The sequence below is a fragment of the Odocoileus virginianus genome, chromosome 27, assembly GCF_023699985.2.
Source record: "Odocoileus virginianus isolate 20LAN1187 ecotype Illinois chromosome 27, Ovbor_1.2, whole genome shotgun sequence".
NCBI lineage: Eukaryota > Metazoa > Chordata > Mammalia > Artiodactyla > Cervidae > Odocoileus > Odocoileus virginianus.
The window spans coordinates 38,590,756-38,879,113 of record NC_069700.1 but is presented as its reverse complement, the minus strand read 5'-3'; the positions used below and the strand labels follow the sequence as shown (position 1 = coordinate 38,879,113).

The following is a 288,358-nucleotide window of genomic DNA, read 5'->3' as shown; positions in this document are numbered from 1 at the left end:
AGGAGTGAGATTACTTGTCCCATTGGCTTTCCTTTATTTTCAACTGCACCCAAATAAATAGACTTTCTGTACACCCTCCTTTTCAGAGTCCCCAATGGTGAGATTGTATACATTGTTCAAAGTATGCACATGGACAGTTGATAACTGAAACAGACTAGATTTAATTACAAAAACTATCTCAGAAACCAATTCCACAACATGCCTATTAATATGTTAAAAGTATTTTTTTTTAACATTTAGAAAGGAGTTTTGAAGAATGTATAGAGTTAAAAAAATTAAGAATTTAGAAGACACTTTGGTATGAAGTTGTATGTATTAAAGTTCCTAATTCAGTAATTAAGTTGTGTGACTTTATAAATTAGTGAGCTTTATTAACTAGTGAGCTTACCTTTATAATATTTAGATGAAATCTGAAACCAATAATAAGTCACCCAAGGACACGTTAGGTATCAGAAAATTAATTAAACCTTCATTCAAAAGATTTGATTAAGTCATTTGAGAATATCATCTACTTTTTATTTGTTTGTTTATCAAAGTAAGAGATAGTGTAGTCTCTTTATACATAACACCTTTCCTTAGTCCTGATATGCAGTATGAGTGTTTGAATGTAGGCCTGATTCATTTGGAATCAGTTCTAAATGAAGTGAAAAAATCAGTAGCTTAGACTATTAAGACAATTAAAAATGTATTATCAAATGAATCAACATGCCCTGAAGTCTTATGTCTACATAGGAGAACAAACAAGTAAAGACAATACCTAAGCCTATTAGATTATATACAATATTGTGGGTACTGAGTGGATATAGCGAGTAGAATGAAAATCATTTAAAATCCCTTTGAAGACTGAGTCAGCCATATATTGTACATGTGCATGCTCAGCTGCTTAGTTGGGTCCAACTCTTTGCAACTCTTTGAACTGTAGCTGTCCATCTCCTTTGTCCATGGCATTTTTCAGGCAAGAATAGTGGAGTGGGTTGCCATTTCTTCCTACAGGGGGTCTTCCTGGCCCAGGAATAGAGCCCATGTCTCCTGTGTCTTCTGCATTGCAGGCAGATTCTTTACCCCTGAGCCAGCAGGGAAGTCCCCAGAAGTACATTAAAGAAAATGAAAAACAAAAATGAGTAATTAATATGTCTGTTGAAGCTGAGAGTTTAAGCTGGATGTTAATAGTGACTTCATCTTTGATTGCATAATGGAAATTTAACAGCTCAGTGCACATTCAGTAATAATGATGCAATTTGATAATATAATTCAAAGATAAAATACATGAAAAATGTTGACTGAAATAAAACTATGTACCCTATTTTATAAGGAAAATTAACTCCTGGGTAAATATGCCAAATTTATAATTTGGAGTATTTAATTGGACATTAATCAAGTATAACATAGCACATTAACTATAGTACACTTTAAATAAATACCCTGAAAGAGAACATTTAAGCAAATCATCTAAAGTTTATTTGGATGGTTCATGGGACTTGAAACTGAGAACTAAAATTTATTATATAGGATCTTTAAAGCTAATGCCTGCTTTGAATTGTGTTGGTAGAACCATGTAAGCTTTAGTCAGAGAACAGTCATTGAATTCCCAGTTTCCAGATGAAATAGAAAGAGGAAATGGAGTGAAATCTATATCTACATAAACAAATTATGCCTCTTATTAATAATGCTTCAGCTGTACAAGATAAACTAGTAGGATTTGTAATACTTCAGTCCTCTTATTCAGTAAAAATAAGGAAAGTGCATATCATAATCCAGGATTTTTCTTGGATAAATGAGAGATTATTTGTTTAAAGGGACCAATGTGTGGAAGATGAGGAGGAGAAATAGAATTTCCAAGCAAGGACGTCCGGAGAAAGTGAAGGAGTGGAGGGGGGAGGTATACTTCACCTTATCACATTCAACCTAGGAATACACAGGAAAAATGGAGAACACAGACCAAGGGATGGTGTTTTTCTAGCCCACCTTGCAGACATCCCACCTGCATTTCATCAGGACAAGGATGAGGTGAGGATGAGGTAGCATGTCTGTCTTTGGAAATTTCCCAGTGACCTTATTTTCTAGAAATTCTCAGGGAAGGTTTTAAAGAACTGAGCTCTTTTCTGAAATGTTCTGGTGATTTGGTCTCTGCTTACACAGGACTGTGCCCTGAATGTTTTCTAGTTATAGGTGATTGACAGGAGCATTCAGGCATCACTCAACTGCTGCAGAATCATCCAGGCCTATAGATATCCATCCTATGATGTCAGCACTTCCCAGAACATGTAATTTGATCTAAAGTGTAGACCAAATATCAAGTATAGACTCCATAGCCATTTTGAATTTTAACATAAAATTCCATGACTTTCAGAATCATATAAACCCTCTTTACACTTCACTATTCATTCCCTTCTTTTTCCACTTTGAAATCTGTCAGAAAAGTGCAGAGGGTTGAGTAAGTAAGCAGAGGAAACACATGGAGACACATGTCTTCAACAAATATCCACCAATAACCTGTGCGGCAGGCAATAGGATGATGCTGAAAAATTGTTTAAATTCTTCAGAAAACTTCTAAAAGCCATGCCTCAAAAATTTGTGATGGAGGGAGATATCCTGTGCAAAAAATCATGAAATCCACACCCAACCTGACTCATCCTGCTTGGGGGAAAACCAGCAACAATGTACATAAAACTCAAGCAAATTTTTCAGATGTCTAACAGAAACAGGTTTCTTCTCTATTTTCCAATATTCCAATATTTTAGTCTAATCAGTCCACATCTTAAGTAAATCTCTGTCAGCTTTTAAAAAAAAATTTTGACCCTTAAGCAAATTTATACTTTTTTATTTAAAAAGGATTTTTCTTTATTTGTTTTCCTAAGTGGCATTAGTGGTAAAGAACTCACCTGCCAATGCAGGAGACATAAGAGACACAGGTTCAATCCCTGGGTTGGGAAGATCCCCTGGAGGAGGGCATAGCAATTCACTCTAGTATCTTTGCCTGGAGAATCCTATGGACAGAGGAGCCTGGTGGGCTACAGTTCATGGGGTCACAGAATCAGATACAACTGAGCAACTGAGCATGCACTGGTGCTTTTATATCTTCATGTCTTCTCAAGGTCTTTTAATATACTGGTGCTAAAAACTATTCATTTGTTCATTCATTTGTTCTTCTACAGAATAGATGCCAAACGGGACTGTCTGCCCTTTGCTTTCTTCTGAGTCTTGCAGCTTCCTCTGCTTAAACTGAGCTAGAGAATCTGGGCCAGAGATCAATCAAAGCAGGCTTTCCAAACAGTGAAAAACTGTAGCATTTAAAACCCTTCTGCCAGTCTACTGGTAATTTTTTGAGTGGGCTGAAGAAGTGAACAGAGGGGGAAGAAAAGAAAGAGATGGCCAGAGATGAACCCAGCAGAGATGGAGAGAGCCCTGACTTCATTCAGATGCCAACTTCCAGCTGAATCTAAGACCCAGCTCTGGTGCCACTCTTGGAATTGTGACAGGTTCCCGCATCCTTTCTATAAATATAAATTCCCTTGCATTTAACCTTGTCTCAGTGGGAGCCTCTTACTTGTAAACAGTTCACTTCCATCCAGTCCAATTCAGTATTACTAAATGGGCAGGAGGAGAAGGTGGTGACAGAGGATGAGATGGTTGGATGGCATCATCAATTCAACTGACATGAGTGTGAGCAGGCTCCCGGAGATGGTGAAGGACAGGGAAGCCTGGCGTGCTTCAGTCCATGGGGCCACAAAGACTCAGGCAGGACTGAAAGACTGAACAACAGCAAAATGGATATTATTTGGCTGTTAGTAGTGACTGGGTTCTGTAGCAGGCACTAGGAAACAAAGATAAATCAGACATGACCACCGATCTCAACATGTCAAGTGCCCTTGATATATACAAACACTCACAAGCACCAGGGCATGCAAGGAAGCATAATCCTAGTTGTGGAGTTCTCATAATACCTTAAAAGGTCGATAGGGGTCTCTCCTGATTCACTGAACTGCTTTTCACTGTGACTTACAAGCACCCGAGTATTTACGGACTTCTTCACTTTCTTTTCATGATCTTGGGAATAGATTATACTAAGCAACTGTACATGGGTAAATGAGACAGATTTAACTTTATAGCACTAAAACAGTTTTTACAATCTCTTGCAATTCTAAAGATATTTTCTTAGTAATCAAGGAGTCAAAGTTTCCATTTCAAAGACAGTTATTAGAACCAGCGTCTTAGTCATTACTGGTGGGATTGCAGTAGACACAGGGGGTGCAAGAAGGCACAATTAAGATGAGAGACTCTCCCACACAAGGTTCTTATCAAGACTAGGGAACAAATAATCTGTGAGAAATAGAAAACAGAGATGAAAACGAAAATGTTGCCAGTATTGCTGTTGACAATATGCTCACTGGAAATAAGATGAATTCATTTTCTTGTTTTCCTCTTCATGTGGTTTTAAACTGGGGTTATGTGAAATTCTTAACTACTGAAGAGAGAGCCTAGCCTTTGATTTTCAAAAATATTTTGCTGATTCCTCTTAATCAGTTAGTTCCTGTTGTCTTTAGCTGTGTGTATGCTGTGGGCTCAAAGTCAGCTTGACTGCGTTGCCTTCTACAGATGACCAGCTGAGCAGGCGATGAAAGAGAAATAGGTAACATGACTGGTGGTGTGATGCTCTGGGCTAGGACTTGGGAAGCAGGTCTTCCTGTATATGCTGATATAGATATACCAATATCTGTATTGGTCTTCTTGGGCTCTCATTACAAAGAACCACAGGTCGGTTGACTTGCTCAACAGATAGCCTCACAGTTCCGGAGGCTGAAAGTTTGAGATCCAGATGTTGGCAGGGTTGGTTTCTTCTGAGACCTGTGTCCTTGGCATGTAGATAGCCATCATCTCCCTGTGTCCTCACACGGCCTTGCTCTGTGCACTCTGATACCCAAATCCCAACCCTCCTCTTCATACAAAGAGGCCAGTCATATTGGATTAGGGCCCACTCATGGTCTCAATTACTTCCAACTCCAATCACATTCTGAGGTCCTCAGGGGTTAGGACTTCCACGTATGAATTTGGTGGGGAGGGGTACACAATTCAGTCCAGGATGGGGTGTACTGCCATCTGTGGATTATAGCAGGGAGGTGATTAAAGAAAACAGGTTAATGAGTTAATGACGCATATGTGATGTACCCTGGGGCAGGAATCCCGTACGCCAGCCCCTACCTGTTGCCACATTAAAAAGAAAGTCAGTAACTGAACCTGTGGTTACCCAGGCCTGGACTCAGGCTTTAAGCCTGTTTGGGAATACTGGTTTTTCTAAGATTTGGCTCTGTTTTAACTCACAGGTAAAAATGTATTTCTTTCTTAATCCTTGCACATGTAAAAAAATATTGACAAGCCTAATTATTGTCATGGGTTAAAGTGTGTGTGTGTGTGTGGGTGTGTACAACTTTGAAACTATTTCTTGGATGTTCATTAATAAAAACTCTTCAGGCTTTAGCAAATACAGAATTTACTACTAAGATATCCCTAGGTAGCTTTTGTATTTCTCCTTAAGCATGGATCCTTGGAGAATTATATTCTCTGTTAAACACTAAAAACAGTCCACTCAGAAGAGGGACTGCTAACCATCAGCTATTAAGAAGTACTGCATCTAAAAAATGAAAAACAAAAAAGGGGGGCCATCTGGGATACAAGAGCATGTTTTTATGGGTCTCCACAGGATCCTTGCAAGAATGCGTGCAGTAAGAGTGGAGTCTAAAGTTTTGGAAACCAAAGAACAATTTAGAAAAAAAGAAGAATATTTTTCTGAAAAGAAGGCAGACAAAAATCCCACAATACTCCCTATGTGATAGATATTCTGAAGTTAAAAATCAGTGGTTTTTCATCACTTTGTGTATTTAATGTCTCTTTCACTAGAGAAATATTTAATTTTAAAGTGTTATTTTCATCTTTCCAGTGTTTTGTCACAAATCATTTGATGCAATGTGCCATGGACGGACATTAAAACAGCAAACAGTCACTGGGTGCATTTACACTGACTAAGCTGCTAGGCTGGGTAAAGTGACCCTGAGAAGTTAACTATGTAACTGTGTTAGTCGCTCAGTCGTGACGGACTCTTTGCAACCCCACAGACTGTAGCCCACCAGGCTCCTCTGTCCAGGGAATTCTCCAGGCAAGAATACTAGAGTGGGTTGCCATTCCCTTATCCAGGGGATCTTCCTGACTCAGGGACTGAACCTAGGTCTCCTGCATTGCAGGGAGATTCTTTACCGTCTGAGCCACCAAGGAGTGCTTTATAATCACCAAAATCTTTATTAGTTTTGCTACAAAACTATAGTACATCAACAAGCATTTGAAGAATTGAATATATTCTATTACCACTAGAAAGACAATATAAAGGCAACTATTAATGCAATACAGATTTTACAAATCTTCTATAAAAATGGAACATCTTCCATTTAATCAGTCATTAAATGTGAATCTGGAAAATAATAGGATGAGCTATCTTATATGTAAAGGTGGAAAATTGGTCAAATGTCATTTCTTTGAAATAGTGACTCTTCATCATTTGTAAAAAGATAGACTTGAACTTAAGGAAAATCAATGTACAATCTTAGAAGGTTAGACTGGCTGCTTAGAAAGATTACCTGTACCTATAGACTTTCTAAGAGTATTCCTGTCCTCTGCCGTGGCTCACTCGCAAGCAGAGAGGAGGGGAGGGCTGAGTATCCATCTGAGCACAGCTCCTGAAGGCTTCTGGATAATAACATGCACTTAGTATGTTACCTGCAGGAAAGTGAGAGCCCAGCCCCAGCTCCCTGTTGCATTCAACACTTTATCCTTAGACACTTAGAGTGTCTTAGAGTGTTTCTTAAGACACTCCTTACTGTAACCCCTGGCTGCTCTGAGTATGAAAAATGATGCTTGCACCGCCACTGCCGTTCTCAGCTGGTTCTTAATTTGTACGTGTGCATATGTATGTTTTGCTTGGCTTGTGTTATGAACAAGCATGAAATAAAAACAGTTTATACAAAGAGCTGTGGAAATCAATAATGGATAGTGATTCTATATGAATGGATGTCAGTAAAAGAGACATATGGGCACAGCAGTGAGGAGATGGGCTGTGAAGTCAGACTGCTTCTGTTCACCCCACCCCCAGCCCCCAACCCCACTGCCACCCCCCATGCCCACCGCCACCCCCTGACCCCCACCACCCCTTACACCCACCGCCACCCCCCACCCCCACTGCCAGTGTGTTATGAAGAGGTTATGTCATTTCTTCTAGTCTAGAGATTCTCCTCTGCAAAATCAGTGTCACAATAGTATGGTTGCCTTGTATGGTTGTAAGAATCAAATCGATTAACACACATAAGAAACTCAGAGTAGCATTTATCACACTGTGAACTTGATAAAAGTGATAGCACTGTTTGCCAAATACAATACCTCTAGTTAACTATCCTAACAGACATTTTTGGGTTCAAATACTGAATCTTTATGGTGCTCTGATCTCTCCTGCTGGTTTTGATGAGGGCTCCCTGAGGCTCTGACACATTTGCAAGAACCTCTGGGAATATCTCCAGATCTCAGCTGCTCCAGAGAACCAGGTTCTTCCCTCCTTTCTTCCTTTCATCTTCTTCTCATCCTTCATCACCAAATATTTATTGACCAAATGTTAGGCATGATGCTAGAGTTACATGAATCAAGCCAAACTGTGACTTCAAGGAAGTGAGACTTTGGGTTGAAAGAGGAGAGAATTTGTGGCACTGAAAACTAAACAGGCCATTTCAATGCAGCCTGGTATCACTGTACTAGAATTAAACACAGGATTCTAGGGGGCTGGCTAGAGGGGCATCTGACCCCAAGTGTGAAGTGGTCTAGATAGGAGAGGAGATGGACTTGGGGAAAAGCTACCTGGAAAGGTAAAATCTGATTCAGCCTGAGTACTGAGGCATCTTTCAGGAATTAGCCAGACTTAAATGGGAGAGAGGCTGAGGGTGGAGAGAAATGTGCATTAGTCTATTGAAAAGTTTAGAGGTGGCACATTTGGAGGAGGTAAGTAGACCCCTGAGTCTAGCGAGGTATGAAGGGAATCAACCAGTAAAGGCTTTTCAGTCCATGCTAAGGTGTTTGGAAGTTTTTCTAAAGCTTGGAAGAGCCACTAGAGATCTTAAGCAGGAAAATGGTAGGAACTGACATGAGTTTCAGCATCGTCCTACACAGTGGGGAATGGATTAGAAGGAGCCCAGATCAGGAGAAAGGAGGCTGGCTGTGAGCATATTCTAGCGAGGCATGGGGAGGCAGTGGTAGGGGGTTTGTGACGTGGGTAGCATTAAGAAATGCCATTCTCAGAACTCAGTGGCTGCCCAGGTTTGGAAAATGAAGAAAGAGGGGACACATCAGGCTGACCTTTATTGACAAGACTTGAACAGTGAGCAGTGGTGAAGCCCGTCAGTGAGATAGATGGCTACATGTGTGGGGCCACATATAGTCCTTTCTCAGCCTTTCAAGGTGAACTGCCTGCAGAATGCTCCGATGGAGACATTTACAGTGTCTGGGAATCATAATATATGGAATAGATAAACAGATTTAGGGGCCTGGGCATGAGGGTTTTAACTGACAACCTGGGATTATAAGCCAACCAGCAGGACACGTGTACCGAGCAAGATGTGAATAGACCCAGCCAGATCTAGCAGCATCAGCATTTACAGTGTGGCGGGCTCTGCACTTGACAGGTGGGAAGGAAGGAGTACTACGAGTCTGATGCAAAATATCTGGGAGAATATGGGACTGTCCTGGTCAGGTGAGCAGGAAAGGAGCGGGAAGCTTCAGAGGGGCAGAGACCTTGCATCTGAACATGCAGGAGCAAAGAACTAGGCTGTGGAGAGGAAGTTAACACCAGGGAGGCTATGTCAGGAACCAGGCAGGTCCACAGCATGCTGGGGAGGGCTGATGAGGGTGCACATAGTTTAAACAGAATCAAGGTCTGCACTAAACAAATACAGCTTATCCTTGAGCAACACAGAAGGTAGGAGCACCTGCCCCAGGAAAATCCAGAATCTACATGTAACTTTACAGTCAGACCTCCATATGCACCCCAGTTGCATCCTCAGACTCAACCAACCAAGGGTGGTATAGTTCTGTAGTATGCATTTAGTTAAAAACAAAACAAAATGGTGCATATTTGTGGACCCAGCACAGTTGAAACCCGTATTGTTCCAGAGCTATCTGTAGTTGATTGTGAAGAGGATGGTGGAAAAGTGGATTGTGGTGAAGTACCTAACAGTGTAGAGACGACTACACAGGAAGAGGAAAGACTAACAGGGGTGAGTGTTCCTCAGTCACCCCAAACGAGCAGAGGTCTAGTGTGAAGACGCTCCCAGGCTGAAGAGGGGGTGGATGAATTTTGTTTTGATTTTTTAATTTTAAACTTTCATTGTTTTTGCTTTGCACATTCATCACTATCTTCCATGCATTTAAAATTTTTTAAATTTAATTTTTATTTTATTGTGGTAGTTTCAGGTACAGCAAAGTGATTCAGTTGTACATATACATGTATCTGTTCTCCTTCAAATTCTTTTCCCATTTAGGTTGTGACAGACCATGGAGCAGAGTTTCCCATGCTGTACTGTAGGTTCTGGTTGGTTACCCATTTTAAATAAAGTTGTGTGAGGTGGATGCGTTTTGACAATAGCAGTGTGAGCCTTGGCATCTTGGCACTGAAGAGTTCTCTCCTGGCAGTAGAGGCTTGCTTTAATAAAATGTCCTTGTGCTTGGATTGAATTAGAGGACTTTCCTTTGTCTCACTGTCGAGAAGCTTGGCAGAGAGTGACTGTAACAGATCCATCCTGCCTCTGCCTGGCCCCCACTTGTTTAGGGATGGGAGTTGTTCATTTCTGTGGTGCAATTAAAAGGAGGAAGCAGAGCTTTTTTGAGTACCCACGATAATCCCAGCACTTTGAGGCTCTTGTGTCACCTCATTATATTAAACACAAGGAAACAGATTCATCAGGTGTAAAACGCTCAGACGCCCAGCTATGACATCACAGAGCAAGGATGGTGCCAGGAAGACGTCCTTTCTTGAATCTTGCGGTTTAGTCACTAAGTTGGGTCTGACACTTGCGACCCCGTAGACTGTAGCCTGCCAATCTCCTCTGTTCATGGAATTTCCCAAGCAAGAACACTGGGGTGGGTAGCCATTTCCATCTCCAGGGGATCTTCCCAACCCAGGAATCGAACCTGGGTCTCCTGCATTGCAGGCGAACTCCTGCACTGCACGTGGATTCTTTACCAACTGAGCTAGAAGGGAAGCCCAAATCTTCCAGAATCTCCTAAAGCCAAAGTTTACTAAATCTTCCTGATTCGCAATTGCATTCTGGGCAAGCACACAGTGTTCAAGCATCACTCATGTTTCCTGGATGTCTTGAGAATCACTGAAACCATCTCAGAATACATGTGCACAGAACTAGAAACTGTGTTACGAAAACTTGGCCTCTTGATGGTCAGAATTCTGGATCAAGCTGGGGGCCATCCTGACACTCCTGAGAATTATCACTACTAACAAAGAACCAAACAGCTCACAACTAGGCTGTTTTTCATTCAACTGTGAATTCTATGAACATTTCCTAAGTGCCATCCAGCTGTCATGCTATTAACAAAAATACTGGTGATACTTATGACAACTAGCATTTATGGAACGGTTACGGAGCTCTAGACACTGTTGAAAGTATGTTACATGTTTTAACTCATTGAATACTCTCAGCTTTTGAAGCAGGTCCCATGACAACCTGCATTATTTTAAAGGTGAGGATACTCATCTTTTTATATTTCATCGATACATAGTCCTTTATAATTTTCATTTTCTACTATAAGCATGTGCTAACTTAGTAACGAGAAAAAAACAAGCCAAAGGTAAAGTGATCATTCAGTAAATAATATTAGATCCAAATGTATGAGCTCAAGGCTTGTGAGCCTGCCCAGGAGGAAGGAGGTTCTGGAGGAGCTTTTCCACCAGGTGCATTTTATCACATAATTGGCACTTCACTAAGCTCATTAAACACCTTGCTGATTGGCCCAATAGCCCCTAACAGGAATACCAGATACTGGTTGTAAAAATAATGCTAGGACAAAATATTCACTTTTTTTTTTTTTTAAAGATCATTGGCATTCTTTATTGTAAATTGTGCTACTCATCCTACCTTCTCATATGAATAAGCCTGTTTTTCTAAGAAATAATAGTCTACTTTCAGGTTTCTTGGCTTTATGTACTTGAATTCAAAGCCATAATGATACTATAATGGATTTTACAGCTGTTAGTTAAATATCATGGGAAAAGGCCAGTGTGTTCAAAAGATAGGAAAACTGGAGAAGGAAAAATATTTACCTAAATATAAAATAAGAAGTGTTATGGGTGATGCAGAAAATTTTAGAGAAGTTATTCAAGTTTTAGGGATTTCTTCCAACCCTGAGGAGTCACGTATGAAGTAGAGTGCTTCTCGCTTAAACGTGTTGTTGTGTCTGATATTTTAGTCTGTTCTTTCTTTTATTACACTGGAGTTCCATATCACTGTTAATATTTTGAGCATTACTTTGTCATTAGTTGTAAAAGTAAGGTTTCTGTTTCCTCTTAAAATACGCAAAAATCTAAAAGGATGTCTTGTGTTCTTCGGCATGGTTTAATTAAGTTTAGAAGTCATAATATTTAGTAGAATATATTTCTGGTTTACCTTTACACATGACACATATTTTTATGGAAGTAACTTGGAGAATATATAATCCAGGAAATAATTCAAAGTCTATCTGGCATACTGAAAAACAGAAGGAAGTAGATGTTAATTAAGGTTATATCCTGATAGGAAAGAGAAAAGGACAGATAACCCAGTGAGTACAGATAGATAATATGGATATTCAGGGACTCCCAAATCTGCTTGCATTCTCTATCATTTATTAGCTGTTAATTATCTTAATAGTTTACTTTTGCTATATAACCTTCATAAATATTATTACATCAATGCAATATCTTCTATTAACCAAAATCTTTATCATTTTCAGAACAACTTTACATATATTACCTTATTTGATCCTTACAAAAACACTTTTGAGGACTGAGAAAGTACTGCTATTTGTCACAAGTTATGTAATTATCATTAATTAAAGTTCTAAACTTTATTTCTGAGCTCTGTCAAGGCGCTGGCGAGCGTATCATTTAGCTAATAATGTATTACAGTGACTGTATAAAGGAGGCTCAAGGTCCACTGGAAGTGGAAAATCCCACCGTCTTGGACCTAGTTCTCACTAGTGTTCTTCCTCTTCTATGGCTATGTTATTCTTTTTACTTATTTATTTATTTTTATTAGTTGGAGGCTAATTACTTTACAGTATTGTAGTGGGTTTTGTCATACATTGACATGAATCAGCATGGATTTACATGTATTCCCCATCCCGATCCCCCCTCCCACTTCCCTCTCTACCCGATCCCTCTGAGTCTTCATGAGACAAGTGGTCCGGCCTGGTGCACTGCCTATGTTATTCTTTTAAAAACTGGGGCCTGCTCCCTTCCCTCCTCTTTCAGAACCGTGAAGTCCCTTCTGCCAGGGAGAAGAGCCTTCAGTATCGTTACCTTGTTTTTTCTGCAGCCTCTCAAGTATTCTTCACTCAGGCTCATTTGCAGCCAAGAAGAACTATGATCAGGGAAATTATTATCTTACAGGCAAGGAGAACGAAGTCCCATCCCCTGCGGGGTGGGCGGGGGGTGCTAGAGAGAAAGAGAGGGCAGGGATTCAGACAGTGATAAAGAATTCAGGGCGCACGTGAAACATGTATATTATCTAGGGTGAAACAGATAACCAGCCCAGGTTGGGTACATGAGATAAGTGCTCGGGCCTGGTGCACTGGGAAGACCCAGAGGGATCAGGTGGAGAGGGAGGTGGGAGGGGGAAAAAAAATAAATAAATAAAAAATTAAAAATTAAAAAAAAAAAAAAAAGAATTCAGGGCCTATGCTTCCTCTCCCTGTGGGAGGAGGCAAGGTACAGAAAAATCTTGGGGAAGCAAGGTTGCTGTTCATGTCTGCACAGACCCTGGGAGATTATGAGCTTTCTACTTAGTATGGTTTGAGAATGATGAGGAAAGGCAAATCATTAGAACTGGTCGAGGTAAATGTTTGGGCTGAAATGTAGTCATCCCACAGCCTCGGAAATGGAGCACGGTGTCCCAGCCACCCACAAGCTCCCCACGCTCCCTGCCGAGCCACACAGAAGTGCTTCAAAGGGCCAGGTTATGTGGGGGCGTGCGATGGGGACTGACGGCCGCATGGAGACCAGATGAGGCAGGGGGACCGAGCGCATCTCAGCAGATGTGGGCAGAAAATCCTCAGTGACATGGTTCTTTGGGTTACGCGTGATTGCAGTGGGAGTTTGCCTAACCCCCTGAAACCATAAGTTCTCTTGGGAGGGAAACAGGAAGAATGATGGGGAAGACACTAATTAAAAACTCCGTGAGTCTGTATAATGAAAAAAACTCAGTTACTAATATCCCAAGAGTCTTCCAAGTTTCCTCAAAAGTATTTTAGAGTAGATTTTTTAATCTACTAAGTGGCAATGAAAACTTGAGACAAGTGACATCATCTTTGAATTGCAGAAGTGCAGCTTTTGTGTATCCAAATTACAGTGTACAGATTTTAACTCTGGCAAGATTAGTGTATTTGACACACCACAGACTAAAGGACTTGCCATAAGGCATATGAGCTGCCATGAGCCCCAGTGGATGAATCTGTAGCTTTGAAACTACAAAGCATCCTCAAGAGAGGAGACATAGGAAGTTTCCACAACTCTTCTTTATCTTCATGTCTTCAAAAATTTCCATTTTCACCATTGTGTGGTCAAATTATGACACAGATACCTCTCAGAGCACCCGCAGGATCTTTGTAAATCCTGAAGTTTCCTGAAAGTAGCAACGTCTATGCTGATTGCTTTGGTTCTCTAAATGTCTGCCACAACTCAGCCGTTCCAAGATGTTGAGGTGATCTCCTGTATATAAAAAGGCTGTCCAACAAGTATTAGTATATCAGCCATGGACTTGCTTCCCACAAAGCATGCGCTAACTTAGAAAAATTGCCTATTACATATTCAGTCCAGGACAGCCACTCCTGTGTTCCACGTCTGCCGCCACAGTGCAGTTCAGTCACTCAGTCGTGTCTGACTCTTTGTGACCCCTTGGGCACGCCAGGATTCCCTGTCCATCACCAACTTCTGGAGCTTGCTCAGACTCATGTCCACTAAGTCAGTAATGCCATCCAACCATCTCATCCTCTGTGGTCCCCTTCTCCTCCCACCTTCAATCTTTCCTGGCATCAGGGTCTTTTCTAATGAGTCAGTTCTTCACATCAGGTGGCCAAAGTATTGCAGCTTTAGCTTCAGCATCAGTCCTTCCAAGGGATATTCAAGACTGATTTCCTTTAGGATTGACTGGTTTGATCTCCTTGCAGTCCAAGGAACTCTCAAGAGTCTTCTCCAACACCACAGTTCAAAAGCATCAGTTCTTTGGTACTCAGCTTTCTTTATGGTCCAGCTCTCACAATACATGACTCCTGGAAAAATCATAGCTCTGACTAGACAGACTATTTTCAGCAAAGTACCATCTCTGCTTTTTAATATGCTGTGTAGGTTTGTCATAGCTTTTCTTCCAAGGAGCAAGCATCTTTAAATTTATGTCTGCACTATCATCTGCCAAGCAGTCTGTTGTTCCATGTATGGTTCTGTTGCTTTTTGATCTGCATACAGATTTCTCTGGAGCCAGGTAAGGTGGCCTGGTATTCTCATATCTTTAAGAATTTTCCTCAGTTTGTTGTGATCCACACAGTCAAAGGATTTAGCATAGTCCATGAAGCAGAAGTAGATGTTCTTCTGGAATTCTCTTGCTATTTCTATGACCTAATGGATGTTGGAAATTTTATCTCTGGTTCCTCTGCCTTTTCTAAATCCAGCTTATATATCTGGAAGTTCTAGGTTCATGTACTGTTGAAGCCTAGCTTGGAGAATTTTGAGCATTACTTTGCTAGGGTGTGAGATGAGTGCAATTGTGGGGTAGTTGGAACATTCTTTGGCATTGACTTTCTTTGGGATTGGAATGAAAACTGACCTTTTCCAGTCCTGTGGCCACTGCTGAGTTTTCCAAATTTGCTGGCATATTGAGTGCAGCACTTTCACAGCATCATATTTTAGGATTTGAAATAGCTCAACTGGAATTCCATCACATCCATTAGTTTTGCTCACAGGGATGCTTCCTAAGGCCCACTTGACTTTGAACTCTACAATGTCTGGCTCTAGCTGAGTGATCACACCATCATGGTTATCTGGGTCATGAAGATCTTTTTCTTATAGTTCTATGTGTTCTTGCCACCTCTTCTTAATATATTCTGCTTCTGTTAGGGCCATATCATTTCTGTCCTTAATTGTGCCCATCTTTGCATGAAATGTTCCACTGGTATCTCTACTTTTCTTGAAGAGATCTCTAGCCTTTCCCATTCTATTGTTTTCCTCTATTTGTTTGCATTCATCACTGAGGAAGGCTTTCTTATCTCTCCTTGCTATTCTTTGGAACTCTACATTCAGATGGATATATCTTTCATTTTCTTCTTGGCTTTTCACTTCTTTTCTCAGCTATTTGTAAGGCCTCGTCAGACAACCATTTTGCCTTTTTTTTTTTTTTTTTTTTTTATCTTGGGGATCATTTTGATCCTGTAAAATGTTATGAACCTCTGTCCATAGTTCTTCAGGTACTCTGCCCCCACACCTGCCTCCTTGCTTCTCCTTCTCTAAGGCTGTGGGCCAGTGGTCCTCTGGAAGGAGGTTGTAGGTCCCTTACAGCTTTATTTGCACTCACTTCTAACCCCCAGTAACATACTTCTGAAAGTTTGGTGTCGATGGTGGATCACACTTTGTTGGTTCAGTTACCGGGTATGTGACCTGGTTTGGGAGCAGCCAAACATCTTGTTTTGTATTATTGAGTAAATAACATCAGCTTCTCTGTCAAGTCTTAGTGGTCTATTTCTCATTGCGATCTGAGACCGAGTGGCTCTCTTCACATTGGTCACTTAGGGACTGTGCCTCCAGACAGCTGTGACTCCATCTCAGTTTTTGGTCCCAGCCATGAAGATAAAGTTGAGCGGGTTCAAGAGACATTTGGGGTTAGACTTAGAAGCAGCATCAATTCTGCATACATGAGCAGGGATCTCTCAAGAGACGATACAGCTTTTTCAAGAAAGTCCATATCTAGGTCACCTGATGGGAAGAGCCAACTTTTTTGCAAAGACTCTGATGCTGGGAAAGATTGAAACCAGGAGAAGAAGGTGACAAGAGAGGACTAGATGGTTGGATGGCATCACCGGCTCAATGGACATGAGTTTGAGCAAGTACCAGGAGATGGTGAAGGGCAGGGAAGCCTGGCATGCTGCAGTCCACTGGATCACAGAGTCAAACTTGACTGAGCGACTCGCAATAACAGCAAAAGAAAGACTAGGGAACAGATAGGAACACATGGGTATGGACGAGGCCGCCACTGTGTCCACTGGAAAGCAAAGCCCCGGTGGATCCCCCTCTGTCACACAGACCACACTGATGCTCTCCTCCAGGGCGGCAGTGTGGAATCCCAGGCAGTGACTGTATCATCCCAAAGTCCAGGCCCATGGGACTCTGTGATCTTTTCCATTTAGTCCTCATATGCTCCTCTTGATCCTGGTGTGCCTGTTAACTTGCTTGAGTCATGTCCAACTCTTTGTGACCCCATGGACTGTAGCCTGCAAGGCTCCCTCTGTCCATGGGATTCTCCAGCAAGAATACTGGAGTGGTTTGCTGTGCCCTTCTCTGCTGGGAGCCAACACACGAGACCCTACCCCTAACAAGGCCGTAAGGGAGAAAACCTGACGTGCAAGGCGGATCAGGTTTTCAGGGGGTTTCAAAAAGGCCAGCTCACGAGATCTCACCCATGACAAGGTCATGAGGAGAAAGCCTGACAGGCAAGGCAGATCAGGTTTTCAGGGATTTTGAAAAGCTGCCCCTGGCACTCACCTCAAAGATGATATCTGTGTTTCTGATGCCTGCCTCAATGGACTACTCCGTAATTTCTCTGACACAGGCAGGAAGGCCTTCCCCGATCTCTTCCCAAATAAGAATCAATTTAGAACGTTAATCAATAGGTTTCCCAGGTGGTGGTATTTTATGAGATTATCCAGGGTGATAGGAGTGTTTTAATTTAAACTCCTTTGCTGGCAGTTTGTTAGCCAAATGCATTTATGCCATTGGTACTAATATGCATGATTGCTTATAATATCCTAATCATAAAATAGCATAAAGAACCTGATTATATAAAAGCCCTAATAGACATAGAGCCTTTTTAAGGGGTAAAGGAGTCCTATTAGAAAACATAAGAAAAATTATTCTATAGGTGGTTCTTGGGTTGAGATTGGCTTGCTGTGTTTTGCTTGTTGTGTTTTGCTTGCTGTGTTTTTGCTCTTAACGTGCTAAGGTTGTGTTATAGAAACCATTGTTAATATAGTTAAAGATCTAGAGAAATAAAGACTTAGCCCTAGTGTGGTAACAATGAGATGGTTGTTAATTGTCAGCCAGGAGTGCCAGGCAGAAGCTGCCTCACCAAAGTCGCAGAGTCTGTGTGGGGTAAACTTCTTAGATAAACGCAACTGACAACTTCTGCAGAAGGATTAATTTTTGTGTTAACAAGGTTACACTTCTACTCTGTACTTTTGCCCTATGAGACTGCTACCTTTCAGTTAAGGTCACCAGAGAAACAGAAAATAGGTTTACATTTACCTGACCTGCATAAAATGTTAATAGGCCCCAAGGCCAGAAGATAATGTACAAGACCCTCATAAACAAAGAAGTATGCAGAAAACACCCTAGTTTTGTGAAGGACAAGCTGACGTAATGTTAAACTATCTTCCCCTTAGAAATGTACTAACTTAGGGAATAAAAGCTAGGGTAAAAAATAAAGCATTGCCAGACTCTGCCAGACTCTGCACCCCCCGTCTGATCACTCTCTCTTTCTCTCTCTCTCCCCCTTGCAGACTTGACCCTATCAAGGCTAGTCTCACGTGTCTTCTCTGTCTCTCGCCAATGACGTTCATCCTGAGGGAACCCCCTTGATCCTGCCGAGGCTGAACCCTGGCACTTCTCTAAGGGATCATCCTAACTCAGGGACTGAACCCAAGTCTCCTTACATCTCCTGCACTGGCAGTCGGGTTCTTTACCACTAGTGCCAAATGGGAAGCCCTTCTTGATCCTTATCTATACTCTAACATAACACATCACCCCTCCTCCTCACCGCTACACCTGAAGAACAGGATAAGTTCAGCAAACCTTTTATTGGGGAAAGGGTAGAAAGGATGAACCCTGGAAGTCATGGGTTCACAGCAGCCCTGGAATCCTATGCAGCCTGCTATCCAAAAGTCTACAAGCAATAAATGCTGGAGAGGGTGTGGAGAAAAGGGAACCCTCTTACACTGTTGGTGGGAATGCAAACTAGTACAGCCACTATGGAGAACAGTGTGGAGATTCCTTAAAAAACTGGAAATAGAATTGCCATATGACCCAGCAATCCCACTCCTGAGCATACACACCGAGGAAACCAGATCTGAAAGAGACACGTGCACCCCAATGTTCATTGCAGCACTGTTTATAATTGCGAAGACATGGAAGCAACCTAGATGCCCATCAGTGGATGAATGGATAAGGAGGCTATGGTACATATACAGAATGGAATATTACTCAGCCATTAAAAAGAATACGTTTGAATCAGTTCTAATGAGATGGATGAAAGTGGAGCCTGTTATACATAGTGAAGTAAACCAGAAAGATAAACACCAATACAGTATACAAATGCATATACATGGAATTTAAAAGATGGTGATGATAACCCTATATGCAAAACAGAAAAAGAGACACAAATGTACAGAACAGACTTTGGGACTCTGTGGGAAAAGGTGAGGGTGGGATGTTCTGAGAGAATAGCATTGAAACAAGTGTACTATCAAGGGTGAAGCAGACCACCAGCCAGGTTGGATGCATGAGACAAATGCTCAGGGCTGGTGCGCTGGGAAGACCCAGAGGGATCGGATGGGGAGGGAGGCGGGAGGGGGGATCAGGATGGGGAACACATGTAAATCCATGGCTGATTCATATCAATGTATTGCAAAAACCACTACAATATTGTAAAATGATTAGCCTCCAACTAATAAAAATAAATGAAAAAAAAAAAAAAGAAGACTCTTTTTGTAAAGCATGCTTATCCACATCCTCCTTGTCTGAAGCGACTGCTTTAAAGGTGGATGCATGTCTTTCACACCTGCCTCTTCCTAGTGAAAGTTTAGGGCATGGTAGGTACTTTTTCTTTTTGGAGTATAGTTGATTTACAATGTCGTGTTAGTTTCAGTAAAGTGAATCAGTACACGTATGTCCACTCTTTTTTTTAAGATCCTTTTCCCATAGAGGCCTCTGCAGAGTATTGAGGGTAGTTCTCTGAGCTTTACAGCAGGTTCTTATTCCTTAGCTAGTTTATATGTGGTAGTGCATATATGTCACTGACAATCTCCCGGTTTGTCCCCCTGCCCACTTATTCTCTGGTAACTGTAAGTTTGCTTTCTGCATCCCTGATTCTACTTCTGTTTTATAAATAGGCTAATCTGTACTCCATTTTTAAGGATTCCATAAATAAGCAATATCATAAGATATTTGTCTCTCTGTGTCTGACTTAACTTCACTCAGTACGACAATCTCAGGCCCATCCATGTTCCTGCAAACAGCATTATTTTGTTCTTTTTATGCCTGAGTGATATGTTTATTCATATGTTTATTTTGTGCCTGAGTGATTGTTTATGTGGACCACATCTTCTGTATCCATTCATATGTCAATGGACATTAAGGCTGCTTCCCTGTCCTGGCTACTGTAAATAGTGCTGCAATGCACACTGGGGTGCATGTATATTTTCAAATTATGGCTTTCTCCAGGTACATGCCCAGGGGTGGGATTGCTGGGTCATATGGTAGTTCTACTGTTAGCTTTTTTTTTTTTTAAGAAAGCTCCTTAGTGTTCTTCATAATAGTTGTGCCAATTTATATCCCCAGCAAGAGCATAGGCAGGTTCCTTTTTCTCCACAGCCTCTTCAAAGAGCTAATGAAGTTCAATATTAAAAAAGTGACCCTATAAAAATGAGTGGTAGATTTAAATAGACAGTTTGCCAAAGAAGACATAGAGAGAGCCAAAAAGCACATGTAACGGTACTCAACATAACTAATTATTAGAGAGATGCAAGCCAGAACTACAACTACCGGTCAGAATGGCCATCATCACAAAGTCTGTAAACAATAAATCCCACAGGAAATTTTAAGTCTCTGTCAATTACTTTTTTTCATCATCTGGACTCTTTTTTGTTTAGATAACACATCTCTCTCCAGATCCCTTTGGATTTCTGAGCTCCTTGTATCCACTCTTTTCTGTCTGCCCATCCCCACACTTAGAGTTCTTTTCTGTACCTACTTCCCAAGCTGATTTAAGTTTTCGCTTTCTTACCCGGCTTCCTGACCACTTAATGGGTGATCACTTGACGTGCTCTCAAATATTGTATCTGGGCAGGGAAGTCTTGCACTAGGTTTAAAGATTACTTGGTTAAGACTTGTTTCTCAAAACCATTTTTAGTCTTATCTTTTAATGTTTGAAGTTCAAGAAGCAGAGGGTTTTTCAACTCTTAATTTGGACCTTTTTCCAATTCCTAGTGAGGGAGAAAATTTGGAGGTATGAACCCTGAATTTGAATGGTGGTTTCACAGACTTAAGGAAAACACTGATGAAATTGTTGTGGGTTGACATGCAGGCATTGCCTCTGCCCTGAGAACACATGCCTGAAAAGTTTATAGAAGTTTTTAAAATGTGAAAGTGAAGGAGAAGCAGTGTCTTGAGAACATAGCAAGGGCAAGGGATACTTCATTAGGGGCCTGAGGTACCAGCCTCCTAAGTCACTTCCATTCACAAATCTTGAGGCTGGTTCTGCAGGTGAAACAAAGGCAGGACTCTGAACACCTTCTGCAATTGATTACGTACGTTAAGAAAGTGAAAGTCGCTCAGTTGTGTCCGACTCTTTGCAACCCCATGGACTATACAGTCCAAGGGATTCTCCAGGCCAGAATAATGGGGTTGGTACCTTTTCCTTCTTCAGGGGATCTTCCCAACCTAGGGATTGAACCCAGGTCTCCTGCATCGCAGGAGGGAAGCCCAAGAATACTGGAGTGGGTAGCCTGTCCCTTCTCTAGTGGATCTTCCTGACCCGGGAATTGAACTGGGGTCTCCTGCATTGCAGGCAGGTTCTTTACCAGTTTAAATTAAGAAAGTTTCTGACAAGAGTAGAGACACATTATGTCTGTGGTTTATTTTAAAAAGCTCACTTCCTTCCCTCCTCCCTGCATTCAAGCTCTTTGTACATTAGAGAGACTCATGTTCAAAAGTTACCAAATGTGAAATGAAACAGTCAACATGGAAAGGTAAATGGCAACATCAGCAAATTAGGTTGTCAAGGACCTAAGTTATGAACTATTTGAAGAGATAAAAGATAAAATAGAAATCGGGAAAGGAAAAATAATCAGCAAAAATAAAAACCCATGAGAGGAACATCTATAAAATGAAAATTTTGAAATTATAAATTCAGTGAATGGGTTAAACAGCATGTGAAGCATAGCTAAGGCAACCATGACTGAACTTCCAGTGGCACTAATATTTGCTGATGTTGGCACTGAATATTACCACCATTAAAATATTTCTTAAGATAGTATAATGCTGGCACCAAGACAGAAATATAGATCAGTGAAACAAAATAGAAAGCCCAGAGATAAATCCATGCACCTATGGACACCTTATCTTTGACAAAGGAGGCAAGAATATACAATGGAGAAAAGACAATCTCTTTAACAAGTGCTGCTGTGAAAACTGGTCAACCACTTGTAAAAGAATGAAATTAGAACACTTTCTAACACCATACACAAAAATAAACTCAAAATGAATTAAAGATCTAAATGTAAAACCAGAAACTATAAAACTCCTAGAGGAAAACATAGGCAAAATACTCTCTGACATAAATCACAGCAGGATCCTCTATGACCCACCTCCCAGAATATTGGAAATAAAAGCAAAAATAAACAAATGGGACCTAATTAAACTTAAAAATTTTGCACAGTGAAGGAAACTATAAGCAAGGTGAAAAGACAGCCTTCAGAATGGGAGAAGATAATAGCAAATGCAGCAACTGACAAAGAATTAATCTCAAAAATATACAAGCAGCTCATGCAGCTCAATTGCAGAAAAGTAAACGGCCCAATCAAAAAAATGGGCCAAAGAACTAAACAGACATTTCTCCAAAGACTACATACAGATGGCTAACAAACACATGAAAAGATGCTCAACATCACTCATTATCAGAGAAATGCAAATCAAAGCCACAATGAGGTACCATCTCATGCTGGTCAGAATGGCTGCTATCCAAAAGTCTACAAGCAATAAATGCTGGAGAGGGTGTGGAGAAAAGGGAACCCTCTTACACCGTTGGTAGGAATGCAAACTAGTACAGCCACTATGGAGAACAGTGTGGAGATTCCTTAAAAAACTGGGAAGAGAACTGCCATATGACCCAGCAACCCCACTGCTGGGCATACACACCGAGGAAACCAGAACTGGAAGAGACACGTGCACCCCAATGTTCATCGCAGCACTGTTTATAATAGCCAGGACATGGAAGCAACCTAGATGCCCATCAACAGGTGAATGGATAAGAAAGCTGTGGTACATATACACAATGGAATGTTACTCAGCCATTAAAAAGAATACATTTGAATCAGTTCTAATGAAGTGGATGAAACTGGAGCCTATTATACAGAGTGAAGTAAGTCAGAAAGAAAAACACCAATACAGTATATTAACGCATATATATGGAATTTAGAAAGATGGTAACAATGACCCTATATGTGAGACAACAAGAGACATAGAGGTAAAGAACAGACTTCTGGACTCTTGGAGAAGGCGAGGGTGGGACGATTAGAGAGAATAGCATTGAAACATGGGAATTACTGTGTATGAAGCAGACCACCAGTCTAGGTTTGATGCATGAGGCAGGATGCTCAGGGCTGGTGCACTGGGATGACCCTGGGGGATGGGATGGGGAGGGAGGTGGGAGGGGGGGTTGAGGATGGGGAACACATGTGCAGCCATGGCTGATTCATGTCAATGTATGGCAAAACCCACTACAATATTGTAAAGCAATTGGCCTCCAATAAAATATATAAATTAAAAACATTTACCATATTAAAAATATTTACCACATGTGTGTATGTATATATGTAAGTATGTATACTGTATGGGCTTCCCCGATGGCTCAGATGGTGAAGAACCTGCCTGCAATGCGGGAGACCCAGGTTTGATTCCTGGGTCAGGAAGACATTCTGGAGAAGGGAATGGCTACCTACTTCAGTGTTCTTGCCTGGAGAATCCCAAGACAGAGGAGCCTAGCAGACTACAGTCTACGGGGTTGCAAGAGTCAAACACAACAGACTGACTAACATGTAGACAAAGAATATTAATTATCATTTTAGGAAGGAAGAGTACATATGACCATTAAGGAAAGTTGAAAAATTACAATCTCACTTGTTTTTAAAGAAATATAAATTAAATGACAGCATATTTTATTACCTTAGCAAGGATTAAATGTTGATACCTAGGGTGGGCATTAATTGTAGGGAAATGCTCACTGCTCTTACGGTAAAAATTGTCATAACCTTTCCAGAGGACACTTGTTTCCAAGTGTTTAATGGGCAAAATCTTTGACTCAAAAATTTAGCTTAAATATTTTTCCTTTAGCAAGTAATTATGTAGAAAACTGTTCCTTGAAAGATTCTTTGTAATAGGAATAAATTATAACTATAATAAACCGTTGAAATATCCAAAAATGGTCTTGCTAAACCGATTTTGTTTTACATTGTGATAATAAATGGCTATGAATTATAATCACATGGATAATTATTAACATAAAAAGATATGGTATATTAAGTGGAAATTTATGTGATGCTTTGGGAAAATATATGTGATACATCTATGTATTTCTAAATGTGGGCATACATTTATATATGTGTGTGCATAGGAAAAATTTGAAAGCAGATACAGCAAAATTTAAAAAGTGAATATCTTCATGTGTTGAATTCAAGTGGTTTTGAATTATTTTTGCAGCATTTTTATTTTTAATAGTTTTATTAGATGAATAATATTGCTAACATGGTCATTTTTATAGAATAAAACAATTTGCTGATTTAAAAGAGAAATAATTTGTTAACTTTTATTATTAGATTCCTGATTAGTTGAAGAATTCTCCCCAGTTTTTTTTTCTTTTTTTTTCTTTTATGATTAGTATGCTCACAGGTTTTACACATTCACTATTTTAGTTTTTTCTTTTCTTGTACAATTTAGAAATCTTCCTATGTTTAAATTAATAAACTTGGTTTCTCATTGCAATTGTATTTACATTATATCATGTGATCACATTTTGATATATAGCATTAACAAGCTAAGTTAGTGCATCTCTCTGGCTTTATAATGCAGAAAGCCCTTTCATTTACTATTCTCAAATAGCCTACTGCCCCGCTGTAGTAGACCATGCCCCTTTCTCCCCTCATACTCGGCAGATAATCTGCCTCTTTATGGACTGAAACGCCTTTAAATTCCTTCCTGCCGCCCTCCTCCACCCTTCCCACCCAGGCACGGAGACCCTTGTCTGCAGCTACACATGTCCTTATCTCCATCACGCCTCCCTTCCATGGAAAGAATTCTTCTTCTATCTGGGCCACAGATCCCATCCTCTGTCACTTTCTTGGTGGTCTTAGGCTGTCAGCAATCTCCCCTTTTCTTCTCTGTGTTTTTCGGGTTGTTTCATTGTTGTATATGAAGTGAAAGTGAGGGTTAGTCACTCAGTCGTGTCCGACTCTTTCATGATCCCATGGACTGTAGCCCATCAGATTCCTCTGTCCGTGGAATTCACCAGGCAAGAACACTGGAGTGGGTTGCCATTCCCTTCTCCAGGGTATATTCCTGACTCAAGGATTGCAGGCATTTCTTTACCAACTGAGCCACCAGGATTGTTACCTAGAAGCAAGTTAAATTGCCATCTGCCTATAATAAAAACAAAACAAACAACCCCCAAACCCTTCATTGACCTTTTTGTTTTGAATTGTGATACAGAGGATCTATGATGATGTTGAGCCCTAAGCATTTCCTGAAAGCTCAAAATTGCACTGTAACAGCTTCTGAAGCTACAGAGGTAAGTCTCACAGCTTTGAAGAGTTTGCTGTTGTCCTTTATGTACTTAGAGCTCTGTATATGATTGATATAACTGTGCAACACTGGAGCTTCATGCAGGTTGGGGCACCTTCTGTGAATTCTGTTGGGGAATCTTTGAATAAAAGAGGAAATGACTAATTAATTAAATAAGTAAAGATCCCAGATCCCCTTCCATTCTTCGGGGGAAAAAAAAAACACTCTAGATGTCAGATGGCTCACAGACACCATTCCTTCTCTTTCTTTCACATTAAGAATTCTGAAAACAACTGTGTATGATTGTCACCTCCACTGCCATCGAGCTTTTGTTTAGATTGAACTAAAATGACAACAGACGGTTTCTATTCTCTTCTGCTCCTGACTTCAAGGAGACACACTCTCTCCTTTCTGAAGCACTCTTCTCACTTCTTCCCTCTGCTTCAGGGTTGCCTCCTCCATCTCTTGCTTCTTTCCTCCAGAGACCATCTGTGGATGTGTCTGTCTCCCCCTCTGCCCTGGTCAGCCTTCACTCTTTCCCTGTTTTGTCTTCATCTGTGAATTCTTCTCTCATATGCATTTTAAATGTACTGAAGAAAGAGTGAAGACTTATTTGATCAATAAATAAATCTTAAGGAAACTGAGGAAAGGGAAACCTAGGTGTCATTTCCAAGAGCTCATGTCCATTAAGAGCTGGAAAGATCCACCCTAGATTTCTGACCTCCAAATTCCTATCCAATTCTTCTGGAAACAGTGTAGGAACCATTCCTCCCCATCACGTCCTAGGATGTCATATCAGGAATATTTAAGTAGGAACTTTCATCTTCCTCAAGTAGCTCTCCTGGCTTTTTAAAAATGTGATGTTTTATCAACTGTAGGAATAAAATTCCCCCTGGATGACATAATGATGCAACTATAAAATGCTTTTATAAATTTATTTTTTAAATTGAAGTACATTTGATTTACAATGTTGAGTTAGTTCCTGATGTGGACCAAAGTGATTAGGTTCCGTATATATGTATATATGCATGTATGTATGTATGTATATGGGGCTTCCCAGTGGCTCAGCAATAAAAGAATCTCCCTGCCATCACGGGAGATGTGGGTTCAGTCTCTGGATTGAGAAGATCCCCTGGAGAAAGAAATGGTAGCCCACTCCAGTATTCTTGTCTGGAAAATCCCATGGACTGAGGGGCATGGTAGGCTGCAGTCCCTGGGATCACAGAGTCAGAAATTTCTTAGCAACTAAGCAACAACAGATGTATATACATATTTATTTTCTTTTCCATTATGGTTGACTACAGGATATTGAATATAGTTCCCTGTGCTATACACTACCCCTTTATGGATCATAAACTTTTGGGGGTGAAGGAATTGCATAACTCAATCAAACTATGAGCCATACCCTGCAGGGCCACCCAAGATAGATGGGTCATAGTGACGATTTCTGACAAAATGCAGTCCGCTGGAGAAGGAAATGGCAACCTACTCCAGTATTCTTGCCTGGAGAACCCCATGGGCAGTATGAAAAGGTAAAAAAAGATATGACACCAGAAGATGAGCCCCCCAGGCCAGAAGGCGTCCAATATGCTACTGGGAAGCATAGAAGGTAATTACTAATAGCTCCCATAAGAATGGCTGGGCCAAAATAGAAACAACACTCATCTGTGGATGTGTCTGATGGTGAAAGTAAAGTCCAATGCCATAAAGAACAATATTGCATAAGTACCTGGAATGTTAGATTCATGAGTCAAGGTAAATTGGGCATGTTCAAACAGGAGTTGGCAAGGCTGAACATCAACATTGTAGAAATTAGTCAACTAAAATGGACGGGAATGAGTGAATATAATTCAGATGGCCATTGTATCAACTACTGTGGGCAAGAGTCCCTTAGAAGAAATGGAGTAGCCCTCCTGGTCAACAAAAGAGTCCAAAATGTAGATTTGGTGCAATCTCAAAAATGACAGAGCAATCTCCATTCCTTTCCAAGGCAAACCATTCAATATCACAGTAATCTAACTATATGCCCCAACTACTGATGCCAAAGAAGCTGAAGTTGACCAGTCCTATGAATAACGCTGAGAGAGGGAGAGAGAGAGAGAGAGAGAGAGAGAGAGAGAGAGAGAGAGAGAGATGTACTTTTCATCACAGAGGATTACAGTGCAAAAGTAGGAAGTCAAGAGATACCTGCAATAACAGGCAAGTTTGTTCAGAGTACAAAATTAAGCAGGACAAATGCTAACAGAGTTTTTCAAGAGAGCATGCTGGTCATAGAAAACACACTTTTCTAACAACACAAGACGACTCTACACATCAACATCACTAGGTGGTCAATACTGAAATCAGATTGATTATGTTCTTTGCAGCCAAAGATGGAGAAGCTCTATACAGTGAGCCAAAACAAGACCGGGAGTTGACTATGGCTCAGATTATGAGTTCCTTAATGCAAAATTCAGGCTTAAATTGAAAAAAGTAGGGAAAACACTAGACCATTCACATATGACCTAAATCAAATTCCTTATGATTGAACAGTGGGAAGGACCAACAGATTCAATGGACTAGATCTGGTAGACAGAGTGCCTGAAGAACTATGGAAGGAAGTTTGTAACATTGTACAGGAGGCAGTGACCAAAACCATCCTAAGGAAAAGAAATGCAAGAAGGCAAACTGGTTATCTGAGGTGGCTTTACAAATAGCTGAGGAAAGAAGAGAAGTAAAAGGCAAGGAAGAAAAAGAAAGATATACCCAACTGAATACAGAGTCCCTGAGAATAACAAGGAGAGATAAGAAGCCCTTTTTAAATGAACAATATAAAGAAAGAGAGAAAAACAATAGATTGGAAAGTCTAGAGATCTCATCAAGAAAATTGGAGATATCAAGGGAATATTCCATGCTAGGATGGACATGATAAAGGACAGAAATGATAAGGAAGCAGAAGAGACTAAGAAGAGGTGACAAAAATACACAGAAGAACTATACAAGAAAGGTCTTAATGATCCAGATAACCACTGTAGTGTGGTCACTCACCTAGAGCTGGACACCCTGGAGTGTGAAGTCAAGTGGGCCTTAGGAAGCATTACCATGAAGAAAGCTAGTGGAGATGATGGAATTCCAACTGAGCTATTTCAAATCCTAAAAGATGATGCAGTTAAAGTGCTGCACTCAATATGTCAGCAAATTTGAAAAAACTGAGCAGTGGTCACAGGATTAGAAAAGATCAGTTTTCAATCCAATCCCAAAAAGGGAAATGCTGAAGAATGTTCAACAACAATACAATTGTGCTCATTTCACATGCTGGTAAGGTTATGCTCAAAATCCTTCAAGCTAGGCTTCAGCAGTACATGAACTGAGAACCTCCAGATTTCAAGCTGGGTTTCAAGGAGGCAGAGAAACCAAAGATCAAATTGCCAACACTCACTGGATAATAGAGAAAGCAAGGGAATTCCAGAAAAATATCTACTCTGCTTCATTGAGTACACTAAAGCCTTTGACTGTGTGAATTATAAGAAACTGTGGAAAACTGTTAAAGAGAGATGGAATACCATCTTATCTGTCTCCTGAGAAACCTGTACGAGGGTCAAGAAGCAACAGTTAGAACTGGACATGGAACAACTGACTGGTTCCAAATTGGGAAAGGAGTACAACAGTCTGTATATTGTCACCCTGCTTATTTAACTTATATGCAGAGCACATCATGAAATCTGAGCTGGATGAATCACAAGCTGGAATCAAGATTGCTGGGAGAAATACCAACAACCACAGATATGCAGATGATACCACTCTAATGGCAGAAAGTGAAGAGGAAATAAAGAGCCTCTTGATGAGGGTGAATGAGGAGAATTAAAAAGATGACTTAAAACTCAACAAGTCAAAACTCAACAAGTCTCATCACTTCATGGCAAATGGAAGGGGGAAAGTGAAAGCAATGACAGATTTTATTTTCTTGGGCTCCAAAATCTTTGTGGATGGTGATTGCAGCCAAGAAATTAAAAGACACTTATTCTTGGAAGGGAAGTTATGACCAGCCCAGACAATATGTCAAAAAGCAGAGACATCACTGCTGACAAAGTTCCGTATAGTCAAAGGGATGGTTTTTCCAGTAGCTATGTATAGATGTGAGAATTGGTCCATAAAGAAGGCAGAGCACTGAAGAATTGATGCTTTGAATTGTCATGCTGGAGAAGATTCTTAAGATTCCTTTGGACTGCACAGAGATCAAACCAATCAATCCTAAAGGAAATCAACCCTAAATATTCATTGGAAGGACTGATGCTGAAACTGAAGCTCCAATATTTTGGTCACCTGATGTAAAGGACTGACTCACTGGAAAAGACTCTGATGCCAGGAAATATTGAGGGCAGAAAGAGAAGAGGGCAACAGAAAATGAGATGGTTAGATAGTATAACCAGCTCAATGGACATGAATTTGAGCAAACTCTGAGACAGTGAAGGCTAAAGGAACATTCTTGCTACAGTCCATGGGGTCTCAAAGAGTTGGACATGACTTAGTGACTGAACAACAATAGTTATACAATAGACCTTGTTGTTTATCTATTTTATTTATATTGATAGTAGTGTGTATCCATTAATCCCAGTCTCTTAATTTTTCCCTCCTCCACTTCTTTTTCTCCTTTGAGAATCATAAATTTGTTCTCTGTGTCTATAAGTCTGTTTCTGTTTTCTAAACAAGTTCATGTGTATCATATTTTAGGTTCCACATGTAAGTGATATCATATGATATTTCTCTTTCCCTGTCTGCCTACTTCACTTAGCATGAGCACCTCTGCATCCATCCATGTTGTAAATGACATTATTTCACTATTTTTTATGACTAAATAATATTCTATTGTGATCCACACAATTAAAGACTTTAGCTTAGTCAATGAAGCAGAAGTAGATTTTTTTTTTTGCTACTCTCTTGCTTTTTCTATGATCCATGGATATTGGCAATTTGATCTCTGCTTCCTCTGTCTTTTCAAAGTCCAGCTTGTACATCTGGATGTTCTCTGTTCATATACTGCTGAAGCCTAGCTTGAAGGGTTTAGAGCATAATCTTGCTAGCCTGTGAAATGAGTGCAATTGTATGGTATTCTGAATATATGAAAACTGACCTTTTCTAGTCCTTTTCTAGACCTTTACTAGCCACTACTGAATTTTCCAAATTTGCTGGCATATTGAGTGCAGCACTTTCACAGCATCATTTTTAGGATTTGAAATAGCCTAACTGGAATTCCATCACCTGAACTAACTTTTGAAATAGCTTAACTGGAATTCCATCACTTGCAGTAACTTTGTAGTAATGCTTCCTAAGTCCCACTTGACTTCACACTCCAGGCTATCTGCCTCTAGGTAAGTAACCATACCACCACACAGTCATGGTTACCTGGGTCATTAAGCTCTTTCTGGTATAGTTTTTCTGTGTATTCTTGCCACCTCTTCTTAATCTCTCCTGCTTATGGTAAATTCTTGCTGTTTGTGTCCTTTGCTATCTCCAATTTTACTGAAGAGAACACTGGTCTGTCCCATTCTATTGTTTTCCTCTATTTCTTTTTATTGTTCACTTAAGAAGGCTATCTTTTCTCTCCTTGTTATTCTCTGGAACTCTACATTCAGTTGGGTATATCTTTTTCTTTCTCCATTGCTTTTACTTCTCTTCTTTTTTCAGCTATTTGTAAGTCCTCCTCAGACAACCAGTTTGCCTTCTTACATTTCCTTTCACTGGGGATGGTTTTTGTCACTGCCTCCTGGACAGTGTTATGAACCTCCTCCTATACTTTTTCAGGCACTTTGTCTACCAGATCTAATCCCTTGATTCTATTCATCACCTCCACTTTATAGTCATTATGGATTTAATTTAGGTCATACTTACATGTCCTAGTGGTTTTCCTTATTCTCTTCAATTTAAGCCTGAGTTTTACAATAAGGAGCTGATGATCTGAGCCATATTAAACTCCAGGTCTGATTTTTGCTGACTATATAGAGTTTCTCCATCTTCAGCTGCAAAGAATAGAATCAATCTGATTTCCATATTAACCATCTGGTGATATCCATATGTAGGGTCTTCTCTTGTGTTGTTGGAAGAGGATGTTTGCTATGACCAGTGCATTCTCTTGGTAAAACTGTTAGCCTTTGCCCTGCTTCATTCTGTACTCTAAGAACAAACTTTCCTGTTATTCCAGGTATCTCTTGACTTCCTACTCTTGCATTCCAATCCCCTATGATGGAAAGAACGTCTTTTTTTTTTATGGAAAGGAAAAGAAGCAACAGTTAGAACAGGATGTGAAACAAGGACTTGTTAAAAATTGGAAAAGGAGTATATAAAGGCTGTATATTGGCATACTGTTTTTTTAACTTCTATGCAGAGCACATCATGTGAAATGCCAGGTTGTATGAAGCACAAGCTGGAATTAAGATTGCCAAGAGAAATATCAAAAACTTCAGATATGCAGATGACACCACTCCATTGGTAGAAATTGAAGAAGAACTAGGAGCCCCCTGATGAAGATGAAAGAGGAGAGTGAAAAACATGGCTTAAAACTCAACACTCAAAAAACTAATGTCATGGCATCCGGTCCCATCCCTTCATGGCAAATAGATGGGGAAAATGGAAACAGTGACAGACTATCTTCTTGGACTCCAAAATCACTGTGGATGATGACTGTAGCCAGCAAATTGAAAGACACTTGCTTCTTGGAAGAAAAGCTAGGACAAAGCTTGTCCTTCAGTTGCTCAGTTGTGTCCGACTCTTTGAGACTGCGTGGACTACAACACACCAGGCTTCCCTGTCCTTCAGCATCTCCCAGAGCTTGCTCAAATGTGTGTCCATCAAGTTGGTGACACCATCCAACCACCATCCTCTGTCATCCCCTTCTCCTCCTGGCTTCAATCTTTCTCAGCATCAGGGTCTTTTCTACAAACTCAGCTCTTTGCAACAGGTGGCCAAAGTATTGGAGCTTCAGATTCAGCATCTGTCCTTCTAATAAATATTCAGGACTGATTTCCTTTAGGACTGACTCATTTGATCTGCTTGCAGTCCAATGGACTCGTAAGAGTCTTCCCCAACACCACAGTTCAAAAACATCAATTCTTCAGCTCTCAAACTTCTTTATGGTCCAACTCTCACATCCATAATGGCTATTGCTGGCAAAGTAATGTCTTTGCTATTTAATATGCTTTCTAGGGTTTTCATAACTTTTCTGCCAAGGAACAAGTGTCTTTTAATTTCATGGCTGCTGTCACCATCTGCAGTGATTTTGGAGCCCAAGAATATAAAGTCTGTCACTGTTTCCATTGTTTCCCCATCTATTTGCCATGAAGTGATGGGACCAGAAACTCTTTGTCTTTTGAAAGTTGAGTTTTAAGCCAACTTTTCATTCTCCTCTTTCACTTTCATCAAGAGGCTCTTTAGTTCCTCTTTGCTTTCTGTCATAAGCGTGGTGTCATCTGCATATCTGAGGTTGTTAATATTTTTCCTGGCAATCTTGATTCCAGCTTGTGCTTCATCCAGCCCAGTATTTCACACGATGTACTCTGGATGTAAGTTAAATAAGCAGGGTGACAATATACAATCTTTAAGTACTTTCCCAATTTGGAACCAGTCCTTGTCCCATGTCTGGTTCTAACTGTTGCTTCTTGGCCTGCATACAGGTTTCTCAGGAGGCAGTTAGGTGGTCTGGTATTCCCATCTCTTGAAGAATTTTCCACAGTTTGTTGTGATCCACACAGTCAAAGGATTTAGGGTAATCAATAAAGCAGATTTTTTTTTCTGGTATCCTCTTGCTTTTTCTATGATCCAGCAGGTTTTAGTAACTTGATCTCTGTTTCTGCTGCCTTTTCTTAATCCAGCTTGAACATCTGGAAGTTCTCAGTTCAGGTACTATTGATCCCTGTCTTGGATTTTTTGAGCATTAATTTGCTAGAATGTGAAATGAGTGCAATTACTGGATAGTTAGAACATTCTTTGGCATTGCCTTTCTTTGGGATTGGAATGAAAACAGACCTTTCCAGTCCTGTGGCCACTGCTGAGTTTTCCAAATTTGCTGGCATATTGAGTGCAGCACTTTAACAGCATCATCTTCACAATTTGAAATAGCTCAGCTGGAATTCCATCACCTCCACTAGCTTTGTTTGTCATGATTCTTCCTAAGGGCCACTTGAATTCGCACTCCAGAATGTCTGACTCTAGGTGAGTGGTCACACCATCTTGGTTACCTGGGTCATTAAGATTTTTTTTGTATAGTTCTTTTGTGTATTCTTGCCACCTCTTCTTAATATCTCCTGGGTCTGTTAGGTCCATATCATTTCTCTCCTTTATTTTGCCCATCTTTGCATGAAATGTTCCCTTGGTATCTAATTTTCTTGAGGAGATCCCTAGTCTTTCCCTTCTATTGTTTTCCTGTATTTCTTTGTATTGTTCACTTAGGGAGGCTTTCTTATCTCTCCTTGCTATTCTTTGGAACTCTATATTCAGATGGGTACATCTTTCTTTTTCTCCTTTGCCTTTCACTTCTCTCAGCTATTTGTATGGCCTCCTCAGACAACCATTTTGCATTTTTGCATTTCTTTTTCTTGGGAACAGCTTTGCTCACCACCTTTTATACAATGTTACTAACCCCCATCTGTAGTTCTACAGGCACTCTATCAGATCTAATCTCTTGAACCTAGACAGTGTATTATAAAGCAGAGACATCATTTTGCTGACCGAAGTCTGTATAGTCAATGCTATGTTTTTCCAGTAGTCATGCATGATTATGAGAGTTGGACCATAAAAAATGCTGAGTGCTGAAGAACTGATGCTTCCAAACTGTGGTGCTGGAGAAGACTCTTGAGAGTCCATTGGAGAGTAAGGAGATCAAACAGTCAATCCTAAAGGAAGTCGACCCTGAATATTTTTTGGAAGGACTGATTCTGAATTGAAGCTCTAATACTTTGGCCTCCCTGTGAGAAGAGCTTATTCATTGGAAAAGTCCCTGATGCTGGGAAAGATTGAGAGCAAGAGGCCACTGGTGACAGAGGATGAGATGGTTGGATGGCATCACTGACTCAGTGGACATGAGTTTGAGCAAAGTCTAGGAGATAGTGAAGAATGGGGAATCATGGCATGCTGCAGTTCATGGGGTCTCAAAAAGTCTGATAGGACTTAGTAGCAGGACAGCAACAGCAATGTTTTGTTGTATATATGTACCAACAACAAAATGTAGCATGTCTTCTTTATCTATTCATCTGTCAGTAGACATTTGGATTGCTTCCATGTCTTGGCTATTGCAATTTGTGCTGCTGTGAATATAGTGGTTCTTGTATTTTTTTGAATTAAGTTTTCAGATATTATACCCGAGGGTGTAATTGTAATATGGTAATTCTAGTTTTAGTTTTTAAGGAAACTCCATTCCATTCTCCAAAGTGACTGCATTAATTTACATTCCCATCAACTGTGTAGAAGCGTTCCTTGTTCTCTATACCCTGCAAAGATAAAATTCTTTTTTTTAAATGAGTTTAAACGCGTTTTATTTTTAGACAACCTACATGACACGTTTCTCAAAAACAATGCCTCCGCTCCAAATAAATCAACGTTCAAAACAAATGAAGAGCTCGAGATGACATCAGTCCCATCTGTCTAAGTCCTGGTGTTGTGTGGATGAAAAGCAGTGGCCAGCCAGTTATGACGACAGGTGATTGATCCAAAGTAACTGCCAACTTTGTTAACATTTTTCCATCTTTAAACCATCCTTAGAGAAAATCATATATGGGGTTACACCATCCTCATGATAGTCTAGCAGAGCAACCATGCCATCTGTATTCATGTCTTCACCAATAAAGAACTGATCGTTTTTGAAATTAGCAAGGATGTGCTTGATTTGTTCTGCAGCCCCTGTCATAAAAGGTTTTACCTTTCTGGTCTCTGTTCTTCAAGTGTGCCTTCGATTGACTTCATGTAATCTTTGATGTACTTCTTGGAGGCTTCTTTTGTGAAGCTGGTTTCCTGCAAGTGATGGTTCATGACGATATCGACACCAGTGATTACTGTGCTGTCGGTACCTTCTCCCTCGGGGCTTTCAGCGGAGGCATTTCCACCAACCAGCGAGTCATCGATGTTACCCTCTGTGCTACTGACCATCTTCCCCTCCGCCTCCAGACACAGCACATCCGCGACCTCCCGGATCTTGTAGATGTCGGAGAACATCTCGTCATGGCTAATGAGGTCCCGGTAGATGATCATGATGGCGACTGGAGGGAGGCGACAGCGGCGCTGGCTTAGCAGGAGCCCGGAGCTCAGAGCGAGCGCAGTGTGGCCAGAGCGGCGCTCGGGGGGAGGGGGGAGCGGGCGGAAAAGCTAAAATTCTTAATATAAGTGAGAGTAAGTTAATGCAATGAGCATCATAAGGAATAAATATTAAAAAATAAGCTTGCATAATCCAATATTATAGTTAAACATATATGTATACAGATGTGCTTGTATAAATATATTAATATACTATCCTATTTATGATATGGTATTTCTTCAGCACACACGTTCTATGATTAATGTACACGCATAGTTTTGAACAGAGGTAAGTTTGCAGAATGCTTTTAAGGTCTTCTGCAGAAGGAAGGGCAGATTGCCACAGCCTTGCAAATGTGCTTTGGTTGGTCCTTGGTGCTGCTGGCCCCAGTCTCTTGCAGACAGAGACCTGACTCAGCCTTCCGTGTTGTCGTGCTCTTTGATGCTGTCGTCTTGTTTGCTAAGGAAGCTCCATGAAGCCCTCAGCTAACTGAAGAGATGACTCAAGCTTTGCTCCTACTGTACATGCTTCTTGCACGGTGGGGTCAGGGCAGGCTGAGGGTAGGCTGAGTGGCAGATGACCTTAGGTCTTCCTGTATATGCAGCCGAATTGGGACACTCACATTCATCAGGGACACTCATGCTGATGATCACAGTGTGCAGGGCTGGCTGGGACCCATTAGGTCACAGTGTGTGCAAGGGAAGCCCAGCCCCTGGTCCCCACCTCTCATCCAGGCACTCAGCTTAGCCAGGCTTGTAGGGTGAGGAACTTTTGCTGTTGGCCCTGCAGAAGGCTTGGTAGGGGAAAGGCCTGCTCTGAACAAGAATGCCTGGGTCTTCTGGAGACCTCCTTGCACTGCCATCTTCTCATGTACCTGGGCCCATCTGAACTGTAATGCGGAAACTGCAACATGTGTGTGGTATATAAGTGTGTATGTGTGATTTTAATTCTTTGCAAATATAACCTGATCTACTTAAAAATTTAAAAATTTGATTATTTTAGTCCTCTAACTTTTAAACACATTTCCACGAAAGAAATATGTAAAAAGAGGATTGCCTAGACATGCAGTCTAGGAAAAAAAAATACTGGCAAAAATTATAGTAAAATTATAGTCATTTTTTGAGGGGACATTATGAATACTTATTATACTTTTACTCTTTCTATTTTTATGAATTTTAAAAATCATCATCAAGCATTATTTTTACAGTCAGAAAACATATCTTGAATACGAAACTTCAGTCTATTTGTTCTCAGATTAGTGGCCTCAGGTCTGCAATAATTAATAGTTAGTTGACTTGTAGTATCAGCGATTCTTACTAGAAGTATTTGATCTTTCAGCATTGCTAACATTGGTTTTGGGGATTTCTTTAGTAATTTTGCTGTTTTTCTGCAAGATTTTTTTAAAATAAAAATTTTATAGGCAAATACTTTGGGTATTGCTCAGTCAGTACACTTTACTTCATTAAATTCTCAAGCTCTTAACCAAAGGATGAAATCACGGTGAGATCATTAAAAAGGCAATTTGGCAATTGAGAAACCATTCCACACACTATTGAAGACAGACTTTTATCCCTGCCAAAGAAATCACCATGACTAAGAGTTCCATCACTGATATTATTATGATGCATTAAAGTCCCTATCTAATTATAATATATCAACATTTCAGCATGACTTATAAATTCTATCTTATCAGAGAATTTATTGCCTTCATTTGTCAGAATGGGAAAATAAAGAATGGAAGTCAAATGATTAACCCAAGGACACTCATCAACATTTTAAACATCTGGAAATGGGAATCTGGTCCCTGACATCAGTGTTCTTGTTCATTAGAGGGAATTTCCCATCAACTATGTCATTTTTGATTAAATAATCCTTATAGAATTAATTTATTTAAAATATGCTCTGTGAAAAATAATCATTATCTGGCTTTGTTTGTATGCTTTAGTTTGAATTTTGAAAATTACCCAAATCTTCTCCTTTTTGAGAGGTCATGAAAAGAAAAATTCAGGGTATTGATAGATACCACATAATACTAAGAAAAAAACTGAACATCTCTGGGATAAAAATTCCATTATAAGATTTTCTTTTCAGATTTTAATTCTATCAAATTACAGTTTCTCCAATTTGTAGCAAGTAAGACAGATAAAGTTCCATATAGTCAAAGCTATGGTTTTTCCAGCAATAAAGTATGGAAGTGAGAGTTGAACCATAAAGAAGAGTGAGCTCTGAAGAACTGATGCTTTTGAACTGTGGTGTTGGAGAAGACTCTTGACAGTCTCTTGGACTGCAAGATCAAACCTGTCAGTCCTAAAGGAAATCAATCCTGAATATTCTTTGGAAGGACTGATGCTGAAGCTAAAGCTCCAATGCTTTGAGCACCTGATGTAAAAGGCTGACTGATTAGAAAAGACCCTGATGCTGGGAAAGATTGAAGACAGGAGATGGGAATGACAGAGGATGAGATGGTTGGATGGCATCACCAACTTGATAGACATGAGTTTGAGCAAGCTCCGGGAGTTGGTGATGGACAGGGAAGCGTGGTGTGCTGCTGTCCATGTGGTCACAAAAATTCGGACACGACTGAGCAACTGAACTGAACTGAGACAGATAAAGAGAAGATTTCTCCTAGGCTTTTAATATTTGCTTCTGATTTGAGTTGTTGATGTTGCAAACTTTCTTTCTTACTATCTTTTGTTCCATTTTGTTTTAGTTGCCTTAAAACCATGAGAGAAGTAAAAAAAAATAGAATATCTTAATATTTTTCAATTTTTAGGTAAAGTTTGGAATATATGGAGGTCTCATTTTATATTTGGTTTGAGTTACTTTGTTCACTTTTAGTTTTAATAAAATGTGAAACAAAACAAAACTCTCTAGTGTATACGACTGTTTATTTTATTATGCTCTGTTTAGTTATTCAAGAAAAAAAAAGTTACAGAAGTGTAATCGTTGCCATCTGTTGTATTTGAAGTAAAATCTAGCCCCAAAGTCAAAAAAGTCATAGCAACAACTTATAAAAACAACTGCAATAATATCAACTCACTATGGTTACTAGTGAAACTTTATTTTTCTCCCAAATGAAGTAAGTTTCCTTAGAGGATTATTTTAACATTTGATTTATATCATTATTAAATTTTCCTCCAAAATCATCAAAGTCTCTAATAAGACTGTTATTTAACTCTGCCTGATAGGAGATTAACAGATTTTTCTGTCACTCTGACTCAAACCTCATCAGAACTCCCTCTTTAAAGAATATTATTTTAAAGAACTTCTTAAGATCTGACTTTAAGTAGAAACGTGTGTATATATACGTGTATACATTATCCCATAGTACTAATGGCTACAGTTACAGGCAAATACAAAAAGCATGCAAATTTGGTCGTGTGGAATATTCACTGTGACTTGGGAACATTTGTTCATAAAATGGTACTGCCTCAGGCCATGTTTTTGTCATGTTTTTCTTTAGAAATTGCAGCTGTAAAACATTAGGTGGTCTTCAAGGTAGACAGGTCTTATATGAGGTTGCTCTCTCTTGAGAGCATAAAGGCAAAATACGGGACCATTGGCTTCTTTGGAAATTAGCAGAGCTAGTGTTTAAAGACACTCATTGGAATTGCCAATGTATTTACTTGCTTTTTTATTTTCCAAAAGGGAACTCTAATTACTCTACCAAGGGAAAAAAATGTCTTACTGCTACATCCATACATCAACATTTTAAAAATAATTTTGACCCCTGTAAATGTTTTTCAAAAGAAGCCATAATCAGAAGTATTGTGGACAATCAAGAACATAGCTTATTTTACAGAAATTAACATAAAAGTTATTGTTGAAGTTATTTATCTTTTTCTCTGAAATAGCTAAATAAATGGAAAGAAATAATTTAAATGATTGATACTAAATTTTCATTTGTATTATGAAATTGACAATCACTATTTTTATTACCTGAGAGAAGCTTATGATTTTAAATTAGAAAATAAATTTGGAAGTTCTTCAGTTTGTTCAGGATAAAATATTATTAAATCCTGTTGTTACAGTTTCTAAATTGGTAATGTTTGTATTAATGTAATTTATGGTGTTGGCAGGGTTTGTGTATGTGTGTGAGTATTTGAAAGAAAAGAAAATGTGTAAAAGTAAATTCAACCAGTCCATCCTAAAGGAGATCAGTCCTGGGTGTTCATTGGAAGGATTGATTTTGAAGCTGAAACTCCAATATTTTGGCCACCTGATGTGAAGAGCTGACTCATTTGAAAAGACCCTGCTGCTGGGAAAGATTGAGGGCAGGAGGAGAAGGGGATGACAGAGGATGAGATGGTTGGATGGCATCATAGACTTGATGGACGTGGGTTTGGGTGAACTCAGGAGTTGGTGATGGACAAGGAGGCCTGGTGTGCTGCGGTTCATGGGGTCACAAAGAGTCAGACACGACTGAGTGAATGAACTGAACTGAATAGGTATTCACTCATTTACCACACATCTTGCTCACACTATGTATGAGGCACTGTGCTAGGTATTGTGTGGAACTTACAACTGAGTCTTAAGGCCTGTATAAGCTGGATTAGATGGGAAGTTACCATGCATTCATATCACTGCAGGATAACCATTACTTGTTTAATCTTAAGGCCAAGCCACAAAAGCCTGGAAGTAAATACAGGGTCATAGTTTGAATAAATATTGCTTCTTACACTATGCTCCCCAACATTAAAACTATGATAAAGCATCTGCTTGCAATGCGGGAGACCTGGGTTCGATCCCTGGGTCTGGAAGATCCCCTGGAGAAGGAAATGGCAATCGACTCCAGTATTCTTGCCTGGAGAATCCCATGGATGGAGGAGCCTGGTGGGCTACAGTTCACAGGGTCACAAAGAGTTGGACACGACTGAGTGACTTAACTTAAACACTGTCCAAGATTAGGATGTTTTGGGTACAGTAATCATCTGCCATTTTTATTTTCCTCCTGAAAAGATTTGGTTACATGGGCTCAAAAACAAACAAACAAACAAAAAACCACACAAAAAACCTGTTGACAAATCACTAGAGCTACTGAATGTCAACAACAAAAGCTTCATTTGTATGTGTGTACCCCTTGTTGCCTCACTTTTTCTTATTCTTTAAAAATACTTAATTTAATTTTTATTTTATATTGCAGTACAGTTGACTTACAGTGCGTTAGTCTCAGGTGTACAGCAGCATGTTTCATTTATACATATACCTATATCCCTTCTTTTTCAGATTCTTTTTCCATACAGGTTACTACAGAATAATGAGTAGAGTTCCTTGTGCTACACAGTAGGTCCTTGTTGACTATCTATTTTGCCTTTGTTGCCTATTTTCTTTTTTTTTTTAAATTGGGGTATAGTTAATTTACAATGTTGCATTAGTTTCTGTTGTACAATGAAATGAATCAACTATACGTATATCTCCTCCTTCCTATTCACTAACAACAAAAGATCACAGAGAGAAATTAAGGGAAAAAATCCCACTTACCATTGCAACAGAAAGAATAAAATACCTGGGATTAAATCTACCTAAGGAAGCAGAAGACCTGTACTCAGAAAACTATGACACAAATGAGAAAAATCAAAGATGACACAAACAGATGAAGAAATATATCATGTTCTTGGATTGGAAGAATCAATATGTGAAAATGACTATAATACTTAGAGCAATCTGCAGATTCGATGCAATCCCTATCAAATTACCAATAACATTTTTCACAGAATTAGAACAAAAATTTTATAGTTTGTATGGAAACACAAAAGACCCAGAATAGCCAAAACAATCTTCAGAAAAAAAATAACAGACCTGGAGGAATCAGACTCCCTGACTTCAGACTATACTGCAAAGCTATGTTAATCAAAGCAATATAGCACTGGCACAGAAACATACATCAATGGAATAGGAAAGAAAGCCCAGAGATAATCTCACACACCTATGGTCACCCAATCTATGACATAGGAGGTAAGAATATACAATTGTTGCCTCTTTTCATCCTCAAAGACACCAGACTCATTTTCTGCCTTGGGAAGACTTTTCTCCCCTCACCAGTTTCCAGTTCAGTCACTCAGTTGTCTGACTCTTTGCAACCCCATGAGCCACAGCATGCCAGGCCTCCCTGTCCATCACCAACTCCCAGAGTTCACCCAAACCCATGTCCATTGAGTCAGTGATGCCATCCAGCCATCTCATCCTCTGTTGTCCCCTTCTCCTCCTGCCCTCAATCTTGCCCAGCATTAGGGTCTTTTCAAATTAGTCAGCTCTTATCATCAGGTGGCCAAAGTATTGGAGTTTCACGTTCAGCATCAGTCCTTTCAATCAACACTTCCCTGTTGGCTCAGAGATTAAAGCATCTGCCTGTAATGTGGGAGACCCAGGTTTGATCTCTGGGTCGGGAAGATCCTCTGGAGAAGGAAATGGCAACCCACTCCAGTATTCTTGCCTGGAGAATCCCATGGACGGAGGAGGCTGGTAGGCTACAGTCCACGGGGTCACAAAGAGTCAGATATGACTGAGCAACTTCACTTTCTTTCTTTTCCAATGAACACCTGGGACTGATCTCCTTTATGATGGACTCGTTGGATCTCCTTGAAGTCCAAGGGACTCTCAAGAGTCTTCTCCAACACCACAGTTTAAAAGCATCAATTCTTCAGTGCTCAGTTTTCTTTGTAGTCCAACTCTCACATTCATACATGACTACTGGAAAAACCATAGCCTTGACTAGATGGACCTTTGTTGGCAAAGTAATGTCTCTGCTTTGTAATATGCTATCTAGATTGGTCATAACTTTCCTTCCAAGGAGTAAACATCTTTTAATTTCATGGCTACAGTCACCATCTGCAGTGATTTTGGAGCCGCCAAAATTAAAGTCAGCCACTTTTTACCATGAAGTGATGGGACCAGATGCCATGGTCTTAGTTTTATGAATGTTGAGCTTTAAGCCAACTTTTCCACTCTCCTCTTTCACTTTCATCAAGAGGCTCTTTAGTTCTTCACTTTCTGCCATAAGGGTGGTGTCGTCTGCATATCTGAGGTTATTGATATTTCTCCCGGCAATCTCGATTCCTGATTGTGCTTCATCCAGTCCAGCGTTTCTCATGATGTACCCTTCATATAAGTTAAATAAGCAGGGTGACAATATACAGCCTTGACCTAGTCCTTTTCCTATTTGGAACCAGTCTGTTGTTCCATGTCCAGTTCTAACTGTTGCTTCCTGACCTGCATCTCCCCTCACCACCGAAACTCTAAGTAGCAAAGACATTGATATGATCTAGAGAGTTTTCCTGGATCTGCAGGCATGCTGTCTAACCAGCCCGCTGAAAATTCTGTGCCAAAGAGCTACAGTGGCAGCTGCTTTGTGAGCTATAGCTTTTCCTGTACCAGGAGGACTTAGGGTCCTGAGGCTCTACAGCTCTGATGTGTAAATTAAAATATGAAAAATTCTCTCTCTCTATCTTCATGGTGTGCATACAAATAACACTCAAAATTTTAATGACACTGTCAGGAAACTTTACTTTCCAGTAGCTATCTCTCTCCCTGGGATCAGATATGAATCCTCAGGGGTAGGGAAGGAAGTCTGTATCAGAATTGCTGAGATCATTGAATAATGAGTGTGTTGTTATTGGCCCAATCTTGCATGTCTATCATTCCCTTAGATTAATGTACTTCCCACAGATTGTCTTTATGCAGATGCATTACTGTTCTGACGTTATCTGTCCTGAACTTGTCTAAATCCTAAAATGAGGACAATTTATATGCAAATGGGATTCCTGTAACATAGGAACAGACAGCAAGTTATGGAACGTCAGAGGAGGGAAAGGAAACCTTTGTCTAAAGATTTCACAAATGGATTTTGTAGTTGCCATTTAGAACTGAGGAGAGGATATGGTCAGATCTTCTGAGTTAAGAATTTCACACTCTAAATGGGAACCTACAAGAAATCCAGTTTATGTGGCAAATTTAAACATAAAGGACTTAACAGAGAGAATTATGGATTTACCCAATGCATGGAAGAGCTGGCAGGGTGGACCTTAAGCTGGTCCTTCAGGAAAAACTCAGAGCCTCACAGAATGGACTCACCAGAATCTTCTCCTGGTTCCTTTAAGATTGCTGTGGGTACTACAAAGTTCTTAAAGAACCTAAGGGAAACGGAATCCAGGGATTAGGCAGCTGCTGCCACAGAAGACTGCGTTCCCAGCAACTGGACAGGGAACAATGGCATGATTTTCAGGAACATCTCACACACTTATAACAGATTTCCAGTGCAGAAAATTGGGCTCTGACTCAATCTCCCTATTTGAAATGCTTTGCAAGTCCTTCTAATTGGTGGCATCTATTTTTCACCCTAGCTGAAGATAGACCCAGAAATACTTACACCGTAACAATTGGCATACAATATGTATCAGAGCTTCCCTCCTCTCCGCCCTTCAGAAAACTGATTTTAAGTATCTCTTGGCACACCACTGGCCTGTTGACTCTGTCCACTGTGTCTTCCATATTTTGCACAGGATATATAATACATAAATGAAGGTGTAAAATAAGATTAGAATTTTATGACAGTATAAGATTAGAACTTTCATGAGAGATTTGATGCTGACAGATGCAAAGCTACCCCTTACATGAATTTATGGTAAAGTTTCTTCAAAATGAAGCACAAGACTATATAACACCATTTTGACTGGTGAAGGAAATGGCAACCCACTCCAATATTCTTGCTGGAAAATCCTATGGACAGAGGAGCCTTGCAGGCTATGGTCCATGGGGTTGCAAAAGAGTTGTACATGACTTGGCAACTAAACAACAAAAACAAAAAGTGGAAAACTAAAGCAACTGCTGGTACTGTGAGACCACTTTTTATCAGCAAACCTATTTATATATTCTGGTTCAAGAAAACCACAGTTATTAGCAACCAATATTCTCCATCCTGATGCAGTTTTACAGTTTGAAACTATCTAGAAATAAAGATACTGTGTACATGTAATAGGATACAATGACTAATTTTCCACCTTTCCAAAATCATAGATATTATCATGTTCAGTTCAAATTAAAACTATCATTATAGCTAAAGCAGTTTATTTGCATAAATATAAACATTTTAGTTTACAACACAATGAAAAGTACTCTAAAATTAGTCTTTTTACACAAGCAGAATTACCTACAAAACAGAAACAGACTCATAAAGTAGATAACAGTTTTGTGGTTGCCAAGGGATTGAGGGGGAGGAAAGGATTGGGAGTTTGGGATAAGCTAATGCCAACTATTACATATAGGAAGGATAAAAAGCAATGTCCTACTGTATAACACAGAAAATTGTATTCAGTATCCTATGATAAACCATAATGGAAAACAAAAAATTAAAGTAGTCACTTAAAAAAGTTGTTTGTAGGCTGGGAGATAGGATTTCAAAAGGCCCTTGACATTTTTTTTTATACTTAGTTAATGATAATAGGATTCATTTTGATTCAAACTAAGGTCATCCTCTTAAAATTTAAAATTCTTTAAAATTTTTAGAACATTCCTAAGACGGCGAAGTGTCCGGCATGGCTGGGCCAGACATTATCGTTTCTGTAGGGCTTGCAGTGCCTTGGTGCCTGTATCCCTGAGCCTGATAGCCCCGCATTGGCTCTGGCCCTGTGGTGGAGATGCAGGACGAATATATGTGATGGAGGGTCATTTTGGAGTTAACATTATCAGAAGACTGACCTCCACATAGAAAAAAAAGGGTCAGTTCATGTTGCTCGCTCCGAAGGGCTGCTCTTTGGGACCAAGTTCTGAGTGGAGTCTCCAGTCATTGGTGCTCCTGGCTGCCTTTCTTCTGTGGCAGTGTGTGTGTTCTCCATGTTTCCAGAAGGACCTATTATTACCTTTCTAAAAAGGAAAAAAAATCTTATCTTTTAAACAAATTCCATATTAAAAATTTTTTTGTATTTGATTTTTTGCATTGCACTTTTAAGAGTCTGAAACTCTATTCTAGGTTTTTAATTTTTGCTTTTTCATATTTGTTATTAGTTTCATACCTTTAAGAGTCTAATTTTTAGTATCCACTTTCATTTAGGGATTTGATTACTGGCTTGATTGCACTCTTCCCTTTTGACTCTCTTTTCTCCTCCTGGTAACCTTTATCTCCCTCCTCCCTCTTCTCTTTTCGTATAAATTTGTGAATCTCTTTGGGTGTTCCTGACTGTGGAGAATTGTTTTGCCATTAACCTAGAGGTTCTTTCTTCTGTACTGTGTGGATACAGAAGTCTTGGTGCTACTGTAAGAGGTGGATCAAAACCCAGAGGCAGGAGGCTCAACTCCAGAACTTTGGGCTATCATAGAACTCCTGACCCTAGGGAATGTTAATAGATGAGAGCCCACCCAAAAGCCTCCATACATACACTGATACCAAGTTCCACTCAAGAGTCAGCAAGCTCCAGTGCAAAACACCCCACACTAATCCTTCAACAAAACAGGAACACAGTACTAAACATTAAAATACAGGCTGCCCAAAGCCATACCAAACCTGTTGGCACCCCAAAATGTACTACTGGACACTGCATTGCCCTCCAGAGATGCAAGATCAGCCCACCCACCAGAACACAGACACAAACTCCTCCAACCAGGAAACCTTCCCAAGCCACGGTCAACCCCACCCACAGGGAGCAGACTCCACAATCAAGAGGAACTATGACCCTCCAGTCTGCAGAAAGGAGACCCCAAACACAGCAAACTAAGCAAAATGAAAAGGCAGAGGAATATCCAGAAGGTGAAGGAACACGATAAAAACTCACCAAACCAAACAAAAGAGGAGGAGATAGGGAGTCTGAAAAATAGTTCAGAATAATGATAGCAAAGATAATCCAAAATCTTGAAAAGAAAATGGAGTTACAGATAAATAGACTAGAGTCATGGATTGAAAAAATGCAACAAATGTTTAACAAGAACCTAGAAGAAATAAAGAATAGTCAATCAGTAATGAACAATGCAATAACTGGGATTAAAAGCACTCTGCAGGGAACCAATAGTAGAGTAACTGAGGTAGAAGAAAGGATAAGTGAGCTGGAAGATATAATGGTGGAAATAAATAAAGAAGAAAGAATAAAAAGAAATGAGGACAGCCTCAGAGACCTCTGGACAATGTTAAACACTCCACCATTTGAATCATAGGTGTCCCAGAAGAAGAAGACAAAAGGAAAGGGCATGAGAAAATATTTGAGGAGATAAAAGTTGAAAATTTCCCTAAAATGGGGAAGGAAATAGTCACCCAAGTCCAAGAAGTCCAGAGAGTTCCATACAGGATAAACCCAAGAGGAAACAAACTAAGATGCAAACTAATAAAACTGACAAAAATTAAACACAAAGAGCAAATATTAAAAGCAGCAATGGATAAACAACAAATAACATACAAGGGGATCCCTATAAGGGCAACAGTTGATTTTTCAACAGAAATTCTGCAGGCCAGAAGGGAATGGCAGGATATACTTAAAGTGATGAAAGAGAAAAACCTGCAACCAAGATTACTCTACACAGCAACGTCTCATTCATATTCAAAGGAGAAATCAAAAGCTTTACAGACAAGCAAAAGCTGAGAGAATTAAACACCACAAAACCAGCTCTTTAAGAAATGCCAAAGGGTCTTCTCTAGACAGGAAACACAGAAAAGTTTTCTAAAAACTAACCCAAACAGTAAAGTAAATGGTAATGGGATCATATCTATCAATAATCACCTTAAACGTAAATGGGTTAAATTCTCCAACCAAAAGACAAAGACTGGCCAAATGGATACAAAAATAAAATGCCTATATATGCTGTCTACAAAAGACCCACCTCAAACTTAGGGAAACATACAGACTGAAAGTAAAGGACTAGAAAAGATATTTCATGCAAATGGAGATCAAAAGAAAGCAGGAGTAGCAACACTCATCAGATAAAATAAACTTTAAAATAGCATTATAAGAGACAAAGAAGGACCCTACATAATGATCAGAGATCAATCCAAGAGGAAGATTTAACAACTATGAATATATGTACACCCAACAGTGGAGCACCTTAATACATAAGGCTAACATAGCTAACAGCTATGAAAGGGTAAATTGAAAGTAAACAATAATAGTGGGGGACTTTAATACCCCACTCACACCAATGGACAGATCATCCAGACAGAAATATAACAAGGAAACAGAAGCTTTAAATAATACATTGAGCCTGTTAGACCTAATTGATATCCACAGGGCATTTCAAACCAAAACAATGGATTTAACCTTTTTCTCAAGTTCACATGCAATATTTCCCATGATAGATCACATTCTGGCCTACAAATCTAGTCTTGGTAAATTTTTAAAAATTGCAATCATTTCAAGCATCTTTTCTGGTCACAATGCTGTAATATTAACTATTAACTAGAGGAAAAAAGCTATAAAGGACACAATCATATGGAAGCTAAACAACACACTTCTAAATAAGCAAGAGATCACTGAAGAAATAAAAAAGAAAATCAAAATATGCATAGAAACAAATGATAATTAAAAACATGACAACCCCAAACCTGTGGGATTCAGTAAAAGTAATGCTAAGAAGGAAGTTCATAGCAATAGAAGCCTACCTCAAGAAACAAGAGAAACATCAAATAAACAACCTAATTTTACACATAGAGCAACTAGCAAAAGAAGAACAAAATCCCCAAAAGTTAGTAGGAGAGAAATCATAAAAACGAGAGCATAAATAAATGAAAAAAAAAATTAAAGAGACTATAGCAAAGATGAATAAAGCTAAAAGCTCATTCTTTGAGAAGGTAAATAAAATAGACAAATCCTTAACCAGACTCAGGAGGAAAAAAATGAAGACTCAAATCAATAAAATTAGATATGAAAATGAAGAAATTACAGCAGATAATATAGAAATACAAAGGATCATAAAAGACTACGAACTCACAGGAAATCACTCGCATTTGCCCACATTCTGTGCTAGTTTGTTAGTGTTTGTGTGTGTGTGTGTGTTAGCTGCTCAGTCGTGTCTGACTCTTTGCGACCCCATGGACTGTAGCCTGCCAGACTTCTCTGTCCCTGGGATTCCCCAGGTAGGAATCCTAGAGTGGATTGCCATTCCCTTATTCAGAGGACCTTCCCCATTCAGGGATCAAACCCTGGTCTCCTGCACTGCAGGCAGATTCTTCACCATTTGAGCTACAGAGAAGTCATAAAAGACTACTATGAGCAACTATATGCCAATAAAATGGACAAGTTGGAACAAATGGATAAATTATTAAAAAAGCATTGCCTTCCAAAACTGAACCAGGAAGAAAAAGAAAAATTGAACAGAACAATCACAAGCACAGAAATGAAAACTATATTGCAAAATCTGCAAACAAAAAAAGCCCAGGACCAGATGGCTTCACAGGTGAATTCTACCAGAAATTTAGACAAGAGCTGACACCTATCCTACTCGAACTCCTCCAGAAAGTTGTAAAGGAAGGAAGGCTCCCAAACTCATTTTACAAGGCCACCAACATCCTGACACCCAAAGCAGACAATGTTGCCACCAAAAAAAAATGTATAAATAAATAAATAAATAACAAAACCAAAAAAACTATGGGCCAACATTACTGATGAACATAGATGCAAAAATCCTCAACAGAATTTAGCAAATAGAATCTAACAACATATTAAAAAGATCATACATCATGATCAAGTGGGCTTTATTTCAGGAATGCAAGGATTCCTTAATATTTGCAAATAAATGTGATACACTGTATTAACAAATTGAAAGACAAAAGCCAAAGGATAATTTCAATCAATGCAAATAAAACCTTTGACAAAATTCAACACCTATTTATGATAAAAACTCTCTAGAAAGTAGGCATAGAAGGAACATACCTCAACATAATAAAAGCAATATATGACAAACCCATAGCAAACATTATCCTCAATGGCAAAAAATTGGAAACATTTCCACTAAAATCAGGAAAAAGACAAGGGTGTCCACTCTCACCACTACAATTCAACATAGTTTTGGAAGTTCTTGCAACAGCAATCAGAGAAGAAAAAGAAATAAAAGGGTCCAGATTGGAAAAGAAGTAAAACTTCCACTGTTTGCAGATGATATGATCCTCTACATAGAAAAACCCTAGAGATGCCACCAGAAAATTACTAGAGCTAATCAATGAACATAGTAAAGTTGTAGGATATAAAATTAATACACAGAAATCCCTTACATTCCTATACATTAACAATGAAAAATCAGAAAGAGAAATTAAGTAAACAACCCCATTCACCATTGCAACAGAAAGAATAAAATGCTTAAGAATAAATTTACCTAAAGAAGCAAAAGATCTGTATACAGAAAACTGTAAAACACTGATGAAAGAAATCACAGAGGACACAAATAGATGGAGAACTATATCATGTTCTTGGATTGGAAGAATCAATATAGTGAAAATAAGTATACCAAAGTAATCTATAGATTCAATGCAATCCCTATCAAACTATCAATGGTATTTTTCACAGAACTAAAACAAATAATTTCACAATTTGTATGAAAACACAAAAGACCTCAAACAGCCAAAGCAATTTTGAGAAAGAAGAATGGAACTGGTGGCATCAACCTTGCTGAATCCAGACTATACTACAAAGCTACAGTCATCAAGACAGTATAGTACTGACAGAAAGACAGAAATATAAATCAATGGAACAATATAGAAAGTCCAGAGATAAATCCATGCACCTATGGACACCTTATCTTTAACAAAGGAGGCAAAAATATACAATGGAGAAAAGACAGTCTCTTCAACAAGTGGTGCTGGGAAAACTGATCAATTACAGGTAAAAGAATAAAACCAGAACACTTTCTAGTACCATACACAAAAAGACACTCAAAATGGATTAAAGATCTAAATGTAAGACCAGAAACTATAAAAATGTTAGAGGAAAACATAGGCAGAACACTCTCCAACATAAATTACAGCAAGATCTTCTATGACCCACTTTCCAGAGTAATGGAAGTAAAAACAAAATAACAATTGGGACCTAATTAAACTTAAAAGCTTTTATACAAAGGAAGAAATTATAAGCAAGGTGAAAAGACATTGCTCAGAATGGAAAAAAATAATAAAAAAACGAAAATGACAAAGAATTAATCTCCAAAATATAAAAGCAGCTCATACAGCTCAATACCAGAAAAACAAACCACCCAATCAAAAAATGAGCAAAAGACCTAAACAGGTATTTCTCCAAAGAAGATATATGGATGGCTAATAAACACAATGAAAGATGCTCGACATTGCTCATTACTAGAGAAATGCAAATCAAAACCACAATGAGGTATCATCTCATGCTGGACAGAATGGCCATCATCAAAATGTCTACAAACAATAAATGCTGGAGAGGATGTGGAGAAAAGAGAACTCTCTTATACTGTTGGTGGGAATGCAAACTGGTACAGCCACCATGGAGAATAGCATGGAGATTCCTTAAAACACTGGGAATAGAACTGCCATATAACCCACCAATCCCACTGCTGGGTGTACACCCTGAGTAAACCAGAATTGAAGGAGATACATGTACTCCAATATTCATTGCAACACTGTTTACAATAGCTAGGACATGGAAGCAGCTTAGATGGCCATCGGCAGATGAATGGATGAGGAAGTTGTGGTACACATACACAATGGAGTATTGTTCAACTATAAAAAGGAACACATTTGAGTCAGTTCTACTGAGATGGATGAAACTGGAGCCTATTATACAAAGTGAAGTAAATCAGAAAGAGAAAGACAAACATTGTATACTAACAGATATATATGGAATTTAGAAAGATCGTAATGATGATCCTACATGCAGGGCAGAAAAAGAGAGACAGAGATAAAGAATAGACTTTTGAAATCAGTGGGAGAAGGGAGGGTGGGAAGATTTGAGAGAATAGTATTGAAACATGTACATTACCATTTGTAAAATAGATGGCCAGTGCAAGTTTGATGCATGAAGCAGGACATCCAAAGCCAGGGCTCTGGGACAACCCAGAGGGATAGGGTGGGTAGGGAGGTGGGAGAAGAGTTCAGGGTGGAGGAGACTCTTGTATACCTGTGCCAATTCATGTTGATGTATAGCAAAAAACATCACAATATTGTAAAGTAATTGTTATCCAATTAAAATAAATAAATCAATTTAAAAAACTGTTCCTCAGTACCATGTAGGTATAAAAGTCAAAAAAATAAAATGAATGCTTTTGTAAAATCAAGGTTAGACCTTGATTTTACATCCTCCCTACTCCCTTAAATCACTTTTAAGGACACTGACAAGATAGAACTTTCAAGAAGTTTGGAATTGACTATATCTTTGGCAGAGTTAGGGTTTCCCTTGTCGCTCAGCTGGTAAAGAATCCACCTGCAATGTGGGAGACCTGGATTTGATCCCTGGGTTGGGAAGATCCCCTGGAGAAGGGAAAGGCTACCCACTCCAGTGTTCTTGCCTGGAGAACCCCAAGGACATGGGAGCCTGGTGGGCTGCCGTCTATGGGGTCACACAGAGTCAGAAATGACTGAAGTGACTTAGCAGCAGCAGAGCAACTTTCACTTCACTTCACTTCGGTAGAGTTGAGGACAGGAACCCACTGTGATGGTGTGGATTCTGTATAATTATGGAGCACTTGAAAGGAGGCTGACATTATGCTAGATTCTAGAGCTACACATTGAACATATCATATAATTTGAGGTGATTATAGTTGTCCCTTTGTTTTCTTTATGTCTGAAAGTGTGAACTAAATCAAATCTCTTAAGATTATACAGTGGGAATGAGAAATAGATTTAAGGGACTAGATCTGATAGAACAGAGTGCCTGATGAACTATGGATGGAGGTTCATGACACTGTAAAGAAGACAGGGATCAAGATCACCTCCAAGAAAAAGAAATGAAAAAAAGCAAAATGGCTGTCTGAGTAGGCCTTATAAATAGCTGTGAAAAGAAGAAAAGTGAAAGGCAAAGGAGAAAAGAAAAGATATACCCATTTGAATGCAGAGTTCCAAAGAATAGCAAGGAGAGATTTTTTTAAAAAGCCTTCCTCAGTGATCAGTGTAAAGAAATAGAGGAAAACAATAGAATGGGAAAGACTAGAGATCTCTTCAAGAAAATTAGAGATATCAAGGGAACATTTCATGCAAAGATGGGCTCAATAAAGGACAGAAATGGTATGGACCTAACAGAAGCAGAAGATTTTAAGAAGAGGTGACAAGAATACACAGAAGAACTATACAAAAAAAGATCGTCATGACCCAGATAATCATGATGGTGTGATCACTTGCCTAGAGCCAGACATCCTGGAATATGAAGTCAAGTGGGCCTTAGGAAGCATCACTAAGAACAAAGCTAGTGGAGGTGATGTAATTCCAGTTGAGCTATTTCAAACCCTAAAAGATGATGCTGTGAAAGTATTGCACTCAATATGCCAGCAAATTTGGAAAACTCAGCAGTGGCCACAGGACTGCAAAACATCAGTTTTCATTCCAATCCCTAAGAAAGGCAATGCCAAAGAATGTTCAAACTACCTCACAATTGCACTCATCTCACATACTAGCAAAGTAATGCTTAAAATTCTCCAAGCCAGGCTTCAACAATATGTGAACCATGAAGTTCCAGATGTTCAGGCTGGATTTAGAAAAGGCAGAGGAGCCAATTTGCCAGAGGTCAAATTGGCAAAGATCAAAGTGCAGAGGTAGAGATCAAATTGCCAACATCCACTGGATAATCAAAAAAGCAAGACAGTCCCAGAAAAACATCTATTTTTGCTTTATTGACTTGCCAAAGCCTTTGACTGTGTGGATCACAATAAACTGTGAAAAATTCTGAAAGAGATGAGAATACCAAACCACCTGACCTGCTTCTTGAGAAATCTGTATGCTGGTCAGGAAGCAACAGTTAGAAATGGAAGTGGAACAATAGACTGGTTCCAAATAGGAAAAGGAGTACATCAACGCTGTATATTATCATGCTGATTATTTAACTTATATGCAGAGTACATCATGAGAAATGCTGGGTTGAATGAAGCACAAGCTGGAATCAAGATTGCCGGGAGAAATACCAATAACCTCAGATATGCAGATGACACCACACTTATGGCAGAAAGTGAAGAAGAACTAAAGAGCCTCTTTGTGAAAATGAAAGAGGAGAGTGAAAAAGTTGGCTTAAAGCTCAACTTTCAGAAAACTAAGATCATGGCATCCAGTCCCATCACTTCATGGCAAATAGATGGGGAAACAGAGGAAACAGTGGTTGATTTTATTTTGGGGAGCTCCAAAATCACTGTAGGTGGCGACTGCAGCCATAAAATTAAAAGATGCTTACTCCTTGGAAGGAAAGTTATGACCAACCTAGAGAGCATATTAAAAAGCAGAGACATTACTTTGCCAACAAAGGTCAATATAGTCAAAGCTATGGTTTTTTCAGTAGTCATGTATGGATGTGAGAGATCAACTATAAGAAAGCTGAGTGCCGAAGAATTTATGCTTTTGAACTGTGGTGTTGGAGAAGACTCTTGAGAGTCCCTTGGACTGCAAGGAGGTCAAACCAGTCCATCCTAAAGGAAATAAGTCCTGAATATTCATTGGAAGGACTTATTTTGAAGCTGAAACTAATACTTTGGCCTCCTGATGAGAAGAACTGAGTCATTGGAAAAGACCCTGATGCTGGAAAAGATTGAAGGTGGGAGGAGAAAAAGACTACAGAGGATGAGATGGTTGGATGGCATCATTAACTCAAAGGACATGAGTTTGAGTAAACTCTGAAAGCTGGTGATGAACAGGGAGGCCTGACATGCTGTGGTTCATGGGTTCACAAAGAGTCAGACACGATTGAGCAAGTGAACTGAACTGAAGGTGTGACAGATTACTGAAAATAGAGATTCATTCAGGCAGTGGTAGCTTTTTGTGGTTTATATTGGGAAAAGATTGAATGAAGGGTAAATGGCTGATTAATCATATAACCATCTCAGATTATCATGAGTCTATAGCAGAGAATGATGAATGCAGGTATTTTGGGGAGTTGACTCCTTTGCCATAGAAGCTTGCCTATCAAGTGTTATTAAATATTTGTGTGGTTCACTTTTAAAATCATCATGACAAATCTTCAAGATTGATTTTTTTAGATGGGCTCATTTCCCAAATTTTTTGAGTGAAAAATTTTCTTAGCCAAGAGAGGGCTGATATCCCTAAATATAACTGATTTTTTATAACATTGGTCTTTCTTGGTGCTGGATTTATAACATAAGAGAAAGAGACCAACATCAATGACATGAACTCTCTATAAATTTAACTTTACCATTCCACACTGTAAAATATTTGACAATCTATTCAAAAGACTTTCAGGTAAAATGATTACCTGAACACTGATTTCTAGTTTTGCCTCGTATTCTGATTTTAATGACAAAATAATAGAGGGAGCCAGAATTAACACTGGCATCTAGGAAAAAATACAGTAAGTGTGTCATAACATTTCAGGAATAAGAGCCAAATTAGAAATTTTGCCTTTTGATCAAGTAGGTTAGCCTAGAGAAATCTGGAAAACCCTTTCAGAGGGTGAAAGTGCCCTTGGGAGGGCAAGATACAGTCCACTTGGACCTTTACTATTGAAATTTAAGGCATTTAAAAGGACCTGCATCCAAGGACCCACAGATCCCAGGTAACTGTAGACCTGCCATTTGATGGGAACTTTATTTATATTGATAGCTTTATGCTGATAAGATAACTTTAAAAGTAATGAAAGAAAAACAGTTAATAAATAAAGTAAAAGTATCTATTGAAATATTTGAATCTGGATATCAGAGAAACAATTCTATAGTGTTTGGTCAGAGGAATGAAATAAAACTACTAGCATCAAAGTAATTTAAGCCAGATCAACCCAAAATCTAAACTTTAAATATAAGGACGTAGTGAAACAGTATTTTTTAAGGGAAAACTTGTGATCTAGAATTTTTCTACCAGCTGAATTTGTATTTATTTAAATTATAAATATAGCTAGTCAACAGACACATGAAAAGTTCGAGAAATTCCACTTCTGCATGATGTTCCAAAGAAAAGAAAAATACTAATTTGAAAATATATATGGACCCAGCATTCATTGCAGCATTATTTATATAGCCAAGATATGGACATAACCTTAGTGCACACAAGAGATGAATGGATGAAAATGTGGAACATTACTCAGCCATAAATAAGAATAACATCCTGCCATTTGGACAACATGGATGGACCCAGAGGGTATTATGCTAAGTGAAATAAGTCAAACAGAGAAAGACAAATTCTGTATGATTTCACTTACCTGTTCAATCTAAAAAGCAAAACAAACAAACAAAGATAACAAAACAGAAATAGACTCATAGAAACAGAGAACTAACAGGTGGTAGGAAAGAGTGGGGGAGGAGACAATAGGTGAGGGAGATTAAGAGGTACACACTTCTACTTAAAAAATAATTGAGTGATGAGAATCAAATGTACAGCCTGAGCAAAATAGTAATTATAATATTTCTATGGTGATGAATGGTAGACTTGTCATGATGACCATTTTGCAATATATTGAAATATCAAGTTATTATGTTGTGTGCCTGGAACTAATATAGTGTTGTAGGTCAATCCTACTTTAATTAAAAAAATATTTAGACACTAGGAAGAAATGCATCAAATGCTAATGGTGGTTATCTCCAGGGGATGGGGATTATAGGTGATTGTTTTGTGGTTTCTCATTCTTATTTTGTGGTTTTATGTACTGCTAGTTGTCTGCCATGAACACACATGTTATTAAGTTAGAAAGGAAATAATAAATGCTATTAAAAATGAAAATAATTGCAATTATGTGCAAAATGAAAATGTAAGAGTACTGTCAGAGTCAGTCAGTTCAGTTCAGTTGCTCAGTTGTGTCTGACTCTTTGCGACCCCATGGACTGCAGCACGCCAGGCCTCCCTGTCCATCGCCATCTCCTGGAGTTTACTCAAACTCATGTGCGTTGAGTCAGTGATGCCATCCAACCATCTCATCCTTTGTCATCTCCTTCTCCTCCCACCTTCAATCTTTCCTAGCATCAGGGCTTTTCCAGTGAGTCAGTTCTTTGCACCAGGTGGCCAAAGTATTGGACTTTCAGCTTCAACATCAGTCCTTCCAATGAAAATTCAGGACTGATTTCCTTTAGGATGTACTGGCTTGACCTCTTTGCTAAGGGACTTTCAAGAATCTTCTCTAACACCACAGTTCAAAAGCATCAATTCTTCAGTGCTCAGCTTTCCTTATAGTCCAACTCTCACATTCATACAGGACCATTGGAAAAACCATAGCTTTGACTAAATGGACCTTTGTTGGCAAGGTAATGTCTTCATTTTTAAATATGCTATCTAGGTTGGTCATAGCTTTTCTTCCAAGGAGCAAGCGTCTTTTAATTTTATGGCTGCAATCACCATCTGAAGTGATTTTGGAGCCAAAATATGTCAGAATGGCTGCTATCCAAAAGTCTACAAGCAATAAATGCTGGAGAGGGTGTGGAGAAAAGGGAACCCTCTTACCCTGTTGGTGGGAATGCAAACTAGTACAGCCACTATGGAGAACAGTGTGGAGATTCCTTAAGAACTGGAAATAGAACTGCCATATGACCCAGCAATCCCACTGCTGGGCATGCACACCAAAGAAACCAGAATTGAAAGAGACATGCGTACCCCAGTGTTCATCTCAGCACTGTTTATAATAGCCAGGACATGGAAGAAACCTAGATGTCCATCAGCAGATGAATGGATAAGAAAGCTGTGGTACATATACAGAATGGAATATTACTCAGCCATTAAAAAGAATACATTTGAATCAGTTCTAATGAGATGGATGAAACTGGAGCCTATTATACAGGGTGAAGTAAGCCAGAAAGAAAAACACCAATACAGTATATTAATGCATATATATGGAATTTAGAAAGATGGTAACGAAAACCCTGTATGTAAGACAGAAAAAAGAGACACAGATGTAGAGAACAGTCTTTTGGATTCTGTGGGAGAGGGCGAGGGTGGGATGATTTGGGAGAATGGCATTGAAACATGTAAATTATCATATGTGAAACAAATCATCAGTCCAGTTTCAATGCATGATACAGGGTGCTCAGGTCTGGTGCACTGGGATGACCCAGAGGGATGGGACAGGGAAGGAGGTGGGAGGGAGGTTCAGGATGGGGGACACATGTACACCCGTGGCGGATTCATGTCAATGTATTGCAAAACCAACACAATATTGTAATTAGCCTCCAATTAAAATAAATACATTTATATTAAAAAAAAAAGAAAGAAAGTTGTGGTACATATACACAATGGAATATTGCTCAGCTAATAAAAAGAACACATTTGCCTCAGTTCTAATGAGGTGGATGATACTGGAGCCTATTATGCAGAGTGAAATAAGTCAGGAAGACAAACACCAATACAGTATATTAACGCATATATATATATATATATATATATATATATATGGAATTTAGGAAGATGGTAATGATGACCCTATATGCAAGACAGCAAAAGAGACACAGATGTAAAGAACAGACTTTTGCACTCTGTGGGAGAAGGTGAAGGTGGGATGGTTTGAGAGAATAGCACTGAAACATGTACATTACCATTTGTGAAACCGATGGCCAGTCCAAGTTCGATGCATGAGACAGGTCACTCAAAGCCAGTGCACTGGGACAACCCTGAGGGATGGGGAGGGATGGGGTGGGGAGGGGGATGGGGGGGTTCAGGATGGAGGACACATGTGGCTGATTCATGTCAATGTATGGCAAAAACCACCACAATATTGTAAAGTAATTAGCCTCCAATTAAAATAAATTAAGTTAAAAAAAGTGAAATGCACTGAAAACTAACAATAATGTACTGAATCTAAAATATCAGATGATATTGTTGATAGCATATCAGGGATTTGGAAGGAGTAATGGATGGAGGAGTTATATAAGCATGAAAATAAGTGACTAATAATTAAACACTGAGATGAAAACTTATAAAACATTAAAGGATAAGAAAATATGATGGTAATTTTCAGAAGCATAAAATCAGAAGTGAGTAAGCAGATATCATTAAAAAATGAGAAATAGAAGTGAATTGTTTTCCATAAGAATATATATATAAAATTTTTTTATATATAAAATTTTAACTAGTTGTACTTAAAATGTCACACTTCTGAGAATTTACATGTAAGGAGCTTAAACTTAAAAATGATAGTCATGAGATCACAACCATTTTATAATATTTATTACAAATTAGTTATTGAGTGCTTATTCAGTGCCGAACACTATTCTAGATTATACATCAATGTACTAAATGGACTCAGGTATATGCTCTGGTGGAGATTATATGATACCTTGTTATGCAATGACCATAAAAATAGGTCAATTGTATTAGGAAATGATACATGTGGACACTTTGGAAAAATGGAAAAGCAAAGTAGGGAAAAGGCAACTGCAATTATAGATTGCGACTATAAATTGGATGGTCTGAAAGCTCTTGGTAAGAAAGTGACTTTTGGGAAAACATTTGAAGAAGATGAAAAATTTCATCATCTTAATACTTTGAGGAGCAGTAAACCAGAAAGAGGAAAGAGCTGGTGCCCCATACCCACGGACACATAGGTAGATTAATTTTCCCTGTAGTCTGGGAGGGGACGCAAAATTAGTTCTTGCCAACAGAATTGGTTGTCTGTCTTCCTGTGCGTCTTATTGGCCAGTTGGATGGAGGAGATCCAGCAGAGCATTCCAAGGTGGCCTTAGAGAACAGTAGAGTCCCTTGATGGAAGGCGATTAGGTTCCTTGGGAGGAGAGACATCTAGGAGAGCCACTCAACCTCTATCACACTGTGACATTTATGCTGTCAAGATTTCTTTTTTAAACAGCAAACTATCATTGCTTACTCTGACTAAAGCAGAAGCAATTGTAAGGACTTTGCCTTTGAAGGTGAGTGGAATGGGCAGCCAGGGAAGGGTTTTGAGCAAAGGAGTGATTTTATCTAACTTGTATTTTAAGAGTTTCACTCTGGCTATTCTGTAAGTACCAGACTGCAGAGGTACAAGAGCAGAAATGGAGAGACTGGGTAAGCAGCTAGTGCAATTACACTAATGAGAAATGATGGTGGCTTGGACATCCCACCAGCAGAGGAGAGGATGAGAAATTGTGAGTCCAACATAGATTTTGAAAGGAGAGCCAACAGAATTTCTTTTCATATTGGATATGGGAGTGAAATAAAGAATGATGGCAAGGTTTTTGACCAGAGACCTGGGAGGATTGGGTATCTACTTACTGAGATGGGGAAAATGGTGAGTAGAGAAGACTTGGTGGAAAGATGAATTTAGATCTTAATATGCTGAGTTTTAGGTGTTTAGTAAGCAACTGGAAACAAGCCTAGTTTCAGAGAGTTTTCATAAGCTAAAAATGTTAAATAAATCATAATTCGGCTATATTATTTATTTTAATCACATAAAATACCCTTATACATGATAAACTATAATTATGAAAAAAAGGTGGATAACATTATATATTTCTATTAATCAAATATGAACTTTGAGAATGTTATCCATTTTAGTTTTTATTTCTCCACTTATTATTGAAAATAAGATTTTATCATGTTCCATGCCCCTCTATTTTTCTGAGATGAATTACTTACTCATATTATGTATACATTTTTCTATGGGGCATATTTGTATCTTTATTGATTTATATAAAACCCTTAATATTTTATATTTGATCATATATGTCTCTGATATATTTTGCTAATATATTATTTTTTCCATACAACTGCAAAAGCTTGGACTACCACCCCAAATTATAACTGAGAATGTTACTCATTTGTCTGTCTCTCTTTAATACGGAAATGAAGAGAAGAGAATGGTTCTTTTCCAGTATCATTTGCTTCTCTAATTTGTATCTTTATAAAAACATATTTTCCTTTAAACTATTTTAAGAAATTGCCTCCCATTTTCCAAAATAATCTGATTTTAGCATAAAATTCCATGTAATGCGATGGTTGGGACTAGGGAAAATGAGGTCTCTAGAGTTCTTATGTATGGTTGATAGCTTCACTTTATGATCTGAGATTTTGTTGGAGAGCAAGTATCATCCATCAGTGGATGACCATGATGGGACCACAAGAATCTTCCAAGGATGGGCTAAAAACCATGACCCCAGGTTGACTCTGGGGTCGAGGACAGTCAATAATTAGGGGACTGGAATGTGAATTGGAAGCAGAGGCGATTCAAAGAATTTTTGAAAAGCATTCCTTTTCCTGACCTGTTTCTATCGTAACATCTTCACCAAAGGTAGCTCTTGCCTCATTGTGAAGCCAGCACTTGGTATCCACCAGTTGAAACGCTTTTTGTCTCTAACTTTCAACCTGGAGTGGTTTTCTGCATTCAGCACATCTCCTTTGTAACTTGTGCCTGCCTGTCCTTGAACAACTCAACCTTCCTCCTCTCCCTTCTTCTTTCCTTCTGTTTATCTTCCCTTTCTTCTATTGCTGTCTCCTTTTTAAAAATCCTATTTTTCCTCTTTCTTGCTGTCTTCCATATTAAATGTTATTTTTGGCCCCTGTTTCACCTTTCTCTCTTTCTGGCTGAGAGGTAATTTATTTGCTCTCTAGTATTTTATCAGTATCCTAGAAATTATAACATGCAGCCTAAACTAGTGAATTTTAAAGTGAATCAATATCTTTACTCTCTTAGGCTTTTGTTATCTAGTATTAGCTTTCTTTCTCTTTCCTTCCTTCTTTCTTCTCTTTCATCCTCACAGGCGAGGTTTATTTGTATACATTCACACTTTTACCAGTTTCTCTGCCCATTCCTGCCAGCATCATAAGCCTTCCTTCTGGAATCTTTTCTGTTTAAGTCATTCCTAAGAATTTTTTTCATAAAAGTCTGTTTCTGTATGAAAAACTGGAAACATTTCCAAAATGTTGGAAACACAATTGTGCACTGAGATATTGAGGGACACTTCTCCCCAAGTTTGAAGGGATTCCACTATTTTATCATTTCCTGTGTCGCTGTTGAACATTTCAGCTGAAGATTTAGTTTTTGTTCCTCTGTAGGTAACCTTTCCTTTCCTTCTCAGGGCGTTTGGGTTCTGTTTATTTTGGCCACCGTGTTCCTAGAAGATAGAGTGTAAGGCGCAGCGTGACGGCAGCCCTTGGCCGGCAACTGGCTGCTGGGCCTCAGCGCTCCGCACGCGTCACCAGGCGGTGGGTCCCGCTCAGCCCCGGGTCGGCATCGCAGCAAGCCCCGCGCACCAGCATCCGTCAGTAAGCGCCCTTAGTGGCCCTGCTCAGCTACGGGGTGGTGCTACAGGGACCCTGCCCACAAGCAACCAGCCGTCACGGGGGGCCATTCCGGAGAGGGATCGGCCGGAGACTGGCGGGGTGCTGGTCATCAGGTGGGGACTGCGGTGAGAAGCGATCCTGGCCTTTCCCTCGGGCCCTCCAGCCTGTTTCCTGGCCCTGGCTCAGTGGGTGAGCTGGGGCCCAGGGAGCAGGTTGGGGTCTTTCCTGCAGGGCTCCAGAGACCCCTCCAAGGCCGCCCCTGGCCTCGTCCCAAGCCTGCGGCAGCAGTGAATCTCTGCACCTCTCTATCTCTCTGAAGTAAGAGCAGCCCAACCTGCCTGGGTCACGGTCTGCGAGATCTGCCTGCACCACCCCGCTGTGGGCGGCCTGAGGCCCCAGGGCCAGTGGGGCTGGAGGCCTGGCCCCCTCCGCGAGGGCAGTGGGCAGAGGCCCAGGGATCTGGCCCTACCGGAGCCACCAGCTGACATCTGCCTCCTCTCACCCAGGACCAGGACTCTGGAGGGTGAAACTGGTGCCTTGGGACCTTGCCCTTGCTTGTCAGAGAATAACATTTGCTTGATAGAGATTTGCAGGGACACTGTACCTGACCGTGACCCGACCTCAGTAACAAAGGATCTGACACCAAGACATCAGCAATGACTAACCACACCCCTCCCTCACCTTTCTTATAAAAAGGCTTTGCTGAAAACTTCTGAGGAGTTTGGGGTTTTTTAAGGCATGAGCCACTCACCTCTGCATGGCTTTGTAATAAACTTTTTTTCTGTTCCAAACTCCAAACAATGTTTTGATATTGTTTGGCCTCACTGTCAAAGTGTCAAAAGTCTTTGACTGTGTGGATCATAACAAACTGTGGAAAATTCTTAAAGAGATGGGAATACCAGACCACCTTACCTGTCTCTTGATAAATTTGTATTCAGGTCAAGAAGCAACAGTTAGAACTGAACATGGAACAACAATTTGGTTCCAAATTGGGAAAAGAGTATGTTAAGGCTGTATATGGTCACTCTGCTTATTTAACTTACATGCAGAGTACATCAGGAGAAATGCCAGACTGGAAGAAGCACAAGCTGGAATCAAGATTGCCAGGAGAAATATCAATAACCTAAGATATGCAGATGACACCGCCCTTATGGCAGAAAGTGAACAAGAACTAAAGAGTCTCTTGATGAAATGAAAGAAGACAGTGAAAAAGTTGACTTAAAACTCAACATTCAGAAAACCAAGATAATGGCATCTGGTTCCATCACTTCATAGCAAATAGATGGGGAAACAATGGAAACAGTGGCAGATTTTATTTTCTTGGGCTCCAAAATCACTGCAGATGGTAACTGCAGCCATGAAATTAAAAGATGCTTGGTCCTTGGAAGAAAGGCTATGACCAGCCTACAGCATATTAACTAGCAGAGACATTGCTTTGCCAACAAAGGCCCATCTAGTCAAAGCTATAGTTTTTCCAGTAGTCATGTATGGATGTGAGAGTTGGACCATAAAGAAAGCTGAGCCCCGAAGAATTGATGCTCTTGAACTGTGGTGCTGGAGAAGACTCTTGAGAGTCCCTTGGACTGCAAGGAGATTCAGTGAGTCTATCCTCAAGGAAATCAGTCCTGAATATTCATTGGAAGGACTGATGCTGAACCTGAAACTTCAATGCTTTGGCCACCTAATACAAAGAATTGATTCACTGGAAAAGACTCTGATGTTGGAAAAGATTGAAGGCGGGAGAAAATGGGGATGACAGAAGATGAGATGGTTGGATGGCATCACTGACTTGATGGACATGAGTTTGAGTAACTGGGAGTTGGTGATGGACAGGGAAGCCTGGTGTGCTGCAGTCCATGGGGTCAGAAAGAGTCGGACACAACTGAGAGACTGAGCTGAAATGAACTGGCTTCACTTGTGTGTTGGACACACAGACCTGCTTTTCAGTGACAGTAGGTTTCCTTTTTTTTTTTTTTTTTAATTCTACTAGGATTTATTCAGTTTCCCAAACCTGAGAATTTTAATACATTCTATTTCTCTTAATTCTCTACACAAAAGGAAAAAAAAAAAAAACTATGGTGCCTTTATAAATGTTTACGTTGCATTATCTGGTATATTCTTGTTGAGAGACAACTTCATGAGATATCAATGAGAAATAAATTCTCTGCCTATAGTTTTATACATCATGACTGGAAAAATTTACATGGACTAGATTTTTTGCTCTGTTTATTTTACTTTATTTCTTCTCTATTATTTAAATATTTCCAGTGCCTAGCACTGTAGGATATACTTATATTGCCATATGACCTCTGGCTCTTCACTGTTAGGTCACAGAACTTAAGGAGTCAACAGGGTGAGTGGTAGAAGTATTCCTAGAAGCCAGTCCTGGTAGCAATAACTTAACAGTTCATAAAAGTAATTGTGAACCAAATAAATATACTAGACACCATGCACTTGAGTTGGACACTACTGACAACCTCAATGAATAGTCAGCTCAACTTCATTTAGGTAGATCCCTTGAAAGACCATTCCCTGTCTAAAGGCATCCAGTGAAAGGGAAATGTGACAGAGGTGAATTTGGACAGTAATGAACCATCTGTCTTAACCAATTGCAGTTAAATGTGTTTATTTTAAACATTTTACAAAATCATTATGATTATGTGAGCACATTGATTTGGTCTCCTTAGGACATTAAAAGGGGTCCATGTAAGTAAGGGGCCTGAAGTTTATTTCAGCACAAATCTACTTCTGTTCAGTTGCTATCCTCCTTCTCAAAGGTAACTATTTTCTGAATTCTGTCTTCACAGGTTAAACTTTATTTTTTGGAATTTATATAAATGAGATTACACAGTATGTGTCCTTTTGTTTTTGTATCCTCTCACTGGACATTGTTCTGGTGAGATTCACCTACAATGTTGCACATAGCTGCAATTGGTTAATTTTTAATAGAGCATGACACCATGTGAATAAACCACATTCTTTCATCCTTGGAAATGAATCATTATTAGTTTAAAGCTATTGCAGATAATGTTACTATCTACATTTTCACCTTATTTCTCAGTGTATGTGTGTAGATATTTCTTTAGGGTCTATACCTAGTAGTCGAACTTGTATATCATAATCCTCTTCAACTTTAGAAGGTGATGTGAAACTCTTTCCCAAAATATTATATCAGCTACGCTTTTACAATCAATCTGTGAAAGTTCTTAGAGTCAGCACTAGTAATTCTCAAAAGTAGGAAGTGGAATCTCATTCAAGTTATAATTTTCATTCCCTTGATGGTTGTCTTATGCTTATTAACCATTCAGTTGACCTCTTTTGCAAAATGTCTGTTGAAGTCACTGAGTTGTTTGCCTTTCTCTTATTTATTTGAAGAAATATTCATATATTTTGAATATGTCTTTGCAAGTAATATAAGTTCAAATATTTACTTTCACATACTGAAAGTAAATAATTTAAACTAATATGGTATTAAATAGCCATGTAATTTTAATGATTATGTGTTTTTATATTTCTAGAAAAACTATTTAGTTCTTTCCAAATATACTTGGTCCATTTTTGGTAAACTTAATTGCTTCACCTCTTTAATTTATTTTTTTATTTCTTTGAATATTCAAAATGTTAATGTTTTGTATTCAAGATTTCAATATCTGAAGTGTTGTGAGTTCAGATCTGCCTTTTTCCCCCTCAGTGCTGATTCTCTCCCGTAGTTTCTTCGTGTATGTGTTTGGAGAGGCCAGGGCGAGGGCAAGAGGGGAATGAGACCATGGTTGAGGTTATCCTTTGCTCCTGGGAGCTAAGTTTTTTTCTGCCATATGCCTATGTGTGTCAGCAATCTTAGGCTCCCTTAAATTCATTTCTTATGAGTGATGTGATAGAGAGGAGTTTGTACTTAATTTGCCAAACAAAGTAAGACACTGAAAAGTTTAAATGTGAGAATCACATGGTTAGATTTCTGATATTTAAAGAAAAAGAGAGGGAGAAAAACAGCTTGTAAAATGATCTGAATAAATAGTTGGAAGTTTGGGATCAGTTAGTATGTTATGTAGTCACCATGGTGGTGGGTAAGGCAGACACATCCAATAATGTTGGCTGGAAGAAAGGTTGCAATGACTCGTTGAGACAGTATGTATTTGTAAGTAACATTAACATAAGTAGAAACAAAAAGAATAAAAACATCATTGGTCAAAGACCCACATTTTAGTAAAGAGGAATTTTCATTCATTGCTGATGGAAATACAAATTAGCCAAATCTCTAAGGGGGAAATTTGATAATATACTAGAAACTACAGACTTCCCAGGTGGCACTAGTGGTAAAGAATTTGCCTGCCAATGTAGAGACAAAGGAGACCCAGGTTCAATCCCTGGGTTGGGAAGATTCCCTGGAGGAGGGCACGGAAATCCACTCTAGTACTCTTGCCTGGAGAATCCCATGGACAGAGGAGCGTGGTCACTGCAGTTCACAGGGCCGCAGAGTCAGACATGACTGAAGTGACAGCATGCACACACTAGAAACTATAAAATCAAATGTACAATATCTTTTTCCAGCAATTCCACCTTTAGTAATAATTAAGGGACTATTTGGGCTTCCCTGATAGTTCAGTTGGTAAAGAATCTGCCTGCAATGCAGGAAACCCTGGTTTGATTCCTGGGTAGGGAAGATCCACTGGAGAAGGGATAGGCTACCCACTCCAGTATTCTTGGGCTTTCCTTGTGGCTCAGCTGGTAAAGAATCCGCCTGCAGTGAGGGAGACCTAGGTTCTATCCCTGGGTTGGGAAGATCTCCTGGAGAACGAACAGGCTACCCACTTCAGTATTCTGGCCTGGAGAATTCCATGGACCATGTAGTCCATGGGGTCGCAAAGAGTCAGACATGACTGAGCAACTTTCACTTTCAAGGGACTGTTCATACAAGCATATTAAAGTGTATGAGCAAATGTTTTACTGGTTTGCTTCTGAGGTAGAAAATTAAGACAAATTTATAATTCAGCAAAATAGAGTCGGGAAAAATGAAGATAGAAATTCATATACTTGAATGTGGAAAAATTCACAGTCTAAGTAATAAAGTAGGTCACAGAACAGTATGTAAAATATTATACCATTAAGCAATTTGTATACACGAATAGAACATATCTGAAGATGTGTATGTAATTAAACAGTATTCATGTCAAGTGTATTTTTCTCTATTGACTTATATTTTGATAATGTGCATAAATTACTATGGTTTAAAAATTGATGATGTCATTAATAGGTACTTCAGAGAAGCCAGTATGGGCTACTGGTTTCCTGGGGAATATGATGACTTACATGCTTGAGAGTCTGGTTTAAAATCTAATTGGATATATCTGAATACCAGCTTGAAAGGGTCTGATTATAGAAAGCTTAAGATGAAATGGTAGATGACAGAATTTTCAAGAATTTAAGATTAAATGACTGATGTAGAATTTTTCCCAATATTAAAAAAATAATGCTTGCAGGCAATTTGGTACTAAATTTTAAATTCTTAGTTGACAGAATGATATAAGCCCATATTTTGGTAGTATTTATCAGCTTCTTTCCTATATGAAGTTTAATTTTCTGGGATTTAAATTCCCACCATTCTATCATGTAATAAATAATTGCATTTATCAGATATTTCAAGTCTCTTATAGATTAGGTGAGCTATACATTTTAAAGAAACATATTGTATAATTATGATTCTATAGGTCACTATTTAAAGAGGTACTTTAAATTCCTCAGTTGGATAAAAATTCCATTACTATTCTTTGAATATCACTTTTTAAGGCCAACTTTGAATAACTGATTCTTTAATCATTAGTTTGGTATTTTGAAATTTTAACTTTTTTTTTTAACTCCTAACGTTTGGTTGTTTTAAAGATTAAAAGCCAAGTGCTCGGGGCTGGTGCACTGGGAAGACCCAGAGGGATGGGGTGGGGAGGGAAGGTGGGAGGGGGGATCAGGATGGGGAATACATGTAAATCCATGGCTGATTCATGTCAATGTATGGCAAAAACCACTGCAATATTGTAAAGTAATTAGCCTCCAACTAATAAAAATAAATGGGAAAAAAAAGAAAAAATAAATAAAAGATGAACATTTCATTAAAAAAAAAAGATTAAAAGCCTTTTGCTTGTTTGTTTAAAACTATTTTGCATTGGAGTATAGCTGACAGCCACAGTCCCGGTGGACAGCAGAGGGACTCAGCCCTGCACACACTTCTGTCCATCCTCCCAGCTCCCCTCCCGCCCAGGCTGCCCAGAACACCGCACAGAGCTCCTTGTGCCATGCAGTAGCATCCTGTCGGTGATCCTTCTTCAACACAGCAGAGTGTCCATATTGTTCCTAAACTCTCAACTATGCTTCCCCTCAGCTTTCCCCCACTCCCCCCACCCCACAATCATGAGTTTGTTCCATACGTCTGTGAATCTGTTTCTGTTCTGTTAATAAATTCATTCGTATCATCTCTTTTTACATTCTACACACAAAGGATATCATACGATATTTCTCCTTCTCTGTCTGACAGACTTCACTCAGGATGACAATCTCCAGGTCCATCCATGTTGCTGAAAATGGCATTATCTCATTCTTTTTATGACTGAGTATCATTCCATTGTACATAAACCATGCCTTCTTTATCCATTCCTCTGCAGACGGACATCTAGGTTGCTTCCTTGTCCTGGTTATTGTAAATAGTGCTGCAAAGAACACTGAGATGCTTGTATTAGTTGGACCCATGGTTTTCTCTTGATACATGCCCAGCAGTGGGACTGCTGGATCATATGGTAGCTCTATTTTTAGTTTTTTAAAAGAATCTCCAAATTGTTCTCTATAGGAACCACACCAATTTGCATTCCTATGAACAGCATAGTAGGGTTCTCCCTTTGTGAATTCTCTACTAAAACAAGAAAACAAAACAAATCAAAACAAAACAAAATTTCACTTGCCAGTTCAGACAGACTAAATGTTCTTGCATGGAAAGCAAGATCACTTAACACTGTGGCCCCATCTCACCTTCTTGACTTCATTTCTTTCTGTGCTTCAAATCATGCCCTACAGTTTAGCTACTTAATGCTCTTGGGGGCACATAGTGAATGTTCTTATCTTAAACTTTTGTATGAGTGCAGGTAACTTCTTCCTCATAATGTTTTTCCCTTATCAAATTCTATGGATCAGTTTTGATCAGTCCAGTCACTTAGTCATGTCAGACTCTGCAATCCCATGGACTGCAGCACACCAGACCTCCCTGTCCATCACCAACTCCTGGACCTTATTCAAACTCATGTCCATCAAGTCGGTGATGCCATCCAACCATCTCATCCTCTGTCATCCCCTTCTCCTCCTGCCTTCAATCTTTCCCAGCATCAGGGTCTTTTCAAATGAGTCAGTTTTTCGCATCAGGTGGTCAAAGTATTAGTTTCAGCTTCAGAATCAATCAGTTCTTCCAATGAATATTTGGGACTGATTTCCTTTAGAATGGACTGGTTGGATCTCCTTGCAGTCCAAGGAACTCTCAAGAGTCTTCTCCAACACCACGGTTCAAAAGCATCAATTCTTCAGCACTCAACTTTCTTTATAGTCCAACTCTCTCATCCATACGTGACTACTGGAGAAACTATAGCTTTGACCAGAAAGACGTTTGTTAACACAGTAAAGGCTCCACTCTTTAATATGCTCTCTGGATTGGTCATAACTTTTCTTTCAAGGAACAAGCCTCTTTTAATTTCATGGCTGGAGACACGATCTGCAGTAATTTGGAGCCTAAAAAAATAAAGTCTGTCACTGTTTCCACTGTTTCCCCATCTACTTGCCATGAACTGACAGAACCAGATGCCATGATCCTCGTGTTTTGAATGTTGAGCTTTAAGCCAACTTTTTCATTCTCCTCTTTCACTTTCATCAAGAGGCTTTTAGTTCTTCTTCGCTTTGTGCCATAAGGGTGGTGTCATCTGCATATCTGAGGTCATTGATATTTCTCCCGGCAATCTTGATTCCAGCTTGTGCTTCTTCCAGCCCAGCGTTTCTCATGATGTACTCTGCATATAAGTTAAGTAAGCAGGGTGACAATATACAGCCTTGATGTACTCCTTTTCCTATTGGAACCAGTCTGTTCCATGTCCAGTTCTAACTGTTGCTTCCTGACCTGCATACAGGTTTCTCAAGAGACAGCTCAAGTGGTCTGGTATTCCAGTCTAAGAATTTTCCACAGTTTGTTGTGATCCACACAGTCAAAGGTTTTGGTATAGTCAATAAATCAGAAATAGATGTTTTTCTGGAACTCTCTTGCTTTTTTGATGATCCAGCGGGTGGAAATTTGGTTCCTCTGGCTTTTCTGAATCCAGCTTGAACATCTGGAAATTCATGGTTCATGTATTGTTGAAGCCTGGCTTGGAGGATTTTGAGCATCACTTTACTAGCGTGTGAGATGAGTGCAATTGTGTGGTAGTTTGAGCATTCTTTGGCATTGCCTTTCTTTGGGACTGGAATGAAAACTGACCTTTTCCAGTCCTGTGACCACTGCTGAGTTTTCCAAATTTGCTGGCATATTGAGTGCAGCACTTTCACAGCATCATCTTTTAGGATTTGAAATAGCTCAACTGGAATTCCTTCACCTCCACTAGCTTTGTTCCTAATGATGCTTCCCAAGGCCCAGACTTTCCATTCCAGGATGTCTGGGTCTAGGTGAGAGATCATACCATCATCATTAACTGGGTTGTGAAGACCTTTTTTGTATGGTCCTTCTGTGTATTTTTGCCACCTCTTCTTAATACCTTCTATTTCTGTTGGGTCAGTACCATTTCTGTCATTTATTGAGCCCATCTTTGTATGAAATATTCCCTTGATATCTCTAATTTCCTTAAAGAGATCTCTAGTCTTTCCCATTCTATTGTTTTCCTCTATTTCTTTGCACTGATCACTGAGGAAGGCTTTCTTATCTCTCCTTGCTATTCTTTGGAACTCTGCATTCAAATGGATATATCTTTCCTTTCCTCCTTTGCTTTTCACTTCTCTTCTTTTCACAGCTATTTCTAATGTCTCTTCAGACAGCCGTTTTACTTTTTTGCATTTCTTTTCCTTGGGGATGGTCTTGATCACTGTCTCCTGTACAGTGTCATGAATCTCCATCCATCGTTCTTCAGGCAGATCTAATCCCTTGAATCTGTTTCTCACTTACACTGTATAATCGTAAGGTAGTTGATTTAGGTCATACCTGAATGATCTAGTGTTTTTCCCTACTTTCTTCAATTTAACTCTTAATTTGGCAATAAGGAGTTCATGATCTGAGCCATAGTCAGCTCCTGGTCTTGTTTTTGCTGACTGTATAGAGCTTCTCCATCTTTGAGTGCAAAGAATGTAATCAATCTGGTTTCGGTATTGACCATCTGGTGATGTCCATGTGTAGAGTCTACTGTTGTGTTGTCGGAAGAAGGTGTTTGCTATGACCAGGGCGTTCTCTTCTAACACACTGCTAACTCTGCTAACTCTGTTAGCCTTTGCCCTGCTTCATTCTGTACTCTATGGCCAAAATTGCCTGTTACTCCAGGTGTTTCTTAACTTCCTACTTTTGCATTCCAGTCCCCTATAATGAGAAGGACATCTTGTTTGGGTGTTAGTTCTAGAAGGTCTTGTAGGTCTTCACAGAATCATTCAACTTCAGCTTCTTCAGCATTACTGGTTGGGGCATAGACTTGGATTACTGTGATATTGAATGGTTTGCCTTGGAAATGAACAGAGATCATTCTGTGTTTTTGAGATTGCATCCAAGTACTGCATCTAGAACTCTTGTTGACTATGAGGGCTGCTCCATTTCTTCTAAGAGATTCCTGCCCACAGTAGTAGATATAATGGTCATCTGAATTAAATTCACTCATTCCAGTCCATTTTATTTCACTGATTCCTAGAATGTCGACATTCACTCTTGCCATCTCCTGTTTGACCACTTCCAATTTGCCTTGATTCATGGACCTAAAATTCCAGGTTCCTATGCAATACTGTTCTTTACAGCATCAGACCTTGCTTCTATCACCAGTCACAGACACAACTGGGTGTTTTTTTTGTTTTTTGCTTTGGCTCCGTCTCTTCATTCTTTCTGGAGTTATTTCTCCACTGATCTCCAGTAGCGTATTGGGCACCTACTGACCTGGGGAGTTCATCTTTCAGTGTCCTATCTTTTTGCCTTTTCATGCTGCTCATGGGGTTCTCAAGGCAAGAATACTGAAGTGGTTTGCCATTTCCTTCTCCAGTGGACCACGTTTGGTCAGAACTCTCCATCATGACCCATCTGTCTTGGGTGGCCCTACACGGCACGGCTCATAGTTTCATTGAGTTAGACAAGGCTGTGGCCCATGTGATCAGATTGGTTAGTTTTCTATTATTGTGGTTTTCAGACTGTCTGCCCTCTGACAGTTAAGGATAGGAGGCTTGTGGAAGCTTCCTGATGGGAGAAACTGACTGAGGGGGAAACTGGGTCTTGTTTTTTGGGTGGGGCCATGCTCAGTAAATCTTTAATCCAATTTTCTGTTGATGAGTGGGGCTGTGTTCCCCCCTTGTTATTTACTTGGGCCAACTGTGGTGGAGGCAATGAAGAAAACGGTGTCTTCATTCAAAAGGTCCCATGCAGGCACTGCTACACTAGTGCCCCCAGCCCTGGAGCATGCCTCCACCCACCCATGAGTCCACCAGAGACTCCTGGACATTCACGGGCAAGTCTGGGTCAGTATCCTGTGGGGTCACTGCTCCTTTCTCCTGGGTCTTGGCGAACACAAGGTTCTGTTTGTGCCCTCCAAGAGTCTATTTCTCAGTTCTGTGTAAGTTCTGGCAGCTCTATGGTGGAGTTAATGGCAACCTCCTCTAAGAGGGCTTATGCCATGCAGGACAAAACGTCTACAAAATCTGCTGTGACAATTGATTTATCTAGAAGCTAAGGAGATCTCCTAATTCTCCTCCCTGTCTCAACTCTAGCTCCAGCATCAGGTTGAAGAGTGACCTTTTCAGGTAAAGAAAGACCATACTGTAATAAAGAGTAAAGCCTTCCTTGAGGACTCGATCAAATTAGGAAAAATTATTGATGATATGTATGAGCTCCAACAGTGATTAGTGTGGTATTGGTTTAATTATGTTAATACATGCACAAAACATCATTTGCAAAGTGAAGTTCAAATTCAATCCCCTCCCTCCACTCCAAAAAAAAAAAAAGAAAGAGAGAGCAGAAATAGAGTGTGTGGAGAAAAGCTTACTCTTTTTTTTTTTTTTTTTTTTTACCTTGTGCTAATATTTTATTTATTTATTTTTTTTTATTCTTCTTTTTTTTTCCATTTATTTTTATTAGTTGGAGGCTAATTATTTTACATCATTACAGTAGTTTTTGTTATACATTGAAATGAATTAGCCATGGATTTACATGTATTCCCCATCCCAGTCCCCCCTCCCACCTCCCTCTCCACCCGATCCCTCTGGGTCTTCCCAGTGCACCAGGCCCGAGCACTTGTCTCATGTACCCAACCTGGGCTGGTTATCTGTTTCACCCTAGATAATATACATGTTTCAATGCTGTTCTCTTGAAACATCCCACTCTCGCCTTTGAAGACATACAGATGGCTAACAAACACATGAAAAGATGCTCAACATCACTCATTATCAGAGAAATGCAAATCAAAACCACAATGAGGTACCATTATACGCCAGTCAGGATGGCTGCTATCCAAAAGTCTACAAGCAATAAATGCTGGAGAGGGTGTGGAGAAAAGGGAACCCTCTTACACTGTTGGTGGGAATGCAAATTAGTACAGCCACTATGGAAAACAGTGTGGAGATTTCTTAAAAAGCTGGAAATAGAACTGCCATATGACCCAGCAATCCCACTTCTGGGCATACACACCAAGGAAACCAGATCTGAAAGAGACACGTGCACCCCAATGTTCATCGCAGCACTGTTTATAATTGCCAGGACATGGAAGCAACCCAGATGCCCATCAGCAGACAAATGGATGAGGAAGCTGTGGTACATATACACCATGGAATATTACTCAGCCATTAAAAAGAATTCATTTGAAAAGCTTACTCTTATTGGGCAGAACCTTGGAGGCCTGGGTTGTGCTCAGGTCCTCTGTCCTTCATTGCTCCCTGGAGACTGACCACAGTGCCTGGGCGTTTTCTAAGTGGTGGGAAAAATAAACAGGTGTGTTTCATCTGCAAGACACCTTATTTAAAAAAAAAAAAGATTATTTCTAAGTGTGTGGGAAATGTTCTATTTCAGATTTCAGTTGGAGCAAGATTAAATTAGGAGATCTCTTTCTTGGGATCCTTAATAGGTTGCTTTAAAAACCTTTTTAAAAGTAATTCTCTTTAGATACTTTGTTACTTAGTAGTTACTTAATGCTACTAAATGATTTTAAAAGGTATAATTTTATTCTGGGTACAATGCTTTCATTGCTTGTATTTATCATCATTCCTTTTGAATTAGTCATTGAAATAACTTTTCCTAGAGTCAATGGTCTTGGCATCATCCCTTTTCATTAACTGTATTTTCTCCCTCTCATTTGTTTCTCTTCTGATGATAGACACTTAAGAGAGTAGTGCCAAGATACAGTTTTGCTTTTGTCCTATGTTTTCCCCTTTTTGAAAAGCATCACCTTGTAGGCAAGCAAGTATTTTTTATCTTAAATACCGCTTATTTTGGTCTGTGTACTTTTAAAACCTCCATCTTGATATCTATTGCCAAGTGTTGAACACTCTAGTTTGGCGGCTATCTGGTTGGGAAAGGAGACTGTGTCATTCTCTGTTGTCAGGGTCTTCCTGACCCATTCTGAATTATTTCTAGGTTTATAAGCTCTCCCTGCCCTCAGAATCTCTAGCTGGCTTTTCTGCTGTATTAGACCTATGCTTCCAAGGCTTTTCAAAACCCAGACCCTGCCCAAGCCCCTGCCCAAGCCCCTTCTCAGAATGCCCTGGTCCTCAGACCAGGCTGTTTCTTCACTTTATCTCTTTGGAATTCAGCCTCTTTCTCTGAACAAATGAGTCACGTTTATCTGAACCTTACCTTTCAACTCCTTTTTTTTTTTTTCTTTTTCTTCTTTTGCTTATGTTTGGGGCCTCTGGAAATCTGAGCCTGGGCAAAAGAAAAACAAATACTCAGAACTCTTTCTAAGAATGCCTGGCTCCTAAGCTTTCTGTGTCTCTGCAGCACACACAAAGCCTCCATATCTATGTCGCATAGATCCTTCTCCCAGAGCTCTTTTATTCCAAAGTACAGTGAAGAATTCACAGTCATCTGGTGAATTCCAGCACAGTAATTTAACTTTTTAAATAGAAAATTTACTGCTTAATATTTTGGCTAGGCTTATCTTAATAATACTAATTTTATTGTAATAATAACCACTATCAATTGATTGTCTTTTATGTGCCTACTGCTGTGTTAAGTAGTTTATGGACATATAAGAAATCTAGATTTATCAAATAATAAGCAGCTCTTTATGTTAGTCAGTATTGTGTTTCATGAACCATGCTGCAATGTTTAAGGATGTGATCCTTGAATTAAAGACCTGGGTCTGATTCTATGTCTGCTAAGTAGTGTGCATATAGCCTTGCATGTATTATTAAATATTTTTATACAACAAATATTTTTGGAAACATACATGCCTTTTATTTATTTTTGAGTTCATTTTATATTTAAAATAACTTGTTGAATGTGTACATTTCAGAGCTGAAACTGCATTGTTAATGTAAGGAAATGATGATATGTAACCCATAGAGTTACCATGGGGAGTGAATAAGCTTGTATATACAAAGCACTTAGCTTAGTGCTTGGCACATACCAGTGCTCAATAAACTGTACTCTTCCCCTCCCTCAGCCGTTATCAAGCTGCTAAATTCCTGGGGGCAGGAATCTGCTAGAATTTCATTCCTTACATATCACAATATTTCATAGCAATTTCTAATATTAAACAGATTGCAATAGAAATAATGCTAAAATCATGACAAAGTGAAAAAATAAGTTTAGACATATATTTCATCAGTTTTAGAAGCAACTTCTATATTTTTACACTTTTGCACTAACTTTTTATTGCCCAGATCAAATTACTATTTTCTGGATAAATTAATTACTTTATCCCAGGAAATAAGTGGTTAATCATGGGTCTGATTCTCTCCTTTCAGATGAAATTTAGAAGGCAATGACTGTCAAGGTGTGATATGACTATTGGCTAGTCCCTTGGAGAGTTCCTTTCTCAGAACACTATAGAAAGCTTAGACAAATATCAAGAAAGGTAGTGCAGAAAAGAGTGGTGCATGCTAATTCATAATGACATCACGTAACTGTAATCTGCCAAAGATCTAAGATAAGGGAGCAGCTCTCTTTTGACATCCTCCATGTAATTATCAAGATCAGGTCCAAACACAAGCTCTGAATTCAAATTTCCAGGCTGCTTTTCATATTGTTCTATATTTTGCAATGCAGAATACCCAGAGCTGGACCACTTACTCTTCCATGAATAAATAACCTCAGTTGGAAACTTTACTCACCAGACACGTTGTGTAAGCTCTCTGTCCCTTCCTCTGCCCCACCTGGGAGAACCCTAGAGATAGTTCTCTGTCACATCCCATTCCTCTTTCAAACCATCGGTCAGGGTTGCAACCTCTTTTCCATTTCCCCTTGGCAATCTTCATTATGATGGTTCCACAACAGTTAGGTTTGCATCTTCAGTAGACCATTAATTTCAGTCAGTCTTATGAATTTTTTTAAAAGTTATTTCTTTTTTATTGACGGATAATTGCTTTACAGAATTTTGCTGTTTTCTGTCAAACCTCAATATGAATCAGCCATAGTTATACATATATCCCCTGCCTTTTGAAAAAATAGAAAACCTGGGTAGTTTACAGTGTTTAAAGGAATGAAATCATTAATCTTTTCACAAAAGAAAATTTCAGATCTAGGCAATTTTATAAAGTGAGTTCTACAAACTTTTAAGTGAATAGATCATTTCAGTCATATAAAAATTTCCAGATAATAGAAACCAGGAAATATTCTGTTTCACATTTTATAATGCTAAAGAAACCTTGATGTCAATAGTAGATAAAGACAATAAAAGAGAAGTCAAGTACAGGCCAATCTACTCTGGGAGTTGGTGATGGACAGGGAAGCCTGGCATGCTGCAGTCCATGGGGTCACAAAGAACTGGATACAACTGAGCAGCTAAACTGAACTGAATCTACTCCTAAATATGCATGTCAAAAATTCCAAGCCAAATATTGGCAAACTGAATTTAGATGATATACAAAAACCAAAAATGAGAAAAGAAAGAAGGAAAAAAGAAATCCAAACCAAAAAACCCTTGAAATTCTAAAATTTCAGAAATTCAAGTTTGGCTTGATATTATAAAGTCTGTTAATGAACTTGCCACATTAATAAGTTAAGAAAGTGAAAAAATCTAGATGCTTTTCTTAATAGAAATATATCAAGTATTTAATAAGATTTAGAACCCACTGATGATTTAAAAAAAGACTTTAGCAAGTTAGGAAGAGAAAACAGTACATAGTGATAATTTAGAGCAATTATACTTAATGGAAAAGTGTTATTATATATACACTCCTTTTTGAATCAACAATAAGAGGAATGTTCTGTTTTATTTTTTTATACTCAGTATTGTCTAGGATGTGCAGGTCCTAAAGATAAGTGTGTGTGATAATTCCCACTGTCAGGGCTCAGAGAACCACATGCCCCTGCTGGAATCCAGTAACTGGGCTAGTCTAGGGAGGGGAAGGCAGACACAGAGTGTCCTGAGTATTTTCCTACCTCAATCTTCCCATGGATATCAAATGTCTAGAGCTGAACTCTGCAATATGGTGGCTGCTATGTATATATGGCTGAAGTGTCATTAGTCTGCATTGAAAGTACTGTCAGTGTAAAAAAGAATCTTGTATTTCAAAGACAGAATAAAAAGAGCAACATGCCTTATTAATAAATTTTTGACAAGATGAAATCTTAATATGTTGGCCATATTGGGATAAAAGAATACATTACCAAAATTAATTTCACTAGTTTCATTGTACCTTTTAAAGTTGTAGCTAGTAGAAAATTTAAAATTACTTATGTGGTTCACTGAGTTGCATTCAGACTTCCGAGGTGGTGCTGGTGGAAAAGAAACTGTCAATGCAAGAGACTTAAGAGACATGGGTTCAATGCCTTGGTTGCGAAGATCCCTGGGAGGGAGGGCATGGCAACTCCCTCCAGTATTCTTGCTTGCAGAATCCCCCACAGGCAGAGGAGCCTGGTGGGCTACAGTCCCTGGAGCCACACAGAATTGGACACAACTAAAGCGACTTAGTGAGCATGCACACACACACGAGTCGCATTCTGTCTCTTCTGGACAGCTCTAGTCTGCAATTAATCTGAGTTAAAGGACATTGGTTCCGGATGAGAGGGGAGGAAGGAGGATGCAAGAAGAGCCGGGGTTCTGCACCAGGCTGCAGCCATCAGCCCTGGGATGCAGCCCTCGTTCCTGGGAGGCCGGCACTACAGGGGCTAGAAGCCTTAGCTGAGCTGCAGAGGATGTCCGTGCGGACTTTCTTTACCAGCTGTGTCGGCCGACGTGCTGGGACGGCAACCAGTCGGAGATCACAGTGGGTTGTGGGATGCCAGGGGATTCTTTGGGTACTGGAATCACTGTTGACCACCATGGACAGCTTAAGTTTGATGCCGGGTCTTTGAATCTAGAGCAATAAACTCCCACTGTTAAACAACTGTCTGTCTTGTTAGACTGTAAGATTCTTAGGGGAGTCCTGTATCTTATCATCTTTTTGTTATACGCTGTGCTAATACAAAATGTTTTGGACATAAAATATGCCACAAACTTATTTTCTGAATCCAGTGGGAATTATGTCTTAGTTTAGCAGCTCTCCGCGGGAACATTATTCTTAATCACCTCTTTATAACCATTAAATTCCTTGGTAAAAATGCAGCACTTCCCAGAAGGCATAGAATTCCCTCATAGCTCACAGTTTCGTAGTATTTGTTTACTTTTAAAAAAATATATTTTAGCTTTATTTATTTATTTAACTGTACCAGATCTTGTTTCTGCACATGCGATCTTTAGTTCTGGCATTTGAACTCTTACTTGCAGCATGTGGGGTCTAGCTCCCTGACCGAGGATCAAACCCCCGGCCCCTGCATTGGGAGCTTGGAGTCTTAGCCACTGAACCACCAGGGAAGTCCCTCATGGTGTTTTTAATGTATGTTGGAGACCCTAATATTAATATGATTATTTATGTGTATGGGATTCCTTTTTAAGCTTATTTTTCACAGCCTTGGTTAAGAAGTCTTTGCTCATATGGTGATCTTTGAAAGTCCAAAATAACAGGAGATCTAATAGAGGTAGTTGAATGCTGCAGTCACCGAGGAGTGACCCTGACTGTTCACTGGAAGGACTGATGCTGAAGCTGAAGCTACAATAGCTTGGCCACCTGATGCGAAGAGCCAGCTCATTGGAAAAGCCCCTGATCCTGGGAAAGGTAGAAGGCAGGAGGAGAAGGGCATGACAGTGGATGAGATGGTTGGATGGCATCACCGACTCAATGGACATGAGTTCGAGCACGCTCCGGGAGATAGTGAAGGATAGGGAAGCCTGGTGTTCTGCAGTCCATTGGGCTGCAATGAGTCAGACATGACTTAGTGACTGAATAACAGCAACAGCAAACTTATTTTATTCCACTCTTCTGTACCTGGTCTTGCCCCTCATTCTTGTTGCAGCAACACTGTACAAATGGATTCACATATTTCCTGGTGTTATTGAGCATCTATTGCCTAAGGCTCTGTGAGGGCTGAGAAATACACAAGCTGCATTCTCAATTTGCAAGCTCTTTCCATCTGATAGGAGAGTTAAACACAGCAATAACTTTAGCACATACAGCGTATGAAAAGTGTGGTGGAAGCTGTCAAAATCCAGGACTGCCAGATTGCCTGGGAAAGAGAGATCACTCTTCCACTTGAGGAGATCAAAGCCAGTATCCTTGTTGAGTTGACATCTGGCCTGAGCCTTAGATAGTGAGTAGAGTTTTGGATAAGTGGAGAAAAAAGAGAGGATGTTATCTCTAGGCAGAGGAAATGGCATGAAAAGTGGTATCTTGTAGAAATATTTAACTGTGTGAGTGAGCAACAATTTTTAGGTTTTTTTTTTCTCCATAAATAAAAGTAGTATTTACTTTATTTGATAAGCAATAAGAAGGCACTACACAAAAATTGTGAAGGCAAATGGTTTAACCAAAGCAAGACTTTAGTAAGATAATGTACAGTTGTCTAAGGTGACTAAGGAAGATATAGAAGCCTTCATGCTTTTAAAGAAGTGCTAATAAGAGAATGAAATAATCACTCATAGCATTTAGCAAGTGATTTTGATATAGGTGATGTAGATAGCGAATGAAGAAAAGATTATCACCAGATACCTGAAACCAATTAAACTGGGTAGTGAAAAAGTTATGTTCCACAATTCTGAAGGAGACCAAATATCCAACTTCCTTTTACTCTAACTTTCCTTCGGTAGAAAACTTATCTCTATCTTTTTTCCTTTTCAGATCTTTCACAAAATAACTGTTCTCATTTATTATTTTAATTATTTCCTTTTGCATGCACCTTGGAATCTGATTTCCATCAAAGCCACCCCACTGAAAATTTTTAGGTAAAGGTTTTTGATCATCAGTGGCTTAAAAGGACAGATGATTTCTATTACTTATCTTAATTGATGTCCCTAAACTATTTGAGAATTGTGTCTAGTCCACCCTTTTGCATTCTCTGCTGCCTTGGGTTCTGTGACATCACTATTGCTTTGTTTCTTTTCCAACATATCTGGCTCTTTAAAAAACAATGTATATTGGTGTTTCCTAACCTCCTGTTTTCAGTCATTATACCTTATTATTGCGTATATTTGCATTCTCATGGTTTCAGCTGTCACTTCTAATGCATTGCAGACAAGTGTCCATTGAGAAACTACCCTTCCAGGCATGCACTGCTGAATCCCACTCCACCATTGTGGCTCTTTCTCCTGAGCTCCAGGCCCCAGGCCCACCTGCCTGTGCAAGTTAATCAATCTCTTGTCTCTCCAGCTCTGCACAGATAGCATTCTCTATCCTAACTCCTCCTCAGGCCTGTTCTTATTCTTCTGTCCTCTTTCTTGGTGAAAGGTATGGTGCATGGCAATATCATTGATCTAGTCGATCCAGTTAGGATCCCAGGAGCCGTGCTTGGCTGCATTTCAGTGGACAGCATGGACAGACACCAATGGCCACAGACCAGATGCCTTCTTTTCATGGCATAAAATTAAATAACTCTGAAGAGAAAGTAGAGTGGAAGGCATTTAAATTAGGAATAATCATGGTTTCATAGAATTGACTAGAGTATGATAATGTAGACTAAAAATGGAGACTGAAATTATAGATAAATGATGTTAAATTTTGACTCCCTGAGTATATGGCCTTAAACTATGACTTTAAATTTGTTTAATTACAACATGCTTATGAACATTTTTCAGAGGCTTCTCATAACTTTTAGGATAAGGACCCAAAGCTATAGCTTGTGATCCAAGACCGTTTACAACCTGAGTCATGCTCACCTCCCCAGCCTTATGTCTGGCCACAAACATCCTTATATTCTACCCTTGAATGCACAGATTTTTCTGATCTCCAAGACTCTATTTGCTCTTTCATTTTCCTAGAGTACTTCATAGCCAGTGTTCGTTTGGTTAATTTGCATTAATTAATTAATTAATTAACATTTCAGGAAAAAGCAAAACTCCCTGCTCTCAAGGAACTTGTTGTCTATTGGAAGAAGCAAGCATAAGAGATATCTCTTACTGATATTGATAGAGCTATATTGCAGGTGGTACCCCTTATAATTAAGGAAATGGCTCTGGAATGCTTTGTCTAAGGATGAACTTTTCAGGGGATTCTTCCAGTTTTTGTAATCAACTTCTTTTCCATGTTCAGAGGAAAATCTCCATTTGTGGTTCTTTTCAATGAGGGAGCAATCAGTGATATTCTAAATGGCACAAAGATTTAAGGTGGCAGAATTTGGAAAAATAAAATGCTTTTAGCACAACTCTTACCCTGCTGATCACAATTGTCAGTTGCAGTCTAGGCATTTCAATTTTGAAAAACAGTTGTAAAGTTTGTTGTGATGCACACACAAGGCTGAGAACTATTGTTAAGTAGTTTCAAAGAAAAAAGGAACAAGATCTTTCTTTAATGATCTACCTTTTGTTCAGGACATATCTTAGAGACCATCCTTTCAGGAGTTCTAGATCATTTGAAGTCTGAGATAGGTACACACAGCCATCTGGGATTAGCTCTACAAATTACACTAGATGGTATATTTTCTATCTTCACCAAACCTAAAGTAGAAACTATGTTATTTGTTAAGATAGAAATTGTGTCACATTTTGGTATTTCCAAGACCTTGCACCAGAGTGGAGAACATTTACCAGGCAGTGCCTATTGTATATGAGTGACTTTATGGAATATAGGGGATTCTGTTTTAAAGGAGAACAAATAACTTTCATTTTTTACACAGTGAAACCAAGGTGCCATTGTTTTATTCCAGTTTTAAGTACTCAGTGGACAACTAGAGATGTAGAACTTGAAGTTGAGAAATAATTCAGGACTAAAAATACTGGTTTGGTCATAACCTTCAGGATGGTGTTAGCTGACACATTAAAAGTAGACTTTATCTCTTTGGGCAAAGTGAAGCTGAAAGAGGCCAAATAACAGAAGTTTGAGATAAATACATATATGTATATATATAAAGCATGTTATTAAATTATAGGCATTATATGTAACATACTATATTATTACATTATAAAATTGTACACAAAATATTATTTTACCATAAAATATATAAAACTGAATGCAAGTAAAATTGCATATATTGTATATTATATTAATATACTATAAAATTCTATATAATTGCATATATACATACATATATATATATATATATATATATATATAGTATGTGTTTACAGAAACAGTAGAAGACAAAGAGGTAGTAAAAAAGGCACATCAGAAAGTTTCCTAAAATACAAAGAGAAGGAGAATCAGTCCCATATAATTCAGCAGAAGAAAAAGTTTCATGTTGTAATAATGGGCCAACATTGTTAAATACTATAGTGTCAAATGCTGTTGAGATCTATCTAAGATGTCAAGAATGGAGAAAATCCATGTTTAGTATAATTAAGATGTCAGAGCTGACATGTAAGGAAATAGTTTCAACTAAGTAGTGGAGACAAAAATCTTAATATTATAGTTGACAAATGCATGGTGATATAATGATGGGAGTCAGAATAGGAGAGAGATTGAATGATAAGGGATTGGCAGGTGAAAGCAAAGAGTTTGTATATATTGAGACCAATATATATTTGGAAGGGGTATGTATTTGTCCAATGATTGACAATGCTGGTGGTAGAAAAACATCAAAAAGGAATGAGTGGTATAAGATGGTACTGGGCAAAGTAGGAGGCAAGTGCAAGTGGAGGAGATGGGAGGGGTTCAAGGCACCTTTCTACAGGATGTGAAAAGAGAAAGAAAATAGATGGAGGCATGCAATCATCTTGGGGTAAACTGAGGATTCATTTCAGGTTTGTGAGAAGTTCGTAAGTTATGATATCAGCTGAAGCTGGGCAAGATGAGTACAGAATTGGAGTGGGATACTGAGGAGACTAGACTAGTGAGGCCCCACTGGGAGCACATTAAGCACAGAGTCAGCAGTCTGGTAGTAAATGACTTGTGTTGCAGTGACGAGGACCCAGCTGATAGAGCATGGTCGTGTGAAGGGAAACAGAGTGCAGGCAGCGGGCGTGACAGGAGGAAATAGATCTGCTAGATGGGAATGTTAATTTAAGGAGAGGTTCCACTGAGCCATCTGTCTTTGTGCCAGTACCTTATTGTTTGGGGTATTGTAGCTTTGTAATATAGTCTGAAGTCAGGGAGCTTGATTCCTTCAGCCACGGTTGAAAATAGTAAGGAGGTTTCTCAGGAACTTAAAGATAAACCTACCATATGAGCCAGCAATTCCATTCCTGGGCATATATCTGAATAAAAGGAAAACTCTAATTTGAAAAACTACATGCAACCCAGTGTTTATAGTAGTACTTGCCAAGGTATGGAAGCAACCTAACTATTCCTCAATAGATGGATGGATACAGAAGATGTGGTATATATAAAACAAACTGTTACTCAGCCATAAAGAAGAATGAAATTTTGCCATTTGCACCATCATGGACAAACTATGGTGGGCATTATGCATAGTGAAATAAGTCAGACAGAGAAAGAGAAATACTGTGTGATATCACTTATATATAGAATCTACAAAATACAACAGACTAGTGAGTAAAACAGAAAAGTATCAGACTCACAGATGTAGAGATCAAACTAGGGGTTTCCAGCGGGGAGAGGGTGAAAAGGATGGGTAACATAGAGGAGGGGGAAAAAGGGTTACTATGGAATGACATGAAATCATATGTGTGAAACTTTTGAAAATTGTAAAACACTACAGAATTGAAAGAACCTTTCATTCAATTTTAAAAAATGGTAAGGAGATGACGATAGTGGCCCTGAAGTAAGAGATCTTTTTGACTATGAGTAAGACAACAAAGAGTGAATGGATTGAGAAATATGGTATAGAAATCAGAAATCAGAGGCAAAAAATAGGAAAAACACAGGATAACAGGCAATAATATTAGTGGAATGAGAGTAGCTTTGTTGTTTGATGAGTATTTTTCTGTGTTCTTGCTCCTCCAGTGGGCCATATGAAAATGTTATCCTCAGATTCTGTGTGACTCCCAGATTTTTAGATTTCACAAACCAATAAAGTTTCAAGTTTTACTGGTATGAAGTTGCCAGGTTTTATATTTTTTAACTTATTTTTGATAAATAGCCTCTAATTAAAATAAATTAATTAAAAAATATTTTTAACAAAATTAAAAAAAATCTGCCATATGCTCTCACTGTAACGTGCTAACATAAAAATGCGCTTTAATATAAAAAATCAAAAAGGCAAAACCTTAGAATAAGAAAATAAAGTTTCCCTAACAAAGCACATTTTGAAATTATATTAACCCCTGAGCTTAAACATATATGCACATTTGTATGTATCGTATGTATCTATCTATCTGTCTTCTGCTCTTATTGTTATATCAACATTGCTGTAAATTATTTTCTGTTTCATTTGTCACAAAAGCTCACATATCCACCCAGAACCTCAGAATACCTCTTTTCTAGGAAATGTAAATTCCCTTGTAGATAAAATTAATTAAGATGGGGCCATACAGGATTATGGTTTCTAAGATCTGTCTACACAACCAGATCACTCTTTAGGTAACCTTTGTGGGCTGGTCCATAACAATTCAACAAACTATTTCTACACCATTTGTGGCCCAAATCTGTCCTATAGAAAATCCTCAAATAGTTTTTGCTTTATTCAATTATTGGAATAAGAGCCCATCTCAAGTCACGTACTCTCCTTCCTTTTTCCATCATTGGAGAAATTAACCAATGGTTTCTTGTCTTTGACATTTCCTAGATGGGAAATGGAAAACTCAACAGGGACCACAGGACCGGAAAAGGTCAGTTTTCATTCCAATCCCAAAGAAAGGCAATGCCAAAGAATGTTCAAGGTACAGAACAATTGCACTCATTTCACGCACTAGCGAAGTAATGCTCAAAATTCTTCAAGCTAGGCTTCAACAGTTTGTGAACAGAGAACTTTCAGATATTCAAGCTGAGTTTAGAAAAGGCAGAGGAATCAGAGATCAATTTGCCAACATCTGTTGGATCACAGAAAAAGCAAGAGAATTCCAGAAGAACATCTACTTCTGTTTCATTGACTCTGCCAAAGCTTTTGACTGTGTGGATCACAACAAACTGTGGAAAGTTCTTCAAGAGATGGGAATACCAGACCACCTTACTTGCCTCCTGAGAAATCGGTATGCAGGTCAAGAAGCAACAGTTAGAACCAGACATGGAATGATGAACTGGTTCCAAACTGGGAAAGGAGTACGTTAAGGCTGTATACTGTCACCCTGCTTATTTAACTTACATGCAGAGTATATCATGTGAAATGCTGGGCTGGATGAAGCACATTCTGGAATCAACATTGCCAAGAGAAGTATCAATAACCTCAGATAGGCAGATGACACCACCCTACGGCAAAAAGTAAAGAGGAATTAGAGAGCCTCTTGATGAAAGTGAAAGAGGAGAGTGAAAAAGCTGGCTTAAAACTCTACATTCAAAAAATGAAGATCTTGGCATCCAGTCTCATCCCTTCATAGCAATAGTTGGGGAAACAGTGACAGACTTTATTTTCTTGGGCTCCAATAATCACTGCAGATAGTGACTGCAACCATGAAATTGAAAGACTCTTGTTCTTTGGAAGAAAAGCTATGACCAATCTAGACAGCATATTAAAAAGCAGAGACATTACTTTGCCAACAAAGGTCCATCTAGTCAAAGCTATGGTTTTTCCAGTAGTCATGTATGGATGTGAGAGTTGGACCATAAAGAAAGCTGAGTGCTGAAAAATTGATGCTTTTGAACTGTGGTGTTGGAGAAGACTCTTGAGAGTCCCTTGGGCTGCAAGGAGACCAAACCAGTCCATCCTAAAGAAAATCAGTCCTGAATATTCATTGGAAGGACTGATGCTAAAGCTGAAACTCCAATACTTTGGCCACCTGATGCAAAGAACTGACTCTTTAGAAAAGACCCTGATGCAGGGAAAGATTGAAGGCAGGAGGAGACGGGGACAACAGAGGATGAGATGGTTGGATGGCATCACTGACCTAACGGACATCAGTTTGAGCAGGCTCTGGGAGATGGTTGAGGTCAGGGAAGCCTGGAGTGCTACTGTCCATGGGGTTGCAAAGAGTCAGACATGACTGACCAGCTGAGCAACAACAAGATGGGAGTAACACGCCATCTACTGCAACCCCCAGCTTTAAAGAGCACATATCAAGTTCTCTGATGGACTCATTGATATCTGTAATTCAGTTTGACATTAGAAGCAGACACCATGCCCAGCTCTTCCCTCTGAAAAGCAGGGACCCTCAACACACAACAGTTTTCTCTATTTTTGACCACTGACTACTTTTGGGGTGAAGGACTTTAGGGATGATTAACTGTTATTTGTAGGCCTCCCTTGAAATATTTTACATTTGATGTCTGATATTTGTCATTTTAAGGTGTTGGTTAAAACTTCCACCTTTTGTCTTTTAACTTGTGATCCATTGTTTAATGTTTGCTTCTTCCTTAGACATATTTTTTCCTAACAAATGTATTCCCAGTATGGACATAATGCTTAACATATGGTACCATAAGATAATAAATACAATATTTATTGAATAAATGAATCAATGTAATTATAGAAGAACTATTTCCCCCCATTACTAAGTTTTAAAACTAAAATTTCATGTGGTATTTTAAGAGAAATATAGAGACAGATGGACAATATTCTCAACATCAATATCAGAGAAGTTTTATGCTAAAATAGTTTATTTTACACCTCATGCTTAGATCAAGTTTTCTCAAGGAGTGGATGGATGGCATGCCCATTAGATGACTTTTTTCTAAATTAGCTTGTTCCTTAACTATTTTTAAAAACAAGAAATCAGATTTTGATATTAATTTATTTGAAGAATTGATATCTGTAAAGTTGATTGATGGCTGATGCTAATCTTCAGAACTAGACTTGCAGGTGATAACGTTGCACATTCCATTTTTGATGTTGAGTTACTGGTACCAGTACTTTTCCTAAGTTAAAATGACATCTTGCTTATGTAAGTAACTATCCACTGCTACACAACAAATAGCTCCCCAAGTTAGAAGCTTAAAACAAAAGCACTTACTATTTCATAGTTTCTGTGGATCAGAAATCTGACCCTAGCCTAAGTAGATGTCTGTGGTTCGAGATCTCTCAAGATGATGCAGTTAACCTAGTGGTCATGGCTGTGGTATCCTCTGATGGTTTGATGGTGGTGGATGAGCTCACTCATGTGGCTGCTGGAAGCTCTCAGCTCCTTACCTCACAGTCCTCCCTATCATAGGCTGATGGGATGTCCCCTCAACAGGACTGCTGGTGGCTCAAGGGAGAGAGCCAGAGAGGGAGAGAGAGCTCCTGCAATGGAGTTATAGTTTTTTATGATGCTTACTCCTTGGAAGGAAAGTTATGACCAACTTAGATAGCATATTAAAAAGCAGAGACATTACTTTGCCAACAAAGGTCCATCTGGTCAAGGCTATGGTTTTTCCAGTGGTCATGTGTGGATGTGAGAGTTGGACTGTGAAGAAAACTGAGCACCAAAAAATTGATGCTTTTGAACTGTGGTGTTGGAGAAGACTCTTGAGAATCCCTTGGACTGCAAGGAGATCCAACCAGTCCATCCTAAAGGAGATGAGTCCTGGGTGTTCACTGGTAGGACTGATGCTGAAGGTTGAAACTCCAATACTTTGGCCACCTCATGCGAAGAGTTGACTCATTGGGAAAGATTCTGATGCTGGGAGGGATTGGGGGTAGGAGGAGAAGGGGACGACTGAGGATGAGATGGGTGGATGACATCACCGACTCAATGGGCATGAGTTTGAGTAAACTCCGGGAGCTGGTGATGGACAGGGAGGCCTGGCGTGCTGCGGTTCATGGGGTCTCAAAGAGTCGGACATGACTGAGCGACTGAACTGAACTATTGGAAGCAAGTGGGAATTACAAGTGGGAACAATGGGAATTACTTCTTTTTTTTTTTAAAAAAAAAAACATATTAATTTTATTATCTATTCAGAGTTTAAAAGTTTCCCAGAAACACAAAGAATATTTTAGATGTGAGATGTTAATTAAGACTATACAAATATATATAATCTTTACCACTAATATAAATTACTCTTTTGATTCTAACATTTTTCAAGATAGTGAGCTGAGTCTTTGTACAAAAATACCATATTTTTTAAATTTTATAATGTTGCCTTTGTGTAATGTCCATAAGATGATATCAATCTCGTGAGCATTTGTTAAGTAAAAAAGTCGTAAAATGTCAGCGATTTGATAACATTATTCTTTAAAAAGAATATCTAGTCTGTAAAATGACAGGCTTAAATACAGTTGCCCTAATTTCCAAATGTCTATTTTAAATATCAGTTTCTTTTACTTGTAAAAGCAGGTCAATATGCTCAATCCACATTTTCAGGAAGCAGTTGCAATTGAGCACAAATACAGAAGAAGCTATTTTAGAGACCACCTGTCATATTTAGGAAAACTAATGGCAAGGCTATAATTGTCTTGAAGAATTCAAATCTCTACATTGTAGAGCATGTAAAAATTCTTAACTTCAGTAATTTAAAAAACATTATTTGGCAACTTGCACATAAATTCTTTTTATTATTTCAAGCAATATTTGAGAGTACCGCAGTGGTGATAAACAGAGGAGTTATTCCTGAAATCTGCTTATAAATTTTTCTTTGAGAAAAAACACCCTAAGTTTATTGAAGAGAAACTTGCCATAATATTTTGCAGAGATTTCCAACACTTCCTTTCTGCATGTGTTTCTCACTTTATATTTTGTAGTGCCTTTGGGTAGACTTCCCAGGTACATCTTCTAGTTCATTACTTTTTCTTTCAGTTGTGTCTGGTTGGTTGTTTAAATCATTCACTGACTTTTTAAAAAATTGGTAATTATTAAAATTTTTTAAATTTAATTTTCCCCCTAAATCATCATATTCTTTTTCAATGTCCTGCTTTAAAAAAATTATGATTTCTATTTCTTCTGTTATCTCTTTTGCCATTTTAAGCATATTTTAAAACAGTCTATTTCAGATGCCTTCACTTCCTCCAGGCTGGCATGGGTAATGCCTCTAGCTATTTTATTTAAGGATTCCTGCTATTGTTAAGATTGTTTGCTTGTGCAGTTTGCAATTTATGATTTTTAAGTTCTCTTCAGTAAAGAGTTCCTTTGTTGGAATACTGTGTACCTTAGGATATGATATTATATACTTATGTTTGTTCAATTTGTTTCACACTAGTTTTTTTTTTTTTCTTCGTAGACTTGAGGATTTTACTGTCATCCTTGGAGATTCGGACATGACTGAGTGACTGAACTGAACTTGGAGATTAGTATTGCGAAGTCGTTTGTTTTAATTTTTTTTTGTCAATTTAAAAAAATTTTAATGAGGCTTTCCATAATCACACTATTTTATTTTATTTTTTTATTTATCTTTATTAGTTGGAGGCTAATTACTTTACAATATTGTAGGGTTTTTGTCATACATTGACATGAATCAGCCATGGATTGTTTTAATTTTTAAAAGGGAATATTGTTTTCCTAATTAGATCCTCAAGCAAAATCAAACATCCTTGTTATTTTTCCTGTGTCTTTATCCCTCTCCTCTAAAACAAGGAGAAGCCATCACTCGGGGTTTCCCTGCTGGCTCAGCTGGTAAAGAATCCGCCTGCAATGAGGGAGACCTGAGTTTGATCCCTGGGTTGGGAAGATCCCCTGGAGAGGGGAAAGGCTAGCACTACAGTATTCTGGCCTGGAGGATTCCGTGGATTGTATAGTCTATTGGGTCGCAAAGAGTCAGACACAACTGAGCAACTTTCACTTTTCTACCACTCAGGAGTCATTCTTCCATTCTCCTAGCTTTTTATAGGGATCTCAGGTCCTTCATCTAAGCTCACATATATCCAAGGTCATGTTTTCATCCCCAATAGACATTTAATCCATTGCATCTAAGAATGAGGTTTCATTTGGGTCTAATAACCGCTTCAACATCTACTGAGTCACTTTACAAAGCTTTTATTTTACATTTCTTTGTTGCTGGCTCTCAGGGATTTCTCTTTCTTTTCTTTAAACTCAGGAAAGAGTGTTAGCTGCTCATTTGTTTCTAAGTCTTCCCCACCCCATGGACTGTAGGGCACCTGGCTCCTCTGTCCATGGAATTCTCCAGGCAAGAATATTGGAGTGGGTAGCCCTTCCCCTCTCCAGGGGAACTTCCCGACCCAAGGATTGAACCTGGGTTTCTTGCACTGCAGGCAGATTCTTTACCATCTGAGCCACCAGGGAACTCATATATATATTTTAATTTTTATTTTGATTATATGTTACATACTGTTTTTCCACTTTTATAGCCAGAGAACTGAAAAAAATAGTATAATATATCGTTCAACTGGGCTTCCCTTGTGGCTCAGCTGGTACAGAATCCGCCTGCAATGTGAGAGACCTGGGTTCAATCCCTGGGTTGGGACGATCCCCTGGAGAAGGGAAAGGGCACTCACTCCAGTGTTCTGACCTGGAGAATTCCATGGGCTCTATAGTCCATGGGGTCTCAAAGAGTAGGACACGACTGAGTGACTTTCACTTTCATCACTTTCATACTGTTCAACCAGTTCTTTTCTTACTTTATTTGTTAAGTCTGTCTACTCTTCCATTCTTTATTTTCCTTGTTTTGTCCCCATGCTTAGAAAAACATCATAATTTCAGATCCTGCCCTACATGAAATCTATGTCTCCATGTAGCCCTTCATTTCTTCTCACCCATCAATTATTCCCTATATGCACCTAGGAACCCACTGTATCATTTCTTTTACCCTATAATTTAACACTGTATACATAAAACACTTATGGGTGAGAAGACATAAATCCTTCTAGCTGAAAGAAATGCAATTAGTGATTTGGGGAGTTTGAGTTTGTTATTTCAAAATCCTGTCCCGTAGAGTAGCGGTGTGGTTTGGTACAAAGAGAAATAAAAGAAATATTCACAACAAAAGTCCCTTTGTGTTTTTCATTATTGGGTCATTACTTGCCATTTTTTTACAAAATAAACAGGAAGAATTGTTTCCAGGTTTAAAGTTCAAGAATTTGGGGACAAACTTGCAAAATGGATACTGAAATGCCTAAAAAATAAAGGACCAAAAGAATAAAAATCTAAAGATAGATATTTTCATGCTAACAGAGAGTTACTACTATTTCTAAAAGCTGAAAGTATGTCTACATATTTTGACTGAAAAGAACTAGCAGTGAACTCCTGCAACTTTACAAATTTATATAACCAAAAGGTGGCAGTGTTCCATTTGGTTTCCTCCTGAGCCTCATTTTTCTAGAAGTATAATTTTTAGATATATTCTGTCTCTAATTTACTTTTAAAACTAACATTAAGCAATATTACTATTGTGACATGTGCTAGAAGATAATTATGATTGAGAAGAAAAAAAATTTTTTGACAACTTGAGCTTTAAAGGATTCATCGTATAGAATAATCTGGACAGCCAAAATAAAAAAGATAGACATTTTAAAGATTAACCTATCGGTGAGTCATATCTTAGATATTTCATTTGTTTTTTGCTTATCTCTTTGGTCTACTGTCTCTTAAATGTTGATTGATTTTATAACACTGTGGAAGACTGCTTCATTTCCAGGTCTCACAAATTAATGAGGGAAATTAATGAGGCTTTTGTGTTTACAGAAGACAATATGTTTTCATCCCCATGATTAAAAAATTTCTTCAGGAAGCAAATAATAAATATTTATGGCCACTGACTGATAGGTTGAAAGTATATGCAAATATATTCTTAAGCTATTAATATTACAATGAAAGCAACTACAATAAGCAATTGAAAAAGCTTTCAACCCCAAATCCTAAATCTGCTCCAAAATCTTAAATGAAAGCTTACATGAGGCAAAAATTCTTTTATGAGTGTATCCTGGCAAGAATTGACCTAACAGTCAATTATTATAAACAAAGTCCAGCTTTCTTAATTAAAATACAAAATATTGGCTGTCGTTCTTAGCCTGAAATAAGTTCTGTCTTAAGGAGACTGCAATTATGGTGGCGCCTTCTATTGCCACTGGTGGTCAGAGCCTGTCAGTATTTGTATAAAACCCTCTTTTTTAGAACTTTGCAACAGTGCTGCGGATTGTTACTTCCTTAGCTAAAGTTTGGCATCAAAATTCTAAAACAGAAGTTTAGGAATTTTGTTTTGAGTTTGGTCTGAACACCAGAAAACTTTCATTTTTATTCTCATAAATGTTCGGGGAAAAAATAAACTCTTCTATTTATTATGGTTACATTTTTGGACTTGGAGATTTTATCTCTGTTCACCTACTATATATAAAAAATTATAATTGGTTATATTTGGCAAATAATACTGAATATAAATTAATGAAACATTCATAGTACTTTTCACTTTAAAATGACTTTTAAAGACAGCATTCAGGTAGTTAAATAACAGCTATTTTTAGTTGGTAAACCAAATTAGTTTTTATACCTGATTTTATCAAAATAAGTAAATATTTCTTTTCCAGTTATCTGTGTTAGTGGCAAAGTCCTTTTAAATGACTTGGCTTATTCCTTTGAAGCTCATTTACCATCTAACCTGAGAAAAAATTTGTAGGACAGAACAGATTTGACTAATTTTTATTCCATTTTCTTCTGAGTCCTTATTCAGTTGAAAGAATGCAAGTGATAGTAAAATTGACTCCGGTTTGTCAGTGAGAAGAGGACTGAAAGTCATGAGCTGATTTTTTTTCTCGTTGTTTTTATATTATGACTGTTTTTTTTTTTTTTCCACAGAGTGTTTCTCTAGGTATTTATACAATTTAAAAAAGTAAAACTGTCTTTCCAACACAAGAGCACTACTGTTAAAAGCATGTGTTTCTAGGTTCTTTTGTTATAGCTCATTTGTCCCCCTTGACTAGTGATGGTACAGGTCACACTGGCATAAGAAAACGTTCTTTAGGAGATAAGCATTGGACCTTTTGTGTATTCAACTGCAGGATAAACTTTGTTGTGATGCTTTGTCAATGTGAAACCCTTGTAGACCAGTCACAACATGGACTATAGTTGGACTGCAGCTACATGGGTCAGGTAATTAGATGTGTAAATACCTACTTACTGAACAGCCACTGTTGTTTACCTACAGATATATGCTTAGTAAATCCTTTTGAAACAGATGCATGAACATTCATTCTATTGGGTATTTATGTGCCAAATGCTGTGTGCAGGCTTGGAGGAGGTGGTGTGGGGTGGGGGTCTCACGAGACATGAGAAGAAAGCCCTGTCCTCCAGGAACTCGTCACTAAGCAGTGAAATCTAATGGTAATTGGCACTTACCATTTATTATGTGCCAGGCCCTATGCCAAGTCTTTTTATACTTATGTACTCATTTAATCCTTATAAAATCCTGTGTGGGAGGAAATTTGATGAACCCCATTTTACAGATCTGGATACTGAGACAAAGTCTGGTTACACAGCTAGGAAATAGTGGAGCCAGGAATCAAATTCAGTTTGGTTTCTGAGGCTGGGCTCTTAATCACTGTTTTATCTTGCCTTTCCAATGATAACAAGACACAGATTAATTCTTTCCCAAAATGTGCTATTTGCAGACCAGTCCTAGGATGTGTTTTGCAAAACAGTAATCAGCTCCTTAGAAAAATGGTAACATTTGCTTGGAAAAGACTGTATACTATAACTCCTCTTCATAACCAGCACTATTAAAATACCTTTGCTTATTGTATTGCTAAATGCTTTGGGTCATCTCTCTGTAAAGGTGTGAGAATTGTCAGTTCATTCTCAATGACAGAATTCTGAGTAGTAAATGTAGTGTCACTTTTTTTTTTAAGGTGAAATAACTGAGGAACTTCCCTGTGATTCAGTGATTAAGACTCTGAGCTTCTAGGTCACAGCCTCCATCCCTGGTTGAGGAACTAAGGTCCACATGCCAAGTGGCACAGCCAAAAAAAAATTTTTTTAAGTTAAAAAAAAAAAAAAAGATGAAGTAACTGAAGCAGGGGTGTTGACTGAGCTTTCTTACCTGGAACAAAGTGGGCGTCACAGAGGCCTCTCCTGGAATTAGTTCTGATTCAAAGCCCGATGCTCTGGGGGAGGAGCCTCTCCCCAGTCTTCCATCCACAGCTCTCTGTCCAAGTCCTCGGTTACGTGTTGCTAATCTGAGTCAAAGTTGAGCATGCTAACTCTTCCCATCTTTTCACTCACCAATTCCATTAACACAAGCAGAAAACCTCAAGGTAGATGTGCATTTTACATTTTCTTTCTTGCACAGTGAAGGAGCAGTTAGCCAATCAAAGCTCTTTTTTTTTTTTTTTTTTGTCCACTGCCCTGGGATACTAAACAACCAGAGTGGAGAATGATCAAAGGAAGAGGGAAAAGAGGATATCACCAAGGAGAGAGAGAGACTTCACGCACTTTGAGATGTTAGGAGATTGTGGATATAGGTAACCGTAAAATTCTTGGCTTTGCCTATCTTTGTCTCTTTGTAGACATCACAATCTTTGTTGAGGGAATGATCTTTCTATAATAATTCTTAAGTGTTTTTCTTCCCACCCAGTGATTCAGTAGGAATACAAACATTGTCTCCATTTATCAATGTACATCAACCAGTGGAAAAGCTTACAGATGGAATTCTTTTTTTGGGGGCTATGTGGCCATGATGAGTTATGAAATACGTCAACATTTATGAACCGTTATTCATGTAGTCTCTTCTTTTAATGGACTCAGTCTTACCCATGGTAAGGTTTTTTTTCTTTGTTTTCCCCCATTTCAACAGATGAGGAAATTTAGATTCCAAAAAGTGACTCCTTTCTGTTTATTTTCTAATTGGATGATTCCAATATGACCTTCCCAAGATCATTCAGACAGTTAAAGTGGCAAAACCAGAATCTGAATCTAGGTTCCTGGCTGACATTCTCGGAGCATGAGTTAAGTGACAAAATATAGTGGATCCCTAGGAAAACATTCAAGCATCCATTCAAGATGACATTTGGAATCTTGCCAAGAAAATAGCATACAGATTACAGGCAGTGTGTTTTAAGCTCATGCCCTGCAGTTATTGATTTTAAACTTATAAGTGGTTCCAAATAATTCACTACTTTGTTTTGGTAGAGGGATTATGCCAACAAATTCCCATACAATCAAACATCCATTAACATCTATAGATTTGGGAGAGAAAAGCTCAGGGTGACTGACCTACTCCAGACTTCCAAGGAAATAACTTTTGCAACCTAGAAAACACTTGAAAAGCTTAAGGAGTCTTGAATGCTGCATTTAAGTAACTCTGTTTAAGGAAGGGATCTTATCAGATTGATCTCTTCCTAGTGAGTCTTTCACTGATTCAGGAAACAGGTTTGAAAATTTATGTAAATGAGCTTTATATCTACATATAAGGGATTCTTGGATTATGTTAGAAATTATATATGCTCTGGCTTAACTTTATTTCCTTAAAATAATTGGAACATATAATTGATAAGCATTATATCTAGATAATTTTATAGAAAAGTATTAAAAGAGCTTTTAAAAGATAATATTAAATTATATCGCATGTATAATCAAAGCCTCCTATTAAAAAACATGTATCTCATGTCAGAATATATATAGACATTGAGACTAAGAAATTCACCCATTATGTGAGGTATGGACTGGCAGTGAGGTATAATTTCTGTAGCTATTTAGATTATTTTCTAGTATTTTCACTGTAATACTGAATACACATTCAAAATCATAATTATTATTATTGTTTTAACATATTAGCCAGAAATAATAGAAATTTGTGAATGTAAAGTATTTGTATCTGCATCTGAAAACACTGATGTGATGTTGGATTGACAGGCTGGAAAATTTGCTTCTGGTTCTCCTAAAGCAGCCTAAAAGTAAAGTGAGTTTGTCTGATGGGAAGAATATTATTATACCACTATTTGATGTTATCACTGCCTTGCTAATGAACATGCAGTGATGGAAAATGCAACTCTTCTAGAGGGAAGAAAGAAGTGGAGATTAGGAAGGGGGGAGCAGGATTACCCTGCAGGAAGAGAAAGGTGGTGAAAGGTGAGAGATAAAGGAAGCAGTCACACACTTGAAAGAGAGTTCTAGATAAGGAAACTAGGCAGGATAAGGTTTTTAAAAATGGAGACACCGAGATAAAGAGTTTATTGTAAAATGGAAGAACAAAAGATATCAAGAGAATGCAAGGGTGACAAAGAAAAAAATCAATAGCTTTTAAATATAGAAAGTATCTGGGAAAGAAGACCACAGAAGCCCCAGTGTCAGAGGGAGCTTCAGAAATGCCTGTCCTGCTCCAGAAGTGCAAGGGACTTCACACGCAGGCACAGAAGGCACACAGCTCTCCAACAACAGCACGGCATATTCAGAACTGGAGCTACCGGGGATAGGCGTGAGGGACATCTGCTATGGGATTTAAGATGACTTTTTTTTTCAGTTGAATTTTAAAGAGTCACATCATGAAGCAGGCCTTGCGATTCACCTTGCATTATAATACAAGAAGGAACTGGAAATGCGAGCAAAGAGGAAGGTGTGATAAACAGACACCATTTTGAAGGATATATTCTTTCTGTCTGTGTGTCTAAGCAATTGCATTTTAAGCTCAGCATTCAAGTGTAAATATTTAAGGAAATCATTCTAGAAACAACTAACCTCCAAATTTGGAAAGATTGGAGACTGTGTGTTCTATTCATTGCTATAGCGGATGCTTAATAAATTGTATTTAGTATATAAACAAGTGCAAACGTTTTTCTGGACGCAAGCATTGTGTATTTCCGTAAACAATTTATTGCTTACCTGGGAATCTTAGCAGCAATCAAAGAAAAATAAAAAACCTTGTTCTAATTTGGACACTCTATTATGATACTGAAACATCCTCATGTGTGTAATGGGTTGGAAGTTGCCAAGACTATTTGTTAGGGGTGCTTAAGTTTGGCTGCTTATTCATCAATATTAAAAAGAAATACTAGTGCCTCCTTAAGAGATATGATTTAGTTGGTCTTCTGGCTTAGTCATACTAATGACTAGTGACCCAGTCATTAGTATTTTTTTTTTCTTTTTTAAATTGAGGCATAATTGACATACATTATATTAGCTTCAGATATACAACATGATTCAATATTTGTGTATATTGCAAAATGATCATTAAAGTCTAGTCTAGTAAGATCTACTCCCTTAACAACATCGGTAGTATTTGTCAAAAGTTCCCTCTGCTCCCCATTTCTGATTATGTAACCTGGTTTGAGAACCTTTGTGTTACAGGGTTAGTGTTATACACTTACAACTTGAATATTAATCATTTTTTCCATTCTCTTCATTATTAGTTATATTTCCTCGTCATATTATGTCTTAGGGAAGAGTGTGTATCCTCTCATGATGCACAATAGGAATGGGTCTTGGGTGACATATAAACAGCCTTGTTGTTGTTGGACAGTTTTTGTGATATAATTGGGGCTAATTTGTGAGGCTCTAAATTTATCCTACAACTTTACCCTAAAGCTACTGATGAGGATGCTATGAAATAGTGTCTATTTCCTTAAAAAAAGACAATATGGAAAAGCAGGACTGTTTAGCCTTCCCAGGTGGTGCTAGTGGTTAAGAACCTGCCTGCCAATGCAGAAGATGTACGAAATAGGGGTTCGATCCCTGAGTCAGGAAATCCCCTGGGGAAAGCATGGCAGCCCACTCCATTGTTCATGCCTAGAGAATCCCACGGCCAGAGGAGCCTGGCAGGCTATAGTCCATAGGGTCACCCTATGGAAGTGACTTAGCACACACACAGGGCTATTTCGTTAAAGCACTACTGATAATGTAAGTATGGTATCAAGGCACATTTGCATTAGGTAAAGTAATTTAAAAATTTCCTTTGAATTGTCTCATTTTGAATGTATCGATGGGAAGAACATTTATGGGTTATATCTTCCATGGAGGACTAAAGCATCATTTGTGGGAATTATAGGGATACACTGACAGTCATGCCTTTCATTCATCTGTGAGACTCCTGCAAATTTTGAATTGGTTAGTATGTTGGTGAGATACTTCTAGAGTCTTCCACCTGCTAAAGTGTGAAGGATGGAAAACATGGGTTGAAAGACTTTGACTTTTGGACACCCCAAACTGCTTTATGAAATGCCTCTTCCTCCCTCCAGGTGGGTTCAGACTTCACTCCCTCACAGGGTGTGTCTCAACTCTCTAACCCCAGTTGAGTCTTGGCAGGTGTTACCTGTTAATGTCTGTTAAACAAAAAGCAGTCCCTTTCAGGGCTTCTTGTAATATGTGTCATAAAACAGCACCCAAACTCAAAACAAATAAGCCATTACAAGCCAAAGGCATGAGGTATTAATTGACAGGAACAGAAGTTGCTATTTTGGGTGAAGGGCCACTTTAATTCAATGGGCACTCACTTCATCAGAGCTCCCTGTGATGATAGACCAAGATATTTTACAAGTGCTAACACAATTCATTGTTGTTTAGTCATTAAGTCACATCTGACTCCTTTGCGATCCCGTGGACTGTAGCCCGCCAGGTTCCTCTGTCCATGGGATTCTCCAGGCAAGAATCCTGGAGTGGGTTGCCATTCCCTTTTCCAGGCAATCTTCCTGACCCAGGGAATAAACTTGTGTCTGCTATATTGGCAGGCAGATTCTTTATCATTGAGACACCAGGGAAGCCCTAATGTGACTCATTATATGATGCTTTCCGATGTTTGCACTCTGATTCTTGGCTGTGGGATGAGGCCTGTAATAGGCTAGTTTCCTTGCAAAAGGAGCCTTTGGTACTGTAGGTGAGCCTTCCTATTAAGAGATAGAGGAAGTTGTTGATGAGTATATCTATGCTGCCGCAGCAGCAGCATGTCTATGAATCCTTACAATTTATAATGCTTCCAGACTATACTGCCCTTTAAAAAAATCCCTGAAGTATTGTTCATCTTTGTTAAAAACTCAATTGTTCAACAAATATTAATTGAGCTGCTAATATGTACTGTTTAACAGTGATGAACAAAAATTCAGCACCTGTTTTTATGGTGCTTGTATTCTAGCTAAACTCTCAAGCAAAAAGTGAAATTATCTTTTGAGTAACAATAACATTTAAATAATAATTTTATGCCCTTAAATCAACTGAATCTATAAAACATGATTGTAAGCTTTTTGAGGACAAGTATATTGTTTGATTTGTTTTTACTGTATATGCAAAACAGATAATGCATAAGTCATATATAGGCAATCAATAAATGCTTGCTGGATTAATAAATTATTCCAAATGTTCAGTCGTTGTGAATGAGTTTTTAAAATTATGAAATGTGCTCTATAAATGAAATTATTCTTTCATGGTTAACTAAATAACAGCTTAATGCCCAACCTACCTATTTAAATAATCTGTCAATTTGGATGACAGATAAATCCTCTGCCTTAGTAATTTGACTTACCAATGTCTTGGGGTCAGTTAATTGGAGTCTGTTTGTCAGATGAATCCTTAGATCAGTATTTCATTAACAGTGTTTCCTTTCTAATGATTAAATGTTGGTTTCTTCCTCCTTAAGTAACTTCCAGACTACCTACTCTCATGAAATAAAATAAAACAATCTTAGGAACATGGACTAATACCAAAGGGTATTGATGTATCTTTTGTTTGCTTAAAAATATTCAATAATGTCACCATTCATTAAAAATAATATACCAACTTAAAGTTTCAAATGTTTTGGGTCACTATCTTTTATTACTCACATCCAATATTTCTTTAACAACTATTAACCGGGCAGAAGGTGGAAGCTATATCCACAATTACCATCGCTTTTGGGTTATTGCAGGCATGTCCAAGTCAGATGGAATGAAACAGAAAGACCTTTCCATAACCACACAGATTTATAGATACTGCAACCTTCTTTAGAAAGGCTGGAGAAAATGGATCTGTCTACTGAATGTTGTCAGTTTGCATATCTGTGGACTAAATGTGTCCAGTTTTTGTGAGGGATAGAGAAAAATGAACAGGAGGAAAGAGTGCGGAAGGACTTCTTCCATGTATTCAATCATCTCTGTTTCCAACCAGAAGGACACTTATATTAGCATATACTCCAGGCAAAGACTACGCTGTGAGAGGTGGGTTTTTACAAAGGCCCCTCTTGGAATGTGCTTATCTTTAGGAACAATTCTTGTGATGCCGTGGCTGTTTCTCCTGTCCCAACTTCTTCCATACTGAATATATTTCTTCGGTCTGTTCAATGACTTATGCAACTTTTAAATATATGCTCTGAAATTTGGAACATTTATACATTGCCATTGCAAAATGCTTAATCTTCTAAATTGCCCTCACGTACATACACACCCACCCAGAAATCCCAATGATGTGGCATGACACCTTTACTTTTAAGTCAAAACAAATTTAGCTTTTCGCTTGGTGGTTAGCATTTCCCCTCTCTTTCTGGCAGTTTTTTTCTTCTTCTTTATTTTCTTTCCCTCTTTACACATGTTGATCCTTTTGAAAATGAATGTTTGCCAAATCTAGTCTGAGTTGGAAGGGAGGTGGGGAAGAGTGGATATGAAAAGTTCTGACTAAGAACGCTAGCAACTGATTTCTAGTCTAGAGGTGGGCTCTGTGCCTGGTGAAGCAATTAAACTACAATTATACTGATTGATATTATAAATCAGACTTTGGGAAAATGAGTTTGGGGACTGGTGACACCTAGACTCATTTTTATTTTTCACTTGATTCTTAGGGAGAAAAAATCAGCACTTGTGGAAGATAAGAGTTGTTTCTTCCTCGAGGGTAGCCAGTTTTCACTTGTGACTCTGAGCTGTGCTCTCGAGACAGGAAGCAAATTCATAACCTTGACCATCTCTTCTAAAATGTAAAGAGAAAAACTGCAGTATCCTTTATCTGGGGGCATATTAAAGAAATGCAGAGGAGAAGGTTTTTATCTCCAAGTAATTGATTTGAATCCTCACCTTTGGCCAAAAATTTCTTAGTTTGTTTTGGATGTGAAATCCACAGTTTCAAGTTTAGTGGTTTCAGTCACTTCTTACTGAAATGGTATTCTTTAATTCACTTTCAAGCTGCACTACTGCTATTCATGGGATAGCTATGTTATAGTACTGTATCATGTATGTCAGTATTTGGGTCTGCTCCTGTGGCATGCTACTTGGCTGTCAATAAAGTATTTTCAGTAGGGCAAATATTCAACAGCATCATCAAGCTTGAATGCAATAAGTTTGTATTAGAAAAATGATGCAGACAATAAGATTCCACAAGTCCTTTTGGTATCTTGCCTTCACCAATAAATTGTAGATTTATGAGAAATATGACTTTGCTTTAAAGTTGATTTAAACCCTCAGAGGAAATATTTACAAAGAAACTAAATAGGAAACCAGGCACCTCTAGGTAAAGGAAAAACATTAAAATTTCATAATAGTTTGAGAATTTGTTTGATAAATCTACACTGGTATCAGAATATTCTCCCAGACAATGAAAGCACTGTGAGCCCTAAGGTTAAGGGAGAGCTTCTTAGGAAAATTATAGCTGCGCAGAAACATTGTAGACTTCCAAATTTTAAAGGCATTAAACATAAAGGATAAACACGCACTTTGCTCATTTCCCCAGATTAAGTGTGGCGTGTTAGAAAGGTGTGCACTTTCCCCATTGTACCCATCAAATTTTGAAAATGCAAATCTGCAAGTAGTCAGAAAGAATATCTGACTTCTGTTTATTTGCATGGGTTAAGGCAAACCAAAATACTGAGTACAACATATGGGAAATATCTAATTTGTAAATCTGCTTATATTTCGACTAAAATGACTTGAAAGTTAAGAATCATGACACCATATCTTAGGCTATTTGTATTTCAAATGTGCTGCATTAACTAGAGAAGTATGAATATACTTCGCTGCTTAAAATCTTGATATTCAAAGATCACTAAAGCCAGGCTCTCTCATCACCATTATTGAATTATTATAACTATGGCTTTGGGAACTAGAATATATTTACTGATGATGAATTCTCTACTGTATTTTATTCTGAAAAGATCTGGCTGTCATTAACAAACAACAAATTAACCTTCATTTATGAAACTTCCTTTTTTTTTTGTAAGAAGTAAACTTAAACAACTTGTAAAAACTAGAAACAACCTCAAATATAGGATAGAGACATCTCATGTTAATTCAGCCACAACCTGAGACTTAATATAGAAATGTACTAAATGTGTACTGCTAGAAAAAAAGATCTGAAAGGGTCCTCTATAAAACTGGTGACCAAATTTTCAGTCTGCTGCTTGAAAACTGGCTTTCCCCCACTAGAACTTACATGCCCTATGCACCCCTGTGCTGTGTGAGATGCGTGTCTATGAAATTGTGAAAATGGAGGCTTTTCTGGTAGCAAAGGGGTTAAGTTCTTTTTGCTTTACCAGTTTCAAATTACAATGAGAAGCCTCTTCTTTCCCAGCAGGGTTGTGCTTACATTACTCTTTAGATCTCCCTTGAAGAGGGCTGGTATATTTGTGTCTGCTGGAGGTGGAATTAACACTAAGAAGGAGAAAGAGAGTGAAGGGACTTACAGGAAGGTTTGCAAGTAAATTCAGGAAAACACATTGACTTGAATAGTACAACCTTGAGTCTTATTTTACACTAAGACGACACAAAAGATGTTAAAGTTATCACCAAGCTGCCGGACAAATATATATTCCAACACCAAGGTGCAGATCAGCATAGATCTGTGATTCAGAAATCAGGATTTATCTTGGAAAGAGCTCAAGGGTTGAGAAGAACTCAAGAGCAAGTGAAGATCACTGTGGGAACTACAGTTTATTAGAAGATCAACTTTCGTTCATTCCAATACCAAAGGCCTGATTATCATATATTGATATAGGAATGCATAGGTCATCTGATCAAATAATATTAGCCGCCTTCTGCTCCATCCATGCAGCAAAAGCTCTTAACAACTGTGGATAATTGGAAATTCGAGTTTCAGCTTTCTTAGAAATAACTACTCTTGACATATTTCAAAATACTGAAAATAGAGCAGGAAAATCAGTGAGGATGTGTGTTCAGAAATGTCACTGTCACTTCAGAAATGAAGAATAGGTAAACTTGTTTTTCAGCTACTGGGAAAATATACCTCCTAAGAACTTAGAATTTTTTTTTTTTTTTCTTTCTGGTAAGAGGACAAGAAGGACTAAAAATATCAACTTTTGCTTTTGGACAAAAATGCATCTGACTGTATTTTTACTTAGGGGTGTTGTGGGTTTCCTCTGGAGCTGCTGGGTTCTAGTGGGTTCTGCGAAAGGAAGTTTGGGAGACAATCATGTTCACTCCAGTTTTATTTATAGAAGACTACGGAACCACGAAAGACGGGAAATACAGAGGGAAATTCTCTCTATCTTGGGTTTGCCTCACAGACCCAGACCATTTTCACCTGGAAAACAAGCTTCCTCTGCACCTCTTTTTATGCTGGACCTGTACAACGCCATGGCCAGCGAGGAGAACCCCGAGGAGTTGGAGTACTCCGTGAGGGCGCCCCTGGCAGCAGACTCCCGGGGAGCCAGGAAGGGCTCCCCAGCCTCTCCCAATGGGTACCCTCGCCGCATCCAGTTGTCTCGAGCGTCTCCCCTGACCACCCAGAGTCCTCCGCTAGCCAGCCTACATGATGCCAACTTTCTGAATGATGCTGACATGGTCATGAGCTTTGTCAATTTAGGTATGTTGTTCATTTATTTGTTAATCTATGTTATTGCAAAGTGGACGTTTTCCTAATGGCTAAGTAGCTGCTTGGTAGGTGGTCATGTTTATGTAAAGTCATTTTCTATAACTCTCCCCTCCAGCTTCTGTTTCCTTTTTTTCGTTGATGTAATATAAGATTTTGCCTTAGGCAACAGAGTCATATGTACATATATATATTATTTTAATATAAATAGTTAAAATTAAACATGTGGTTTGGGTAGATTTGGGTCTTCTCACGTCTTGTTAAAATTTCAATTTTGTTTAAATGTATGAATAAACAGGCAATAGTCTAAAGAATTTATGAGGACAGCTAATCTATGAGTCAAATAATAATAATAATGCAGGTATTTACAGAATGGAAAGGTAAAAGTGACATTCTGAACCTTTTTTTTTTGGTTAATAATTTAAAAAGCATATAAATGTAACTTAAATGCCACTTAAGAACTCTAATTTCAGGGTAGAAACTACTGCGAAAATATTGATGTGAAACTAATTAAGATCAAATAATATTGTAAAAGATTACTATCAGAGACTATCAGGGACAGATTCTGAAATTCTGTGAAAAATATTTTGGAAAAGAATTTTCAATCTAACATTTTTTTTTACTAGAATGATTAAAATACATCATACTTACTTGATTTTTTTCAGAGGCAAGAGAAATGTAAAACATGCTATGATAGTCTTTACCTACATAAAACTTTCCTTGTCATTTAAGATAAAAATATTTCAATCAGAAATTATTTAATTAACAAAATTCTTAAAGAGTAATTTTAAAAATTATATTCTACTGAGTGCTGATACTGACAATACCAAAAAATTGATCTTGACAATATCAAATGATAAATTAATGCCTTGCTTTCATCTTGCAATATTATTAAAGAGTCTTCATTTTAAAATGATTTTACAAGGGCTGTGATTTTCCTTAAATTTTTTGGTAGCCACTGAAGGTAAAAGTTTGCTATCTTTAGACACTAAAAAAAGAAACTAAATAGAATCAACAAGTGTAATCAATTCTTAATGTTAGAGTTGTTAAAACTTTGTTTTAAAGTGCAATCTGCTTGGAGTTAAAATTGACATGTTCTATTAGACACTTAATTAAAAACTTCCTCATTTATCAAAAAAATATTCTTTGAAAAGTCAGATAGCAACAAATCTTAATGACACATGAAGCTTTTATAGTATGTGTTGCTTAATATGCCCTGTTCATTTGCTCTGAGCAATCCTAGTAGGAAGGATAAGGTGCCTGATAAATCATATGTTTCACGTTATAAGAGACAAAGCTCTCATTATAAGCTGTAGTAAGTCATTGGTGGTTGCCTTAATCAAGTGTCCTAGGGGCCTTTTCTTCTCTATGTAATTAACACGTTCCATTTGGAACTTTTAAGCCATCAAAATATGTCTTAATTCTAAATTAGTTTGATTGCTTTTTCCTCATAGGAGTGACATGCAAATATGACTCATGGTATATTTGACTTTGTAGCAATTTCTCAAGATTATTCAATAACTTAACTTTCTTTTTAATATTTTTATAGATAAAGTCCAATTTGGCATGATTTACATATTCATAAATCACTGAAAAAGCAGTGATTATTTTATTGATTTATAAAACAATAGCTAAGTCTTGAATCTGTCCTAGTAATATATTATATTACAACTGAATACTTTGATCATTCACAAGAGAAGTGTATTTGTTTTTTCAGAAAGGAATGAAATACTATTTTTGAACCCTTGCTCCATTGCTTTTTATAAATTTACATAGAATAAGAAAGCCAACAATAACAATAAACAGTTTTATTCAGGGACTTCTAGGACCATTTTTATCATTAAAGCATATTTACATTTTTAGATCAATAAAGTTTTCATTACTTGGATTATAATTACAGGGCAGTAAATTAATTACACTATGAAATAAAAGTATTAATTTTACACTAAAGAAACAATACTGGGTATGAGCTTCAGAAAATGTTCATTTATTTATTTATTCATATCATGCTTAACTTGCTGATAGTGATTTCTCTTCAATAATAAACTGTGTTGCTTTTTCTTTAAAAAATCCAAACTAAATGTCTCACATGAAATTATTGACTAATTAATTGTGATACTGAGTGAGTTTTTCCTAGGAGTCTCTGAGGAAAATTAAACCAAAATTTTATTTTATTCTCTTTAGACTATGCCTTCTAATACAGCCAAAGCTTGCAGTCAATCACTGCTTAGTAAAAAGCTTTGACTCCTGTATTTCTTCTGTAATAAAATAGGTCAAAGTATACTTATAAAAGGTAAAAGTATAATATCATTATTAACTGGGCTAAGAATTTCAGTGTTTCTTACGGTAACATTAATTAACAAAGACTCAAGAGGATTTTATTTTTTTAGTGTCTTTAAAGATATGTACAGAGTGGAGACTGAGGGCAAATGATCAAATTAGCAAGAGGCAAGGGATTTGTATTGAGGAAGCCACCTGATATTTAAATATGTGAAAAGAATCTGTTGACATTTCCCATTATAAGTTGAATTATATAAAAAGGATCTAGTAGCATCCTTGTTATTCATGCCTGCCTGGGTCATTTTCAAGTTACATAATGGATTTTCTACAATTATCTTGTCATTCAGAAACATGATTTTTTTCCCAACATAAGTTTTACTCCCCAAGAACAATTAAATTTAATTCAAACTGTGATTAATTTTATGTCCATAAGCAGAAAACAGATTGGAATTTACTAGAAGAAAAAATAAAATGTGAATAAATTGCCTCAAAGCCAATGTAAAAACTAAATATGAAATTAAACACATTATTCTATTTTGTGATTTGGCCACTTTGAAGAAACAAATATTAATTATTAATTGTGTGAAGAGAAACTTTCCATCTAATTTTATTCATTATTCTTAGGCCAACTTTTGTCAGTCTCCTAGTCAACAGCTTTTACAGATTAATTTCTCTGTTTTGTCCTTGAAACTATTTAATATCAGTGGAATTTTGCTTATTCAATTCCACATTATTTTGTTAGTAACAAAAACATCATTCTGGTAATTTTTTTTTAACTATCGCTTTTTCAAAAATGTTAAGGATTAGTTTATGTATCAAATATCTTTGCAAATGAAAGGAATAATTAGGTAGCTTGTTTGCAGTATTTAAGTATATCTCTGTTTACATAAAGATAAACAAGTAGTATATTTCTAAGACCTTTTATTTAGAAACTAACTATACTTGATTACTTGGTTACTTGATTTACTTGGTTATTGTATAATTAAAATGATGTAACATTTGTAGCTATTTCAGAGGAAAGTACAGAAAACAGCAAACACAGGAAATTCACTTTTATATTACTCTTTGTCTACATGTAGTTCCCTGATAAAGACCTTTAGGTTTATTAATGGGCTTTGACCAGTTGGCTTGGAGTCAGATTCTCAGGTACAATTCAAGAATGTAAACTCATTCTCATGCATAAAAGTATGAAAATGTGGTGCTTACATTTTTTTTTTGTATTTTATAACAACATGTTTAGCCTGTTAAGGTATGAAATGGAAAAATAGTTTCACAATTTTAAATGAAAGCCTTCTCCCTTACTCCCCAATCGTTAAACTCTCCTGGTACTGGAAGAAAAAAAATGTGCTTATACTCTCAGTTGACAGATTTGAAAGACATCATTGATATTTATTGTTGGTTTTGGCTGACTCAAGTGCCCAGTGGAGAGGAATTTATACACAGATCTACCTAAAGAAGCCTATCTATGTAGTCCCTCCAACAGGGTTATTAACACTTGTGTAACATAAACACACCTATAAACACACGCAAGATTTTTTTTTTTTTTTTTTGAGGAAGGGGGGATGGGAGGAAAAAATATCCAAGGCCATTATAGTACATATTCATGGATTATGCCTGGAATAACAAACGTTAATATTGGGTGAAATAGTCATTTCCCGCCCCCCCCTCCCCCTTTTCACTTTTGAAAAGAAGTTGCTGAGGGTGGAGGCCTTTATCTTTTTTCTCGTGAACTCTTGGCATTCTTGACCATGCCCTGGGTGGGGTGGTGGTGCGGGGGGAACCTTGGTCTTCTCTAATGCTATGTCCTTGCTGATGGATGGCATGGCTGCAGAGATAATTATAACCATAGTTTAATTAGAAGTGTTTTGCAGGTTTGAATGGTCACTCACAAATTGCTAGTTTTAGAAGTTTGATCAGGAGTCACGGCTGGAGAGAAGGTATTGACATGATGACACATTCTGGAAGGGCTTGGGGCGGCTCGCCCGCCACCTCCAGCTCCTTCCCTTGCATCCTTCCATTTCTGCACCACCCTCTCTTCTTTGCCTCCCCCGGCCCCAACCCCCGTCTTAAGGCCTTTCCCCTGGAGTTCTAGGGCCTCCCCAGCTCCAGGCTTTCTTGGCATCCCTATCCTCACTGCCCCACCTCTCCTGGGGGCTGCCTTTGGTCCTTGTTTCTTCATGGCTGTAGGCTTAGATGAGCTGAAAATCAATTTGTCACAGCCCCATAATTGAGGTACAGTCTCCTGTTTTCTCTCTCCTTGAGAAGGAAAAGGATACGAAGGGCCCACGCAGCCTCCACGCATCAGCAGCAAAGCTCCCCAGGGCGTCGGAACCTCTCCAACAGGCTGTTGAGTCCACTTTAATTGCTTCTCTACCATCCCCAGTCTTCCCTGCCTGCTCACCTCGCCCTGAAGCTCTTCTGGACTAAACTGAATTGTTTGTGCCTCTCCTAATTTATAAGACTATTAAAATTTAAAAGGGGGAAACTCCAGGACAAGTGTTAGAAAAGGGAAAAACCGCATCACTGAACAAAAATCACGCTCATCAAAAATGCAACTCGTTTTTGAGTTAGAAACCCCTTCGACTGATACAATTTTTATGGAATACTCATCGCATGTCTGTGAAGAGTGATGGTTTCCTTTTTTTAGTTGAGGAGAGATGTTGAGAGAATATAAAGAGATCAAGAGTAAACTGGTGGAGGCAGGGAACAGGGAGGATGGGACGGAGACAGAAAAAGTATTTTTCTAAAGCCCTGGAAAGGAGGAAAATGAATGGAATGAGTGTGAGGGGCCGCCTCTGGGCGTCGCAGGTGGAGGCTGTGGGGAAACCCTCCGTCCACCTCATCCGGGAGATGGCAGCTCACGCCGCATCCCCAACCGCATCAGCTCCGGGGGAAGCCCTTTCATCCTTGCAGACTGAAATACCGAAGCGGGGCGGAGGGAGGGGGCGTCAGTGTGTGTGTAGAAGGAGCATGCAGACGGGCCACTCACATTTGCAGTCATAAATAATGTAGTAACTCAGCTTGAAAAAACCACAGGTTCAAGGAAGAGGCTTCCCTGACGCAGAGAGGGGCTGAGATCAGAGGAGCCACTGAAAGGGTGGAGGAAACAAAGCGTCCCTTGTTCTAGGGAATATTTATGAGTGCTTCTTTGCACCTTCAGTTCGTATTTTATTGGCCGGGCTGTGGGGTTTCCCCATTTGCTCATCCCTTAAAATAATACCCTTGGCTAAGATAGCCTTTAAAACACACCAGTTAACCCTGACAACTGGCTCATTTATTTGGGGAGAGGGAAAGGGAGCTGCTGAGATGTCCATGTCTGATGGGGATGTTTAAGATCCAGTCGTGGGTCTTAAAGTTATGACTCAGATAAAAATCGTAGTGGGAGTATTCACCTGCCATTTTCAGAGATGTTTACAAGGATCCATGGAACCAAATAGTAACCCAGGTTTGTGAGAGTCTTGTTTTAATGGCTGTGATAAAATTGATAATATAATAAGGTATTATAGAATCAAAATCTGTTGAAAATTACTATGTTCAAAATGAAAAAAAAATCATTTGTAAGTTAGTAAAAAGTCTGCTTAGTGGTTTGAGGAGAAAAGGAAATAACAAACCTTCATAACCAAAGAGAGCACATATACTATACTTGGAAGGCAGTGAACTACCCACATATTGTAGAAAAGGTAGAAACCCAGATCTTGTATAATGTTGAATTGTTTGGTTGGTATAGAAATTAAACCAAGGTTTAATTATTTTATAATTTCTAAGATGATGAAGGTCCTTGGCTTCACAATGATGTGTCCTTTCACTCTATTTTCCCTAAACAAGGCAGTCTTGGGAATTGCATTACAAAAAGAATGCTGCATTTTAGAAATAAATCCATCTAATTACATTATCTCTTGCATATTATGTTTATTTAACTTCTTTCTGGAAGTAAAGAACAACTTTTATTGTGCTTGTGGTTTAATAGCTTTCTTGAAGTTGTTTGCAATAAAGAAAATAGTTTAAAGGGGTCAGATGCAAATCTCATTTAGATTTTATGCAGACCTAGGAGACATGTCAACATTAAAAGGTTTATTAATATTTACAAACCCCTTCAGCTATGCTGTGTTGATATGAGAAATTCAGTATTATTTGTTGTGCATAGATTTCCTGTCCTTAGTGTAACTTTGCAATTAGCCTTCCTATGCAGGGAGATGGAGTCTACTTTCAGAATCCTAAAGTCCATGGTATATTACTGCTCAAACAGCTATTAGGTTTAATTATAAATGAAATCTAATTGCAGAGTAGCACAGAAGAAGCCAAAATGCCTTATTAGAATCCCATAGACTACGCTTTCTTTCAGGGTGACCTCAGGCAAGTTATCAATACTTACATTCTCGAGGTGCTTCTGGTTCTTTGACTAAGGAGTTCTGAAGATAATAATAACACCTTCCTCCTTAAGTGTTGAGAGAATTAAATGAGTTAATTACATACAAATTTAAGAAGAGTATTTGGAGCATAGACCTCTTGAAATGGCAGTGATTGTTATTGGAATTGCATTTGAAGCCAACATCTGTATTGCGTTTGCAGGAGTAGCTAAGTAATTTGTGGAGCCCAATGTAAAATGAAAATGTGGGGCCACTTGTTTAAAAGTTATCGAGACTTCCAAGATGGTGGCTGCAGGGTATTAGACCCAGCATAGGGGCCTCCCAAGTGCATATTTGATGACATGCAACACTAGCAAGAATCACCTATTCATCCATTTTTATCCCCAGTGCAAAGAGACAACTTGCACAAACGGAGGCATTTGTGGGGAATTTAATTAAGGTTATAATATTTTTAATGCAGTGGGTGGGGCTTTCTGGAAAAAGTGGAGATAATGCAGCATCTGAACTTGCAGGGGGGCCTTCCTTCACGATTCCTGGGATGGGATGGGAGCAGAAGCAGTTACCAGCAGAAGATCTGTAGGGGAAGGCACCCCAGTGGGACCAGTGGTCTTTGTGAGATGGGTGCCAGGCAGCCAACTCTAGGTGCTCAGCAGGAAGCGAGGCCTGGGAGTAAACAGCAGACTTCACTCCTCTGCTCTGTCTCCTGTTGGCTGATCATCACTGAAAGACCAGAGCCATGGGGCCCGTTGGATCAGCTCCCGAAAAATCAGCCTCTTGGTGCAGACAGCTGAGCAGAGAAATGTGGAGAGTGGATCTTGAGGCATAAACTGAAGATATCTAGGACAAATGGATAAATGCATATTGAGTGTTTATCAACAAGAGTTCTAGAATCACTTCAATTTCAGTGCAACTTACTGATATGTATGTTAATCCTTGTCCAGGTTAATTGCAAAATTTGAGATATAATGATTTACTGTGAGAGCTGATTATGTCACAAGTTGGTTGAGTGGCAAAAACAGGCGTGGGATGCTGAAAAAGTTCTTAAATTGTATCTGGATCTGTAATTTTATATTATATATTAAAAGTATTATAGAGCAAGCTGAAATTAAAAACAAAGACCCATAAGAACTTCCCTGGTAGTTCAGTGGTTAAGACTCCAAGTTTCCAGCACTGGGGGTGTGGGCCCTATCCGTGCTGGGGAACTAAGATCCCACGTGACAGGTGACATGGCCAATTTTTTTTTTTAATTAAAAAAAAAGTAGTAAAAAAACCAAAAAACAGAAAACAAACCCACAATACAAACAGTAGACTACCATTGCCCATCACAAAACTCAGTATAGAAAATACTAGCATAAATGCAGGGAAAATATAAAGAGCAGTTTATGTTTTCAGTCTCAGGTCTCTTGATTCTCAGTCCTATTGTCATTCTTCCTCACATGGCCCATGAGTGTGCAACAAGCTTTTGAATTCTGAGTGGAATCACATGATACCATCTACAGCTCCTGTTGCAGGCAGAAATCATTTCAGGAGGAGGTAAATTGGAATAATTGTCTTTCTCTTTGCTACCTCTCTTCTCCCCTGGAAGAGTTTCTGTGACTCCCAGATGTGTAATTTCATGGGGAAACAGGTGTGTTGCTATTTAGTTCTCATAAATAACCAACCTCTAAGCCTGGAGGCCAGAGCATCCCCTATCCCTTAATCCCAGATGAGCATTGAGTAGAAGAGCTTCTTCCCAGTATAGACCCTGCTCCCCTTTAAATCGCCGAAGGATGGTGATTTTAACCTGAGTTTACTTCTATAGTTATCAAAAGCAGAGGAAGAGAGAGTTCCATTTAGAAATGTTGTAGGCTTCTCAGCAGATAATCTTGATGTAGACACTGACAACTAATTTCATGAGGAAGAAGTACAGGTCACCATTTATATGGGCCTTATGGTTGATATTTTGCAGATGTTTTCTTTGCTGGGAGTGAGGACAGGTTACTTGGTCCCCTAACCATCTCAGTAAAAGGTTTTGGAGTTGGAATGGCTTGAATACCAACTTTGCATTAAAAACCTCTGTATCTTGCTTCCCTGGTGGCTCAGATGCTAAAGAATCTGCAATGCAGGAGACCTGGGCTTGATTCCTGGCCAGGAAGATCCCCTGGAGAAGGAATTGGCAACCCACTCCAGTATTCTTGCCTGGAAAATCCCCCAGACAGAGGAGCCTGGTCGGTTACAGTCCACGGGGTCGCAAAGAGTCAGATACGACTGAACACTAACACACACACATCTTTGAACAAATTATTTCACGTCATTGGGACTGTTGCCTTGTCTGTAAAGTGGAGATCATAATACAGAATTGTATTAATAGTTAGAACTTAACAAGGTGGGGTTATAGCTCTTTAAGCCAACATGAGCTAAGGATGAAGTTAACAGCTACTGTAACAACTTCAACTTGAGTAAGGTCCACGGTGTTCTAATGCCGAAGTTGGTGTTTTAAGCCCAGTCCACCAGATATCGTCAGATCATTTTCTAACTGAAACTGTGGGACATTACCCACATGAATTTTGCTCTATCCAAAAGAAAATGCACTTGAATTTTCAGGGACTGTGTCTTCAAGTTGGACAGTTGATGGACTCTGCTCAGTCCTTGGGGTGTCCAGGGAAATGTCAGTCCATAACTGAACTTTTGGGTAACTGAGAAGTCTCCCTGTGATCATCTGAAGGCAATGCTTTCTGGGAGGGGCTACTGAAAGGTGCTTTTTAATTACTTTTGGACCCATTCCTACAAGGAACCCAACATTTTACTTTCATTCCAGATATTACCTGTTCCATTTCCTTGCTCGTTATGGAGAAGGGGAAATTGCTGGTAGGCCAGTGTTGAAATGAAGACATGGCCACTCTCTAAAAGACCCTTTGAAAGGATGGAAAAAAATCTCGAGTTTGAAAGTTTGTTTTCAGAAGCTAACATTTTGTTTTGTTTTGTTTTAATTTTGAAAAAAGTTGACTCATGATGAAAATCTGAGTGAATAAACTTCTGAACTCTAAAAAGGAAAACCACTGTTCAAATAATCATGCAATCCTAGTGTTTTGAGTGTTATCTGTTTCTCAGCTCTTGTTTGAATTTATGATTTTTCTAATTTCTAGCTGTTCTCGTTACTGTTTGTATCATTGTTGAAATTTTGTTTCTATTTCACATAATCCAGCCTGAAGCATTTTGACTTTTTCTAGACTATGTGTTTGAATTTTGTTTTGTTTTCTTTTTTTCCAGATGATAGTTGGATCTTTTTATTAATTTTTCTTGAATTGTTTCTTGTTTTAATATTTTAAAGCAAGATGGGAATGCATGGATTTTATCCAAAAAGTTGCACAAAAGGCCTTGCATGAACTGTGGACCTCTTCTGTTTACACTATCCATATTGTAAAGCCATCACATGGACTTTTGTTATTTCCTGATATGTTGAGTGGAAAGACATGGGTTTATTGTTTTTTCATTATTTGATAACATGCTGAAAGATAAGTCATCATGATGCTCTTTGCTAAAGTTTTCATTGTGATGAGTTAAGTTCTTATAACATGGATTCCGACATGTTCTGACATGTTCAAATCAACAATTAAGATTTTTTTCTTCTATACTGTCATATCAAAAATGGTCAGCATTTTACAATTGTTTACTTGGAGGAAGAATTTATCAGAATTAAGCAAGCTGGTTATCATTGTTTTTTTGTGTACGTGATACATATAAAGTATACATTTTCATCTAATTTTATTTTACTTTTTAAAAAAAAATCATTTATGTATTTTGCTACGCCAGGTCTTAGTTGCGGCATGTGGGATCTTCAGTTAAAGTAGCATGTGAACTCTTAGTTGCTGCAGCACTTGGGATCTGCTTCCCCAGCCAGAGGTGGAATCTGGGCCCCCTGCATTGGGAGCACGGAGTCTTAGCCGCTGGACCAGCAGGGAAGTCCCTGTCACATAATTTTAAATGATAGTATAGTTGTGGCTGCTGCCAAGCAGTCATGTCCGACTCTGTGCGATGCACTAGACCCTACCAGGCTCCGCCGTCCCTGGGATTCTCCAGGCAAGAACACTGGAGTGGGTTATCGTTGTAGCAGTAATCATTAAATCAACAATAACAGCAATTAAATATAATTCCTCTGCCTGGACTGGACTAAGTGATTCACATGCCTTTTTTCAGTTAATCTGTGTCTCACTGTTATGGGCAAATATCTTTCTGTTCCCATTTTTTTTTTTTTTTGGTATGAAAATTGAGACTCATTAGAAGTTAAATAACTTACACAGTTCACTCATCGGGTAAAGGCAGAATCAGTACAGACACCACAATCTGTCTGGCTATCCATTTTTTTGTTCTTTGCTACTACTCTTTAGGTAGGTAACCTACTTTTGATATATACAGATCACAGTGCAACTTCTAACAACAGCAATAATCATGGTTTGCACTTTTGTGCATCATCCTTGCATCCAGCACTCAGGGAAGCAGATAGGAGCACAATACACATCCGTGGGCACTGGAGAGCTGAGATGTTCCTTACTTATTCAGTGATTGGGCCAGCGCAGCTAATGACCTACTATCGGGTCAGACACTGTGGGGAGACTCTGCCTGTCCCACTGCCAAGATCACAGGGCAAGAGAATCTAGGTCCAGGCCCTTGATTCTTATGCCAGGATTTTTTTTTTTTCTTTTTTGCTTAATGTCACCTACTTTCAAAAAATCACAAAAATTCCAGCACCAAGTTAAAACCATTAACAAACATTCTCTAAAACAATGTGTTCCTTTGTTATTGAACTAACCAGGTAGAATTAACCTTTTGTGTACAGAAAAAAAGTTTTCAAACCCCCATCCCTTTAAAGAAAAATTTTAAAAATAAAAGAAAAAGAGAGTCTTACCAGCAAACAGAACCTAAGGAAGCCGGTTAGTCCAAAAAGCATAAGGCAGAGGTAGACTGAGGTTCAGCACAGCTTAGAGGCTCTCTCTGAAACCTGCTCTGTGTCACATAGGACTGTACTAATAGGAAAGTCCAGTGATTTCAGGGGCGATATTGCAAAAGAAGATTCATATTTTGTACCACATGCTTACTGTATGTTCCAGAATATAAATGTGGCTTAAACATTTATTATTTATTGTTCTGTGCTTAGAAAACAGGGGTAAAGATCACACAAATTTTCAACATTAGGTTATTGGATCTGTCTGAAGTTTCACCCCAGACCCTATGTTACTTCTTCACATGCGTGCTCACAAGCTCGTGTTTGCTATCTCCTCTGTTACTGTACATATTGCACATAGTATGGATTCAGGATATAATCAGTCACTGAAGACACACTTTGTCATGGGTAGAATAATGAAAATTCCAAAAACTTGTATACAGAACTTTTGCATATACAGCTTTGAATCTTCTCAGGATCCTGGGCATTAGACCATTATTATTTCAACTTGATTATTGAGAAACATTGCCCAGTGTTTTACCACTGCTTGCCTCTTTACCAGCAATCTTCTGTGACCATAAAGTGAACATATACTGCAAAAAGCGGATCTTAGTCTCCTGGGATGCCTTCGCTGTGATTGGTGCTTACCCAAGAATTCATATCAATAAAACACCAGATCGTCAAAGTGAAATCATAGAGGAAGGACTTAAAACATGTCCTGATTTCTGCTCTAGTGGAAGGCACTGTCTTCCTCAGCTAACACTTTGGTGCTTGTAAAGTGCCAGCCAGTGTGCTAATAGTGTTTCAAGTGCTACCATTTAATTCCTACAAAATGACCTTATTTTACAGATGAGGGAACTGAGACTCAAAGATGTTGTCACTGGTCCAAAGTCCTACATCCTATAAGAGGAGGAAGTGGATTCAGAGTGCAAGCTGCGCCCTGCTGTGCCGTGTCGCCTTTGTAAATGCTGTCAGGAAGGCTGTTGGTTGGGACACAGTGTGAACTCTGTCAACTTCTGTATATTTTTCCAACATTTCCCATATTGGACTTGGGATAGTTTCACTTCATTAGCAATGCTTTAGATTTTAGACGGGAAAAATCCCTAGGAATGAGCTTAGCAAAAGTCTTTTCCCTGGAGCTGGGCTCCTCTAAGCCTTCTTCTGAATGGGGATGCATGGCCTTTTGAAGAAGGCAGATCCTCGTGACACTCGCAAGGCAGAGGGAAGCAAGCGCTCTGCAGACCCCAGGGATGCTGACCTTTGTGACATTTGACCAGTTAGCCAGTAATGAACAAGGGAAAGGGGATCTGTGTTGAGTCCTACCTTCAAAAGACAGACTTGAGAGCAACAGGAGTAATGTTTGGCCAGAGAGAAAAGAGGAAGAATATCAAAGCTGTAAACACTAACAGGCCTCAGAAGCAGAGGTCGGAGGGTGGAATAAATAATAGTAAGTTCATTTGGATGCTGGAAAACTACCAGCATGCTGGCCAGTGTAGAAGGGCACGTAACAGCTCTGCACTGCAGCTAGGATGAAGGCCTTGTCACAGCTTTTGTGACCCAGTCCTGGACTGGCTAGCAGATATCATGAAGAACCTATTAAACTGGAAGTTTGGGCTGCAGGACCACGTGAAGCCACAAGTTAGGAAATCCCTGCTAGTGCAGATGGGAGCCCTGGCAGCTAGCCTCTGCTCCATCCTGCTGGTTATGGCTGAGGTCTCCTCTGTGTTCTATATAACACTGAACACTCCACATAGAATGCACGTCTCCTGATTTGTAGCAGCCACAGCCCTAATCTCTTGCATGTGTAAAGTGAGTGCCTTTCACACAGCTCATTCATGGCCCCTACATCACACCAAAGCTAAACCTATTGTTTCTGCTTTTCACATATCTTATGAATTTAAAGCTAAGGCCTTGGGATATTTAGGGCTTCCATCTGGTGGCTCGGTAAAGAATCTGCCTACATTCCCTGGAAAAGGGAATAGCTACCCACTCCAGTATTCTTGCCTGGAGAATTCCAAGGACAGAGAAGCCTGGTGGGCTACAGTCCATGTGGTCGCAATGGGATATTTAATTTGTTTTCCAAGAGAAAATATTTTTGGGGCAAGGTGCATGGGGACTCTCAGCTGCCCTCAGCCCCAACAGGCTTCCCTGGTGATTCAGATGGTAAAGAATCCGCTTGAAATGCAGGAGTCCTGGATTCGATCCCTGGGTCTTAATACCAAGCCAAGAATCAAAAAGGGACTTGTAAAAAGCAAGAATATTTATTCACATATCAAATTTCAGCAAAAAGCCTGAGGACTAATCTCTGCTTTGAAAGGCAAGTCAAGAAGTAGCTGCAGCAAAAGACAAACATTTAGGATGGCACCTGCTTGTTTTTAAAAATTCTATTTTCTTTCTCTCTCTCTTCCTCCCTTTTCCTGACCACTCTCACCCAGTCAACCCACAGCCTGGTTGTAGTGTAAGGGGAAGTATGAACAATCTCAGTATCTGACTTCTAATTATTTACACTGAGATATACTTAGAAGGTCAGAAGATAAAATTATTGTTTATGACTGCATCATAAATCATATTTAATTTTAATTCTTCTAACTTCATTGATATATAATAACAGTTCAGTTCAGTTCAGTCGCTCAGTCATATCTGACCCTTTGCGACCCCATGAACCGCAGCATGCCAGGCCTCCCTGTCCATCAGCAACTCCGGGGGTTTACCCAAACTCATGTCCATTGAGTCAATGATGCCATCTAACCATCTCATCCTCTGTTGTCCCCTTCTCCTCCTGCCTTCAGTCTTTCCCAGCATCAGGGTCTTTTCAAATGAGTCAGCTCTTCGCATGAGGTGGCCAAAATTTTTGAGTTTCAGCTTCAACATCAGTCCTTCAGTGAATATCCAGGACTGATCTCCTTCAAGATGGACTGATTGGATCTCCCTGCAGTCCAAGGGACTCTCAAGAGTCTTATCCAACACCACAGTTCAAAAGCATCAATTTTTCAGTGCTCAGCTTTCTTCACAGTCCAACACTCACATCCATACATGACCACTGGAAAAACCATAGCCTTAACTAGATGGACTTTTGTTGGCAAAGTAATGTCTCTGCTATTTAATATGCTGTCTATGTTGGTCATAACTTTTCTTCCAAGGAGTAAGCATCTTTTAATTTCATGGCTGCAATCACCATCTGCAGTGATTTTGGAGCACCAAAAAATAAAGTCAGCCACTGTTTCCACTGTTTCCCCATCTATTTGCATTAAGTGATGGGGCCTGATGCCATGATCTTAGTTTTCTGGATGTTGAGTTTTAAGCCAACTTTTTCACTCTCCTCTGTCACTTTCATCAAGAGGCTCTTTAGTTCTTCTTCACTTTCTGCCATAAGGGTGGTGTCATCTGCATATCTGAGGTTGTTGATATTTCTCCCGGCAAACTTGACTGCAGCTTGTGCTTCCTCCAGCCCGGCGTTTCTCATGACGTACACTGCATATAAGTTAAATAAGCAGGGTGACAATATACAGCCTTGACATCCTCCTTTTCCTATTTGGAACCAGTCTGCTGTTCCATGTCCAGTTCTAACTGTTGCTTCCTGACCTGCATACTGGTTTCTCAAGAGGCAGGTCAGATGGTCTGGTATTCCCATCTCTTTCAGAATTTCCACAGTTTATTGTGATCCACACAGTCAAAGATTTTGGCATAGTCAATAAAGCAGAAATAGATGTTTTCCTGGGACTCTCTTGCTTTTTCAATGATCCAGCGAATGTTGGCAATTTGATCTCTGGTTCCTCTGCCTTTTCTAAAACCAGCTGGAACATCTGGAAGTTCATGGTTCATGTATTGCTGAAGCCTGGCTTAGAGAATTTTGAGCATTACTTTACTAGCGTGTGAGATGAGTGCAACTGTGCAGTAGTTTGAGCATTCTTTGGGATTGCCTTTCTTTGGGATTGGAATGAAAACTGACCTTTTCCAGTCCTGTGGCCACTGCTGAGTTTTCCAAATTTGCTGGCATATTGAGGCAGCACTTTCACAGCATCATCTTTCACAATTTGAAATGGCTCAACTGGAATTCCATCACCTCCACTACCTTTGTTCATAATGATGCTTCCTAAGGCCCAGTTGACTGCACATTCCAGGATATCTGGCTCTAGGTGAGTGATCACAACCATCCTGATTATCTGGGTCGTGAAGATCTTTTTTGTATAGTTCTTATGTGTGTTCTTGCCACCTCTTCTTAATATCTTCTGCTTCTGTTAGGTCCATACCATTTCTGTCCTTTATTGAGCCCATCTTTGCATGAAATGTACTCTTGGTATCTCTAATAACTCAAGCCCCTGCTGAAACATGATTGTTTAAATCTGTTGGACACCTTCAATTACTGACTCTTTTAAATCAGAATTCTTAGTATTTGTAAGGGGATTTCCTTGAAAGTGTTTTAAGTTCTTCTCTAAGGGGTGGATCTGAAATTTTACAGTCAAATAAATTTGAACTGTTCTGAGGAACAGTCATTAAATAAGGTTTGATATTTCCAAGAGAAGACTTCTCAGTATCTTTATTATGTTAATGAGCATTGTGCATCTCTGCAAGGAGGATATGGGCTATGAGGTTTCCAAAGCACATGAACTCTGGAGCTCTCCTGACAGAGCCATGTAACCCAGTGTTACAGGGAACTCACTCTGAGAAACACTCCTCCACGAGGAAATTCTATCATATGAAATCATTTTTGGAAACAACGGCAAGCAAAGCTAGTTTGTTGACACCATGACCACTTTATTTCCAAAATTAAAAAGAAGCAGCAAAAATGTTTAAATCTATTATCTAGAACCACTATTGTTGATATTTTAATATTTCTTTCCATACTTTTCAAGGATTCATTTTTTAGAATTAAGCAATGTTTATGCAATGTTGTGCCTGATATTTATTCTTGATTTTTTTAGTATATGACTATTCTCATTTCTTCATGTGCTCTTTATGAGCATATTTTTGATGACAATAATATTTCAGCTAAATAATTATAGTCGGGCATGTAATTTTTCCTCTTTTGTTGTTGTTTATTGCTGCTGTTTAGTATCTAAGTTGTGTCCAATTCTTTTGCAACCCCATGGACTGTATCCCGCCAGGGTTCTCTGTCCATGGAATTTCCCAAGCAAGAATACTGGAGTGGGTTGCCATTTCCTTCTCCAGGGGATCTTCCTGACCTTGCAGGTGAATTCTTTACCATCGAACTACCAGGGAAGCCCTTTTCCAGTTTTCCCTATTATACAGTCTGTTGAAATGAACATCTTTATGTATGTGTTCATAAATATTTTTTATAATTTCCGATCACTTTCTTAGAGTCTGTTCTTTAAAATTACGTTAGAATAAAATTATCTTTTAAATCTTCTGGAAAATATTACTAAATATTACTAAATTGTTTTTCAGTAAACTTGTTTCAATTACTACTTGCACCAACCATAAATGCTATTTTATCGTGTGTGTGTGCGTGTTGTGGTGTGTGTGTGTGTGTGTGGTGTGTGTACTCAGTCATGTCCGACTCTTTGTGACCCAGTGGACTATAGATCACCAGGTTCCATGGAATTCTCCAGGCAAGAATACTGGAGTGGGCTGCTATTCCCTTCTACAGACTATTTTATCATACTGAAATCTAAATTAAATCTAATATATTTACATTCTTAACTATCTTAAACCTTTTTTTTTTAATTTGTACGTCTTCTGAATTAAAAAAATTCAGAAAAACTGGAAAACACTCCCATTATTTAACAGTTTAGAAAATATTTCATCTACATCCCTCTACAGAAACAACTGTTGGAAGGTGCCATGTAGCTGATCACTGGAACAGAAATCGCTCAGAATGGACAGTACGTAGTCTTCAAGGAACCATATTTGAGAATAAAATTCAGCAGAAGAAATAAATTTCAGTCTAAATAAACTGACACCCTAATAACCTTCTGTAATTTAATTATAAAATCTGCATTTATAGAAAACCTAAGAACAGGGATGGCGGAGGGGTATAAGTAGCTCATTGATTATACTGTTTAAAGGTGGCATTTGGGGATTGGAGGGAGGAGCGCTAAGTAAACACACAAATGAAAAAAAATATTGTTTTATTTTCGGCTGCCCTGGGTCTGTATTGCTGCACACGGGCTTTCTCTAGCTGCGGAGAGCAGGGTCTGCTCTTTCGTGAGGTGCAAAGGCTTCTCAGTGTGGTGGTTTCTCTTGTTGGGGCACACAGGCTGAGCTGCCCCATGACATGTGGTATCTACCCGGACCAAGTATCAAACTCATGTGCCTTGCATTGCCAAGAAGATTCTTAATCCCTGGACCACCGAGGTGGTCTCTACACAAATTATTTTTAATTGATTATCCATTGCCTGCATTTACCCACAAATAACATACCTTCTAGTTTAGTATCAAGCTTGATTATTGGTCTAAATCTTTTTCACAGAATCCCATGATGTCTTAGAATCACTTCTTGCCATCAGCTGTTGTTTAAATGATCATGTTGATGAGGAACATTCATGACCCACTTTCATCAACTTGGCCTCTTAAGCATCTTCTAGACTGATCTGAGGTTAAGTTAAGTGTAGGATATGCCTACACTTTTGTTTTGACTTAATCTGGTCTCTAAATCATGATTTTCCGTTACACATGTTCATCATCTTAGCAGCATCTCTTAGCCCTGAAAAGTTCAATGCTAGTATAGTTTTTAAAAAAGACATCTATAAAACAGTTAGAAATCTAAGTATTAGTGCAACGGTGTCCTAACTGCAAAAATAACTCAGCTGAAGTGACAATATAAAATAATTAGATAAATTCTGAGTCAAGAAATAAGGCACATCAGAAACATACAAGGAGAAGAAATCAGGGGTCATAATTTTATGTTAGCAAGTCTAAGATGCAAGGGAAAATGAATGACATAAAACAGAGCAAGTCAGTATAACATGGACTGTATAAAACTTGACAAAGCTCCAGGTTTGCCAACTCTTTGTATTAGGAAGTATTAAATCAAAATGCAAAGAATAAAAATTGTTAGAAGTGTAAGTAAAAATTGAAGCAAAGTTGTAGTATGAAAACTAACCATGCAGTTAAAACTGAATAAAAGAATACATACATACACAAATATAAAACTTGTACATATAAAAAAACTTGTACATATACATATAAAAATATGTACTTGAATAACACAGCTAATAAATTAATTGACAACTCAAGGACTGTACTTTGAAATATATTGACTTGTATCAAGTTGTGTATATACTTCTTCTAAAATTCAGTGGACTGTGTTCACAGATCACTAAATGGATAGCACATACATTCAAAATATTACAATACTTAGATGATAGGCACAAACCATGTTCACCATCATCAGTCATTAGGAAAATGCTAATTAAAAACACAATTAGATAGCACTACACATCATAAAGATAGCTAAAATAGAAAAAAAACAACGACAAAACCTCCCTGTGCCTCTACTAATAAAGATATGGAACTCTCATAAATTGCTGATAGGAATGCAAAATCACACAACCACTTTGAAAAAAATATTGGCATTTTCTCATAATATTAAACATAAAATAGCCCTGTGACCCAGATATATCACTTCTAGGTATTTATTATAGAGAAATGAAATCTGTATGTGAATGTTTACAGAGACTTGCTTCATAATTGCCCCAAAGTTCAAAGAATTTAAATGTTTTTCAATGGCTTAACCACCTATTCAATGAAATTCTCAACAATAGAACTATTTATACATGCTAAGATTAATTAATGATTAAACATCTACTCAATGGAATTCTCAATGATAAAACTATTTTGTACATGCTAAGATAGAGGGGCTTCCAAGGTGGCGCTAATATTAAATAACCCGCCTGCCAATGCAAGAGACACGAGAAACCTGGTTTTGACCCCTGAATCGGGGAAATCCCCTGGAGGAATGCATGGCAACCCACTCCAGTACTATTGCCTGGAGAATCCCATGGACGAATAGGACATGGCTGAAGTGACTTAACATGCTAAGATATAGGTAAACTTAAATTTTATTTTTCTAAGTGCATAACCACTAGACCCAAAGGCTATATATTGTATGATTTTACTTATATGTAATTCTAGGAAAAGCATGGAGAAGGAAATGGCAACCCACTTTGGTACTCTTGCCTGGAAAATCCCATGGACAGAAGCCTGGTAGGCTTCTGGGGTTCATGGGGTCACAAAGAGTTAGACATGACCGAGCGACTTCACTTCACTTCACTAGGAAGAGCAACACTAAGGAGATGCAAAATAGATGAGTTTTTGTCAGGAATTAAAGATAGGAAGTGTTTGATTACAGAGAAGCTACAGGGTAGTGAAGGGACTTCTGTGAATCTAGACTGTGGGACTGGTTACAAACCTCTGCATTTGTTAAAAGCCACAGAGCAAGTAGCAGGTTATTTGTGAAAATGAATTGCAAACAGGAAGATAGTTTACATGCCATATTTATAATTGAATATTAATAAGTCATATAATAACTATATAAATTTCATGACTAAGAAAAATTAGATGTTTAAGGAATAAATTTTAATAAAAACACCATTTATGAAAATTTATCAAAACATAAGAATGGTTGTCAAAGCTATACTCTAGGATAAATTCATGCCTTTAGAGCTTTAACACTAAAAGGAAAAGAATAGAAATGAAGGTAGATTAATAAATTAAGCATTTTATTCAACATGCCCCATGAAGTCCTAAAAGGATAACATATAGAAATTAAAAACAAAATTCACTGAATTAGAAAACAAACTATGAATTGATAAATTTAAAACTATTAGTTTGAAAGATGAAGTAATCAGTGAACTTCCAATAAATACTATTAAAATGGAAATAAAATAGATAAATGACATATAATTATTTACAAATTTTAACACTTTATGGAGTACTAAGTTGAAAATGAAATACCTTAAGAATGAGAAATATGAATAGGTAAGCATTGGTAATTATTGAAAATTTGATCAAAATATTTTTTTCAGAGATTTGAAACTTTGTCATTTAGGGCAGAGGAGTGAAAAATTAAGAAACAGAGAAGGAAATGCTAGTAAACTAGTCCAGAATGCTAAACAAAAAAGTCACCGTAATTTTTAACAATTTAACAGACTTAGATAGAAAATACGAAACAGAGTTGTTTTTTTTTTTTTTGCAGGGCAGAAATATCACTTAAGATTACTTGCAAATCAAAATTAAGAATCCTGTGTCAGTTTTAATTAAAATATGTGCAAATTGAAATTAATTTAAAATAGCCATATATTTTTATGAAATGAGTTTGATTCTAAAAATGAATGGATGATTTAATATCAGGGAACCTGTCAATTCAAAGACTTATGTAATTTGATTGGTGGCACACATGCTGACACTCAGAGTTCATGATACCTAGCTCCTCTGACAAAATACATTCAATAATAATCATGAAATGAATTCAGCAAAATAAGACCACAAGGAAAATATGGTGAACAATTTCCTTATTGAATGATACATGTGTATATGTACGTCTATGTCACTAAAATAATAAAAAATAAAAAAATTATAATAAATAAATAATAAAAAAAGAAGTACTGGATTAACACTTTTAATTGCATTAAAGAGTTTGTTGAAATAAAGGAAAATAAAAATACTGTCCAATATCGGAATTATATTTGGTAAAATCTTCTGAAATTCATAATGGTTCAGAATTTTTCAAGCTCAATCTGGGTTCTATTTATGTCTCCAAGTCATGTGATACTATATAGTCTCCATTTAAATAGTGGATTTGGTACAGTGAATGTAAAGAAAAGTATGTAATTAAACTTAATTTCTTACTCACTCATGTGCATTAGGGTTCACTGTATAAACAGTAATTCTCCACCTTGCAACATCCACAGAATAAAATGTTTATTGTAGGATACATAAAAAAATGTACTAATTTGAGGCTTACATGTGTATTATGAAAATACAACAGTAGTAATAGCAATTTTTCGAATACTGATCAACACAACATTTTTTCTGTGAGGAGTATTTTGTCACTGACACTGTTTAGAATTATAAAGCATGGTGATAATAAAAAGCAGAATGACTTATATTTGGTTTTATTAATATCTTTAATGAACACCTTTCTTTCCTAGACCCACTGTAGATTGCTCTAACCGCCTGCTCTTGGTACACCAATGATATTCATAAAAAATTAATGGTGTACAGTAAAATTCAATTCCCAGTCCTATTGGAGAGAGAGAACTGAGAATAGAAGGATATTTTACTCACGTGATAAAACCTATCACAAATCAAGAACAACATTTTAACAATTTAGTCCTTTTTTTTTTAAAAAAAGGACAAACTATACAAGAAAACCACAACAGCAAAAACAAACATCATGCTGGTTATGATCATAAATAATAAACAGAAATCTGGGAGTTCTGGAAAATGCTATGTCTAACTATACATCATTAACATTATTGCTCACTTTAGAACTCAGCTGAAAAGGTACTAGAATAAATTGGTTCGGCTAAATGAACAGAAATAAAATGAAAAACATGCATATTTCTTGAAAATAACAACAGCCAGTTAGAATCTATAATGAAAAATTATATCCCAATTATAGGAGAAGTAACACCACACACCAACACAATGAGGTTCAAGGTTCAATGGAACCCTCAACTGAAATATGCGCAACCTTTGTGAATAAAAAGCTTTACATAAATTAAAAAATAGTATTAAAAAAGGTATAAATCAATTCAGGGACAAATATTTCCTGAATGAGAAGAGCTGTAGAGAATCATCTTTTTACAAACATATAGATTTATTATTAATTGTGCTCACCATGTGGTACATATTAGTGTTTACTTTGAAGGAAGAAGCTCTGCTCTTAGTGGGAGTGAAAAAATCTTGGAAAAAGTAAGATTTAACTATATCACAAATAAGCAATTTCTCCACCTAAGAAAAGGGAAATAGAAAAGAAGATCAACAACCAGTTGGATTAAAAAAATTTGGAATCAATATAAAATATAAATTTTTGATGCTAACTATATAATGAGTTTATATAAATAAAACTAAACACCAAGACTCTAACTGAAAAAAGAGGAAATATATATTAGATATGGATCAAACTACTGTTATGGAATATATAACTACTTATTAATAGGTTTAAAAAATATATCACAGAATGCCTAAGAAAAAATGAACCAAGCTATTAATTAGCTTAATCTCTGGAAATTAAATCAGTGATTTTCTTATTTTATTCTTTATATACTTTGTTACTGTTTTTTCCAAATATATTGAGATTATATTTTTATTATTACAAATAAATTTTATTAAAATACCTACACCAAAATCTCTTTCAGTTCAGTTCACTTACTCAGTCGTGTCCGACTCTTTGTAACCTGATGGACTGCAGCACATCAGGCCTCCCTGTCCATCACCAACTCCCAGAGCTTGCTCAAATTCATGTCCATCGATTTGGTGATGCCATCCAAGCATGTCATCCTCTGTCATCCCCTTCTCCTCCTACCTTCAATCTTTCCCAGCATCAGGATCTTTTCCAGTGACTCTGCTCTTCTCATCAGGCAGCCAAAGTATTGGAGCTCCAGCTTCAGCGTCAGTCCTTCCAATTAATATTCAGGACTGATTTCCTTTAGGATTAACTGGTTCCATCTCCTTGCAGTCCAAGGGACTCTCAAGAGTCTTCTCCAACACCAAGGTTCAAAAGCATCAATTCTTTGGCACTCAGCTTTCTTTATGGTCCAACTCTCACATCCATACATGGCTACTGGAAAAACCATAGCTTTGACTAGATGGACTTTTATTTCACTCTATTTTAGAAAATCTCTTTTTTTTTAATTTATTTTTATTAGTTGGAGGCTAATTACTTTACAATATTGTAGTGGTTTTTGCCATACATTGACATGAATCAGCCATGGATTTACATGTGTTCCCCATCCCGATCCCCCCTCCTGCCTCCCTCTCCATCCGATCCCTCCAGGTCATCCCAGCACACCAGCCCTGAGCACTTGTCTCATGCATCCAACCTGGACTGGCGACCTGTTTCACACTTGATAATACACATGTTTTGATGCTGTTCTCTCATATCATCCCACCCTCGCCTTCTCCCACAGAGTCCAAAAGTCTGTTCTATACATCTGTGTCTCTTTTTCTGTCTTGCATATAGGGTTATCATTACCATCTTTCTAAATTCCATATATATGTGTTAGTATACTGTATTGGTCTTTATCTTTCTGGCTTACTTCACTCTGTATAATGGGCTCCAGTTTCATCCATCTCATTAGAACTGATTCAAAGGTATTCTTTTTAATGGCTGAGTAATATTCCATTGTGTATATGTACCACAGCTTTCTTATCCATTCGTCTGCTGATGGCCATCTAGGTTGCTTCCATGTCCTGGCTATTATAAACAGTGCTGTGATGAATATTGGGGTACACGTGTCTCTTTCAGTTCTGGTTTCCTTAGAAAATCTCTTTACTTTCTCTATTTAATAAAAATTCCAGAGTTTACTCCATATTTTTTTCCTTCCATCTTTTTCTTCTTTAATGATCACTTATTATTTGCAACTGTATGGTATGGTAATTTCAACATCCTTTGGCATTGCCTTTCTTTGGGATTGGAATGAAAACTGACCTTTTCCAGTGGTGGGGCCACCACTGAGTTTTCCAAATTTACTGGCATAATGAATGTAGCACTTTAACAGCATCATCTTTTAGGGTTTGAAATAGATCAGTTAGAATTCCATCACTTCAACTAGCTTTATTTGTAGTAATGCTTCCTAAAGTTCACTAGATTTCACACTCAAGGATGCCTGGCTCTAGGTGAGTGACCACACCATTGTAGTTATCTGGGTCATTAAGATCTTTTTTTTTGTGTAGTTCTTCTGTGTATTCTTGCCACCTCTTCTTAATATCTTCTGCTTCTGTTAGGTCCGTAACGTTTCTGTCCTTTATTGTGCCCATCTTTGCATGAAATTTTCCGTTGGTATCTGTAATTTTCTTGAAGAGCTCTCTAGACTTTCCCATTCTATTGTTTTCCTCCATTTCTTTTTTCATTTAAGGCTTTCTTATCTCTCCTTGCTATTCTCTGGAACTCTGCATTCAGTGGGGTATATCTTCTCCTTTCTCCTTTGTCTTTCCCTTCTCTTCTTTTCTCAATTATTTGTAAGATCTCCTCAGAGAACCACTTTGCCTTCCTGCATTTCTTTTTCATGGGATGGTTTTGGTCACCACCTCCTGTATAATGTTATAAAACCCTGTCCATAGTTCTTCAGGCACTCTGTCTCTAATCCTTCAAGCTAGGCTTTAGCAGTACATGAACTGAGAACTTTCAGGTGTACAAGTTGGATTTAGGAAAGACAGAGGAACCAGAGATAAAATTGTCAGCATCCATTGTATCATAGAAAAAGCAAGGGAATTCCAAAAAAATCTACTTCTGCCTTATTGACTATAGTAAATCCTTTGACTGTGTGGACACAACAGACTGTGGAACATTCTTGAAGAGATGGAAACATCAGACCACCTTACATTCCTCCTGAGAAACCTCTATGCAAGACAAGAAGCAACAGATAGAACTGAACATGGAACAGTGGACAGGTTCCAAGTTGGGGAAGGAGAGCATCAAGGCTGTATGTTATCACTCTGTTTATTTAATTTATATGCAGAGTACATCATAAGAAGTGATGGGCTGGATGACTCACAAGCTATAATGAAGGTTGCTGGAGAAATATCAACAACCTCAGATATGCAGATGATATCACTTTAATGGCAGAGAGTGAAGAACTAAAGAGACTCTTGATAAAGGTAAAAGAGCAGTGTGAAAAAGCTGGCTTAAAACTCAACATTTAAAAAATGAAGATCATGGCATCTGGTCCCATCACTTCATGGCAATGAGATGGCAAAACAATGGCAACAGTGACAGACTTTATTTCCTTGGGCTCCAAAATCACTATAGATGGAGATTCAACCATGAAATTAAAAGACACGTGCTCCTTGGAAGAGAAGTTATGACCAACCTAGACAGGATATTAAAAAGAAGAGACATCACTTTGCTGACCAAGGTACTTACAGTCCAAGCTACGGTTTTTCCAGTAGTCATGTGTGGTTGTGAGAGTTGGACCATAAACAAGACAGAGTGCTAAAGAATTGATGCTTTCGAATGTGGTGTTAGAGAAGACTCTTGAGAGTCCCTTGGACAACAAGGAGATCAAACCAATCAACCCTAAAGGAAATCAACACTGAATATTGATTATAAAGACTGATGCTGAAGCTCCAATACTCTGGCCACCTGATGCGATGAGCCAACTCTTTATAAAGATCTTGATGCTGGGAAAGATTTAAGGCAGGAGGAGGGGACAATAGAGGATGACATAGTTGGGGTACTGCTGACTCATGGACATGAGCTTGAGCACACTCGGGGAGACAGTGAAGGACAGGGAAGCCTGGTGGTCTGGAGTTCACGGGGTCACAAAAAGTTGGACATGACAGCTACTGAACAATAAATTATTTCAAAGCAAGATTTTATATATCATATTTACTGAATTGGGTCAATTTCAATACAGTGAGGGCAGATATATAAACATAAAAATTTTCTTTTTTATGTTTTTGTACTAAATATGTCTGGTACTTAAACTTATTTTTAAAAATTTGATAAAGAGATGTGAAATTGTGGGTGTCTTTTTTTCTGAGTTTATTGGGAAATCAAAAGAATCTTCAACTTTTTTGTAGACTTATGCTCACAGGATATATTTGCAATAAAATATACTTCTTAAAAACCTGAAAAACCCCAATCTTAAAGCTTTTTATAATTTTAAAGTCCTTTTTAAAATTTACTGTAAGAAACAGTAGATAACCTCTTTTTATATGCTTTCTATGACATCTGATCAGTGTAATAACACTATAGACATGCTTATTGCTTAAAATAAACAAGTACCTTTGGAATTCTTAATCCTTCTAGATTGATTTTGATTTTTACCAAAATTATGCATGCACGTTTTAAACCATGATGCAAAATCTTGTTAAAACCAGAAGTCTGCTCTATTTTCCAAGCCCACGGGTTCCTATAAAGTGCAATGTCCCTGTGCCAATCTATCTCTTGAGAAAGATTCCAGGAACATTCCCTGGGATTGAAAGCCCACTTTCCATACCCCTTTCAGAGATGTTGCCACCTGCTGGCTCCAAGAAGGACCTGGCTCTGGACTCCTTTCACTGTCTTGGGAAATCTTTCCGCTCTGTCTGTGGCCCCTGTCCATATCCATTCAGAAGCATTTATCATCTGTGTCTTCATATCTGACATACTTAGCATAATCCCATCAATAATGTTGTTATAAGCCTAAAAAAGCCAGAAAGGGACTTTTGTTTTTCTGTCATAAAACACAATCATCCCCTGGAAGCGAAGTTTGCAGATAGCCCTACATAGCTTCTTGGAATGGGGAGAGGAAAATTAAGAGAAGAAAATCTTAGACGGCTTTCTTTTTTTCTTTATTCTATTAAAATAGAAAAATATGCTAGCAAAACACAACAGAAAGATCAAAACTATAACTTTGGTAATGTTAACACCTGTTAATATGCCCCTGGCTTTGCAATCCACAAAGTGACTGATGCTGCAGACGCATCTTATCCTTTGAACCAGTTCGCATCCTGTTGTGTAAGTCCTGGTGCTTATGCCACATTTGCAGATGAAGAAGTTGAGACTTGAAAAGGCCAGGTAAACTGCCCAAAGTCACACTACTCACAGGTTAAGAAGATGGGATTGGAAATTATTCTACCCATTCCCATGGCAAACAGCCTCGAGATATATACATTTAGTAGATGCTTAATAAATATTTGATGAAAGAATTTATGATAATAAACACATAGCTGATAGCACATAGCAGTGCTGCTGTCAAATAATTGTGAGTGCTTTTGTTGGAAAAGAGCATATTACTTTGAGTAGACAGAGGAGATGGTGGAAAACACATGCTAATAACACTTACATGGGGTCAGTTTAAGCTGGAGAGGAATAGCAGAGCTCTGTGGGGAAGAGTGGTGTGGAAATACAGGAGTGTTGCATGTGTGATTGGAGCCAGCACCCCTGTTTAGGGATTTACAAGGGAGAGTGATACATTTGGATATAAAAATCTGTTATGTGTATCTTGTCTATGAGGACTTCCCAAGTGGTGCTGGTGCTGTTGCCGCTAACTCGCTTCAGTCGTGTCCGACTCTGTGCGACCCTATAGACAGCAGCCCACCAGGCTCCTCTGTCCATGGGATTCTCTAGGAAAGAACGCTGGAACGGGTTGCCATTGCCTTCTCCAATGCATGCTTGCATGCTAAGTCGCTTCAGTCGTGTCCGACTGTGTGACCCCATGGACAGCAGCCCACCAGGCTCCTCTGTCCATGGGATTCTCTAGGAAAGAACGCTGGAGCGGGTTGCCGTTGCCTTCTCCAATGCATGCTTGCATGCTAAGTCGCTTCAGTCGTGTCCGACTGTGTGACCCCATGGACAGCAGCCCACCAGGCTCCTCTGTCCATGGGATTCTCTAGGAAAGAACGCTGGAGCGGGTTGCCGTTGCCTTCTCCAATGCATGCTTGCATGCTAAGTCGCTTCAGTCGTGTCCGACTGTGTGACCCCATGGACAGCAGCCCACCAGGCTCCTCTGTCCATGGGATTCTCCAGGAAAGAACACTTGAGCGGGTTGCCAATTCCTTCTCCACCAAGTGTTGCGAAGGGGGGAGAAATTCACATGTCAATGCAGAAGATACAGAGATGTTGGTTAGATCCTTGGGTGAGAAATTTCCTGGAGTAAGAAATGGCAACCCACTCCAGTATTCTTGCCTGGAGAAGTCCATGGGCAGAGGAGCCTGGTGGGCTACAGTCCACAGGGCTGCAAACGTTGGACATGATTGAGTAACTGAGCACATTATCTATAAATGTACATAAACCCATCCCTATACACGTATAGGTTTCACGTCAGGTGAAAAGACTTAACTTTTATCTACTGCTTATCATTCATTCACCAGGCATGTGCTAAGCAATTTATATCTACTATCTCAATCCTCAATAGCATCATTATTATATAAATACAATTGTTAATCTTCATCTTACAGATAATTAAAATGAGATTGGAAAAGTTAAGTCATGGGAAATGTCAACTGTAAATGTCAGCTCTGATTTGAATCCAAGTCCTCCAAGAAAAAGAGATATATTTAAGAAAAACTGGAAGCTTCGCTCTAGGTTGAAAACAAGAATAAAAATACAGCACTGACAGATCTTGACAGTTACCACATGTGTTTCCAAAGACTCCAGAATATTCTTTGATCCTAAGCTCAATAAAAAACACTTGATAAAAAGTAAATGTGAGTTAATGGAATACAATTTAAACTTTATTAATAGAGTAGATTATCAAAAGTTGGGTGGAAATAGTCCTATTATAGGTGCTTCCCAGGTAGTGCAGTGGTAAAAAAATCTGCCTGCCAATGCAGCAGACGTGAGATGTGGATTTCATTCCTGAATGGGGAAGATCCCTTGGAGTAGGAAATGCAATCTACTTGAGTATTCTTGCCTGGGATATTCCATTGACAGAGGAAGCTGGTGGGTTACAGTCCATGGGGTCACAAAGTCAAATATGACTGAGTGACTGAGCACACAAGTCTTATTATAATTTTTGATCAGAAAAATTAGTGTTGTTTTCATTACCTTCCAGGACCCATGATTTAAAAGACATGTAGAGAAAGTTCAGTAAATTCATGGGAGGTCACTGCAGGATGCGAGCCTGTTCTAAGCCATTTCATTAGTTCAGGAGAGCTTGAAAGAAATAAAAAAGATTTCCGTTACAAAGAATAAAATTCAAACTCATCTGTTCAACAAGACCCTAAGTAATTCCATTTCTGGCTTGCTTTCTTACATTTTCCTCTGACTCTTCCTGCAGTTCACTTGACCCTTGGCTGATTGCCCTTGAGTAAGTCAAACACCATCATACCTCAGGGCCTTTGCACCTGTCATTTACACCACCTAAATGTTCCTCCCCAATGTATGTACATGGTTTATGTTCATCTTACTAAATTACCACTTCTGCAGAGAGCCCTTCCTTGACCAGAAAAAGAATAGCACCTGTTTTACTGACTATTCACTTATCCTTTGGAATGTATGCATATATACATGTGTGTATATGTACACCCATAAATTGCATTTATCACCATCTGGTGTTATTTCTGTATTCATCAATTCTTAGTCAATGCCATTGCTGCTTTCGCCAGTAGAATATGAACTTGAACCCCATAAAGACTGGGATTTTTCATTGTTCCAGTCCTTAAAGCTATTGTTTTTCCAGTGGTCATGTATGGCTGTGACAGTTGGACTATAAAGAAAGGTGAGTGTTGAAGAATTGATACTTTGGAACTGTAGTGTTGGAGAAGACTCTTGAGAGTCCCTTGGACTGCAAGGAGATCCAACCAGTCTATCCTAAAGGAGATCAGTCCTGAACATTCATTGGCAAGACTAATGCTGAAGCTGAAACTCCAATACTTTGGCCACCTGAAAGAAGAACCAACTCAATGGCAAAGAAAAAAGAAAAAAAAAAATGATGCTGGGCAAAATTGAATGCTGGAGGAGAAGGAGCTGACAGAGGATGAGATAGTTGGATGGCATCACTGACTCAATGGACATGAATTTGACCAAACTCTGGAGGTTGGTGATGGACAGGGGAGCCTGGCATGCTACAGTCCAAGGGGCCGCAAAGAGCCGGACACGACTGAGCGACGGAACTGAACTGAACCACCCCTCCAACCCCCAGAACTGAGTGTGGCACACAGTAGGCTCACAATGAGTATTTCCTGGAGGAATAAATGACTGATCAAATGATCAGCCTGGAGTAGGGAAAATGCAGTGTGGCTAATCATTATCCTCAAATACTTGAACTGCTTTTGTACAGATGTATAATCTGACACAACCAGATTATATTGTTGAGCTCAAGATAAGGAAGGACTCTAAGAGTCCCAGTTGTCAAAGATGAAATGCACTATTAGGGGAGTGTTTGTTCCCTGTTACCAAGGATATTCAAGCAGGGTCTGCCTAATTTCTTAGTTAAGATTTACACATGATCCTGCTCAGACTAGAGGAACGTTAAAAGCTCATTAAATTCCCAGTCTTTTATGACTGGGTAGAAGAGGAAAATGCCTTCCACAGCACAGTCAGAACCATAACAGTTTAGGGCTGACAGACAAGAGAGATCTTATAGAAAATGAAGTTGCAATCCCTCTGTGGCCATCCACCAACCACAGATAAAGTCCTGGCTCTTCACTCAACAACAAACATTTATTAAGCTCCAATTACACCAGGCGTTGCTTTCAATCCTGGGGTTACAGCAGGGAATGAGATAAACAAGAACTTTCTTCTCATTGAAATTCCATCCATCGTTTGGTAGCCAGACTTACATATGTGTGCAAAATGTATGTGTATAATTATATTGAGTTTATGAATTGGATGAATATATCAGACTATGAGTGGTGGACAAATCAACTCAACTTTGTGTGTTATGATTAGATGACAAAAGATAGAGAATAGAATGTAGTGACTGGGTTGCAGTGTTTTCTCTGTTTACAGATTTGCATTCTTTTGGCATTTGAGTGATTACACCAAAGTGACAGCAATTGGTCAACCAGAAACCAGGAGTCAGCTGAATTTTCACAGGATATTTATTCATACATTAGGGTGGTCTTCCAGGAAACAGAACAACAAACAGAACATTTTACAAGCAGCATTATAGAAGTATATACAAAGAAGCATTCTGGTTGGAAAGCTGAAACTTGGTTTCACACTGGGAAGTCTAAATGGAATTTAGGCTACCCCAGAAATTTTAACTAAAAAGTAAATAGGAGTCTTTAAAAAATTGTTTTAAAAATAATGGCTTAAGAATCAAACCTCACATGTTAGAATCATTTATCCTTCTAAGGAAAATTAATTGGAATAACATTAAAAGTACGGTTTATTGAGAATATTAATGATCACTATGAAAAAACTATCAGTTCAGTCAGTTCAGTCACTCAGTCATCTCTGACTCTTTGCAGACCCATGGACGGCAGCATGCCAGGCCTCCCTGTCCATCACCAACTCCTGGATCCTGCTGAAACTCATGTCTTTCGCATCAGTGATGCCATCCAACAATCTCATCCTCTGTCCTCCCCTTCTCCTCCCACCTTCAATCTTTCCCAGCATCAGGGTCTTTTGAAATGAGTCAGTGTTTGCTTCAGGTGGCCAAAGTGTTCGAGTTTCAGCTTCAACATCAGTCCTTCCAATGAATAGTCAGGACTGATTTCCTTTAGGATTGATTGATAGGATTTCCTAGTAGTCCAAGGGACTCTCAAGAGTCTTCTTCAACACCACAGTTCAAAAGCATCAGTTTTTTGGTGTTCAGATTTCTTTATTGTCCAACTCTCACATCCATACATGACTATTGGAAAAACTATAGCCTTGACTAGACGGACCTTTGTTGGTAAAGTAATGTCTCTGCCTTTTAGTAGGTTGTCTAGGTTGATCATTTTGAGCATTGCTTTACTAGCGTGTGAGATGAGTACAATTGTATGGTAGCTTGAGCATTCTTTGGCATTGCCTTTCTTTGGGATTGGAAAGAAAACTGACCTTTTCCAGTCCTGGGCCCACTGCTGAGTTTTCCAAATTTGCTGGCATATTGAGTGCAGCACTTTCACAGCATCATCTTTTAGGATTTGAAATAGCTCAACTAGAATTCCATCACCTCCACTAGCTTTGTTCATAGTGGTGCTTCCTAAGGCCCACTTTACTTCACATTCCAGGTTGCCCTAGGTGAGTGATCACACCATCGTGGTTATCTGGGTCATGAAGATCTTTTTTGTACAGTTCTTCTGTGTATTCTTGCCACCTCTTCTTGAGATCTTCTGCTTCTGTTAGTTAGGTTCCTACCATTTCTGTCCTTTATTTTGCTCACCTTTGCATGAAATATTCCCTTGATATCTCTAATTTTATTGAGTAGATCTCTTGTGTTTCCCATTCTATTGTTTTCCTCTATTTTTATGCATTGATCACTGAGGAAGGCTTTCTTATCTCTCCTTGCTATTCTTTGGAACTGCATTCAAATGGGAATATCTTTCTTTTTCTCCTTTGCTTTTAGCTTCTCTTCATTTCACAGCTATTTGCAAGGCATCATCAGACAATCATTTTGCCTTTTTGCATTTCTTTTTCTTGGGGATGGTCTTGATCACTGCCTCCTATACAATGTCATGAACCTCCATCCATAGTTTTTCAGGTACTCTGTCTATCAGATTTAATCCCTTGAATCTATTTGTCACTTCCACTGTATAATCATAAGCGATTTGATTTATGTCATACCTGAATAGTCTAGTGGTTTTCCCTACTTTCTTCAATTTAAGTTTGAAGCTTGCAGTATCTTAGTTTCCCAACCATGGATTGAACCCTTACCTTTGACAGTGAAAGTGCAGAGTCCTAACTGCCGCATCACGGTGGGTGAGCTTTAGGATGCATTGACTTTGCATCCAAGCTTCAGGACTTTCTAGTGCAAACCTGGACAAGTAAATCCCTTGGAACCTCAGATTCTACACCTATAAAATAGAAATGTAACTCTGATTACAGGAGATAATGGAGTTGTGGTTACACAAGGCTGGGGACATGCCTGGTCCATAGTTAGCCATCAGGGGTTACTTCTTCTCCCTGCTTTAGAGCAGAGATTTCATCTTGAAATTACCTTTTAACTCTAAATATTTACTTTTCTGGAATGAAAAACATCTCAAAACATAATCTGCTGCTGCTGCTGCTGCTAAGTCACTTCAGTCGTGTCGAACTCTGTGCGACCCCATAGATGGCAGCCCACCAGGCTCCTCTGTCCCTGAGATTCTCCAGGCAAGAGTACTGGAGTGGGTTACCATTTCCTTCTCTAATGCATGCATGCATGCATGCATGCCAAGTCACTTCAGTCGTGTCTGACTCTGTGTGACCCTATGGGCAGCAGCCCACCAGGCTCCTCTGTCCACGGGATTCTCTAGGCAAGAATACTGGAGTGGGTTGCCATTTCCTTCTTCCAAAACATAATCTACCTACACTTAATTATAAAATGTCAGCAGATGTTTAAATGTGATTGGTATATAAGAATAATAAAAGGAAAAACTTTCGAAGTACTATATATTTAGATATATAAAACTTGAGTCTTGCTTCAGCAGATGAAGCAATAAAATAGTTGCTTGAACTTACTAGAATGAAAATATTGAAATTGAAGAGACATGATGTCAGAAACTATTCCATGGGGAAAAAAATAAACACGTTGAAATAAAAGAGAAGATATTCAGGGAAAAAAGAGCTTATTAAGTAGTGTAAAGTGACAGGAAAGTGAACCATGTGCATAAGATAAGAGAAGGAGGATGGTCATAAGTGTGTGGCTCAGAGTTCGAGTTTAACTGAAGATAGAATACACACAAAAAATTTACCAACCGTTGATACGGAGAAAATGAGGGGCTATTAAAATCTTCCCCGTGAGAATGTAAACAATGCCCCTGTGAGCCCCTTGGGGTGCCATCTGTTCTAGCCTGCCTAAGGTGGTCAGCAGTTCTCTCTAATAATGTAGTGAGGACCCTCCCAAACAACTGGCGTGTGTCCTCAGTAATAATAGCAAAATATGAATGAAGCAAAATTTATCCAATTAATACTTGCATTTTCCTTTCTATTTTATTTTGCCATCAATGCATAGCATTTAGATTATACATTGGCTACTGTATATAGTAGCAAGTCAATACTTCACCAATTTCAAGCTGATGCCTTTATTCCACTTAGATTTCCCCTTCTGTGTTGAACTTTTGCTGAATTACTGGTATTTTTTGTGTAAGGTATGGTAAAAACTGTTCAGTATTTATTATGTGCTAAAGAGTGCCCAGTTTCTATTTGCTGGAGGAGACATCTGTCCAGGTGCAAGCACTGCAGCAAAGTGTCCCAGGTCCCAGCCTGTCTCATTAGAACATTGGAGGGAGGGTTTTGGGGAGGAGAAGGAAGTGAATTTCATATTCTTCTTCCCAAATACTTGATTCCATAAAAGTATAAGGTAAGGTTAGGTAAGGTGAAGTCACTCAGTCGTGTCCGACTCTTTGAGACCCCATGGACTGTAACCTACCAGGCTCTTCCATCCATGGGATTTTCCAGGCAAGAATACTGGAGTGGGAAAAGCCTTCTCCAGAAAAAGTATAAGAATGACGAGTTAAAATAGCTACCTAATGACACAATATGGGCTTCCCAAGTTGGCGCTGGTGGTAAAGAACCAAGCTGCCAACACAGGAGATGTAAGAGATGCTGGTTTGATCCCTCCATTGGGAAGATCCCTTGGAGAAGGAAATGGCAACCCACTCCAGTATTCTTGCCTGGAAAATCACAGTGACAGAGTAGCCTGGTGGGTTACAGTCCATAGGGTCACAAAGAGTCAGATAGGACTGAAGCAACTTAGCACACAAGCAATGAAGCAATATATGCTTTCCAAGAAGATTGACAATGGGAAATCCAATAAACTGAGCCAAGCAGGTACATAGTTTTCCCTCCAAATTACAGAAGGATGGAAGCAACATAGCCTTGGCCCTGTATGAAAGAAAAACCTATTCTCACTTTCCCAAGTTTCCCTGAAAGGCTTCTTACTGTGGTTTTGTGATATGTGTGTTAGTCACTCAGTCATATCCAATTCCTTGTGACCCATGGACTGTAGCCCACCATGTCCCAGGCTCCTCTGTCCATGGGATTCTCCAGGCAAGAATATTGGAGTGGGTTGCCACTGCCTTCTCCAGGTTTGTGATATAACTGACCTCATATTTTAATCCAAACAAGTATATTGACTATTTAAGTAATTTTCAAGTAGCAGTACACTATTGCTATCATCCATAGGTCTGCTCAGTAAGTGAAAATCTTCTTAAACTGATAGAAGACACTCATCTTCATAGTAAATGAAGCATTGTGTATCCACACATTCATGGAAATACCTCCATCTTCTGATTGCATCTCTCCATCAAAGCATTCAGACCATAACTTGGATTTAAGAGTTGCCTTACAGACTCATTTAACTTTTCAGGTGAATTTGCTGCAGGATGATTCAGTTACTTACAGATGTCAAATAATTTGTATGGTAAAATTTTATCTTGGAATAATTCATAAGGTTTCATGTTTATTTTTCATTGTCTCAGCATATCTGACTTGTTGTGAAACTTGGATTTCTTGGCAAAAACAGAAATCTCATTATAAATGTCCATTGAAGTAAATATGACAGCTCTGTTTCTTATTACTTGCATGTGCAGTGTAAAGACATTAGCCGTAAAATTTGGTGAATGCCCTCTAGGGATTTCAAATTTTAGTATGTTTCAAATAACTTGCAGAATAGCATTTGTTTATAGTTTTTCATGTGTATAGGAAATAATAAATACAATGGACAGTCATGTAAATGGTGAATTAAACTGAAGCTATGTGATATATACAAGGTGTCATGCTTGGCTTTTGAAATAAACTTAAAATGAAATTAGCATGTCAAAATCAATATTTCAAAATGTACCTTTTTAGCTAAACATTTAAGTCTTTTGGAAAACATTTTGGTAGTTGTTAAGCAGCATTATTACTTTTTTTCTTAGATAAGTTTCATGCCAAATATTATTTGGTATGAAATCATAAGTATTTATCTGTATAATTTCAAAATTGCTTATAAGAAGAGTTAGACTGTACATTTACTAGATTTTAAAGGTCAAGAAAACAAAATTTCAATGGATCATGTAATTTATAAAATTTTTAACAAAAAGTATTACTATTACATTTATTGACAACAATTGAATTATAAAAATCTGCTGTGAGCTTTCTTGGAGTTTAAAGTTTAGAAAACAATGTAATCTCCAGTATGAAGAACTAAAAATATCACTCTCAAGGAAAAAGGTTATCATAAAAAGGAAATTGCTTCTAGTTTAAATACATAACATTAAAAATGAATTCAGAAATAGACATAATCTGTTGCAGGTATAAAATTACATAACTTCATGATACTGTATTTTCCCTCATCTTATAGTTTTTGTTTTGAATTTTGAAAAAGTTTGCACTTTTTAGGTTGATGTCACAGGGAAGAAAACCTGATGATGTTTTTATTCAGTTATCCAAATCGAAATTAGATTGATAAGTCATGGTGATAGCAGTGCAGTTAAAAGAACTGATAAATTATCAGTGGACTGTCTCCAAATTCTGGTTGCCAAACTTATGAATGCAAAATCTTAGTGGGGAAAGTAACTTAATGGAGAAGACAGAGCAATCAACTTCTTGGCTCCTGCTGTGTGCAGATAAATAAGATGCTTTATCCAAGGGTAGACGGAAATTCATTAAACTAAAAGCAACTCATCCTGTAGTGTAAATACTGATTCCGCTAAAGACTCCCTCCCCTGCCTTTTTCCCTCACTGTATGCATTGGTAGAGACATGAAAAGAGCTACTGAGGGTCAAGTTTGGCTTTCATTAAAAACCTGGTCACTAAGACCTAAGTAAATTAAAGGATTTCCTTTTTTATTTAAACAAAAAAGTACAATAATCTGAATTTTTTAACTATTCAGATAATTCAAGCTTCTTTCAGGATATTATTCAGCAGGATTTTGAGTGATGCAAATCTCCATTTGAATCTTGGCTCAGGCAGTATTGAAAAGCCTTGTTAATTTAGTCAAAATTCATTCATTAAGTAAATGCCATGTATCAGAGATTGCACTTGGTATGATAGAACACCAAACAAATCACTTCTTTTTCAAATTAGTTATTTTTTTCTGAATATCAGATTACTCTGCTGTATACTGTGAATACTAATTCCTCCATTTTATCAAATAAAATAATGATATAAAGCCTTAGCTCCAAACTAGTGCCTAATTTTTGTTATTATTAGAATAAAAAAAATTCACCAAAGTAGATACTTGTCTAGTATCCATTTGTGTTTTTCCCTTAGTGATGTTGAAATAACAAAACCTAGAAAACAAATGTATCAAATTCATATAGTGCTCAAATTATTCAGCAGTAACTTGACTTATTACAAATCCTTTTATCCAAATATATTTATATCTATTTAAATTTTATAGCTTTTAATATTTTTAAATGATTGAACTTAGGAATCATGTCATTCTTTAAGGCAGCCTAATCAATGTGAAATACAGGACATATATATTAGAGTCATGCAGAAAAAATATAAATTCTGCACTTGGGAGAAAAACATTACATCAAGCATGATCAAACAGTTATGCCAGTATGCAAGTAATTGAAGTTTTTGCTCCAAATGTCATTATAGAGATGTACACTTTTGCTTTAGTTGGCTATATTTCTTAACTGCAGAAATGTATTAATTTACACAGTTTATAAAAGGCTTAAATGCTTAACTGTTTAAAGGAAACTTTAAAAAAATTATGCTTGTACCAAGCAATCCAGTCTGCTTTCAGCTAATTCAGCTGCTTTCAGCAGACTGAATCAGCCAGTCTGCTTTCAAAGCTAATCTTTTATCAGTAAGTCTTAAAATCATGTATTCGAACTGAGGATACTTAGAGAAAAAATGAAAAGGTGTTTTTACATGATGGGATGTTTTGTCATTCTTGTTGTTTAGTTGCTAAGTCGTGTCTGACTCTCTGTGGCCCCATGGACTGCAGCACACCAAGCTCCCTTGTCTTCCACTATCTCATGGAATTTGCTCACATTCTTCTTCATTGATTTGGTCAGTGATGTTATTTAACCATCTCATCCTCTGCTGCCCCCAGTTCCTTTTGTCTTCAATATTTTCCAATCAATTGGTTCTTCACATCCGGTTGACACAATATTGGAACTTCAACTTCAGCATCAGTCCTTCTAAACAATATTCAGAGTTGAGTTCCTTTAGGATTGACTGGTTTGATCTCCTTGCTGTCCAAAAGACTCTTAAGAGTCTTCTCCAACATCACAATGAAAAAGCATCAATTCTTCAGCACTCAGTCTTCTTTATGGTCCAACTCTTACTTCTGTACCTGACTACTGGAAAAAGAGTAGCTTTGACTCTAGGGACATTTGTCAGCAGAGTGATGTGTCTGCTTTTTAATATGCTGTCTAGTTTTGTCATAGCTTTCCTCCAAAAGAGCAAGTGTCTTTTAATTTCATGGCTGCAGTCACCATCTGCAATGATTTTGGAGCCCAAGAAAATAAAATGCACAACTGCTTTTACTTTTCCCTCTTCTGCTTGCCATGAAGTGATGGGATTAGATGTCTTGATCTTAAAAATAACACCATGGCATCTGGTCCCATCACTTCATGGCAAATAGATGGAGAAACAATGGAAACAGCAAAAGATTTTATTTTGGGGGGCTCCAAAATCACAGGCAGATGGTGACTGCAGCCATGAAATTAAAAGACTCTTGCTCCTTGGAAGGAAAGTTATGACCAACCTAGACAGTATATTAAAAAGCAGACACATTACTTTGCCAACAAAGGTCCATCTAGTCAAGGCTATAGTTTTCCAGTAGTCATGTATGGATGTGAGAGTTGGATTATAAAGAAAGCTGAGGGCCAAAGAATTGATGCTTTTGAACTGTGGTGCTGGAGAAGACTCTGAGAGTCCCTTGGACTGCAAGGAGCTCCAACCAGTCAATCCTAAAAGAAATCAGTCCTGAATATTCATTGGAAGGATTGGTGCTGAAGCTCCAATACTTTGGCCACCTGATGCGAAGAACTGACTCATTTGAAAAGACCCTGATACAGGGAAAGATTGAAGGTGGGAGGAGAAGGGGACGACAGAGGATGAGATGGTTGGATGGCACCACTGACTTGATGGACATGAGTTTGAGTAAATTCTGGGAGTTTGTGATGGACAGGGACGCCTGGCGTGCTGCAGTCCATGGGGTTGCCAAGAGACGGATATGACTGAGCAACTGAATTAAACTGATCTGCATATTTGAGGTTGATATTTCTCTGCAGCAATCTTGATTCCAGCTTGTGATTCATCTAGCCTGGCCTTTTGCATGATGTACTTTGCATATAGGTTAAATAAGCAGGGTGACAATATATGACCTTGTTGCACTCATGTAAATCACTTTCTTTTTTAATTTAATAAGCTTATGGAAAAAGAAAATTTTGAAAAATATTACTTTATCTTTAATTTTTGGCTTTAAAGCTTTCATAAGAAGCAATATTAATGTCCAGTGGTTAGATTTAATGATATGTATTCTTCAGAGACTACATCTGGTACAGGCAAGCAGTTAGGTTCTTTTCAGTCTCACAGCAAAGAAGTGAGTGGATGAGTGAAGAAAAAGAACTCTGTAATGTGATATATATTATTTTAGCTTGCTGTTTAAAAAGTACATAAGTAATATATATTTTAACTATTACATACTAACTGCTATTAGATTTAGATCTTTAATGTTAAAAAACAAAATATAATCAAACAAAGTAACTTATAAAACTGGGAAAAATACACATAAGGCAACTTTTCCTGGCACTGGACATCGGGCAGTGGAAGCTTATGACCACCCGTTGAACAGGAAACACGTGAGCAAAACCCATGCCTGGCTCTCTGTGTGAATCATTGCGGGGGCCGTGATGCAGGAAGTTGAGTTCAGACTGAGAGCAGCAGCCTGGGCCCAGAAGCGGGGGTTTGGAGTCTGGGGCTCCTTGGGCAGCTGCAGTTTTCAGGGAGAATCTGGGTAGATAACTGAGCTTTGTGGAGGTACTGAGCTCCCCTCCAGAACTTCGTCAAATGCTGGCCTCTATATGTGCAGGTCGAGGCTCTGGTTAGACAGCTGAAAGGAGCTGCCACTGTTGAACGAGACACTAAGTCCTGGGCAGCTCAGGAGATCCAGCCCAGCCAGTGTGGTGAGACCTTGTTAGGACCCCAAATAAGCCATACCTTAGGAGTAAAGATGCTTAAAGTAGGGCTCACACCCTAGAACTAAAGACAAACCAAGATCTACTCTAAGAAGTCATGATTTCTTAATCGTGAAGCCTGAAGAGTTTATCAGATTTATCAGAAATTTGATTTTATATTGAAACTAAACTCAACAGCTTTTGAAGAATGAAAACATACAGGCTCTTTATAATGCATCATTCACAATGGTGGCTAAAATAATGATATATTTTAAATGAATGAAAGAGGAGATAGTTCAAAGCAAGGAAACTGCATTCTAAGAAATACTAGAAGAAAATATCCAGGGTCAGGCAAATGATGTCACTCTTATGAAGGACATCTGCACAAAAGCTACAGTTAACATTACAGGAGAAGGTGAAATTCTGAGTGATTTCTAAGTTAGGAAATAAGAATAACTATGCTTCCACTGTTTATTCAACATTGTTACTGTAGTTCATAGCCAGGAAACAAGCCAGGAAAAACAAAAGGCGCAAAAGATTAAAAAAGGAGTAAAACATCCATTATTTGCAGACAACATCACATTGGACAAAATTCCTTTAAAAATTCTACACCATCACTAACAAAAAAATTAGTGGGACTAATAGTCACAAAGTCAATATAAAGTGATAATTGTGATTTCATAGCCTGGCATGAAATAATTGAAAAATAAAAATTTAAAACAGCTTTTGCCATAGCATCAAAAATAAATTTAGCAAGATAGATGACCTCTATACTGTTTTTGTTCTTGTTCAGTTGCTCAGTCATGTCTGACTCTTTGTGACCCCATGGACTGCAGCAGGCCAGTTTTCCCTGTCTTACCATCTCCTGGAGCTTTCTCAAACTCATATTTGAGTCAGTGATGCCATCCAACCATTTTGACCTCTGTCATCTCCTTCTCCTGCCTTCAATCTTTCCCAATATCAGGGTCTTTTCAAATGAGTCAGTTCTTTGCATCAGGTGGCTAAAATATTGGAGCTTCAGCTTTGGCATCCATCTTTCCAGTGGATATTCAGGGTTGATTTCCTTTAGAATTGACGGATTTGATCTCCTTGCTGTCCAAGGGACTCTCAAGAGTCTTCTCCAACACCACAGTTCAAAAGCATCAATCTTTCGGTGCTCAGCCTTCTTTATGGTCCAACTCTCACATTGATACATGATGACTAGAAAAACCATAGCTTTGACTGTAAGGACCTTTGTCAGCAAAACAATGTCTCTGCTTTTTAATAAGCTGTCTAGGTTGATCATAACTTTTTTTCCAAGGAGGAAGCATCTTTTAATTTCATGGCTGCAGTCATCATCTGCAGTGATTTTGGAGCTCAAGAAAATAAAGTCTGTCACTGTTTCCATTGTTTCCCCATCTCTTTGCCATGAAGTGTTCCCATCTCTTTGCCATGAAGTGATGGGACTGGATGCCATCATCTTAGTTTTTTGAATGTTGAGTTTTAAGCCAGCTTTTTCACTCTCTCACTTTCAGCAAGAGACTCTTTAGTTCCTCTTCACTTTCTGCCATAAGGGTGGTGTGTCTGCATATTTGAGGTTATTGATATTTCTTCCAGCAGTCTTGATTAAAGCTTGTGCTTCATCCAGCCCAGTACATCCATTATGTACTCTTCACGTAAGTTAAAAAAGCAGGCAGACAATATACAGCCTTGATGTACTCCTTTCCCAATTCGGAACCAGTCCATTGTTCCATGTCCAGTTCTAACTGTTGCTTCTTGACCTGCATACAGGTTTCTCAGGAGACTCGTAAGGTGGTCTGGTTTCCCATCTCTTTAAGAATTTTCCTTAGTTTGTTGTGATCCACACTGTCAAAGATTTAGCATATTCAGTGAAGCATAAGTAAAAGTTTTTCTGGAATTGTCTTGCTTTTTCAAGGGTCCAACAGATGATGGTAATTTGATCTCTGGTTCCTCTGCCTTTTCTAAATCTAGCTTGAACATCTGGAATTTCTCAGTTCACGTACTGCTGAAGCCTCACTTGGAGAATGTTGAGTATTACTTTGCTAGCATGTGAAATGAGTGCAATTGTGAAGCAGTTTGAACATTCTTTGGCATCACCCTTCTTTGGGACTGGAATGAAAACTGGCCTTTTCCAGTCCTGTGGCCACTGCTGAGTTTTCCAAATTTGCTGGCATATTGAGTGCAACACTTTAACAGCATCATCTTTTTTGGATTTGAAATAGCTTGGCTGTAATTCCATCAACTCCACTTTGTTCGTAATGATGCTTCCTAAGGCCACTTGACTTTGCACTTCAGGGTATTTGGCTCTAGGTGAATGATCACACCATTGTGGCTATCTGGGTCATTAAGATCTTTTATATAGTTCTTCTGTGTTTACTTGCCAGGTCTTCTTAATATGTCCTGCTTCTTTTAGGTCCATACTGTTTCTGTCCTTTATTGTGCTCATCTTTGCATGAAATGTTCCCTTGGTAGCTCTAATTTTCTTGAAGAAAGAGATCTCTAGTGTTTTATTCTAATATTTTCCTCCATTTCTTTGCCTTGTTCACTTAGGAAGGTGTGTGTGTGTGTGTGTGTGTGTGTGTGTGTGTGTGTGTGTTTAATCTTTCCTTGCTATGCTTTGGAACTCTGCATTCAGATGGGTATATTTTTCCTTTTCTCCTATGCCTTTTGCTTCTCTTCTTTTCTCACCTATTTGTAAGGCCTCCTCAGACAAATCTTTTCCCTTTTTGCATTTCTTTTTCTGGGGATGATTTTGATCATTGCCTACAATACTCTTTCACACTTTCACACTTTACAGTGTTACAAACATCCATCCATAGTTCTTCAGGCACTTTGTCTATCAGATCTAATCTTTTATTACTGTATCTATTAAGTGTAAAACGGGAGTTCCCAGGTGGTGCAAATGATAAGAACTTGTCTGACAATGCAGGGGACACAGATCAAATCTGTGGACTCTCTGGTCTGGGAAGCGTCCACATGCTGCCGAGCAGCTAAGCCCCTGGGTTGCGATTACTGATCCAGGGCTCTGGGGCCTGGCAGCCACAGCCAGTGAAGCCCCCGGACCTAGAGTCCACGCTCCACAAGACAAGTCACCGAAATTAGAAGCCTGTGCACCACAGTGAAGAGTAGTCACGGCTTGCCACAATAGAGAAAACCCATGCAAAGCAGCAAAGACCCAGCACAACCAAAAATAAATTGATTTAAAAAATTTTAAGTATAAAACATAGCTGAAATAAACTAAGGAGATTTAAACAAATGAAAGGGTAGACTGACCTCTCCAAAATCTCAATATTGTTAAGATGACAATCTTCCCCTACTTGAATTATATATTCAATGTTACAACAAATGGAATACCAATAGTCTTAAAAAATATAAATTGACAAACTGCTTCTGAAATGTATATGGAAGCAGAAAAGACCTAGCATAGCGAAAATGATCTTGGGAAAAGAAGAAACAATTATCCAATTCAGGGTTTAGTGTGACAATTATCAGGACTATGTGGTATTGGAATAAGAACTAACAAATAGAGTAAAGGAATAATAGATGCCGAAATAAACCCACAGGATTACATTCAAAGGATGTTTGACAAAGGTGCCAAGGAGAAAAGGAAATTCAACAAAAAAGGATAATCTTCTGGACAACGGGACTAAGACAATTGGGAAACATCTAGAAAAAAATGAACTTAATTCTTGTCTCACCCCATGTAATACTAATTGATAAATAGAAATGGATCCTAGAATTAAAATAAGTTAAATTATCTTGCTTCTAGCCAAAAATAGGACAGTATCTTTATGACTCTGAAAGAACTAAGTAATTAAACCCCCCATCTCTCTTTATATAGATTACTTTATATCAGTGTGAATGCATGGTTAAATCCCCCTCTACCATTGATTAAAACAAGCATGTTGTTATGAGTGAGACTACTCATGTGCTTAGAACAAAATATTTTAAATGAAATTATCAATATGTAGACTTTGGAATAATTTTTTTCTACAAAGAGATTTCCTTTCTAACTAACACACACACACACGTGTGTGTGTATATACATATATATATGTATGTGTATGTGTATACATATATATATATAGAGAGAGAAGTGGGAGGGTGGAAGGAAGAGGAGTAGAGAGGGGAAAGAGGGAAGGAAGAGGCAGGTGTTTTGAGGGGTGAATGGTCTACAGCAGCTTTTGAATGAATGAATGAAAGTGTGTGTTAGTCTCAGTCATGTTGACTCTGCAACACCATGGACGTAGCCTGCCAGGCTCCTCTGTCCATGGAATTCTCCAGGCAAGAATATTGGAGTGGGTAGCCATTCCTTTCTCCAGGGGATCTTCCTGACTCAGGGATCAAACCCGGGTCTCCTGCTTTGCAGGGTGATTCTTCACCACTTGAGCCTCCAGGGAAGCCCCATAGTAGCCTCTAGTAGGTGTCATTTTACTATATTCTGAGTCTGTTGAACTAACAGCAACTTTTATGTCTTTATATCCCCTATCCTTTTCTTGACCTCTGTCAGCATTTCAACTCTTTACAAAGCTTTATAACAATACTGACACAAAAAATACAAAGCTAAAAGTATTTTTACACAACAGATGATACTCAGCGTGTCCTAAAATCATTTAGGAGCTGGAATAGAAAGAAAACGGAATATGTATCAGTGATCAGGATGAAACCAAAATATTGTTGTCTTCATCATTTCAGGTTTTCCCTATTTTTCATGTTAGAAAATATTTAAGGCAGTTTAATTGAAGAGACAGGTTGAAACATCAAATGGGATAATAACTGTTAAAGAACCTATGGTGAACATGTTACACTGGGGAAATTAGCCAAATATTCCCATAAATACCATAGTACACTTCAAACACTGAAGCATTGTTTTTCAAAATAATTCAATCTAATAGTACTATTCTAAATTTATCCTTGCTGTCATTTCATATTTTTTAAAGGTTTCTTTTTTTTTTTTGAGTTGTGTGAAATTACAAAATGCAATTAAAAGGAAAAGGGATATGGAACATGTTGTTATTTATAATTTATAAAGTTCCACAGAAATGCGGCAGGAAAAGCACCATGAAATATATGATTTATTGATATTTCTCTGAGCTAATAAGGAGACCAAGAAATATATTTTTAAACGATATGAATAACTTGGAGTTATAGATCTGGAGAACACCTCCAGAATTTCTTAAAACATTATTTAATGTGACAGCTTAAAAAGGTTGTACTGATTTAGTTCAAAATAACTACCTATCTTATCTATCTTTCCATTTTCTATTTATCCACTCATCTATCTAACATTTATCTGTTCATTTACCTATCTATCTAAATTAGTTATATTTAAAAGATATAAATGACTATTTAAAAATGTTTTGCAGTTATACAATTTTCAGTATTTCTTCCCATACTCTTAATACTAAAAGCACATTTGATAACATTTTGCTTTACTAAAGAATTTTGCTTATAGTGTATTTATTCTAGTCTTCTACAATATTTTTTTCTGATTTGAATTTTTGTAAACCTCAAGTACAATGGAAAAAATGTTTTTTAAGTTGTGCAGTAAAATAGTACTTAAGGTAGGTCTGTGAACATCCTAGCACTGATGTTTCATGCTGAAATAAGAAATTACAAAGTCCAGCCACGTGAGTCCAGAATTGACAGTGCTATCTGAAATGTTGAGGTTTCCCTAAAGACTCAGATGGTAAAGAATCTGCCTGTAAAGTGGGAGACCAAGTTTGATCCTTGGGTTGGGAAGACCCCCTGGAGAAGAGAATGTCAACCCACTCCAGTTTTGTTGCCTGGAGAATTCCATGAACAGAGGAGCCTGACAGGCTATAGTCCATGGGGTCACAAAGAATAGGACACAACTGAGCCACTAACCCTTTCACTTTTCTGGAATGATAGTTAGCATCAGGCTGACCATCAAACTGGATGATCTGGGAGGTCTTCCAATGAGTGATACCTACTTGTGTGTGTTTGTGGGGAGAGGGGGTTAAATCTCTACAGTCTGTCTACAGCCTGTCAGCAGGGAATCTAGTGTCAGTGGACAAAAATCTCATTCTTATTATTGATTCATCATAAAACTTCATTCACCAAGATTAGGTTAGATTTTCAGTCTGGATATTGGTACTCTGAGTTTAAGACCTAAACCCCACTACATGGATGGAGAAAGGTGCTTGCTTATTTGTTTGTTTTGCTTTCGAAATATGCACTCTAGTCCTTACAGAAAGTTCTATGTGTGTAGAAGGTCTAGGATGTGGTGGATGTGGTTAATGTTTACTTTTTATTGTTAACAGTTTTGCTGCAAAAATGTAATAGCAATCAGTTTTAAGGTTATTTTTAATTTTATAGATTTTATACAGTATTTAACAAAAAGGCATTTATAATCTTTAATTCATTGCATAGTTTACTTTAAATGCTCGATAAACACTTGTAATTATAATAATTATTCATTCCCTGATTTTTTATGAACCTTTCTAGATATCAAAATCAACTTCACGAGTGTGTCAACTTGACACTTGTTTTTGCTTTCTTTTGTTTTTCTTGGGAATACTGAGCTCTGTAGGCTATACTTAAATAATTAATATGACAGTGTTATTATTCCACTTACTACTGAAGGAAGAAAGAACAAAATCAGTACTTTATTTGTGTAAAACCAAAATGTATTGCAAACATACCAAGAGTGGTGTAGATGATATGTCTATTTTTAAAAACAAATTTTCTAAACTAGTGCCGTTTAACTTTAAATTCAGCTCTCACTTTGGCTTTATAAATTGAAAACTGTTTGTAACACTTTCCCCCAAATAGTTTCTGACAGAAAATTCCTTTCCCGGTCCCTTGCCACCGAAGTGTTTTTCAAGTATTGCAACTCCGCTCTCTCTGCTGCCTTTCCTCTTGAACACAATGAAGGCTAGAGCTGGCATTCTGGAAGGGAAAAATAGGTTCCTGAAAACTGGATGGAAGCCAAGACTCAGACAGAGGGAGATGGAAAAATAGAACTGTATACCCTTGAGCCCTGAACAATGTAATTTAGTCTCAAACCCAAAACACATATTCCACCGCCCCTTCTATAACTTCAAGTTGAGAGACTGATACAAAATAGGCGCTAAGTAAATATGAATGAAATTCACCTTGCCATTTATTTTCAAGGTAGTAAGTAATGCAAAAGGTAAAACAGCATCGCTTAACCAAATCCAAGTTGTCCTGTACATGTGCATTTAAAGTCAAAGAGACCACCCCTACTCAATTAGGAAGTTTTGCCCCAATCCATGTTACACTTGTTTTTGATGAAATCTTGCATTCTCTTATCTATTCTTTGTTTGGAACTTGGTGGAGGGAACTTGGAATAGGGTCTTGGTTCTCATACAACTATTTTTTTGGATGGTAAATTAAGTAAAAGGTGACTATTTCCCTGTCAATTAGGGAAATTGCCCTAATCGCCCTGGTGTCAGAAACAGGAGACTAGTTAGATTAAACGCAGGAGGATTTAGCTTCACTTACCCATCTAATCTCCATAACATCAAGTATGCTTACTTTTATTGAATTCTTTTCTCAGAATATAACTAGGAGGGAAAGAAAAGCAGGAAGTGCTCTGATTTAATTAACAGGAATTTCCTGTTACTTTCTGTGATCTTTATTTCTTCTAGTCAAAACAGCCTTGGAGTATAAGTAGACACTCACAGGTAGATAACATTTAAAAAGCTTTGTTTTATTGACCGACAGTTGATTTACAATGTTGTGTTAATTTCTGTTGGGCAGCAAGGTGATTCAGTTTATACATATATAGGTATGCACACATATGCACATGTGTTCTTTTTCACATGCTTTTCCATCACGGTTTGTAGCTGGACATTGAGCATAGTCCTCTGTTCTCTGCAGTGGGACCTCGGTGCTTATCCGTTCTGTATATAAGAGTTTGCATCTACTAATCCCAAACTCCTACTCCATCCCCCTCCCACTTTCTGTACCCCTTGGCAACAGGTCTCTGTGTCTACAAGTCTTTTTCCCTTGATAACTTTTTGTTTCTACCTCCGTCTCCTTTCTGTTCCTATCCGTCTCTGCTGAAAATAGTGACTGAATAATAAGCATTCAATTAGTATTAGCTGAATTTCTCTCTTCTCTCACTAAATACACATAGCATTAAATAAGATTATGTGCATTGGGTATAAAGTCTCATAAATGTTAGTTATAAGTTTATAATAATTATTATTACTACTTAGTCTGAATAGTCTAAGGCTTTGAAGCTAATCTTCATAAGTTCATCAGGATTCCATGACTGAATACAGAGTGTCCTGTATGATTTGAGTGAGAAGAAAGGAGATCCCAGAGCTTCTTTTTTGGTCCATGATTAAGACAGGTAATGACACAGACGTAGCTTTATTTTTCTATGTTGCTGTTAATTGGCATATTCTTTTGACATCCTTGCTTGAGAGTATCATGTCAATAATATTAATAACCCTTATTATCCCCTTACTCTCTCACATGCAGTTTCTCTTTCAAATGGATTCCTCAACCATTTCCATGACCATCGTTGGCTCTCTTTAGGTGAACGATTCTTTCCATGGTTATTTTCAGCTTTAGCTGGTTTCCTTCAGAAGCAAGAAAAAAAAAAGGTAGCTAGTTTAACTGGAAGTGTGTGAAACATATCTTACCTTTGCTTTTGTTTTCAGTGTATTAAGAGCAATGTAGAATGAAACTGCTTAGTAACATTCCTATGCTTTCAGAATTATGCTTTTGGTTGCCTTTGTGAACGTGCATCTAAGGATGAGAAGACAAAACAGAACTTCAAGTGTATTTTCTGTTTGCATGTAAGAGCCACTCTTGGTGTACTTAAGTGTGATTTATTTTTTTTTCTTTTTTTTTTTCCATTTATTTTTATTAGTTGGGGGCTAATTACTTTACATCATTACAGTAGTTATACTTGCATTTTGCAGAGTCTCAATATTCTGTGCTGTGATCAATGTATGAGGATAGCTGAAAATCCTTCCTAGTGTTAGATATTCCAAATCACACTATGGTTTCTTTATAAAGGAAATATGTCCAAAGAAAAAGTGAGAAAAAGTAAAATTTTGGAATTAATATAAATACTGGGGCAGAGGATAAAGATAAAAGTTCCAAAAAAAAAAAAAAATTATGTAGCCTCTTAGAATTTTTCTTAAGAGGTGCTGATGTGGTTAGACCTGGCTTTGAATCCATACTTCAAGAATCTCTGTATATGTGAACTTGAATGGATTATTTTTCTCTACTTCAATGAGAGTTTCTATTTTAATTGGATATATTTCACATACTAGTAAATATGAAACCAATTATTATTAAAACTAATAGGAAACACAAGCTCCTTATTTAAGTGGAAGCATTATGGTGAAGGTTGACAGAAGATGAGCTAACCACCCCTGTGAGTAACTTGTGGTTGTTTGCTTGGCAGTTTTTAAATGCCCTTCCTAGGGAGTGGTGTCCTGGGAATCTGGAGGGCTGTAAGGTGGGGAGGCCAGGTATGACCCAGTCCACTGAAGCCGAAAGGGAGTATGGGCTGTGTTGTCATCTCAGCTTCCAGGTTTAGTGTCAACAGGCAATTTGGAGGAATATGGCAAAAAAAAAAAAAAAAAGGAAACCCAAAATATTTTTATGGGAAAAGTGAGTATTCTCAGATGACTCAGGCAGCAGGACCTAGAAGAGAGAGCAGGAGCTTCATAAATACATGTCAGGAAGGCTGCGTCTGTGTCCAAGTGTGATTCAGGCTCACTCAAGACTTTGTCAAGGTCAAAGGCTGATGCAAATGGGAAGAGAGATCTTTATCCTTAAAATATCTCTCTGTGGAGTCACACCGCTCCAACGTGGACTGTCCGCCTCTATGCCCAGAGCACAGCTGTCATCTTGGGATTTCCTTCATCATCATTCTGGGAATTATCTTTGCTTCTCCACATCAAACCTCCTTCTTTCCTGTAGCCTATGCCTTCCTCACCTTTTTTCTGGCTGATACTTTGCTTGTTTTTAAGATTTTTTTACTTGTGAAGAACTTTTTATTTAAATTTATTTTTTATTTTATTCAAGGACAGTAGGTCTTTGTTGGTTATCTGTTTTAAATATAGCAGTATATACATGTCAATCCCAAACTCTCAATCTATCCCTCCCTTCTCACTTCTTCCCCTGGTAACCACAAGTTTTTTTTTTTTCATATCGCTGTGTCTTTTTGTTTTGTAAGTAAATCCATTTGTATCTTTTTTTTGTCTTTTGGATTCCACATATAAGTGATATCATATGATATTTGTCTTTCTCTCTCTGACTTCACTTAGCGTGATGCATGGAGCAAAGTCTTTAGGTAATTCCCAAGAAATGTTTTTTGGGAATCAAATTTTGGATACCCTGCACATCAGGAAGTGTCCTTGTTATACCTTCATTTTGATGGGTGCTTGAGTTGAATATATTTCAACTCAAGTGGAAATATATTTTCATCGTGATTTTGAAATCATTGTCTCCTCGTCTTGTAGATGGCAATGTTGTTTTTGAGAAGTCTAAATCCTTTTTGATTCCTGATCCCCATGTATGGAGCTTATATTGTGTGTCTGGAAACATGTAGAAACTTCTCTTTGTTGACAGAGCAGACATTTTCAATCTTGAAACTTTTGCATTTGGCTCAGTGAATTGAATTATTTCTTTGATGATTTCTTCATGCTTCCTGATCCCTCTTTTTGGAACCACTATTATTAGGGCTCATTCTGAACTACACCCCTTATTTTTCCTTTCTTAATGTCTTCCTTCTTTCCTTTCTTTCTCGCCTATTTTTCATTCTTTTGACTAATTACTCTCCTTTTTGAAAATTTCTTCAACTTTTTCTTTCAAACCGAGACTGATTTTCAGCTTCATTTTCAAGAGATGTTTTAGCATTGAATATTTGTCTTTCATAGCATCTTGTTTTATGGATGTGAAAGCTTCTCAACTCTCAAAGGCAGTTCTGTATTTTTTAGCAATTTTTCTTTCTTTTATTGAAATACCTACAAGTTTCTTTAAAAAAAAAATTTCCTCGTCTCTATATTTAAAGGGAGAAAATTTTCTCAGCTATCTAGTGATCTTTGTTTGTTAGCTCTTTCTTAATTTCAAGAGATTAAAAAGCTGATTAGAGAGTGGGTAGCTGAGTCCCTGATGTCTCAGACAGTAAAGTATCCACCTGCAATGTGGGAGGCCCGGGTTCGGTCCCTGGGTTGGGAAGATCCCCTGGAGGGGTCATGATAACCCACTTCAGCAGTCTTGCCTGGAGAATCCCCATGGACAGAGGAGCCTGGCGGGCTACAGTCCTTGGGGTCGTAAAGAATCAGACACAACTGAGAGACTCTTAGCATAAGGGTGGAACTTGGTATTATTTTCCAAGATATTTTTGCATTGCCATTTTGTGGAGACATTCTTTCTGCTGGGAATGGTCAGATTTCAATAAGAGGGCTCTTTTATTTTCACGTCTGGAAGGCATGGGCCTGGTTGTCAACATTCTGGAAACTGAGTGGGGAAAGAAGCCCAGGACTCAGCATTAGTCTTCGTGGGTTGGTCTAGTTCCTCTGTTTGCAGAATACTACATTCTCAACTGTGCTGGTGATGCCAGTTTTCCAGAAAACTTCCGAATTTCTCCTCATGTGGCCAGAGCACTATGTAGCACTGATGCGGAGGGTGATCTAAGACTCCACCCGTTTCTTAAACACCTAAGACTCAAACATTCTTGCTTCAGCCGCATTCTCACACCTGTTCTTTGCACTCACTTCTAGGTACTAGGTCTCACCAAGTCCTGCCATTTGGAGGAATATGTGGGTTAAATGAGGTTGGTACCTAGCTTTTCTCAATGCTGAATTTGTTTCTTTATGTGACAGCATATATGGGTAGTTGGATGGATTATGAAATAACATTAAGAACAAATCAAACTATTAGCAATAAAAGCATCAGAAAACAGTTCATCTGATAATTAATATAAAATTGAATTGGAGACTCAGGAAGTTATTAACTGTGACTCTGAGACAGGATCGTCTGAGCTGAATCTCAGAAGGCTTATTTTCTTTCCAGGTGTGCATCTTAAGGATCTTGGAGGATTTGTATAGTTTGAACTCAAAACCAGATACTGCTCAGTGATCCTTCACTGAATTTTGCTCTGAGTTTTGTGGTTGACCTGAAATCCCAATACAAAGGAAAAACCCAGGAGTGTGAAACCAGATCAACCAAAATATGAAACTGTTCATACGAAAACTCCGTGACCTGAGACCACTAAGGATCCCTTGACTCTAATTACAACGTGGTCTCATTCCATAAATGTGGGAAGGTCATGTGATTTCTTTATTGATTCTGGCACCTGTTACATCTTTATTAAATCTAGCACATGTCCTTAAGTAGGTCTCCAATTATAAAAAGCATTTTTAATACAATGTATTGATTCATCTAACACAATTTTAATAATGTGCTGCAAAGAAATGTTTAAACAAGTCATGTATTATGTATTCCAGTTTCTTTAAGCACTCAGACTGATGAAATGAACTTTCACTTTCAAAGATGATGCTAGAAAAACATATCAAATAAAAACAGTTCTAGAATTTTTTTATAATGAAAAAGAAACTAAGAAAACAGCATATTTCTGAAAGAAGCAGCTATTTCCATTATTTTTGGTAGAAGATTAAAAATATTATGATCATGTTACCAAATATTTGTTTATATTACATATTGCAGAGAAGAAATTCGTGTTTTCATATAAATAGAGAAAAATTAGCATAATATATAAATTACTATATTAAAATACATAAATATTCTTTTCTACAGCATATGATTCATTTTGAAAATTATTTTAAGTACAATTCTATTAATAACCATAAAATAGACCAACGTTAATTTTTCTATTACCTTTTTCTCCTTTCCCAAGAGTAATATATATCCATTGAAGAATCAGAGATACTATTATTTCTGCATTTGTCTCAAAGTATCAATATAGTTGGTGGGAACAAAATAAATATAAAATATTAGGATTATAAGTTATCCTTATTTATTTGAATCCCATTCAAAGAAGAAGGAGGAGAAGGAAATGGCAACCCACTCCAGTACTCACCAGGAAACTCCCATGGGCGAAGGAGCCTGGTGGGCTACAGTCCATGGGGTCACAAAGAGTCAGGCATGACTGAGCGACTTCACCTTTCACTTTTCACTTTCATGCATTGGAGAAGGAAATGGCAACCCACTCCAGTGTTCTTGCCTGGAGAATCTCAGGGACGGGAGAGTCTGGTGGTCTGCCTTCTATGGGGTCGCACCGAGTCGGACACGACTGAAGCGACTTAGCAGCAGCAGCAAAGAAGAAAGGGAAAGGAAATACACCATTAGGAAGAATACATGGGAAAGACTCATTTAAGAATAAATTGTTAAATTGTAAATCAACCAGATTTCAAGTTTTTGAGAAAGAACAAATTGTCGAGGGGCTTTTGGCTCAGTTGGCTCAATGGAAAAGTGAAAGTGAAAGTCTCTCAGTTGTGTCCGACCCTTTGAGACCCCATGGATTATACAGTCCATGGATTTCTCCAGGCCAGAATACTGGAGTGGGCAGCCTTTCCCTTCTCCAGGGGATCTTCCCAACCCAGGGATTGAACCCAGGTCTCCCGCATTGCAGGCAGGTTCTTTGCCAGCTGAGCCACAAGAGAAGCCCAGTTGGTTCACTGGAGTCTGTATTTATTCTCCCTCCTGAAACAAACAAAAAGAAACAGAATCAGACATAAATACCTATATTCTCATATGCATTCACTTCCCATGTATAGTCCTCACCTACTATGTATCAGAGATTGAAGAAGGAATGGAGTGCACAGTAATGAGACAAGCAGAGTTGTTGTCAAGTTTAAAGTCTGGTGCCAGGGGCAGCAATTCCAACTACAGGAAACAAACTGGGCAGCTGTGACCACTATGGGCCTTGCCTAAGCAGAACAGATGAATTAGTTATAGAGCATACAGGTAGAACATTCGTATATACCATTTTATTCCTTTATTAAAAGCCTGTGAACCACGTAATTGTGGTTCTGACCACTTGGTATGGCTTTAAGTTTAGTCACGTTTCTCGTTGCCTCCTTCCTGAACCAGACTTCACTGATGCAGCCCATCAGGCAAAAAAAGTGTTGTTCAGCTTGAACCACAGTTTGAACTTGAGTGAACTCTATAAAAGTTATCATAGTGTTTTCATATTTAAAGCAGCTCACTCGAGAAAGACATTTATTTGTTTGTTCAGTTACAGAAATTCTCATATCCTTTATACAATGCAAATGCCTTAAACGTCCTTCATTTCCCCCCATAGAGAAATTTTGAACACACTTAATGGCAAGTTTTCTAGTTTTCCTTTTTTTCCACTAAGGATGATTATTATTATTGTTTTTTTTTCCTGGACAAGATGTTTCTGAAATTCTCCAAAATGAACATTGAGTACACTAAAAATGTGATATGAAAACAGTATTTCTTTACTGTATAAATAAAAACTTGCAAACCCTAATGACTGATACACTTAGGGTGAGTGATTTCACTTTGACATCCCATGTATCATGGCATCAAGATATCTCTCAATTATAACCAAAGCAAGTGAGAATGGATTTCAGGCCTGGAGAAGAGCTCTTAAGAGGATAATAGACTTTTGATGTTTGCCTTTTCACAGCAGCACAATGGATAATTCCTGTAACCTCTGACCTTGTAGTGTCTCCTAACCAAGTATTGACATTAATCTACTGCTCATCTGTCACCCATCACATTTGGGAGTCCACCCTCTGTTTCCAATTATCAGTCATTAGAGAAGACCCTGAGCAATTTCAGAGAAAACTCACAAAACCTTTGACCTGTTTTTGTCAGATAACCACAGGTATTTGCTGTAGATAAACTATCATTTCATTTCATGGTATCCAAGATGTAAAAGAGGGCTCTTTGCTGTATATCATTTACTGTAACCTCCATCACCTTCAGCTGGTTAAAGATGAGCTGTTTTATTTTACCAGTGGAACAGACGGATTCACGAGGTCATTCAGTGAAATCTGGCGTGATTGGGATGGTTGACCTCTAGCTGCCAGACCATCTACAAAGACCACAGATTTTTCCACTAAAGAACACGAGATAAATATTTACCAAAAGGTGATAATCAGATAGTTGTGTTTTTATACTGACTTCTTGTAGGTAAATACAAAATTTCTCAAATATTTGTATATAGTTTAACTGAAATCCATTATTTACATACTAAGTATATTCACTCATCATTAAGTAATCATTTTTTATTACACAGAATGAATTAATCAGGTACCATCCTCTGGGGATTTTAATTCTAAACTGACTTTTGAAGTTTAATATTAACATCCAACCCACAAAAGATGAATATTTGCTTTAAAGTCCAAATAATTATTTCCTGTATAAAACATCTATAATAAAAAACAACAATATTTTCTACATGTCAGGATGCATTATTGTCTTCAGGGGTAAAAAAGCTAAGTGACTTTCAGATTCCAGGAAATGTTTCAGGACCTGTTAATTTGACTGCATTTATGAGTAATGTATGAATGTCAAAATGCATGCTGCTGCGTCCTCTATCTTGTAGATGTGAAATATTTAAAACAAAATATCGAGTAAATGCAATTAGTTTCTAACTACCCACAGTTGTAAAAATCTAGCCTGATTTTCTTTGTTGCTGTTGTTCAGTCACTAAGTCATGTCTGACTCTTTGTGAGCCCTGTTCTTCATCATCTCCCGGAGTTTGCCCAAACTCATGTCCATGAATCCATGATACCATCAAACCACCTCATCTTCTGTTGTCTCCTCCTCCTCCTGCCTTCAATCTTTCCCAGCATCGGGGTCTTTTCCAATGAGTCAGCTCTTCATATCAGGTGGCCCAAGTATTGGAGATTCAGTCCTTCCAATGAATATTCAGGGTTGATTTCTTTTATGATTGACTGGTTTGATCTGCTTGCTATCCAAGGGACTCTCAAGAGTCTTCTCCAGCACCACAATTCGAAAACATCAATTCTTCAGCACTCAGCTTTCTTTATGGACCAACTCTCACATCCATACATGACTACTAGAAAAGCCATAGCTTTGACTATATGGACCTTTGTTGGCAAAGTGATGTCTCTGTTTTTTAATATACTACCTAGGTTTGTCATAGCTTTTCTTCCAAGGAGCACATGTCTTTTAATTTCACAGCTGCAGTCACCATCCACAGTGATTTTGGAGCCCAAGAAAATAAAGTCTGTCACTGTTTCCATTGTTTCCCCTTCTATTTGCCATGAAGGGACGGGACTGTATGCCATGATCTTTGGTTTTTGAATGTTGAGTTTTAAGCCAGCTTTTTCACTCTTTGATTTCAGCTTTATCAAGAGGCTCTTGAGTTCCTCTTTGATTTCAGCCATTAGGGTGTTATCATCTGCATATCTGAAGTTATTGATATTTCTCCCCTCAATCTTGATTCCAGCTTGAGCTTCATCCAGCCCAGCAGCATCTCACATGATGTACTCTGCATAGATGTTAAATAAGCAGGGTGACAATATACAGCCTTGATGTATTCCTTTCCCAATTTTGAAAAAGCCAGTTTTTTCAAGTCCAGTTCTAACTGTTGCTTTTTGTCCTGCAGGTCTTTGTTCTGTATACAGGTTGCTCTGTTTTTCTTAATGCCACTACAGCAACATATGAAAATTTAATTATATAGCTATAACTAAACAAATAAAAGAAAAAAAACTATGACACTGTAACAAAATTACATAGCAAAATTAAAAACCCCAAAATTTTTTCCTTTCAATTTTATAACAAAGTTAAACATTATAAAAAAATTAAAACATGATAATAGTCATCACCTTTATTAATATGTCTATAGCCCAGACATAGAAATGGACTTTTTGATCATCAGTATGGCTGTGTTTCAGGCCAGGTAACAATTTTATACAGTTAAATTTTTATTGATCATTTACTGTTTTTGTGATATACGTATAAATACAAAGAAAAGGGACAAAACAAAATGGATATTCCTCTAAAATATCTTACTCAATGGGATTAATATAAAGTGACATAATAATTATAATGTAAATTGAAAGTAATTCACACAAGAGTTACTTCTTTTTGAGAAATTGCTCTGTTTCAGAAACTGTGTGAAGATCCTCTCTCAAATACTATTTAACCTCTATAGTACACTGTGGAGAAAGTCTTTCCTGATTGATCTCCATGTTAAAGATAGATAAATAAAGTCACAAGCATGTTGAAAATCTCTTCTAATATCACCAAAGTATTAGAGCTTCAGTCCTTCTAAATGAATATTCAGGGTTGATTTTTTTTAGGATTGACTGGTTTGATTTCCTTGATGTCCAAGGGAAAGATTAGGGAACTAAAGTGTTAGTCACTCAGTCATATCTAACTCTTTGCAACCTCATAGACTGTAGCCCTCCAGGCACCTCTGTCCATGGAATCTCCAGGCAAGAACACTGAAGTGGGTAGCTATGTTCTTCTCCAGCGGATTGTTCTGACCCAGGGACTGAACCCGGGTCTCCTGCAATTCAGGCAGACTCTTTATTATCTGAATCACCAGGCAAGAGCTAGGGAACTAAGGCTTCCAGCAGGAGAAATTAATTTGGGGGCGATTTCAAAGTAGTCTTTGAAGTATTCGAACAGGAGATTTTAAGTTCAGTTAGTTCAGTTCAGTTCAGTCACTCAGTTGTGTCTGACTCTTTGCAATCCCATGGACTGCAGCATGCCAGGTCTCCCTGTTTGTTACCAAACAGGAGTTTGGTAACAGGAGTTTATCAAACTCATGTCCGTTGAGTCGGTGATGCCATCCAACCACCTCTGTCGTTCCCTTCTCCTCCTGCCTTCAATGTTTCCCAGGATCAGGGTCTTTTCAAATGAGTCAGCATTAGGTGGCCAAAGTATTGGAGTTTCAGTTTCCACATCAGTCCTTCCAGTGAATATTCAGGACTGATTTCTTTTAGATTGGACTGGTTGGATCTCCTTGCAGTCCAAGGGACTCTCAAGAGTCTTCTCTAACACCATAGATCAAAAACATCAATTCTTCAGTGTTCAGCTTTCTTTATAGTCCAACTCTCATATCCATACATGACTACTGGAAAAACCATAGCATAGCCCTTGACTAAATGGACCTTTGTTGGCAAGGTAATGTCTCTGCTTTTTAATATGCTGTCTAAGTTGGTCATAATTTTCCTTCCAAGGAGTAAGCATCTTTTAATTTCATGGCTGCAGTCACCATCTGCAGTGATTTTGGAGCTCCCCAAAATAAAGTCTGCCACTGTTTCCACTCTTTCCCCATCTATTTGCCATGAAGCGATGGAACCAGATGACATGATCTTAGTTTTCTGAAACTTGAGTTTTAAGCCAAATTTTTCACTTTCCTCTTTACTTTCATCAACAGGCTCTTTATTTTTTCTTTGCTTTCTGCCATAAGGGTGGTGTCATCTGCATATTTGAGGTTATTGATATTTCTCCCAGCAATCTTGTTTCCAGCATGTGCTTCCTCCAGCCCAGCATTTCTCATGATGTACTCTGCATAGAAGTTAAATAAGCAGGGTGGCAATATATAGCCTTGACATACTCCTTTTCCTATTTGGAACCAGTCTCTTGTTCCATGGTCAGTTCTAACTGTTGCTTCTTGACCTGCATACAGATTTCTCAGGAGGCAGGTCAGGTGGTCTGGTATTCCCATCTCTTTCAGAATTTTCCACAGTTTGTTGTGATCCACACAGTCAAAAGCTTTGGCATATTCAATAAAGCAGAAATAGATGTTTTTCTGGAACTCTCTTACTTTTTCAATGATCCAACAGATGTTGGCAATTTGATCTCTGGTTCCTCTGCCTTTTCTAAAACCAGTTTGAACATCTGGAAGTTCACGGTTCATGTATTGTTGAAGCCTGGCTTGGAGAATTTTGAGCATTAGTTTATTAGTGTGTGAGATGAGTGCAATTGTGCAGTAGTTTGAGCATTCTTTGGCATTGCCTTTTAAATCAAAGATTTTAAGGTGATTTTATGTAGGAGACTTTAAGTAGAAGTGGGATTTGGACTTTAAACATGTGGGAAGCATCTTAGAGGATTTTAGGTCTAGGATCTAGGTCCACCCTCAACCCACCATGTGCAAGGACAATGGACTATTTATCATTCACTCCTGTGGCCCTAAGTTTCATGTCTAATTCCACCCATACAAACTCCTTTCTCTATGTGATGATAGTTCATTAAGGCCAGGTTCAGAATGACCTCCCCTTGAAGCTCCTGCATGCCGTGTGACTCCTTCCTTCCTTATTCTGCCCCACACACGTCTTCCTCAAAACCCCACCCCATTGTGCCACACGGTGCTTCTCCACGTCTGTTCTTCTCTTCCTGAGCTCCTAGCTCTTTGCTTCTCAAATCTCCTTAACTATTAGAGTTTGACCCAGAGCAGTTATCCAGTTAACATTTTTGGCTTGAATAAAGTTAGAGGTAGCATTTTTAGGATAATCAAGATGTGTGGATATGGAAGGCCAGAGAGAGAAAAGCAGCTCCCTGACAGCCGGGACTGGCATTGGATCAAGGAAGGGAGAAAAAGTTAAAAATTAATATGTCTTAAACTTATGAATTCAACAATTAATTTATTGCTATGATTCTTTATTATTGAACATATCAGTTTTTATTCCAATGCTTGATTTAATTATTATTATTGAATTCTAATATCCACTGATGGCTGAGTGCTGGGCCCATCCAGTCTGAGAAGTGAGGGGAAACCTTGAGATAATCTTCCTTCCATTTCCAAAGCTCTTTTTGTAGAAGACTTGATGAATTGTAGTTGATTTACAAAGTTGTGTTTAATCTCTGCTCTATGGCAAAGTGACTCAATTATGCATATATATTCTTCTGCATATTGTTTTCCATATGATTTGTCACAGAATATTCAATTTTGTTCTCTGCACTCTACAGCAGGACCGTGTTGTTTACCCATCCTGTGTATAATAGTTTGTACCTGTTAATCCCAAACTCCCACCGCCTCCCTCTCACACTTCTCCCACTTGGCAGTCACAAGTCTGTTCTGTGTATCTCAGGTTTAATTCTTTGGGTCCCTAAATTGCTCATGTTTTTAAAGCAAAGTAATAAAGCAAATTTGGAAAACTCAGCAGTGGCCGCAGGACTGGGAAAGGTCAGTTTTCATTCCAATCCCTAAGAAAGGCAATCCCAAAGAATGCTCAAACCACCGCACAATTGCACTCATCTCACACGCTAGTAAAGTAATGCTCAAAATCTCCAAGCCAGGCTTCAGCAATACGTGAACCACGAACTTCCAGATGTTCAAGCTGGTTTTAGAAAAGGCAGAGGAACCAGAGATCAAATTTCCAATATCCGCTGCATCATCGAAAAAGCAAGTGAGTTCCAGAAAAACATCTATTTCTGCTTTATTGACTACATCAAAGCCTTCGACTGTGTGGATCACAATAAACTGTGGACAATTCTGAAAGAGATGGGAATACCAGACCACCTGACCCACCTCTTGAGAAACCTGTATGCAGGTCAGGAAGCAACAGTTAGAACTGGACCTGGACCAACAGACTGGTTCCAAATAGGAAAAGGAGTACGTCAAGGCTGTATATTGTCACCATGCTTATTTAACTTACATGCAGAGTACATCATGAGAAATGCTGGGCTGGAGGAAGCACACGCTGGAATCAAGATTTCTGGGAGAAATATCAATAACCTCAGATATGCAGATGACACCACCCTTTTGGGAGAGAGCAAAGAAGAAATAAAGAGCCTCTTGATGAAAGTGAAAGAGGAGAGTGAAAAATTTGGCTTAAAGCTTAACATTCAGAACACTAGATCATGGCATCTGGTCCCATCACCTCATGGGAAATAGATGGGGAGATAGTGGAAACAGTGTCAGACTTTGTTTTTTTTTTTTTTTGGCTCCAAAATCACTGCAGATAGTGATTGCAGCCATGAAATTAAAACGTGCTTACTCCTTGGAAGGAAAGTTATGACCAACTTAGACAGCATATTAAAAAGCAGAGACATTACTTTGTTAGCAAAGGTCCATCTAGTCAAGGCTATGCTATGGTTTTTCCAGTAGTCATGTATGGATATGAGAGTTGGACTGTGAGGAAAGCTGAGTGCCGAAAAATTGATGCTTTTGAACTATGGTGTTGGAGAAGACTCTTGAGAGTCCCTTGGACTGCAAGCAGATCCAACCAGTCCATCCTAAAGGAGGTCAGTCCTGGGTGTTCATTGGAAGGAGTGATGCTGAAGCTGAAACTCCAGTACTTTGGCCACCTGCTGTGAAGAGTTGAGTCATTGGAAAAGACCCTGATGCTGGGAGGGATTGGGGGCAGGAGAAGAAGGGGACGACAGAGGATGAGATGGCTGGATGGCATCTCTGACTCGATGGGCACGGGTTTGGGTAGACTCTGGGAGTTGGTAATGGACAGCCTTGTGTGCTGTGATTCATGGGGTTGCAAAGAGTTGGACACGGCTGAGTGACTGAACTGAACTGAACTGAACTGAATATATAAATATTGGGTAATTAATTTAATTTTGTCAATTTCAAAATTATGTGCAGCATTGGTTTTAATTAATTCAGGAAATTAATTTCTTTACCTATCACAGGACAAAATTTAAATAATTTAACCATCTCAATATTGTTTTGCAATTTTTCCTCATTATAAAAATGTATTCATGAAGCATTTATGAGCACTAGTAAGAAGACTTCAACTGTAAGACATTCAAAAGTCAATTGAAATTGTTCTTTGCAATAGGCCATTCCGGGGGACAGTTTTCCGTTTTTCAAGTCACACATGGCTATGGTATTAATAGGCTCTTAGGGTTTCTGGAATCTGGAGTTTACCACACTCTCTGGGATGGTTATCCTTTCAAAGAAACATGTAACATGTGCATTCACTGACCAATGAATAGCCCTTTATAGGCCCAAGTTTATGTTTCTCGGTGGACTAGTCAGTGAAGAATGCCTCGCAGGGTGAGACATCTTGGTAGTCACATGACAGCTTTGCTTTTTTTTTTTTTTCACTTTAAAATGTAATACAGATAAGTAATAATTCTATGAGTAATCTCTTAATGATTTTTTGCACTCAGCAGCGAACAATGATCTGTATTCTTTCAACAGCTGGCTGTGCTCCTGGGAAAACGCTATCTTTGCCTTGCAGCTACTGGTTCTGTTTGAATCTTCCAAGTTCCAGCCCTGTGTGGGAGATTAAGACTGATTACCCATGGATGCAGCCCCTTAAAACGGCAGATAAATCACTAAATAGATAAAACTGCAATTCTCTGTTAATTAGCCCTACTCTTCAGATATTGCAGACAGCAAAATATTTAGTCAGGACATTTCGATCCAATTTCTACTTATGATAAAGTCATTCAGAGAGGTGTCTGTTTGGAAAAAAGAGAATGCCATCAGTCACTGACTTCTGTAAAGTTATATCTCAGCAAGAAAATGCCTCAGTGTATGTCTTGTCTTTAAACACAAGAAGCTTAATCTTTGCAGAACTTTGGCAATTTAGAGCATTTAGAATGTAGTTTGGGGTTCTACAAAGGCGATCCTGTTTCTTTTCACTCTCAGCCCATTACTCACGGAATGTGAATCTTCTGATTCATATATTACCTCTTGCATGCTTTGATGTTGCCACTTTTAAAATAAACTATAAAAATAAATCCATTCTCTGTTTCTGTCAGTGTAGGTGACCTTTCAGTTGTTCTAGGTGGTTTGTAGATGGAAACATTTGGAAGACACAAAACATGCTTTCTGAAAGCAGAAGGAGGTACATTTCCCATCATCATTACAATTCTGTTTTGAGTGGTAAGCTGTATTAATTTTGCTGACTTTTGATGTTTTTTCTGTGATTTGGTGTGTGTGTGTGTGTGTGTGTGTGTGTGTGTGTGTGTGAAGCAAATCTTCCATTTTTGTAGAGAGCTCTGTGGGCCACCATCAGCTCAAATGTTAAATAAACAACCCTGTGTTGATGCACTTGTTTAATTTATGGTGATCTTCGCTGGTTTCCATATAACAATCTTTGAAACAAGTGTGTATCACAAATAACAGTGGGAAAGGAGCCTGTGGCATTTGGGTTGTATTTGCATGGCTGTTTGGCAAAATACAGCCCATTGATCTCGTTAGATACATAAGCAGATAAGAAAATAGAAGCCTAGGCAGGTTGTCCTGTTCTCTTTTTAAATACAATTTTCAAAGGTGAATCAACTGATAAAAATGTATGTTTTAAGTCTAGCTATATTTGTTCCTAAGGGCTTCCCAGGTAGTTCAGCTGGTAAAGAATCCACCTGCAATGCAAGAGACTGGTTTGATTCCTGGGTTGGGAAGTTCCCCTGGAGAAGGGATAGGCTACCGATTCCAGTAGTCTTGGCTTCTCTGGTGGCTCAGTTGGTAAAGAATCCACCTGTAATGCGGGAGACCTGGGTTCAGTCCCTGGGTTGGGAAGATCCCCTTGAGGAGGGCGTGCGTGGCAACGCTCTCCAGTATTCTTGCCTGGAGAATCCCCGTGGACAGAGGAGTCTGGTGGACTACAGTCCTTGGGGTTGCAAAGAGTCAGACTCGACTGAGGGATTGAGCACCTATTTGTTCCTATGCTCTCTTTTGCATTTCATATGAGAGAAACTGTGAAGTGTTGTGGGATGAAGAAATGATCCCCACCAGAAATAAGTGTTAACCTCCTAGTCTCAGCCTGTTTCAGCTCCTGTGTCATTTTATCCCCATGGACAAGTCTTGGTGTGACTTGAGTGAGCTCACCCTTCTTTTTTATTTAAAAAATTTTTTTCACCCTTCCTTTTTATTGTTTTGTTTTGTTTCACTTTTTGTTTTTATCTGTCTTGTCTGGCAATGAGATCTTTTCTACCCCCAAATAGGAATGTATTGACACGTATGGTTTTTATAAGATCTGGCAGATCTTAATCTTTCAACACAGACTTTATTAGAAATGATAATAATGCTATTCTCTCAGAACATCCCACCCTCGCCTTCTCCCACAGAGTCCCAAAGTCTGTTCTGTACATCTGTGTCTCTTTTTCTGTTTTTTATGTAGGGTTATCGTTACCATCTTTTAAAATTCCATATATATGCGTTAGTATACTGTATTGGTCTTTATCTTTCCGGCTTACTTCACTCTGTATAATGGGCTCCAGTTTCATCCATCTCATTAGAACTGATTCAAATGAATTCTTTTTAATGGCTGAGTAATATTCCATGGTGTGTATGTACCACAGCTTCCTTACCCATTCGTCTGCTGATGGGCATCTAGGTTGCTTCCATGTCCTGGCTATTATAAACAGTGCTGTGATGAACATTGGGGTGCATGTGTCTCTTTCAGATCTAGTTTCCTCGGTGTGTATGCCCAGGAGTGGGGTTGCTGGGTCATGTGGCAGTTCTATTTCCAGTTTTTTTAAGGAATCTCCACACTGTTCTCCATAGTGGCTGTACTAGTTTGCATTCCTACCAACAGTGTAAGAGGGTTCCCTTTTCTCCACATCCTCTCCAGCATTTATTGCTTGTAGACTTTTGGATAGCAGCCATCCTGACTGGTGTGTAATGGTACCTCATTGTGGTTTTGATTTGCATTTCTCTGATAATGAGTGATGTTGAGCATCTTTTCACGTATTTGTTAGCCATAGCATTGAAACAAATATACTGTCAAGGGTGAAACAGATCACCAGCCCAGGTTGGATGCATGAGACAAGTGCTCAGGGCTGGTGCACTGGGAAGACCCAGAGGGATGGGATGGGGAGGGATGCAGGAGGGGGGATCGGGATGGGGAACACATATAAATCCATGGCTCATTCATGTCAATGTATGGCAAAAACCACTACAATATTGTAAAGTAATTAGCCTCCAACTAATAAAAATAAATGAGAAAATAAAAAAATTTTAAAAAGAAATGATAATAAGGTCATATTGGAAACTCACACATAGCATTTGTTGATTTAACACAAGTAAAATAATGAATTGAAAGGTCCAAATATTTAATACATTGTGAATTATATCAAAACCTCCAAATATTTTGTACACATTGTAATGATTTTTCTACTTGTTTATTATCTTTTAAGCTTACCAAGCCATTTACAATTGCATTGAGTTATGTAGCACATATAATATACAGAGAAACACAATATATTTAATATAAAATAATCACAATATGAACAAGGCAAAGTTCGTTAGTTAGTTAGTCAGTTCAATTGTTCAGTTGTGTCCGACTCTTTGCGACCCCATGAATCACAGCACACCAGGCCTCCCTGTCCATCACAAACTCCCAGAGTTTACTCAAACTCATGCCCATAGAGTCAGTGATGCCATCCAGCCATCTCATCCTCTGTCATTCCCTTCTCCTCCTGCCCCCAATCCCTCCCAGCATCAGGGTCTTTTCCAATGAGTCAACTCTTCACAGCAGGTGGCCAAAGTACTGGAGTTTCAGCTTCAGCATCAGTCCTTCCAATGCACCCAGGACTGATCTCCTTTAGGATGGACTGGTTGGATCTCCTTGCAGTCCAAGGGACTTTGAAGAGTCTTCTCCAACACCCTAGTTCAAAAGCACCAATTTTTCGGCACTCAGCTTTCTTCACAGTCCAACTCTCATATCCATACATGACCACTGGAAAAACCGTAGCCTTGATTAGATGGACCTTTGTTAACAAAGTAATGTCTCTGCTTTTTAATATGCTATCTAGGTTGGTCATAACTTTCCTTCCAAGGAGTAAGGGTCTTTTAATTTCATGGCAGCAGTCACTATCTGCAGTGATTTTGGAGCCCCCCAAAATACAGTCTGACACTGTTTCCACTATCTCCCCATCTATTTCCCATGAGGTGATGGGACCAGATGCCATGAACTTAGTGTTCTGAATGTTAAGCTTTAAGCCAAATATTTCACTCACCTCTTTCACTTTCATCAAGAGGCTTTTTAGTTCCTCTTCACTTTCTGCCAAAAGGGTGGTGTCATCTGCATATCTGAGGTTATTTATATTTCTTCTGGCAAACTTGATTCCAGCTTGTGCTTCCTCCAGCCCAGCATTTCTCATAATGTACTCTGCATATAAGTTAAATAAGCAGGGTGACAATGTGCAGCCTTGACATACTCCTTTTCCAATTTGGAACCAGTCTGTTGTTCCACGCCCAGTTCTAACTGTTGCTTCTTGACCTGCATAGAGGTTTCTCAAGAGGCAGGTCAGGTGGTCTGGTAATCCCATCTCTTTCAGAATTTCCCACAGTTTATTGTGATCCACACAGTCGAAGGCTTTGATGTAGTCAATAAAGCAGAAATAGATGTTTTTCTGGAACTCGCTTGCTTTTTCGATGATGCAGCAGATATTGCAGTTTGATCTCTGGTTCCTCGGCCTTTTCTAAAACCAGCTTGAACATCTGGAAGTTCATGGTTTATGTATTACTGAAGCCTGGCTTGGAGAATTTTGAGCATTACTTTACTAGCGTGTGAGATGAGTGCAATTGTGCGGTAGTTTGAGCATTCTTTGGGATTGCCTTTCTTAGGGGTTGGAATGAAAACTGACCTTTTCCAGTCCTGTGGCCACTGCTGAGTTTTCCAAATTTGCTGGCATATTGAGTGCAGCACTTTCATAGCATCATCTTTCAGGATTTGAAATAGCTAAACTGGAATTCCATCACATCTACTGGCTTTGTTCGTAGTGATGCTTTCTAAGACCCACTTGACTTCACATTCCAGGATGTCTGGCTCTAGGTGAGTGATCACACCATTGTGATTATCTGGGTCGTAAAGATCTTTTTTGTACAGCTCTTCTATGTATTCTTGCCACCTCTTCTTAATATCTTCTGCTTCTGTTAGGTCCATACCATTTCTCTCCTTTATAAAGTTAACTCCTATAAAAAGCTTATGTTTAAAGAGAATTATATGTATGTATTCTCTTTCATCTATTTTGAAAGTGTTGTTTAGTAGTAGATATGATGGAGAAAGCTAATAGCTAGTGAGCTACAATTATTTTAAAATGTATTTGTAGGAAAATGATGACCTTGTATGCTAATAGATATATTATATAAGGACTTTTCTGGCAGTCAGTGGTTAGATTCTGTCTTCTACTGCAGGGGATACAAGTTGGAACCCTATTTGGAGAACTGGAATCCTAGAAGCCATGCATTGTGGCTGAAAAAAAAAAAAAAGAAAAGGAAATATTATATAATATTAATTCAACTTGTGAATACAATTGCCTATTTTTTCGTAAACATTTCCTTAGATAAGAAATGGATAAGTATTAAACAAGTGAATATAATATAATGTTTTCTAAGATAAAGGTTGGAGGGAGTGATTTCTAGAATGAGTGGGGTTCAGAATGTAAGGCATCCTTTCTAGGGTAGGAACATCTTGTAGGGGAGAATGAAAACATTGAAAGATCAACTCTCCTGAGGGATAATCAGACAAAATTAACAACCAAAATGACATCCAGGAAAAGCAAACACACAGTGTCTTGTTGGGGCTTGGGAAGTTGACATCTTCATCTTGGGTTGAAATCTGTTCTCTCCCAATTATAGGCTGTGGGCTCTTGAGCAAGTAAGAGAAACTTATGGACATAAGTAAAGTTGTGAAGATTAAATACAATGTATGTCCCCCCTCCCCCCAGATGAGAGGCAAATAAATCATGATGCCCTCAGTCAGTGGGAAATGTGGCTTGATGGTGCTGAGTGTAAAGACAGAAACAGCCTTTGATCTATTCATAGTCTTTCATTCAACCAAAGTTTATTAGGAGATTTCTTTGAATCAATATTTTGTTGGGTTAGATGCTGATTATACACTGGTAATCAAACCCTTGCTTTTCACCTGTCCTCCACATTTTTGTGTATTGCTGATAAAGATTGTTGAAATATACAGTTGATCCCCAAAACAACACAGTTGGAACCTCATGGATCCACTAATAAGCAGACTTTTCAATAACCATATTGGAAACGTTTTCGGAGATTTGAAGCAGTTTGAAAAAGCTCAGACATGAACATAATGACCTAGAAAAATCAGAAAAATTAAGAAAAAGTTAAGTATGTCATGAATGCATACAATATACATAGATATACTTATAACATACAAAATATGTGTTAATCAAAAGTTTATTATACAAGTAAGGCTTCCAGTCAACTGTAGGCTATTAGTAGTTAAGTTTTGTGGAGTCAAACTTGCACACAGATTTTTGACTGTGCAGGAGGTCAGTTTTCCTGGCCCCTGTATTGTTCAAGAGTCACCTGTACTAACAATGAACTAGTCCCTAAGTAGGACGTCATTATGTAGGTGGTATGGACATTGAACAAAGATTTATAATGAGCTTTAGAAGACAGACATCTGTTACTGCCTAGCTGTCATCACCCAATTTCTTTTTCTTAAGTTGGGGATATTAGTATTTGACACTTCCCTAGGTAACTGAGATTACCTTGTGAATATTTGTGAGCATCATTAGGAGTGCAAGGCTATATAAATACTACTTTTATTCCATTACTCATTGCAACATGTCCCATGGAATTTACCGGTGCAATTATAATTCAAAGCAGTAGGATATAGGAATTTGAATTGCTAGGCAAATCTGCTCTGAAACTTTATTCTGTGTGGTATATTTAATATAAAATTTTATTAAACTCTTTGAAAATCTGCCCCCTTAAGGGGTTAGGTTAAAGAGCCTGGATTAGAAAACTGAAATTTTATAATAACAGCTGAAACTCTAGCTTTCCACTTTATTACACTAACATCTCACCAGGGATTCCAGAACAGTAGATGACTTTACATAATATGAATTCAATACTCATCTGCATCATGCAGGTGCATGCTTTAGATTGGACCTTAACAAACTCATGTCAAAGTTCTGAGGTTCAAAATTACAGCTATTTTTGTCTAAATTTCAAATGCAAAATTGATTGTTAATGGAAAATTGAATAATGGTTGTTATCACTCAGAATTTTGAATATTGACTTTCAGAATAGAGAATATACACTTTTGAATGACTGATGAGTGCTTAGAGTCTAAAGTGTGGAATTTCTCAAGCAGAGTCTGGATCAGTGCCACCCACTCAAACAAACAGAACATTTCTGCAGCAAAGCAATAAATATAAAGTGGGGATAAATGGGGACTTTAAAAATCATCTCAAATTGGTTAATTTTCAGTTTTTCTGCCAATTGAAGCTAAAGCCAAAATTTCAGTTTACAGAGCTTTTTGGATTTTGGACTTGTAAATGCAAAATTTCAGATCTTTTATTTGCTTTTTTAAAAAATGAAATTTAGTTTATTTACTATGTTGTGTTAGTTTCAAGTGTGCAGCAAAATGATTCATACATATATGTATGCATATACATATTCTTTTTCAGATTCTTTTCCATTATAGGTTATTACAAGGTATTGAGTATAGTTCCCTGTGCTATAGAGTAGGTCCTTGTTGTTGACCTATTTTATATATGGTAGTGCGTATCTGTTAATCCCAAACTTCTAATTTATCTGATCTTTATTAAAGCATAAATACTTAGGACAAAGTAACAGTCTCTTATAGCACAAGCAGCCCAGCCTCATGTTAAGAATCACAGTTTGGTTCAAGTGTTTGGATTTGTCAGGTCAGTTTATTTCTCTTCCTCGGTTCTTATCTTTTCACAACAAAAGCCTGGAGCAATGGAGAAAAAGGTGTAGAACAACAGACAAGTTACAGCTCAGTTCGGCTCACAGATCTTTTAGAAGACAGACACTCCCAAGACGGGAGCAGGCTGGCCCCAAAGGAGTTCTCATTCTTCCTATCAATTCCTCTTGGCTTCCCCCTTTCATACTTCCAGTTCCTACTTTTGGCTATGCCCTGTGCAAAGTAGGACTCACACCCACCACCAGTCAATGAAAGGGAATTCATATGGGCAAACCCGCAAGGAAAATTGACTACTGCAAATTATATAACAACAGACTGTGCTGTTTATGTCTTCCCATAATTCAGTCTGTTATAATTAAATGTAAAATATTCATGAGCCCTTAATGGACTCCTTACGGCCCAAGGTTACTTAGAAAAGCCCCTGTGGTTATTTTGCATGGCCTGGGTACCTAGGCTGCCTGTGCAGGGGTGGAAAAGTCTCTGTGGTTACTTTGAAGCATATCTGTGAGCTCTCCTGGGTGTGCCTGGCATGGAGTTTAGAGATCAGCTTGCATCCCTTTCAGACAGGCCACCCCTTGTTGCTGCTGCCTAACTTTCTACCTAACAGATTCAAATCATTTGGCAAAGATTCCTTACTCTGCCTCCGCAGTTTCTTCATCTTCAAAATGAAGATGATAATAGAACCTGCCCCACAGGTTGTTATAAAATGTAATGTGTTAATGTTAATAAAATTCTTAGAACAGTTTTATTTAAATTTGTTTCATGATGTCATCTGTTTTGTCTCAATTAAGATCAGAAAAGAAGTAGTTTACAGTGAATTAAATGTAGTGCTCTGTAAAAAAGAGTTTTGGCTGATTTTAAATTCATATGTACACTCTAGCTATTGGAAATCCAGTTTGTAGGTAATTTTCTGCCCTTACACTTTGAAGGTGGAGACTTGTTCATAGCAGACTATACTATAGCCAGCTGAAGTTTAGACATAAAAAGCGATTTAATTTATGGAACAAAATACGATCTTAAAAATGCAGTCATCTTCCTTATTTAGGGAAAGGTTAATTAATTTCTCCAGGAGTGAACCTCTTTTAGGACCAGTGAAAGTTGCTCAGCCATGCCCAGCTCTTTGCGATCCCATGGACTACACTATACAGTCCATGGAATTCTCCAGGCCAGAATACTGGAGTGGGTAGTCTTTCACTTCTCCAGGGATCTTCCCAACCTAGGGATCGAACCCAGGTCTCTCACATTGAAGGCGGATTCTTTACCAGCTGAGCCACAAGGGAAGCCCTTAGGACCAAGATAATGATATTTAAATAAAACAAAAGTTCATGAGTCATGGGAGATGGGGTTGGTGTAACTAGGCAGCCTGAGAGCACCGTTCTTTTCAAGTTCATGGGATGAAGATGCCTCCAGGTATAGCTTACATTTTCCTTTTTGCTGGGGTAGGTATCTAAGGTGGAGGTGGGGTTGAGCTTCTTGCTGTCCTAAACTACCTGCTACTCCTCTAGGAAAAATAAACCAGAGATTATTTTGGAGGATAAAGGCAAAGAACTGTGGGTTTCTTTATCATGAGCTTTCTCTCAGACTTGGAACCTGTCTGATGCTGGTAACTTAAGTGTCCAACAGCCTCGGTTCCCCAAAATCACTCCTCAATGATCAGAATTGCCTTCTTTCTTCCTTAATCCTGAACTTTCCTCTAGTTTAGGACCCCAATGTCATAAATTTCCAGCAAGGTTGGAATTTCAATTAATCTCCTGAAGATATTCTTGTATCTTAATGCAATTAACAAACTTTGTGAGTTGTTTTTATAGCATACATCTTTTATCTTCTTTAATGGCATTTTAGCAGTGAAATATCACTGAATGTATGTAAAAATATTATTGTAGGTTTGTGAGACACCTGGAACACTGTATTTGGCAGTGGATATTTTGTAACCTGTCCTATGCATGCTAAATTGCTTCAGTCGTGTCTCTCTGCGACCGTATGGAGCGTCACCTGCCAGTCTTCTCTGTCCAATATTATCTGAGTTAACTGAGATTTAAGAAACCTACCAATGCTGAGAAACTTAATTCTACCAGATGATATGTCATTACTAAACATGTGCCCTTTCATTAGGTTGCTCTTTAAGAAAGACTTTGGTACCCAGCGTGAGCCAAGCTGGGATGCAGGACTCTTCACTGCAGTGCCTGCACCTGGACTGGTCTCCTTGAGTAAAAAACTACAAAGAAACTTATAAGGGACTAAAAATATCTATGTGTATGCCAGTTGGGGCAAAATACAGACAACAAGATACAAAAAGATCAAAAACTCAACTGCCACTTCTAAAGAGCCTGGAGCAAAAATAGGGTGTTGAGAGCAAAATCCCGCACATTTCCCCTGCACACAGCACCACCTAAGCCATCCCTCTGGCCTGACCCCTGGACCCACTCTTACCCTCAGCTCATATAAGGAGCCAGCTCACTGCCACCCTCCCCTCAGCAGCAAGCAAGGGCATCTATTGCTTTTGCTCCCTGCTGCTGCACCAGGGCCCCCAGCAAAGCCTTGTCTGACCTCTGATCAATTTCTACTGATCAGAGAAGGCCAAGACCCCTAGTGGATAACAAGCACAGACTGTATCAAGCAATACAGCATTTTATAAAGCCAGATTATGTAATGATATGCCTGACACTTCCTGTCCTGAGTTCAACACTCCTCCATATTCCCAAGAGGAAAAATTCTCTGACCTCTTTTGGTAGGAAGGTTGCTGAAGGCGGAATCGTGTTCCCCTCTCAATCACGGAGCCTAAGAACAGGCGGAGGGCTTGGGAGACTGGATGCTGCTGAACCACCGGTGGGGGCGGGGGGCGATGGGGGAGGTTGCGCTCAGTAACCACGAAGAACTAATGAAAGTGCATTAAAAAAAAAAAAAAAATAGAGCACTGCATTTGCTAAAAGGAGGGAAAAACTCTCCTGGGAAGACATTTTAGAAATAATCTTCCTTGTGAAAATGAATTTGTTTTATTTCCTTGACCTCTAAAATTTCATAAACACAGTCCCGCTGTGCCGGCAGCTCCCTCGGCCGCCTTCCGATTTTCCTCCCTTGGCTGTGCTAAATCTCCCCGCTGACCTCACCTGGAACTCTGGAGCGTTCTATCACAGAGTCCTAATTCTTGTATGAAGCCTCCTCTGTTCCGGTACTGGATACACACACTAGTAATAACTTTACAACCAGCCCTTTAAAAAACATTTTTGGATAACCTTTCCATTTAGGAGCCAGGAATTTGTATAAAACCGCAGAGGTTATATTGCTTTTGAACTAAAGGCTGTTGGTTTGTGGAATTTCCTTTAACTAGAAACACGTATGAGTCTGTGGTTTTAGTGTTTTCCCAGTTTTATAACATCCTGCTTGTTTGTTTTCCAAAGTGAAAGAATTCACCATTAATTTCCATACTTAATAAAGGACTAACATTTTACTTCCTTTTCTGTTTGTTGATTCCAGTTGAAAGAGACAAAGATTTTTCGCACCAGCGAAGGCATTACAAAGAATTCCGGTTCGATCTCACGCAGATTCCTCATGGAGAAGCAGTGACGGCAGCAGAATTCCGGATATACAAGGATCGGAGCAACGGCCGGTTTGAAAACGAAACCATTAAGATTAGCATATATCAGATCATCAAGGAATATGCAAATAGGTATCAGTATTTCATCTGACTTATTATCCTAGCAGATGCACGTTACACCGTAGTAAAATCCGTTGATAACCCGTGTAATGTATTGAATCATGCTTGTTTGCATGTGATGGCACCAAGGCATGTATAGACACGTGGAAGCCACTTGTAACTGAACGTGCCTCGTATATTTCACAGCTTTTTCGTACTCCCGACGCCGATCTGTGCTCGATGGTCTTATGCTCCCCTGTATGTGTTCTCCAGGCCTGTAGCCTCGTTTCCTAAATGAGAAAACTTCCATTTTAATTCTGGCCATATGGAATTTACGATTAACATTATTTAAATCACTTGTTTTTTAAGTTAGAGTGATTTTATTTTTTCCTGGTGTTAAGTGTAAACTGTGTATACTTCTTATGCGGGTTTTGTATTTGCAGTAAATTCTGACAGCTCATCTGTTTGTCTTCTGTCTATAAAATGCTTAATTCAAAATGGTACAAAAATGGACAGAGAATCTGTCATTCTAAATGTATGAAAACCTCAGCTGATAGTTACTGCAAATGAGCTATCAAATATAAGAACTGGTGGAATTTAGTGGTATTTCCAGACCTTCCACCAATGTAGAAATTGCTTGAATAAAACCTTTGACAACCGATAAGCACTTTTGTTGGATTGCTCTTACATTTTTTTTTTAAATTCTCATTGAGATATTATATTGAGGTGAAATTTGTTTTCCATTCATTAATCTAGATTTCCACTTTGATGAAATACTATGTCCTTCTTTGACAAGACAAACATTTAGAGACAGCTATCATGAACCTGCTGAGGCCTCTTTCTCCTCATTGAATATTTCTAGCTCCTGACATTTGCATTTATTTATTTATTTATTTTGGTGTTAAAGTGGACACGATTTTCCAGTGAGTGTTCCATAGAAACTAGCTCCTTATAATACTCAGTGAAAGAAGAGAATAAAATCCTTCTGGGGTCAAATGCATTTCAAAAGTCTCCTTGTCAGACTGTTTTAGGTGCTTCACCATTCATATCAGAATAGTATAGTCTTGTCAGCAAAGAAACCTGTCAATTTAGTTTTACCTAGTCTTCTTCAAAAAACTACAGAATCTTTTTCTTTGGTTATCAATAATATCCTATGAAACACTGGTTCAACAGGACACACCTTGATGGAAGCTTTTCCCCGTTCAATGTTATTTTCAGAGCAGTGATTTCAAAGCAGAAATATCGCTGCTCTTTTCTCAGCTGTAACACATACTAGCTATTTGTCTACGGGTGAGTTTTTTTGTTTGTTTTAAATCTCAGTCTGGTGGTTCCATTTATAAAAAGATACGAATTATTTTCTCACTACTTTATTTTTTTAAATACTAAATAATGGTGGTGTCTTTTAAAATTAAATGACTAGAATTGAAAGTAATGATCCAAATACTATTTAATTATATTGCCATAGTTAATAAATCCTTCATTTATATTTCTTTTTTACTATGTCTGTTTTGACATTTGGGCTTGTGACATCCTGAAACAAGGGATAGTGTCTTAAGTAATTTTTTATTTTTAGAATCAGAACTATGAATTTGTTTGATATGATTTACAACTTTGAAATTATCATTAGCCATGAATGGGGTACTCCTTCCATGGACATATCCTAAAATGCTTGAATTATCTTACTTTTTGACTATTTGCAATTTATTTTTAGGTATGTTAAATCTGTACTTGATTATTCAACATGCCAAGTATTTTTTACAGGAACTGTTTGTACACCAGGCCCCTATTAATTTGCTTGAATCTAAATATAGACATTTACATTGACCACAATTAATGGTCCTAACTTTTATTTAGGTCCATTGTTCTATCTGCTCAGGATACTAGCTATGCTTTGAGCTTGTTTTCACTCTATGTTGTAAGTATGTTACTACAGATAAATAATTTAAGACATAATAACAATGATGAGAATAAAGGACTAATACACTTGTAATTAGAAAATGCTAATATTTATAATTATTTATTAATTATTCATTGATATATATTTATAGGTTTATTTATGAATGAACATATGCTGAGTTTTGTTAATAATACATTTTGAAATATTTATGAGTATTGATACTTAATCAGATATAATAGTTTTGGAAAATTTCATTTCTCTCCAAAAATGGAACATTTGTCTATTTGGAAACTTTGGTATTTCTCTAATTATAACTAATTTTAAATATGTTGCTCTCAGTGTTTCTACCACTTTGTCTGACTGCTTTATCACTATTCTTGGGTATAATTTGGTTAAGTCTTTAATTATTTTAATATGTGTTTAAATCTACTGTAAGATCCAGAATTTCACTGATATTTTTCCTAACTCTTTGAAAATAATTTCTAAAATCTAAACTACATGTATCTCTTTGATTGGTGTTTTCTTTTTTTTTTAAATTTTATTTATTTATTTATTTTTTTTTCATTTATTTTTATTAGTTGGGGGCTAATTACTTCACAACATTTCAGTGGGTTTTGTCATACATCGACATGAATCAGCCATGGAGTTACATGTATTTCCCCATCCCGATCCCCCCTCCCACCTCCCTCTCCACCCGATTCCTCTGGGTCTTCCCCGTGCACCAGGCCTGAGCACTTGTCTCATGTATCCCACCTGAGCTGGTGATCTGTTTCACTATAGATAATATACATGCTGTTCTTTCGAAACATCCCACCCTCGCCTTCTCCCACAGAGTCCAAAAGTCTGTTCTGTACATCTGTGTCTCTTTTTCTGTTTTGCATATAGGGTTATCATTACCATCTTTCTAAATTCCATATATATGTGTTAGTATGCTGTAATGTTCTTTATCTTTCTGGCTTACTTCACTCTGTATAATGGGCTCCAGTTTCATCCATCTCATTAGAACTGATTCAAATGAATTCTTTTTAACGGCTAAAGCAATTAGAGAAGGAAGAAATGAAGAACCCCAGGGTTAGTAGAAGGAAAGAAATCTTAAAAATTAGGGCAGAAATAAATGCAAAAGAAACTAAAGAGACCATAGCAAAAATCAACAAAGCTAAAAGCTGTTTTTTTGAAAAAATAAACAAAATTGACAAACCATTAGCAAGACTCATTAAGAAACAAAGAGAGAAGAACCAAATTAACAAAATTAGAAATGAAAATGGAGATATCACAACAGACAACACTGAAATACAAAGGATCATAAGAGACTACTACCAGCAGCTCTATGCCAATAAAATGGACAACTTGGATGAAATGGACAAATTCTTAGAAAAGTATAACTTTCCAAAACTGAACCAGGAAGAAATAGAAGATCTTAACAGAGCCATCACAAGCAAGGAAATCGAAACTGTAATCAGAAATCTTCCAGCAAACAAAAGCCCAGGACCAGATGGCTTCACAGCTGAATTCTACCAAAAATTTAGAGAAGAGCTAACACCTATCTTACTCAAACTCTTCCAGAAAATTGCAGAAGAAGGTAAACTTCCAAACTCATTCTATGGGGTCACCATCACCCTTATTGATTGGTGTTTTCTCACTCTACCATTCCAGACTCTAGAATTGCATAGCCTGGATAGGATTCTATTCAATTTAATGAATATTATTTTGAAATATTTAATTCAGTGAATTCAATTGAATATTAATTCAGTTCTAGCAAGTTCACATTTTTGAATATTTACTATTAAGTACTGTTGCTACGTTGTGATTTTCTCCTGTTCAGTTCAGTTCAATTCAATTGCTCAGTTGTGTCCGACTCTTTGTGACCCCATGGACTGCAGCATGCCAGGCTTCCATGTCCATCACCAACTCCTAGAGCTTGCTCAAACTCATGTCCATCGAGTTGGTGATGCCATCCAACCATCTCATTCTGTCTTCTCCCCCTGCCTTCAATCTTTCCCGGCATCAGGGTCTTTTCCAATGAGTTAGCTCTTCACATCAGGTGGCCAAAGTATCAGAGTTTCAGCTTCAGCATCAGTCCTTCCAATGAACACCCAGGACTGATCTCCTTTGGGATGGACTGGTTGGATCTCCTTGCAGTCCAAGGGACTTTGAAGAGTCTTCTCCAACACCACAGTTCAAAAGCATAAATTCTTCGGTGCTCAGCTTTCTTTATGGTCCAAATTTCACATCCATACATGACCAGTAGAAAAATCATAGACTTGACTAGACAGAATCTTTGTTGATGAAGTAATGTCTCTGCTTTTTAATAGGCTCTCTAGGTTTGTCATAGCTTTTCTTCCAAGGAGCAAGCATCATTTAATTTCATGGCTGCAGTCACCATCTGCAGTGATTTTTGGAGCCCAAGAAAATAGTCTGTCACTGTTTCCATTGTTTCCCCATCTATTTGCCATGAAGTGATGGGACTGGGTGCTGTGGTCTTAGTTTTTTGAATGTTGAGTTTTAAGCCAGCCTTTTCACTCTCTTTCACATTCATCAAGAGGCTCTTTAGTTCCTCTTCTCTTTCTGCCGTAAGGGTGATGTCATCTGCATATCTGAAGTTATTGATATTTCTCCTGGTAATCTTGATTCCAACTTGTGCTTCATCCAGCCTGGCATTTCACATGAGGTACTCTGCATATAAATTAAATAAGCAAGGTGACAGTACACAGCCTTGATATACTCCTTTCCCAGTTTGGAACCAGTCTGTTGTTCCATGTCCAGTTCTAATTGTTGCTTCTTGACCTGCATACAGATTTCTTAGGAGGCAGATCAAGTGGTCTGGTATTCCCATCTCTTTAGGAATTTTCCAGTTTGTTGTGATCCACACGGTCAAAGGCTTTGGCATAGTCAATAAAGCAAAAGCAGATGATTTTCTGAAACTCTCCTGCTTTTTTGATGGTCCAGCAGATGTTGACCATTTGATCTCTGGTTCCTCTGCCTTTTCCTAATCCATCTTGAACATCTGGAAGTTCTCGGTTTTCTACTGTAAGCTTATGCTATACTTATTGTCTTCTGTGTATTTGCTAATGTGTATGGAATTTGTTCCCTATTATTTGTTTAAATCTTTGAAACATGCAAATGTATACATGCTTGCCTGGCACTTCAATTTTATGGATCATTGTCCAGGTTGGAGAATCTCTTGCAAAATGCCTTCCTTATGTATGAAAAAAGCATTCATCCACTGCCAGTGGTTCATTAATCCACAGTGTGAATGTGTGCTAAGTCTCTTCAATTTTGTCCAACTCTGTGCAACCCTGTGGACTGTAGCCCGCCAGGCTCCTCTGTCCATGGGATTCTCCAGCCAAGATTATAATACTGCAGTGGGTTGGCATGCCCTTCTCCAGGGGATCTTCTGGACCCTGGGATGGAACCAGTGTCTCTTATGTCTCCTGCGTTGGCAGGAGTGTTCTTTACCTCTCCCACCACCTGGGGAGCCCTACTCACAGTGTAATAAAATGCAATCCTATGCTGTGTCATTGTCTGTAAATCTAGGACCTCCTTTTTGGACTCCAGTTTCTCTGCTAAGGAAAGATATTTAAGGGACAGAAGCTGTAGAAAGGGCATATACACCTCAGAGTGTATTTCACATTTCTATATAGGATTTCAGAACCATTGTAGACAATGGTAGTGTATAGTAATAAGAGCACAGACTTCAGAATTCCCATATAGAGAAAGTACATCTTGAAGTTCCAGTTTATAAATCTAACCAGAAATAAAAGCAAAAATAAGCATTTCAGAACAATAAAAATATTTCAGATGGTGTGGGAAGGACTAGTGCTTATTACAGTGCTAAGACCAGAGTTGATACTTAATAAATACATCAACAGCTTTCTCGGAGCATCTATTTTACTAGGATTTAGGGAGTTGTATACAAAAGGTAACAAAAAGTAGGTGGTTACTATAATAACAGTAGCTACCATTTGCTATTATTATGTCAACATAAAGTAAGCAAAATGATGCTAGTTGACTTTCCTTAATAAAAAATCACCTGATCTTTGATTCATATGAAAGGAATTGGTACATTCTTAAGTCTAATAATGAAATGAACACCATCCAGCTTATGAGCGGTTGAAGCTATTTGTGAGCTTGTTCTTGAAAACCCAAGTTTTAAATAAATAATCAAATTGTCCTGTAAAATACAGTCAAAGAGAATGGGAGACTGCTTATCCATGAATTTATTTTACAGAAATATCATAGATGTAGAAAATTAGACAAAGATTCACATATAAATGTTTATCACAGTATTACTGGTTACCATTGCATAAGTTGAGAATATTTGAATTTTAGAGAAGAGAAAAAGTTGTACTTTGTTTCCTGAAATATTGACATGCTACACTTTATACAGCAAAAAGAAATAGTGTTTTTTAAAGATATTTTATTTAATAGTAACACTGGAAAGTGCTTAGGCTGTAATGTTAATTAAATAAAAGTATGAAAAATCTTATTTATGCATTATACATATAGTTATATTAGTTAGAATGAATTCATGTGCAAAATGAAGGAAGCAGCAAGTCTTCATTAACAGCTTGGTGGTAATCTTAAATTTTAATTCAGTCCCCTTTATGTACTTTTTATAGTGAAAATTATTTTTATAATCAGAAACAAGCATAAGAATTGTTGGGTGAAAGAAGATAATGAAACAGCTTTACATGTTTCTTTACAAAATAATAATCCAACATTTCAGGTAGACAGAGGCAAAAAGCTGAACTAAATTGAACAAAACACCTGGATTAAAAAAAAAAGTTGCTCTTATTTTTCTCTGGCTATGAGAGGCATAGGATGAACACAGTTTATTTCTTTCCATTTTTTTATGCAAAATGTTCTTGACAATTAAAAACCTTGTCTGTAATTCTCTGAAAGTGAGGAAGAATGGATTAAAAATACTTCATTTATTTATCAGGTGATTACTGTTAAAATGCAAAGAATTTCAATTTGAAAAACTAATTTTAATACTGAATTGCTGTTATTTGTGGATTATTAATTTTTTGTGGCTTCTTATATTTCTCAACAACTGAAATGGAGATAGAAAAAGGAACTAGTATTTTTGGACACTTTCAAGTCTTGGTCACCTCTTCAAACTTTCATCATCAATCATGTGGGTTTTATGTATGTACTTTGTTGTTGTTCAGTTGCTCAGTCATGCCCGCCTCTTTGCGATCCCATGGACTGCAGCACGCCAGGCTCCCCTGTCCTTCATCATCTCCCAGAGCTTGCTCAAGCTCATGTCCATAGAGTCGGTGATGCCATCCAACCATCTCATTCTCTGTCTTCTCCCCCAGCCTTCAGTCTTTCCCAGCATGAGGGTCTTTTCCAATGAGTCAGTTCTTCGCATCAGGTGGCCAAAGTATTGGAGCTTCACCTTCAACATCAGTCCTTCCAATGAATATTCAGGACTGATTTCCTTTAGGATTAACTGGTTGGATCTCCTTGCAGTCCAAGGGACTGTCAAGAGTCTTCTCCAATACCACAGTTCAAAAGCATCAATTCTTCAGCGCTCGGCTTTCTTTATGGTCCAACTCTCACATCCGTACATGACCACTGGAAAAACCATAGCTTGGACTATATGAACTTTTGTTGGCAAAGCAATGTCTCTGCTTTTTAATATGCTGTCTAGGTTGGTCATAACTGCACTTCCAAGGAGCAAGTGTCTTTTAATTTTGTGGCTGCAGTCACCATCTGCAGTGATGTTGGAGCCCAAGAAAATAAAGTAGGCCAATGTTACCATTGTTTCCCCATCTATTTCCCACGAAGTGATGGGACTGGATACCATGATCTTAGTTTTCTGAATGTTGAGTTTTAAGCCAGATTTTCACTCTCCCCTTTCACTTTCATCAAGAGGCTCTTTAGTTCCTCTTTGCTTTCTGCCATAAGGGTGGTGTCCTCTGCATATCTGAGGTTATTGATATTTCTCACGGCAATCTTGTTACCAGCTTGTGCTTCATCCAGCCTTGCATTTGTCGTGTTGTACCCAGTATATAATTTAAATAAGCAGGGTGACAGTATATAGCCTTGATGTACTCTTTTAGTGTTTTTTAAAATATTTTATTTAAATACAGTTGATTTACAACGTTGTGTTAGTTTCAGGTGAACTGCAAAGTGATTCAGTTATACATTTGTACATGCATATATGTTGTTGTTTAGGCGCAAAGTCATGTCTGACTCTTTTGTGATTCCATAGACTGTCGCCTGCCAGGGTCCTCTCTGTCCATGGAATTTCCCAGTTAAGAATACTGGAGTGGATTGCCATTTCCTTCTTCGGGGGATTTGTCCAACCCGGGGATCAAACCTGTGTCTCCTACACTGGCAGGCAGATTCTTACCTCTGAGCCACCAGGGAAGCCTACCATCTACATTTTCACCTATTACTGGTTATTAAAATATATTAACTGTAGCACAGTTCCTTGTGCCATGCAGTAGGTAGGTCCTTGTAGGCTATATGTTTCATATATAGTATAAGATGTGATAGTGTTTTGAATTCAACCAAGAAGCCATTGAAAAGTCAATGCAGACTGTACTCTTTAAGGCAGTGTATTTGACATTGCAAACACGCATGTGTGTGTGTGTGTGTGTGTGTGTGTGTGTGTGTGTGTGTGCTAAGTTGCTTCAGTCGTGACTGACTCTGTGACCCTATCCTATAGACTGTAGCCTGCCAAGCTCCTTTATCCACGGGATTCTACAGGCAAGAATGCTGGGATGGGTTGCCATGCCCTTCTCCAAGGAATCTTCCCTCCAAGAATCAAACCCACATCTCTTACGTCTCTTACATTGGCAGGCAAATTCTTTACCAATAGCGCCACCTGGGAAGACCATATATGTGTGTGCATATATATAATTTCTCATATTTAAAGCTTACTTCCCTTAAGGTATCGTCTAGGAGTGCCAGGGTGGGGGTCCTTGCAGTAATATAGGTTTTTGCTTTATAGATATATTTTATGTTCAAGACACTGTCTGATCTACTAACCCTCTACTCTATAAATACTTTGATAGTGTTATGTAATCAAATATGAAAGAGACAGACACATGATGTCATCTCTTTTCACACTTATTTATCTTAGCAAGACCCAAAACTCTTAAAATTATAGATTTTATTCCTATCATCTCCCACCTCCTTCATTTATTCATACTCCTATTTAAATGTGTGCCATTTAAAAGAGTGTTCTGATATTTATCCAAATCTTTATTTTTCTTGGTAAAAATTTAACATGCTTTGCATCATTTCACTTATTTAATCTTTTCGTGTGAGGCAGACAGCCTCATATTCTGTATAGAAAGCATCACTTTTCAGTCACACCTCATATATCTGGCATTATTGGGAAATGAGGTTTCCACATGATTGAATTTTCCAGATAATACATCTGAGTTGACCATGCTTTTGCTGAGCACCTTGCACATGGCCAGCACAGGGCACCCAAGGCAAGTAAGTAAGATCCTCACAGCTCATAGCCTGAGGCTGGGGTTGAGGTGGGCTTGCAACACACAGGCTTTAATAACTGTAAAACAATGTGCTAAGCAGTATGATGTAAGTATGTACTACGCGTTGTGGAAATACAAATGAGGGTAATTAATTCTTCATGTGGGAGGGTGAAGAACCTTGGGGAAAGCCACTGGGAGGCATTTACCCTTAAGTTGGGCCTTTGAAAATGAGTAAGAGCTTTTTTTTTTAATGTCTAAGTATATTTTTCTGATTCTTTATTGAAGTATAGCTGATTTATAATGTAGTGTGAATTTCTACTGTGCAGTAAAGTGACTCAGTTATGTGTGAATATATATATAATATATATATATATGTAATTTTCCATATCTTCTTTCATGATGGTTTATCATGGGGTGTTAAATTTAGTTTTCTGTGCTAGACTGGAGGACCTTGTTGTTTATCCATCCTATATATAATAGTTTGCATCTGCTAATCCCAAACTCCACTCCGTCCTTGCCCCCAAAGTCTCCTCAACCTTGGTGACTGCAGATCTGTTCTCTATGACTGTGAGTCTGTTTCTGTTTCATAGATAGGTTCATCTGTGTCATATTCTAGTTTCTGCACATAATTGGTATCAGGTGGATTTGTCTTTCTCTTTCTGGCTTACTTCACTTCATATGATATTCACTAGATCCATTGCTGTTGCTGCTCGTGGCAGAATTTGTTCTTTTTTACGGTTGAGTAGTATTCCATTGTATCTAGGTACCTCATCTTCTTTATCCATCCCCTCATCGATGGACGTGCAGATTGTTTCCATGTTTTGGCTATTGTGAATAGTGCTGCTATGAACATACAGGCACATGCATCATTTTGAATTATAATTTTTTTCTGGATATAGGCCCAGGAGTGGGATTGCTGGATCATAAGGTAAATCTATTTTTAGCTTTTTGAGAAACCTCCATGCTGTTTTCCACAATGGCTTTACCAACTTAGATCCTCACCAACAGTGTAGGAGAACTTTCTATAATGAGAGAGAGTGGAGTGGTGGTTGGGAGAGAGATGAGAGAGATCCTAAGAGAAATATTCCTAAGCACTGACATGTCTAAGTATAAAGAATTGAATAATTAAATGGTAAGAATAATGCCACTAGTCCTACTACTAAGTAAAGCGGTCAGCACTCATCCACTTAAGGGGTACTCACCGTGTGTGTAGCATTGCTCTAAGTGCTTTCCTTGGTTAGTGTTTTTCACAAATATATACATTTATATATTACCCAGAGAAAATGTGCTGTGTAGAATTCAACCCCTTCCTAATGTTCTGCTGTGAATATAAATGCCTGGGCCCCGTTGCGAAAACATTTTAAGCTGGCCTGCTGGCTGTCATTCGCCACCTTCCCTACTTGGATATATTTAGTTGAGCTGTCATCATTCCAATCCACAGGCAGTTTCACATTGACATCATCTCCCCCTCCTGCTCCTCTAGGATTTGTGACTCTTCTGTGGACGTACTTCAGGATGCACGCTGGCAGTAACATCCGGGGGATTTCACGGCTCTTGAGAGCAGTGGAAATAATGCTCAGATGGGCGGTGCCCTTGGCTCTGAGAACATGGGACAGCACCCAAGCATGACTTGGGTTCCTGCGCTTGCAGAGATCAGGCTCTCGCTCCATTCTCCACTGAGGGTATTCACCCCCAGGAGACATTTAGCCATGTCTGGAGGCATTTTGGGTTTTCACTGTTGGCGAGGGTGGAGGACTACTGACATCCGGCGGTAGTAATGCTGGGGTGATGAAAGATGCTGCTAAAACTTCTGCCATAAACAGGGCACCCCCACCCAACAGAGAATGATCTGGTCAAAATTGTCCATAATGCTGAGGTCGAGAAATGCTGCTCTAGCTATAGATTTATGTTGTAAAGCTAAAAATGGGCATAATTCATGCCCTAAAAAGTCATTTTTTCCTTGACTATTTCATATCCACTGGGGTCATAAGAGTCATAGCATAGAAGAATTCTCAGGAACTTGAACTGGGTATATCATTCATTCATTACAGAACTTAAAAGTAGTTGGTTTGTGTCTGTAATACTCTCACTTCTTTGTTTCTTGTTGAGTGACGGACTCTCTCATGCTGTGCGTGTGTGTGTGTGTGTGTATTCAGTAGCCCATGTATAGATCGCTCTGCAAGGGAAAAATATGAAATGGTGTAGTGCCAGGAAACCTGCTAATATTATCAGTATCTTGGCAATTTAAAAAAATCTGCAAAGAGAAAAGTGGTTGAATTTTCATAGTGGGAATTCAGCTTGTTTTCCATTTTTGCCGTTCAAGTCCATGTTATATTACTATTTTACCAGTTTGCATCTATACCTTTTAAATGGAAACACAACATTGAATTAGATAATCTGAAAATGGGTGTTCTGTGAGATTTACAGAAACTTATTATTTCTTATTTGTTTTGGGAGAAAAAACAATTACCATCTGAAAATACCAAAGTCAAATTCTAACACTTTTAAAGTTGCTCATGATAGAAACTATTGATATTATAAACTCCAGAGAATAACATTTGCATCCATTGTTAATATGTCCCATGTTTGAACTGCATGTCACATTCCTCAGATGGTATGTATTTATGGTCGGATACCCAGAAAAAGATGTATTCTTTCTTCTTAGGTGATCATCATTACATTTCTACTAGCCATGGTAAGCTATTCAGAGACAAAGGAGATGAAAGGAGTTGAAAAAGTTATAATGGAGAAAGTTTGGGAAAAGTGGAGATATCACTTCTTGCCTCATGGAAATAGAGTATTTTAACTTTTGCCTGGAAATTTATCTCTATATCTTCCAGACAGTTTCCCAAAACTTTTCTTGACTAGATTTAGAGCTTTTTGGTTAGACAGTAGAATGTTTATGCTCATCTTCTGTCACTCTCTCTCTCTCTATATATACATATATATATATATATATATATATATTTGTGTGTATCCATATATATACATATATATATATACACACATGTGTACATATGATTGAAAGTGTAACAGTATGAAGACTATTTCTCTTTCACCATCTCATTGTTGATTATATAAATAACTTTACTTCCTTTTGATGTTTTCAACTTCGTTTTTTCCTCTTGTGGCAAAAGATTCAACTATAATTTTCCAGATTATATTACATTTGGTCTTCACCACTCTTTTAAGGCAGGGATTTTCATACTCTTTTTATGCATGGGGAAACTGAGGCTGAGGAATTCCTTAATTGTTCAAGCTCTGTCTACTCCCTAAATCCTTATTTACCTAATTATAATACATTGATATTTATATAAACTGGTAAAAATTATTTTAGCTCTTCTAATGTCATAGTCTTAGATGTGCATGCATGCTCAGTCGTATCCAACCCTTTGTGACCCCATGGACTGTAGCCCGCCAGCTTCTCTTGTCCATGGAGTTTTCTAGGCAAGAATACTAGAGTACGTGACCATTTCCTACTCCAGGGGATCTTCCTGACACAGGGATCAAACCTATGTCTCCTGTGTCTCCTGTATTGGCAGGCAGATTCTTTACCATTAGCACCACCTGGGAAGCCCAATGTCACAGTGTTAGATATGTAAGACTATTTTCAGGTGTGTGGTTTTAGGATGATGATAACTCAACTTTTACTGAATTTGGCTCCTGCTTGTTGTCCTTAGTGAAGTTCCTACCCTTTTGGTACTTTGAGACTCCCAAGGCAAAAACCTTTCCTCTGTACAAAAACCTTTCCTCTGTCAGTAAAATAAAGTGTATTCTTCTAAAGTAGTATATACAAGCCCACCAATTTCCCATGAAAAGGCATGTTTAAACTCTGATCATGAGTGAAGTAAGATATGCTCACATGTATTTGTACCAACCTCTCTAACTGTATCTACACATCTACATATTATGTTTCACCTGTGAGTAATTATATTTAATATATCTATATGTTTCCTATCTAAAGTATCTATTTGTGCTGCAAATGCTTTATCTGTTCAGAGTGACTCTATTTAACAACTACAGGATAGCTTCATTTAGCTGTATGAGGAATTTGTATGCTAATCTATATCATACTCAATACAAAGGTTCAAATGCTACCTGAAAATGAAAAATACAAATTTTAGTCATTATGAGTTATCTTGGTCAATGTAAATTGATTTCCATGCATTAGTTTTTTTTTTTAAACATTTCAGTGTTGATAATTGCTGTAATGTCAGTAAACTGAATGCTCACATCTAGGATTATTCTCACCTTTAAAAAAATTTTTAAAGTATTATTATGGGTTAAACTCTGCTCCCCTCTCTCCCCCATCTGTATGTTGGAAGTTCTAGCCTCTAGTACCTCTGAATGTCACATTGCTTGGAAACAGTCTTTAAAGAGATAAATATTCTTTAAAGAGGTAATTTCAAAGTAGTCTTTAAAGAGATAATTCAAAATATTCTGCTATTTTCGTGGAGATAAGTGCTATTTTTTAGTGAAGTAATTTTATACTTCTAAAGAAATCACATCTCAATTTCTATAGAATGGATAGGAATTTATTTTTAAGATGCTGTTATAAACTTGTTGCATGACTGAAAATTATGTAATTATTAACATTGTGCTTATTAAAAATAGACTTGATTCTCCTAAAGCATATTCTCTTGTCTGTAGTTAATTCAGGAGAGTTCTTTATACAAAAAGAAAGAGGGGAAATTTAAAAATAGAAGTTAAAAGTCAAAAATAAAATGGCTTTACTCAAGAATAGGAAACCATGAAGCTTATGAAGCTAACTGAATGTTTATAACGTTTAAGAGGTGAACTAGAAATATATGGATTTTCCAAACCATACTATTTGCCTAGGTTTACCTTCCAATGACTTGCGATTTGCATCACAGAAATTCAAGTATTTAGGTTTTGCTAGGATCTGTTGGTGGGCGCTTTTTCTAAGTATTTCCATTAAAACTGAAACTGTTTTCCTCATAGACTTGCTTAAAAGTTTGAGACTTGAATGTTAACAGTTTGGGAATTCTTTCTTTCAGGAAAAGTAGCACAATTAAAAAATAATAAATAACTACCTAAAGATAGGGCTTCCCTTGTGGCTCAGCTGGTAAAGAATCCGCCTGCAATTCAGGAGACCTGAGTTTGATCCCTGGGTTGGGAAGATCCCCTGGAGAAGGGAAAGGCTACCCACTCCAGTATTCTGGCCTGGAGAATTCCATGGATTGTGTAGTCCATGGCGTCTCCAAAAGTTGGACATGATGAGCGACTTTCACTTTCACTTAACTTTCACCTTCACTTCACTTTCACCTAAAAATATTTGTTAACTAGTTGAAATTGCTCTCAGAACTTACCTCTTTGTTCTGTTTTGTTATTCAAATATTTATTTATAGCATGTCAAGGATTGGTAATACTTTGCAGGATTTATTAGAACACCCTTATCATATTTCAAATGAAATCAGACTAGCATTTTCGAAAGGTGAATCCTTCTCTCAAGAAGTTAACAATGTGATTAAGTTAATTCCAAGATAAGAGTCTTAAAGATAGTTTTCTTTTTTTTTCTTTTATTTTTTTCCATTTATTTTTATTAGTTGGAGGCTAATTACTTCACAACATTGCAGTGGGTTTTGTCATACATTGACATGAATCAGCCATGGAGTTACATGTATTCCCCATCCTGATCCCCCCTCCTACCTCCCTCTCCACCTGATTCCTCTGGGTCTTCCCAGTGCACCAGGCCCGAGCACTTGTCTCATGTATCCCACCTGGGCTGGTGATCTGTTTCACTACAGATAATATACATGCTGTTCTTTCGAAACATCCCACCCTCACCTTCTCCCACAGAGTCCAAAAGTCTGTTCTGTACATCTGTGTCTCTTTTTCTGTTTTGCATATAGGGTTATCGTTACCATCTTTCTAAATTCCATATATATGTGTCAGTATGCTGTAATGTTCTTTATCTTTCTGGCATACTTCACTCTGGATAATGGGCTCCAGTTTCATCCATCTCATTAGAACTGATTCAAATGTATTCTTTTTAATGGCTGAGTAATATTCCATGGTGTATATGTACCACAGCTTCCTTATCCATTCGTCTGCTGATGGGCATCTAGGTTGCTTCCATGTCCTGGCTATTATAAACAGTGCTGTGATGAACATTGGGGTGCACGTGTCTCTTTCAGATCTGGTTTCCTCAGTGTGTATGCCCAGAAGTGGGATTGCTGGGTCATATGGCAGTTCTATTTCCAGTTTTTTAAGAAATCTCCACACTGTTTTCCATAGTAACTGTACTAGTTTGCATTCCCACCAACAGTGTAAGAGGGTTCCCTTTTCTCCACACCCTCTCCAGCATTTATTGCTTGTAGACTTCGGATAGCAGCCATCCTGACTGGTGTGTAATGGTACCTCGTTGTGGTTTTGATTTGCATTTCTCTGATAATGAGTGATGTTGAGCATCTTTTCATGTATTTGTTAGCCATCTGTATGCCTTCTTTGGAGAAATGTCTGTTTAGTTCTTTGGTCCATTTTTTGATTGGGTCATTTATTTTTCTGGAATTGAGCTTCAGGAGTTGCTTGTATATTTTTGAGATTAATCCTTTGTCTGTTGCTTCATTTGCTATTATTTTCTCCCAATCTGAGGGCTGTCTTTTCACCTTGCTTCTAGTTTCCTTTGTTGTGCAAAAGCTTTTAAGTTTCATTATGTCCCATTTGTTTATTTTTGCTTTTATTTCCAATATTCTGGCATGTGGGTCATAGAGGATCCTGCTGTGATTTATGTCGGAGATGCAAAAATCCTTAACAAAATTCTAGTAAACAGAATCCAACAACATATTAAAAAAATCATACACCATGACCAAGTGGGCTTTATCCCAGGAATGCAAGGATTCTTTAATATCTGCAAATCAATCAATGTAATACACCACATTAACAAATTGAAAGATAAAAACCATATGATTATCTCAATAGATGCAGAAAAAGCCTTTGACAAAATTCAACACTCATTTATGATTAAAACTCTCCAGAAAGCAGGAATAGAAGGAACATACCTCAACATAATAAAAGCTATATATGACAAACCCACAGCAAGCATCACCCTCAATGGTGAAAAATTGAAAGCATTTCCCCTGAAATCAGGAACAAGACAAGGGTGCCCTCTCACCACTACTATTCAACATAGTGTTGGAAGTGTTGGCCACAGCAATCAGAACAGAAAAAGAAGTAAAAGGAATCCAGATAGGAAAAGAAGAAGATAGTTCTAAAATATATCAAAATTTTAAGGATAATCAGTATTTTCTTAGATTCTATTTGGTAGGTTTTTCAAGTTATGAGAGGCAGGGAGAATTTTACTTTTGTTCAGTTACAGTGTGAATATAATGGATCCTTAAAATTCAACTGGTAACAAATTAATCTTTTCATTGCATTGTATTATATGCTTGTTGTATACCTGAAGTAACTCCAACTGAGTCCTGTATTGGATGTGATAAAGTGTCTATAACCCTTCTTTGCTAAGAAAATTGTGAAGAAGAATGAAAGCTGCATATTTTGGTATATGGTAGCTGGTCAATTTAATTGATTGTAACATTAATACCTTTATTTTAACTTCTCTAGGTTAATGGAAGAATCGTTTAAATCAAGTTTAAGTAAAGAAATGGAGTTATAGCCTCTAAAATGTTGACTGAGATTCTTTACTTCTTTTGTGGTTCAGTTTTTAATGATCACTGATGACTTTTTTCTAAGGAAATAATCAATGTGCATGATTTTATTAAAATTAATTGTTTAAATTTTGTAAGCCATCTTTGAAGTGACTTCTAAGATACAGCAGAGAAGGCAGTGGCACCCCACTCCAGTACTCTTGCCTGGAAAATCCCATGGATGTAGGAGCCTGGTAGGCTGCAGTCCATGGTCGCTAAGAGTCGGACACAACTGAGCGACTGAACTGAACTGATCACGGCATCTGGTCTCATCACTTCATGGGCAATAGATGGGGAAACAGTGGAAATAGTGTCAGACTTTATTTTGGGGGGGCTCCAAAATCACTGCAGATGGTGATTGCAGCCATGAAATTAAAAGACACTTACTCCTTGGAAGGAAAGTTATGACCAACCTAGATAGCATATTAAAAAGCAGAGACATTACTTTGCCAACAAAGGTCCGTCTAGTCAAGGCTATGGTTTTTCCAGTGGTCATGTATGGATGTGAGAGTTGGACTGTGAAGAAAGCTGAGTGCCAAAGAATTGATGCTTTTGAACTGTGGTATTAGAGAAGACTCTTGAGAGTCCCTTGGACTGCAAGGAGATCCAACCAGTCCATCCTAAAGGAGATGAGTCCTGGGTGTTCATTGGAAGGACTGATGTTGAAGCTGAAACTCCAGTGTTTTGGCCACCTGCTGCGAAGAGTTGACTCATTGGAAAAGACCCTGATGCTGGGAGGGATTGGGGGCAGGAGGAGAAGGGGACGACAGAGGATGAGATGGCTGGATGGCATCACTGACTCGATGGGCATGGGTTTGGGTAGACTCTGGGAGTTGGTGATGGACAGGGAAGCCTGGTGTGCTGCGATTCATGGGGTCGCAAAGAGTCAGACACAACTGAGCAACTGAACTGAACTGAACTGAATTGATTCATAAAATAATTATATAACAAAAACAGAAAATGAAATAAAAATGGAAAAAAGTATAATAAAGTGGAAACAAAAGGAAAATGATCTCTGAAAGAGAAAATTATCTCTAAAAGACTTACATCACAGACTGCCTGTCCTCCATCTCCATGGAGAATCCACAGCCATCCAGACTGGAACAGCCACTTTCACTTCCTCTGTATTCAGTTCAACAGTTGCTTATGAACTTGCCAGTGTACTGTTTCTTGCAGGTAGTGGTTTGGGGAAATACTGATTATCAGGGACTAAATCAAGACCACTAAGCCAGTTTGTAAAGGAAACTTGACAGTGAAGAGCCGGAAAATGGAAATTACTTTCAGATATTCCTAATCTGCACCAGATTTGGGATGGGATTCTAGCAATAAAACGTTCTGTGTCTTATTACTCATCATTTGACTCATTTGTTCCCCTTGTTCCTTAATCAACTCTTGTTATTTTAAGAGTGGTTTTGTAGTGTTTTCACTTAAATATAGGGAATGATAATTTTCATTCAAACCTGTAACTATTTTTGTTGTTGTTTTCTTTCTCCTTAGGGATGCAGATCTATTCTTGTTAGACACAAGGAAGACCCAAGCTCTCGATGTGGGTTGGCTTGTCTTTGATATTACTGTGACCAGCAATCATTGGGTGATTAATCCACAGAACAATTTGGGCTTACAGCTTTGTGCAGAAACAGGAGATGGTAAGCACTGAATTTTGTACATTTTGTGGTACTGGTTTGGACACATTGAGAGTCACAGCTTTTTGTGGGATTTAACCAGTGTGTTTTTTATACACACAATGTGCAAAGTGGTGCATTCTATAAGACAAAGCAATATATTGATGAGTTAATTGATTTATAAACAACATGCATTTATTGTCAGGTTCTGCAGTGGCTGTGGGAGGTAAAACTCAAGCCCTATTCCTGCTCTTGGGGTTTTTAGTCTTGTGTTGAAGGCCTGTATGTATATGAGCAGCACAAGTGTAATATAGCAATACTGAAAGAAAGTGACGTGTGAAGTGCTGTGGATCTATGTCTTGACTGTGGTGGTGGTTACACAGCGGTGTAATTTGTAAAAACGTGTAGAACTGTACACTAAAGAAGAATGAATATTACCATAGTCAAAGAATATCTCAAAACTTAACTTAAAAAAGAAATATATATCAAAGCAGGTGATAGGGAAACAGACAAATGACCTACCATAATACAGAGGAGGATGAGGATGGAACAAAAGACTCACGAGAATGTGCAGAAGATGTTGTTGAGTTAGATCTTAGCATACTGTAATATTTGGTCAAGAGACAACAACTCCAGGATCACTTCTGGGAGAGATTTGTTGACTTTAAAAAAAGAAAAGCACAACCTAAAAGTTGAGAGTTATGTTTTACTTGGTGGACAAAACTGAGGACTTAGGCCTGGGATGCAGCCTCTTATATGACTAAGTTCAGTTCAGTTCAGTTGCTCGGTCATGTCCAATTCTTTGTGAACCCATGGACTGTGTAGCATGCCAGGCCTCCCTATCCATCACCAACTCCTGGAGTTTACTCAGACTCATGTCCATTGAGTCAATGGTGCCATCCAACCATTTCATACTTATATGACTAAGGGACTGCTCTAAAGAGGTAAGCAGGGAGCCAGGATATGCAGAGATTTTTTGCAACAAAGACCAGGTAGTTGGAACATCAAGGGATTACTGTTAATTAAAGAAAGCCAGACTTCTCAAGTTAGGGAACTTAGTGCTTTTCTATGTATGGGAAGATGCAAGAGTCTGGACTCATTGAAATCATTCCTCTAATATCCACCTCAGCTATCCGGGGTGGGGAGGCCAGTATCCTGTACTTTCTCATCTGGAGTCTCCTCCGGTGCACTGCTGTGGGGGTGGGGTGGCTGTGGCGGCTGATAGTTTGGTAGGGAAGCATCCTGTTTTCACCTTGAGTTCCCTCGGGGCTGATTGGGACGGCTGTAATGGGATGGCTTGATGCTGCAATGACCTTCGTTTACTGATATGGCAGGTGGCATTTTTAGTACACAGGTCTATAGGGAATCTTTTCTGAGAAGCTTCAGAAGTTATTTTTATGCTCAGAAGTACTCATTGAATAAGGATGTGCTATGTGCTTGGCTTAATGCTGGAAATAAAATGGTGAACAAGTTCAGAGGTGGCTTCCTGAGGTTTGTAGCTGAATGAGGCATAAGTAGTCAGCATGTAATATTATTGAGTGCGTGTTGCTACACGCTGAGTGTCAAACAATGAGCAAATTCTAGCTACAATCATAACGTTCAGGAAAATATGATTGGCGAAGAATTGGAAGGCAGGCATTTTGGGCAAACAAAAGAGAGGTCACAAAGACTATGATGAGAAGGATTTTGGCCCGTTTGATCAAGAGGTCAGGGAGCGCAAGGCCTTGTTCACCTTTGATCACTCAGAGTCCAAAGTTTTAAATTCAAATCTAGACTTTCAGGTCATTTAAAATTATATTTGTCACAACAGGAGGATAAAACATCCTTTAATGATTTGTTACTTTGATCAATACTTTCAAAATATTCAGAAGTCTACCAAGTTGGCCTTAGTTAATCTTTTGCTCCACACCTGAATACAGTAAGATCATGGATGCAGAGGGTGGTTTTAAAAGTGATGATTTATTAGAGAATGTGCCATATTTTAGTTTACTATCTTTAGTTTTTTGCAGGATCCAGCAATAGAAACATCAGCCCTAGAATCCATCTCCTTCATTTGTCCTTGCTATATTACACTAAAGCCTTGCTTAATAGACTACTGAGTTAAGTAAAAGTTAGGTCTGCCCTGGGTCTTTTTCAAGGAGGATCATTAGTGATGCAATTTGACTTCATGGTAGCATTGTTTTACCTACAACCAGATTTGTAGCCTGAGAATCAGACCATGCCCAGTGCTGTTACTCCAAAGATTGTGTGTGTGGAGTGAGGTTGACATACACAAATCAAATATATTCCAGAGTTTGTCTACTGAAGGTTTCACGTGCCTTCGGGAAGGCTCTTACTGAAAGTGTTACAGAGAAGTTTGAGACATCTGCTCCCAACCCCTCTCAATCCAGACTTTTCCATAGATTTTAATTACAATGCTGACGTTTTAAATTTTCATAAGCAATTAAAATATTTTGAATTATAGGATATCTTCCATTATGACGTTGAGACTATCATTAAAGATTTTCAGAGTTCAATCATTGTAAATGTAGACAGAAAAGCATACATCTAAATAATCTCCCTTAGATTTTTACAGTATTCAACTACTGTACATTTATGGTAAGAAATGTGACAGGGAAATGTGCCCGGAGGGGCTGAGCCAGGGGTCTCTTCTCTGGTATGTGGTCCAAATAAGAAAAATTAAATTAGTGGTATGTGCTTCCCCCGGTCTTTTCCTTGGAGATATGCTGAAATGTCTAACTAAACAAAACTCAGGAGATCTGTGAAATATGACCCCTGTTTCTTTTTAACTTCTTCACCCTTCCCTCCCAACTAGAAAATTCTGAAATTTCTCCTCTATTTTTTTTTACTTCTTCTCTTATGTTGGTGCTCTTTCTTTATACTCTAAACTGTTTAGTTCTATCTTGTTCCCAATTCATCCTTTCCTTTGAGAAGTACTTTATATTTTGTTTATCCTTTTCCTTTGATTGATTTCTCTTATATTTTAGGAGTAATTTTACTTTAAATGACTCATGTTATTTATGGGTCTTTTTTGGAGCCTGAAATAAACTAACATTTAACTTCTTTCAAAGGTTTCCAAATTCTTTATTTAAAAGTTAGGCTTGAGATACACAGCATTTTGTTGCTTTTCTTTGATTTTTTTTAATATTGCCTGATACAAAAATGTTAAAAGAATTATATATGCTAGGCAACCTGGCCTTTTATATTTAAGCAATAATTAAATTTTAAACACTTAACAGATTTTAACCAGCTTTAGAGCATATGTGGCCCTGGGAAAGCAAGTGACTCTCTGGGGTCACCTTAGTTTTATTAACTACAACCTCATGGAAACTAGGCTTGTGGCATGCTTCTATAAACATAGATAACAAGATGCCCCAACTTATTACTGCTTCCTCATCACTACTGCTGATGTTCTCAATGTTCTATTGAAATATTGCTTCAAACAGATTAGACAGACATCTTTTATTTGCTATAATGTATTCTGAATATCTTTACTTCTCAGCAAAGTAGTTGGAAATCATAAAAAATTAAGCTCAGGAAAGTCAGCTTTCAAATTCTTTTGTTGACTATTATTCATTTATTGATTTGTTCGACACAGAATCTTCAAGTACCTATCCATGCAAGATAAACTGTTGGCAACTTCCTGGCAGTCCTGTGGTTAAAGCTACAAACTTCCAATGCAGGGGCCAAGGGTTTGATCCCTGCTTGGGGAACTAAGATCCCACATGCCAAAAAGTAAAAATAAATAACGGCAAAGTGTTAAGGAGACTATGAACTGGGAGACAGACATTTGTAGTTACTTTAGAAGGAATAAAGTGCCTTAAATCCTAAAAGTAGTAATACAATCAAGACACTGCAGGGAAATGTGAGAGAGCTGGTTAGTCCAAATGGAGCCAAAAGCGCCATGGACCCGGTGACTTTGGGGCTCGGTCACTTTGGGGCTCAGTCACTTGGCTAAGATTTCAAGAAATGAAGATGAGGAGGGAGAGGAGGTTGTGTAAGGAAGGAGGAGTGAGTGAGCTCCTGGACGAGGAAACAATGTGAGTAAATACATAGAATGGCAAAATGGCATGGTATCCTTCAGAAAAACTAGAAATCCAGACTAGGCTAGAACAGCTTTCATGTATTTCTACGATTGCAAATGCTGTTATTTTATGAAAGTGACTGGGAGGCCAGTCATGGACGGGCCGTGACATTTATGTGTATATTCTTATAGCTTGATCACAAGTCATTGAATAACTAGACTTGATGCTTTGATCAATCAGACTTAACACTTTCATGGTTACATGTTTGAATATCTGTTTCATAAGATCACAGATATGTATTTCTGGCTCACAGTGGTACCCTTGGTATTTGGTACCATGCAGGTCGTAGGTATTAAAAACATGTTCTGAATGATCACTGAATGAATTTGTGAAGTAAAAGGTTCTTGCAGTCCACCTGTCCTTGAACATGTTATTCTTTTTTCTTTTTTTTCAAGTTGAAGTATAGAGGATTTACAATGTGTTTGTTTCTGGTGTGCAATAAATTGTTTCAGTTATATAAATATACCTTTTCATTTTCTTTTCCATTTTGATTTATTACACGATATTGAATATAGTTTCCTGTGCCATAGAGTAGGACCTTGTTGTTTATCTATTTTACATATATGAACATGTTACTCTTAAGAAGAAATTCCAAACTATAAATTTGGGTTGATTATTAACCAAACAATTTTGATTTAACACAGGAGAACTTTATACCACAAACCACAGTACAGTAGTTAAAATTGCTTCAATCTTAGAGTGAGGAGGAAATCACTGATACGGATTGTTAAAGTTTGTTTATCCTGCTTTGACAAAGAAAAAACAGCTAAGAAGCCTAAATATATTTTGGAAATCAGAAGACTATTGAAATCAAAAGTAACATCACGATTCCTCAGAGGACATGTGGAAAGTATGTCAGTTTGTAAAATATTCTTTCTAGTAATTTGATAAATGAACTGCCATGGATTTGGCAGAAGAGTTTAAGGATATTCTATTTATTTTTTTCAGGCAGAATAGAAAATTCTCTGAGTTCCATATGTCTGTTTCAGCTAAATAAAGCAAACATGCAAGCAAGCAAATGGAAAAGAAACATTGCTACTTCTTAACAGCAAAATTTAGAAACCCCATACAAGTGGTTCTACCAATTATGCTAAATCAGTTTCAGAATCCTTGAACACTCTCTCATAGTAGTCAATAACTTGGTAAAATAGTTACAGTCTTTTTTTTAGCAGGAAATGAGTAGGTTTAGATCTGTCTTAAAATTTAAGATTTTCAGTTCCCTGATGTATAAAGATACATTAATTATGTGCCTTGTTAGATCTTTATTAAAATTGTTAGTAACTCTACAGTAATTATGATCCTTTACATATATAAACACTCACACACTCACACACACATGCAAACACATAGACAAATGTGTATGTACACAGAATTTATTATCCAGAGAGCAATTTACTCTAGCTTTTAAGCCTTGAGTTTTCTCTGAAAACACTATAATTTTCCATTGTTTGATGCTTTATATAGTTTAAACCTTCCAAGTAAATTAATTCTTTTTTTTTTTCAAATTTGGGTTTATAGAATAATTTAAAGATAGAAAACAAAGATAGTATTTTTGGGACCATTAGAATGTCTTTTTAAAAACCTGATGTTTTCAGACGTTTTAGGTTTGGCAATACTCAGGGTAAATTTTGCCAATGACTTTCTCCTTTCTATTCAAACCCACTTATACGTCAAGGAAAATTCAATCCTTATGTTTCTGATTCATTTGTATTCAAGTCATCAAAATGTTGTTCTGTCAGAGAATTGTTTAATGTCCAAGAAACAGTATAAGGTTCTTTTAAAATCCATTTTTCTTTGAACAAAGTTTGTGGCATAATTTCCAAGTGTATCAAGGTAAAAATCAGATTTTAAGTCAGGGATTTCAAAGTTTTAGTAACTTTTGTAGCCAAATCAAGGGGAAAAAATTTCAGAGATATGAAACTATCAAATTATATTCATTATAATGTTTAATATATTATAAAAAATTTATAGGTTTTGTTATGGTAACTTAGATTTTAAGGTTTTGGTACTTAATTTAAATAAGGAGATAAAGTAGAGAGTGCCATTCTGAAAGTATAAATTCTAGGAAGAAATCATTAGGGAAACTAGATTAAAATCTTCACTCTGAGAAGATATTTTACATTTTAGCCATAGCATTAGCTAAACGAGTAAAATGATAGCACCTTTCAAAATGGTGCACAATTATATTAGACAATAGTACCTGAAACATGGTAGGACAAGAATAAAATCTGTGGGTTGAATTGGATGAGAAAATACACAAAGACTTACTCCACATGACACTCCTTAATTTAGGGTCAATTCTTTTATTGTGCAGATTTTACAGATGATTTAATAGGGTTTCAGATGAATTCACAAATGATAGTCCACTGGAGAGAGGCCGCATTGCAGGCAGATTCTTTACCATCTATCTGAGCCACAAGTGAAGCCCCAAGATTATTGACATATGTTCTTAAATCTTGAGTTGGAAGCATAGTATATTAGGTGCATGTCTAATAACTTAGGTTAGCATAATGATTATTGGTAGGAAGCTTTTAAGTACATTCAGATCTAGGGTATGAAGCCAACAGAAATGAACATTCAGCGATATGTGCCATGATCAATTGAATGCTTATATTGGCTAGGTCTTCATAGGCATCAGAAAATATCAAGTTATTAATACTTAATATGATAGTTTTAAGATTCAACCATTTTATTCTTAAGAAAAAATAATATAGTTATTTGGGAAATAACTAGTTACATCAATGCATATAAGGGAAACAGCTGCTGTTATAGGGTAATGTGTATTGTACAAGCATAATTGATTAAAGGTGGAAAAGGTTGACCTATATAACTATAAGAAAAAAATTTCAACCCAGAAATACATCAGTGTAAATTACTATCATTTGGCTTCATTAACTCTTCATAAAACTATTAACAAACCTTGCACATCAATATGGCTTCTTTCAAAGACAGTTGAATTATAAGCCGTATTTTAATGGTCATAGAACACGTGATTAAAACACATTTATTGTCTTTGTTCAAGAGTTGGGCCCAAGAGCTCCTAATGTGTTAAGATTTTTAGCAAATTATATAAAATCCCCACTACATAAATAATATTTTCCACTAAGAAAATCAGAAAACTGAAGATACTCTATTGATTGGAAAAACATCACAGAAGACCTTTCTGAAAGTCAAGGAAACGAACTCTTAAAATTGTTGCTTTCTCAGGTTATAGCCCATATTGGTTAGCAGCTGTATTTCCCAGACATTGTAAAGGGGTAAAGTTATGGCTTTTTAAATTTTTTTCTGCTTACTGTGTTCTCAGTCTGATCTGACTCTTTGCAACCCCACGTATAGAGCTCATGCAGCCTGCCAGGCCCCTCTGTGCTTGGAATTCCCCAGGCAAGAACACTGGAGTGGTTTACAGTTTCTCTCTCCAGGGGACCTTCCTGACCCAGGGATCAAACCCGTGTCTCTTCCCTCTCCTGTGCCACCTGGGAAGACTATTTTTCCTGCTTGTTAGTACACAAAAATTTCTTTATTACATATAGAGAAGGCTGAGTGTCAAAGAATTGATGCTTTCGAACTGTGGTGTTGGAGAAGACTCTTGAGAGTCCCTTGGACAGCAAGGAGATCCAACCAGTCCATCCTAAAGGATATTAACCTTGAATATTCATTGGAAGGACTGATGCTGACACTGAAGCTTCAATACTTTGGCCACCTGATGTGAAGAGCCGATTCACCGGAAAAGACCCTGATGCTGGGAAAGATTGAGGGCAAGAGGAGAAGGGAGTGACAGAGGATAAGATGCTTGGATAGCATCACTGACTCAATGGACATGAGTTTGAGCAAACTCCAGAAGATAGTGAAGGACAGGGATACTTCATGAAGGATACTACATGGCTTGCTGTAGTTCATGGAGTCGCAGAGAGTCAAACACGACTTGGTGACTGAACAGCGTTTATGTATATATAATTCAGAGCTTTTCTAAAAGCGCCAACAATTTAATCCTCTTGTATTTTCACCAACATAATTATTCAAACTATAAAAAAGGTCTTGAGTTAGTGCAATTAAATTGAAAGTGCATATTTTTTTTTTTTTTAAATTAGAGGGATTGCCTTACCTACATAGATTTCGTGTTATCTTGCATGACTTAGCTGCTAGATTATCACATTTTGGCAGATGGCAGATTATTGTCAAAAAGCATAGAAATGAACAGATTATTGGATAGTATTGGTGGAGATTTGTATGTGAGATAATGCTTAATCATTTTAATAAAGATGAATTTGTGGTTCATCCCATTTCATAATTTACAGACCCAGATGTGTTCCTCCCTCGGTCTTCTGTGTAATTAAATGGGCAAACCGCATATTGAAGCAGCTTAATTTGTGCATAATTTTCTGATGAAACAGCATATTTTATTACCTAATTTCTTTTTTTTTTTTTTTTGTGGCCCCCTTCTCCTCCTGCCTTCAATCTTTCCTAGCATCAGGGTTGGCTGCTGCTGCTTCCATCCCTCTGTTGAAATTATATACTTTTTCATAACTTAGGTCTATTTTTGCTCTAATTTTATTTTATTTTATTTTTTTTTCCCATTTATTTTTATTAGTTGGAGGCTAATTACTTTACAGCATTGCAGTGGTTTTTGTCATACATTGAATTAGCCATGGATTTACATGTATTCCCCATTCCGGTCCCCCCTCCCACCTCCCTCTCTGCCCCATCCCTCTGGGTCCTCCCAGTGCACCAGGCCCGAGCACTTGTCTCATGCATCCAACCTGGGCTGGTGATCTGTTTCACCCTAGATATACATGTTTCGATGCTGTTCTCTTGAAACATCCCACCCCCGGGTTCTCCCATAGAGTCCACAAGTCTGTTCTATACATCTGAGTCTCTTTTTCTCTTTTTGCATATAGGGTTATCGTTACCATCTTTCTAAATTCCATATATATGTGTTAGTATACTGTAATGGTCTTTATCTTTCTGACTTACTTCGCTCTGTATAATGGGCTCCAGTTTCACCCATCTCATTAGAAAGTGCGTATTTTTAAAACTTTTATTACCCAAGGTTTTGCCATGCTCTCCTACTCTTCACTTGTGGGAATTTTAGGGTTCATTCCTGGAAATTGATAGCTGCCACACTTACATTAATAAGAAATGGCATTCCATTTTGTTTTTCCAAAAATATGAATGGGTTGCCTATTTCTATTGTCACTTCTTAGGTGCAGAGTAATTTAACATACTGATAAATTTTTCTTTTCCAAAATTGCAATATTTGTGAAGTCTTCTTAATGTGTTATCTTAAAAAATTAGATTTTTCAAAAATTCCATGATATATTTTCAATGAAAGAATACTCCTAATTAGAAAAATCTATTTTGGAATCTAAAATTCTCATGACAAAAACCACTACAATATTGTACAGTAATTAGCCTCCAACTAATAAAAATAAATGAAAAAAAAAATTCTCATGTCGCCATACATTAACCAAATGTGCAAGTTACTCACTTTGGTATTCTTTTCCTTTTATTAAATGTGAGCACGTCTGTCTGAGAGAGATGTGGAGTTCTAAATGTGATATCTGCTTAAAGTTAGTAAGTACTGGAATCTGTTTCTTTTCAATGCAAGTATCTGATTAAATAAGTTTGCTGAGTTATCCCTGGGTTCCCTAACACAGTCTTTTTTACTTCAGGGGGAAGTTTTCCAAATGAAGCCCCAGTGTTGTCAATGACTATCTGTCTGTGTTAAGGGTCAGATGATCTATATGGCTGCTTCATCTGAATATCAGCTGACATGGTGCTAATAAGTAGCAGAAGAAATTCAGAGATTAAATGTGATATTTTTCTTTTTGTCCTGCTGTTTTGACTACAGTTTCTCATTATTATGCATCTCACTTCAGAAAGTTGAGGTATGTCCCCTTATCAGAAGATCTCTTAAACATTTTGAGATTTGGTAATAGCTCTTCCCTTATCTGAACTTGATATTTTAAAGCAATTAAGTCATTTTTGTTCATAAAACCATATGGTTCCCTGCTGCTGAATTTATGGTGATGACAATTGGTTTCAAATAAATAAATGAGGTCTCTACTTCCAAGAAAATGTAAGAATCACATATCTTGCTAAATGTTCTAATAGAAAAAAGGAACATATAGTTCTATGATTTGTTTTCAGTAAATATTACTATAAATGAAGTGGTTCTTTATGCACTGTTTACTGTTGAGGATAATTAGAGCATACTTGCTTGACTTTGAGATGAACATTTAAGAATAAATTAGGAAGACAGTCAAGGAATGCATGTGTGTGTGCTTAGTCGCTCAGTCGTGTCCGACTCTGCGACCCCATCAGCCCATCAGCCTATCAGGCTCCTTTGTCCATGGGATTCTCCAGGCAAGAATATTGGAGTGGGTTGCCGTGGCCTCCTCCAGGGGATCCCAATCAAGGGATCTAACCCAGGTCTCCTGCATTTCAGGCAGATTCTGACCATCTGAGTCACTACGGTCAGTCAAGGAATCTTCAAAAACTTAAATGCAATGAAGAAGTAAAATTAAAATTTCCCTTAGTTCAGAAATTAAATCATTGTGTGAAAAAGGGCAGGTTGAAGGCATTAGATAAAGAAGTGCCCCAAGACCTGGGTGTTAATGGCTATGGAATTGTTAGTTTCATGAAGGAGTGTGTTCATGTGACTAGAATAATTCACTGTTTATTTGACTTTTGCCTAGGGATTATTATATCTCCTGAGATAATTTCTCAGATAACTTCAATTTATAAGCATATGTTTACACTTTTAGCGTGATACACATATAAATATTATGTTCAGAGAGGGTACAGTGAATAGATATATACCACCTTAAGGTGTCTAATATCAAATAGTTCCATTCAAAGCAAAACTCAAGATATTATATAAAATCAGAGATGGAGAAATAGGTAAAGGGAAATAAATGTTAGGTATCCCATGAACTTTCCTTTGGGATAAATGTGTGTGTGTATACAAAGAGGGGAAATATCTACGCATAAACAGATTCCCAGCTAATCATGTGAAGGATCAGATAAGCTCACAGTTAAAAAAATCTATAATTATTAAGGAATCTAGAGAGCTCTTATTACATCATTTAGTAGGATTGTATTTTTTCTTTTCTTTAAGTGCCACAGCGGAAACCTAAATTTCTCCAAAACATTTTAAAATGGCTTCTGTTTCTATAAATTTTAAAGACATTAAAGCATAAATAAATCTATGGCAATATGTATTTTCTTTTTTTGGTATGAATCAAGCCAAAGAGAGATTTAGAAGATAGCTAAACAAAACAACTGCCTAGGTCAATTTATGTGAATGATTTAAAAGAGTTTCCATTGAGAAGAATTTTTTCTGTATCTTTATGGTAAAAATGACTAGATTTCTACTAAAAATAAATATGACATAGATTTCCTTTGGGGTTTAAGATCAGTATTTGTTAATTTTCCAAACCCATGTAAGCTGTGACCTATGGATTTTCTAACTTGTGTTATGTCTTAAAGCACATCAGAGAACATAAATCTTTCCTGGCTTTAGATTTTTGCTCTTTTCCCACTGCATAAAAATGAGCAAAATCATCAATATGCCTTTCATGGCTAGAGTAACTAAACAGAAACATTGAAGCACTGTTAAATTTCTGCCTTGTTCAACCTAACATCTTATTAATTCTCTTCTTAGTCATATACTATTTTTATAAACTATACTTTATGTATTTTCAAATTCACTCAACCTAGTAAAACATTTTCTGTCTATACAAATAACTGCTTTTTAATAATATGATTTTGTCAGTATGTTTAATTTAAATTCCAAACTAATATTTTGTATTTTTTTAGTTTTCATGATCAATTCAGGTTTTATTTCCTAGGTACATCTGCAGCTCATATAAAGTAAGCATTCAAACCATGTATTTGCTGTGGGTGGTCAATCAACATAATATTAATAACTTATGGAAACTAACATTTCCTGAGAAGGTGCTAGATGTCAGCCATTTGGTGAGATTTTTAAATGGAATGTCTGCTTTATTTTCACTATTTTCTCATTTTATACATGAGGAAACAGTCTTACAAAGCTCAAGAATCTTGCCCATGAATCTAAAAATGATTTGTCTTCCAAGTCAGATCCTACATACTATGACTCTCACAAATGAGATGAATTTCATATAAATTCCAAACTGAAAAACAACGCATTTTTATAATTTCCAAACAAAACAGTGTGTTAATCATGATTGTTTTGGAACAAAATTGAGCTTTATGTTGGATTGCTGGGAATTACCTTTGGGTTTTATATTTTCTGCCTGGAATCTAACTGTGATCTGACCGACAAAAGGTAACTGCAGTTTTGGCCATTTTTTTTGTTTTTTAAATCTATCTACTTCAATATGGTGGCTCAGATGGTAAAGCGTCTGCCTGCAATGCGGGAGACCTGGGTTCGATCCCTGGGTCAGGAAAATCCCCTGGAGAAGGAAATGGCAATCCACTCCAGCACTCTTGCCTGGAAAATCCCACGGATGGAGGAGCCTGATAGGCTACAGGCTACAGTCCATGGGGTCTCAAAGAGCTGGGCATGACTGAGCGACTTCTCTTCACTTTACTTCACTTCAATATTACTTATAGCCCCATACACAGTTACTGTAACCTTGATAATTTGTAGACTGAAAAGAAGAAAAATGTGACTTTTTTCTGCCAGTGATCAGCTTCAACATGTAATTAAATTTAGTCAAATTTCATTTCTTTGTTTTGATAACGGACATCTCCTTTTCTTTGTGCCCTGGGTTGCTCACTAATGTATTTTTCTAGATTCTCCTTCCCACCCCTCATTTCCTCTCCTTCTGTTTTTTTTACCCTTAGTCCAGACTCCCCATCATGGAATCCTCATGTCTGCCTCTCCCATCATCCTTTATTAAGTCTCAACTGGTACCCAAGTTTGTAGTTTCAATCATGGTGCAACGAACTCACTTGAGGTGAGTCAAGCAGGCAGTTTCCACAATTTATTAATTATTTTGCAATATTTCAGTATGAAATTTGTCCTGTGTCTTATCTCAGCAATTCTCTTCCTAGCATTTAGGCTGATGGTAACCTGTTATTATTCCAGCCCTAAAGAGGATTCCCTGAATTGTATTTTGGGGAGCAACAAATTGGGATAAATTTTTGCCCCCAAATTGAAAAGACAAAGTATCTGGCAATGAATCACATTTTTAATTTGTCAATGTGCTTAACTTGGGTTTCTAATTTTTCCCCCTATGAGCAGAGTTACATTGGGTTAGCCATAACAGCTTTGTGAAAAGCATCATATTTTGAACAAAATTGTTTCAATGTAAATTACACATCCCTTAGTTCTTTTGGAAATAACAACTCATGATGCTGGTTTCTTTTTAAATATCTATTTTGCTATCTCTGTTATTATATTTTTCTTTAGTTGGTATCTGAAATGGGTCTCTAATAGCCTATTTCAGTCTTGTATAATGATCAGTAGAGGGAAAATAGCTTCTCTTTAAAAATAGATTTGACTATAGTATATATTCAGTAATAAGTTGAAAATCTTGCATGTGGTGTTTTATGTCCACTATGTATACAGTGTTTTAAAACCAAAATTTAAATCAACTTATTTGTTTTAATTTATAGTATGTTTATATTTGATTAAGAGCCACTTGGTAAACATCATTTACTTATCCAAATTTTAGCATCACAACTCAGAAACACACATGAAAAATAGTTTTGAAATCCAACAGGAGTTAGTGCTGCTTCACTACCTGGTGAAAGAGGTATTTTACCATTTTTTAGATTTCCCTTAATGAAAAGGGAATTGAAAGTGTTTGGCGACATCTGTATTCCTGTTTTTGATTTTCCCTAATTCAAAACAGTAACTGTGGAGCACCCATCTTGCCAAACAAATGCCAAGGTCAGGAACATACTCCAGTTTTTGTTGTTTATTATTTTCCCTACTCTAGGCTCTAACTCTGCTTTGACTGATGATCTGAAGGGTAAATATTTTCATGGTAATATTTCATTGAGGGGCATGAAGAATATGAGATTCTCCTATTCTCATCGTGCACAGAAGTTAACTCTGTCTCTTCCATTGTTCTTTCCCCTATAAGTTGAACGTTGTTGAATGTGTTTCTTAAAGACATATTGCAGAATAAGGGCAGTGCTGGCTTTGTATCTTGAGTATGGAGCACAGTGTGAAGAAGTTAGTTAGTTCAGTCACTCAGTCATGTCCAACTCTTTGCGACCCCATGGACTGCAGCACGCCAAGCTTCCCTGGCCAACACCAACTCCTGGAGCTTACTCAAACTCATGTCCATTGAGTTGGTGACGCCATCCAACCATTTCATCCTCTGTCATCCCCTTCTCCTCCCACCTTCAATATTTCCAAAATATCCCAATATTTCTAAATCCAGCTTGAACATCTGGAAGTTCCCAGCTTATGTACTATTGAAACCTGGCTTGGAGAATTTTGAGCGTTACTTTGCTAGTGTGTGAGATGAGTGCAATTGTGCAGTAGTTTGAACATTCTTTAGCATTGCCTTTCTTTGGGATTGGAATGAAAACTGACCTTTTCCAGTCCTGTGGCCACTGCTGAGTTTTCCAAATTTGCTGGCGCATTGAGGCAGCACTTTCACAGCATCACCTTTCACAATTTGAAATAGCTCAACTGGAATTCCATCACCTCCACTAGCTTTGTTGGTAGTAATGCTTCCTAAGGCCCACTTGACTTCACATTGCAGGATATCTGGCTCTAGGTGAGTGATCACACCATCGTGGTTATCTGGGTCATGAAGATCTTTTCTGTATGGTTCTTCTGTGTATTCTTGCCACCTTTCCTTAATAACTTCTGCTTCTGTTAGGTCCATATCATTTCTGTCCTTTATTGTGCTCATCTTTGCCTGAAATGTTCTGTTGATATCTCTAATTTTATTGAGTAGATCTCTAGTCTTTCCCATTCTATTGTTTTCCTCTATTTCTTTGCATTGATCACTGAGGAAGGCTTTCTTATCTCTTCTTGCTATTCTTTGGAACTCTGCATTCAAATGGGTATATCTTTCCTTTTCTCCTTTGCCTTTAGCTTTTCTTATTTTCTCAGCTATTTGTAAGGCCTCATCAGACAACCCTTTTGCCTTTTTGCATTTCTTTTTCTTGGGGATGGTCTCGATCACTGCCTCCTGTACAGTGTCACAAACAGGTCCATAGTTCTCAGGCACTCTCTCAGATCTAATCCCTTGAATCTATTTGTCACTTCCATTGTATAATTGTAAGGGATTTGATTTAGGTCATACTTGAATGGTCTAGTGGTTTTCTCCACTTTCTTCAGTTTAAGTCTGAATTTGGCAATAAGGAGTTCCTGAGCTGAGGAAGAAGAGAGCGCTATTAGTCCATGAAAGGCATCAACAGTCACTGGCGATTTGGCTAAACTTTGGCTTACTCATAGGAAGAAAGGAAAATCATAACAAACCAAAGCATCCACCCACCTAAGTCAACAGTGTCTATTGTAAGTGAGGCTCAAAACTTGAAATTAGAAGGAAGATGCTTCGATAGGAAAATTGCAAGTCGCTAATCCTTGAACATGGGTTATAATTTCTCTGTAGTCAAATTTGTCTAGTTTCAGTTTGAAGGGAATGGAAAGTGGTAGGGGGACCACCTGTGTCGTTGTGGGCAGAAGTGTTGAGTGGTCTTCCCTCTTGATGTTGTCGTTGTTGTTTATTGCTAAGTTGTATCTGACTCTTTGTGATCACGTGGACTTCAGCACGCCAGGCTTCCCTGTCCTCCACCTTAAACTTCACAAAACCAGCAGCTACCACAGCATCCTTGACAGATGCAATGTAGATGTTACTGCCAGACCCAGGAGATGTTTGGATTTCCTCCAGTCTTCTCAAGGTGGGGAGCAGAGACCCAAGAGGAAGGCATTAGCCCTAAAGAATATTGATCAAAAGGGAGCTGTGTGTACTGAAAGGAATAGAGTGGACAGGGATGACTTAAAAACATGACCCTTCTCTGACCTTTATTTTATTCCTTTAAAAAGTGTAATCATTATTTTACTGGTAAGAATATATAACATGCTGTGTGTAAAACAACTGTTAAATTACCACGTGTCAACATGGCCGCTGCTGCTTCCTTTTTAACTTCAGAAAGATTGAATCGGCCCCTCTCCTCAATTCCCAGTTTCCCTGACCCCTCTGAAAGGCTTGCTGGTTATGACTTTTGGGTATCAGCTCTATTTATGAGTGGAGGTACTCACATGATTTCTCTGTGAGGTGATAAAATGGTAGAAACACGAACATTCAGGTGTGTTTCTGACTCAGGCTGACCAATAGGTAAACACCTGGGAAGTACCAGTTATTTTGCTTTCTAGACAGCTCAGTAGGATGCTTTTGCTCTGGGGGCCACCATGGAATCACGAGGTCTCACGTGGTCTCTTATGTGTAAGTAAGTAAGACTCTACTTTTCTTCACTCAAAAGAATGGTTTGTGATCCAACCATCATATGTGAAGGATTAAACTAAGTCCCAAATATCTTAACTCCATTTTTTTCTTTTTTGACAAAAAGTAGACATTTATCATGGTATATACATTAGGTATTCAGTATCAGGCCTTCACTATGTATATTTTGGAAAGTATCTTTTATTCCTTTCACTCTTTCTTTTTATTAAGTGTCAAAATGATTTATTTCTCTTGCATTTTGGTAGTCCTGCACTATTCTAAGGCTTCTAGAAGTAGCTTATGATCATTTCATAGGTTCATGTATCAAATTGAAAGGGAAGGTCAAACATTTAATAAACTATGTTTTTCTATATGATAAAAGTTCTTTTTGCATAATCTGTCATATAAGCTGGTAAAAAAGAATGTTTCCTTTAGAGACTCATAAATTTCCCAAGTAACTGCATTAAGTTCATTGCAAAGACCACTTTCATCCACTACAGATAAAATTCAGCGTCTGAAATTAATTTCAGTGCTATGAAACAAGCCCAAACGAGCTTGACGTCTAAAAGCTTTTCTTCATTGATATCTTAACACGTAGTAATATATAGTTTTAAAAAACTTTTTGGTTGATTTCTGCTGAAATCCTGCTTTCATTATAGTTTTATTGAACTCTCCTGTGATTTTAAAGGAAAGAAGTGTATGTGTGTGTACACATTTCTTATTTTAAAAAGTCACATAAGAACTGGAAAAGAGACTAAAAATAATTCACTCTTCCCATGGTTTTGTGAAAAGAATGTTTCTGCTTTCTTAAAATAAATGAGACCTGTAAGACCAACTGTAACCAAGCTTTTGGGGGCGTGTGACAGATGATGTCTGTAAAACTCTTAGGGCCTCGGGGGAAAGGCTCTATATATAAAGAGAAGAGCTATTAAAAAGTAAGTGCTTATGTGAAGGTAAACTACAATTCCTAGTTTGAGATTCATATTTCCACTAGCTGAAAAGAGAGCCTCAGTAAAAAGCATTTGTGAGGCTGGTCCCGCCTGAGACAGTGAGCCGCCGTGTTTCAGACAATGTCCCTGGAAGGAGACTAATCCTTTTCCATCACTCAGTCCCACCCTCAGCGCAATAAAACATTTGCGCATTCTGGAAAGCTTCCCCCACGAGGCACAAACCTCTGGCCCTGCTCCTTTATGTTTCTCTGCCTTTCTTCCTTCTGCCCCGGCCCCTCTCCAGAAGTCTCTTGAAGTACAGGTCTCAGCTGTTTGAGTTTCCCCCTATCTTGCTTTGAGCCATGATACCCATATTTCTAAACAAGCATCCCAATTTCTTTTCTCGTCTCCATGATTTTCTCAGATGATAGATGATAACGATTCCTTCCACAAACTTTTCACCAAGAATTGAAACTCCTTAAAATATCTTTTTCTCCTTCAAACTTCTCTATCCTTCACAGATCCCAATTCTAGAGGAAAATTAATTTCTTCCATGGCAATGTTACCAAGAATTGCAGCTGCATTTCTTGTCTGCCTGTATAACAACCCCAGCTCATGCTGGCTCCTCAGGAGTTGGTCCCCCGCTGTCCTCTGTGGACATCATACCTCCAATATTATCTTTTCCTCTTTATCATCAGCCACAGAATTCTTTCCTTATTTGCACACGTTATTACATTTGACCGTTCTTTTGTTGTTGACACTTTTTAGTAATGAATATATATGTATAATTGCTAATATATAATACTTAAAATGAAGTAGTTATTTTTAATTTACTCTTTTAAATTTACATATAGCAAAGGGATTGCATGAAGCACCTGGCTTGTTAAATAGTGTTAAATAGAAGCAAAGAATCACTAAGAAGAATCACTAAAAATTCTAGCCACCTTGCAGTCTGAAGTTCAAGAATATATATAATTTACCAATACCACATTCCTGGGAGTTTTCAGTATCACTGAAATAGTTTAAAGTCCCAGCTTTTCCTTGTTTTTGTTTGAGATTACAAGGCAATGTAAGCCATCTTCACAACAGGAAAATTCTGAGCACAAATGTAAAATTCTATTTTTGATACTTCAAATATCTGGCAATAGGTCTCTGCTTTTACTAGAAAACTAGAAACTGTGCAAGTTTTTCATCAAGTTATAACACAGTTGAAATTCATAGCTAGATTACAATTTGCTTAGTTTAAGATTTCACTGAGTTAAAATGTATATGGAATTTAAGTAGACAAAATTCTATCTCCCCCACATTCCTTAAAATCTGATATAAACATGATTTAGTCTATATGCCTGGTAGAGAATTCTGCACATTTTAAATCATCTGTTTCTAAAAAGGGTACAATTCCAGTATAATTTAGAGCCAGGAAACTATAATTTAAGAGCACCAAAATCGAATTTAATCACAGATTGAAACTAAGCAAAGAGCACGTGTGTATGTGAATGAGAAACTGTGCGGGGATTTGTTTTCTGTGAACTAGCCCACAAAGGGTGCCGTGAGCTCTTCTGCAATGAAGAATAGGTAATTTGTGCACAAGTTTCATCACAGGTGTTTTGGGTTAAGCATTCAATTACTGTGGGTTTATAGGGGGAAAAAAAGTGGAATTTATGCTAACATCTTAGAGTGATATCAACGTTTGGGCTCTGATAAATCCTCAAATGAATGTTTTTCAAATTGTGTATTCTGGAGGGAAACAGAATGCTCATATTTGGAACCACTTATCCTTATAACATCAACATGTCTCTAAAGAGCTGTTTTATGTCAGAGGCTCCTTTAATAACCCTGTTTTTAAAGAAATAAACATTTCGAAAGTCACATTTCCCCCCAAAAAATGGTCTGAAATACAAAATGAATCAGTTGGGGATGGATCCTTGGTTTGCCAGTCTACCTTCTCCATGATTCTAAACTTTAAATGGTGGTGTTCAGAGGCAGACATGAATACAATACTCTGACACCCAGGACTTAAATAAAGTCATACAGATCAGGGGAGCAAATCTGGAAATCTTGAAACTTTATCTTTAGTTATGGCAAAATGTGTAGGTTAAAGCTCCAGAATCACATATTTTCCTGTTGATTCTTGTGTGAAAAGAATAATTATTTCCTTAGAAGATACTATCCTAACCCCATCATTATTCGTTTTGCAGTTAATAAAACTGAGAAATGTCCCAATATTCACTTCTCAAATTCTTTCTCTTCCCTTGATACCTGTACAGTAATTTTGAAATGAAAGCAAGATGGCCAAAATAGGAATAGTTCTAAAAAAATTCACATGGAAAGATTTAACGGGCATTCTTTGTTCAAGTGTGAAAGATGACAACTCTGGACTCCCATATTTGTCCCCATCACCCCTTTTATTTTATAACCCAAGAATCCTGCGATACATAAAGCTGGGATAATCGGGCACCATGTTCCTTTGGGTCCAGTTGCCATCAGTGGGATCCCTGGAACACTGATACATCCTTCAGAGAAGCTTTTCTACGTCCTCTCCCATTTTGCGTGGAAGAGTCCAAGTGAATGTAAACTTGAACAAATCCCAACAGTCAAGTTCTTCTCCCTCTCGTGCCCTCACCCTGCCCATTTCCTCTTCCTAGTGAACAAGATCCGGACACGGATATGACATAAAGAAAGTGTCCTCCTATTCTAGGGCCATTTATTCCCATCACTTGCCCTGCCCCTCACTTTGGGACAGTTTTGGATCTAACTTCCAAAGCCATCAGGTTGCTGCTTGGCTCCCCTTTGAACTGCTGCAGCTCTCTGAAGCTGGTGCTGGTGCAGTAGATCATCTTGAACCCACCTACACTCTGGGGCTGCCACCTTGTACCAGTGTGGAGCTACTTGGAAACCACTTTTCTGATGTAGGAAGAATCTTTGGCCATCACTTGTGTTACATCATTAACCAAACTCCAGAGTAGGGCTCCCTTGCTCTCTCAGGATTTTACAGGGACTTTGGGTAAAAATAGGTCTCTTAGATTTCCATGAGTCCCCTTGGTTCTTAAGGAATTAATCATGCTAACATTGGAGCAAGGCCAGAAGAAAGACTGAGTTACAGACTCAAAATCCCTGCTTCCTCATACTCACTGGGACATTATTCTGAATCTGTACTCTAGGGGTTCACCTTTTCCTCATGATAAGTTCTCTCCCTTTAGGTCTTTCTATTCTCTTCCAAATATATGCCTGGTGAATTAAGCTTACCCATGTTCTTCTAGCTATGCCTAGACTTGTCTGAATCCTAGAATGATTAAGCTTGGATTCCAAGCTGGTGTCCCTTATCACCATTTTATTACTCTTTTTATTCCCCCAGGTCATTTTTATTTCCACTTTATATTCTTTTATATTTTTATTTTTTCAGTTTTATATACATATACATTCTTTATATATAGTATATAATGCATATATTTACATATATATTCTTTTTCATATTCTTTTCCATCATGGTTTATCACAGGGTATTGAATATACAGCAGGATCTTGTTGTTTCCTACCCACATTTTTTAATGAGAAGTCAGAAATAAGGATCAGCTTTGAGAAATAAAACCACTGTAATACACATCTATGAATATAATGGTTTTCCTAAATGAAAATGTTTTAAATAGGTTTCTTTACTGATATATTTGCAGTATCTAAATCATCCTGTATCTTTAATAATAAAAGTCAGCATTGTTAAATAGATTTTATAAAAGATTCCTTATTTTTAATACTTGCAATAGTCTGGATTTCTTCAGCACTTCTAAGGAAAGCGACTGTTCAGCCCTATTCAAAAGGTTCAGTCAACATCATCAGTGGAGGTGTAATGTGTCTGAAGGAGAAGGCCAAATAATGCTTCCATGGTGTAGCTTAAGATCAAGACCCACTGAGCAAGTATTAACTTATGGAATCTTAATAGTCACCTCATTGCTGAAGTGGAAAGGAAACCAAGAGGAAACTTAATAATATCAAAAGTTATTTTAAAAGGAGCTCACGTTTGTTTGAAGGGGACTTTGCCTCACACACAATATCCCCCTTTGTAAAGACCAAGAAACCCATATTTGTCACACACACACACACACACACACACACACACACACCTTTATAGTTTTCAAAGTGTCAATCTTGAGAGCAATCTTTTTTCTCCAGAGATAAAAATCAAAATATTGAAAGTCTTTCAAATAATTACAAAAGGTACCCTCTTACAAACCCAAGAAATTTGGGATTTTGGTTTCAGTGCTTATTTAATGAGAAAAGGGTCAGTGTGTTGTAATGAATAGAAAACTGATTTTACTGTATTCCATTTGTGTGTCGTGTGGCAACGTATTTCAATATTAGAAAGATCATCTATTAAAAATGATTTCTGCAGTTATCCATGTATACAAGTAAAAAATTTCATTCCTGTTAAATTAACACTTCATTAAAGCATCAAACTCAAAGCTCAACAAATACTTTTTATGTTGTGTTCCAGGACAGGAAAAAAAAAAAATCCAAAATTTAAAGAACAGATCGCCAGTTATTCTAGTCCATCACAGTCAAGTTTCTCAGTTCTGTTTTTCTTTTTTTCTTTTGCTGTGCTCTCTGTCACTGGAAACATCTTAAACCAATTTCAAGTGCTACACCTGAATAAACATGTTGTAAAAGTGTTTATGTATTGAGGTGGGTCAGTTCAAGGTATGGTATTTGGCTGGAACTTCTAATTTCTCTTTTTACAGCGAAAGGGCTGCCAGAAGGAGGAAGTCTGAGCTGAATTAATACATTTGTTACAGTGGAAGTAGAATGGAAACTACTCTGACCACAAATCAAACTGCCTCTTTCATTTATGCCAGTGATAGAGTTTTTCTAAGAAATATAGACTCTGGCATGGAGCCACTGTAAGTTTGCATTTAAAAGAGAAACCCATAGGCTTATTTGTTTAAGGTTTACTGCTCTGATTATTTTGAAGTTCTTTCTCTGCTAGGATGGAGTGGAGTGGCATTTGGGAAGGGAGCGGCTATTTTCATGTTTGTAGGAATGTAACAAGTTTTCCCAATGAGCGATTGTTGAGGATACCAGTGAATGCTGTCCGCATTGATACACATGCATTTTTTCAACCAGTATCTCCACATTTGAAGGACTTCTGTGTCCCTCGCAACAGCTGCACCACCTCACTTAACACAGTCTCGTTTTCTGACGGTAGAAGGTCCCTGCACAATACAAGTATACACAAAAGTGTTTATGCTGCCAAAATAAATTGTGTTAAGAGCAAGAGTTTATTTGCTAAAATGCCATTGATGCCATTTCAGGGACTTGATTTCTTTCTTCCAAGGTGGGTTAGGTCTTATAATGCACTGAAGCTGCTGCACAGTCTTAACTGAATAAATATTTTAAGAAAACTTGCACATCCCTCCAGGGACAATGCAAGGCCAATCATGTGCGTATTTCTAACCACATGATATATTACTCTGAAAAGATTGGTAACTTTCATATCTGGAGTAGAATTTGTTTTTTGCATGAGCTTTGAGTAATTTTCAACTAAAGGTACAACTTAAAGTTAAATACTTCATTCTCTCTGGGTAATCTTCATTGAATTTTTTATCGGTCAATGGTTTTCTTTATATATATGCACATATATACATACAAACACACATATGAGCACACACACAAACATATATATACACATACACATATATATAATTTTCTGGGATATTTATTTTAAATGAAAAGATCATAACAAGAGTGAATTGTAAAATGTGTAACGAATGCCTAACTCCTAAGGTATTTATGAAATCAAATCAAATAATGCATGGAAACCACTAAGAAAAATGCCTACCATAGAGTCAGAAAGTATGGTAGATTCCAGTGGTTGCGGGTGTTGAAAGAGATGGGGAAGGGGAATGGGGACTGGCGTTTAATAGTGACACGGGTTTCAGTTTGGGAAGGTGAACAATTCGGGACATGGGTGATGGTTGGAGTTGCACAACAGTGTGAATGTACCTAATGCCGCTGAACTGTGCAAGGATGGCTAAAATAGTATATTTTATATTAATATTATGTGACTTTTATCATAATAAAAATATTTTAAAAAGAAAAGAATAATACCTAGTGTACATAGCAAGTGCTCCAAATGCATTTGATACTGTTGTAGTGATGAGTATCATTTTTGCTACCCCAATGGGAGAAGCACTTTATCAACATCTATTTCTTGTCTGTAGGGCAGCTGATTTCTCATCCACTGTAGCACAGGCCCTGGGCACACTCCTTTTCTGATAAACAACCACAACAGTGGACTCAGAAGGGTCTGGGACACAGACTGCTTTAGACTAAGCTCATCTGGAATATTTCTCCTTTCTGAGCATTTCCAGGCTTGATTTGCATCCTCTGAAATCCTTTCAGTAAACATCATTCAAGTGTGTCCAAGCGCAGAGAAAATTTTGAAATTTTCATGTTTGCTTCAAAATCCTTTACATGGAGAAAGACCTGTTGCTTAGAGTAAAGCTCCATGCCCAGCAGGGGCCTCTGGAAGGATCTTTGAAGTGCTTTAAGTGGATCATAGCTTTGTAAAGATTGCTGGGCCTAGGCCCGAAGTGAGGAGGGGTTTATCAACCCTGGAAAGTCTCCAAAGAAGCAGGGGAAAGTAGAAACCCCCAGCCAGCCATTCAGCTTTAATCACACGAAAGAAAATTACAAGGCATTTAGTGCAAAAGTGCCTGTAGCTAATATTTCTGAAATCACTGGTTAACACGGCCATTTCCAGGCTGATGGTAGTGAAGCCATTTAGAACGTTCCCAACTTTCAGGTCTGAGAAAGAGCCCATCAGTGAAGGCCTGGGGGTGTTGTGTGGCTAAAGAGTGATACGAAATGGAAAACCGAGAACGGATAACCGTCTGTGACAGTACATTTTCCACATTTATGAGATTCTTTGGTCAGCAAGTTAAAGGTTCTGGTAGTGTCTTCAAACCTTTACCTCTTCCCACAGACCCTCTGAGCTCACCCCTCAGCAGGTGACCTCATCTCTTCTTGATAAACCCAGTGCCCCTTCCTCTGCTCCAGGTCACAGCATCAACGTGAAGTCGGCCGGCCTCGTGGGACGACATGGGCCTCAGTCAAAACAGCCATTCATGGTGGCCTTCTTCAAGGCAAGCGAGGTGCTTCTCCGGTCCGTGAGAGCAGCCAACAAGCGAAAAAATCAAAACCGCAGTAAATCCAGCTCTCCTCAGGACTCCTCCAGAGCGTCCAGTGTCGGAGGTGAGATAAAACCAGAGCTGCGGCTCTGCACAGGGGGTCACGGGGTCGTACGTTGCAAATCAAGTAGCCACAGTGAATCTACCCTCTGGTGTACCCTCATCTGGTCTAGTAAATCATCCGGCCATGTTTCTCGCATCCCCCCAAATGTTTCATCAGTGAATCATTCAGTAATTCATTTTAAAGTAAGTGGGACTTACCTCAATCTGCTGAAAGCTGCAATTCAAATTCAAATCAAGCTGGCAATAATAAAATTATTAAATGGCTACATCAACAAGAGCTAGTCCAAATTGAACTCCACAACTTGTGGGCTGACCGTTCCCAGGAATCTCACATATGGATGGGTAACAAGTAAATTAAAAATAAAAGCATTACTTTGGTACTTAAAACAGTATGTGTGAATCATGAGCTTAATTTTTTTGGACAAAAGAAGCAGGGTAGATTGTATGGAAATTGAGATAATATTTATATTTCCATTAATTATTTAGAGGGATGTTATGTAGATAATTTGCTTTGAGTGTGTGTATACATATACATGCTCATATGAAATCAAACAAAATGTTGTAAATGCACAGTTGATCCCACTATGTTTGCAATTTAATCTATTAATTGGTAGATAAAAAATACACTTGATCCGAAATCATCTAACTGAGAAAATCTGAAGCAATTTATTCCTATACTTTGTACCAATAAGTACCTTGTTTAGTTCTAGTTGCAAACAAATTTTTATAAGCTGTCCTTAGATGAAAATGATGGCTACTTTATTCCTAGGAATTGTCTTATCTATGAAAAATAACCCTATTTGAAGGAGAAAGCTTGCCCTAGAACAGCCCTAGTTAGGACAAAGTGTGTGTTCATTGTAAATGTGTATTCTTCTCTGTTGGTGACCACCATATGCAGTGTACTTGTGAGGCACCATGAATGAACTGGTGAACAAAATAGATATGACCTCTGCATCCGTATTTCAGCAAATGAGAATGTTTTGCTCTTCCAAAAAGACACATCCACACAGTGTTTGCCATTAATGATTATAAATGAAATAAAAATATATAGAATTTTTTTTTATCCTGGTACTCTTAGCAAAAATACTAAGTGGAATTCACTGGAACCCTCCTAGAATGAAGGCACAGAAGTGTGTTAGAAAGTTTATTTTGTGTATCTAACAACAGAAGCAGAGGGAAGAGTTCTGTGAAATTGCATTATGGTAAATTTCATTCTACACAGAAATCCATGCTTTAAAATAATTTTACATCAATAAGCTTCACTGTCTTTTTCACTTGAAAGTAAATGTGATATTACTGCCTTATTACAAGGCTATTTTATAAAGATATTCACAAGATATTTAGTTTGGCAAAATTTTTAATTGCTTAATATGAAAGATGGAGAAAAATAACTTTCTAAGAACTTTTCTTCCTTGTAAATACTAGCCTGTCAAAATTGTATATTTTTCTTTTCATATAGAATGGTTCTGAAATGGGTTGAAATGTTTTTAATTTAATGTAGCAGATTGCATTAAGAAAAAGATTTGTTAAATCTTGAATAGAATAGTAAATAATTTTTGAGAAAATGTCAAAGGGGAAAGTCACCTGCGTATTATTAGAGCTGGTAATGACTCTGGCAGAGGTGTTCCAGCAACTGAAATCATCTTTCTCCCTATTGGTGAACTCTATTTATCTTCCCTTCCTGACCACAAGTAACAAATGTGCTTCTATACCTAAAGATGAATAAAATACATGAAGCAGAAATCACATAACTTTTCAACAGTTTCCTAACACCATTTACAGTACAAAATTATTCTAATATAGACCAATATTTTCTTTTTAAAAAGTGTGTCATTGGCACCCATTTCTGTGAAATATGTAGTAGGTGGTTTTGGAACATGTTCATATTTTGATAATAAGAAGAAAGAAAGTAGTTGGTTTGTGTGTATGAGACTTAACCTTTCAATAGGTAGTAATCAAACAGGCAGGAAAAAGTCTCATAGGATTTGGCCCAAAAGACAGGGGTTTAATATAAACATAAAATCTGATACTTAGGAGACTTGAAATGCTAGTGAAATTTTAAAATTATCCAAATATAAATAGCAAATGCTGTAATACTACTAGGCTTTTACATTAAAACGCTGTGTGAAGACGCCATAACTAAGGTCAGTGGGGAGAAGGGAGAGTTGTATTAGAAGTTTGCTTGGTTGCATTTTTTTTTTTTTTTTTGCAAAGCATATTCTCAAATGTTAAAAATCTCCAACAGTGCAGAACGCAGGTCATTCTTGCTGTCTTTACCTCATCCCTTTCTTCTTTCAGAGTCCTGTCTTCTGACTTCTCAGTGCCCTTTTATTATAGGTGCTTCTGTGGGAGAACCTAGAACAGTGTCCAACACAAAACAGCAACTTCACAAACACACATTCAGGAAATTAGCATGGTCACTGTATGGGAGAGCTAGCTTCCTTTTTCACCTGTGTATATATAGAACCACTGACTCTGGATTTTCAGCAGAAACCCTCTGTCTTTGCTGCTCTTTAGGTTTTTAGCAAGAACTTTGATCAGACACTTTGTGAGAGATGTTACTTATTTCACAATGAGCAGGCACTATTGATTTTCCTTTGAACTTGGGTTTAGGGGAAAAGAAATGTAGGCAATAGCTAAATATTAAGGTAACCACCCTTTGGGTTTGGAGAGGCACTAAGTTGATAAGATTTTAAAGAACCTACCAGGAGCAAGATGCTATTTTAAGGACTATATCAATGTGCAAAAACAGTAGAGCATTCAAAATTTAAAGTATTCACAAGGCACAGAGCTAGTTCTCGTTTCCTGCAGAACTGCTTGAAAAGGTGCTTATTGCAAGCTTGGTATTACGACCATCGGTGCCCTGCCTGCAACTCCCAACTCTGACAGGTGCTATATCTTGCCTAGTGGATACAATGTAAAGTCATCCCTCTTGGACAACCATTTTAATCAAAACCAGAAAGAATAATCTGTTGGAATTATTTGTTTAGAGTGCATTGTTAAATAATTAATACATAATTTTATTTTATAAAAATAATCACAAATAAAGCTAAAATTCTCCTTTAATCATTTCTTTTAAGATAAATTATCCTGATACACTGTTATTAACAGAATACAAGTACTTCCAAGGTTTTTCCTCCTATATGTGCATCACTTTTGGAGGATATAATTTTATTATGTGTTATATAGAGATATATTCTTTTTCAGATTCTTTTCTCTTAGAGGTCATTATAAGACACTGGATATCACTCTCTGTGTGGTACAGTAGGTCCTTGTTATTGATCCATCTTATATACAGTGGTGTATACCTGCTGATGTCAAACTCCTAATTTCTTTCTCCTCTTCCAACCCCCTTTGGTAGCTTTAAGTTTGTTTTCTATATCTAAGTCTGTCTTTGTTTTGTACATAAGTTAATTTGTATCTGGTTTTTTTTAGGATTCCACATATAAGTGTATCACATAATATTTCTCTTTGTCTTACTTATTTCACTTAGTATGATAATCTGCAGGTCCATTCATGTTGCTGCAAATGGCATTATTTCATTCTGTTTTATGGCTGAGTAATATTCCATTGTATCAATACATGTTCACTACATCTTTTTTATCCATTCGTCTCTGGTTGGACATTTAAATTGTTTTCATGTCTCGACTTTGTAAACAGCGCTGCTATGAACACTGGCGTGCATGTGCCTTTTCAAATTATAGTTTTCTCCAGATATATGCTCAGAAGTGGTATTGCTGGATCATATGGTAGTTCTATTTTTAGTTTTTTAAGAAACTTCCAGACTATTCTCCATAGTTGGCACCAATTTACATTCTCCCCAACAGTTCAGGAGGATTCCTATTTTTATGAACCTTTTTAAGAGCAGTTTTAGGTTCACAAGATTGAAAGATGGAAGGTACACAGATTTCCCATGTACTCCCTACCCCACAAATGCATAGCCTCCTCCACTATCAACATCACTCACCATGGTGATGCATTTCTTACCGAAGATGAACCTACATGGACACATCACAATCAACTACAGTCTATGGCTTACCTAATGTTCACTCTTGGTATCATATAGTTGGTCTTATGGATTTTTTAAACAACTTATTTCAGTCATCTTTCAAATTAGTGACTTCATGTTTTTATACTGCTACAATATATTCAATACTGCTTTTGTCAGAATTTATTTAGTTATATCGCTCTTAAAAAGACATTTTGGCTGTTTTTAAATTGGAACTTTCAAAATCAATGCTGCAGTAAAAATCCTACAAGTCTGCACCAGTGAGAATGGTTTTAATCCACATGGTTTTTATAGTAATTAACACCAAAAGCTGTTATCTGTGCTCTGAATATGCAAAATTTTGAAAATCCCCTCTCAAATGATAGTTATTTTGTTACGTAGATCTAGTTCGATCCATCTTTTTATTTATCTATTCATCTAAGTGTGTGTGTGTGTGCGCACGCGCGCGTGCGAGCTCAGTTGTGTCTGACTTTGCAACACTATGAAATTATAGCCTGCCAGGCTCCTCTGTCCATGGGATTTCCCAGGCAAGAATATTGGAGTGGGTTGCCATTTCCTTCTTTGGGGGATCTTCCTGACCCAGGGATAGAACCCGTTGTCTCCTGCTTGATGGGCGGATTCTTTATCACTGAGCCACCTGGAAAGCCCCATTCATCTGTATCTTTATCTTTTCTTCTGTCATGTAACTCTGGGTCCACCTCTTAGTAGCTGTGTAATCTTGGACAGGGCATGTCACATCTCTCTATTTCTTCATCTGGAAAGTGGGAACGTTAATACTATCTGCCTCATAGAGTAAAATTACATGAGTTGCAAGGATTAAATGAGTTAATGGGTATAAAGAATGGAGAACACTGTGTATACTCATTCAGGGTTAAACATTATCATTATTACCAAATTAGGGTTCAGTTTCTCCAAACTGGTGCTTAAAGAGTTCAGACTTTTGCATCAGTACCCATTCCCCTGATCACTTATTGTCAAGTTTCTGTCTAGAGAGAATTCTAGAGATGATATGTCTGGGTGTGGTTTATTGTAAAATATTTATTCATTGTTAAATAAGCACCACAGCGTGACACAGCATTAACTATCTGATCATGCAAGATGGGTAGCATCCGAATCTTGCTTCTGAAAAGGCATTCTGTTAGACAGTGGCGAAGACGTTTATGCTAGTAATTATCAGGAGATCAATTCTACTAGAATAGGTACAAGGAAGTGTGGGAGCAGTAAGGATAGAGCACGACTCCAATGAGAAAAAACAGACATTTTTCAGAAGTGGAGGTGAAGCCGTGTCAGATCTTATATACAGTTACAGAACCACACAGCAGTGTCTGATGGCCGCGTTGTACTAGTATTCTTGTATGAGAGCAGTGTAATATCAGCTAGAAAATCATGCAGGGACCAAGTCATAATGGTCAGTAACTGTGGTGTTTCCATGCAGGCGTTTGGAAAAAGGAGTGTCACCATCAGATACGAATTTTTAAAAGTTCAATTTGGCATCAGAAAGAAGGATGGGATGCCAAGGGGAGAAACTGGATGCCAAAATATGATTAGGAATCTAGTCTAACACTCCAAGCAATGAAGATTATAGATTGGAGACAGGGGAAGTGGGAACCAAAATATGTGGAATGGAGTCAGCAGGACTCCAGAGATGGGCGTGGGAGTGGAATATGTAGGACGAGCCTTGAGCCCCAATGGTTAGATGAAGCAAAAGATTCGAAGCTGCTATAGAAATTGGAGTAAGAGAGAAACATTAAGGATGGATCCTCCACTGGGAACATCAGTACTTTGAGTAAAGGCAAAAGAGAAAAAGCAATTCCATCAACAAGGCAAAAGACTTAGGGTCAGAGAGCAAACAGCAGTCAGGGGTGAAGGGTTATCCTAGGACCAAGTTCCCAAAAAGGATGTTGGGGGAGTGTGAGGTAACCACGGGTGCAAAGAACTTCTGATAGGTTAACTAGGCTAGAGGTTGGTCGCTTAAAAGGGAGCGTAGATGGATTTAATGTAGGGTAGGAGTGAGAATGAAAGAAAATCAAGAACTGTATTTATTAAATTTTCTGGCTTGAGCCACTAGATCCTGTTAACCAAGTAGAATGAACGGAAAGAGTGTGAAGTCAGAAGCCAAAATAGTGAGTTGGAGGCATTTGAGAAACTTTCATGCACAGACATCTTGCAGGCATTTGGAGACAGGTTTGTGGGTGGGTTTTTATGTCAACAAGCTCTAAGGTGAGCGCGTCCTCTGCATCATCCACAGAGACACATTGCTGAGCAGAGTCAAGCAAACACACCAGACAGTTATTATGTTGTGGTGTCTGTTCTGTGTCACACATTCGTACACAAATCCCTACACAAATAAATAACTGTAATTCCTACTGGGTTATATGCCAGTTCGGTGAGGAGTTCATTGGATGTGGGACTTGGGGATTAAACTAGGGTAGCAGTAGCATTTGAAATCCCTCATCTTTGGGAGTGGTGTTATTTGTTTGGGATTTATCATGATTTTCTCTACCCCAAAGGCCATGTCAAAATTTACATTATTGAATAGTCTACAGTAGCACTGCACCTGCTATTTTATAGCCACTTCATACCTTCATTCATCTGACATTTTCATTTTCTATTAATTAATGAACATCCTGCAGTGTGGAGGCTGATGTCTGTGACCTCCCTCAGAGTATTAAGCAAGAGATGCTGGCGTCTCCTCCTTTGTTTTGAGACACAGCATCTCATTATATTTGGCTTGTTTAAGCTGTTGATTGTTTAAATTTTGAATTCTATTTTGGACTTTTTTTCCTTCTCCTTTACAGATTTAAATATATTTCACTCCTCAAAGACACTAACACTGGCGCTTAAGGGGAAAAGAATCCTGTACCAGTTTGTGGAGTTTTTTGATTTTCCTTTCTGCTCTTCACAGCTTAGCTAGCGTGTCTTCATTTATCTGGTAGTTTCTTTGGGGACTAGTGGACAAACCATTGAAGCCCTATGTAGATCTCAGAAGTTTTATTAACCACTCATTTCACTTTTTTCCTAACACAAAATGAATTTTAACAAATCAAACTAAGACAAAGATTAAATTTGTATTATTGAAATGAGAAGGGGGAACTGGAAGAAGGCAGTCAAATATTTATCATATAAATACTAAGGATGTAATATGCAACATGATAAATATATTTAACACTGTTGTATGTTATATATGAATGTTGTTAGAAGAGTGAATCATAAGAGTTCTCATCAGGAAAAAAAGAACATCTTTTATTTCTTTAATTTTGTTTATATCTGACATCATTGTCCAGTAGCTAAGTCGTGCCCGACTTGGTGATGCCATGAACTGCACCACAGCAGTCTTCCCTGTCCTTCACTGTCTCCTGGAATTTGCTCAAACTCATGTCCATTGATTCGGTGATACAGTCCAACAATCTCATCCTCTGTTGTCCCCTTCTCGCACCTTCAATCTTTCCCAGCGTCAGGGTCTTTTCCAATGAGTTAGGTCTTCGCATCAGGTGGCCAAAGTATTGGACTTGATCTCCAGCATCAGTCCTTCCAGTGAATATTTAGGGTTGATTTCCTTTAGGACTGACTGGTTGGATCTCCTTGCTCTCCAAGGGACTCTCAAGAGTCTTCTCCAGCACAGTTTGAAAGCATCAATTTTTTGATGCTCAGCCTTCTTTGTGGTCCAATCCTCACATCCATACATGACTACTGGAAAAACCACAGCTTTGACTATATGAACTTTTGTTGGCAAAGTAATGTCTCTGATTATTAATATGCTGTCTAGGTTTGTCATAGCCTTTCTTCCAAGGAACAAGCATCTTTTAATTTCGTGGCTGCAGTCACTGTCTGCAGTGATTTTGGAGCCAAGAAAATAAAATCTGTCACTGTTTCCACTTTTCCCCATTTATTTGCCATGAAGTGATGGGACTGGATACCATGATCTTGGTTTTTTGAATGTTGAGCTTTAAGTCGGCTTTTTCACTCTCCTCTTTCACTTTCATCAAGAAGCTCTTTAGTTCCTCTTCACTTTCTGCCATAAGGGTGGTGTCATCTGCGTGTCTGAGGTTATTGATATTTCTCCCGGCAATCTTGATTCCAGCTTGTGCTTCTTCCAGCCCAGCGTTTCTCATGATGTACTCTGCATATAAGTTAAATCAGCAGGGTGACAATATACAGCCTTGACGTACTCCTTTTCCTATTTGGAACCAGTCTGTTGTTTCATGTCTGTTCTAACTGTTGCTTCCTGACCTGCATACAGGTTTCTCAAGAGGCAGGTCAGCTGGTCTACTTTCTGATCCTTTTAAGAATTTTCCACAGTTTGTTGTGATCCACATAGTCGAAGCCTTTAGCGTAGTCGGTGAAGCTGATTTTTTTTTTTTTAATTCCATTGCTTTTTCTATGATCCAGGGGATGTTTGGCAGTTTGGTCTCTGGTTCCTCTGCCTTTTCTAAATCCAGCTTGTTCAGCTGAAAGTCCTTGATCATGGATGTTCACTAAACTTACTGTGGTGATCATTTCATGATGGATGTAAAATCAGACCATTATGCAGAGTATATCTTAAAGTTGTACAGTGCTGTATGTCAATTACTTCTCAATAAAACTGGAAGAATGAATAATCAAATAGCTTGTAAAACATAAATGTGGATATTTTTTCCAGAAATTGATCATAAACAAATTGGCAAAAAGTATTTAACAATAGTCAATATTTTGGTTTCCCAATATTATTGCCAATATTATTATTGGTTTCCCAATATTATCGCCATTAACAGGCAAAACAGAAATCCTGTGTCTGTGATACCTGCCTTGTGGTTGAGGAATGCTTTTCTAGTGTTGGCTGTGACTTCAGAATGTGTAGTGGTTTCTGGCGATACTCTTAAATTCTAGGCAGGTTTGTCAAGAGCAGCATCATGTCCAGCTCGTTTTCATATTTGAAGGGTTGCTGATCAATGTTTTTTAAAAATATAAATCTAATTTCTTTGCCTTTCCTCTCAGAGGTTTTTCTGCCAACCATTTAGTAAAGCTAACTACAGACTTTGCTGGTTTGGGTACAACATTTACTCAGTATCCATTAATTTTTATTTCTGACCAACTAAGCATATGGTCCTAACGCTCTATGAAATCAGACTCTTGGAACCAGATTCTGTTATAAATTTCATTGCTCGTTACCTTTATGTGATGTTGCAATATATACATCACTTAGCCTGCATGAAAAGCTGTATAGATGGAACAGATCTATTTTGACTTTTATGTTTTACTTTCTTTTTTTATAAACATGGAATTCAAATGGTCATAGACATAGTTATGGTTTTTCACATGTACTTGAATGTGTTATTGGATATAAGGTCTTTATTCACATTCAATGTTTTCTATTAAGGCAGGGATGGATGAATAAATATTCTCATGATTGTCTGATGCAGGGTTTGGCAAAATAAGCCATTGCCTGTTTTTGTACAACCCAACTGCTAACAATGGTTTTTACATTTTTAGATGTATGAAAAAGAATTAAAATAGAATAATATTTTGTTTCATGCAGAAATCATGGAAATTCAAATTTTAAGATCCACAAGCAAAGTTTGTTTGAAATACAGTCACATCCATCCATTTATCAATACATACTAAATCCTGCTTTCATGCTACTGGGGCAAAGCTGAATCACTGTGAAGGAAACCCTGTAGCCTGAAATATATTATCTGTCCTTTTTGAGAATAAATAAATTGTTCTCTCTTGCTCTAATTCATAGTTGACACTTTAAAAAATGTTTTTAAATATCAAAAAGTTTATGCAGTCAAACTAATACCAGACTTGAGTTATTCCTCTTCCCTAAAAATGATACAGTGTTCAGACTTATCCATTTCATGGTATTGTACTTATTGTTACTTTATGCTGCTTCATTGCTTGGACACAGTTAACTTTTTTTTGCTATTTCGATTAAAAGTTTACCCAAAGAAGAAGAGTGCTAAATCTCAAATCAATTCTCTTTCCTCTGCTTTCTGTCACTATCTATATATTTATTTTTTCAGATCTTTTAGCTTGTTGTTAATGAAACAGTGAGCATCTTAAGGACAGAACTCGCATTCACTCTCTTGTGCTCAGTGTTGGCATATAGGTGCTTACTAAGTGTAGTTACCGTGTGAGCGATTGCATGGAAGCATGAGCAAAGTGTCAGAGTGTCCTTGCATGAGTTTCCTATATTTTCTTTGACCGATGGGTGTTTATGATAAGAATGTTTTTAAATTTATTTTTAATTGAAGGATAATTGCTTTACAATCTTGTATTGGTTTCTGCATACATCAACATGAATCAGCCAGAGGTATACATATGTCCACTCCCCCGTGAACCGTGTTCCCGCCCCGCTCCATCCCACTCCCCAGGATGTCACACAGCACTGGTTTGAACTCCCTGAATCACAGCAAATTCCTACTGGCTCTCTGTTTTACATATGTTTTAATGAAGGTAGTCACACACAGGAGTAACACTGGTCTAGAAGTAGAAGGATTTCTGCACTCAGATTTAATCATTACCTTCTTTTCTAGACTCGCGTTAATTAAATAATTGGCTGATGCCACTATGAGAGGCAGATGACAGGATCTGCTAAGACAGGTCTTTTGGATCTTTGACATGACTTCATTTTCATTAGCGGTTGAGGATAACGAAGCTGGCAGGTGACACGGTAAGACAGGCTGCTCTTTACAGCAAACGTCTATGTTGGTTTGCCAGAGACACTGTCAGAGTGAAAGTGTTTATTCCTAGAAGAAAACATTAGCTGTCTTCCTTAAAAATAAATTATTTTTCAGTTCCCATCATCCTAAATTTTTTCCTCTTTCACTTTTTTGTGTTGGAAATAATTAAAAAAGTTTCCATTATAAAGCATGAATAGACATTTTCTGTAATGCTCTGGTTTTCTTTTGTATTTTACTTTATTCCAGATGCAAGTGGGATTCTTAATTTTTTTCAACAATTATCAAAGGTTATGGATTTTTCAGACTGTATTCTAAAATAAGTTACGGAAAGCATGTATTTCCTTTGCTTCAAGCCATTTCTGGAACATTCTGAGGCATCTATTATTCAGTTCCATTCTTCAGTTCCTAATTATTTATTTAGTACCTACTGTGTGCCAGGCCCTGTTTCTGACATTTGGGGTATCAGAGAACCAAATGGGACCAGGCAAGATATTTACTCCTTGAGAGCTGACACTCTAGAAGGAGGAAACAGACAAGAAACAGTGTACATGGTGAATGAGTAAGTGGTGTAACATATTAAGGGATAGTAAGCAAAATGGAAAAAAAAAATCAGAGCAGGAGGGGAGAGAAATATGAGAGTAGGGGTTAGGATATGAAACAGGGGAGTCAGTCAAGGCTTTGTTGACAAGATGATGCTTAAGAGTTGAGGAAGCTCTGAGCGTTAGCTAAGCAGATATTCAGGGGAAGGGCATTGCGGGGAAGGGCGGGGATGTCGAGAGTAAAGGAGCTAAGGTGAGAGAAAGCAGACCTGTGTGCAAAACGGCATGGAGGCTGTTTGGAGTACAGTCAAGGAGAGCAAATGGGCCAGAGAGTGATGGGACTGGATCGCGTAGAACCGTGTGAGCCTTAGTGATACAGGAACCACTGTGAGACTCTATGTTGGAGCGTGACAGTTGGTCCACGTGGCTCCTTTGATGGGATGGGGATGGTGCAGAGCCAGAGGACTAGCAATGAGGATGTGGCAGTGATTCAGGAAAGAGATGATAGTGGCTTCGACCAGAGCCAGTCATGGAGCTGGTGAGGGTGGCTGAATTTCAAATGAAGGTAAAATGTGTAAGGATTTCCTGACAGATTGGATGTGGAGGTGAGAGGCAAGAGTATGTTTGGACTACAGTGTTTGTTTTGCCTGGGAACTTGCTCGCAGCCATCTTCAGGTGAAATTGGTTTGGGGGTAGGGGACAATCAGAAGCACCACTTTGGGGAATCTGAGTTTAAGATACATATTAAGATAACATGTACTCTGGAACACCCCAGTTGGGACTTTCCCAGTGCCTGCCTGTGAAAGAATATAAAACGTAGTGTTTGAATATTTTATGTGCTTAAGTATAGTAAGCACAACTGTGGTTTGGGTTAGTTAATGAATGAACACTCATTGAGTGGCAGGTGTCAGGCTGCTGTTGTCTGACAACACAGAGGATCCAACCCAATCCTCCCCACAACCTCTCAAGGTCTGCATTTTACAGAAGCAGAAACTCAGCACAAGTGACTTGCTTGAAGTTCACATAGTTAGTAAGCGGCTTTCACTTTGAGATTCAAACTCATGTTCTACAACTTCAAATACAGCCTCTTTTTGACTTTGATCTCACAAAAGAAATATTAATATACCTGGTAGACTGCCATTTGTTGACAATCTGATTTTCATCTTCAGATTATAACACCAGTGAACAAAAACAAGCCTGTAAAAAGCATGAACTCTATGTGAGTTTCCGGGATCTGGGATGGCAGGTAAGAACGGTTCCGTCAAATTGGTTGCTGCTTTTCTGCTTTTTATCAATCCTAAATCTCTTGTAGTCTTTCCTGTACAGTAACCAGTTGTTTTTTATAATTTATTTTATTTTTTATTGGAGTATCACTGCTTTGCAATGCTGTCTGCTGTTGAAATAACGTGAATGAGCTATCGTGCACATGTATCCCCCTCCCCCTGCCCCCAGCCTCACCCTCTGGGTCGGCACGGCGGCTCCCCGCTCGCTGCCTGTCTTACAGATGGCGGTGTATATATGGGCGCGTGGCTCTCTCAGTTCTTCCCACCCTCTGCTTCCCCTGCTGTGTTCACATACCCTTTCTCTACATCTGTGTCTATTGCTATCCTCAGGAACAGGCTCATCTGGACCATCTTTCTAGATTCTATATATAGATGCTTTTTTTCTCTTTTTGACTTACTTCACTCTGTATCACAAACTCTGGGTCCCTCCACATCCCTGCAAATGGCCCAATGCTGTTCCTTCTTATGGCCGAGTAATGTTCCGCTGTATGCATGTACCATATCTTCTTTATCCAGTCATCTCTCAGTGGACATTTAGATTGCTTCTATGTCCTGGCTTTTGTAAACAGTGCTGCAATGAACACACCAATTCTTTTTGACATTGACTATTCCATATAAGGATTATCCACATCATTTTTATTTCTGCATTATCCTTTCACTATTGAAGCATAATTAATAGAGTTTATGGTAAAAAAAAATTATGCTAAAGAACAAATGCAACCTTAGAAAGTGAAGAAAAGAAGTCCTGTTGTTTAAATATACCCAAATTTCCATTTTAGTTCTCATTTTTCAGATTAACTCAAGCAATTTCTGTTTGCCTCCTACGGTCACAAATTATTGGTATAGGAAGTAGAATCCTTGACTGTGTCTGTGGTAAGTCAGACGTAGAGAAAAAAATTTTTCTTGTACTTAGAAATCGTATTGCTATCTTTTACATAAGCTTCACAAACACAGTGAGGAGGGAGATTTAACCACAATAATTTTCGTAACTATGCCAAAAGAGTTTAAATTGAATTGTTAGATTAGATTTCAAGCATTTTCAAATTTATGATAAACCGTCAATGTTAATTGTTCAATAATTTTACGTTGGTGACAAGTTTTACATCTCTGGGAGAAAACTCAGGGCCACCATCTCAAGTGCCAACTTTTTAGCTTCCTAAAATTCTTTGTACACAATGCTCAGGATTTTTCTCCAACTCATTTCTTCTAAAGAGACTATAAAGTTAACACATGATTGGAAAGAAAAACAGGACAAGGAACAAATCTTAGAGCCTTAAGAGGTTGTCAAGCTTCTAAAGCAGGAATGAGTTATTAAGAAGTAATGAGAATTATCTCAATTAAGTTTATTCTTCTTTTCCTTTCTGGTTCAGTTGAACTTTGCAGAGTTCATCATTTCCTGTTTAAACAATATTTAGAATGCTATTTCATGATTGCAGCTTTATTCATGAATATATGGGCTAATACAGGCTAGGAATATCTTACATAATGACCTCTGGGAGAAATTACAGAGGACAATTCCTTGTGAAAATATTTATACTTTTGTTGTAAACTTTAAGTTAAACATAAATTAAAGGCTTGAGGGAGCCTGTCTTATTAGACTAATTGTTGGACCAAAAAGAGAAACCAATCCAGAGTATTTAATACTATATTATATTGAATTATATTGAATTATATTTAAGTATTCTTTAAGTATTGTTTTTGTGTGCTTTTATGTTGGTGATCTTATTTCTTCTGCTTTCATGCATTTTAGGACTGGATTATAGCTCCAGAAGGATATGCTGCATTTTATTGTGATGGAGAGTGTTCTTTTCCACTCAATGCCCATATGAATGCTACCAACCATGCCATAGTTCAGACTCTGGTAAGTTTTCTTTTTATAGAATAGAAAGTGGTTTATGACGCAAGCTTCCTATAAAGTTACTTTAAAGAAAAGCATCTATTTGGAGTTAAAAATGCATTTTCTTCTCTTCTCAAACTCCTAACGTAAAAATTGTGCCAGAGTAAGAAATGTGGATATAGTCAGGAAATTCAGGCTGCTCTGAAGAAAAATCCTAATTCCAAAATGAGGAAAGATTCAGCGAGGAAAATTGGAGCAATCACAGAAAATGGTCATTTTGCACTGATTTCTTCAGTAGGCAATGTGATTAACCATACAGGGGCTGTTTCTAACCTAGATGTTAGAATGTTAGAATGGTTAGAATGTTTCTAACCATTCATTAGCAGTCATTACAGAAACTTTGAATAATAGCTGTGCTGAATTTCATCTGAGAGCTTTTAAACTTCTTATTTAAGAATGTTCCATAACATACTTTGGTATCATGGAAGCTCTTCAGTGTAGAATATAAGTAGAAGATTGGTCTCCATTTTTTGATATCTTTTTCATGTATAATCCTTACGGTGGAAATTAATCTTCATTTCTTCCCTCCCACACTTAGGAATGCAACAGTGATTTAATCTCTACTAATCTAGGCTAATTTTTGTGAAGGAAATAATGAAATGTTAACCTCATGGTCTCTCAGTGGTCGTACTTATCTCATAAGCTCAGGAAAACCCTTGAGAGTCTGACTCCAAATTCCGTACTTTTTAATGTGATGGAGGAGCGGCCTCTGGCAGATGAGGAAGAGGTTCTAGAAGTTGCGCAGGCTGTGTGATGTGACCCCGAATCAAAATTGGGTTCACAGGAGCATTTCAATTATAAGTAATCAGGACAGAGGAAGAGAACAAATAATTTTGGAATCAAGACACTGATGGGAATAGTTATTTGGTAGATAACAGTAGGAGAGCAGTAGTTGTAAAAAAAAAAAAAAAAAATCTATCTTTGTGGGTGAGGCTTGTTTATGACCAAGAGAAAGAGCAGCTATTAGAATGTGTAAGAGTTGACTCTTCAGAACATTATCTTCTTTTGCAATTTATTGAAAATTTAAAGTTGATGGAAATAACATCCCAGTTCCCTTCTGAATAAGAATGGTGTATACACCTTGACAGATGAAATCCTTGACTTGATGTTTTGCTGGCATCTTACTGACTTCAGAGGTACTACTGGATAGCTAGACCACAAAGATGCACATCTGTGGCACCTAGAGCATAGAGTTTGTCAAAGACTTTGGAAATAACCTTGAAGTAGAGCGGAAGCGGAGAACTAAAGCAAATATGTATTTCGAAAGGTAGTCACTTATAAATATTCTTTTCTCCCCCAAGTTTGAAGAGAAACATTTATTTCAGAATACAGTCATGTAGAATTATTAAGTTGCTTTTTAATAATGAACGGAAAACATTTGCTCATGCCTATCCTTGCCCATTGATGCTTTTGAACTGTGGTGTTGGAGAAGACTCTTGAGAGTCCCTTGGACTGCAAGGAGATCCAACCAGTCCATCCTAAAGAAAATCAGTCCTGGGTATTCGTTGGAAGGACTGATGCTGAAGCTGAAACTCCAATACTTTGGACACCGCATGCGAAGAGTTAACTCATTGGAAAAGGTCCTGATGCTGGGAGGGATTGGGGGCAGGAGGAGAAGGGGACAACTGAGGATGAGATGGCTGGATGGCATCACCGACTCGATGTGCATGAGTTTGAGTAAACTCTGGGAGTTGTTGATGGACAGGGAGGCCTGGCGTGCTGCAATTCATGGGGTCACAAAGAGTCGGACATGACTGAGCGACTGGACTGAACTAACTGATCCTTCCCCAACACTGATTTTTCACAGTAGATTTCTTTAATATATCATACTCAGCAAACTTAGAGGTGTGGGGAAGAACTACTATTTCTTCCTTGATTGAAAACTTTATATACACTGAAAGAAACCCTTAGCTTGCTGCTGCTCTTATTTCACTGTCTAAAGTGAATAACTGGAGTCTAAGTTCCAACCAGCATTTTCTTTCATGCTTGCTTTGTGCTGCCAGTGTCATAGAAATATTCTTCTCTTCGTTGATTTTTGACCAATGATGGTCCCATATGCACGTATAGAGTCAATTCCTAAGGGTATTTTAAGTTTTGATATGTCTATGCTATGTCTATGATATGTTTTTATGCTATCCATAAAAATAAGCACTCCCTTTAAAATTGTTTTTGTATTTAGTTATTTTTATTTTTGCCTGCCCTGGGTGTGCACTGCTGTGCTTGGGCTTTCTCTAGTTGCCTCTCGTGAGGGCTGCTCTCTAGCTGCGGCGCCCAGGCTTCTCATTCTGGTGGCCTCTTCTGTTGCAGAGCGTAGGTTCTAGGTGCATGGGCTTCAGTAGGTGCAGTGTGCTGGCTTAGGTACCCCTTGGCACGTGGAATCTTCCCAGACCAGGGATTGAATCCCTGTCCGCTGCTTTGGCAGGTTGATTCTTAACCGCTGAACCACGAGGGAAACTCTGTAAGTACGTCCTGATATATGGTATTACTGTTGGGGCAGGGAAAGCAGGTATGCGGCACAAAAAAAGTTGTTATATTCCAATGTCCTCCAGTGAGATGAATGTCTGGGGAGTCTAGCCTTCTATCAGCTGAAAGCTCCTTGCAGAGAGAAGGATGCTTCAATTCCATGCCTTAGAGGAAGAACCCTCCTCACTGTCCATCAGCTGTGTCACAGCAGAATAGCCACTATTAGCCTATAGAGAAATGCCACTTAATTTCTCAGAAATTAAGCTCTTTGTACTGTCATTTCAATGACTCAGAGAGCTTTCGCTGTTTCCTTAGATATGCATCTAACACATCCAAGTTCGCTCAGGCTATGCAAAGCTTAATTATTGAAAAAACTCTGTCAAATACCCATATCTCTCTCTCTTTTTTTCTTTTCTTAAAAATAAATATATAATTACATACTGTCAACTTTGAGAACTGTAGTCTAGAAGGCAGCGTCTAAAAACAAACATTTTTTAAATCGCTGACACAGACTTGGAACAAGCCCCTCGTCTGTATCGCTGTCCTGGGATGTGGAGCATAAGTCAGCACAGAACTTGAAGGGAACATGGGAAGTTTGGTGTTTCTGTTTTTTTTTTTTTTTTTTTTCCCCCTGGCATTGTGCATTCTCTGTTTATTTTGTGACGGACATGAAACAAGAACACAGGCGCATTTGTTGTTAAAGGAAAGCAGGTCTGTGCCGGACACGTTTGAAACATGATGGAAGGACAATCTCATTCTTTTCAGAACAATGGCTGGGTGAGGTGATCCTTGAAGCAGGGGGTTATCCAGCCATCACGGGTGAGGGGGTTGAGGAGGATAAAGCCAAGGAGGGCTTCAGGCTGCCTCTGAAATTTGGAGAACCATCCAGCTTGCAGTTTTGTGAGGTCTTAGGAAATTTCACGTCCGTGTCGGATCACCTCATTTTTCCTGCCGTGTCTGTCCATAGGCAGGACTCCTATATCATTTCAGCCAGGAGGTTTTGCAGCCAAGACTCTAAGAGCTGTATTTTCTCTTTGTGGATCCCCGAAGACTCTGCAGTGGGACTTCCCATAAACTCCTCTGGGGGAAGGGCTAGGGGAGGCGGGTGGAAACGGGGAACCGAGTTCTGGCTCCTTCTTTGATTGTTGAAGATCAGAGGTAAACTTGCCAGTTTGATGAAAATGAGAACAAATCCTTTACTTAAGCATTTCACTGGCCATGCTCAGCTACCTTTTCAGGCTTTGGAGGGGGAGAGGTAGGGATGTACATTAAAGTTGTAACATATCTAGGCTTCTTTCTTCTGATTGAACATAACTTGATTTTTGGCACTTCTCTATGGGAGAAAGCAAGTCAAAGGATGTTAAACTCTGGCCAATCTGGTAAAACATTATGGGGAGAAGAGTTGAAATCATTGCTTTAAAGCAAGTATTGGATTTGTACCTGGAGTTTATTTTGCTTTGATTTTTATGCTTCCTTTGCCAAAGGAAATGAAGAATTTGCATGCTTTTAATTTTATTGTTAAAAATGCGTTGGTTTATTGTTTAGTTATCCTTTTAAGAATAATTCTTAGATCCAGATCTTCCTATGGTCTGCCTTCATTGATTTTGCATTCATAACTTACATGTTTTTCATGAAGTAAACAGAAGTGGCCATTTTAACTAAAAGCAGCCCAGTCCTACTTGCCATGTTCTTTCCTCCAGGAAACTTTCCACTGAATATTCCATAGAGAGAGTTTTCCTTCCTTGGTAGAATGTTTTTCAAAGCCCCACCACATAATTAGAACCAGTGGGTCGAGTCTAGGTGTTAATACTTAAGGATACCTCCTTCACTACCAGCTCCCACCTCATCTCAGCACGGAGCAAAAATAGAAGAAAGGGAGGTAACTTAAGAGAGTGCCTGATTGTCAGTGATAAAGCAAGAATGTCACCTTAAAACTACAGACGAAACATTTATTTTATTTCTTAAAAAGTAAAACATTTTCTTCCTCCCACCCAACCAGGTTCACCTGATGTTTCCTGATCACGTACCAAAGCCGTGTTGCGCGCCAACCAAATTGAACGCCATCTCTGTGTTGTATTTTGATGACAGCTCCAACGTCATTTTGAAAAAGTACAGAAATATGGTCGTGCGTTCGTGTGGTTGCCACTAATAATGCATAATAATGGTAATAAGAAAAAGATCTGTATTAAGGTTTATGACTACAATAAAAAATATCCTTTCAGATAAAAGGGGAATTTAATAAAATTAGTCTGGCTCATTTCATCTCTCTAATCTATGTACAAGAGCATGTATATAGTCACTTTTATTTATTTAAAGGTATATATTCTCCTTTGTGGATGCCTTTGCAGTAAAATGTATTTTAGTTCACTTCATTATGCAAAAATTTGCCCATTCTAATTTTTAATAGCCTATGCTGAGTCCAATTCAATTCCACTTCAATATTTTTAATGTAATTTTTATATGATTTTCTGAAATTAGACAGAACTCCTTTGACTGTTAAGTATTGTTGAAGGAAGCGGAATGCATTTGGTTATGCTGTGCCAATGTAAGCTGATAGGATATTTATTGATATTTAGAATGAAACTTAAAAAAATAACCACCCAAAACAAAAATGCTTGGAGGAACACAATTTTTCTTTGAGAGTTTCTGCTTCATTAGATAAAGTGAAATGTTGAGCTGGATTTGAGTAAATAAATGGGAGCAGAACACAGAAGCTGAAAGATTGCATGTAATTGTTGTAACTGTTTGCTTGAACAGAATTGGTTTAACTGTAGGAAAGCGTTCCTTCTTGGCTCACCGGTTGTAGATTTTGCAAAGAGCTCAAAGCTTCAGGAATTCTGTGGAGACAGACTTGAGCCTGTGTCCATAATTTTCCAAGTTAACACTAAAAAAGCGTAGTACAACCTTCTTACCTCAAATAAATCATGTCTGCCTATTATCTAGAACACTACTGCTGCAGTTTTTGTGTTTTTTTTCAGATTTAAAAACAGTCCAAAATAAAGAAACATTTACACGTGCCCCCCTTCCCTCCCCACAGATGAGAGTCACTGCATGCATAAAATATACCCGAGCAAAGCGGCCGACAGAGCCGTTTTCTGTAGCTCTCTTTTATAACTGAGTTTGCTGATTGATGTGATGCAAGGGATTTTATTTAGGGTAAAAGCACTGAAACTCAACTGGAGGAAATTACCCCAAATCCCAGAATGGCTTTGACAGAATTGCCATTTCGAAAGAACAGCTGAAATCCATTTTTCATATCTTGGAGAATGAGCTCATTGAAAACCTTATTTTGGAGGGGGATTTTTGTAAACCTTCCTCCAAGCGCAAATAATTCCAAGTGGGAAGGTTCTGTTGTATGTATGTGCCTGTGTGTTCTTCCCCCTGAAATTAATTTATTTTCTCTCTCTGTTTCTATCTCTCTGCCTTTTAAGGCTTGTCTTTAACCCACTGACTTTTGGAAGAATGACATTTAGTGGATAAGTTGCTATTTATGTGGGCTCCACGGCTAGGATTATTTACAGTTCATCTAAAATACTCATAAAGCACCATTTATTAATCACCCTTTTGGACTTTCTAAGTACAACTTGTATCAAAAATAGCTTAAAAATGTTATGGGTTTGTTCATGATTCAGGAATATTGCAATGTTGTTTTAAAATACAGAGTATCTTAAAGTAAATTTGATAATAACTCTATTGGGGGTACATTAAGTAATATATTTTTGAATTAATGGTATACCATTATAAGAATAATAAATGAAAGTCTATTATATTATTCTTTAAATGTGCTGTTTAAATATATTTCTATGTTTTAAAATATATTAAACTTGTGATGCTAGTTCCTATTGTGCTTCTTGATTTGGCTTTTCTTTTTTTTAAAGAGGGATACGAAATGTAAGTATGTCCTAACTGAGACTATAAGCATATCAGATCTAAAATGTTTGTGTATTACATGATTTTAATTGCCAAAACTAGTGTTTGTGTTTTGATGAGTAACTCGCTATTAAATAAGCAAAGCAACCATCCATGAGTTAAATATTTTCTTAATCTGTTCCGACAATAAGGAAAATTTTTAAATAGCAAAAAAATAAATGATTAGGGTGGGAATTGACCTTATTTATTCTCTTTCATTTAAGAAGGGAGATACTTAGCATCAGTATTTTTATATTTTCTCAAAATATGTATGGAGATATATATATATATATATATCTGTGCATATGGTCAGTCACATTATTTTCAAATAACTATTAGAGTAAATGCTTAGTATTACTTTGAATGCTCAAACTATTACAAGAAATCAGAATAATTTGGTCTATTTTAACAGGATCCAAACTACTCAGGTCTTTTTGGCTAGTTATGCATTGACTTTTCTGTTGGTATGTTTTTAATTTTTCTGCTTTGTAAAGTGGTCCTAATCATTTTTGATACTAGAAGGGCAAAAATGACAAATACTCATTGTTCTTTAAAACTAAGGCAAAAATAAATTTGTCTGTACTGAAGTTAAGAAACAGACACAGAAAAGAAAATGCAAAAACATTTTTTTTCTCAAGTAAAGAACTGTCATTTAATAATTCCTGTATCATCAGCATTGAATCTAAACCAGCATCTAGGAGCTACTATATAGTCTGCAAATTTCATCTCTCAAGACATTTACAATAAATAGGTAGCTTATAGCGTAACTTCGCTCAAGGCAGAAGAAATCCTCATTTCCAAACACAAGTCACTATCTCATAACTATTCAGTCAGTTGTGCCCTCGATCATGCGATCTGGCTCTCAGATTACCTGCTTTTCTATGTTCTTTCTTTTGCATTTTGCGGGGAGGGGCCTGGTGCTTTTCAAAGTTACAAGTGAAGATGCCTTTGTTGTTAAAGCACATATATCACCACGTATTTATCTATACATTTGTATTTTATCGTTTACTTTCTTTTTAACCAAAGGAAAAAATAGGAAAAGTAACAATCATTGATAGTATATAGTCTTGTGTAGGCAGAAAGGTGACAGTCTATTCAAGTTAACAATTAAAAAAAAAAGAGCCAAGTTTTGCAAAATTACTTCCAAATCTGTTGTCATACTTGTTAGAGGTTGTTTGAAAGATGGGGATTTCAAAGACAGGAGAACCAGGATCAGGTACAGCCTTTAAAAGTACAAAGAAACTTCAGACTTTGAAAAACATGTACTTTAACCTTTGCATCTTAGTTTCAAATTTACAGAGGCAGCTAGCCTCCAATCGGTGGGTAGAGAATGGGGAAAAGCAATTCAGCCTCAAATCCAGAGGCTCGAGTATGGGAGGATGAGAGGAAGGAAGCACTGGAAAAACAGCCTCCAGACTAAGCATCTGGAAACAAGACCAAAGCTGATGGTTCAGTGGGGCGTGGTTGGTGTTTCTTCCCAGTTCATAGTGGCTCTAATGACATGATGAAATACAATAGGACCAACCAAAAAAAAAAAAAAGAAGAACTAGACTAGTTATTTTCCTGTCCATACCTATAGGAAAAGCCCAAACTAGGAAAATGATTTTCTACCTTGAGCCACAGGCCAATAAGATGTCTCTGATTATCTTTACCCTTTCTTCATTAAAACATACTTATTACACACTCACTTATAAGTAAGTATATTTATTTAAACAAAATGCATACACTGACATACTTATAAAGACATATTGTTTTAAAGAAGAGAGAATAAAAACATGAATGTGAGTATGTGTGCTCAATCATGCCCAACTCTTTTGTGACCCCATGAACTGTAGCCTCCCAGGTTTCTCTGTCCATGGAGTTTTCTAGGCAAGAATACTGGAGCGAGTTGCCATTTCCTACTCCAGGGGATCAAATCTATGTCTCTGGCGTTTCCTGCATTGGCAGACAGATTTGTACTACTGGCTCGCTTGGGAAGCCCACAAAAACGTGAATGCAAAATGTTTTAGGAACTTCCCTGACAGTCCAGTATTTAACACTACACTTCCAATGCAGGGGGCACGCGTTCCATCCCTGGTCAGGGAACAAAGATTCCATATGCTGACGGTGTGGCCGAAAAGAAAATTTTTTTTCTTTAAAGCAAAATGTTTTAAATGAAGAACAGAACTTCCGTGAAGGAAAAATATAATACTGGATTTAAACTTTATAGGATATGTTATGGGAAACACAGTGGGTGGAAAGACAGATAAGAAAGAATTATTAGGAGACAACATTGAAGCATATAAAGTGATGAAAAGTCAAAGAGAATTCAAAGTTAATAAAGTTGTAACATCCATTTAATCAATATTGCAGAGAACTGGGGACAATTTAGGGGCAAACAGCAGACCAAAGCTTGCTTCTCAACTTGGAAGGCAGTGAACAGATAGTCACTATCTTCAAATTGCTGAGGAAAAATAGCTGTCATTTGGAATTCTGTATCCAGCAACTCTATCTGTATCCAACAAAACATTAGGGCAAAAGAAAAACAGTCTTAGGCAAATAAAAATTAGAATTTACCATCAATGGTAAAACCACTGCTAAAGGTTTTACCTCAGGAAGAACCAAAATTAACCCCTAATGGTAATGTACACAAATACTATGAACAAGAAAATAATAAACATGGGGCAGATTAAAAATGTCTAGCAATTGTGGTTTAAAACAGCAAGAGAGTTAAATGAAATTAAGTAGGGCTAGCAAAATATAGTACAACTATAGAATGCTTTGGAAGGTAGATGTTTGAAAATATAGGTTTTGTGTTTTGCTGAATGATGATGATTAAATTAGACTCATAAACAATGTATATTTTGAACCAGGGCTGGGCAAACTCTCTCTGTAAAAATGTGGTATTAAGTATTTAGGGCTTTGTGTTTGCAGCTACTTACCTCTGCCACTGCACTGTGAAAGTAGCCATTCTCCATATGTACACTAGTATGCACGGATCTCTTCCAATAAAATTTTATTTACAAAAACAAGTTGTGAGTGGGATATGACTCATTGGCTACTGTTTGCTGATCTCTATTCTAATCCAGTACAGGGAATAATTGTGATGTGGTAAAATGAAATCAGTTCAACATGATGAAAAAAAAGAGAGAAAAGGATAAAAAGAAATATAACAAAAAGAAAGTATTGCATATAATAATATGATAGAATTAAATCCAACATAATCATATCATATTAAATGTAAATGGCCTAAAAAGATCACTATTGCCAGGTTGGATTTAAAATAATAATGTCAACAGCTAGCCACAGTCTGTTCAAAAGAGGCACTCTTAAAACTTAATAACACGGGAAGGTTGAAAGCAAAATGAAAATAAATATATATCAGGTAATACCCATCAGAGCAAAACTGGATAAGCATATTAAGCCTTCAGGGAAATAAGAATCAAAACATATAAGTTCAGTTCAGTTCAGTTGCTCAGTCATGTCCAACTCTTTGCGACCCCATGAATCGCAGTACGCCAGGCCTCCCTGTCCATCACAAACTCCCGGAGTTTACTCAAACTCATGTCCATCGAGTCGGTGATGTCATCCAGCCATCTCATCCTCATCTCATCGTCCCCTTCTCTTCATGCCCCCAATCCCTCCCAGCATCAGGGTCTTTTCCAATGAGTCAACTCTTCGCAGCAGGTGGCCAAAGTATTGGAGTTTCAGCTTTAGTGTCAGTTCCTTCCAATGAACATCTCCTTTAGGATGGACTGATTGGATCTCCTTGCAGTCCAAGGGACTCTCAAGAGTCTTCTCCAACACCACTGTTCAAAAGCATCAATTTTTTGGCACTCAACTTTCTTCACAGTCCAACTCTCACATCCATACATGACCATGGAAAAACCATAGCCTTGACTAGATGGACCTTTGTTAGCAAAGTAATATCTCTGCTTTTTAATATGCTGTCTAGGTTGGTCATAACTTTCCTTCTAAGGAGTAAGTGTCTTTTAATTTCATGGCTGCAGTCACCATCTGCAGTGATTTTGGAGCCCCCAGAAATAAAGTCTGACACTGTTTCCACTCTTTCCCCATCTATTTGCCATGAAGTGATGGGACCAGATGCCATGATCTTAGTTTTCTAAATGTTGAGCTTTAAGCCAACTTTTTCACTCTCCTCTTTCAGTTTCATCAGGAGGCTTTTTAGTTCCTCTTCACTTTCTACCATAAGGATGGTGTCATCTGCATATCTGAGGTTATTAATATTTCTCCCGGCAATCTTGATTCCAGCTTGTGCTTCTTCCAGCCCAGAGTTTCTCACGATGTACTCTGCATATAAGTTAAATAAGCAGGGTGACAATATCCAGACTTGACGTACTCCTTTTCCTATTTGGAACCAGTCTGTTGTTCCATGTCCAGTTCTAACTGTTGCTTCCTGGCCTGCATATAGGTTTCTCAAGAGGTGGGTCAGGTGGTCTGGTATTCCCATCTCTTTCATAGTTTTCCACAGTTTATTGTGATCCACACAGTCAAAGGCTTTGGCATAGTCAATAAAGCAGAAATAGATGTAAACATATCAGAAAATTTTAATCACTATTGTCGTTTCTCAGCTTAATAAGTAAGAGACAGAATTCTATGTTTTAGAACCACATAAATCAAAAATTCATAGAATTATGAAAAGAAATTAAAACTGCACCTTTTTAATGAGAAATTTTAACAAATCTCTCTGATTAATTGACATATTAAGGAAAAATGATCAGGATCAGTGAAGCTAGAGCAGATATACCCAATTAACAAACATTAACTAATGAACATGTGCAGAACGTTAAAGAAAACATGATTTTCCAGAAAATATGGAAAATGTTTGAAAATTGATCATTTCAACCAACTTTACAAAATAAGGTTCCTAAGTCAAATCACTTTGGTGACAAGAATATTGGAAGAATTTATCTCTTCCTTGTCCTTCTTTGAGATGTGCAAGTAAATAATATGTCCTTAGAAAGGTTACAGCTGTGAGGATAGAGTACCTCCTTTTCTTTTGAATATAAAGACATGTTGTTAGACTAATAATTGTTTTTCTGTCTCCCCCGCCCCCTACTAAGTTCCTTCAGAAGGATGTTAGTCGCTCAGTCGTGCCCAACTCTTTGCAACCCTATGAACTGTAGCCCACCAGGCTTTTCTGTCCATGGGATTCTCCAGGCAGGAATACTGGAGTGGGTTGCCATTTCCTTCTCTGGGGGATCTTCCCGACCCAGGGATCAAACTCAGGCCTCCCAAACTGCAGGCAGATTCTTTACCATCCGAGGATGGGATCCACATTATTATACTTTGAGTTTCCTCCATTCTTCAAAATAATGATGTATTACTATGTTTTTTTTAAATTTAGAAGTATATACAAAAGGTTAAATAATTATAGCATTATTTTAGGAAATGAGGTAAAAAGAAATAAAATGATAACTAAAATGCAAAATATAAAAGGATCTACCATTTTTGCCTATTCAACTTTTGACATAACTTCTTGTAAAATGAGAGAAGGAAATTAGAGAATGAAATGGCAACCCACTCCAGTATTCTTGCCTGGAAAATCCCATGGACAGAGGAGCCTGGTGGGCTACAGTCCACGGGGTCGCAAAGAGTCGGACACAACTGAACAACTTCACTTTCTTTCTCATAAAATAATCTCTAGAATGCCTTTTAAAATTGCCAGTTTAAAACGGGTAAACAAAAATAATTTTAGTTTGACATATAGTATCATTCTCTTAAGGTTATTAAGACGTCATTTGAAAACTACTTGTCTTTGAGATCAATGTCTATGATATTCAATACCCGCTGATGTTATTAAGTCTTTCTATGTTATCCTACTTAGAACTTGAAATAAAACATTAGGAAATGAACAAGCAATTATCCAAAGATGTTATGATAAAAAATAAGAATATTTGAAAAGTCTTGGCTATTGACTACAATGGATTTAATGAATCTCATCTCATACTAACCTCCTAGGGTTATTATTAAGTCAAAATAAAGTGCATTTGTATTCCCAATACATAAATAGGTTCTGGACCTTGATAACAATTTTCCATTCCTGGGAAAGGTCTTCCCTGAATTCTGCTCACTGATATTCTACCAGTTCCTGAGGGCTCTTCTCATTTGCCATTTTCTTCAAAAAGACCAAATACACCAAACCACATGTGTTTGATCTGGCTAATAAGTCACTGCAACCCTCTTGCTTCTGAGACATGCCTCTCTTTATGCCAGTTACTATAGTCTTTTGGGAAAACCTTATACTCCTAAACTGTAAGATGAATAAATTTATCATATCCATTTTAAGGAATTTATTAATTCCTTAAAAATTATCATAAAGATATTCTTGGAGTTGATGTTCTACAAAGGACTTGGAAAAGCATAGCTTAATGTACTACTTTATTGGGAAATAAACAGCAAACATAAAGACAATACTGTCAAAATTGAGATGGTAAAGGTACAAGAGTTCTTATTTTATAAAGAATGTCCCTAAAGTATCTTTCACTCTTAGGGCATTTGAACCTCCATCTTGTCAAGGTTTTGTCTGTTTTTATCTTGTTCTTTTGCTTGGAACATATCCTTCTGTTTCTTCACTTTGCTTGACTTTCTGTGTTAGTTTCTACAAATTACATGAAACAGCTGCCTTCTTCCAGTCTTGTAGAGTTGGTGCTGGATAGAAGATGAAAGTTGTTATTCAGCCCTGCCCTAGCTCTTGGCCATCTCTCAAATTTCTGTAATTGCCCAAGCAACATATTTTACTTTAATTGCTCCCAGTAGTTGAAGGTGAGCCAAGACAGTCAGTGTCACAAAGGGGAAGATCTCAGTCAGTACCTAGATTCAGGCAGATTGGCAGCTCGACACTCAGGGAGCACTCTTCAGGGATGCAACTGTGCCCTGTCCTGTGGGACCAGAAGCATAAGCCCTGCTGGCCACTGGGGTCAGGAGATCTGGAGCCGTTGCCTGGCAACAGTGGCAAAGATCTGGGCTCCATAGGAATGTGTAAGCTTCTTTCTGGGAGTGAGCTGCATTGAGGCAGAGGGCGAGTGCAGTGCTGGCACAGCCCAGCCCATGCTCTGTGAAGGTACTCTTGTAGCCTCCAGATGTCTGTTGCCTCTGAAGCCCACCCTTCAGGTTAGGCCGGTACCAGCAGGTAGAAAGGAAGGCGTGTGTTCTGACTGCTCTCTGTGCAGTGCCCTGGGGTGGCAGCCGGTCAAGAACTCTCTGACTGTTACAGTCCCAGGGAGCCCAGGGGACTCAAGGCCCTCTGGGCACCAGAGTCATATGGTACCGATGCATCCCCCGCAGTGGCTACAAAACTCAGGGCAACAGACATACACAAGCTCCTGTTCAAGAGCTGCTGTGTTCTGAGGCAGAGCAGCTGATGTGAAATTGGTACCCGCCCTCTGAGTTTTCAGGGAAGGCTTACTGTCAGCCTTTAGATGTGTGCTTCCTTAGGAGCCTACTGAAAGGCTGTTGCTGAGCCGTGAAAGATGCTGGGATTCTTGGTCTCTGGAGGAGAGGAATTCAATCTGGGGCCAATGATGAGGCTTGATTACTCACAGTTTTTGTGTGATAAAGTTTTATTAAAGTATAAAAGGGATAGACAAAGCTTCTGACATAGACATCAGAAGGGGGCAGAAAGAATGCTCCCCTGATAGTCTTTAGCAATATGTTATATACCTACCAGCAGGCTGCTAATTAGAGAAAGGAAATGTCTCAAAACTCAGAGAGTGGCACCAGGCCCCTCACCCACAACATGTATTTTTGAGATAATACTGGCGCAAGATGAATCATCCTGGGCCATGAAACGATCGACATGAATCTTGAAGAAAGGCAGGTTTCCAAGCAAATATATAGTTTCATTAACATAGATTAGGAGAACAATTGCATGAGTAAAACATACTGGTTTGCTGAATTATTATCAGTTCTGAGTCTTAGGTGGAACCAACTTGAAGAAAGACAGAGTCTAGGGTAAATACATAGTTAATTAACATAGCTTAAGAAAAACATTTCCATAAGAAAAATGCATTGGTTAGCTCAAGGTTTGAGACAAGTTAAGTTCAGGTGGAACCAGGTGTCCTCATGGCAACACAGAATTTTAAAAGAAACCTCCTCTTAATTTTGTATAGAGAAGGGAAAAAAATTTGACACTTGTAGTTTGTTTCCTCCTGCCGCTTAAGAGAGAGAGAAAAAATGTCTGACACTTGCAGCCTGTTTCCTCTGTGTGGGGACCCCTGGCCTTCCTGCCTGTCATACTCTAAATGCCACACCGGCTGCAGCTATAGCAATAAGAGAATAGGCTTCATTCACTAAAAGACAGCTCCTGCGTCTGTGGCCCCCTGCTGAACCCTGGGGGGCTAGATTTTTGATACCTCCTTCTAGGTGGCTTACAGTCCTAGGACCCCCTCAAGCGTAAGCCTGCCAGCCACCCAGACCAGAGGAATGCAGAGGTGACCCCCAGCAGAGGCCACAGCAATCAGAGCATCAGACGAACTCCCTTCTGCAGAGAACAGAGATGGCATCCAAGGCCAGGAGTGCCTCCTGGGACTCCCAAAAGAGACACTCCAAACCAGGAGCCTGCCCCCCAGGCCAGTGCTGCTGGATGAACAAAGAGGCTTCTTTATCAGAAAGGCTGGCGTATATCTCAGGCTCTGTGCAGTCCCCTGGGTTGGCAGCTGGCCAAGAACTACCTTTCAGATCGTCACAGTCCCCTGAGACCCAGGAACTCAAGCCCCCCACCCCTCCCAGGCTTCCAGAGACATGTGATGAAAGGGCATCCCCTGGGGGGCAGCCACGAGAAACCTGGCCACCAGATGTAAAAACTGGGGTACAGACATTGGAGATATTGGAGCTCTGAATGGTGTGGAGATGGTGCCCATTGGCTAGAGGGAAGCAGAGAGGCAGTGCAAAGATGGTCCTCAATGAAAAAAGGGAAAAAGTAAAAAAGCAGAAGAAAAGGAAAGAAAAAAATGAAAGAGTAAGAAAAATAGAGGGTAAAAAAAAGGAAAATAATTTGGAAAAAAAGGAGAAAGAAAAAAGAGAGAGATGGTCCCTGCGGGGTGGCCCAGGCAGAGTAGGAGCAGGAGACGTTCCCTGCCTCCACCGTGGAGAGTCTCAGCAGGGCCCTGCCGCAAACCGTTGCTTCAGAGTGAGCAAACACGTCTCTCTTGGATCAAATCTGAGTGGTCTTCTTGGGCTGCCTCTGCCTGGGCCGAGTCTTTGGCAGCCTGGGAGAGGTGTCCTAGCACACCACAGGTTGAGGGTTTCTGTGCAGGAGCCGCTGAGTCTTAAAACCCTGCGTTCTGTGGGCTCCTATCTTGGGTACCAGGTGTAGTGGAGGATGCTCCTGGGGAAGCCATGCTGTGAGCTCCCTGCCATCTGTGGGCTCCTGGGGAAGCCATGCTGTGAGCTCCCTGCCATCTGTGGGCTCTGCACCTGGGGAGGTCAGGGAGAGACCGCCTCAACCACTTATACACCCTTCGGAGAGATTTCCCTCTCACTTGCCCCATGTGTAGGGGCTACTGTACCGGTTTTTAGGTCTTTTTCAGAGAACGTTGCTCCCATATAGCTGTGAATTCAGTGCACCCCCGGAGGAGGTGAATTCAGAATCTTACCTGTCTTGAACCAGAGCCTGTAATTCTATTCTGGGTAAAACAAACAGCACAAGTAGCCCACAGGATGATTAGTTCTTAATTGTAGGAGCAGAGAAAGACCTCCATTAAGGTAGGGAGAGCTGGCTCGTTCCTACGGAGGAGGAGCAGAGAGAACAGAGACAGGAGGAGTGAATTCTGTAGTCCATGGGAAGAGCGCTCCAGGTTCTTTCTCCCATGAACACAGCCTGGGTAAGGGGAAGGGAGGTGGGGAGAATTTCCAGAGCTTCAGCAGAGGCCGGATTGCACCAAGTCCTTGAGAGTGTGATTTGGGGCATTCTTAATTTCCGAGTGAAACATCCAGAAAAGTAGTTAAAAACAGGAGACCTGAGAGTACGAGATAGGGCTGACCAGACATAAATCCATAGGTCATCAGCGTGGGATGATGTGTAAAACCATGTGATCAGGGCTATCACCGCTGCAGGCAGAGACTCTGCTGTGAATAAGACCCTTCCCCAACTTCTCACCCACAGCTCATTCATACCCAAGGTCTACCTGTGGGAAACAGGTACAAGAAGTCCCTTTTATATGAATCTTCAAGTTGTGACCTTTCAAAGGAGTGAATGCATGTTTCCGTGTGCAGTCATGTCAGTTCACATGTCTGGTGGACTTTGTCACGTGCATCCGACCTTTGCAACTGGTTGTGCTTCTGTGTACTTTACTGGACAGTACTGTATAGCGTGGGGCGTACCTGGTGGCTCAGCTGCAAGAAGCGACCTGCAATGCAGGAGACCCCGGTCCAGTTCCTGGGTTGGGAAGTTCCCCTGGAGGAGGGCTTGGCCACCGACTCCATCTTCTTGCCTAGAGAACCCCCATGGACAGAGGAGCCTGGCAGGTTACAGTCCATGAGCTCACAAAGAGTCTGACACGACCAAGTGACTAAACACAGCACAGCATTGTATAGAGTACAGTATCTTTTTTTTTTTTTTTTTTTTGTTTTTTTTTTGTTTTTTTTTTTTTTTTAAATTTTTATTAGTTGGAGGCTAATTACTTTACATCATTACAGTAGTTTTTGTTATACATTGATATGAATTAGCCATGGATTTACATGTATTCCCCATCCCAGTCCCCCCCCCTCCCACCTCCCTCTCCACCCGATCCCTCTGGGTCTTCCCAGTGCACCAGGCCCGAGCACTTGTCTCATGTACCCAACCTGAGCTGGTTATCCGTTTCACCCTAGATAATACACATGTTTCAATGCTGTTCTCCTGAAACATCCCACCCTTGCCTTCTCCCAGAGTCCACAAGTCTGTTCCATACATCTGAGTCTCTTTTTCTGTTTTGCATATAGGGTTATCGTTACCATCTTTCTAAAGTCCATATATATGTGTTAGTATACTGTAATGGTCTTTATCTTTCTGGCTTACTTCGCTCTGTATAATGGGCTCCAGTTTCATCCATCTCATTAGAAGTGATTCAAATGAATTCTTTTTAATGGCTGAGTAATATTCCATGGTGTATATGTACCACAGCTTCCTCATCCATTCGTAAATCACAGCAGGATCCTCTATGACCCACATCCCAGAATTTCAGAAATAAAAGCAAAAATAAACAAATGGGACCTAATGAAACTTAAAAGCTTTTGCACAACAAAGGAAACTATAAGCAAGGTGAAAAGACAGCCCTCAGATTGGGAGAAAATAATAGCAAATGAAGCAACAGACAAAGGATTAATCTCAAAAATATACAAGCAACTCCTCCAGCTCAACTCCAGAAAAATAAATGACCCAATCAAAAAATGGGCCAAAGAACTCAACAGACATTTCTCCAAGGAAGACATACAGATGGCTAACAAACACATGAAAAGATGCTCAACATCACTCATTATCAGAGAAATGCAAATCAAAACCACAATGAGGTACCATTATACGCCAGTCAGGATGGCTGCTATCCAAAAGTCTACAAGCAATAAATGCTGGAGAGGGTGTGGAGAAAAGGGAACCCTCTTACACTGTTGGTGGGAATGCAAATTAGAGTACAGTATCTTTATTTCAAGCCCTGGATGTCCTGAAGCAAGCATACAAGCCGTGGTGTATAGCTATTGTGTCAGCTGGGTACCTAGGCTAACTTTGTTGGACTTAGAAACGCACTCTCAGAATGGAACTCAGTCATATACAGAGGACTTATTGTACTGACATGAAGACAATCACTGTTCTGCTTCTGTCTTCCAGGGGGCTTTCTGAATCATGTTATCTCTGTTTGCAGTCAATTGGAACTCCCTGAAATCTGTGCAGAAAACAGAATGTCGGTAGTAATTTACTAAACATATTTAAATGATTTTGTGATAATGTTTGCTGTGCATTTAAGAGCCCAGGAAGCTTTGGGAACATGAACATGGCAGTGAGATAATACAGATATTAATAGATGAAGCTCAGTATCTGGGAACATTGGTATAAAATGTCATTGATATAAATGCTATATGCATATGAGTCCTTAATAAAGGACACATTAAAAAGTAATGCATCTTGGCACTAATGAACCTATCTACAAAACAGAAACATATTCACAGACATAGAGAACAGATTTGTGGTTGCCAAGAGGGAAGTGGAGAGGGAGAGGGATAGACTGGGAGTTTGTGGTTAGTGGGTGCAAGCTATTACATTTAGAATGGATAAACAGCAGGGTTCTACAGTATAGCACAAGGAACTATATCCAGTCTCCTGGGACAAACCATAATGGAAAAGAACATGAAAAAGAATATACACACACACAAACTGAGTTACTTCCATACACAGCAAAAATACCACAACATTGTAAATCAATTATACCTCAATTAAAAATTGTTTTTAAGTAATTCATTTTCTATCTATTCTATATGGCTTCAATGATAGCGTTAAAGGTTTAGGAGAGATATAAGGGAGGCATCTAAAATTCTACTGAACACTGAAAAGGTTCTCCAAGAAAATAGTTTGAGAAACTCTTTATAGAAGTGCTGTTGAGTTTTCATCATCCCTATCTCTCAACGTTTACAAAGTACAATTCTGCCTTCTTGCTGTAAATTTCTTTGTATATTATTAAAATTTCATTTACCCAGTTTTCTTTAGAACTAAATTTATAGCTGTTTGCTTCTTGCAAAACTGAAACTTTTTCTGCATTAAGACCTACTTAGTAAGAAACTTTGTCTTTTAGAAAACTGAATATACTAATGCAAAAGAATTTATATTATAAGGAAACAATGTGACTATCAATCCATTTTTTTCTAGCTGTTATAGCATTAGTGAACTATTCTGTAAGTGAACACTATTATTATTGAGTTAAGGTGTGTTATTTACCATTAGATATAATCACATATCATGTAATACAATTATAAAAATAGAATATATGGATTTTTTTCTGATACCTTTCTTGAATATGTGCTGGTCACTTTTATTTTGGTTTTACTAGCTTTAAATAACAGTGCTTCAGGTTTTGTATCCAGAGCCTGGAGAAGTCTTTAAAATATATTCTGCATTTTATTTGTTTTATTATTCTATGTTTCTAACAGTTCTCCTACGAAGTATTTTATCCTACGAGATATTGTGGGAGTTGATTTAGAAGAGTTTAGCTGAGTGTGTTGAATGTTTAATTAGAATGAACATTTTGAAGAAGTCTGTTTTCTCTCTTTGCCTTTTAAACCTCTCCTCACAAAGATGTGGAAAGGACCAAACTGTCAAAGCAGGAAGACAAATGCTTTAACTGTTTGGAAATAAGTGCCACAAGTCCAAATTTTATCTGTGAAAAATAAAAATAAAATTAGAAAAATTCTCGTGCTGAAAGGCTGTGTAAATTGACATGTCATCCTTTTTTATTTAGCTCTTTTTAAAAATTTTATTTATTTTTAATTGGAGGTAATGACTTTACAATATTGTGTTGGTTTCTACTATACATCAACATGAATCAGCCATGGGTATACATATGTTTCCTCCCTCTCAAACCTTCCTCCCACCCCTCTAGTTTGTCACAGAGCATCAGATTTGAGCTCCCTGCATTGTACAGAAAGTTCCCACTGGCTATCTGTTTTATACACAGTAACGTATGTTTTTCAATGCTGCTCTTAATGCATCTCACTCTCTCTCCCTTACTGTGCCCACAAGTCTGCTCTTTATGTCTGCATCTCTGCTGCTGCCCTGAAATAGGTTCATCAGTACAGTCTTTCTAGACTTCACATATATGCATTAACATATCATACCTGTTTTCCTCTGACTCACTTCACTCTGTATAATAGGCTCTAAGTTCATCCACCTTATTAGAACTGACTCAAATGTGTTCCTTTTTATAGCTTAGTAATATTCCATTGTATAAATATATCACAATTTCTTTATCCATCCATCTATTGATAGACATTTAGGCTGCTACCATATGTCATTCTTGATGGCCTAGGAAAAGCTTTTCTTGTGTAACATTTGAACTTCCTACTTATGAAACTTACATGAGACACACTCTAAAGATAACAGAAATGAAATGAATGTCCTCCTACTTTTCTGTACATTCAGTCTATTCAGTTTTGAGAATTTGATATTGAAACTCCAACTAAAAATTTTAATTTATCTACTTAAAAATAATTGTAATATATAGTGGAACTATGTGTAATTTTGTTATGTATTTTCCAAGTCTCCCATAAATGTGTTGTTATACCTTCTTACCACTGGTCATAGCGAACACCCTCTTCCAAAGACACAAGACATGACTCTACACATGGACATCACCAGATGGTCAATATTCAGTATCAGAATCAGATTGATTATATTCTTTGCAGCCGAAGATGGAGAAGCTCTATACAGTCAGCAAAAACAAGACCAGAAGCTGACTGTGGCTCAATCATGAACTGTTTTGCAAAATTCAGACTTAAAGTGGAGAAAGTAGGAAAAACCACCAGACCATTCATGACCTAAATCAAATCCCTCATGATTATACAGTGGAAATGACAAATAGATTAAAGGAATTACAACTGATCAACAGAGTGCCTGAAGAACTATGGATGGAGCTTCTTAACATTGTATAGGAGGCGGTGATCAGAACTATCCCCAAGAAATAGAAATGCAAAAAGGCAAAATGGTTGTCTGAGAAAGCCCCAAAAAAGCTGAGAAAAGAAGAGAAGCGAAAGGCAAAGGAGAAAAGGAAAGATATACCCATCTGAATCTAGAGTTCCAAAGAATAGTAAAGAGAGATAAGAAAGCCTTGTTAAGTGAACAGTGCAAAGAAATACAGGAAAATAATATAATGGGGAAAACTAGAAATCTCTTTAAGAAAATTAGAGATACCAAGGGAACATTTCATGCAAAGATGGGCAATATAAAGGAAAAAAACAGTTTGGACCTAACAGAACCAGAAGATATTAAGAAGAGGTGACATGAATACACAGAACTATGCAGCAAAGGTCTTAATGAAGTGGATAATCATGGTGGTATGATCACTCACCTAGAGCCAGACATCCTGGAATGTGTAGTTAAGTGGGCCTTAGGAAGAATTACTAATGAACAAGCTAGTGAAGCTGATGGAATTCCAGCTGAGCTATTTCAAATCCTAATAGATGATCCTGTGAAAGTGCTGCATTTAATATGCCAGCAAATTTGGAAAACTCAGCAGTGGCCACAGGCCTGGAAAAGGTCTATTTTCATTCCAAACCCAAAGAAGGGCAATGTCAAAAGATATTCAAACTACTGCACAATTGTACTCTATTCATATACTATCAAGGTAATGCTGTACTCTATTCAATACTATCAAGGTAATGCTCAAAATTCTTCAAGCTAGGCTTCAATAGTCTGTGAACTGAGAACTTTCAGATGTACAAGCTGGATTTAATAAAGGCAGAGGAAACAGAAATCAAATTGGCAATGTTCGTTGTATCACAGAAAAAGTAAGAGAATTCCATAAAAAATCTACTTCTGCTTCACTGACTGCACTAAAGCCTTTGGCTGTGTGGATCACAACAAACTGTGGAAAATTCTTAAAGAGATGGGAATACTAGGCAATCTTACCTGCCTCTTGAGAAACCTGTATGCATGGTAAGAAGCCACAGTTAGAACCGGACATGGAACAACAGACTGGTTCCTAATTGGAAAAGGAGTACAAGAAGGTGTATATTGTCACCCTGCTTATTTAACTTATTTGCAGAATACATCAATGAAATTCTAGGCTGGATGAAGCTCAAGCTGAAATCAAGAATGCCAGGAAAAATATCAATAACCTCAGCTATGCAAATGACACCACCCTTATGGCAGAAAAAAAAAGAGGAACTAAAGAGGCTCTTGATGAAGGTGAAAGAGGAGAGTGAAAAAACAGGTTTAAAACTCAACATTCATAAAACAAAGATCATGGCATCCAGTCCCATCACTTCATGGCAAATAGATGGGGAAACAATGGAAACAGTGACAGACTTTATTTTCTTGGATTCCAAAATCACTGCAGATGGTTACTCTATCCATGATATTAAAAGACACTTGATCCTGGGAAGAAAAGCTATGACAAACCTAGACAGCATATTAAAAACCAGAGACATCACTTTGTTGACAAAGTTTCGTATAGTAAAAGCTATGGTTTTTCAGGAGTCATGTATGTGTGTGAGAGTTGGATCATATAGAAGGTTGAGTGCAGAAGAACTGATGCTTTCAAATTGTGGTGCTGAAGAAGATCCTTGAGAGTCCCTTGGACTTAGGAGATCCAACCAGTCCATCCTAAAGGAAATCAGTCCTTAATAATCATTGGAAGGACTGATGCTGAAGTTGAAGTCCCAATAGTTTGGCCCTCTGATGCAGAGTGAACTCGTTGGAAAGACTCTGACACTGGGAAAGATTGAAGGCAGGAGGATAACGGAATGACAAAGGATGAGATGGTTGGAAGGCGTTACTGACTCAATGGACTTGAGTTTGAGTAAAGTCCAGGATATAGTGAAGGACAGGGAAGTCTGGTGTGTTGCAGTACATGGGGTCGTAAAGAGTTGGAAAAACTGAGAGACTGAACAGTAAAACACTTTTATAACTTAAAAAAATAAAAATTAAAAAACAGAATACAATGTTGGGGATTTCTCTGCCAAAAAAAAAAAAATTGAAATGAAAATAATATTTGAGAAAAGGTATAAAAACATCTAGTAGAAAAATGAGTAAAAGTTTGAACAGGCAATTCCCCTAAAAGAGTTATGGCCAGGTAATATGTGAAACAATGCTCAGCTTCACATCATTTATCAAAAGATAAATAAAGACAACTATGAAATAACATTTCACACCAGATTGCCAAATAAGTTTATCAAGAAATGTTTTAACATTCACTGTTGGAAAAATATGGATCAGTATGCTGCTAAAGGGAGTGTAAATTGGTTAAATTAGTTTTGAAAACAATCTAGCTTAATCACATTGAGAATATTCACATATTCTACCACCCAACGATTCCTTTTGTAAACATTCATCATGGAAACACTTTTGGAGATGTAAACTAAGAAACTATGTTTTTGTTTAGTTGCTAAGTCATGTCAGACTGTTTTGTGACCCCATGAATTGTAACACGCCAAGTTTCTCTGTCCTTCAATTTTCCAGCAAGAGTATTGGAGTGGCCTGTCATTTCCTTCTCCAGGAGACCTTCCTGATCCAGGATGTGAGCTCTCATCTCATGCATTGCAGGCAGATTCTTTACCATTGAACCAGAGAAAGGAAACTATACCAGAAGACTGACAAGACTATTTACTTTAGCAGTCAGTAATAAATAACCAAACAAATGTCTACATATTACAGCTAACAACTTGGACACAGAGATTTTTATCTACAGAAAATGGACTGATAAATCGTATTGTACTACAGGGAAAATGAATAAGTGATAACTTTACAGATAAATCTCACAAACATAATGCTGAAAAAATAAAGTACATTATAAAACACTATGTATGGTTTGATGTATATTTTATAAATCTCAAAATAAAAAAATTCTGAATGAAATATTTGTAGATGTAGATATGTGCATGTACATTAAAGGATAGCAAGAAAATAGTAAAACAAAAATTCAAAGTTCAGGAAAACAGTTATCCCAAAGGGATGGGAAAGTAGTTTTAATTGAAATAGAGCCATCTGTAATGTTACTTTTTGGTATGAATAGTAGTATACATGATTGAGGGCTTCCCAGGTGGTGCTAGTAATAAAGAACCCACCTGCCAATGCAAGCTATGTAAGAGACATGGGTTCAATCCTTGGGTCAGGAAAATCCCCTCGAGGAGGGCATGGGAACCCACTCTAGTATTCTTGCCTGGAGAATTCCATGGACAGAGGAGAATGCCGGGCTACAGTCCATAGCATCACACAGAGTTGGACAGGACTGAAGCGACTTAGCATGCAAGCATACACATTTATGGTTGAGTTCATTAATATTTTAAAAATGTATACGTACTTTGAGTTTTCAGGTAGCTTTTGCTATGTAAAAGAACACCCTTGCATCTTAGTGGGACACGACAATGATTTATTAACTCACAATTGTGGATGAGTCCATTTGAATAGATTCAGCTGTGATTGTTCCACTGATCATGCCTGGACTCACTCCTCAACGATAGTCAGCCTATGCATCTGCCGGGGCTGAAAGTTCTGTGACAGCCTTATTCCTGTCTGGAAGTTGATGCAAGCTCCTTGCTCGGTGCCAGCTCCTTGGTCAGTGCCAGCAGTCAGCTAAGAGTAATATGGTGGGCAGGCTTATGTCTCTAGCAGGCTAATGCAGGCTCGTTTTCATGCCCATAGGCACAGAATTCCTAAGAGCTCATGTGTATAACCTCAGATACCACGTTCCCTTCACCACTTCCCCAAACAGGCTTTTTGGAAGAAGTGTTTTCTCAGTGGTGTCTTTACGGATCAAGAAGGGTTTGGTCCTATTTAAATTAATTGTGAATGGCTTGAGCGATGCATGGTATGTCCAAAAGCAAATGAAAACCAGCAATAATAAATGTGAAAGCCCTCAGGCCTGTGGAGTTAGAGAGGGGGAAGGAAGCCAGAGGAGAACCTGGAGCAGATTTCTGTGTGCTACAGCGGGGGTTGCGGCAGATGGTGTGAACAGATCCACTTACTCACCACCACCACCCCGGAATCCACACCCTGAGTCGTGAGACTGTGAGTTTCCTCTCACTAAAAGGTGAGGTGGGTTTCTACAGCTGGGGCCTTTGAACTTGAACCCGTAACTTACGTTGTCTAATGGATGATTGGTGGATGTGATATGAAACAAGGCATTGGGATCTACTTGAATGACTGGGTTTTCTCTATTGCACCCCTGCCAATTCCCTAAAGATATGTTTAGGCTAGCTCCCTCTTCCAGGAGACGGGTGCAAGCTCAGTCACTTAAATCGTGTCCCATTGTTTGCAACCATATATATGGACTGTAGCCGCCAGGCTCCTCTGTCCATGGGATTCTCCAGGCAAGAATACTGGAGTGGGTTGCCATGCCCTCCTCCAGGGGCTCTTCCCATCTCAGGGATCAAACCAGTGTCTCATGCTTCTCCTGCATTGCAGGCAGATTGCTTACCACTGGACCATGAAGGAAGACCTGAAGGCTAAGACACTGAAAGCTGAAAGCTAGGAAACCACGGAAACATGAAAGAGCCCGGTCAGTATCGAAAGAGCTGCTAGGCTTGCCCAGTTTAGATCAACTAACCTACAAGTGACCTGCAGAAGTGTGAGCTGCTGCTGCTGCTAAGTCACTTCAGTCGTGTCCGACTCTGTGCGACCCCATAGACGGCAGCCCACCAGGCTCCCTGGGCCCTGGGATTCTCCAGGCAAGAACACTGGAGTGGGCTGCCATTTCCTTCTCCAATGCATGAAAGTGAAAAGTGAAAGTGAAGTTGCCCAGTTGTGTCCGACTCTTAGCCACCCCATGGACTGCAGCCCACCAGGCTCCTCCGTCCATGGGATTTTCCAGGTAAGAGTACTGGAGTGGGGTGCCATTGCCTTCTCTGACAAAGTGTGAGTAAATAAATGCTTATTCCTGTATGCCGCTGAGATGTTTGTGGTTGAATTTTTGACAGCATTATTGTGAATTTAGCTCACTGATACAGAGCTATAAACATTGGGTGGAGTTTTGTTCCGAGATCGCTCTTCTCTTCACTGATGAAACCACCTTTGGTTGATTAGGCCTAGTGTGAGTATCACTATGCTCTGGTTTCTCAAAAACATAAGTTCTGGGCAAGTGCAGATATCTGATTTGGTTTTTATTTGTTTCTTTTTCTTTTTTTAAGATTTTTTTTTTTTAATGTGGACCATTTTTAAAATCTTCATTGAATTTGCTACAGTATGGCTTCTGTTTGTTTATGTTTTGGGTTTTTTTGGCTGCAAGGCATGTAGGAGCTCAGCTCCCAGACTAGGGATGAACCTACATCCTCTGCTTTGAAAGGCAAAGTCTTAGCCCTTGGACCACCAGGGAAGTCCCAGAGATCTGTTTTGTGTTGCTCTTTCTATAATGTATGTCAATGTTCAATATCTCTCATATGTTTATTATTTTTTGAAGGGAATTAGACTCAAGATTTACTCTTAGAATCACATCTCATGTTACATTATGATAAAAGAGAAAGAAACCCAAGTTGATTTTTGCTATACGTGTCAGATAATTTTCAATATGGCTATTAAATCACAAAGGTAAATATTATTATATTCTTTAAACAAACACCATTTACTTGCTGTTGAAATTATTTTCAGTGTCAGTTCAGTTCAGTCACTCAGTTGTGTCCGACTTTTTGTGACCCCATGGATTACAGCACGTCAGGCCTCCCTGTCCATCAGGACAGTAATAGCTTAATCACAATTTTTAAACACCTTTTTTTAAAAAATTGAAATTCTATTTAAAAAAAGGGGGTAGTCTGTAGTTTAATTACAACAGTAGAAGAGTACTGATACTTGGATATTTTCTCCTATCAGCTGGTGCATTTTGTTTTATGAACATCTGTATAGCTATTGGCTATTGTTCCTTACATGTTTTAATGAACATAAGGTTATATTTTGACAAAAATGGTTATTTATCCTCTGATAGGATACATATGAAAAACATTTCATTTTAGAAATGCTTGTAACTGAAAATGTTTCCAAAGGAACATACTGCGATGGATAACATACATTAGAAAAGTAGTTGCTATGTTGTGTTGGTCGGCCTTGAGAAGTGTGATAAAGTAGGAGAACTACCTTGCCTTTCACCTGTACCCATTCCTCTTCCTCGATATCTCCTTCTTAGACTATCACACCAGTTCTGGTTCAGCTTTGGTTACTGCTCTCCCAGGTATATGGGGCCCACACCCCTCAAGAGTTCATGCCTGCATAGGCCCCTGATACCAGAAACCCTTTTGTCTCTTTCTTGTTCTGCTGAAGCAACCAAATACCATATACTAATGGTTACCATTTTTGTTTGGTCCTGCTCTTCTTGCATTTTGTCTGGGAACCCATAAGGGTGGTGTCACTAGTTTAATGTCTCATTCTAGCTCAAGTAATATATTTCAGCTTCCACAGACTAAAGATTTCATTGGTAGATACAAACTGTAGTTACAATGTGAAAGGAAGTGGGTTGATAATAGGAATTACAGAAACTACTCAGGAAGGAAGATACTTTTGTATAGGTGGGTCACATGCAGCCACTAACTGCACTTTGCTTGTCCAGGGCTCAACTCTCAGAGACTCTTGCACTGTAACACTGGCCTTGAACCACTGGCTATAATGTCTTCACATTAAGTTCAAGAAATGACACTTTGTATGACATTTTCTAGGATAAAAATGATATTGATAGCAACAGTAACAATAAATAACCTCCAAAACAGCAGCAGCAATTCTGAACTATGGAGACTTAGTTAAAAATTCTGTATGCCCTATGAAACCAGGAAAAAGGGAGTTCAATAAAAATAAGTGCCCTTAACAGTTTTTATATATTATTACATGCTGAAGGGAAGGGTGTTAGAAGCAATACAAAAAAAGAAAGAAGAGATTGATAACTGACCCATGTATCTACTTTACCAAACATCTCAGTTAGTTTAATTTAGATGAGAGTCTTTTACAAATAATGTATTAAAATTTAAAATTTTTGACCAGAATTTCTCGCTCACAGAGAATCAACGTAATTAATCACAATTTCTTGCATCTGGATTTCAGTGTATCTAACAGAAGTGACAAACCAGAGCTCTAGAGCTGATTTATAAACATTTTATTAGGACACTGAAACTTCAATTTTACCTTAAAATTGTCAGATACAATTTAAACTACAGGAAAATTAAGTGCTTTATATTTAAAATTTAACCTCAAATATCTTCAAGGAAAATCTTAATAATCAAAGAAATATAGCTTCTATTTAGTCAACCACACTAAATAGATACAATTTGAGGTTGTTTTTTAGTTGGAATATAAATGAGTATAGTTTATAGGGTAGAAAAATAATTTTATTTTGAAAACGGGATTCTTATTTTAGAATTAACAACTTAAAATCTAAGATCATATGAAGTGCTAGTATGAAAAATTAATTTCAAACCTCATCTCCAAAACCAATGAGAGTTTTAATTCCCATCATGCAGTTACCCAAGTTCCACAGTAATTGAATAGGAAGGAAATGGAAGATGAGTGCAACGAAGAGCAGCTGGTTAAATCTTCACATGTTTTAGCTCCACATTGATCTAATGAAATAGGCAATTACTTTTTCACATGGTGAAGATGATATATAATATGCTTTTCTGTAAAAACTGCTTAGAAATATTTTGTGGAATCAGAAACAGTATGTTGGTGGAAAGGAATTTATACCTAGATTGGAAATTTTGACTGTGCCATAGTTCCAAGGTAATTCTTTAACCAAACATAGTATTTCTTGAGCCTATTTATCATTAATGATCAAATTGCTGGAACTATATTTTTATCAATGGTAGCCTATGAGAATTTAATTGATATAGCTAATGCATTAAATATTATATATATATATATATATATATATATATATATATATATGTTTGTATGTATCTTATATTTAGGATTCTATGTCTGTCCTACAGTATGGGACTGTAAGCTTCCAGAAGGCAAAGACTATGTGTGTGTGTTTCGAAGTATCCCTGTTATTTCTAGCAACTACCCAGGTGACAAGATATCATAGACAACACTCAGATGTCAATGAATTGATGAAAGAAAGAATGAATGGAATCATCTATCTCATTGAGGTTTTTTCACTTTTTAGGTAAAGAGCAGTGTAAGGATATGTGTTACAGGAATTATTCTTTAAGCTTATAATTTAGTCTTTAGATTTGTGGGATTTTTTTCCCTATAAAATTTCCAAATCCAACTTAATTACTCACATTTTAGTTTTTAATTTCTCTACACCATTTATACTGTTTCCTAGTATCCAACTAACTATACCCCAGATCTTTGCCTCCAAAGGATGCTTGATAACTGATGACCTTAGATAATACATTTAATCAGATGCAATCACTTCATGTTGAGATTTGTTTCATTACAAACTTGAAATATTAATGAGACTGTTGCTGCCTTCTACCCTATTTCAGTCATATGCCCAATACCAAATTTCTTACATTTTCTGAAGGTTTTTCCCCAGCCCTGTTGTGCAAATCTTATGTTGCAAAAAAATAGAAACTCATGTTTTAGGGGAAAAAAAAAAAAGACTGTTCAAGATTGACAAATAACAATTAACATCATAGAAAATCAGCTGATTGCTGAAGAGTGAGACTTGGAAAATGGACATTTAGAGAGGTGTTACTGCTCTGAAATCCTGAAAACACAATGGCAGAGTGTCTAAAAGGATGATGAGGTACAGAGGGGTATAGTAAATGTTGTCAGTGCTTATCCAAGAGCCCTTTCTCCAGTTCTGTGTTTTCCTTACCTCAGGCAGAAAGCCAGAAGTACCTGGGGATTCCCGTATAAACTAAGAAACAGCAAGGGCAGGCGAGAGTCTCCAAGCTGCAGGCCCGTCCGGGGAGGCGGTTCCAGCGCTGCAGGGACACCCGTGGGGCCAGGCCTGAGCCGCTCTCTGATGGGCTTCCCTGCGCTCTCCCCATGCTGATGAATGAGTTTCCCACTGCCCCGCACAGACGACCACAGACTCAGAGGCTTAAAGCTACACAGGCTACACGTGATAGGCTCAACATTGGTTCCTCCGGGCTAATACGGTGTTAACAGTGCTGCCATCTGCCAGGAGGCCCCGTCCTGCTTCTCAGCTTCTGAGCCCTCACTCCGTCTTCGTCTTCAAGGCCGTCTCCCAGTGTAGTCAGCCCCCTCTCAGTCTCTGACTGCTGTCTCCCTCTTTTACTTGCAAGGGCCCTGTGATGGCATTTGGCTCACTTGGATAATCCAGGTAATCTCTCTGTCTCAAGATCCTTAATTTAATCACTGCTGTGAGGTTCCTCCTGCCATGTGATATACCATACTCATAAGTTCCAGAGATGGAATACGGCGTTTTTGAGGGGAAGGCGTATTATTTGCTTATCACATTTGCCATCCTTCATCCTTGACCGTCCCCTGCCCCCAACTCTCATTACAAGTTCCCTCCCACCCGAGCAGCCTTTCCTCAATAAATCACTTACATAGGAATCATTGTCTAAGGATATGTTTTGGGGAAACATGACCAAATACAGGGCAATTGGAAATACAAAATGATGAATATCTATTAAAGCCAAGGTCTGTAATTTATTCAGGAAAGCTTCCGGTATGCATAAATACCTCTCCTCCTACCCGCAGTCTCATGAAAATGATTGGAATCAACATTTTAAATAAAGCACCCAAACACAATCATGTTGGAAAACAGGAAATAGAGCTACCAGTGGACCAGAAAGTTTAAACAAACCCTAGAAGCTAAAAAAACAGGTGGGATGGAATTAATGGGGAAAACAGAGCAAAAGAATTGAAGCCAAGATTCCAGAAGTGAAAGCAATCAATCCTAATGGAGCCCATGAGAAATTCTAAGATCAGAGACAATACAAAGATGAGGAGAGGGTCCTGGGAATCATTGGGGAAATTAATTAATTAAATAACTGCTTTCGAAACATCAGGGCCTGAAGAGACATATTCCCTCTCCCTTCTCCTTTGCCATATTTGCTGATAAAATGACTGAGACCAGCAGTATTTGCCTCCAGGATAGAACCTAACGCCTGTCTGGGGAGGTATTCTAGAATGAATGTGGGCCTGTGAGAGAAGTAGAGATGGTTTTGAAATGACTCCAGACCTTTACATCAGACACTGAGAAAACACTAAAAAGGAGAGTGAAAGAGAGTAAAAAAAAGTTCAATCTGGTATGAAATACAGCAAATTACTTTATCCCCAGAGAAACCTCTCTTTAAATTGATAATAATTAGTTTGCCTGCTCTATAATCAAGCACTCTACAGTATATTGACCTGTTGATATGACCCTACTCTCTAACAGAAACCAATAATTAGGTCTCTCAGGTAAGCTCCTGGGATAGTAGACAACACAACCCAAGAGAAAATCCATGAAATAACTGTGAACTAGGAATGAAGATCAGCGCGTATTTGGAAAATACACACACATACACACACAAATCATAAATATATGGAAGAAAGCATAACAACTAGTTCCAAAGGAATTCAAAGTGATATATGGAACAAAGGTAATTTTCAATTTCTAACAGGTACATTCCCATGTTTCTCAGTTCAGTTCAGTTCAGTCTGACTCTCTGCGACCCCATCAATCACAGCATGTGAGGCCTCCCTGTCCATTACCAATTCCCGCAGTCCACCCAAACCCATGTCCATTTTGTCGGTGATGCCATCCAACCATCTCATCCTCTGTCGTCCCCTTCTCCTCCTGCCCTCAATCTTTCCCAGCATCAGGGTCTTTTCAAATGCGTCACCTCTCTGTATTAGGTGGCCAAAGTATTGGAGTTTCAGCTTCAACATCAGTCCCTCCAATGACATTTTGGGCCAGATATTTCTTCTGGTGGGTATTCCTGTAAATTTTAGGATATTTAGCAACACCTCTGACCTATACCCACTAGATATCAGTTAGTAAATCTCATAACTGTGATGAGCAAATGTTGTCAAACTTCCTCTGGGAGGCTAATTCATGAGCCACACTGGGAGAATTCAGAGAGAGTTGAAAGACTATATATAAATAAATTAAGAATTGATTGCTACTGAAGAATGAACAATTTAGAAATCAAGACAGAAATTTTAAGCAATGAATATCTTTTTTCCCCAAAACTGTAAAAAATTAAGTGAACCAGCTAAAGAATAAAATGGTTCGGGTTAAAAAACCAAATGAGTGATCTATCTAAAAGTATGGAACTTACCCATAATGCAGAGCTAAAGAAAAATTCGAAAATGACATGAGAGGAATCTGAGAGAAGATTGAAAATGGAGGTATTTATTAAATAAAACATGTTCAGAAGCAGAGTGAAAGAGACAAGAAAATGGAAGAAGTCAATCAGATAATAAAAGGAAATTTCCCCAAGCTATGGCAAGACATGGTTCTTCAAATCCAAAGGATCCAAAATTGCCCAAAGGAATGAATGAAAAAGGGTCTACACATGCACAGTTTCAACCCCAATGAAGAAAAACATTCCAAACTCTTGTCAGGAAATTGATTAAACACAAGAAATTGATTACACACAGATGAGCTAAAGATCAATCAATGGATCAAAGATAACATCAGGCAATAGGATACAATAGAGCAATGATTTCAATTTCTTTTAAACAGTATTTTCAACTTAGAATTCTATATCAAACCATGTTATCAAGAAAGTAGGAGGACAATATAAACACACTTAAAACTAAGAATATTTTCTGCCCATGTGTCCCTAAGAAAGATACAATTTCTCAAGTAAATTTGAGAGCACAATAAGAAGACAATGCCTTCAGATGAGACTGACAGCTGATGATGACTATGAAAACCAAAGGAAGCTGAAAAGAAAAGTAAAGAGTGTGTTGGACTTCAGCACATTCCCCTGCGGGTTTCAGGGACTTAGTGACATAGGAATGCACTTCCTTCTCTAAGCATTTCATTCCATTTCTTAATTTTGCATTAAGGTTCAGTTCAGTTCAGTTCAATCACTCAGTCATGTCCGACTCTTTGCGACACCATGGACTGTAGCATGCCAGGCCTACCTGTGCATCACCAACTCCCAGAGTTTACCCAAACTCATGTCCATTGAGTCAGTGATGCCATCCAACCATCTTATCCCTTGTCGTCCTCTGCGTTGATATATTTATATAATTCTAATATGCTAAATTTTATTTTTATTCTTTATATATGAAAATGGTCAGTATCATATCATCTGTAAACAGTGACAATTTTACTTCTTCTTTGCCAATTTGGATTCTTTTTATTTCTTTTTCTTCTCTGATTGCTATGGCTAGGATTTCCAAAACTATATTGCATAAAAAGTCGTGAGTATGGGCATCCTTATCATATGACCCAGAAATTCCAATCCTGGGTGTATATACAAAATCAAAAACACTAATGAAAAAAGATACAGCATCCCAATGTTCATATATTCATAGTAGCATTATTTACAATAGCCAAGATATGAAAACAACCCAAGTGCTTATCAACAGATGAATGGGTAAAGTAATGTGGTGTATATATATATATATATATATATATATATGTATATATATATTCCATGGCATTGTAAAGAGTAGGATGCGATTGAATGACTTTCACTTTCACTTTCATATATATACATGTATGTATATATATACTTACATACAATGGAATGTTAGCGTTAAAGAATGAAGTCTTGCCATTTGCAGAATATGGATGGACATAACAAAGGGCATTGTTCTAAGTGAAATAAGTAAGTCAGTAATAAGTTCTAAGTGAACTAAGTAAGTCAGTAATAAGTAAATTCATAACAAATTTATGAAATAACTTATAATTGGAATTTAAAAACACAACAAGCTAGTGAATATAACAACAACAAACAAAAGAAACAGACTCCAAATATAGAGGACAAACTAGTGGTTGGTTACCAGCAGATATAGGAAGGGCAACATAGGGGTGGGGAAGTGGGAGGAACAAACGACTAGGTGTGAGATAGGGTCTAGGGTACATTATGCAGCACAGGGAGGGGATACAGCCAATATTTTATAATCACCACAAATGGAATATAACCTTTAAAATTATGTAAACAATAAATTCAGAAAAAATATTCATCAAATCCAACAAAACTATGATGGAATTTCTAACCAGAGTCCTGAGACAATAGCACTTAATATAAAATATAGATATAATTGTCCCAGTTATCTATTGTCGACCCAAAACCTAATGGCATAAAACAACAAGCATGTTATCACTATCTCTCGTGGTTTGGGTATTGACTTGCCTCAGCTACTCTGGATTTCTCAGTGTCGACTATCACATGGTGACTGGACTTCACAAAATCTCCAAGGCTTCCTCACATGTCTGGAGTTTCATCCTGGCTATCAGCAAGGACCTCCCTGGGCCTGCTGGCTGGAACCCTACACATGGCCTCTCTTTGTCATCAGGGTTTCTTCAGAGTCTGGTGGGTGGGTTCCAAGAATGAACATCCCAAGGGAACCGTGAGAAAACTGTGCTGTCTTTTATGACCTACCCTTGAAGGTCATGCTACATTACTTCTGCTGTCTTCGCAAGCACGTGAGATCAAGGGAAGGGAATGAGCATCCCACACCTCAGTGGAAGGGGAGTCAGCATCACACTGTCAGATAAGGGATGAAAGATCTTATCTTGGAAAATAAAATCTGCCACAGTCACTTGGGATGTGAGTGAAAGGGGGCAATGGGGTGCAGTTTTGGTGAATTTCTCCTTCTTTACGGTGACATAAGCAATAGGTACATTCTACATCAAAACAGAGAAGTATATTATTTAAAGTCATAACTATAACATTGGATGATGTAAACAGGACAATTTGCCAGTTCTGGGAAAGCACCCAGGGGTAGAGAATGGGGTGATGGAGTGTTGTCATTTTTTTTTTTAATATTGCCAGTATTACTCTTTTACAATGTTATAGGAATTTTTATTTAAATACATAATGAAATATAATAAGTAATATACCCTTTTATTAATATAATGTAGTTTTATAAAAGACAAAAAAATGATATAAGCGTAGTATTTGCCAATCATGGGCATTTATTTCATCTCAAGCAATAAATATTCATTGGATACTAACTGAATGTTTGTCCTGTGCAAAAGCCAGGAGATTTTAGGTATATACACAGAACTGGAAAGAAAGTTAACATATATTTGGTCTAATTTCTTAATTTTGCAATAGGAAACTGAATCTAAGGGAAGTCCCTTTCTTTGCCCAATATCACACAACTTTTTCCTAGTGAAATTATTATAGGCAGAATTTCAAAGTTGTGTTCTCCTCCCAAGCTTTCCTTGCTTGGGTTATTTAATCATAAACTAATTTAAGCACTACTGCTAAGAGACGTTGCATATGAAATTAAGGTTGTTAGATAGGTGACTTTAAAATAGGGAGATTAGCTTGGACTGTCAGGGTGTATCCAGTGTAATCACATGAACTCTTAGAAGCAGAAGATGGAGACAGAAGAGCTACCCAGAGAAATGCAGCAAATAGGAAGACGGACAGGGGTGGTGGGAGGAGGAAGGTAAAGGATGAGAAGCCCTCGACCAGCTTTACTGGCTTGGAAGATGAGAAAGGAGGGCATGAGCTGGAGAATGTGGACAGCCTTTAGAAGCTGCTGATGATCACAGCTGACGAACAGCAAGAAGATGGGACTCAGTCCTATACCCACAGGGAACAATCTATGTCACCCTGGATGCAGATTCTTTCTTAGACTCTAAGCATCCTAGTAAGAGCCTATTCTGCTGACACTTTGATTACAGTCTCTGAAAAAGAAAGGAGTTGAGACTCCTGACTTACAAAATTCAGAGCTAATAAATTTCTATTGGTTTAAGCTAAATTACTAGAGATCTCTTCAAGAAAACTAGAGATACCAAGGGAATTTTTCATGCAAATATGGGCTTAATAAAGGACAGAAATAATATGGATCCAATAGAAGCAGAAGATATTAAGAAGAGGTAGCAAGAACACACAGAAGAACTGTACAAAAAAGATCTTCATGACCCAGATAATCATGATGGTGTGATCACTCACCTAGAGCCAGACATCCTGGAATGTGAAGTCAAGTGGGACTTAGGAGGCATCACTATGAACAAAGCTAGTAGAGGTGATGTAATTCCAGTGGAGCTATTTCAAATCCTGAAAGATGATGCTGTGAAAGTGCTGCACTCAGTCTGTCAGCAAATTTGGAAAATTCAGCAGTGGCCACAGGAATGGAAAAGGTCAGTTTTCATTCCAATCTGAAAGAAAGGCAATGCAAATAATGCTCAATCTACCGCACACAATTGCACTCATCTCACACGCTAGTAAAGTAATGCTCAAAATTCTACAAGCCAGACTCCAGCAATACGTGAACCGTGAACTTCCAGATGTTCAAGCTGGTTTTAGAAAAGGCAGAGGAACCAGAGATCAAATTGCCAACATCCGCTGGATCATTGAAAACACAAGAGAGTTCCAGAAAAAACATTTATTTCTGCTTTATTGACTATGCCAAAGCCTTTGACTGTGTGGATGACAATACACTGTGGAAAATTCTGAAAGATGAAAGAGATGGGAATACCAGACCAGCTGACTGCCTCTTGAGAAACCTGTATGCAGGTCAGGAAGCGACAGTAAGAACTGGACGTGGAACAAGAGACTGGTTCCAAATAGGAAAAGGAGTACGTCAAGGTTGTATATTGTCATCCTGCTTATTTAACTTATATGCAGAGTACATCATGAGAAACTCTGGGCTGGAAGAAGCACAAGTTGGAATCAAGATTGCCGAGAGAAATATCAATAACCTCAGATATACAAATGACACCACCCTTATGGCAGAAAGTGAAGAAGAACTAAAGAGCCTCTTGGTGAAAGTGAAAGAGGAGAGTGAAAAAGTTGTCTTAAAGCTCAACATTCAGAAAACTAAGATCATGGCATCCGGTCCCATCTCTTCGTGGCAAATAGAAACAGTGAGAGACTTTATTTTTTTGGGCTCCAAAATCACTGCAGATCGTGATTGCAGTCATGAAATTAAAAGATGCTTACTCCTTGGAAAGAAAGTTATGACCAACCAGGACAGCATATTAAAAAGCAGAGACATTACATTGTCAACAAAGGTCCATCTAATCAAGGCTATGATTTTTCCAGTGCTCATGTATGGATGTAAGAGTTGGACTATAAAGAAAGCTGAGAGCCGGAGAATTGATGCTTTTGAACTATGGTGTTGGAGAGGACTCTTGAGAATCCCTTGGACTGCAAGGATATCCAACCAGTCCTTCCTAAAGGAGATCAGTCCTGGATGTTCATTGGAAGGACTGATGCTGAAGCTGAAACTCCAATACTTTGGCCAGACTCATTTGAAAAGATCCTGATGCTGGGAAAGATTGAGGGCAGAAAGATAAGGGGATGACAGAGGATGAGATGGTTGGATGGCATCACTGACTCAATGGACTTGAGTTTGAGTAAGCCCCGGCAGTTGGTGATGGACAGGGAGGCCTGGCGTGCTGCGGTTCATGGGGTTGCAAAGAGTCGGACACGACTGAGCGACTGAACTGAACTAAAGCTAAATCTGTGGCAATTTGTTTTGGCAGCAGCAGAAAATAAACACAAACACTAAAACTAAAATCAAGTTCTTCTGATATTTCATTTTATTTTCTTTTCAATGGACAGACTAGAAAAGATAGTATCTTTACTCAATTTTTTACAGTTTAGTTTGTTGGGAAAAAATAAACAGAGGTACATCTGAAAAGAAAATGTCGAATAAGATAGTTCAACTGACAGTCCTTTACATGCCAGACTTTCTATAGGTCACCCCTCACAAGTTCCTTTAGGCCCCTTGAGACAACAATACAACTAATACCCACATTAGGTGACCACTCACAACCCTTACTTCTCTGCTAGATTACAGAATGAAATTCTAAGTGAACTGACTATTTCTCACACAGATTGGGGCTTTCCAGGTGGTGCTAGTGGTAAAGAACCCACCTGCCACTGGTTTGAGACGATCCCTTGGAGGAGGGCATGCAACCCACCCCTTTATTCTTCGCTGGAAAATCCTATGGGATTGCAAAGAGTTGGGCATGGCCGAGGTGACTTAGCACACACACACACACACACACACACACACACACACACACACACAGATTATGTTTTCCTTTGTGAAACAGGCATTTTAAAAAACAAGGTCACAACTATATAGATTATGGACACTGCAGTGAAGGGCATTCTACTTTTGCATGATTTATAGTTGAGTGCATTTTTGTACTACATTTAGTAACGTTTTAGTACTGTTGGTATATAAATGTGCAGAAATAAATATAGTGTGATTTCAAGTCATTGATCTTCTAAATTAAAAAATGGGAAACTAAGTCAAAATCTGTAAGTTATTGAAATGTTCACAATGATAATGCTGTGTATATAGACATAAGAAGTATCTGTGGATTTTAATATATCTAGAATAAATGCTACTAATAAATCATTTACAAATGCTAACAAAGTACTAAAATACTTTTGTGGGAAGCATCATGTTTGAAAAAAGCATTGCATCTCCCAGCATTTAGAGATAAACTTATCTTTCTTTTTCTTCACCCATAAACTTCATTTGTTAAATATCCAGCTCTGGTCCTAGTCTATATTTATATTAATCATATAATTATGATTAATAATATTTGCAGTGGAAAAAGCTCTGTGGAAAGCAATTTTCAAAAAGCAAAAGTATGTGGTTCACAAGTCTGTACAAAGCTAGAGTTATTTTTCTTTCTTGTCCCATCTCTTCTCCTTCATCTGTTACAGAGAAATACAGAAATACTGTCTGTATTTCTTACAGATAGTTTTAAATTAAGAGTGCCTAATACTTCCTCCTAACCCTTGGCGATTTCATAGTCATTCATGTTATATCTGTACTGATTTCAGGTAATTTAATCGTTAAGAAGGGAAGAAAACTGTAGTGCTTTCCTCTTATTCCTACTGTTTCCCTGGTGGCTCAGACGATAAAGCCTCTGCCTGCAATGCGGCAGACCCAGGTTCATTCCCTGGGTTGGGAAGATCTCCTGGAGCAGGAAATGGAAACCCACTCCAGTATTCTTGCCTGGAAAATCCCAAGGATGGAGGAGCCTGGTACGCTACAGTCCATAAGGTCGCAGAGAGTTGGACACGACTGAGCAACTTAATTTTCACTTTCTCATTATTACAGATATTCTTCTTGGTTTGATGCTTCTTTGAATGGAAGTTTACTTTCCTTCTCTCCCAAGGAACAAAATAAGAGACATAGAAAATTGAAAATTGCTTCTTTTCTTTGTAGTATTGATGGTTTCTATGCGAGTTAAGAGTTTGCAGAATCTATTTTAATGCATTTGGACTGGGTCTGAATCAGCAGCATAAAGAATTCTAAAGTTGAGAATTCTATGGTGGTTAGAACTATTTGCATCCACTGCAGGGAGTGTAGGTTCCATGATACCTGTTCTGGGAACTAAGATCCAAAGTGACCCATGCAGCCAAAAAAAAGGGGGGGGGGGGGGTGGGGAGACAGACAGACAGAGAGAAAGAATTCCTAAGCATTCTGGACTGAATTATGGTTTCTTTTGTTTATTTCTACCCCCCACCCCCTATAAATGACATGGTTGCATAAAATAACTCATTTTTTTTGTATGTTAGAAAAACACCCATCAAATAATATTTCCTGGCACACACACACACACAAAAGTCAAACTCAGCTGGTTTGCTATCCATACAGATACTCTAAGAATTAATCTAATTATATAATTAGCTGATATCTCTTGAAGGAATAAATAAAGATAGCTTATTATTTGAAATTTATTTCAGTGTTTTATTCACCTAAAAGGTATTTTCTTTAAATAATCTCTTTGAGTTAATAAAATATGTGATCTTAGTAATATCACAGATAATTAATGTCTTCATTGTTAAATTCATATTGACTCATCTCTTCCATGGCAACTATTTAGACTGAATTTTTTCATGAAAGAAAAAGTTAGACTTCATTAAAATTAAAATTGTTCTACAAAGGTATTTGTGGAATGAATATACAAGACTCAGACAGGAGAAATATTTGCAAAAAACAAAAGCATTTAATAAAGACCCATATCAAAAAATACAAAAACTCTTAAAATTCAACAATAAGATAAACAGCCTAATTTAATAAGTAGGCAATTGATCTGAACAGATCTCTCATCAAAGATGTAAAGGTGAATAAACATCTGAAAAAATATTTAACATCATTTGTCTTTAGCTATATTTGTTTCCTGTTACTGCTATAATAAATTGCTATAAAAACTTAGTGATATAATCCAACACAAATTTGTTCTTTTATAATTTGGAGATTGGATGTCCAAAGTGGATTTCTTAAATTATTTTTGAAAATTGGAATATAGTTAACTTGCAATGTTGTGTTATATATATTCTTTCTCAGATTCTTTTCCATTGTAAATTATGAATGAGACTGATTTTTAAATGTCAAGTTTTATTTCAGGACAAATGTTATCAACTAAAATTTTTCGTTTACCCAAGTAAGTGCTTTTCAGTAACTTCAGCAGTTTAAAAAAATTACACCCTTTAAGAACAGATTTTCTTTAGAAAAAGAGAATTGTAATCCAAATTTGAAGCATAAAGTTCATGATCAAATTCATAATCTTACATGAGGTCAAATTTAAAAGACAACTGATTTTATGATGTGATTGATGACCTACACCTGGAGATATTTAACACCCTGGAATTAAATACGGAGACACCACAGAGGGTAGCAGACAATTGTGCTAAATTTATGAGTTATGTTGATTTGATTATTTTAAAGTGACCTTTTTATTTTGTTATTATATTCATTTTCAGACAAGTCAAACTGCAAAACCTTCTCCCTGTGAAAACTTACACAGAATAGAGTTTACCTCTTAATCTAGAGCCTGTGTTATTATTTTATTTTTTTTTAATTTAAAAAAAAATTTTTTTTTCCATTTATTTCTATTAGTTGGAGGCTAATTACTAGAGCCTGTGTTTTTAATACAAACAAATAACATTTTTCTACATGGGTAAATAATTTAACTATTTAGAATTCACTTCCTTTGCTTTAGCTGCAAATAGCCTACCAAATTACATACATTTAATTATAGTTCATCCCCTTAATTGCTTTCTCTGCGTGCACATTTAACAACAGAAATGTTGCAGCATAGCATTTCTTAGAGTCTTACTACAGAGAAACCCACATCCACAGGACATTAATATGTGTTCTAGGAAAAAAAGGAGAGATTTACATTTATATTTGGGAAATACTGAGTTAAAGAAATTTAAATAGGTTTATTTATTATAGGAATTCTCTATTCTTTTTAACAGACTAATACACATTTTGAACTCCTAGTAAGAAAATATATACCACACAAAATATTTGGCAATGAAATTCTTTTACCATAGGCACTTTCAAAGATAGTATTAATACTATTCTTATGAACACTTTTTGTGAAACACTGATGTAAGGAATAAAGAATATCTGGCTAATTTATTTATTTAAAAATAAATATTGGAACATCTCTTACAAGTTTAGGTGATAAGACATAGTCTCTGTCCTCAAGAATTTAGAGTTCACTGACTGAGATCAACACATAAACTCTTAAAAGAATCATTGCAATAAAAATAATAATATTTTGATATCTAGTGAAACTTACACAAAAGGAAAGAACAAAAGAAAGATGGGCTGAGTCTGATTGAGGCAGACAAAGAGAATTTCATATGATAGTTGATATGTTGGCTGACTCTCAAATCATTTGCCAGGGAAAAAAAAGTACATTATTCATGTAGGCAAATATAAAATATTTTGCAAGGTTCAGAACTACAGAGGGCCTACAGTAATAGATATGTATAATATTATAAAGTACTGATCCTTCTAGGTTTGGGAGTTTGGGATTAACAGATGCAAACTATTACATATAGGATGGATAAACAATGAGGTCCTACTGTATAGCACAGGGAATTCTATTCAATATCCTGTGATAAACCATAATGGAAAAAAGCAGGAAAAAGAATAGGTATATGTATAACTGAATCACTTTGCTGTACAGCGGAAGTTAACACAATGTTAGAAATCAAAAATACTTCAATAGAATTCAAAAGAAAAACAGGAAGCAATCATCCTTCTAAATTCATTGTCTTTCCACTTGGAAATTTAGTTACTCATATAGTCTATATAACATACTGCTTTATAACAAGTATTTCTAAGAGAGAAAAACCAGAAAGTGTTGGTGAGCTTGAAGCAAGTGATAAAAACTCAGCTTAAAGAAAGAACCAAATTATATGGACATGCAAAACAATTACCTCATAAAGATGGTGTAAAAATACAGATCTGTGTGACAAAGGACATAGAACTATAACAATTGTACAACGTCAGGTCAGTTGCTCAGTCATGTGTGACTTTGCGATGCCATGGACTGCAGCACGTGATGCTTCTCTGTCCATCACCAACACCTAGAGCTTGCTCAAACTCATGTCCATCAAACCAGTGATACCATCCAACCATCTCATCCTCTGTCATCCCCTTCTCCTCCTGCCTTCAACCTTTCCCAGCATCAGAGTCTTTTCAAATGAGTCAGTTCTTCATATCAGGTGGCCAAAGTATTGGAACTTCAGCTTCAGCATCACTCCTTTCAACGAATATTCAGGACTGATCTCCTTTTTTTTTTTTTTCCATTTATTTTTATTAGTTGGAGGCTAATTACTTTACAACATTGCAGTGGTTTTTGTCATACATTGAAATGAATTAGCCATGGATTTACATGTATTCCCCATCCCAGTCCCCCCTCCCACCTCCCTCTCCACCCCATCCCTCTGGGTCTTCCCAGTGCACCAGGCCTGAGCAGTTGTCTCATGCATCCAACCTGGGCTGGTGATCTGCTTCACCCTAGATATACATGTTACGATGCTGTTTTCTTGAAACATCCCACCCTCGCCTTCTCCCACAGAGTCCACAAGTCTGTTCTATCCATCTGAGTCTCTTTTTCTTTTTTTTGCATATAGGGTAATCGTTACCATCTTTCTAAATTCCATATATATGTGTTAGTATACTGTAATGGTCTTTATCTTTCTGGCTTACGTCGCTTTGTATAATGGGCTCCAGTTTCACCCATCTCATTAGAATTGATTCAAATGAATTCTTTGTAATGGCTGAGTAATATTCCATGGTGTATATGTACCACAGCTTCCTCATCCATTCGTCTGCTGATGGGCATCTAAGTTGCTTCCATGTCCTGGCTATTATAAACAGTGCTGCGATGAACATTGGGGTGCACGTGTCTCTTTCGATCTGGTTTCCTCAGTGTGTATGCCTAGAAGTGGTATTGCTGGGTCATATGGCAGGTCTATTTCCAGCTTTTTAAGGAATCTCCACAATGTTTTCCATAGTGGCTGTACTAATTTGCATTCCCACCAACAGTGTAAGAGGGTTCCCTTTTCTCCACACCCTCTCCAGCATTTATTGCTTGTAGACTTTTGGATAGCAGCCATCCTGACTGGCGTGTAATGGTACCTCATTGTGGTTTTGATTTGCATTTCTCTGATAATGAGTGATGTTGAGCATCTTTTCATGTGTTTTTTTGCCATCCGTATGTCTTCCTTGGAAAAATGTCTGTTTAGTTCTTTGGCCCATTTTTTGATTGGGTCATTTATTTTTCTGGAATTGAGCTTCAGGAGTTGCTTGTATATTTTTGAGTTTAATCCTTTGTGTGTTGCTTCATTTGCTATTATTTTCTCCCAGTCTGAGGGCTGTCTTTTCACCTTGCTTCTAGTTTCCTTTGTTGTGCAAAAGCTTTTCAGTCCCATTTTTTAGGTCCCATTTGTTTATTTTCGCTTTTGTTTCTAAAAGTCTGGGATGTGGGTCATAGAGGATCCTGCTGTGATTTATGTCGGAGAGTGTTTTGCCTATGTTCTCCTCTAGGAGTTTTATAGTTTCTGGCCTTACATTTAGATCTTTAATCCATTTTGAGTTTATTTTTGTGTATGGTGTTAGAAAGTGTTCTAGTTTCATTCTTTTACAGGTGGTTGACCAGTTTTCCCAGCACCACTTGTTAAAGAGGTTGTCTTTTTTCCATTGTATATTCTTGCCTCCTTTGTCAAAGATAAGGTGTCCATAGGTGCGTGGATTTATCCCTGGGCTTTCTATTCTGTTCCATTGATCTATATTTCTGTCTTTGTGCCAGTACCATACTGTCTTTATGACTGTGGCTTTGTAGTATAGTCTGAAGTCAGGCAGGTTGATTCCTCCAGTTCCATTCTTCTTTCTCAAGGTTACTTTGGCTATTCGAGGTTTTTTGTATTTCCATACAAATTGTGAAATTATTTGTTCTAGTTCTGTGAAAAATACCGTTGGTAGCTTGATAGGGATTGCATTGAATCTATAGATTGCTTTGGGTAGTATAGCCATTTTGACAATATTGATTCTTCCAATCCATGAACACGGTATATTTCTCCATCTGTTTGTGTCCTCTTTGATTTCTTTCATCAGTGTTTTATAGTTTTCTATGTATAGGTCTTTTGTTTCTTTGGGTAGATATACTCCTAAGTATTTTATTCTTTTTGTTGCAATGGTGAATGGTATCGTTTCCTTAATTCCTCTTTCTGTTTTCTCATTGTTAGTGTACAGGAATGCAAGAGATTTCTGTGTGTTAATTTTATATCCTGCAACTTTACTGTATTCATTGATTAGCTCTAGTAATTTTCTGGTAGAGTCTTTAGGGTTTTCTATGTAGAGGATCATGTCATCTGCAAACAGAGAGAGTTTCACTTCTTCTTTTCCTATCTGGATTCCTTTTACTTCTTTTTCTGCCCTGATTGCTGTGGCCAACACTTCCAACACTATGTTGAATAGTAGTGGTGAGAGGGCACCCTTGTCTTGTTCCTGATTTCAGGGGAAATGCTTTCAATTTTTCACCATTGAGGGTGATGCTTGCTGTGGGTTTGTCATATATAGCTTTTATTATGTTGAGGTATGTTCCTTCTATTCCTGCTTTCTGGAGAGTTTTAATCATAAATGGGTGTTGAATTTTATCAAAGGCTTTTTCTGCATCTATTGAGATAATCATATGGTTTTTATCTTTCAATTTGTTAATGTGGTGTATTACATTGATTGACTTGCGGATATTAAAGAATCCTTGCATTCCTGGGATAAAGCCCACTTGGTCATGGTGTATGATTTTTTTAATATGTTGTTGGATTCTGTTTGCTAGAATTTTGTTAAGGATTTTTGTATCTATGTTCATCAGTGATATTGGCCTGTAGTTGTCTTTTTTTGTGGCATCTTTGTCTGGTTTTGGAATTAGGGTGATGGTGGCCTCATAGAATGAGTTTGGAAGTTTACCTTCTTCTGCTATTTTCTGGAAGAATTTGAGTAAGATAGGTGTTAGCTCTTCCCTAAATTTTTGGTAGAATTCAGCTGTGAAGCCATCTGGTCCTGGGCTTTTGTTTGCTGGAAGATTTCTGATTACAGTTTCGATTTCCTTGCTTTGATCTCCTTTAGGATGGACTGGTTGGGTCTCCTTGCAGTCCAAGGGACTCTCAAGAGTCTTCTCCAATATCACAGTTCATAAGCATCAGTTCATCAGTGCTCAATTTTCTTTATAGTCCAAATCTCACACCCATACATGACTACTGGAAAACCACAGCTAAAACTAGAAGGACCTTTGTTGGCAAGGTAATGTCTCTGCTTTTTAATATGCTGTCTAGGTTGGTCTTAGCTTTTCTTGAGGAGCAAGTCTTAATTTCATGGCCTCAGTCACCATCTGCAGTGATTTTGGAGCCCCCCAAAATAAAGTCTGTCAGTGTTTCCATTGTTTCCCATCAGTCTGCCATGTAGAGATGGAACTGGATGTCATGACCTTAGTTTTCTGAATGTTGAATTTTAAGCCAGCTTTTTCACACTCCTGTTTCACTTTCATCAAGAGGCTCTTTAGTTGCTATTCACTTTCTGCCATTGAGGTGGTATCATCTGCATATGTGACGGTACTGATAATTTTCCCAGCAATCTTGATTCCATTTTGTGCTTCATTCAGCTCTGGCATTTTGAATGATGTACTCTGCATCAGTTCAGTTCAGTTCAGTCCAGTCACTCAGTCATGCCCAACTCTTTGTGTCCCCATGAACTGCAGCATGCCAGGTTTCCCTGTCTATCACCAAGTCCCAGAGTCTACTCAAACTCATGTCCATCGAGTCAGTGATGACGTCCAACCATCTCATCCTCTGTCATCCCCTTCTCCTCCCACCCTCAAGTTTTCCCGGCATCAGGGCCTTTTCAGATGAGTCAGTTCTTCACATCAGGTGGCCAAATCTCACCCCTATACAAAACTACTGGAAAAACCATAGCTAAAACTAGATGGACCTTTGTTGGCAAAGTAATGTCTCTGCTTTTTAATAAGCTGTCTAGGTTGGTCATAGCTTTTCTTCCAGGAGCAAGTCTTTTAATTTCATGGCTTCAGTCACCATCTGCAGTGATTTTGGAGCCCCCCAAAATAAAGTCTGTCACTATTTCCACTGTTTCTCCATATATTTGTCATGAAGAGATGAGACCAGATGCCATGATCTTAGTTTTCTGAATGTTGAGTTTTAAGCCAGCTTTTTCACTCTCCTCTTTCACTTTCTGCCATAAGGGTGGTATCATCTGCATATCTGCGGTTATTGATATTTCTCCCAGCAATCTTGATTCCAGCTTGTGCTTCATACAGCCCAGAGTTTCTCATGATGTACTCTGCATAGAAGTTAAATAAGCAGGGTGACAATATACAGACTTCATGTACTCCTTTCCTTATTTGGAACCAGTCTATTGTTCCATGTCCATTTCTAACTGTTTCTTCTTGACCTGTATATTTATTTCTCAGGAGATAGGTCAGGTGGCCTGGTATTCCCATCTCTTTCAGAATTTTCCACTGTTGGTTGTGAGCCACACAGTCAAAGGCTTTGGCACAGTCAATAAAGCAGAAGTAGATGTTTTAGTGGAACTCTCTTGGTTTTTCAATGATCCAACAGATTTTGGCAATCTGATTTCTGCTTCTTCTGACTTTTCTAAATCCAGCTTGAACATCTGGAAGTTCACAGTTCACCTACTGTTGAAGCCTCTATTTGAAAATTTTGATCATTATTCTGATAGTGTCTGAGATGAGTGCAAGTGTGTGGTAGTTTGAACATTCTTTGGCATTGTTTTTCTTTGGGGTTGGAATGAAAACTGATCTCTTCCAGTCCTGTGTCCACTGTTGAGTTTTCCAAATTTGCTGGCATAATGAGCACAACACTTCAACTGCATCATCTTCTAGCATTTGAAATAGCTCAACTGGAATTCCATCACTTCCACTAATTTTGTTCGTAGTGATGCTTTCTAAGGCCCACTTGACTTTGCATTCTAGGATGTCTGGCTGTAGGTGAGTGGCCACACCATTGTGGTTATCAGAGTCATTAAGATCTTTTTGATACAGTTTTTCTGTGTATTCTTGCCACCTCTTCTTAATATTTTCTGCTTCTGTTAGGTCAATAACATTTCTGTCCTTTATTTAGTCCATCTTTGCATGAAATGTTATCTTGGTGTCTCTAATTTTCTTGAGTAGATCCCTAGTCTTTCCCATTCTATTGTTTTCCTCCATTTCTTTGCACTGATCACTGAGGAAGGCTTTCTTATCTCTCCTTGCTATTCTTTGGAACTCTGGATTCAGATGGATATATCTTTCCTTTTTCCTTTGCCTTTAGCTTCTCTTTTTTCCTCAGCTATTTGTAAGGTCTTCTCAGACAACCATTTTGCTCTTTTTGTTTCTTTTTCTTGGGGGTGGTCTTGATCACCACCTCATGTACAATGTCACAAACCTCTGTCCACAGTATTTCAGCACTCTGCCTATCAAATCTTATCCCTTGAATCTATTTCTCACTTCCACTGTGTAATCATAAGGGATTTTATTTAGGTCTAGTGCTTTTCCCTTCTTTTTCAATTTAAGCCTGAATTTTGTAATAAGGAGTTCATGATCTGAACTTTGTTCCAGTCTTGTTTTTGCTGACTGTTTAGAGCTTCTCCATCTTTGACTGCAAAGAATATAATCAATCTGATTTCAGTATTAACCATCTGGCGATGTCCATGTGTAAGATCATGTCTTGTGTTGTTGAAAGAGGGTGTTTGCTATGACCTGGTAACTGATTGTGATTTTTCTTACTACTTGGGTAAGGACAAGATACCCAAATTTAATATTTTATGTGATGATAGGAAAATTTTTAGAATATCGATCTCCAAACTTATAAAATTCATGCACTCATTCATATTTTGTAGCATGATTATAATGTATATTTCTATTGCTCTTGTTCAGTTGCCCAGTCATGTCCGACTCTTTGCAACTCCATGGATGGCAGCACCGGGGGCCTCCCTATCCTTCACCATCTACCTAAGTTTGCCCGTATTCATGTTCATTGCATTGGTGATGCCATCCTCTGATGCCCTCTTCTTCTGCCTTCAAATTTTCCTAGCTTCACGGACTTTTCCAATGAGTCAACATTTTGCATCAGGTGAGCATAATGCTGAAGCTTCTGCTTTAGCATCAATCCTTCCAACAAGTAATCAGGGTTGGTTTCCCTTAAGATAGACTGGTTTGATCTCTTTGCTGTCCAGGGGACTTTCAGGAGTCTTCTCCAGCACCACAGTTCGGAAGCATCAATTCTTGGTGCTCTGCCTTCTGTACAGTCCAGCTCTTACAACCGTACATGACCACTTGAGTATATGGACCTTTGTCAGCAAAGTAATGTCTAGTTTTCGACATGCTATCTAGGTTTGCCATAGCTTTCCTTACAAGAAGTATTTGTCCTCTGATTTCATAGCTGCAGTCACCATCTGCAGTGATTTTAGAGCCCAAGAAGAGGAAATCTGTCACTAGTTCTACCTTTTCCCCTTCTATTTGCCCTGAAGTAATGGGGTCAGATGCTGTGATCTTAGTTTTGTTAATACTTACTTTGAAGGCAGGTCTTACACTCTCCTCCTTCATCCTCATTAAGAGGATCTCTAGTTCCTCTTCACTTTCTGCCCTTAGAGTGGTGTCATCTACGTATCTGAGGTTGTTAACGTTTCTGCCACCTATCTTGATTCTAGCTTGTAACTCATCCAACCTGGCATTTCTCATGATGTGCTCAGGGTATAGGATAAACAAATGGGGTGACAGCAGGCAGCCCTGTTGTACTCTTTTCTCAATCTTGAACCAGTCAGCTGGTTCAAATTTTTCCCTTGATATTTCCCTCTTCCCCCAGAAAAATTTTCCCTTGATATTTCAAATTTTCCTAAAGAGATCTCTATATTTAATGAATAAATTTCGTATTTATTCATATATAAATGATATACATAAACCACTGGAATAGCAGACAATAAACATTATGCAATACACAAAATACACATTTAAAAGGAAATAAAATGATAATTTAAAAGTTAACAGATATATAAATAAATGTATAAATTTGGAATAAAAGTATATATTTGAATCAAATATTTTAATGAAGTTTTACTTTACTTTATCTGTTAATGGTAAAAGCAATTTATCAATACTAATACTGGAGTGAGTGTAATGTAACTGAATTAATTTTATTACTTTTACACTCTGTTTAATAATGTGGGACAGCAATAGAATGTTTGCACTGATTTCAAGTTTGTTCTTTTCAAGCTTGGTTTTGAAGCTGTCAGCTAGAAAAGATAATTCAAAATGATCTAAATTTTTTTATGGTAATAGGGTTATTAAATTTCCATCTTCTTAGATGTCAAACAGTTTTCTTATTATCATTACTATTTTGAAGCTGTATCTCTATCTTTTGGTGATTATAACAAACCGGTTAAGTTCTCACTGAAAATCTTCATGAGAAATGTTTTAAAAGTACTTAATAAATACCTTTTTTCACAACTTTTTAAAATATATATGGGATGGACCTAGAGATAAATATACTCCATGAAGTAAGTCAGAAAGAGAAACAGACATCATCAGATATTGCTTATCTGTGGAATAAAAACAAATGATACAAATGAACTTATTTATAAAACAGAAGTAGAGTCACAGATGCGGCAAACAAACCTCTGGTTCCTGAAGGGGAAAAAGGAAGTGGGATGAACTGGGAAATCAGGGTTGTCATATACACACTGCTACATATAAAACAGATAACTGGCAGGGGCCGGCCGTACAGCCCAGGGAACGCTGTTCTGTATTGGCCTCTATGGGAAAAGAGTCTAAAAGAACCAGTGACATACACAACTGAAGCATTTCGCTGTGCACCTGAAACTACAACAGCATTATAAATCAATAAGAGTATTTTAAAATACATATGTATATAATCTTACAGATAGCGCAAATTATTTTTAATTATAAAAAATCTTAAAATGGTAAAAACATTTTCTAAAATGAATTTTCAAAATTCTCTCATTCTTTTAAAAAACATTATCTTTATCTTGAAGGTCACATGAAACATGATCCTCACCACTCACTTGACATATACCTTAAACAACATGTATTATCAAGTTATCGTTACAGAAAAGGTCAGCAAACTGAGAACACTTGTCTTTCTGTAAAAAACAAAACTGTAATTCAGTCTCATACATTTTTTTTTCTCTCTCCTCTCTCCTTATTGCTTGAAGGGATATATATATATATTTAATTATGAAATATATCATATATGCCATAGTAAATAAAAATGCACACATATAATTTAAAATAATAAAAAGTATATAGCCACATAGCCACTGTCAAAGTGAAAGAATAGAAAAGAACCTTATTTCTAGAAGTTAATCACTCACTTTATTAGCTCTCTTTCAAAGTCATTTATTATCCCCAGTAGTTAGCAGCCATCATGCTGAATTCACTTGCTTTTCTCACAGTTTATATATATATAAATATATATATATATATAATCTTGATAAACTATCTTGTTTTCCCTGTTTTTGACATTTATATAAATAGATTCATACTCTATATTTTATTTGTGACTTTTCTCATGAAACAATATGCTTTTTAGATTCTAATCTACTGCTGCATGTTGTAATGAATTTTCACTGCTCTTCAATGTTCCATGCATAAATATACCATGTCTTATTTGTTCATTTCATTGATCTGTTTACCTTGCTTCATTTCTTCTGCAGCCCACGAGACCATTTCTATACTTTCTTAGAAAAAAATCAGCAGAGTTGTTACCACTGTTCATTATTTGTTGGTCTCTATTAATAAAAATCCTAGCAATTAGTTGTTTTTTTTTTCCACAGTCCTTTCACAGTTCCTCTAGAATGCCTAAGCTTTTCTCGGATAAATCAATTGACGAAGTTTATACTGCATATACTTAAAATTTTTATACCTATTTTCCTATTTTCTCATCAGACATATGAATTATACTGAATGTTATTTCATCTCCTCACTTACCTCTCCCCAAATACTCTGGGAAATGTAACTCCCGTTTATGATCCCATCTTTGTTCCACATGGTTTTCTCAAATAAGACGTTTTCATAACCTGATGCTGTTTCCTTGACTACAGTTGATTAGAACCAAGGAAGGGCCCAAGGTAAGCTCCTCACACATTAGCCTGTTGATTGATCTATAGATAAGCTTTGCCAAAGTTTAACCAGCCAGGGCTCTTCTCTCTGCCTCTGGGTCCCAAAGAGTGGGGCCATTCTCTGTTCAGTGTGTGGATCTGTAAGAATTTAAGCTCCAGACCTGTTGGCAGCCATGTGTACCAGTGCAGCTGAGGCCTTTGGTCTCCAGAGAGAATCAGAAAAATGAAGCAATGAAGCAATAAAGATAAAAGAAATGAAGTTGTGACACATGCTACAACATGGATGAACCTTGAAAACATTAGGCTCCTTGAAAGAAGCCAGATGCAAAAAGCCACATGTTACATGATCCCATCGATATGAAATGTCCAGAATAGGCAAATCCATAGGGACAGAACGTGGATAACTGGGTGACTAGGGCTGCAGGGAGGAAGAATGGGGAGCCACTGCTAATAAGTATGGTGTTTGTTTGAGGATAATGAAAATATTTTGCAATTAGATGGTGGGGAAACTTGCATAATCCTGTGCACTGTACACTCTAAAAGGATGAATTTTATGGTATACAAATTACATCCCAAGAAAACTGCTATTAAAAAATGAATGAGGGAGAGGTTTGAAAACAGATGGGAAGAAGATAAAGTTCTGGTAACAAACAAGTGACAGGTTTTAGGTATATTTAAGATTTAGGGGCTCTCCTGATTCAAGATTGTGTCACAAATTGCTCATAAAACAGTTGGTTTTCCTTCATCTCAAGTGAAAGCATCTAGCTTATATCATTTTTATTACCTTCGTTTTGCATATGAGGAAACTGGACTCAGGATAGCCTAAAATAAAGGGGAACATACTTCACCCCATACCCTTATTTTAATTTATTTCTATTGCCCTCTTTACAAGTTTAAGCCTGTTGTAAATATGTATTTTTCACATTTAGTATATTCACTAATTATTTAATTTAATTGCTTTTCCCACTTCCCAATGTAGGATTATTTTGTTCTTGGGGTGATTTTTTTTCCTTCATTCCTTTTTTTTTTTTTTTTGCTTCTGCATTCATCAATAATACTCCACCTATGTTCTGCACAAAATGTGCATTTTCTTGAAATTACTACTTTAGGCCAAGTTCAAAGAAAGACCAAGTAACAGATGGCGATGGTGATTAGTTTAATGGGAATTAAAATAAGGATACTATGTAATGTTTCCACACCTCATGGAGCCATTGCATGCAGTAATGGAAACCAAAGGCTAGAGAGCCACAACCTTTCCTGTGTGCATGTCCCTTGAGGAGGCCTTTCCT

General features: G+C 38.0%; 1 protein-coding gene and 1 pseudogene across 1 annotated transcript; one reads left to right on the top strand and one right to left on the bottom strand.

Moving 5' to 3' along the window:
* Nucleotides 1–34,864: 34,864 nt before the first annotated feature.
* Nucleotides 34,865–35,642, bottom strand: LOC110128772 (translationally-controlled tumor protein pseudogene; annotated as a pseudogene).
* A 67,468-nt stretch (nt 35,643–103,110) lies between these two features.
* BMP5 (bone morphogenetic protein 5) lies at nt 103,111–242,057 on the top strand. The gene is made up of 7 exons (XM_020879742.2): nt 103,111–104,333; nt 177,731–177,923; nt 196,406–196,554; nt 220,993–221,187; nt 233,566–233,642; nt 235,430–235,540; nt 240,039–242,057. The coding sequence occupies exons 1-7, from the start codon at nt 103,844–103,846 to the stop codon at nt 240,186–240,188; spliced, it is 1,365 nt and encodes a 454-aa protein (XP_020735401.1). The 5' UTR covers nt 103,111–103,843; the 3' UTR covers nt 240,189–242,057.
* Nucleotides 242,058–288,358: the final 46,301 nt, after the last annotated feature.

What these genes read in the sequence shown, in the direction of transcription:
- BMP5 (XM_020879742.2), top strand. Translation starts at nt 103,844, where the DNA reads ATGCATCTGACTGTATTTTTACTTAGGGGTGTTGTGGGTTTCCTCTGG. An exon ending in CAGAGCGTCCAGTGTCGGAG is followed by an intron (nt 221,188 to 233,565) that starts GTGAGATAAAAC and finishes TTTCATCTTCAG; the next exon opens with ATTATAACACCAGTGAACAA. An exon ending in ATGCCATAGTTCAGACTCTG is followed by an intron (nt 235,541 to 240,038) that starts GTAAGTTTTCTT and finishes CCACCCAACCAG; the next exon opens with GTTCACCTGATGTTTCCTGA.